This window comes from Corvus cornix, chromosome 3 (assembly GCF_000738735.6).
Source record: "Corvus cornix cornix isolate S_Up_H32 chromosome 3, ASM73873v5, whole genome shotgun sequence".
NCBI classification, from domain to species: domain Eukaryota; kingdom Metazoa; phylum Chordata; class Aves; order Passeriformes; family Corvidae; genus Corvus; species Corvus cornix.
This window is the reverse complement of record NC_047056.1, coordinates 18,885,169-19,173,526: the sequence shown is the minus strand read 5'-3', so window position 1 is coordinate 19,173,526 and position 288,358 is coordinate 18,885,169. Positions and strand designations below refer to the sequence as shown.

At 41.2% G+C, this 288,358-nt stretch overlaps 8 protein-coding genes, 2 long non-coding RNA genes and 1 pseudogene across 22 annotated transcripts; 6 read left to right on the top strand and 5 right to left on the bottom strand.

Moving 5' to 3' along the window:
• The first annotated feature begins 41,251 nt into the window (after positions 1-41,251).
• Positions 41,252-46,153, top strand: LOC109143791. The gene is made up of 4 exons (XR_002044151.1): positions 41,252-41,650; positions 43,065-43,289; positions 44,325-44,541; positions 45,933-46,153. It is a non-coding gene; the product is annotated as an uncharacterized LOC109143791 (long non-coding RNA).
• Positions 46,154-61,439: 15,286 nt separating this feature from the next.
• LOC120411650 (acrosin-like) lies at positions 61,440-63,938 on the top strand. The gene is made up of 5 exons (XM_039568653.1): positions 61,440-61,621; positions 61,903-62,136; positions 62,440-62,705; positions 62,963-63,108; positions 63,584-63,938. The coding sequence occupies exons 1-5, from the start codon at positions 61,551-61,553 to the stop codon at positions 63,767-63,769; spliced, it is 903 nt and encodes a 300-aa protein (XP_039424587.1). The 5' UTR covers positions 61,440-61,550; the 3' UTR covers positions 63,770-63,938.
• A 3,444-nt stretch (positions 63,939-67,382) lies between these two features.
• LOC104685740 (acrosin-like) lies at positions 67,383-70,274 on the top strand. The gene is made up of 5 exons (XM_039568650.1): positions 67,383-67,572; positions 67,854-68,096; positions 68,411-68,676; positions 68,947-69,092; positions 69,569-70,274. Exons 1-5 carry the CDS (start codon positions 67,502-67,504, stop codon positions 70,079-70,081), a joined length of 1,239 nt encoding a protein of 412 aa, XP_039424584.1. The 5' UTR covers positions 67,383-67,501; the 3' UTR covers positions 70,082-70,274.
• A 21,051-nt stretch (positions 70,275-91,325) lies between these two features.
• Positions 91,326-101,677, bottom strand: SLC30A10 (solute carrier family 30 member 10). The gene is given in 5 exon segments (XM_039568649.1): positions 91,326-96,203; positions 96,955-97,191; positions 100,626-100,709; positions 101,165-101,647; positions 101,650-101,677. Coding segments are annotated over 5 exon segments (1,308 nt in total). The 3' UTR covers positions 91,326-95,727.
• A 17,656-nt stretch (positions 101,678-119,333) lies between these two features.
• EPRS1 (glutamyl-prolyl-tRNA synthetase 1) lies at positions 119,334-158,521 on the bottom strand. 6 transcript variants are annotated; one of them, XM_039568637.1, is made up of 35 exons: positions 158,389-158,521; positions 156,000-156,084; positions 151,370-151,469; positions 149,389-149,545; positions 148,127-148,266; positions 147,379-147,479; positions 146,015-146,141; positions 145,285-145,477; positions 144,734-144,905; positions 143,989-144,222; positions 142,762-142,846; positions 142,365-142,424; positions 142,055-142,075; positions 139,875-139,985; positions 138,224-138,360; positions 137,314-137,521; positions 136,758-136,870; positions 136,012-136,129; positions 135,528-135,899; positions 134,412-134,642; positions 133,499-133,747; positions 132,693-132,923; positions 132,109-132,368; positions 131,060-131,111; positions 130,004-130,213; positions 129,790-129,862; positions 128,946-129,025; positions 128,518-128,619; positions 127,688-127,843; positions 127,371-127,568; positions 126,838-127,011; positions 124,438-124,598; positions 122,622-122,700; positions 119,982-120,046; positions 119,334-119,706 (listed from the first exon to the last, which is right to left on the bottom strand). In XM_039568637.1, the coding sequence occupies exons 1-35, from the start codon at positions 158,432-158,434 to the stop codon at positions 119,556-119,558; spliced, it is 5,052 nt and encodes a 1,683-aa protein (XP_039424571.1). In that variant the 5' UTR covers positions 158,435-158,521; the 3' UTR covers positions 119,334-119,555. The 6 variants fall into 6 exon arrangements, with proteins under 6 accessions (XP_039424571.1, XP_039424572.1, XP_039424573.1 ...); XM_039568638.1 differs by lacking the exon at positions 142,055-142,075; XM_039568639.1 differs by lacking the exon at positions 134,412-134,642 and having other exon boundaries at positions 158,389-158,520.
• A 3,669-nt stretch (positions 158,522-162,190) lies between these two features.
• BPNT1 (3'(2'), 5'-bisphosphate nucleotidase 1) lies at positions 162,191-173,994 on the bottom strand. Of its 3 annotated transcripts, none has more exons than XM_010393578.3 (9): positions 173,721-173,994; positions 170,453-170,577; positions 168,273-168,377; positions 167,906-168,013; positions 167,322-167,370; positions 166,249-166,340; positions 165,079-165,276; positions 164,117-164,222; positions 162,191-162,807 (listed from the first exon to the last, which is right to left on the bottom strand). In XM_010393578.3, exons 2-9 carry the CDS (start codon positions 170,567-170,569, stop codon positions 162,659-162,661), a joined length of 924 nt encoding a protein of 307 aa, XP_010391880.1. In that variant the 5' UTR covers positions 170,570-170,577; positions 173,721-173,994; the 3' UTR covers positions 162,191-162,658. The 3 variants fall into 3 exon arrangements, with proteins under 3 accessions (XP_010391880.1, XP_019137933.1, XP_039424585.1); XM_019282388.2 differs by having other exon boundaries at positions 173,852-173,994; XM_039568651.1 differs by having other exon boundaries at positions 173,862-173,994.
• Positions 173,995-174,069: 75 nt separating this feature from the next.
• IARS2 (isoleucyl-tRNA synthetase 2, mitochondrial) lies at positions 174,070-201,081 on the top strand. The gene is made up of 23 exons (XM_039568648.1): positions 174,070-174,288; positions 174,770-174,892; positions 175,707-175,863; positions 176,931-177,079; positions 177,169-177,218; positions 177,319-177,428; positions 177,514-177,604; positions 177,996-178,111; positions 179,196-179,365; positions 180,150-180,240; positions 180,451-180,602; positions 181,535-181,695; positions 188,963-189,065; positions 189,688-189,781; positions 194,792-194,900; positions 196,158-196,260; positions 197,227-197,352; positions 197,717-197,848; positions 198,459-198,565; positions 199,389-199,534; positions 199,684-199,874; positions 200,451-200,595; positions 200,705-201,081. The coding sequence occupies exons 1-23, from the start codon at positions 174,085-174,087 to the stop codon at positions 200,857-200,859; spliced, it is 2,985 nt and encodes a 994-aa protein (XP_039424582.1). The 5' UTR covers positions 174,070-174,084; the 3' UTR covers positions 200,860-201,081.
• Positions 201,082-201,273: 192 nt separating this feature from the next.
• Positions 201,274-245,105, bottom strand: RAB3GAP2 (RAB3 GTPase activating non-catalytic protein subunit 2). Of its 6 annotated transcripts, none has more exons than XM_039568643.1 (35): positions 244,920-245,105; positions 234,832-234,899; positions 231,507-231,630; positions 230,708-230,789; positions 228,698-228,745; positions 228,519-228,594; positions 228,274-228,375; positions 227,110-227,209; positions 225,406-225,504; positions 224,441-224,589; positions 223,403-223,482; positions 223,212-223,301; positions 222,592-222,731; positions 221,667-221,883; positions 221,204-221,347; positions 220,869-220,951; positions 220,486-220,550; positions 220,005-220,095; positions 217,715-217,842; positions 216,804-217,017; positions 214,427-214,524; positions 213,763-213,868; positions 212,661-212,821; positions 210,738-210,954; positions 210,206-210,379; positions 209,981-210,087; positions 208,897-208,963; positions 208,200-208,270; positions 206,822-206,857; positions 206,174-206,248; positions 205,718-205,945; positions 204,537-204,626; positions 204,234-204,452; positions 203,471-203,629; positions 201,274-203,188 (listed from the first exon to the last, which is right to left on the bottom strand). In XM_039568643.1, exons 1-35 carry the CDS (start codon positions 245,026-245,028, stop codon positions 203,042-203,044), a joined length of 4,164 nt encoding a protein of 1,387 aa, XP_039424577.1. In that variant the 5' UTR covers positions 245,029-245,105; the 3' UTR covers positions 201,274-203,041. The 6 variants fall into 6 exon arrangements, with proteins under 6 accessions (XP_039424577.1, XP_039424579.1, XP_039424578.1 ...); XM_039568645.1 differs by having other exon boundaries at positions 225,406-225,498; XM_039568644.1 differs by having other exon boundaries at positions 234,832-234,896.
• A 3,391-nt stretch (positions 245,106-248,496) lies between these two features.
• Positions 248,497-250,568, top strand: LOC120411649 (acrosin-like). The gene is made up of 4 exons (XM_039568652.1): positions 248,497-248,769; positions 249,078-249,343; positions 249,615-249,760; positions 250,201-250,568. Exons 1-4 carry the CDS (start codon positions 248,576-248,578, stop codon positions 250,498-250,500), a joined length of 906 nt encoding a protein of 301 aa, XP_039424586.1. The 5' UTR covers positions 248,497-248,575; the 3' UTR covers positions 250,501-250,568.
• Positions 250,569-251,947: 1,379 nt separating this feature from the next.
• Positions 251,948-254,643, top strand: LOC104685737 (annotated as a pseudogene).
• A 10,597-nt stretch (positions 254,644-265,240) lies between these two features.
• LOC104685621 lies at positions 265,241-269,087 on the bottom strand. Its single transcript, XR_005604061.1, has 3 exons — positions 268,529-269,087; positions 268,334-268,446; positions 265,241-265,841 (listed from the first exon to the last, which is right to left on the bottom strand). It is a non-coding gene; the product is annotated as an uncharacterized LOC104685621 (long non-coding RNA).
• Positions 269,088-288,358: the final 19,271 nt, after the last annotated feature.

The window sequence follows — 288,358 nt, the reverse complement described above, 5'->3', positions numbered from 1 at the left end:
TGTCTACCCTGTCCCTCCTATGCTGCACTGGGGGCAGCAGCCAGAGAGCCAGTGGGGCACAGCAAGAAGAGAGGCAGACTCCTGCTGGGAGCACCTGCTGTGCCAAGGAGCTGAGGAAATGCTGCTACAGTGGAGAAGAGTCAGCAGCCACCAGATGTGAGGGACAATCTCCAGATGTTAGGGGAATGTCAGCCTCTGACAACTGGGAAAGCTGCTTACCACCATAATGGCAGAGTTGCTCTGTAATCCCTTCTTTTCTCTCCTATTTACTCCTGCCAAAGCAATCAGCAAGTTCAAAGCTGCCACTGAACTCAGACAAGAAGGGGATGATTACAGAGAGCAGCAATATTCTGTGTGTAAACCAGAGCACTTCCCATTATGTAATGCAATGGCTTCCACGGTGTGCTACCCACAGCTCGTGGGAGCCTGCTCAGCCAGGCTGCCTTGGCCCTTTCTCACATTCTAACCTCATATTTCTCCTCTGGAAGTCTTCAGTCGTGTCCCTGAGTGCCAGTGCCAGCTAAGGAGGCAGTCATTATGCTCCCTTGGGTTTCTGCCGCACTGATGGTCCAAGTCTCCTAAATGACACTTGTAAGACAGCAGAGGAGCATGTTCTTAGTTTTAGCTGATGAATTAGGCAGCCAAATCTATCACTGCTTTTCCCTTGGATCTTGTGAAATATTATCTGAAGAGATAATCCGCTGTGATAAATAAAACAAAACAAATGAGCTCCTCAACAGATGGTTTCACTACTAAAGTCTGAAATCAGAGCTGAGAAAAACTTTATCTGCTATGACAAAACATCTCACCAAATGCTGACAGATTTTTCCTGTTGTTCATATTTATATGATGAAAGCAATCAACATGATATTTTTCTTAAAAGGCAACCAAGAATCTCAGCCCAGCCTCAGACAAAGTTTTTATTTCCAGATGTTCTTCTCTGCGTAAAATGAAACATAAGAACTCCTGTAACAGGGTCAAAATAAAGATGCATCTAGTCTAATGTCCTGACCTCGAAACAGAACAGTTGAGGGTGTTTTAGAAAGTGTATGAAGCATGGCAAGTACACCAGGGTTCTTTGCCTAACTTATCCTCCTGGATTCTGGTGTGTTTTCTACCTAAAATGATTGTTCTTTCCATGTAGCATTAGCACTGCACACTAGGCAAGATTCAGCATAATTAAAAGAATATGCAGCTTGGATGGGTGGATTAAGTGAAAATTACCATGAACGTTGAAACACATGAAAACCTAAATTCCATGTATGTGAACATTTTACCAAAAAAATATGATTTTTTTAAATTAAAAGTGGAACAGGAAGACAAGATTGTTCTCCAACAAAAAGCAGATTACTTGAAATGTTAAAAGCTTTCGCTTTCATTGTAAATATTACTCTTTCACTACCAATGTTGTGTATATCTCTACAAAAATGTTTACCCTTTGTCTTTTCAGTTCTGTGTCTCTTTTCCTATTTAATTTACTTTAGAAGGGTTATCTTCTAGCCACTTCTCTAAAAATAAAAGGCAAAAATCCCTGTTAGCCACAAAGAGAAAGCAGCTACTCTGAAACGTGTGATCGGGATACACAGACACATTGATCCAGACACTATGCTCTGCTCAGTCTATACTTGTATGGAGGTAGCTGCACATTTAAATAATCATATTAAGTAACTTCAGCTTCATGGCAGCACAACCAAGATCAGGCAGCTTTTCCTGGCTGGCTTCAACACAGATACAAATCTTGAGAACAGGTCTCTGTCTTTATCCAAAGGGGTCTCTATTTCCAGTCTGAGATTCCACACAGTAGCCCCCATATACAAGAGAGCACTGAAAGGCTGTGAAAAAAAGCTGGCTAGGTCTCTAAAAAACACATTGTGAAGCTGGACATCATAGGTTAAAAATACAAAATAATTTTTTGAATGATAAATTGGTCTCTGCTTATGAATTTTATGCTGCTGGAAACAAAAGAAACCACTATGTGCACCTTATGGTAAGGTTTAAATAAATATTAGTTAAAAAAGCAAAAGTGCGGTCTCCTTTATTGCCAATTACAGGTTTACAAAGTTAAACAGGGAAAAGTAATACTATAGCCAAAACAGACTTCCAGAGAGCCCTCCAGAGTCTCACTTGCTGTTCACTGGACTAACATTAGTTATATTTTTATACCACAAGAACGGGCAGGGAGTATTATTAGGGTTTTGGTAGCTTTATGATCAGCTTCATATTCAAGATATTTTCTCCCAGAAATCTCCAAGTTTAGGTGCAATCCTTAAGGAATATACCAATGAATTGGAAGAAACAGTAGTAGTATTTGTGAGGAAAAGAAAAAGGCCAGGCTCGGGGTCAGCCTAGAAGTAGATATAGCTGTTAAAATTTGGTTCAACACATTCAAAGCAAGTTGCTGGCTTTCTGCTCCCTGTGTTCCAGGAAGAGAGCATTCTTTGGCAGGCACTTCATCCAGAGGTTTCAATTTATGGGAAAGAGGCTTGCCTCAAAGAGGTTATTTTTCTTATTTGACCAAGGTTTGGTGTTTTCCATCATTAGAACTCTACCTCAAAGGAAATAAAAAAGGTTCATTTTCAACAGGTTTGTTTTCATCCAGATAAGCAGGAGTTCCTAGGATTTTGTACTAAGGCACTCCTAGACCAAAGTGAAACCTACAAAGCAGGTCTTAAATATGTCAGAAAATACAAGTACCAACCCTTACCCAGGTGTGTGTGATCTTTGTGGATGCTCATACAGATTCTACTGCTGTAGCAGCACACCCAGGTGTGCCCAGGTAAGTCAGGGAAGAAAACTGGCTACATTTTGCACACAGAAGCAAAGGCAGCTCTGAATTGCCCACAGCTGCATCATGCTTGCTGCAGAATTCACAGCTGAACCCACATTTTCTGAGTAGTAATCCAGCACTGCTAACCACAAAAGAAAAGAAGGCTGTATCCCAGTTTCACCAGTCTTACATTGTCTAAAGATCTGGCCCAATACACACTCACTGTGAGATTTCCATAAAATATAGAGGTTCTTGGCCTATCTGGTTTCCTATCTCAGATTTCAGAATTTTTTTCAAGAAGAGAGATTTTCACTAAAAGAGGTATTGTGCATTTTCCAGAGTTAGTGTGCACGTAGCAATGGAACATAATTTGCCATAAGGATATACATGAGGTAATGCCATCTGCATCACATCTCCTTTGCTATGGAGAAAACACTAAAATGTAATTTGAGGTCAAGATTGTAGGGATTAAGATTACTACTTCTTTTAAAGTACACTATAAAGATGTAAAGTTTAAGTGGGCTTATAAAATGAAAGGATCCTTATGTCAGGCCATATTTTCAGCACATTGCCTGTTATTGCCTACAAGAGTATTTAAAACTGAAGTAAGTGCCCACTGTATTGCACCTTGATGTTTGTACCACATGCCCTTTTTCTATTTGATTGTGTTGATCTAGGAATGCCTATGCCCAATCTTAGAAACATTTCAGAAAACAACATCATATCTTGAATCCCAAGGCAGGATGAATCTCCCTTGACCTAAGATGTCTACATGGTGCATATGTCAGTTTTGCTATGTGGCCCTCAAAGTTTTGCATTCATTTTGTCTCATCCTTTGAGCTAAATTTGATACAGGACACAGATGACCTCTAGGCTGGATTTCTTTTCTCAAAAAGGAGACAAGACAGGCCTCTCCTCAGCTGGAGACCTGGCAGCATAAAGGTGAAGCCATCTCAACCACAGAAAGTGCTCAGCAATTCCTAAATCTAGACCTCCTCTCTGTGCCTGATTTCTGTATTTGTGGCAGTGCCACCACTCTTCTGCAGCTTTATTTGCCTCAGGGCAATAGTAGCATCTCTTTTATTCTCTGGCTTTGAAACTGCTGAGCAGTCTTGGGATTCTGGAGAAGTCCCAGCTGACTGGAAGTTGGGATTGTCCAGATTTTCAAGACGGGCAAAAGTTGGACCTTGGAAATGACAGGCTTATTAGTCTCACTTCATTTCCTGGTAAAGTTATGGGGGAGATTATTCTGGGAGGTGTTGAAAAACACCTCAAGGACACAACAGACTTTGGTCACAACCAGCATGGTTTCATAAGGGGGAAGTCCTGCTGATCAAACCTGATCCCCTTTTATGACAAGGTAACCCACCTAGCTGATCAAGGGAATCCAGTTGATGTAATCCTTTTGGATTTCAGTAATGCTTTGGATATTCTCTCTCACAGGATCCTTCTGGACAAAATATCCATCCAGCAGCTGGATAAACACATCATGCCACAGGTGAGCAACTGGCTCATGTGTCAAGTACAAAGGATTATAGTGAATGGGGTGACATCAGACTGGTGAGCTGTCACTAGTGGGGTTCCACAGCGCTCCATCCTGGGCTCATTTCTCTTAAATATCTCTGTAAATTACTTGGACGCAGGACTGGAAGGGATACTAACCATGTTCCCAGGTGACACAAAACTGGGAGGAGTTGTTACTCCCTCAAAGACAAGGAGGCCTTGCAGAGAGACCCCAGCAAATTAGAGGGCTGGGCAGTCACTGACCATATGTAGTTTAACAAGGGAAGGTGCCAGATTCTGCACCTGGGAACCAGGAATCTGGACAGCACAGGGGTCAGTACTTCATCCAGACACTCTCTAGTAATAGGACTGCTTCTATATTAGTGGGGAGTCACATTAGCATACATAAAGAGACATTTTTAACGCCTATGTTTTTGTGTTTATCCTTTTTTTTTTTTTAATGTGGGCTTTAAAAACATTTTTCAGACTGATAGAACAAAAGAGAACATAAAACATTTCATAAAATTGCATTCTGTTGAGCAGCTCTTACACCATCAGAGAAGCTCCCCAGGTGGTGAACTAAGTGGCAAGTTTCTAGACTTTCACATCACTAGTCCAAAACCTCCCCATTTGGCAATGGAGAGAGACGTCTGCTGAAATTAAGAAATTCTTATTAGCTGAGTTCAGATAGAGAAGCCTGCAGCTAATCAATGACACCACTGCCACCATCATCACCTAGAGCTGCAAGTGCAGCCCAGATGAATTCAGAGGCAGGGTTTCAAAGACCTCATGATAACAGAGCTAAGCACTGAGAACAAAAAAGATTAGAGGCTTTAGGGACCATGGGTCATAGATTAAGTAGAGGTCAATCTAGCCATAACTAAAGAAACGGATAAATTCTCCCTGCAGTGAGGCTGAGTAATGAAAACCAGAAAAACTTCATATTACCCAAATTAAAAGTACATGGAGCTCATTACCTCTTTTTACCCTCAACTACACCAGTGAACTGGACCAAACCAAAATTCCTGCTTCTGGGCATGTTGTCTCTGGACCACATAGTCACATTTGTTGAAAGGGACAACAATTCATTTCTGTAGCAGAAATCTCCAACAGCTTGAACAGGTGAAAACTTCTAGCACATCTAGTCCTTCATGCTGTGTACAGCACAGGTACAGCACAGTGGTGGAGCTGTTCTTACATGCACACAAATGTATCAGCATCAAGCAGGTGAGACCCACTAGAGGCTCCAAATCTGCTGTTATTATCATTTTTGCCAGAAGTTGTATGTAAATACATTATTTAAATAGTTGAGATGGAATCAAGCACAGAATAGTTCAGAACTGGTTTTCAATTGTATTTAAGAACCTAATGATTTTTTAAAGTCTTATCTGACCAGCTTTAAATAGAGCGCTTTCCATGGAACTAAGTCATTCTATTGTTAAAGGAAAACAACACAACACAGAATTCTGCTGGTGCCTGAGAGTTAAAGGATAAAAATTGATTTTGAAAAAACTGAACAGTGAATATGCAGAAGAATAAAAATTTTATTTAAACTGCCTTGCACTGCCACAACTGATTGTATGAGTAATAAGGACAAGGGCACCCCATAACACCATCATTTTTTTTTATTTCAGGCTGTCATGACAAGCTAGAGTAAACTGGCAGTGAGATCAGGATCAGGCCCAAATTTTTTATACAATCTCTGAATTGATCCACTTGTGTTTTTGTCATTACTTACTTACATTGCCTTGTAAAAGTCATCACTGCCAGTAAGCACGGCTCATAACTCCTAAGGATACAAATATTTATTGTCTCTAGTCCCGATACATTACACATTCTGACAAGAATTAAAGTGCTTTCTTTGTGCCCTTGAAATGAGATGAAAATGTGCTTTTCCACACATTTCTTTTAGGGCAGGGAGGAGGAAGACACCAAACCCATAGGATCCACTCAACTGGCTAAGCCCACGGCTGAAGTGCTATGCCTTCCTTCCCTGGTACCTTAGAGATATGGGACAGTTGGCAACTCCCTGTTTTCCAATGAGTGTCCAAGGATCCTGGAAAGCCCTTGAGGCGCCACAATAGTTGCTGGAAACTCAGGCTTCTCAGGGCACACTTTTGCTGTAGAGCAGGACATGGCAATGGGATTAGACCTTTATCAGGAAGAGTCCTGCACTGGCTCAGGGTAGCTATCTGGCTTCCAGATCTTCATATATTTCTGACCAGGGCTGGCCCATGCTAATAGGAGCTCTCACACCAGCCAGTACAGAGCTCCATGGGTCGCTCCCATGTCCTCACCGCTCTTTGCTCCTTGCCCAGGCCCTGCCTCACATTCAGAGCACCTCATTTAAAAATAAAAAAAGACTGCTTAAATGGGTTTTGCTAGCTTGTAATGACACATGCATGATTACGTGCCTGGCAAATTTTCACTGGATACACACAGAGGGAGCGAAATGTGTAAGTGCTTTTTCCTACTGTGTGTCTGATGAGGTATTACAACACGAGGATGCTCAGTTGAAAGCAAGGCTCTGGTTCAAAGGAAATGCAGGTGGTTTCGATTGTTTCCATAGACCAGACTGCCTGCTTAATAAGAACAAGCAAGCACATGCAGAATTCAGAGGATCAACAAACTGTTCTCATTAGAGGCTTTCCACCATAATGTGCCTACAGACACATGCACACAAAATTAAATAAATGTCACAACATAAAAATGTGGGCTATCAGCTATTGTATTTCAGTTCACACAGGGATAATTGACCAAGCAGTGCACTCTTTAGTGATGTAATATAAGAAAACTACCTCCTAATTGGCAATGGTAAGTAAGTAATATGATAAGAAAGTATAATTTATAGTGTAGATGCAATTCAGAGTGTATGTGTTGTGTTTACCAGGCCACCACGGAGGTTGATTACTTTGGTTAGCCATTTTTCCACAGATTTTAATATAGCTGGTTAAGTAGTAAAAGATTCTTATTTTTCCACAGCTGCCACCTGCCTGGAGTACACTAGACACTTTTTAACTGGCACCTATTCTTGCTGAAAATAAATGTACTGACTACAAGGTGGTCCTAATTATAGGAAACTAGAAGAAATATATTGTTTGGAAGCTGTATTCTGTTTAACATCTTTGCCAAAGACCTGGAGTGAGTGATGGAGTGCTCCTTCATCAAGCCTGCAGATGACATGAAACCGGGGGGAGCAGTTGATAGGCTTCAGAGCAAGGCTGCCATTTAAAGGATAGAAATGGGCTGGAGGAATGGGCCAACAGGAACTTTATTAAATTCAAGGGGGACATATGCAGAGTCCCACACCACAGAAGGAGAAGCCTCTTGAAATGCTACAGGCTGGGGTCTGTCTGGGAAGCAGATGTGCTGAAAGGAGGCTATCCAACACAATTTTTCCAAAGTTTCCTCTTAATTCATAGTTCATAGACCTCTAGTATTCCACTTGCCTTTCTTTCCACTTTATCTGGTTAGTCTGTCCCAAAGTGTGGCATTGGACTACCAGTACTGAGTAGTGAGAAAAGATTATTTCACTTGTCTGGTAGTCTATACATCTGTTCATACTTTCTGGTATGACACTCAATTTGTCTAACGTAGTGTTTCTCTCTGACCATGGCTAAACAGCAACACACTGCAGACCAAGAGGGAAGAAACATGCAGGAGTCAAGTCTGGAGTTATCTTTTTGTTATATTTGGACTGGGTCTAATATTTTATAGCCAGGGTGAGGTTAGATAACTTAGGATAGGCCCAACTCTACCTTGTCTCCTTCCCTTTTCTTTCCTAACTCATTCCTCCCCCTGCTCTTACTCCTAGCTGTAGAGTCCCACTTGTAGCCTTTGCTGTCTACTTTAACTGCCCAATGAGCCAGGCTGACCCAGAAATCCAGCAAATGTTATTTTCTTTATTTATAATGTTATCTTTCTTCTCTCTTAACAAGTACGTTTGGCTTCCAGTGGAGCCTGAGCCAGAGCCAAAGATGAGCAGGAGTATCAAGGGGAGAGAGACGTAAAAGAAATAGGACAGTTCTGCCTTAATCTCTATGGCACACAGCTCATGTCCCCTTTAAACATTTTTGGACTGGAGAGCTTCCAGTGAATGCTCATTAAACCTCACAACACCCCTGTAGAGCAAGATTTATCATCTTTAATGGGTAAATAAAGAAAAGTCTGTAAGGAAATGGCCTTCCTCAAGAACATTAGGCAAAGCAGGACGAAAGTCAGAAGCAGGACTAAGATAAAGGCCTCTTGCCTAAGTTCCTTATTTTCCCCTTTGTCCCCATGGCACAATGCTGCTTTGTAAGTTTATAACAGCTGAGACTTTGCATGTTTAGAATATTACTATTACAAATAGTGTCCCTACATAAAGATATGCCAATAATACAGGTTTTGTCAAAGCTGGGCAGAAGGGACCAAGGAACATGTCTCATAAAATAGGTAAGTATTTAAAACCTAGAAGATGCAAAGGTTTATGGCCTCCATAACAAAATTCCCAAGTGATAGGCCATACATAGCAGCTTTCAACACAGAGCAAGCAAAGCAAAATGGGATCAGAACCTAAAGTGCTTCAGGTAGTGATCTGTTCAATGTTAGCACACTGAGTTAACAGCTACCTAGAATGAGTCATCGGTCCCCCTGGATGATTTCTGCCTTTTATCTAGTGCTTGTTTGATGTAAAGTACTTGTTTGACAAAAATCCATGGCTCCAGCCTCCTTTCTGATCACCTCAAGTCACAGAACCATGCTCTCACTGGTCTAATGAAATTTTGTCATATTTACACAGCTTCAGGACAAGATGAAAGAATTGTGTCCGTCTTGGCCTGTTCAGTAAGATACCTTCATAAGCAGTGCTCTGGGGGAGACTGAAAGAACTAAAACAACTTTTAGCATGGATGTTATCCCTGTTGCATCATGGACAAAAATGGAAGAAGAAAGCAAACATGAAAGCATGGGAGGACAGTTTTCCTGTTGTTGCATTAAAAGTGGTAGCTTCCATTAGCATTTTGTGAGCAACATAATCTTCCCAAAGAGCTGAAGCAGCTATTCTGAGGATCCTGTTCAGGGGCAGGCATAAGCATGGTGCAAAGCTGCACCATTCTCTTGAGTTTGGAAAAGTGGTGAACTCAAGCAGAGAAGCACCTCAAGCTGTCAGGGAAAATGGAAATCCAAAAAGCCAGATAGAGCCATATCTAAGTGTCAGGAGGATTTAGTTGCCCAGATGCTGTCAAGTCTCATATTTCAAAACTAGATTGAGCAGGGACTGCACTCTGTGTGGCCCTTTCTGTACACTTTTCCCCCAAAGAACAAATAGTGCATAGTCCTTGGTCCCAAATTTTGCAGCCTGGGTCTCTGACCAGAGCTTACCCCAACTCCTCAACACTGCCTCATTGCAACACAAAGCCAGTGTGCTAACTGGCTACCTATCCAGCCTTAAAGCATCAAAGCCCTCTCAAGTCCATCAATTCTCCAGATTAAACCTTAGTCTTAATGTGAACATCCTTTTCTCCCTTGTGATCTCATTTTGTGAGTGAAACCTTCATCTTCTTGTAAGTAATCACTATTTTGATATCAGGAATACATACATTTCCGCAATGTTTATTCTTGATAAAAAGGGTATGAGGAACTTTGCAAGTACATTTACTGTAGAGAATACTGTACGTGCAAAGTTGGATATCCCCCTAAAGGCTGACCCTGAAAGAACTCCACATGCAAAAATCCCGTTTCATTCAGACTGTGTTTCACATGTGCACTGTCAGTGCACCCAGAGCTCCCTCTTGGCAAGACAGAAGCACTTTTAATTGTCATGGTAGGTGATCCTAACAGGTATAGAAGTCAATAACATAAAATTTTATGTAGGTAAAATAGTACACAGTCACAGTTCCACTGAGAATCATCCAACTGTACAGGGATTACAGAGGTTTATAAGAAACATCAGCACAACACACCTGGTTTTGTACAAAGGGTTGATTTTGACCAAAAATAACAAAGGGGCAGCAAGGATTTGGGTGCAAACCGTGCTGCATATATCCTTAGAGAGGCTGCTAAAATGGCTGTATTGGAAACTTTTTGGGCCTGATCCTATGAAGCAGATAGAAATTCCTGTAGCTCTAGTGATCAGCAAAGGTTGTCAGAAACTTGCAAGATGTTAGTCTCCGTGCCCGGTACCTGAAAATACACACAACTTTCTAGTTGAGGTCATCCCAGTGCAGAGCAGAGCGGGACAATCCCCTCTCTTGACCAGCTGGCAATGCTGTGCCAGATACATCCCAGGCACTGCTGACTCATATTCAACTTGCCATCAACCAGGGCTGCCAGGTCCCCTTCCACAGTGCTCTTCTGCAGCCTCTTTTTCCCCATTTTATACACACAGTCAGGCTTGCCCCATCCCAGGTGCAGAATACAGCTCTTGACCCTGTTAAATTTCATACAGTTCACGATTGCCCATCTCTCTAACTAATTCATTAAGGTCTCTCTGCAGGACCTCTCTGCCCTCAAGGGACTCAACATCTCCTCCCAATACAGTGTCATTGGCAAACTTGCTCACTATCCCTTCCAGTCCTGGGTCCAAGTCACTGAGGAAGCTTTTGAAGAGCACAGGGCAGAGGATGGAGCCCTGTGGAACTCCACTAGTGACAGTGACATCACCAGTCTGATGTCACCCCATTCATTGTAACCCTTTGTGCCCAACCCATGAGCCAGTTGCTCACCCATAGCGTGATGTGTTTATCCAGCTGTGTGTTGGATGTTTTGTCCAGAAGGATCCTGTGAAAGACAGTATCAAAACTTTATTGAAAGCCAAAAAGACTACATCAGTTGGCTTTCCTAGATCAACTAAGTGGGTTACCCTGTCACAGAAGGAATTCAGGTTCCACAAACAGGACTTCCTTCTCATGAAGCCATGTTGGCTGTGTCCGATGACTGTGTTGTCCTCCAGCTGCTTTTCAATACTTCCCAGAATAATCTTTTCCATGATTTTACTGGGCACTGAAGCAAGACTGGCAGGCCTGTACTTTCTGGGGTTCTCCTTTTTGCCCTTCTTGAAAACTGGGACAGTGTTCACTAGCTTCCAGTCAGCTGGGACCTTTTCCCATCAGGCCCTACAAATGTGTAGGGATCCAGTTGGATATTTTTCATGAGTTTGATTTGTTTGTTCCTTGGGTGAAAAAATAAAGGCGAACCCATGTAAACCTCTTTTTTCTGTCCAGACACTGCAGAGGTGGCTGAAGCATAGATTCTGATTATAGACCTCAGCTCAGCCTGGGCGGGTGTGAGGAGAGGTCTGGAGGGCTTCTTCCAGCTGTTTCATATTTTGGTGAGGCCTTATTCCTACACCAGGGATTTTGAGGAGAGGGATTTCACACTGGACTGCTACCACCCTGTATGAAACCCCCCACCCAGACCCACTGGCTGTAGCTGAGGTTCAGCTGTCAGAGCCTTGGCCTAAGCCCCTTGCTGTGCAGTCAAACCCATCACTCCTGAGGTACTAATCTCACATTTATAAGAAGTAAATCTACACTGTTAAAAAAAAAAAGAAGTGCTTTTTTTTTCCAGTTTTAAAATTCTGCTTTTAGTAACCAAGCTAAATATGACATAAATATCCTAGACAAATGTGTGTCTCTGGAAATACTGAAACCCTGGCCCCATGACACGGCTGCTGGGATTCCTGCCATTCGTTAAAAAGTTAAGCTGGGAAACACTTTGTCCAATTACTAAAAACAATGAAGATATAAAGGAATTATAACCTAAAAACAGAGGTGTTGAAAGAAAGAACACAGACCCACGTAATAAACAATATTGATTTAATTAAGGCAGCAGAGTAAAACGTTCACAAACTTGGATGCCCCTGGTGTGTGTGCATAGGGGGGGCAGGTGGGTGTGCATGTGTAAGCACATGTGCTTCTCTTGGAAGTGGTTTCTGACCAAAACCTAACCAAGGTGTCACAGACAGGAGGGACGTAAAATCAGCTCCTCTGCTTCGAAAGCTGATGCAGAGAGCGGTACTGGCATGGACACTTACAAGCAGTCCTGGTGTAGACCCCATCCCTGGAAACCAGTGCTGGTTTTGCATGGGAAGATGGACACTGAGATGGGCTTTTGTGCTCTGAACTTCTGAACCCTGCAGGAGACCTGAACCACCGAACCACATTTTGGTTGTTTGTCAAGAGAGTAATTTATTGAGCTCCATCCTGGAAGAAACCACAAGGTGTTCTGAAGGGCTAAATTCAATACATAGAAATATTCCTCCAGAACTGGATGAAATGAGAAAGACTTCAAGACTGAGACAGACATGTGTTTCCAAGGGCAGTATTTTGTCCAGCTCTCAGAAAGTAGTATTTTAGTGCTTTTGGTGACTGGAACAAAGACACATTCAGCCTCCATTGCATAACGTCAAAGTGACCACAGAACAATTTCTGGTTGTCCTTGTCAGGTGATAAGCAAGAGCAATAATATATTTGGGAATTCTCATTTCTCTAACGGGAACCTGCAGGCCACTTGTGAATGATTTGGGCTGGAAAGGTGAATACATAAACACCATACCTCAGCTGAACCTGAAGTGTTCTGCAGATAGCAAGCAAGAGGAAAGACAAAAAGGGAAACTTCAGGTGTTTATCTTGGAAATTATGTGACTACAGACAAAAACCTGTGATTCTTTTCCTTAACCCCTTGGTTTCTGAGCCTCTCATGGATACCTGTACCATATTCTGAAGTTTTTTTTCACACACATGGAATTCAGGAACTATTTTAAAACAAGCTGCATGAAATTCAAGATTATCATATACTCTAATACTGCAGTGGGGGATCTAAACAAATCACCAAGTGTCTTGGGATTCAGAATGAGGTGAGTTGCAAAGAGTCCCTGTGAAAAGCAGTCCCCTAATATCAGAGTGGAAGGAAACTATAATGAGAACCACCTTATTTAAGTATTGCCAGAAAAGTCAAACTATTCTGAACAACAGATATTTTAGGGACCTTTCCACTATACTCTAGATTTTTTGGCTGGTCACTTTTTAGATGATTCAATTCCTGTTCCTTTGGAAGTATGCTGAAAACCACAGAAATAGCCGTTAATCTTTGGGAATGCTGAAGTCTTAAGCATGTCAAAGCTCCCAAATGCATTTCAAGAAGTCTGAGCATTTCCCCATAGGAGCTCAGTGACTTTTGCTTCCAGGAAAAAGTACTTATAGACACCACTCGAAACAGACTATAAAAGCAGACATAACACTACAATGCAGTTCCACAGTGAGCTGAATTACTTGGGGAGAGAGGTTTTATCACTCCTGAATCCGTAGCTGAGGTCCAGCTAATTGCTAATGATTAGCTGTGAGGAAGAGCATCCATGCACAGAAAGCAGTCAGTACCAGTTTATGTTCAAGGCCCTGAACGGAGCTGTGATGGTTTACGCCACCATCACAGTAACCACCCCACTAAAATGGAGCGAAACTATAGAGAGGAGGCTGAAAAACAGGATCAAAAGCCTGAGTTTTCCACCAGCAAAAGGTCCACATGCCACATTTCCACATGCCAAACAAGTGTGATACTACAAAATAAATGCCAGTCATTTCATCCTGTCCAACAGAAGCACACTCTCAATAAGACTGGGAGAATTAAGAGTTTACTGCACCTTTTTCTAGTGCAGAGGAAATAGTGCCCCTAAAAAGCTGGTTTGTTGGGGGTTTTGTGGGATTCTTTGTGCTTTCCAGGTCTGATCACTCATTAGCTTTTTTTCTGAGGAACTGTATTTTCAGATAAGCCAATACGCAGGAAAAGCAAGGAGACAGGTTTTCAGAAGCAGGCTTTTTTGTTTAACTAGCTAAATGAAATTGCCAGATAGCTGCACATTTAAATATCTGTCTACTCTACACTTTGCTAAGCTTTGACATTTTTTTCCTGACAGGGACACTTTTGTTCCTTGCACTTTGGGGAAACTGCACTGCATTTCTTACTCAAGGGAAAGTTGATTACATAGCTTACTGGTTTAGGAAAATACCTGCTATTGTTTTTGTCAGGTTCTGTTTACTTGAAGACAGTATCACAAACAGGAAAAGATATTAAAGTCCTTCAGATTCAGTGAGACAAAGTGGAAGTACAAAACAAGAAGTAAAAGGGGTTACATGGGTGGGTATCTGCCTGTGCTGTATCTGCAGTGATGTGTTTGTTGCCATGAAGCTTGCAAGCATTATGAAAATACAAACATGATGATAATGATCCACTAATGTATTAACTGCTAGTAGAGTTGCTTGCTTTCATAGAACCATTTGGTTGAAAGGGGCTGCAGAAGGTTGGTTGGTCCAACCACTTCCTCAGCATAACCTTTTCATGCCGTGTCATTTTAGCTTTTACTTTACATATCTCCATGTACTAATCTCTCTTTCTGTGGCTCACATTTTCTTTCCTTCAGAAGCCTCACAAATATGCTCTGTCACTCTTTTCATCCGTATCTTTACTACGTTGAGAGTCATACCCCATTTCACTGATTTTCTGCCTTTTCCTGCATGCAGCTACTCTTTCATCTACACTCTCACCTCTGAGGCTCCATTGAAGATTCTATCTCCTTTGCACACTTTCATTGTTCTGCTGCTTTTCTCCAATTCCCTCAGATATCATTTTGTACAACTTGCTTAGCTGTGGGGGAATATATTCCTGTAATTCTTAATCACACTGCACTTCCAAAGATTCTTCTTTGTCCAGGAGAGACTGTACTCTGCATCTGATGTTATGCTAGCACAGGAAAATCTGGCTGGCAGGCACACATGCCCTTCTTCTAACGAAACAAAATTCCTCAGGTTCAACACAAACACATGCCCAAAGCAAGCATTGTTAAAAAGCAAGAAGAATTTTAAAGAGAGGAGGGAAATGAAGGCAGCCAGGGAAAACACAGCTTCTTAATTTTGCTGCAAATTATTCTCCAACACTCCCTTCTCCCAAACCACCTTGATCAAACAATCACTGCACAGCTTGCACTGTGCTGGGTCAATTGTAGCAAACATCCAGCTGTGCCTGGCATGCAGGTGTTTGGGTTACACGTCGCCAGCTACAGGTGGACTGATTGATGTTGCGGTTGGTTTTTCTTGGGACAGGGGCCATACAGGAAGGAAGGTGAGGGAAAATGACTGGGCTAGGCATGTTCTGCACTGCTAAGCTCATGGTCCACTGGCATTGCAAACCTTCCTAACAGACCTAGTGCTGTACTCAGAGCCCCTTTCACAATTCCTTCTGCAACCATGAGTACTGGACAATCTGACACTCCACAGCTTGGAGGTTACCTCTGAAGTGCAGTTCCCTTTGGGTGGGATTAGGTGGGCAGATGAACTTTTGCTTGCTATCAGAAATCCTTTTGAAATACGACCTCATTTCTGCAGTCCTTCTCAAGCCCTTACCAGTTCAGGAAGAGCAGGTCAGGTCACCACGGCAGGGGCTCCGCACAGCACATGGCTCAGGAAACAGCTATTGTCCCAAATTAATTCTGCTGCCTGAATTTTTCCTCTAGTTTTAGTTTAAATAACGGCAGATAATGTCTCCTGAGTTGCGTCCTGCCTTAGCCTATCTCACCAATGCATTAGAAAGTGACTGTATCTGAGGGTTTCCAGCTGTTAATGTGGGTGATAGGGCTAAATCTCGTTACTGACTTCAGCAGTGTCAACCTGAAATATTGTGTGGTTGAAGGAAGTTAATGAAACCTTTCTGCTACAGCTGTTACTCTGAGTTAAGAAAACATCTCTGCACTGCTCCATTAACATCTCCTCGGAATGTTACTGCAATAAAAAGCCCACAGCCCAAAGATTCCCATTCTGTTTCTTCAGAAATGAAGGTGTCACAGCTGATGTATTAAAACTAACAGTTAGCAAAAGGGCTTAATTCAGATTTCTCTGAGATGTGACCTGTGCATTTACATGAAGAAGGGCAATATATCTATGACATTTGTCATGAGAAATGTACAAATGTCTCTCCAAAGGTGGTTCTGTTTCCAAAAACCCCTGTGACAACTTTAAGCTGTTGTTCTTAGGATGATAGAATGAGGTAATAGGATTATATACACTGACATCACCATTACTGGCATCTGATTCAATGTGTTTGTATTTCCTAGAACAGAACAAATGTTGTAGAAGCTTGCTGTTCTTTGTGGGTATGGAGTGGCACTCTCCAAACAAATACCATTATCTTCCACTTTGTGTCGGGACAACTTCCACACATCTTCATCTTCTCTTTTCCCTTTCATTTCCATTTTCATTCACTGCCCCTTCTCCTTTATTCCCATGCAAGGAGGGAGGGTGTTGGCAGCTCACCTTCACACCTTGTCTCCTTGCAGCTCTCCAGCAGAAGGGGCAGCCTCATGTAGACAACTGTGTTTAGCTATTTAATGAACAAAAGCCAAAGCAGTGAAGCTGTGGTGTGGGCACGGTTCTTAAGATCAAATCTGCTGTTTGCATGCTGCATTGCCAGTACTTTTACGTCAATTAATGCTTTTCTGCAGTCAGGTGTTTTTCATTAGCAAGAAAAAAGAGATTCCAGGTGAAGATTTTATAAATGTGTTGACAAATGCCAACATTTTTTTACTCAAGTTATGATTAAAATGATTGTAACCTCCTAGGGAAAATGCTAGGAATGCTCTTGATGTGGTTAGGAGGGAGAAAATTTTGCTAAGGGTGCCAGAATGAACTCTTTGATTCTACAGAAAAACTGGACAACAAGCCAGAAGGTAGTTTGTCCATACACACACTGTGGATATGTGGCTTAGTACTGTGTACTCACACACAGGTTAATAACTGAACCACGGATGTGCCTTTCTGATACAGGTTATATTTTAATCTAAATACTTAAGTTCAACCACCCTCCCCAGCCTGGAGCCCAAATCCTAGCTTTCTGGTAGAGATGCTGATCCCTGTTACCTGCAGGTCCTTCTCCCCATCAGCAGCAGCTTACCAAGCAGCACAACAGACAGTGGATCTATGCTTCACCTCCCTTTTGGGATACATACGTGCATGTGTGCCTGTCTTTAGGGCTGTGTTACACGAGGCTACAAAGAATGGTCCCTCTCATTTGATCAAATGATTTTCATGCAGCTCTAAGATCTTGTTTGTATTTACCAGTCTATTAAAAATCTGTATCTTGTGTTATGCTATCTGCAACCCTTGCATATACTACTGAGAGCAAGTGCACAGTTTAGCTTAGTTAGTAACCAAGGCTTTGCCCTGAACTGGCTCCCAGGAGAAGCTCTGACTGTGTGAAATTATTTTCTTCCCTAACACAGACAGAGTAACCACAGAATCACAGAATACGCTGAGTGGGAAGGGACTCTCAGGGATCATCGAGCCCAGCTCCTGGCCCTGCACAGAACCATCCCCAAGAATCACACCATGTGCCTGAGAGTATTGTCAAACACTTCTTGACCTCTGTCAGAACACTTCCCTGGGGAGCCTGTTCCAGTGCCCAACCCCCCTCCGGGTGAAGAACCTTTTTCCAATATCATCCTAAACATTCCCTGATAGAGGAGCCACTCCCTCAAGTCCTGTCACTGGTCATATAATGGTAACATGAATCCCAACTTGATTCCTGCATACAGTGAGGGACTGCCACTGTCTAAGAAAGTGTAATACCTCATCTGGCAGTTGTTTGACAATTCCATTAAGTTAAAGAAAGAGCAGGCAAGAATTTGTATTCAGGTTGCCATGAAAACAGAGAAGGATTCCTTTCCTAATCCAAAAGAGATCCCTCATTTTGTCTTCTTGATCTCTATGCTTCTACAGAATATTTTTACTGTGAACCCTAGAGGTTAGAAAGTCAGTATTTGGCTGACTAACCCTTCTTACACTGGGATTGTGTCATCAGTAACGCTTATGTTTTGAGTGCAGGATTTTTAGGCCAAGGAGTTTCACAAAGAGCAAGGGCTGCTGATGCATCCAGGGTTCAGAGGTGTAAGGTCCTGCACTACGACAATCAAGTAGCAAACACCAGGTCCCACATCTGCTGTGCCATTGGCCCATGCTGGCATCTGTCACACTGCATGTCCCTAAAAACCCTCATGGGAAATGCCAGTGCTGCAGCAAAGTGCATTTCCATTAGCAACTGAGAGATGGAATCTATTCTACCAGCACTACAACCCAGCAATACTCTCAGCCCAGCAACCTGCTTATGTGCACATTTCCAATCTTTCTCTTAATAAACTAAGCTATGAAACAGCAGATTACTTTCCATAGATGAACTCCTAACCTGATAAAAGAGCATATTCTAAAGATAGAATGAAATTAATACTAAAAATAGAAAAAAAACCAAAAAAAAACCCAAAAAAAAACCCCCAAAAAAAACCAATTAAGTGCAGTTGTTTTGAAACAATAGGGAGAAGTTAGTAAATTATTTGTCAGTAGAAGTGAAAAAGAACAAAATCACTATGGAAAGAATTTTTACTTTCAAAACTAGACAGATGCTCTGTTGTGGTTTTAAAGGAGAAGGGAGGAAATGTTGGTTTGGCCCATTTTGATCTCTAAAGGCTTGTAAATCAGTGATAATAAGCTTTCTTAGTCTAGCCTGGGAGAGGCTGTCCTGGAGTGATTCACATTTCAAAGAGCTCAGGATAAACAGAGCACGACTCTTCAGTTTGTTCCCGTGGAGTAAGCAGGACAGTACAAACTGGGGAAGACTGCTATTTAGGGTGGACCAAATCTTCCACCAACCTCAAAGCCAGAACAATTAGTACAGTGGAGCTCAGCTGCTTTCATATTCCAGCCAAAATCACTCCCTTGTTAAACTCTGGTAACTAAAGAAAGTATAAATAAACTAAAGAAAGGCAAAGGATGACTGTTCCCTGGGTTTTGTTACCGAGTTGTGTCACAGGATCTGCTTTCTCCAGGACCCTCCAGGATTTTGTCCTGTTGACAAAGTCTGTTTATTTGGTTGGACTCTGCAGAAGGATACTGGTTCTGAGAAACAGAAGAGGTTTACAGCAAATATAATTCATCTAAAAAAGGTAAACACCCCAAACCCTTTGTGTCCAGTGAAAGGCCATGAAAAATAATGCCTCAAAGTCAGTCCCACAGTCCTAGCAAGACAGAAGGCAGTGAAACTCTGGGACTCACAATGATGGCAGTGGAGAAGGGACCATGGGACAGCAATATCAACTGCTTTGGCTACTCCAAGCAGCACTGCACCTTGCAGGGTAGACCAGAAAAACCCAATTTTTATTTATGGGGGAGAGTTTTCTGGTATAACCTAATAACTTTTATACCTGTAAATTAGTATATACTACCCATGCTTTTCTCACAAAATCTCATTTATTGTACAGCAGGAGGCTCAAGTCTGTGTCCAGTTGAGAAAAAATAAAAGAGCCAATCAAAATTTCATTTGTATCAGTGCAACTGACAATTAGCAAAAAACCCCAGAGATTTTCTATTGGTTTAGCTGAGAAGAGAGAGCAAATTCTCAAAGACTTTGCAAAACTAAGTAGAAACTGCAGTTTGAAAAGCAGCTACCTGGCGTAAAGCAGGTCTGGGCAAAACAATGTAAATGGTATAGGTTCTCCACCATGAAAGTACAGGGGTTTAGCATCCCTGGAGTAGAAACATTATTCCAGAACAGTAAAGGCGTGTGTACACCACAGCCTGCAAAGACTGTAGGGCTAGTGCTGAACCACAGCCTGCAGAGGTTATTACTTCACCATCCCCATGTTGCTCAGGACTTTGCCATATAGATCTCAACACCACACTGCATGGCACAGGCTCAACATGCCCTACACCACACATCTACTCATACCAGACCTTTGCCTTAAATACCTGACCAGCTTACTCCAATCTTCTCAGGAGGATCTGGAAAACTGACAGAATCAAAACACCAGCTCACAGAAAAAACCTGTTGTTATAGTAACGGGGTGAAGACATCGAGGAAGACATGGGTCATTAGTAATCAAAGGCTGTGATTTTGTGATTCTCTTTGCTCTGCCTACAGCAAAAGGAGCACCTTGGAAAGAATGAAACTCTCTCCCTCCCCCATATTTATGTTAAGGTGTGCCTGTAGACTGCAGTCAGCACTGAAGCTTTGTTGTGCTAGACGTTCCACAAACACAGTGAGAGATAATCTCCCATCTGAAAATAATTTGAAATCTAACCAAAAATACAAAACAGAAAGAGGAGAAACAAAGACCCAGAGACGGAAGGACTTGGCAGCAGTTAGAGTCAGTGGAAGAGCATGAGACAGAGCCTTTCCTCCTGGCTTTCAAGTGAGTCCCCTCACCTCTAACTCATGCTCGAGCTCGGAGCCAGGCAGTTTATATGCTACCAACCTGTTGCTTATAACCCTGTATGTGCTGCTGCTCCCTGAAAGGCTCTGCAAAGTCACACTCCTTTCATGAAGGTATGAAAGGAAGATCAAAAGACAAAAGTAGATTGTGTGGAAAGCTGTTGGTTCAAGTTTTGGAACAAAATTCATTTTCAGAGCAGGAAAAACTTTAAGGTAGCAAACAAAGCTGAATTATAACCATTTTGTTATCCATGAGATTATATCTACATAAAAGAGACCTGCCTCTTGGCTTTAAATAAGATCTATAGAATAAAAGAAAGCAAAAGCTGGTCCACCTTCCTCATCTCTATTTTTTTTTGTTGGTTTTTTTTTTTTTTTTTGTTCTTTTTTTTTTTTGTTCTCTAGAAGAACAAGGAGTTTATTACTGAATTACAAGGATTTGCTTGTAAGGGAGGTCACGAAGTCAAAGAAAAGTCGGTCTTTTAGGAAGGGCTGAATAACTTCATGAGTCATTACCAGTAACTCTTGATGTTATGCAAGGAAATGTATAAAAATCTTATGTTCAGAGTACAAGATGATTCTTTGCATATCTTGTTTTCAGCAGAATGAAAGACTGTGAGTAAAGCATTAGGAAGAAGAGTTACTGTCTGACATTTAGGTTTTCCTTCTAATTTGGTTTGCTGTTGCATATTTCTGGTGCTCTTTTTGTTCATGGATTTGCTCTTTTTGGAAGAGGTTTTATCCTAATGCTGACATCCCAACATAGAGGATGTAATTAGATGCTGGTTAAAACACACACTGCCTCTTTGCATTAAAAAAAAAAAAAAATCCAAGATTTCTGTGCTCTACAATTGCCTCAAATCTGTAATTTCAAGGGACATAAACATTTAATATTTTATGACTCTGAAGATTTGGCAGCATTATATTTTACAGCTTATTATTGCTGCCTGTAACAGCAGCACATCCCTTAAAACTATGCCAAAATTAAATGTCAGGTGTGAGGTTTTCCATTCTTACAATATTCACTTAAAATACCAAGAGAAAGTAAAAACAGACATTTCCATCATTTATCACACTCTCAATGAGAAAGTTGTATGCTACCACCAAACCTATTGTAAACATTAAAATACCATTATTTCAGTAGTTTTAAATACAATTGGCTTCAAGTAGACTCTGAAGATGATGAAGAATACTCTGTTTCTAAACAGCTCACCTAGGTGATCTGCAGTGATGCTGGGGGTATGTCCTTCTTCCTACTGACAACCCAAGGAAAATTATCCCCTGAAACTTAAATGGTCCTGAACCTCATGTTCTTTGTCTGTCTGAAGTGATTTAAAGTAAATTATGCAGATACCCACGGGTGTGTCTGTTGCTGCTTATTTTACTCACACAAGCAATATGACTAATTCAATTTTAAAGTAGATCAGTCCTGTTGGGTCATTCCATCTGCATCCTATATGAGACAAGGCAGGGAATTTTGCTCAGTTCTGTACTGAGTTCGATGAATGTTACTTGAAAAAACCTTGCATTTAAACTTCTCAGTCTGCCTCAGGAACAGTCGCTCTAACAACTGTGTCAACACAGGTTTTTATCTAGACATTTGCACTTCTCCTCAAACCATTTAAAAAATTTTGGAAGTGACAGTGCTCCTACATTCTCTGCAGAACTGCAGTAGAAAAAGACATATTCAGTAATGCTGACCATAAAAATATAAAGATATGGAGAAATTAAGTCTCCATTTCTCACAGAACACCAGAGTTTAATCATCACCACCATTTTAAAATATGGAACTTTATTTCTAAGCCATGAATTCTTAGAGGGCTCAGCATGTGGTGTAACAAAGTTGTGTGGGTCTACTTTGTTTTACTCAAGTGAGTTCACATTGTGTAAGATAAATACCACTCATTTCTTTGAGTCACTTCCCCATGGATGTCAGGGGAGGAGTAGACTTCAATACCTTGGGGTGACTGTCTTGGAGTCTGGGTCACAATAAGGATAATCAAAATTACGGCATCTTTCCTATCACGACCTCTGTCCCTCAGGAAGCCTCAAGTTTTCAGAAACTACGCCAGAGTGAACTCCAGCTGGGATGGGCTGTAGCATGGATCATGCCACAAAGCTTACTCCAGTTTCAGGGATGTGAACCCAGTGAGTAACTTCAGACAAGTTACAGCAGCCTGAACAAGAAAAAAGGGCTGGTATGTATAAATAATATCTGCATCCTCTCAGACTGAAGACACTGAGAGATGTTAAAGAAAACATACACTTTCTGAGGCTTTTCACCTTAAATAGAAAGGCTAAAACATCACAGGCTAGAAAAATAGTCATCCTGCCACAGGACAGAGGCAAAACAGCAACTTTTAGCTGACCAGAGCCCAGAGATCTCTCCTGTCCTTGCGGCAATTTGGACATGAATCCACAACCAAACCCTTGCTCATGGCTGGCATTTGGGTTAGCCATTTTTGGGTGATGCTGAACTCTGACTACTAATCTTTGTTTCCCCCAGACTTAGGTCTGCCAGCCTCCTCAGTTCTCTGCACAGTCCCAGCTCTCTCCCTCCTCGGGCAGATCAGACAACACTACTGTTGTTAACTGGGGCTGTAAACAGAAATATGTATTTAGGCAGTCTGTCTTGGGTAAAGCAGAAATCACACTATCTGAGCATTTCCATTTCAAAGAGTTGGGTGTTTGGGTTTTTTCCCGTCACTCAGTTTTCTCATCCTTTTAGGATTCAGTTTCCTCCACCTGGCTTTTGCTTAAGACAACAATTTATGCTCAGTTTGACCACAAACAGTTAAGCCATTTCTGAGAATGTTGACAGAAATGCAGGAGTATAAATTTGCTCTATTTTTTTAATCTTTTTGGCAACATTTTTAGTTTTGAACAGCTCACCATCTCAGCAGGAAGTGGAAAAGAGTTAAAATTTGAGCCTAGGTCAAAAATATTTTTTGATGATCCAATGAAAATTCTCTTTTCTATCACCAAGTCTGTAAGACACAGAGCTTGAGCAGCTTGCAGTTGGTCACCCAGACAGGAAGGCATTCTGGTTTTCATTGTTTTCATTGTAAGACCTAAGGCCATGAAATTGTTCTTAACTAGCTCTAATCTGAATTTTCATGTGGCAAAATTAGTTATTTAGGAACAACCCAATACTACAGTGTACCTTCTTATTGCTGCCTAGATAAGAGCAGTCAGGAAAATAAAAACTTTGAAATTGAGTGAATTTAAGTTACGTTAAATTTTTGAATGGAAGATTTAGTTTAGGGTCGAAGTTTCTTTAGGCCAAGGTTTAATCGGAGCAAAGTGTGATTACTTTTTTTCTAAAAGAAGGTAACTATGTCAATTTTGCCAACAGATCCTCCTCCAGCTCTTTTGTTTAATCTGATCCAATCTTTATCTCAGCTCATGACCTCTGGTGTTATGTAGGAAACAAGAACCGCGCTTATTCAGGCCACCAAATGTTCAGTGGGAAGAAGGGTGGTTTTGTTTGCTGCCTTGCTTTGTGAGAAGCACCTATCATTTCGCAGCTTTATTGCTCCCCAGGTGCTCCCCTGGGGAAGGGGAGACACTCAGACCACCAGCTTTGCTATCTTAGGACCTGCTGGAGGAACACGGATATAAATTGCCACTTGCACCCGGTGGGAAGGAACGTGTAAACACGAGATAAAGCAATGTGTACAAAAGCACTGGCAGAAGCGTGGGGGTTGAGAAAGTCAGCAGTTTTCCTGCCTGGAGGAGCCAGGCCAGCAGATAATTCTTTGGAGTGATTTCTTCCTCTTAGAAAGTACTCAAGTGACCTTAAGCTGCTGAGCTGGCAGCGAGCACAGCTCGAGTTCAGCGGATGCACATGTCTGCACTGCGTGATTCCACCACAGGGACCCAAGACCTTGGGAAGCAGCTTTAATTGAATAAAGCCATCCAGGGCATGGACAGCCCTTGTGTTGAGTTGTTGGAACAGCATGAACTGAAAGAAGCGCTACGGCCTAAAAGCCATAAAACTGGGCTGACCGCATCCTCCAAACATTTTTTGGCGCTGAATTACACAAAGTTGTCTTTTCTTGTTGTGTTGCACAGATAAATGACACAGATTATTCCTTCATTTTTCAAAAGATCATACATAAAAATTATCTTCTGAGTGTCCCTAGATGTACTGCTGGAAAGAGCAGCATAAAATCCCTTAGAGAAAGGATTTTCCTTTTTCATCCCTTTTCAAAAGAAACTCATATGTCTATTCTTCAGTTTGAAATTCAGTTTGAAATTCAGTTTGATCAAGGGTGTACAGACACACACATATATAATATATGTATTTATGCATATTTTCATTAACCCTATTTTTTTAAGAGTTCTGAAAATTATGAAAGAAATTACTACAAGGAAATCTTCCTCACATTTTTATCTTGAGTTTCACTCTCCTCAGTGCAGCAGCTTCGGGTTCCTATTCTATTTGGACTGAGTTTGAAATTTGAAATTCATTTGAAATATCATTGACAATAGCTCAAACTGACAGTACTGACTGCAGAATAGTCAGTAAAAATAATCTTCCCTTGCCCAAAGGCTATCAGTTTCCTCTCTTTTTATTGTAGATGGCCCTACAATTTTCATTTTCATTAAACACATTTTTTATACTGCACAAAAGCTAGGAACAAGACCATCCAAGCCCAGCTTAATTCTATATGGTTAACAAAAAAATAGAAGAAACCAATTAAATTTTACATCTTCCACTGTCTACACCAACACTACATGAAAGGATTAAAGGAGAAGTTTCCCATGGACTTGTGCAAGACAAGGATTTTTGTGCCTTCTCTTGACTTCTCCTAGAGCATTGTTTCATGAGGGAAATGGCATAACATATGGTGAATTCAAATTAGCAGCTAATATGCAAACAGGAGGTTTTTTATAAGACAGCTGGCATTAAAAATAATTATAAATCCTAAACGTTTTCCCCATAATTTTGTCTCACCTCACAAGTTCTTTCCCCAGTGAAATGAAGGCTAACAAAAGGAAATAGGACAAGCTAGACCTGTAGTGTAAACCAGCTTATAGTTCCTCTATCACTATGCAAAATCATGTGAGAAAAATGAAAATGTTACCTAAGCTCATTTAAATAGTATTGTGGGTCATACACTATTCATGTTTAACTTCTGTGTCAAAATACATGCTGAAAATTTTGCCTCTACACTAATCCTTCTTGGCTCAAAACAGGCTCTGTGATGCCATTCCAGCAACACTCAAGCAAAAAACCCTGCACTGTTTGGATGAGTAAAAGCAGCAACAGATGGAGCTATCTCATGTGAGATTGTAGTAAGGCCTGAGCTTCTCAAAACACAGAACAGTTTGGTGAAACATGTGGCATTATAAAGAGCAACTGAAAACTTGTAACAAGAGGTGAAATGCTGATTGTAACACCCTGAATGTGTTGCAACTCTTACACAGCAAGATACAAAAGACATTGATTCCGTGATCCTCAAATACAGCAGCAGATGGAGTTAAGAAGGGGCTGGATGCTCCTGGGTGTTGATAAAAGGCTGCTGCCCCCACCTCACAGTGCACATAGAGGCCTCTTTCATCTACATCAGACACCCTTCTGGAGTCTTGCAAGGCTGAGTGTCTTCCTGAGCATCACTCCAGAAATAATAGCCAGACTTCTTCACCTGGGCCTCCAAGAAATATGTCCGTGTTTTAGGAAGGTGGGAGGTTAATTAATTCAAACATTCTTTCTTTATACAAATTGTTTTTCTCTGTGAAACTGCTCTTTGTCTCTATCCCAACTGTCTTCAATGGACAAGTTAGGGAAGTTGTCACTGGATAATTTCCTGCTTCATCATAAGCCTTTAAAACTTAATTTATATTTATTACTATGCCTTATATAAAAAATCATGGTAATGAAAGTTAACCTGTAACATTTCAGCAAAGTCAGCAAATATTGTTTCAAGAACCTCAAGTATAAGCACTTTATAAAAACACTTCCATAAGTAAAAAATTACCCATACTTGAAAGGCTGCTCAGTCAGGCTTTTATACCAAGATTGTCACTGAGGTGCCTTAGAAGCTGTGGGTTTTAGAAGCATATTTTCACTTCTTTCTTATATTTTTCTTTCCTTTCCTCTAAAAAGCTTTTACTGCTCAATGAAACATAAATAGTTGATCATTATCAGAAGAGACAGAAAGATATTCTAGAGAGCACCTAATGTATTTCCAAACCACAATTACTTCAATGAAATTTCTTCCTTGGCTCCAGTTTTGCATCTTATTTATCATACAAACATAACCAAAAAAAAAAAAAAAAGTGCAAAAACAGAAAAGTATTTTTGTGTTTGTTACTATATAGTGTTATATGAGGTATTTGACCCAAGAACAACTTGGGTGACGTTGAGTGAAATCAGAGTATCAACCCTCCTTATGAGAAATAAACTGGCCACTGTTTGTAAGTGTGAAAATTATATAATCTTATTTCCCCTTGTTCCATTCTATTGCACTGCTTCTTTCACAAGCAATTCATGCTGCCAAATGCTTTCAGAAGATTTACAATACAACTACACAAGTTTTTAAGCAAATATGGTAGTTCCATTCCTAACTGCACATTTTCCCAAGGAATCATATAGGTTGGCTGATGATTAGCACTGTTAGAAAACAGCAACTGGTTGTTTAAATGTTGATGTTGCAGTAGGAAATCTGAAGGGAACAAGTGTGTTTAGGTCACAATTCCAAATAGGAAAAAAAGTCCAGCAATGAAGACTAGACCTTTAAAGTACAACCCTATAAAATCATCAATTCATCAGTTTGATCTGGTTCAGCCTAATCTAGGATTTATCTCCTTTCCTGGCCTAACACTAGTTATCTGAAACAGTTTTTCGGATACTGCGATTTTAAACAGCTCATGTAAGATTTCAGAAACCCATCCTCAATACGGGATCCTTACCAGGAGCAAACCCCAGGGCTGACCCTTATGGAACACATTTATATGCAGGTGTGATCTGGGGGGAGTTCCTCCTTAGCTTTTACATACTCTTCCTCAGGAAAATACAAGCTCTCTTCAGACACATAAGATAATCAAGGGAAAGATATCTTTAAGTGGAAACTGCAACTCTTTGTTACCCGGCCTTGCCAGGAAGCTTTACCCATTCTCCTTTCCACTTACAGACAAATGTTGGCTGCTTTGGCCTAATATCTGAAACTTTTATAGTGATACATAGGATATAGAGAACACTTTCTGTCAGCCTCTTGTCCCTGGAGTGATCTTCTCATCATGAAGACACACACAACAGCTGTCTTCTATGGGACATTTGAGGATCTTCTCTTGTGCCCACTACCATGAAATATGAGTATCTTTGGGGGTTGCATCTGTTACAAACTCTGTGAAATGACATCAATGTTTCGCCTTTTGATACAGATGGAAATTGAGATGTAAAGAGATTACATTTTCAATTTTAAATGCTTAGGGCTTAAATACTTACAAGCATTTCAAGTGGTTTTATTTCTATTGCTTTCTCTCTCATACACTGCAATAACATAAATAGTATTTTTAAAAATTTATAAATCTGGTGGCCATTATGCGAGTTCAGGGTGTGGATACCATGAGCTCCAGACTGGAGTGCACAGGGAATTACACAAGGGAGAAATCTATGCCATCAGAATAGACTCTCTCAACTTCTTCCAAATGCATTGATGATAGATTGTGTTCTCTTTTTATTCATGTACGTGGTGATCTCAGCTTTATTCAACCCTGTCTTTTGAGTGCCAGCATTTTAACCTAATAGATTTTAAATAACCCAAAGGAGTAGGTAGCTCACTAGTCTAATAAATTGTCTCATTTTTGATAAACATCTTCCCAGACCTGTCTTTGAAAGGGATTCAGCGCACCATTATAACGTCCAAGAGGGCCAGGAGAGTGAGTGACTTACTCTATCACTTCTCTAAGCTTCAGATTTTCAGCTTTCCTTTAAAATACATCTGGTGAGAGTCTCATTTGCAACCTTTGCCTGCTGTTGAGTGCCAAAGACCTCTAGCAAGGAAGTTGTGCTCTCTCAAAGGGCCTGTGTGAAAAACAAATGCCACTGCTGTTGCCACTGCAGAAGACTCTTTCTAGAAAAGATGTGTAGCAAATGTGCACAAAGAGTTTGTTTGACAGCAACAACAGGCCTCTTTACCAGCTCACAATGCATTCATGCCATATTTGTTTGCAGATGTTCAACAGCCTGAAGTATTTATGAATATCTTGATTTAAGGGGCATCTGTTGCAGACAGTAGAACAGGGCCCCCTTGACATAGCTGCTGCTACATCAGCTCTGGAAACTTAAAAAAGCTGTGCCTGCAGCATTCTCCCCAGTCCTCTCTCTTGGTATATGTTTCTACTTTCTAATTTTAAACTTTAAGCTGTCTGCTGAAGAATGACTCAGAGAAAGGATGGGTGACTTACTATGGAGGAAATTAGAAGTCCAGTCATAGTTAACCCAGACTTCTGACCCTGAGCCTGAGTCACACTAATTGTATGTGCTGTAACCCCCCAAACACATAAACATGCACATAATCAAACAATTACTTTTTAAAAAGTGTCTGGACTTTCATAAAGGTCTGACTCTGGCTTGGTCTGGAACTGAAAAAGGAGACAAAAGAAGAAAAGGCTCTTCGTGCAGTTTTTTCCAGTCCTGTTTAAAGAAAAAAAACTGCACAAAAATCTTGGCCTTGCCATAACAGCAACATTGTGCTTGGCTTCATTGGGCTACTCAGGAGTCCAAAGCCTATTAAGTGTGTTTGGGATTCTCAGCTGATATGACAGGCATCAGGCTTCTCACTTCAAAAAGCACTGTCACAGTTCGTCTCAGTCACTGGCATTCTCAGGAAAAAGAGGGCAAAAGCTACAAGGGTTTCAGGGATGAGGTGGCTTTCTGCCATATAATTTTTTTTTTCTAAATCAAAAAAGGCTATGAGCAAAGCCCTTACCCCATATTAAGTTTCAAAGTGCTTTTAAAATCAGAATAAAAGCTGCTTTCCCCCATTTTAGGAAGGGGAAACTGGAGGAAGCTATGGAAAGGAGATGCTTGCAAAACATCACAAACAGAGCAATGCTAAAAATAAGAGCTTCTACCTCTCATAGGCTACCCAGAAATGCTTCGTCCACTATGAAACACTGGCCTCCCATCTTCCACGGAATATCCAAAGAGATTATACCTTTAAGATGAATCTTTCTGATTTGGTAATAAAAGAAAACACCAAAATTCCTCATCTTACTGTTACTATACTTAAATGTTCCTATCATCTGCTAATTTGGACCCACCTGTTGTCTCTGAGAGACAGAACCTCTGATCTTCTGATCATTTAAGAGTAAAACTTGGATGATATATTTCTTTAATTTACTTCTCTCTGTTTAAATCTGAACATAAAGATAATTTTCTGTTGGTGATGCAAACCAAGAAGTATACAGGAGATTAAAGACTCCACAGTTATAGTTGTTGGAACAACTCCAGTATTCAGAATTTTCTTGGGTTTAGTCTTTTTTCCCACAACTTTAACTTTGCATCTGAGGAAAACCATATGAATATCCCTAAATACCATGACAATTAAAAAGAGAAAGAAAATTGTCTGCAATATCCCAGAAAGCTTGTGAAAATTAGATTAGAAATTGTCTTTCATGGTGTGCAGGGATCTTCCCAACAGAAAATTCAGCTAGTGGAAGGTTGCATCAGGCTAACTGCAAGAGTTACTTAACACATTTCTCAGAAATGTTCCTCCTCTCCTCTCCCCTCCCTGAACATGTATACACAGTCACCATCTCCTCTTCACACAATCTTTTTCAAAAGATTAGAGAGGAAGTTGGGGTCCTTTAGAGGCTCTCAGGACCCATCCTTGATGAGAGGCAGGCTCCCTATCCAGACCTTTCTCAACAGTGCTGCACTTTGTAACTCTGAGTAAGTGACATTAAAGACAGGTCTGAGGAAGGAAGGTCAGACCCCAGGATGGGAGAGGCAAGGGGAGATGCCCCTGCTTCTTGAAGAGATAACATATCCATTGCTTCTCAGACTTGCTTTTTTTAGTATCTGCCTGCAGCAGCACAATTGTACCCAGGGCCTCCTTTGCAGTAACAGCAGCGAGGAAAGATGTAGTTTACTGCTGTAGAACTAAATGTCATTAATCAGTTACCATACAGCTGGGCCGCCTGGAATCAGTGACTGTTCTCAGCCCACATTCTACAGTTCCTGGGTCAGCCTAAGGCAACTCCCCCTTCATGATCCTAACACTATTTCTTTTGCCTTTACTTCAGTTACAGCAGTTGCAGAGAGCACTTCACAGGCTGGACCACAAAGCAGCATTACCTTCAATTCTCCTCCCTGACAAGGAAGATTGCAAGTCCATTAATACTGTATGTAATGAAGAAACGTTTTAAAAAGAAAAGTGATTTTTTGAATCTTAAAACAGGGCCAAACTGGTTTGCTTTTAGGAAGGAGCAAACTCTCAGCAAAGTCCCAAGAAGAGACATGTCTCTGCCACTCCTGATATCGGAATTCATCCAGAATCAAAAGTAATTTTTCTGTTTTCATATCAAACCTAGAAAAAAATTAGCAGTCTATTGTCTGCTACACTTTTGTTGGGGTTAAAGGTAAAAGAACCAGGAAGATAGAAAAATCATGACGTTACCCTCTCCATATACTTTAGCAATCTCTCTACCTTTCACTCATTGTGGCAGTGGGTCTCCTTCTCTTTGAAAACTGTTTCCATCAGTCGAGCCCCGAATTTTCTTTTATGCTGCTGTAAATCAGGGTAGAACTGTTATGATAAATTTGAGACTTGGCCTAAGATAGATCTATTCCATAGACACAGTCATTTATTCTATTACACGAGCTCTACATCTTTGGATGATTTTCTGGGAACAGGAGAGCAGGATTTGGAGGAAGTTCTATTTCTAAAAAGCTCAAATCCCATGGGATCAGATATTCATAAGACTGCAACCACTATATGTTTAAACAAAAGGAACATCTTCTGCCCACAATGAAATGTGTTGATGGCTCAGTCTCACCAAATGAGGTATTTGAACTGTGGTTTAAAGTGAACCACTTTTACAGCACTCAGAAAATATTAGTCCAGTTTTCTACAACTATAAAAAAGGGGCTTGTAGTGCATTAGGCTATTTTCTGGAAGTGAAAGTCTGGTGAATACTTTTGTGGCTGTTTGCTCAGAAAAGGTTTTGCCTGTGAGAGTTAAAGCAGTCATCCCGAAAATGCTGAATTCTTTCCTCCCATTTATTAGCATTCCAGTCAGCAAAACTGCAGACTAGTCATACCCTACTAGTCAGACTACCTGAACACAGAGCAAATAGTTCATGACAAACTTCCAAATCTGAAATGAAGTGACTCACAATAACTGAACAAACTGAATAGTTGGCTATTCATAAATGACTTACAAAGAGAACAAAGGTTAACCTTTGGAAAATCATTTAGTACTCATAATTGGCCATGATCTCTTTTTTTGCCTCTTAAAATAACAAGAGTGATCAAAAAAGCAAAACAAGCCTTGAAAGACAAGCAACCTAATCTCAGAGAGATGAATCTTTAGATCATGCATGAAACACCATTGCTGGCTTGGCACTGCAATTACTTTGTGCAGTTCTGTGAGAGGTGGGAGCTGTGAGCCAAAAGAAGGAAACAAAGCCAGAACCAGCACCAACTTGCCACTAGCAATAAAAAATGTAAAGAGGCTGCTTTAACTAGGCATTTCCAAATTCACAGGGGTCTCTCCCTGCCAATTACTCCAGTTTTCTTGCTCCTATTCTACCTGGCCCTATAGAGGTCTTTATGTCATATTCATCTGGGCATCTGAGCCATTTTTATTAGTGCAGCAAACAAAAGTGTCTAATGCCACTCACTTGTAATCTTTCACTTCATCTATCCTTTCTTCCAGAGAGACAGTATGTGTGAATTGAATACTTGAGACGCTCTTGAGCATGATTCACGATTCCAGCTGAGTAATACATAACTATCTTTCTCCTCATGTCTTGCATGCCTTTTACTGATGTTTTGCCACCAATGTGGCCTTTACTATTTCATCGGAACCTGGCCTGGGATTCTGAAGAATTATTGGTGAATAATGGTGTAACAGTCCTCATCTTTTTATAGGGAGTAATTTTTCAGATTGGAACTATATAATGAAAGCAAAACATTTGTGATACATACAGTACTGTATCTAAACTGCACATGTGCGTGCATCCCTGCCCAAGGTCTACACCTACCTGGTGTAGACCTAGATCTAGACCTTTGTAGGGATGGGATTTCACCACAAGTTCTGTAAGGGTCACCTGTCTTATAGCTACAGCTACATCCATGATCAGTGAAGCAAATGATTCTGTCTATCAGTTATTAGTACTCTTAGAGCTAGCAAAAACGAACACATCCAAAACACTGTCATCTTTTGATTTCCTTTCACATATGCCTTAATAGCCTATGTTTTTGGAGGTTAGTTTTAGATCAAAATATTGAATGGATTTCAATTATGCATTTCTTTCTCCTGCCACAGAATATGGCATTAAAAATAACTTAATAGGCATGATATATCTATAGATAGGTATATAAAGAGTTATATAGATATTCAGCAAGGCTTAGCTTTGTTCTTCTCTGCTTTCATAACATGTGGAATCATGGAAATTTAGCTCCCATCCCATTCAGTTTGATTCATCTCTGGGCATTGCATTGCATTTATCTATCCAACACTTCACAAGTTTTGCTGTAGAGGAGATGGAATTTATCTACACATTCACTTGACCAAATGAGATTGCACACCACCTCATTTAGGTGGTTAGCAATAGCTATAGATCCTTCCATGAATCCTTAGCAGATCCAGTGAGTTGTGCTCTGTCAATGCACAGGATTCAGCATATTCCTGGCTGGGGTTAATGAAGTATGAGGATGATCATGAGTAAATCTAAAGTCTTATAATGTAAACCATCTTCACAACCAATGTCAGATCAAACTCCATTGAAATTCAGCTGCCAAAGTAAAGTGATTCAGTTTTATGGTCCCAGAAAGTTTGTTGACTGCAACATCTAACCGGCAAAATGTCTCTTAGATGTGGCCTGCTAGTAAAGCCATTTCTGAAGTGATGAGATTGAATCCTGACAGATTAAGAAATCTCAGTATCTTACCATGACCAACACCTGGATTTGTGAAAGACACTTCACATATAATAAAACAGTAAATCTTTCTTAACTCTGTTCTTCAGACCACCGAGAACTAAGCCATGATGAGCAGCATGGGTACTGTTTAGGTAAAAGAGGAAAATTCACACGGTGCTTCTTAGAGAGGACACAACAGAAATAGGATTCCATTCACACCAATTACGTGATCAAACCTTGTATTAATTAGCACCCAGATAGCAAGGTACAGGTTTACTCAATGCCCCGAGAGATTTGAACTTAGGATCCTCAAATGGACAAGGGGAATTAAAAACTTCCCTTAATTGTTCTGCATGTCTCTAATGAACATTACAGCCTTGTAGATTTTTGGCAACACATACTGCTGGGGTATTATTTTAAACTTTGATTCTTAAATCAAACAGCCTACTGTTTCAAAGCAATTTTGTTCTCTATCCTAAGTATTAGCTCAAGCACTAACAAAGTAGACCATGGAGGACTGTGACAGAGACAGCGTGTGGGCAGCACTTTGCTAATTTGACCTCTCTTCACAGAAATGAGAGGAAACTGTGATCTGAAGCTGACATTTCCTTAGAACATCGCCCAGCTTTCCTAACACTGGGACCACAATTCACTGATAACAGGGCTTTGAAGTAGCTGGAGCAGAGCCAGGAAACATTGGAAGTATTCTTCAGAGAATATCTGTTTCAGATTACCCCAATTTATAGTAAGCCACACATGCTAACTTTAGCATTTCTTCTGCCTTTAAAGCTTTTCGTCTTCTGGATGATTGATCTTGAACCTTTTCCTTTGGCTCAGTACACTAACATTTCTTGTCCAAACACTGCATTCCTACTTGGCATCCAATTTCTTCCCCACTGTGTGTCACTAGGTTCACTTATCTTTCTCATTCTCTGATCCACATCAACTTTTGCAAATATATGATTTTGCTGGAGCTCAAGCAGAACCTGTGGCAAACATTGCACTGAATGTGGCTAAGCAACTTCTTGCTGTGGTTATTTTATTCATTCCCACCTGCAATACTGTCTCCCCTACACTTGTGTGCTACACTTCCCCTCCTCTCTATCAGAGGCAGCAGGATAGCCCACAGGCAGGAGTTTGGTTTTCCTAGTCCCATTTGAATTCAGTTCGAGTTGTACATCCAGATTTCACAATATGCAATGCAAATCAGTAGGGGCACCTCTGTAGGGCAAACCTGCTGAGAATCTGACATCCACAGTTTCTTCATGCTAAGTCTAGCCTGACCCCAGGTACTGAGTGCTCTTTTGCAGCCACATGGTTTTATGTGCACATCTTCCAGTTTGATTTCATACAAAAAGAAACCAGATCATGGGCACCACAACTTTGTGCTGCTGCAAATCAAAGTTCAGTAAGACGTGATGGCTGGTAACTTTCTTCTGATCCAGACTCTAAGACCAGTACAGAAGCACCATTTGATTCTTTAGAACTATTGGCTGAAAAGGATGCCAGAGTAATCATTCTGAACAGTGAAATGCAGAGCAGTCACAGCAAGGGGTGGCTCTGACAGCATCCCTCACTCATCTGGCTGCTGTAGAATGTCTGTGGCTCCGGCTGAGCACCTCTGAAACAAAACGTGATGCACAGCCTGCTCTTCACCCATACCATGGGGCTGCTAGCAAGCCTAACTCTCGCTGCCCAACCTGACCATGATTTCCAGGACATGAATGTTGATAGCCAAACAGAGCCCATTTGATGTCTGTCAAACAATCAATGCCAGCATGGTTTACCATCTAACCCACTATGAAGTTCTGACACAATCTTTTCCTCTTCCCCAGCTGGAACCTAGCATCAATCAATGTGAGGCAGAACAAGAAAAGTGGACAGCAGGCTCTTCTACCATCAGGCACTTGTCTTGGAAAGACAGGCAGCTTTCATACAAATCCTCAGTTTCAACACAACATATAAAAACAATGACAGGAGTAATCCATATAAAAAGCTCCCTTCTTTGTCAAGTACAACAAAAAATCTGCTTTCCAATAGGAAGAAAATATTTCCTTTTATCACCATTGCAAATAATGCTTTGAAATCCAAACAAACTCAGAATTATGAGTTGGGCTTCCAGACTTTTACATTTTGGACTGTTGGGTTTAGGCCTGTCATCTACTGACTTTGATAATTCATTCTGTCAGTAGTAGCATAAAAAGATTAACTGGAATGGTAGGAAGACCAGCTCATGCAGTGGTGAGGGAAGGACTATACATATGGCAGGTAGTTGCTTGTTGATCTTCCTCACAAGCCATGAAGAAAACACAGACAAATAAAATCACTCATCCATTTGTGACCCCTCTAACACCAAAGCTTGTGTACACTGCAGTCAGGAACAGCAGCAGCCTGGCCACTGCCTGATGCTCTCTGGAAATCTGGCAGCTGTCTGGAAATCTAAAAGAATCCTTCAAAAGGAGAAAATCTACATACAGTTTTGGGGAAAAGTATAGCAAAACAAGGAAAACCAAACTAAAAACACCTAACAAAAGTGTCCAGAGAGCTCCAATGAAATCTGAGCTCTGCCACTAAGCAAAAGACTGCCTCACATAATTCCCTGAACTAGGACTAACTCTCCATATTCCCTACCCTTCAGCCATCTCATTTTTATATACAGAAATTCAGCCATGTGCATAATGCCAGTGAACATTGGAAAAGCACAACTTCCCTGCTATTACCATGTTTTCATCTCATTCTCTTCTTCTTTAGACTACGATTTCACAAGACACTGCCTCCCAAAATTTCTGAGTTTCCTTTACTATCATGAGAACAGCCAAAAAAGTAATAATTTTAGAAAAGACAAAAATTAAATGAATCAATTTTCCATACTGCAGCAGCATTTTGAGACCAAATTTACCTACATTTATTTTCAGTGAAAGAATGTCTGTCTTGATGCATTTTATTTTTAATGGAATAAATATCTAATTACAAAAATGTAATGGATGAGAACTGACCTCACCAAAAAAACTGCAAGTCTTTCATTTCCAGTTGACCTGACACAATGTTTTTTCCTTCCATTTTTCGGTTCAAATGTAATTGTTCAGACAGTCATTTGGCAGAGGGCTTTACCATTTTTAAAGGAAAATTAACATGGCTATCAAAAGCAGTTGTGGAGGCAAACACTCCTCTCTGGACAGACACCCACTGAGACTAAAGGTACCTTACAATCATGAAATTCACTCTCTATGGTGACCTAAAAAGTTCAGAAAAAGGTACAGACTGTCCTGCTTCCTGATTTTGATTGCCATCAACTGCATTTTCCCAATTTTGTCAATTGCAGCACCTGAAACGTCGTAATTAATGACAGTCAGTGACCGCTTTAGATTGCAGTCAAAATGACGATTTGGCACTGAGACACTGAATTTCAGGACTTCCTGTTCAAATTGCCTAAATGAAGGTGCTAGAGAAGAAATGGAAGGCTCCAGGAAACTAGCATGTGACCACTTAATCCTGGTGGTCCCACTTCACAGTGTGTGTGGAACTGGGTAATTTTCAGTACATTACAGTCAGAGACATTTTACTCTAACTTACAACCTGGAATTAAACTAGCTTCTAAATTGCAAAAGCACATTACTAATGATGACAAGTTTCCTGCGCTGCACTTAACCCACTCTTTTCAGAAGCTACCATCCAGCCTGGGAGTATGTCATAAACTCCCCAAGTACCATGATGTCAAGGCAGAGAGCAGTGGTTTCATCAAGGTCACACGAAGGTTGCACGTGGAAGGTGAAAACGGAGTTGAGTTCTCCTGTGTCCCACTAAAGAGCTTTGACAGCAGACCATCGTCTCTTCCTGATGTCAACCTCTATAATAAATGATGTCTCCTTGGTGGGGAACTGCCCAATCTGACATCATTAGCAGATCTGGAATTGCTAAAAGGTTTAGGGCTTCAGCATGTTTTGCTTTTAATTGAGCATGAAGCTGACTTGGCAATAATACCAAAAAGAGCCTTACACCCAAACAAAATTTGTTTAGATTGGCTGGTCTTCATGAAGTGATTCAGAACAACAAAGCTGCACCTTCTTTCTTCATGTCGGCACAGTTGTCAGGACTAAATATTGCAGGCTGCACGACTTCGAATTAGATTGATTGCACAACCTTTGCGAAAGTGCAAAGCATTTGAAATGCATCTTGTCCAGGAGGAAAACAAATGGATCAGCCCTCCTCCCCTTTGAATCTATTTGGATCATTATAAAAACAGATAAACTGCTGAGTAGGAGACATAAGTAGGGTCATTCTTGCAGGGAAGTGTGCTTATGTCATGTTCACCCTAGGTAAAACTAATATATCCTCATATGGCTTTGGAAAGATTTCTTCTTGGTTCCTGAAATGAACAGTTGACAGTCCGTGAGAGCAATCTTTAAAAATAAAAGCACATTTTTACATTTAGGAAAATAGCACATCTATCCCTGAATTTCAAATCATCTTTAATATACCCATGTTTCCAGTGATCCTTTTTCTTGCTAGAGCATGCCACTCTCAAAAACACGTGCTTTTGAAGATCAGAATTCTACAAATACTGAAAGATGTTTCCCCTATTCCCACCTGACTCCTGGTTCTCTAGCTCATGAAGACATTCCCCATGCTCCATAAGCCACATGCTTTGATTCCCAGGGTGTATATTATCCATAATTGATTTAAACCCTCAGCATTGGGAACTGTAACTGTATAATAAAATAAATGGGTTGTGTCTGTTTCTTGTTCTCCTCAAAACCTTGATACATGTATTTTACACAGATGACAATGGCATTTCTCTTGTAGCATCATCAGATTTGTTCAGGAAGAGCCCAGTCCTGCCACATGGTAGTTTTAATGCTAATCTCAGCAAGATCAAGGTTCCATTATGCAACTGTTTGTCTAATGGAGCATTTTAACAGAGGTTTCAAGCCCACCTGTGAGGAGCCTTCAAAAGGGGTACCTTGCCTTTGCCCCATGAGAACTCTTGTTGGCATCTCTAAACAAACTTCAGCAACAGTGTGGACCTCCAATTAGCCAGACCAATCAGCTGAGAGAACAGGAGCTCTGCCAAAAAAAAGTATAAAAAAATCGAAGTATTTTTGTAGCCAGATCATCTTGCTGCATGATTGCTGTTGCCAAAGGAAGGGAAGGGTGTGAGCCCACTGGCAAGAGTGGAATAGTCACTTCTTTTACAGCTTGAAGTCAACTCAACCTTGCTGGGTCATCAGCATCTTTCAGATGTTCTGGGCCACATCCTTTGCTGATAGGTCAACAAAGTTAGGTCATCACTAGAGAGGTCTGGACTTACACCAGCTAATGGTTTATCCTATTATAGCTACTCTCCCCCTGAAGCTGAATATATTAGGTAGTTCTCCAATAAAAATGAAATATATCCTCACCACCAGTCACTCCTGTTTTCATAGAGGGCAAAGAAAGGAGATGTATTCTGAATCACATGTCTGGCAAGGCAAAACACATCGTCCTTATCTGTTCGTCAGCCCACAGCTGTGATTCAGCTGCAATTATGACTCTTCCCCTGAAATAGAAATTTCATCTATCATTATTATCATTATTATTACTGCACTATTTTTTAAAATGCCAAATAGCATCTATCTTTGTGGAATGTAGGAAGGATATTTTACTTTTGATATTAAAAAGTTCTTTTGCAAAGTAAACATTGGCTGAACCTCAGAGTTGGTATACTATTTAGGAATGCAGCCTTGCACAAAGCCAGAGGCTTTTCAGGGTGTTAAAAGAAACCTCAGGCATTGAAGTCATCCCCAGGAATCAGATGAAAACGATGTGTACATGTGTCAAAATGCCAACTTCAGCTGTGTGAGTATGTCAACATGATTTGAGCTGGTAGGAAGGCAGGGACCATTTGGAACAATAAAAAGCTCTGGTTAAAAGGCTGTTTTCTAAGATGGATTAACTGCATTAAAAAAAATAACTTGAAAAGGTGACAGACAAAAACAAGACACAAGGAAAGCTGAAGCAGAACTTAATGAGTCCCTACTGTTGCTCTTTCAAACAAGGCTAATAATTACAAGCACACACAAAATGTCTGGAATGTCATATGCTCTGCTTATTTGTAATTAAGACTTCAGTGTTATCCTCCTCTTCACTCCATTTCCCTATCCTTTGTTTACAAGTTGGAAAGTCTCACCAGCTGTCCCTAGCTGGTCTTAGAGCAGATCTTGTGGCAGAGAAGTGATCTGCTTGTAGGACCCAAACTTTACACTATAAAATCTCCAGATCTGATCAATGTTTTTTCTTTCCACAACTTGGCTACTCTCTCCTGCATTATGGGAGACTGTTCTCCTTACTTTTAACATAATATGGAACAGTGGGAAAACCTAGCTCTGTCCTGGCAGGTCACTGTACTGTCATGTCTGTCTGGTGCTTGGAGATTCCATGTGTCTTTGCAGCGCTGGACTCTGTCCTGATGTTCAACAGCTGGAGAGGGAATAGAGAAGCTGGAGTGGAAGAGGAGCTAACAGCACTGACACAGTCTCAAGTCTCTTGGCATAACTTGGCAACTCACCTAGAAAAGCCAGAAGATATGAATAGATGGAAATAGAAGATCCTTATTCTGAAAGGGCAATCTGTTAAGACTCCAGAGTGGTAATATCAGCAGTAGAGCCAGGCAGAAAATGGGAAAGAAAGACATAGGAGACAGCTTTTCAGTAAAATCATTAGGAACGAGGAATATTTTGATTCTGAGTTCCTGTGCCAGTCCCTTAAGGGCCATAGAGCCATAGCTGTCCATCCTGCTCCAGGACAGAATTTAAACGAGGCTTTATCTTGCCATGATATGCTTTGGTATCCATCTCTCAGAGGTGATGTTGGCAGTCCCACGACATTTTCATCAGTGCTTGTCTTGATGGGATATCCTGGGCCAGAGGAGCCATTTCCAGACAATAACCCAGCATTTTCTTGCACATACAAACAAAAACAAATTTCTGCCTCATATTTCTAATAAGACTGAGCAGCAATGACGATTCAAAGCCAAAATTCATGATCTAATAAGAGAGTGAGCCTCTCTGACTGATAACAGCAACATGAATAAGATATATCTGACAATGCCTTCTGGCTGGCAAGGGAAGGATAGACAATTTTTATGAGCCTCTCATTTGCACGGTGGCATAATGTGGTGATGAAAGGCTAGAATTTGTCTGTGTAAGTGAAAGGTAAAATGCAAGATAGTGCCACACCCAACCTTCAGTGAAAAGGCAAAAGAAAGTCTGTCTGCACAGATGCAGTAATGAAATGGCTCAGTAGTCAATTACAAAGAAAATTTAAAAAGCAGACATTTGTGGTTAGGAGATCACATGGGAAAATTAGACAGATGTGAATAATCCTGTCTTGAGTAGTGAGTTGGCAGAGCAGGTAAAACTAGTTAGTTAAGATGCTTAACATAAAGAAGCAAAACTTGAAAAAAAACTATCACAGATTGACCAAGAACTACATCTTACTGAGAGTCGGCATGGTTGCATTGATTTGGAAAGTGAGAAATCATTTGGAATGCGATTGAATAGAGACTCTACAACTACCTCTCCTGGGGTAATTAGGCTAATTCCACAGGATCTTTTGTTTGGGCTTGCCCACTACAAACTCTCATTGCAGATTCCTAACATGTGCTGTGAAAGTGTCAAACAGAGCCTGCTGTGAGCAGAACTGTATGACAAGTCACATGAAAACTTTCTGCTTCAGCAACATAACCAGCAGAACATGCAGCCATCATGGGTTTCACATTTCACGCTTCTCACTGAATTTAGGTAACACTGGAAGAAGAAAACTAACAGAAAAATAGGTTGTCTGATGATCCTCATGGCAAGAGTTGTTCAAAGGATTTTGTCCAATCCAGTCTACCAAAGGATTTTTAGATCAGAATTCTTTGCACTGACCACCAGTGAAGGACTTATGGCTTCCTTATGTTTGATTCTTCCCAAAACAAAAAGCCCTGAAAGTCCCCCAAGGCACTCAGACCTCTCGTTCCTGCAAGGCAGCCTGACAGTCAGCATAGGATGGAATAGGATGGAATTACACAAAGTTGAGGTAAGTACTTTTTGTCACAGTTTTTTCTGCTCATTCTTCCATTTTTGTTACTCTGATCTAATAGTCAGTCTCTGCAAATTTTAAAGGAAGTAAATCAAACCTTGGACTTGCGCCTCCTCTGCAAAAAGTCATGAACATTCACTGACTTTAATGCTTACTCTTAATAAAAAGCTTTTTGGTAAAATGAATAGAAGGAATCTGAAATAACTTATGAAATGTGTGAGTAACATGTATAGATGGCATAGGTATAGTTACAATCACAAAACTATCCAAATTCTGGAGTCTCAGTTCAGAAGGGCAGGGGGAATTGTACCCAGCATTAAAGAAGACAAAATCTACAATGTTTCTGTGAGGCAAAACATCCAAGAAAAAAAAAGCACTAACATCAGGTTCACTAAAATATCCTGTTTTGAAAGCCAAAATATGTAATTATATTTTGATTTTTAAATATATTTTGATTTGCCTATATACATATATTTTCTTCCAGAGGGAGAGATTAATTCTTTTTTAAATGCAAGAAGTCCAATACATAAATCAAATTTTACTCAAAAAAAGTCCAAAATAAAAATGTGTGTTTGATAAGGAAATTTCTTTCAACCTTATTGAAGCAGAGCAGTTTATTATTATAATTATTATTCCTTTTAATGAAACTTCACTGAAGCAAATTTTAAAATTCTGCTGGAAATTTTTCAACACCTTCTGCCTAATCAGATATCCACAACTCCTTCTCTGCAAAATAACCTTAACTTTACTTCAGAGCACTTTTAGACATCAAGGGAGCAGGGAGTAGTTCTCAGAGCAGCCTCCTGTCTGTCAGAGTGTCTTTAGCACTGGTTGGCACAGAGGCAGATTGTGGCAGTTTTTCATCTAGCAGCTATTCAGTGCAGCACATTTGTTATTCTTTGCTGCCAAGGAGACAATCTGCTTTTCATTTCCTCTGAAGAAGAGCATAATACTATGAGTAAAACATCAAATATAATTAGGCAAAAAGGTTGAGTGCCTGACTGAGCAGAGAAATGGAACTGTCCTGGATATGAAAAATAGCCACACACCTGAGAAAGAAACAAGAAAAAGGAGAAAAGTTCTGGCTGCCCAGCTGGATGGTGCAGAGGTTTCCATGTGTTATCATTTCCTTGTGCAAGTGGGATATTTCCTAGGGACTGTGCAAACTAATTAAGTGTGTCCTCAAAACACCTGGAAAAAGAAAAAATAGAATAATATAATAAAATAAAATAAAAGCCCACCCCCACACAGATCCTGCTATTTCCCTACATTATGAACTAATATGTACCTACAGATGGAAAACCTGATTCCTGCACATTTATAGATTTGTACACAATCTGGACACAATTCTCCAGTGCTTTATGCCAATTACATGTGTGCCTGTGTCTGAAAAATGTCCTTTAACTTGCAGAATGAGGAGTTTGCAAGAAGCCTTTTGCTGCTAACAGCAAATATCAATTGATTCACAAGAATTGAATGTTTTGGAACAAGAAAGCCTGAATCCTTATATTCCCCTGAGCCACAACAGTGAGCTGCACCACCTCATGCCTCATAGCCCATGAGGTTATGGAGGGTTGAAGGACTCTCCTGGAAATGCAAGGACCCTTCAGGAAACAGCAGAGGAGCCAGATATCAGGTAACTGAAGTTCCTGCTTCATCAAAGCTGGGAAAAGACCTGAAAATTGCAATCAGAGGTACTACCAGTCAGCTCTTACTGCTGTCCATCAAACAGTAAATACAGCATTGCTATGGCTAATAACAGACCACAGCTTTCTACTAACACTTCAAGCCTTGTCTGGACTTGTCTCATCTTACCTAGAGCTTTTTTTTAGCTTTATCCCCTTGTAAAATTAATTTTTTAATGACAGTGTTGCAATTGCTTTGTCTATTTTATTTCCTTATCTTTGGTTAATTATGTGGTACAGCTATAATTTTTATAGAGTCAGCTGTCATAAGCAGCTTGCCTGTATTAATGAATGAAGTAGACTTAAATCATCTAGAACAACAAAATAATTTAGGTGTAAAGGCAAGGTATGACAGCAGAAGGCTTGAGAGTGAGGATGCAGGTCACAGCAGAGAGGAGTACAGGCACTGCATGACAAGAGAGAGGGCATGAGACAGCACTGGAGGCTCTGGGAATGCAACTATCTCACTAATGAAAGAACTGCAGATGCAAAGAATGTGTAAGACTGCTATTCAGGTGAATGAAGTGAAAAGCAAGTAGCTAATAGATGTAGACACTCCAAACATGAAATCTGGGTGTAATGTGGAGGTGAGGATTAATAAGAAATCCTCAAGTGTTAAAGCACGCTAAAAAAAAAAGTAGTCTAAAAATGGTCCTAAATGTACCCTAGAGTAAGAGAGAAAGACCTTCAACACCACTTTCATAGTTCTACTTGTTTAGGACTTAGGATGCTGATGACACACTAACTCCTCTTCCAGACTGAAGCCAGTGAGCCAAAGGGCAGGGGAAGGTTGTGCATAACTGCAGAGGCAGGGTATGTGCAAAGGAGTGTGTATATAGCAATTTTAACTGCATCGTTATTGAGATATTTTCCAGAATTATATTCTATTTTCCTTTTCTCTTCATTATTCATTAATTATACTGATAGCAATTCAGTAACACAAATAACATTTGACAATACAGACAAGGTGCGTTTTCTTTCTGCAGAACAAAAACCACAGTTTGGAGTACAACACTACTTTTCACTCATGGATGGTCTTTATACAGGCCATGGACCCCCATGCATGTATGAAAAAGCAGCATGTCCATCTGTGTTAATGTGTGACGAGGTTATAAATTCAGCACTGCCAGTGACAGAAAGATTGCTGGAATTTCTTACCTGCACAAGGGCATATCTGCATTTTGTTTTCTGGGCTGAACTAAGGTGAGTCTGCTTGTGCCCTCCAAGTCCAACAGTTCCAAACGTGAAATCACACCATCATGGTTAGCTCAGCAGTGAACACAAGCCCTGCTGAGAGGCAGCTTCGGACTACCCAGGTTCAGCACTGCCTTGACAAAGCCACAGCACTCCCAGTTCACATCTGGCTGATTCTGTCTGCCTGCAAATCAACACAGACACGTGCTTGAAGATACATCCCAGAAATCCAAAACACTTGTGAAAACTTTTTGTATTCCCCATTTCCTTTCTATACTTCCTCTTTCTCTCTCTCCCTCTTTTTATCTCTTTTTATTTTGATTTTCCATCAGATTTTTGGGTCTGGTTCCTCTCCAGGGCACATGGATGGTTTACTAGCAAGAACTCTGCCTAAAATTTCACTAGTGGCTTAGACAGGGACAATGTTAGTAAGAAACACTATGCAGAGGTTTCTGTGACAAGATGACCATGGCTGATCATCCCAAAGCAGCCCTGGAGATGAGCAAGAAGCACATCTCAGCCTGCTACAATTCAGCACAACATGGTCCTCAAGTGGATTTCCCTCTTCATCGAATGCTCCCATGCAGTGCAATGCCTATCAGCTACAAGAGGCAGTCAGATCTGGTGTTCACTTCAAAAGCACATTAAATATGTTACCTGGATGAGAAATGACTAGTGCACACTTTCAGCTGCAGCCAGAGAGGATGATGTAGCTCAGCAGTGCAAACTGCTTCAGTCTAATAATTGTCATAGCTGAGAGTTTCAGGAGGAGATTTACAATGGTTCTGCAGTCTGGCTTTAGCCTTAAAAGTTAGGGTGGGGACTGTAAAGAATTGGCAGCTGATAACAGAAATGGAATGAAATCAAAATATCTATCCTTTGTTTATTCATCATCTTGAAATATTTATAATGGTCCAAGTAGCCCTCCACCCACCTCTCACTTGAGCCTTTAAATGTGTGTCCAGATTCGAGACTGGCAACATCTTGAGTCCATCTCTGGATTAACCCAAATTAATATTAGGTGTTACAAGACTAAAATAACCTCTAATGAACCTGAGAAATGGCATCCTGAATGAAGTCACGCAAGATTTGACTGCAGCCAACAGCCCTCTGTTCTAAATATATACATATATACATATATATATATATATATATATATACACAAATACATACATAAAACAAATTTAGGGCCAACTGCCCTTAACAGAAAAATGTATATTACAATACCTACCTAACTGGATTTTAAGGCTCCCTCTGACTTAGGTTTAGCATTTCCCTCCACTTTAATTATTTTCTTTAAAAAGAACTCTACACATAGAGTCCATATTAAGACCACAAATGTCCATAATGCCCTAGAGTTCACATCTGCTTTTTTCTTTTTTTTTTTTGTTCTCTTTAAGGAGATGGCTGCCAATAAGGAAGATTACATGTTGCCTTGAATTTTCCCAGAATATGTCTCCTTGGATCCAGCACTATGGTTCAGCCTTTTGTACACATGGAGAGGGCAGCTGGAACATCTCAGATACAGATGTGAACCTCCCCAGAGTTAATTATTCGCGTTATTGTTTGCATCTTCAATTTGAGTTACCCAGCTTGTATTAAAAGTCCTACATACCATGCACGAGTTTTGGTGCACCAATACCTTCTGGGAGTTTCTGGCTGCAACTACTGCTTCATATCTATGTTTCCAGGCACTTTTTGATTTGTGCAACTGGTAGTCAGATTGTGAACACATATATGGAAAAAATAACTTCTACCAGAAAAGAAGTTATTTAAACAATTAGCAGCACAGAGGAAACTAAGGATAACTCTTTTAAAACCCTATAGCTCCTTATTCTCCGTGGCCTGCAGGCATCCCCTCCCTTTGGTGATTTGAAACTCCTAGCCCTGCAGACAGTTGTCTTGGTGTACTGTTTTTGCTGAAACTGAAAGGCAGTTTATCAAAAGGTTTTTGAATGATGACACTTTCTCCCAGACCTGAAGGAACAGCTCATTCCCTCCCATATCCTCCTTGCACTTGCTACAGAAGAGCTGTGAGGTGTTTATGGTGATCTATTTCAGACTTCTTTAACATCGGATGCTCTGGTTTCATGGTCTGACAACTGATTGATAAGTCCTCTTTTGTGGGCTGGGAATGACTGACCTTTTCCTCTGGGATTCCCATTATAGGGTTGCCCTGTGTCCTCTTTCTTGGCCAAGTGCCATGGGAAAGACAGCTTGCAAAGACAGCTCAAAGAATGATGTATGAATTTAAAAAAAAAAAAAAAAAGAGGAAGAAGAAGGCTTTGAAAGTCATTCAGTATGACTGTGGACACACATAGTTTAATATACATGAGTCTTTTTATCCTGTAAGGATTCTTTCTCACATCTCTCTGTTGACCTTGAATGTTAAGATGAGCCTCGCTTTAAGTAGGTTTCCCTGGATATGTCTGATATCTAGGCACTCTTTTAAAAGAACTATCTGCTGGGATCAATTTCCAAACAAAATCCATCAAACTCAAGACATGGATTTCCAACTTCACAAGCCATTAGTTAAGCTGGAAGAAGAAATTGCAGCAACAACCATAGGCTTCCCTAAAAGTTATATGATCTTGTCAGCGCCTCAGAGGCCAGCGAGACCATTACTGGGGAATAGCTAATGGGAGGATGAGAGGAAGGAAGAGCCAGCTGCTTAAGATGTGGGAAAGTCACTCATGCTCCCTGAGAAACTCCTTGGATTTCCTCTTATTTAATGAGGTGTTTTTCCTCCACCAGTTGCTGCAAAGGTACAGTTTCATTAAGCAGTTGGTAGCTTATAGAGCTGCATTATCCACTTCATATCTATGCCACACTTCACCCATAAGTCAAACTATGAAACTCCAAGCTTCCAGAAAGGTCAGAGAAAAAAAAAACAAAAAACAAAAAGCCAAAAAAAACCCCACCAAACAAAACAAAACAAAACAAAACAAAACAACAACAGCAGATACACACACACACCCAAATTAAAAAAGAACAATAACAGTAGAAAAGCTACAAGAAAGACTACTGAAAAAAGCTACTGAAATACCTTGCAGTGGGGGAATAATGGATATGGAAATAACACTGCAAAACTTGATGATGCAAAATATTCAGTCCAACTTCTGTACAAAAGAGGCGACTAAAGTTATTCAGACCTGAAATTTTCAGGCTGGACAAAGGCTCCCAAAACATTTTTTTTATATCTAGTCATTAAACACTTTCCCTGAAAAGCAATTTCTCAGAATCCCTTGAAGTTGAGGACCCCCAAAACATTGTACAAATTAAGAATTTAAACACGCAGACACTTTTTCAATCTCTGTTTGCACATTTCTTTCACTGGATTTTTTAATGGATTTCCATTGCATTTATCCTGGACTTGTTACATTTGTATTAGGTAGAAGTATTTCATTAGTTCTATGGCTTAGGACCTGTCACAACAAGAGAGAACAGCAGGAGGTCTGGGAAAGCATTGGGACACCCATTGCCTTGCAGGATTGCTCAGGAATCTGTCAGTGTATACTTTGTCAAACATTCAAAGGAGATGGGCACAGACAGAGGGAGATCTTTTTCTCTCTTACACATTAACCAAGTACTTCCCCAGACACAGCAAGATGCTCATCACACTATTCCTGATGAAACTCACGCAAGTGCAGTGCCCGTATTATTTACAAGTTCAAGCACCTAGGGAAGTCTGCAGAATGGAGGCCTGGAGCTAGAAACATTAATTTATCTTGTTACTGTAGTGTCCAAACCTAACACCATTCAGAGGTCAAGTCATGTACTGGGAGGTATGTTTGCTATCTGCTGGCCATGATCAACAGAAAACTCTTTTTTGCCATAAATACTAAGAAGATACTAAGAGAAGGAATCGTAAAAGTGAAACACCCTGTGGTGTCATTGCCACAACCCATACTGGGTTCAACTGTAGGGTGGTCAGACTTTTATTAGAGATGAGTCAATTCTGGGGCCTGTCAAAATAACTCAAAAGGTCTGCTGAGCTTGCTACTGCTTTTGAGCAAACTTAGAAGATTTGCCAAGGAAGAATTTCATAGGATAAAATCATATTAAATCCTATGGTGTGGACTTGAAATCAAAGAAAATGCAGCCATATCAGATTATTTGAATTTTATGTGTAAGTGGATAATCTGATGCTGAACATTATCATCTGCAGAAACACTTAATTCTTCTTTTACCTCTTATGATTTTATGTAGAAAGGAGTCTGTTTAAATTTCGATTTTAATTTTTACCAAGTGTAAGGATTAGATATACCCTCTAGAAAGATCATGACAAGGCACACATCTGAACTACCTGCAAGTCCTTACTCAGTTGTAGATGAAAAAACAAATATCAAATCCAGCTATTTCAGTTGTCAGAGCACCAAGCTCAGAATCACAGGCATTTGTTTGAACTCTAGTCAATACTGGCTACCACAGTGAATGATAGAGATATAATATAACACATTTTCTTTCTTCCACAGTTCTTTTTGAAATTAAGGGTAAAAACACTTATTCAAGTTGAGTTTTGGATTTCCAGAAAGAGAGAATGAGTAATTTCACTGAACAAACAATACCCACTGTAACAAAAGCAAAGTGACAACAGAGGAGCAGAAGGAGTAGAGAAAGGGGTGCTTTATGTCTTGAATTCTTTTATGTTGGCTTTCTCCATGCAGAGACATTGACATCTCATATTTGTTATATGTTATAGTGTTTGACAATATCAATTTCAACCAAGACACTGTGTCATCTGACTGGCCTCTGAAGTGAGCATAATGCTTTTTCCAACAGGACTGACAATGGCATCAGAGTTTCAACAGGGGAAGTAGACAGCCTCAAGGATTTGATCATGGTGTACACAGAGGAAGAAAAGAACCAGCACTCATTGGTAAAGGACCCAAATACACCTGATGAGCAGGGGCACCTTTCTCCAGCATCAAAGGCAATGGCGCAGCATGAAATTCAAACATCTGAAAAGTCTAATGGCTGAAAATTAAAATAAGCTGTCAGTCTGCTAAAAATGATTTTTAATTCAAAATAAATCAGACTAACAATTTACAGATGTTTGGAAAGAAAATGTTTAAGTTACTCGCTTTCAAAGCCTGAGCCTTCCCTGACTTCAGTATTTCACTTACATTTTAATGGTTGTGGTGGCTTTCTGCCACTGCCTGCTCTTTTCTGATGCACAGCACAAACCTCGTGAACCGGGAGGTCTTGTGCTCACCCTTGACCTTGAAATCACATCATTTCTATTATTTTCAGGGCTAAGCAGGAAAGATAGGGAGAGAAACCCAAGAGTTGATTATCCCTTAACAGAAAGAATTTATGAAGCCTATATCTATATATCTATATCTATATCTGTATCTATATCTAGCTATCTATATATATATGTATGTGTGGGTGTATATATATATATATATATATATATATATATATATATATAAGTTCAGTGGAATTGTGGAAATCTGAAGCAGTAAAATAGATCCTTTGAGAAAGAAGTAGAGCACACAGATCTTTTAGGATTTATGCTAGTACCTTCTAAAAGCACATGTATGAAGCCCACCTGTATTGACAAGCCAGAAAAGGAATCTCAGATTAAGCCTTTGATTAAGGAATCTTAGATTAAGCCTCATATGTCCAGTCTAATGTTCCCAGCTTGGAGGGAAGCTGTGTGGCTGGCAGCTAGCAGGAAGACAGGTCAGCTCCCATCATCATGCCACTGACTTTGCCTTTGCTTCATCCATCCAGCCAAACCTTAGGTGAGGAAGGATATGGCTACTATCTCTTTCATCTACTGGTACTTCCATTAATGTTGTCCAGTTTATACTGTTCTTGCTACTCAGTTAGGGTCTTTCTTTACTTACTTTCTTCCATGATTGGAATTGATGGGAATTTTTTCAGTATTAAATTTTTTCTGCAAGTATATTTCCTCTCCAATTAAAATTAAAAGTGCATTAATGTAATTATGTTAGTGTTGGTCTAGTGAAGAGAAGGGGAGACTTTGATACAACCAGTTCATCATGAAGGACATGAGTGCAGCTGAGAGAAGCAAGGCTCAGATGACTAAGACTTAGTGCACTGACTTGTCCCCAGTGAATATATCACTATGGGTCTTTCTTCAAAAATGAACTTTGGAGCCAAAATCACTCTTGAAACATGTTCAAAATTACCCCGGACACATTTACAACATCAACAGCAAAACTGTGGAGAAAACTTCTGAATCAATCTCTTGTGCATTTGTGCCACCTAGTGAACAAAACCCAGCTGAAATGCTTTTGTGAGAGGGAAGACAGACCTTGGTGTCCTCAGAAGTGCTTATTGGCTCTGAAGAGTGCTTTGATGGCTCTTGGGTTACTGCCTTTGTCCATCGCTGTTGGGCTGCCAGTTTCAAGCCCTAGAAGGACAGCAAATGAATGTGACCTGACAAACCAGAGCCACCAATAGCTCTTCTGTGTCACAGGGAAAAAATAGCTGGATCTCACTCTCATCCTCTCACAGTCTCATAAGCAACATTAGCAGTAAGTGTGTGCAACAGAGAAATTCAGAGTCATTCTAGGTTCAGGTATATAGAGTATAACACCTAAATTTAAACAACTGGTGTCTGCTATTCTGTGAGGGGAACCTTAATATTATTCAAATTAATATCCACTTTGACTGTAAAAACCATACTGGTATTATCCTGGGACACAGTTTCCTATATAGCTCATAGCTATTTTGGGACCATAATACATTATGAAGACATAGCATTATTCATAGTAATAGCAGCCTTGAGGCCCCAGCCAAAAACAGGGAAACTTGAGCGTAGCTATGATTTACAGCCTAATCCAATAAGAGGGGGGGAAAGGAGAAATCCTCATTTTACAGATGAGAGTGATGAAGTTACATAGTCAGGCAGGACATGTTTATGTTGTATGTTTTAGGCCAAATCCAGGGTCTGCTGATGATAATGAGTTGGTGTCTGAGTGTATACAGGGTATTATATGCATGTCTATGAGGTTCCCTTGTCTCTGGTCTCATGCTCCTGCATGGCTTCCAGGACTGCTCAGACAAGGGGCTAAGGAGGCTTGCAAGGATTCAAAGCCTGCACAAGTCTCCTAGAATGTTGGTTGATTTTGGTTTAGTTGGTGTAATTTAAAGCTTTAGCTGTGGACCTTGTTTCCAGATTCCAGGCCAAAATCCCTAACAAAGTGTTTTTTCAGTATTTTGCTTTGAGCCAATATGTATATTAAACAACAGCAATCAGATCCTGTGAAAGATGTTTGTTTATCAGTATTTCAAATGCAGCAACTACCCAAGCGCTGACTTTCCCCGCAGAGAAATAAACTCAGTTGCAGGACAAACGACAGCTCCACACGCTATGAAATAGTGCCATCTAGTGCATATTGGATGTTAGATTAAACAATCTTTTTCCTAGTGGGAAAACATCCAGAAAGCAACTGCTGAACACATATTCAACACAAAATTTCAGCTTTCAATTGTCTGTAAAAGTTAGGTCTGGAGTGTGCAAGTGAATTCTCTCTGTTTAACTTTTGAGTTCTTTCATTAAATGCTTATGCCTTACAACAAATTCATAGCCATCCCCAAAATCATGCATATATTTATTACAGCAATATTGGTTTCACAGGCTGTGTATCGAATTTTAAGGAAGAGTAAGGCAATCAAAGAAGAATCACTAGTGAGTCTCGAGTAATGAGATTTGATTGCTCATTAAAACCTTCTGATAAGGCATCTATAAGAACTAAATACCTGAATTTACAAACCACTGTTTTGCTTCTGAGTGCAACATTGCAAATAATTCAGAAATCCTAAAGATGCTGCTTATAGAACAGAAGACCATAAAAATAAAACCTGCCAGAGCAGCACCAGATTACCCTCAGCACACCTGTGAGCATGATCATACCAGAGAATTGACTGGATTATTTCCCCAAATTCACTACATCTCTTCCATGATAGGACTTATAAGCTTAGAGCTATGCAAGACAAAGTAGATGGTCTGTTCTAAGAGTTTAATCTGTAGGAGTCTGCTGCATTGCAAAATTAAACCACTCTTTGGGTTGGTCAATAGTCAGGTTCCTGCCCATGGTACGAGATAGCTTGTGACAGTCACCAAAAAGGGAGGTATGTCCATTCCCCCACAGGCCTGTCACAGGATGGTCATTCTTCCTTAGTGCCCATAGGAAGCTTCCTGCATCCCCCTGCTCCTGGATGCCTCACCAGACCCTTCAGGACATTGGTTACCACTCTAATTTAAAAGGTGCTGGATGTCCCATAAGGAAGTACAACCTGTCCAAAAAGGAGAAAATACAAAGTTTTTCATTGAAACTCTGTTAAAAGCTGTATTATTTTTGGTCCCAGATATACATCACTATCTTCAGCCACACTTGTCTGAGATGTGATTTCAGCAATTTTCATGTGGTGCATTTGTCTTGCCAGAGGTATTACTATTCTAGAAGTGTACAGGCTGTAACACTGACAATTCAATATAGGATTCAATAGGCAGATGTCCTCCTCTGAACCTGCAGTGATTCAGCTTATCCACATCCACAGGAAGGACCCTGTGGTCCTGTCACAGAAGTCTCTGTCACTGCACAAGGTGCAGAGTCTTGACTGTCTGCCCTGATTTAAGGATTCTGGGGCTGTTTCAGCTAGACCAGAAATATCAGCTCAGGTGTCTTGGATTAAGTCCAGGTACATAATTGCATTCTTCCTGTCTACATTTCCCTTTTGCTTTTTGTTGGATAAACTATTCCTCATGCTGCAGTCTAAATTGTGTTTTGCTGCTCTGTATGCTAAAAGCTGCCATATTCCACCACAAAGTTGGCTGTATTTAAAGGATGGATTAACTGTTCTTTATGTATGCAGTTTGGAACTGGATTGAAAGGTCCATTGTGTGTTTTAGGATCATTGTTATTTAAAATAGTGGTTTACCACCAGTATCTTCCCCTTATACTCAAAGTCTCAAAAGAAGCATATGATAAATAGACCACTGCAGAGAGTGGGTTAATATCCACAATGAGCCAAAGTCAGTGTTTGGTTAGAGTCTGATTGCTGCGACATTTTTCTGGAGGGGGCTGGGAGGGAAATGGCCTCTTCAGAATTAAGGAAAGAATAATCCACTTACATCATAGAAAGTTGGAATCACATCAAAGGCTGTGAAAGCTCAGAAATTGGCAGCTTGAGATCCGCTAAGAACTGAAATGAATTTATACTTTTTTTTAATAAAGCTGGAACAATGATTTAAACAACTTAATCCCTTAGCAATTTCACAACCTTTTGTTACTTTTCAGAAGTCCCTCTCTTGTCTTGGTGTGTCAAATCACCCGTTTAAATCTTTTGCATATTTAGGACCAAATTGTGCTCTCCTAAGAGTTTGATGCTGTTGAGTTCAATGTGCTTGGGAGAGCTGCAGAGTTTGGCCTCTGGCCTTGACGCAGAGGGGATGCCAAAGTGGGGCAGCACAGCCTGAGGACAGCACACAACTCTGTTCTCTGCATAGCTATGCTCTGCTGGAGCCTTTGGGAGTTAGTCAACTCACCCTCATTTTTAAAATGGAAGTAACACCAATCTGCTTCCCAAGACAGCTGAAAAGCTTAAGCACATCCATGTGACAATGCCTGGAATCAATGTGCCACCACAGACTCACTGGCCTTTCTGAATCAATGCCTATATATATATATATATACGTACATGCATGACTTCTTCAGCCTGATATTGTCAATAGAGCATCAAGTAGATGCAGGATGACTGATGAGACATAGCATCTGAGTCCCTGTCTGAAGTATAGGGCATGGTCTCCTTGGTGGCAGAATAGACCTTCTGGATGGACCTGTGGGGCAAAAAAAGCCCATGCCAAGCCCCAGGTGGGGAAGCAGCACTAAGGCACAGGCCTAGGAACCCTTCAGCCCAAGAGGGGGGTAAATCCATGGTGTTCCCTCTCCCAAGCTGTACCTCAGCACAGAGCATTAATAAACCAGATGTGATTCCAGTCTTTTGAAGATACCTCAGTGGATAGCCAAGAAGGTAAAACTCATGAGAGGAAGACGTAAAGAGAGCCTGATCCTGTAGTTATGCAGTTCAGGTGCTCAGCTGCAAAGAGGATCACCTGGGCTGTTTCCTCCCTTTAGTGGCCTGTTGAGGTGTTGCTTTTTCCACTGGAGATAAAGGAAATAACACAGGCAGCCCAAAGTAACACCTTTCAGATCAAAAGTTTGACAACTGCTTTGGGTGCTTGTTTCAAGATCCTAACTGCAGGTCTGACACAGCCAGGCCAGCTCCTGCTGGTACCAGTGTGTTTTCCTTTCCCTAAAACCATGGGATGAAGCTTTACACGCAGAAGCACACACACACCTGTGTTGATTTTCTTCAATGTTAATCCTGTTTGATTCATGCACATTCTAGGTCTAAAGTTACTTTTGCACATATTCTGTGTTGACAGCCACCTTTACTAACTAGCAGTATCCTGCTATCCCCCTACAAGAGCTCAGGACTCCTGTGCTGCAAAAATGACACCTTTGAACAGGGAGACTGCATCACTTTGATAGCCAGAAAAGGGGATAGAGAACATCCCAAGCAGGTCTTCTACAGGTAGATGAGACAGAGATTGCTCCCAGCTTCCGTTGAGAATAATGACAGTACATGGAGGAAGATCAGCATCTGTGGAAGGCCATGACCTCTAGACTCCTCATCTGCTACTGATGAGCATCTTAAAAGATGGTGAAATAGATTACAAACTTTCCAAGATCTCACAAGAACCTTTGCTAATGCACTTCCTTCTGGTTTTAATATTTAGTGGAGCATGGGCTAGAACCTGGTTCTCCCAGATCTCTCAATTGCGAAGCATTAGTTCCCAGGTAATGTGGTCATTCTCTTTCAGGAAGCACTTAGAGCAAAAGCTTACTGGGTAAAATTTTGGGGGTTTTTGTTTCAAAGCAATAGACCATGGTATTGTGAATGAGGGCTTAGCCTCCTCTGAGTTTAGATTCCAGGTCCTAGTGGGGCTGACACAGTCACGTTCAGATACAGACAGTAACTGCCCCGTAGCAATGTCAAGTGAGGGTGCTTTACAAGCACGATAATTACAGCAGTTAATTATTTACACAGTGTCATAGGTGTGCATAGCAATACATCGTTTAGACAAGCCCCTACCCCAAGGACCTTACAGTCCAATCTGGAGGGACATAATTAAAGAATGACCCACGGAAATAAGAGCAGAAGCGAGTCGAATTTGAGCTCATCTCCTGTTTTGTCTGTGGGACATGCTGACCTCTGGGAGTAGCTCCTGTTGTTGCCGGATTTGTTTTCCAGCGGCGCTCGGCAGCTCCCGCGGCCCGGCAGGACAGGCAGCGGCATCTCTCCGTTCCTGAGGCTCTGCCGCCCTCCCGCGGCCGCTCGGGCTCGTCCTGCCCGCCTTGGCAGAGCTTCCAGCCCTCCCTTCTCTTTGGGAATGTCATCTCGTGTCTGTGCGCATGTGGCATCCTGCAGTCCCCGGGCTCAGTACTCCTTTTTTGTGTCTCAGAAAACGAAATATTTTCCCTCCAGAAAACATTTTACTGCCTTTTCCTTCAGAGCATAAGGTGCTCACAGAATCATAGACTCATAGATTATCCTGAGCTGAAAGGGACCCACAAGGACCACTGAAGTCCATCTCCCAACATTGTCAATACGCTACATGAACTCTGTCGGGCTTGGTGCTGTGACCACTTCCAGTGCCCAACCACTCTCTGGGTGAAGAAGCTTTTCCTAATGTCTAATCTCAACCTCCCCTGACAGCTTCAGGCCATTTTCTCAGGTCCTGTCACTAGTCCCCATGAAGAAACGAGGTGAAGTCCAGGTGACAACACTGTGGGGTCAATAATACATATTGACACAGGGACAAACCAGCAGCCACAGCAGAACCATGAACTTCTGGAGCTCTTAGATTCATTAAAATCCAGCCTGGATCCTATGGCAGAAAAGAAATTCTTACAGCCTAGGTGCACTCACTCCTGAAAAGCTCTTTGGAACCCACACAACCATCCTTATATGAGCTGAACCAGAATGTCCTCCTGCATCTGTTTGACTTTATGCTTTGATCATATACTTAATTACAAACACCAGCAATGTCGTTTCAAAGAACTAACTCTGAAAAGCAGAAAAGCTGCATGAGTGAAGAAGCGAAGCAGCCCTCAGCAAATGAGGAAAAAGACTTTGAAGGGTTTGGGAAGATTTCTTAAGGAAATATGAAATAGCAGCAAGAAAAGTCACAGATTTAGTATTTTACTAGGGAAATCTTCCCAGTTTCCCATAAGCACCCCTGACAAAATTTTTATGGCATCACACATAATTCTTGCTTGCATTTACATGAAATAAACAAACAAATTTGCACAATTTTAGAGAACCCTTTGTCCATGCATATGCCCAGGAAATGACAGTTCAAAAATCTGGGCTATCCCAGTCACACAGCTCAAGGAAGAGATTAGAGATGTCCCAGCCAGCTGAACAGCAAATGTTTATTGCATAAGAAAATTGTGGTGATGTAAATATTGTTGGGTTGCCGAGGAAATTGTAAAAAACTTCACACCCTCCATAAATGTGTACACATCTTTAGACAAAGACGTCTCTATGGCTTTGGGACAGAATGTGAAAGACACGTGCAGCCTTAAAATATGCTTGAAAATGGACAGTGTGATATTGGAAAATCCAGACAATCCATTAACCTTTTACATGTGTATGTATACACATAGTCATACGTGGACAAAACCAGCAAACCAAATAAAATACTCAACACCTACAGTTGAAATGGTCCTTATATGGACACCTATGCTTTAACATTTTTTTTCCATTTTTACTGAAGTATATTTTAAATATACTTTTAATAAAATGAAAAGCAAAATCACATCATAAATACAGGTTATGGAAAACTGAAAGCAAGAAGAAGATACAAATTGTTCCAAACTCAACACAAAAATATGAAGATACATTTCACTTGCTCAGAAAAGGAAAAGAACATCATAGGAAATTTCTCACTTCTGAAACAACTCTACCCATTTCTGTTTCACTTTTATTTTTTTCTTCTACTCCCTCACCTCAAAACTGTAAAGAAATATTTTATATATACACACACTCTCTTACTGTACTCTTGAGTTCTCTAAACTCCAACAGAAGAATCACCTACAAGAAGATTTGTTTCCAGTTTCCAGAGAAGCTTCCCACAGTCATCACCCTTCCATTTAACAATTTATTATTTTTTTTCCCTCTGTTTTTAATTTGCACCATAGGATGCCCTGCTTAACATTCAGAATTTATTCCTTATGGTTCATGTCAAATCTGTACGTTTCTTTACCTACAGTATGGACAACAAGGATTGTGACAGCTGTTCTTGAGTACAAGAGCAGAGTAGATTATACACTGGCAATTTATTTATTTTTTAAAATTTGGGGTTAGGGTCAGTGGTTAGGCTTAGGGTTAGCATTAAGGTTAGCCTTTGGGTAGGGTTAGGGTTAAGCTTTGGTTAGGGTTAGGGTTACATTTAGTGTTGCGTGTTAGCATTAGTTTTACAGTTCAGGGTTAGTATTAGGGCTAGGTTTAGGCTTAGTGTTAGCATTAGTGTTTGTCAGCAAGTAAATTCAGCGAGTACGTCCCTGTCATGAGTCACCAAATTCAGACTATCTTGAAATAAAAATCCATGTTAAATCTCAAATATTTTACCACACCTAATTTTCATGACTTAATCTCTGGATGACAATCACTGAAGAAATGCACACTCACTACAGACGTATTTAGAAGTGTATCTTCCAAACGATTCTCCTCATTCGAAACTACTCATGAAATTAAAATCATGCAAGAGAAGTTCACGGAGAACTGTCTCCTGTGAGAAGGTCACCACGACATAGCAGAGAAAACACTCCTCTCCCTAAGCAAACTGAAAAAATATCTGGAGTGACAAACTGGCTAAACACCCCCTTGCCCTGTCTTCCTCCGTTGTCGATAGAAATAGGGAGGGGCTGGGGGAGAAAAAAGTTGTCTTAAAGACTTAATTTATTCCTCATTATCCTCCCCTTACTCTGTTAATAATAAATTTACTTTGTACCTTTAAGTTTAAGCCAGTTTTGCCCGTACAATTCTTTCTCCCAATCCTTAACTCATCAACCCTTCGTCACAATTTTCATGGGTGCCTAGTATTTTAACCAGTGTCAAACCATGACACATTGGTATGTCAGAACCATCCCACAAAAAATAAATATCAAAAATGTAAACATTCACAGTGGGTAGCTGTTCCAAATTTGGAGAACATCAGCTTCTGTTGGGCAGTGGTTAACTGTTTGCTAAAGCTTTTTCATGCAGAAAGAATCCAGCTGGTGTTTTTTGCAGGGTCTGATGATTTCTGTGGCCATCACTTCCTCAAGCACAAACACTCTGTTCCATAGTGAATGGAATATCCTGTGAATGGCTCTTGAAGCTGCTCTCAGGAGCTACTAGCCTTGACTTTGAAGGCAGAAATAGCTTTTTATCACTGAGTGCTCCCAGTCTGATACGGAATCACAAATGCAAGCTTAGAAGCTGTTCTTGGTTTTTCCTGATAGATCAAGCATTTTTTCTGATGCATCAGGATTTAAGGAATTCTGTATGACCAAAGCAGTACGCTGGGCAAGTCAAAGCCCTAATTGAGCCACTCTAGTCTCATAGATTGAAGTTCTCTCTGTTGAAACATATTTTCTTGTTCTTGTACTCTTTCCTTAAGAGCAGGATATCTTTTTATTCTTCTGAAAGGATGAACTTGTAACTTCAGGATACTGGGATATTGGCCAGAACTACTCTGCTTGAAGTACAGAGGAGAAAACTCAGACACTCAGCAGAGACCCTTGAATATCAAGACACCCACTATATTTCAATGAGTCAGGAGAGCACCACAGCTTAGTGGACTGAGACTAGGAATAGTCCCAATGACTACACTCCCTCTGGTTATAGTTTATTCTATAAATCTTGCAGTGAAATAATAACAGGCATTCTGACAACCTATGCAAATTGCCTCCAAAAGGCAGACTACAACACTGTTGACTCTTCATTCAGTTACCCTATAATATATGTTTAGTAGCTCTGGAAAAAAAATAGACTGATGAAATCTTTACAAACACATCTCTCTAAGAAAATTATTTTGAAACACTAAACTTTAATAGATGAAGAAATGCTCTTCTCCAGCTCTCACCTAAGAGGGTACCCATGTATTTTCATAAGATGGGCAAGCTTCCATCTTAAGTTTGCTGCATTATGAGGTGCAAACTGTAATTAGTCTTTCTTTTAAGGAGCGTTCTTATCCATATTAAAAGGGCTTTTCACAGCTCTCTTCTGCCTTGTCTTCTGAATGTTAAATGCCAAATCCATTCACACAATAGTTAATCCTATGAGACTGTATTTCCTAAAACCCTGATCCTTCTCAGCCTTGTTCTCCAGCGGCCTCTCATTAGCATCTATCTGCCATGGAAGGTGATCCTCAGAAACAGACATTCTGTCATTGGGGAAGCAACAGTAGAACTCAGACCAGGGATGACTCTGGGAATGGTTTTCCATCAGCCATCAGTCAATCTTCAGTGTGATAAAGACTCATCTCTGTGAGACTGCTGATGGGCAACACAGGTAAGAGGGTGTGGAGGTTTCTGGAGTCCACACCCAGGTGCCTGTTCTTCACAAGAAGAATTTCTTCTTGTCAAGAAATAAGTGGATATGTTACTCCTTTCACCCAGTCTCCTCTGCTGTCATTTTTGGCTGTGATTACCTGAATATACATGAACTCTTGGAGAGTGAATTTCCTATAGTTGGAATTGAAATTGAACAATTTAGTTAAAATAATATTACCATTTCTAATTAAATTAATTTTAATTTTGTATTTCTTTTCGTTTCTTCCTCTTGCTTCTTAAATGTTCACTATCCAAGTGTGGCAAACTAAAGTTGTGTCTGGAAAACAAGGGAATAAGAGGTTTCCATATACACAAACCATGGAGTTCTACCAAGATTATTTCATGTTCACTCCTTCATATTTTTGTTCAAGGCAGCCAACATGATTATAGGTGATACTGACAAAATTGGTTTGGCTCGACCTCCACTTTCTCTGCAATGGGGTGAAGGCACCATTGCCTACTTTATGGCAGCCAGTCCAGGACAACAAGAATGGAGTCTGCCAGAGGGCATTTCTCTGGCTGATGTGGCCAGCATGGACTGTGCTGCACCTGGATTTCACTGAACTTTGTGCAGGAAGGGTGACACAGCTTGGGCACTTCACTGCTCGCCCTCTGTGACTGTGACTGAATTGGCTCCTGACGCAAGCACACATATGCTTCCTGCAGGAGCCCTGTTCCAGAGTGATTCTGTTTTGGGAACAATCTCGTGGAAAAAAAGGCTGCAGACAGCAGGATAACAGTTCAATTTCACAGAGGCCATGATGCCATGTCGTTTTCCTGCGAGATACTAGCAAGTAGTGCTGGGAGACAACCACTGCATGCCCCAGGGCCTGCACACACTCATCCCAAAGGAAGAGGGGCCTAAATAAAGCTGTAGAAGGCCTGCTTACAAAGGAAGGTACTGATAGGACAAGGGGCAATGACTTGACAGCAACAGAGGGTAGCTTGAGATGAGATATTAGGAAAGAATTCTTGACTGTGAGGGTACGAAGGACCTGTCACGGGTTACCCCAAACAGCTGCGGTTGACCCATCCCTCAAAGAGTTCAAGGAAACATTCTAAGCCAAGCTCCAGACAACTGGGTCTCATGCAAAATATCCCTCCCTGCCAGTGGTAGGGGATCAGAGCTGGATGATTTCCAAGGTGCCTTCCAGCCCAAACCATTCTATGGCTCCTCCATTCGATGTTGCCCCTCCCCCAGTGGCCCCCGGGCCACAGGCCGCAGTGCCCAGGACACGGAACCCACCCCTCTGTGACATCAGCCCCAGGGCCGAGGGCACCACGGGCAGCGCGGCTGCTGCGGGCACTGCGGCTGTGGCTGTGCTGCTGCCCGGATCCCTCAGTGCTTGCAGCTGACACGTGCCTCTGGCAGCCATGAATTGGCTCGGCCTCCTCGTCCTGCTGACCGCTGCCGGGCTGGCGCACGGCACATGGGACAACTGTGGGTAAGTGGCCCCAGGCCCTGGGAGGGAGCCAGGCCAACACTTGGGGCCTTCCCTGGAGGGGGCCCTGCCTGTCCCCCACGGCCGGGCCACGACTTCCCACCCGCCATGGGCAAGTCTCAGCTCCTTGCCAGCAGCCAGGTGTTGGCACGGACAGACGCACACCCCATGGAATTCCCTGGGCTGCTGTGCGTGCAAGCCCTTGTGGGGAGGGCAGAGGGCTGAGCTTCAGCCTGAGCCACAGCAGGCCATGGAGCAGCATGGAAATGACTTTCTGCTTGCAGAGGGACCTGCGGACTCAGAGCTACCTACCAGCCCATGAATTATTACTACGGCAACGTGGCTTATGACTATGGCATGACCCGCATCGTGGGTGGCACAGGTGCCATGGACGCATCCTGGCCCTGGATCGTCAGCATCCAGCATCCCTGGGCACCAGACCTGGGCCATTGGTGTGGAGGGTCCCTTATCAGACCTCAGTGGGTCCTCACAGCAGCCCACTGCTTCAACAAGTATAAGTAAGGAGGAGCAGGGAATGTGGACATCCCCACAATATCAGCAGGTGCCCTGTTGGCAGCACCATCTGCTACTCCCATCCCCTTTGCTCTCAGTCAGCCCAGCTGCCACACTGCGGAAGAGAAGCCTGGGCTGATGCCAAGGCTTCCTAGTAGCTTCCAGCCCAACATTCCCCCACCCTAAGCTGTGGGAGGGCACTCACACCTGCCAGAGCACTGCCATGCCACGCAGAGGTCTGGCAGCTGCTGGGCTGCTGTGGTGCATGGCTCTGCTCCCTCTCAGCCCTCTCTCCATCTGCCTTCCAGTAATGTCAGTACCCTGTATGTGGTGCTTGGGACCAGCCAGTTCACCCAGCCGGGCCCAGGGGTAGTAGTGCGCAATGTCAAGCAGCTGCTGATACACCGGTACTACAAACGGGCCGACTTGAGCTACGATATTGCCCTGCTGGAATTGGACCATCCTGTCCAGTGCAGCCCCTACATCCAGCTGGCCTGTGTGCCCGACGCCACGCTGAGAGTGTCAGAGCTGCAGAACTGCTGGATTGCTGGCTGGGGTGCCGTCACTGCAAGATGTGAGTTCCCGAGAGGGATTCCTGAGCCAGCTCAGCACACTGGGGACACAGCTTGGGCTTCCCCACAGCAGAGGCCAAAGTCAGGCTGTGGGACGTATGCCTCTGCAGAGATGGACCTGCTCTGGTCCCCAAAGGCAGGCAGCAGAGACACAGAGCCTCTGCAGAGGCAAAGCAAGCCCTAGGGAAAGGGATCCCCCACACAGGGGATGTGAGCTGGCAGGGAGCTGCTGGGGGCTTATTCCTTGCTCTGCTCACAGCTCAAGATTCAAGTGATCGCCTCCAGGAGGCCAAGGTCCAGCTCATCGATACCAAGCTCTGCAACAGCAGCGGTTGGTACGCAGGGGACGTCCACCCCTACAACCTGTGTGCTGGTTACCCACAGGGCACCATCGACGCCTGCCAGGTAGGAGTGTGCCACGAGCCCCTCAGCCCCCAGCAGCGCGGGCAGCCCGGGCAGCACCGCCCCAACACAGCCCAGGGCCTGCTCTGCCCGGCCACTCAGTCGCCCTCCCAGCCCCGGCTCCCCACCGCTGTGGGGGCTTCCCGCACACTCCCCAGCCACACCTGCTTGCCCAGGGCCCATTTTCTGGCCAGAAATCCCCAAAAGCCCAGTTAGTGTTCTTGGCAACCCAGAGATCCAGGTGCCGAATATCCATCCTCTGCACATCCAGGAGCCCTGTGCAGAGAGGACAGAGAGCACTACTTTACAGGACCCCAAGCCTCTTGCAGATGGGATTCTGGATGCTCCAGCCCCTGATGAGCAGAGCCTTGCTCTGCCCGGAATGCAGCTCTGGCAGGGGCTGTGGGAGACACAGAGACAGCCCCAGTGCTGACAGGGACCACCCAACACCACCTTAATCCTGTCTGCTCCCCTGCAGGGTGACAGCGGTGGTCCTCTCATGTGCCAAGACAACAACGCTGACTACTGGTGGGTCATTGGAGTGACCAGCTGGGGAGAAGGCTGCGCCAGACCACAGCAGCCCGGAGTCTACATCTCCACTCAGCATTTCTATAACTGGATCCTGGTCCAGATGGGCTTAAAGGCAGCTAAAAGTGCTTCTTGAGCAGCAGGACTGGCAGCATCCAGAGCAGGCTGCAGTGCACTGCAACCATTTGCTGCTGGGGCAATGCCTGCTGATCCAAAGGCAGCCTCAGTGTCAAAAACCTGCTCTGTCCTGTGCTTGCTCCTCTCCTGTGTGCATGCAAACACTGCAGTTGATTTAGTTGTTGAAATAAAATTACTATGCTCAAAGTGAATCAGCTTTTCAGTGCAATTCCAACTCCTGGGCAAGGCAAGGACTGCCACGCTCAGCACCTGCAGAAGGAGCCATTGGGCACAAAGGGACAGAGTGGCTCCAAAGAGCTCCCAAGTGCCTGGGCAGAGAGGAGAGTGCTCTCAGCCACCATGGGCTTCAGGAACCTGGTACATCAAGCCTAGCAAGGGGACAGGAAAAGAGCAGACACCTTGGGGGTGGTGCTCAAAGGCATATGGGCTGGGCATTAAGGCCCAGGGTGTGAGCCTGGGCTAAGGGAACAGCACACCTGGGAAACTCCCAAGCATGACCAGGGAAACTGCTGGCTCCTGACAGGAGTGCCAGTGCCCTAGGCAGAGACAGATTTCATGAGTACTAAAGGGTGATGGATGTGCCAGGTGGTCACACTTGAGAGATACTCGAAGGGCTGGGGTCATTGTGGGGAGAGGAACCTGGCAGGAACAGTAGGAGAGCACCCCGGGAATGCCATGGAAGGCCAAGGTGAGTGGGCCAGCAGCAGCTGCAACACCAAGTCTGTTCACAGGAGGGGCCAGCCTGGCAGCCAGGGGGAAAAGATCCCTCAGCTTGGCTCCATATTTGGGAGGAGACAAGGGCAGAGAAAGAGAGGAGTCGAGGAAGATGAGAGGGCTGTATGAGCCTGGCAAATGGAGAGAAGGGGCAATCAGAGAGCCAGCTGCACAGACTCAAACTGCAGCTTGGTGTGCTTGTCTGCCTGAGTGCTGCACATAATCACCACAGGATGGGCAAGAACCTTCTTACCTCGACTCGCTAATCAAGAAATCATCTACAAACTGTACAAATTCACCCCCTAATTTTATACCCTTTTCAATCAAACCTCAATATTTGGGGTGGTGGGGGAGGGAAAGAAAAAATAGTAAAGGAATGCCGTGGGGAAGACTTGTTGGAGGCAATGGCTGTCTTTTCCAAGTGAAGTGAGGCAAACATTGACTCCCTTCATCTAATGGAATGCTTCAAAGTGCCTCGGGCTAGGTGTCACTCCATCTGCTTCTGGATACTCTTCTTGGCTTCCAGGCCAGTGGAGTCCTGTCTCATGGTGGGTGGCACTCTTCCCTTTGTGTTTATCAGTATGGGCTGTGCTGAGAACAACTGCCCCGCATCTCTATTGGTCCCTGGCACCCTGGCAGAAGCTTCTTCAAATATTTCCTGAAGTCAGGGGCTGCCTGCTCACAAAAGATGCTGACCACAAGAGTGTCACTCAGGCTTGGGCATGGCCATTACCCTGCCCAGTGAGCAGACCAGCTTAGAGCAGCCCGATCACCCTGGCACAACCTTATGGCGCTGTCTTGGCAGAATCCTGCTGCCCATAATGATTTCCCCCAGTTTAGCAACACCTCAGCCACAGACATTCCCTCACCTAAATCAGGGATATTTCCCATCACATCAAACACCTCGAGGCACGTGAAACCCCTTTTTGCATGCCAAGAAGGGACTTCAACCCCCTTCTGTGTGCGTGCCCAGGGACTCTAGCACCCGTTGTGTGCCATGATGGACACAAGGCTCTCCCTGTGCCTGTCTTCAAAAGCCTTTGAGCAGAGACTCAAGCGTCCTGGCAGAGACTCCAGCCCCTCCACCTCACAACTTACGGGGGCCTCCATAACTCCTCTGTGGCCACCTTATGCTGATCATGCTGCGCACCCATGCTCCACACGCTACCAGTGATGTCACCAAATCTGCACCAAATACCACACAAATAGAGAGGCTCAAATCCACCCTTATAATTTACATGGAATCTGCTCAAAGAATTGTAACACTGCCCCTGTGGCTTCCTCCTGCTCTAAAGATCCCAGGAGAACTCACCTGCTGCCAGCAGTTGGATGTTTGGAGGAGGGAGGCTCCAGCAGTCCTGCTCTTGTGTCCCATCTGGGCTGCCAAAGTGCTGAGGAAACTCCTCTCCCCTATGTGACCATTCTGGAGGCACGGCTGGCTCCAGTGAGCCAATGTGTGCCCCGTTTGATTCCCTACACACTCCACTCTCACCCAGTCAGAGCGGGTTTCCATACCCGTTCAGCCCCCAGCAGACTCACAGATGTCTCATTCCATAAAGAGCCACCAGCTCCTGCTGCAGCTCTCCGTGTCCATTCAAATCCCTGGCTGGCACCTCAGCTCCCCGTGCCCTCGGTTATGCAAAGGCTGGGCAGCTCACGGCCCCTGGTCCCGGGCTCCCCCCAGCCAGAGCTCAATCTGCAGCTGGCACTGCAGCTGCACACCCAGCTCCCTGCCCCAAATGGATTCCTCAGCAGCTGCCTGCCCCGGGGACTGCCCAGCCTCATCCCACAAGAAGAGGGGCCTAAAGAAAGCTGCAGAGAGCCTTCTTCCAAGGGCAGGCACTGATAGGACATGGGGCAGTGGCTTGACAGTGACAGAGGGTAGCTTGAGATGAGATACTGGGAAAGAATTCTTGATGGTGAGGCTGCTGAGACGCTGGCATGGGTTTCCCAGAGCAGTGTGGATGCCTGTTTTTCATGTAGGCAGGGTCAGCACAGAAGACACAGATACCAACTTCAGGAGTGTCATTTGCCATAATTCAAAACTGCAAAGAATTGCAAAAGGATAGGTAAGCAGTACATCAAATCATCAGCAAACATTGACAAAAGGATAAGCTAAGCAATGCATGTAATCATTACTACAAAAGACTGCCTACAGTGATGAAGGAAGACACATCACCAGTTACCCTAACCTTTGACCATCATCCAGGTCTGCCCATCAACTGGGGGAAGCCACTGTCACAGTGAAGGACTGGGGAACCACTCCTGGCAACTGGGAAATCCTGCAGGTGCCTCCACCTACAGGCAACGAGGCTGCTGACCACGCTGTGAGAGGGTCCAGTTTTTACACTGTTGAATAAACAAAATACCAAAACTTCTGTGTACAGGAACATCTGGTTTCATTATTCTATTGGGATGCTCCTGAGGCCTGGGAGGGCTTCGGAAGGAACCAAGGGAGTTGTCTGTGATCCTACACCCCCAACACAAGGCCGGATGAGGCCTTATCTGTTTTTATGTATGGAAAGATAAATCCATGTTTCTCCAGTGAGCAGATTTAGATAACATTTGGTTGGAAAGTCCATCTAGAGGTCATCTTTTGGTCATGGCCTGTTGTTCCAGCCTCAGTCATGTCCTGTTGATCAGGACTTAGTACTTCAAAGCCCAATCCCTCAAAGTGTTCAAGGACAGCTTCTGAGCCAGGCTGTGTTCACTGTTGGCTACTGGGTCTAGTGCAAGCTATCCCCCCCTGCCCATGGCAGGGGATCAGAGCTGGATGATTTCCAAGGTGCCTTCCAGCCCAAACCATTCTATGGCTCCTCCATTCGATGTTGCCCCTCCCCCAGTGGCCCCCGGGCCACAGGCCGCAGTGCCCAGGACACGGAACCCACCCCTCTGTGACATCAGCCCCAGGGCCGAGGGCACCACGGGCAGCGCGGCTGCTGCGGGCACTGCGGCTGTGGCTGTGCTGCTGCCCGGATCCCTCAGTGCTTGCAGCTGACACGTGCCTCTGGCAGCCATGAATTGGCTCGGCCTCCTCGTCCTGCTGACCGCTGCCGGGCTGGCGCACGGCACATGGGACAACTGTGGGTAAGTGGCCCCAGGCCCTGGGAGGGAGCCAGGCCAACACTTGGGGCCTTCCCTGGAGGGGGCCCTGCCTGTCCCCCACGGCCGGGCCACGGCTTCCCACCCGCCATGGGCAAGCCTCAGCTCCTTGCCAGCAGCCAGGTGCTGGCACGGACAGACGCACCCCCCATGGAATTCCCTGGGCTGCTGTGCGTGCAAGCCCTTGTGGGGAGGGCAGAGGGCTGAGCTTCAGCCTGAGCCACAGCAGGCCATGGAGCAGCATGGAAATGACTTTCTGCTTGCAGAGGGACCTGCGGACTCCGAGCTGTGATATCTGACTATGGCCTCATGAATTATTACTACGGCAACGTGGCTTATGACTATGGCATGACACGTGTCGTGGGTGGCACAGGTGCCCTGCCAGGAGCCTGGCCCTGGATGGTCAGCATCCAGCATCCATGGATGCCAGACCTGGGCCATCTGTGTGGAGGTTCCCTCATCAGCACTCAGTGGGTCCTCACAGCAGCCCACTGCTTCAACGACATCACGTAAGAAGGGGCAAGGAATGGGGACATCCCCACAACACCAGCAGGCGCCCTGTTGGCAGCACCATCTGCTACTCCCATCCCCTTTGCTCTCAGTCAGCCCAGCTACCACGCTGCTCAGGAGAAGCCTGGGCTCATGCCAAGGCTTCCTAGCAGCCTACAGATCAACATTCCCCCACCCTAAGGCGTGGGAGGGCACTCACACCTGCCAGAGCACTGCTCCCTCTGTGCCATGCCACACAGAGGTCTGGCAGCTGCTGGGCTGCTTTGGTGCATGGCTCTGCTCCCTCTCAGCCCTCTCTCCATCTGCCTTCCAGTAACATCAGCATGATGTACGTGCTGATCGGAGCCACCCAGTTAACTCAGCCAGGCCCTGGGGCACAAATGCGCAGTATCAAGCAAGTGGTGATGCACCAGTACTACAATCACGGTGACATGAGCTACGATATTGCCCTGCTGGAATTGGACCATCCTGTCCAGTGCAGCCCCTACATCCAGCTGGCCTGTGTGCCCGACGCCACGCTGAGAGTGTCAGAGCTGAAGAACTGCTGGGTGGCTGGATGGGGTGCCACTGCTGCAAGAGGTGAGCTCCCAAGAGAGACTCCTGAGCCAGCTCAGCACACTGGGGACACAGCTTGGGCTTCCCCACAGCAGAGGCCAAAGTCAGGCTGTGGGACGTATGCCTCTGCAGAGATGGACCTGCTCTGGTCCCCAAAGGCAGGCAGCAGGGACCCAGCACCCCAGTGCCTCTGCAGAGGCAAAGACAAGCCCTAAGGAACAGGCCCCCCTCCAAAGTCAGGAGAGGAGAATGGACAAGGAGGTGCTTAAAGCTTATTCCTTGCTCTGCTCACAGCTCAAAAATCAAGCGATTACCTGCAGGAGGCCAGGGTCCAGCTCATTGATACCAAGCTCTGCAACAGCAGCGGCTGGTACGCAGGGGAAATCCACACCCACAACCTGTGTGCTGGTTACCCACAGGGCACCATCGACACCTGCCAGGTAGGAGCGTGCCACGAGCCCCTCAGCCCCCAGCAGCGCGGGCAGCCCGGGCAGCACCGCCCCAACACAGCCCAGGGCCTGCTCTGCCCGGCCACTCAGTCGCCCTCCCAGCCCCGGCTCCCCACCGCTGTGGGGGCTTCCCGCACACTCCCCAGCCACACCTGCTTGCCCAGGGCCCATTTTCTGGCCAGAAATCCCCAAAAGCCCAGTTAGTGTTCTTGGCAACCCAGAGATCCAGGTGCCGAATATCCATCCTCTGCACATCCAGGAGCCCTGTGCAGAGAGGACAGAGAGCACTACTTTACAGGACCCCAAGCCTCTTGCAGATGGGATTCTGGATGCTCCAGCCCCTGATGAGCAGAGCCTTGCTCTGCCCGGAATGCAGCTCTGGCAGGGGCTGTGGGAGACACAGAGACAGCCCCCAGTGCTGACAGGGACCACCCAACACCACCTTAATCCTGTCTGCTCCCCTGCAGGGTGACAGCGGTGGTCCTCTCATGTGCCAAGACAACAACGCTGACTACTGGTGGGTCATCGGAGTGACCAGCTGGGGAAGAGGCTGCGCCAGAGCAAAGCAGCCTGGAATCTACACCTCCACTCAGCACTTCTACAACTGGATCCTGGTCCAGATGGGCGCAAACACAGCTGGGAGGGCTTCTCCAACATCACAAGCCTGGAGTCATTTTATGACCGCCCACCTAACAACTCAGAAGCCACGGCCGACACGACCCCCAACTCAAATGCCTTGGCCAGCACTACCCCCCACTCATAAGCCATGGCCAACACGACCTCCCACTCATAAGCCATGGCCAACAGTAATCCCCTCTCAAAAGCCCTGGCCTACAGCACCCCCCACTCCTATGCCATGGCCAAAACCAACACCATCGGGTGAGGTTAGCTCCTGCCCATTTCCACTCAACAAGCTGGTAGAGTTTTTTACTAAGGTGAAGAAGCTCCTTCATCAGGTCCTTGGACAAAACACAGCTTGAGCAACAGGACAGACAGGATCCAGGGCACACTGGAGTGCACTGCAACCATTTGCTGCTGGGGCAATGCCTGCTGATCCAAAGGCAGCCTCAGTGTCATAAACCTGCTCTGTCCCAACCACAATCCTCTCCTGTGTGCGTGCAAACACTGGAGTTGATTTAGTTGTTGAAATAAAATTACTATGCTCAAAGTGAATCAGCTTTTCAGTGCAATTCCAACTCCTGGGCAAGGCAAGGACTGCCACACTCAGCACCTGCAGAAGGAGCCATTGGGCACAAAGGGACAGAGTGGCTCCAAAGAGCTCCCAAGTGCCTGGGCAGAGAGGAGAGTGCTCTCAGCCATCATGGGCTGCAGGAACCTGGTACATCAAGCCTAGCAAGGGGATAGGAAAATACTTTTGTTAAGGCTCCACTATTTGTTGAAAATTCCTACAAGACATTATACTGCCTCACTGTACTCAAGATAAATGCCTCCCATATTAACCATTTGTGAGAAGAGTGTTGCTTTTTTACAACACTGCTACTGCTCCCTCCTTGTCATTTCCCCCTCTCCTCAGTGGCAAAATAGGCATTGTGCTTTGCAGTGCAGATACCAGTGCTATTACTTGTATTTTTTCATTTATCTGGTCCAATTTTCACATCTCACTTGTGCCTGAAATGCCCTTTGTTCTCTAAAAATCCTAATAAAAAGAGGAAATGTTAGGGGAGAGAATTAAAAATCCCACACATGGAGCACACCTTGAGCTGTGACATTCATCAAGCATAAGCAAACCCAAGACTCCACACCTCGTGGTCGTTTGGGGATGAGGGAAGCCGAAGGCTCTCACAACCAAGCTGGTTGCAGCCAGCCTAAGCACCAGCCCCACCTCTTTATCTCTCACCCAGACAGCCCTTCCCACCTGGTACTGGTGTGGTAACCCCAGCTTCCCTCAGATCAGACCCCAGCTCTGGGCCGAGCCCTTCCTCTTCCCGCAGTACCAGAGGTGGCAGTCCCACACCTCCAGTGGCCCCTCACCTGCCTGGCTCAGTGCTTCTCTCCACCCTGCCCAGTCAGGGATGGTACATCCACAGCTTCTCTGGGCAACCTGTTCCAGTGCCTCATCATTCTCACCGTGAAGAATCTCATCCTTATATATGCTCTGAATCTACAGTTTCCATTTAAAACCATTCCCCCTGGCCCTATACCTACAGAACCTACTAAGTCTAAACCAAGTAAACCAATACTGTTACAGCCTTAATCAATAGCCTGCTAAAACACACTTGTACTCAGTGAAAGTCACCCTTTGCATTATGCCTAGTACCAAAACACAAAGCCACTGGAGGAAAAGGAAAAAAAATATTATGTCATGTATTATTCATGCCATGGCACAAATTCCACCTGTTCTCCATCTCAAGAAGTAACACAACCCAAAGCATTCTCCTGCCCCCATGCATTTAAAGCCCTTGCCCACTCCCCACACTGCTGCATCCCCCAGTAAACACTTCCAGCTTCTCATCCAAATCACTTACAATTCACACAAGTGCAATTTAATCTATGCTAATTCTTCAATTAATTCAGTATTCTGTTCTCCAGCATTCTAACCCCAGCTGACATGAAAAGCAGACACCCAGTTGTACATCGAGATGGCAGAACAGCTGAATGCTTAATGACTTAAGTAGTGCAATTCACTGATGATTATTAAATCCTAGAAAGGTTTCCAAAGTGAACTGTAGGCAGTTTCCCCACCACACAAGCTAAATGTGAGACCATGAGTTTTATTTTCGAATTAGTGGAAAAACTTGTTAATGTTTGATTTTCTTCAAGGGAAATAGATGGTTTCAACAGATTCTAAAAAAGCTTTGTTAAAAAAATCTTATTAGTCATGCCTTACTCAGCTAACACTTAGCCCAAATTGAGTCTGTTCCCTGGAGTTCTTCCAGCTACCCACAAGGCTGCTCTGCCAAACTGCCCTGTCTTGAGCCTGATATTTGCAAATCTGGTTCTTCCAATACTCTGGTCATCTGAGTGCAATGAAACCTTCAAAGAGTAGATTGTCACCTGTGCTCAGAAGTGCATTGCAACTTTTCATCCTCAACCCTGCAAAGCAACACTCTTGCTCATTGAAAATATTTACCAGGAATTCATATATATATATATATATATAAAAATTTGGAACTAAGCTGATTTTTGTACTTGGAACCAAAACTTCACCAGTGCTTCAAAAATCCCCACATTAACTCCACTTTTTGGCAACCTTGGGAGCATTTGATGAGTACATTGTTGACAGTTCAGAAAGTAGGGCAGAGTTTTGTGATTGCCAATTACAAGGTTACACTGCACCCCTAGTTCTGCCAGGGTATAACCTATCATTAAAAAAAAAATAAAAACAGTAACCCAACAAAAACTCTCAACCACAGGAAAACCCTGTGGGTGATGTATTTTGAGTTGGTCTGTGGGATCTTTGGGTCACTGGAGTCGACTGCCTGCCTAAGAGTATTTGCAGCATATAACAGCACTCCCTCGAAATCATGGTCTGTCAGTTCTGATCGTTTACACCATCCACATAATCGCATAAATTGCTTTCACTTCCTCTTCACTGTATACAACTCAAAACAATCAAAGAACAGAGTTTGGGCATCATTATTCCTTAGCACAAACATGTCATTACATTAATTAACATATTAACGCTGATTACTTAGGGCTGCATATCATATAAGGGTAATCTATCCTAGAATGGTTTAGGTTGGAAGGAACTTTCAAGATCATCTTGTTCCAACCTCTGCCGTGGGCAGGGACACCTTCCACTAGACTAGGTTGTTCAGAGCCCCATCCAACCTAGTCTTGAACACTTCCAGGGATGGGGCATCCACAACTTCTCTTGAAAAGCTGTTCCAGGGTGCCTCACCACCCTCACAGTAAAGAATTTCTTCTTAATATCTAATCTAAAATTACTCTCTTTTAGTTTAATATAGTTTGTAGTCATTCCCCCTTGTTCTGTCACTACATTCTCTTGTAAATAATCTCTCTCCATCCTTCTTATAGTCTCCCTTCAGGTACTGGAAGGCCACTGAAGTTTGCAAAAATAGATTATATAGAAGTCAATTTTACAAGTCTTCAGATAAGCAGGCAATGCATTGCAAACTTTACTGGGTTTCATTTTACTCGTTCAAGACAGGACATTAGGCTTTCTCTTCCCTGAATTTGAGTCCCAAACACAAAACCCACTTGTGCAAAACCTGATACAGTTCCTTCCAGTAAAAAGTTGCTACTAAACTTGCACATTTGTTAATAGAAGAACAACATGTAGCGAAACAGTAAAATCTCCACACATGACAGAGCAATCTCTACAAAACCAACATGTTCCACCTGCAAGCCATGTTCTGCTTGAAAGTATCACTGCAAGATGCCCCTGCCCAGAGATGGAGGGAGGAGGTCAGTTGTTATCCTGCCTGACTATAAGACACTGCTGCCTGAACTCACACTGTTTTGCTGTCTGTGGCATGGAATATCATCTACAGGATTTTTATGAGAAGCTGAATTCAGCATAATGTCTGCAAAAATGGTTCCAATTAAGTACAGTTAAAACAGTCGTAAGAAGCCCTTGGTTTCCATTGCACCTTGGAAAAACAGATTAGGAGAGGAAAAAATCCCAAATCTAAAAAAAATCCTCTCTACAAAGACAAGAGAGTGGGGAACTCCATTGCACACTGGAACTGTACTCTTACCAGTGTGTTGAAGTCAGAACTTGACAGAATACTTTAGTAGTTCTTTGCAACACAAGCATTTTTCCACAAACACTTTTCTCTAATGCAATAGTGGTTTAAATAAGTGATCCAAACATTTATCCTGTGATTAATAACCACAAAGAGTTTATGCCATACATTTCAGTGACTCCATAATCACAAACATGCCAAATTCCTTTAGCTCAGGCATGATTGTAACCCAAACTAAAATGCCACAAGATATTAGCTTCACGTATGACATCAAGGAAAGTTACAACTGTTGTCAGAGCTTCAAACATCTGTATTCTGAAGCATTTAATATTCAATGCATAGGAGTGGAATTCTGCATGCTGCCCACAAGAGTAGAACTGTTCCACTCTTACTTAAAACCACGCTGATCTCTCTCTGAAATTGCTTTAAAATTTCAGGAAACACAAGGCTTTGCAATGACATCAAGTCACCACAGAGCCTCAAGGTACGAGGTACTGTCTTTCTTTTCTGCCTCCATCTCTTTTATTTTTTCTGCCTGCCCCCCAAGTACATGTCAGTTTTCATTGAGAACTTCTATTTTGGGAATATAAAAGCAAGAGCATTTCTATGTTAGGGCCCAAATGAGACACCATCCAATGAGAGAGCACAAGAACATATCTGGAGAATAAAAATATTTTTTGGATTATACATGGAAGCTTCCATATAGTTCCATAAATTGATCCCTTCTACCAAAGCTTCATGGAGCAGCAGCATGGACAAGCATGATTCATGAGTGGCACAACTTATCAGCACACACCTTCTGTGTAGCCACACATAGGGGAATGAAATTGCCACTGAGTACCTGACTGGTGCACAAACACCTCCTTCTTACATCTCAAATCTGAAAGCAGAGATGTTTGAGGATAAAAACATTTTAAATTCTCAGTTGAAAATAGCTGCTAGTGATGTGGCTCAGAGAAGCACAGGTCAAGAGGTCTGCCCTTGGCCAGGCACCCAGCTGGGTTGAGGCAGGAATTTGCATCAGGTCAGGAAAACAGTGGGTTTGTGACTCACCTGGCAGAGCAGGCTCCACTGTTTGCTTAGGACACCCCAGTGAGTGGGAGGCACAGAGTAGCTCTGGGATGGAGGACCTGGGAAGGGAAGCACTGGAGTTAGACATAGGAGATGTTGAAAGGAGATAGAGGACAAACCCAAAAGAAACCAGATGTTGGTAGCATAACTCCTATCTACAGCCATCCCTTCTTCCAGTGAGCCGAAGGAGGGGCTGGGAACAGGAGCTGTGATCCAGTGCTGGCATAGGGTCACCTGGATGTTTATCCAAAAGCTGTCAGACTTATCCTTACACAAGGAAACACTTGGTGCAACACAGGGTTACACTGTTGATCCTTCAGGAAAGTGTGGAGCTATACAACACCAGGGCTGGCGCAGGGCTGCCCTGCGCAGGTTTGTCACAGTAACAGCAACAAGAAAATGTTCGCTACAAATTATTTCTTCAAGGCAGCTAAAGATAACAGACGCCTGAGACCTCCCTGAGACACTGACCAGGGATGTCATATATTACATGCCCAGGCAGTGCACACCTCTGTGTTAGTGGGGCCAGCAAGCCCGATGTTTTATGCCCTGCTCTTAACAAGAGGTGCTATGAGTAATGACAGTGACGAGAGGCATATGATGGACCAGAAGCATGTAGTGCCTGCAATGAGAGCACAAATCCTGGCTTTGTTTCCTGCTTGGAAATTGCTTGAATCTCTTGGAAACATTTTTGAAATCTCTTGAAAAATTAAAAAGTTGTTTCCATAAAAAGACTTCATGCTTTCACCTTAAGGAAGAAATCACAACAGGTTTCCCACCTCCCCCTTCCCCCCTCTCCCCCCCCCCCCCCCCCCATCATTCAGAAAGTACTTTATAAATAATTTATTGCTTTTCTCTCTCAAGGAGATGACAACACACTAAAAAAAAAAAAAAAACCCTCATTATTTCAATAAAAAAAAAATCTAAATAAAACTGTTTTAAAGGGTTTTGTAAAAGTCACTGAATGAGCATTTTGGTGATGTTTACCACTTCTCATGAACAACTACCTTAAAATCTTATTTCAGTGGTAAAGCTTAAGAAAATATGGCTGTCTCTTTTATTGTTTGGGGTTTTTTTCCTTAATGTTGGGCAACTTTTTCATTCATTCACTCCCCCTTAAGGCTCCTCGCAGCGCCAAGCAGCACCACCAGTTAATTTTCCGAGTGCCCACTAGAGGGACCATTTCCATAGGGCTCAGCTGCGCAGCAGGCAAACCTCTTTATCAGCATCCCCATCCCTATCAATCAAACCACGACACTGCGAGCCGCCGTGTGCCTTTGTGATGTTGAAAGGTAGTTATGGTTCAGCAACAGCTCAGCTACACGATGGGTGTTTATTTGCCTGGTTTATGAGAAGAAATTATTCGACTCAGTCCTTCAAGCTATTTTACATCTGCAATTAAAATTTACCTCAGAATAAAAGACTGGTACAAACTGGCATTGGAGCACAGTTAAACGAGGTGGGATAAATATATATGTCTACAGCCCACTGAAACAAATGGAAGGCTTGAGTGAAAACTCACTAAAGAGGCAGCAGCTCTTCATCTTGTAAAATTCCCAGTCTCCTTCAAGAAGTGTAAAATGCAAAAATTAGTCTCAGAGTCCCACAAGGGGATAAAGCTTCTGCTGTCTGGAAATTAAAGTGCCCTTAAGGATCTTGTTCACCTCGGTGCAGGCAGCACTGAGCCCTTGGATTTCACAGTCCTGTTTGTACAAACCTCAGTGCCAGCAGCAGGCACTAAATCATGGCAAGTCTCCTCTTGTTGCAGGGGTTTATTAAGTCACCCACCTAACAAACTCATGGGTGGCTTCAGCTTTCATTTGGGAGAAAGAAGGCTTCTAGTGCTCCTGGTGGGAGAAAAACCAACTGAAAAAGCTGAAGCAAGCACATCACAGAATTATGGAATCATTTAGGTTGGAAAAGACCTTTAAGATCATCAAGTGCAACTGTAAACCTAACACTGCCAGGTCCATCACTAAGTCTTGTCCCTAAGTGCCACATCTACATATCCTGGAGGCTAAGGGATCCTTCCCTCTTTACTGTGGCTGTTCAGCCTTGCAGGGCTCACAACATACCCAAGCAGGCAGTACCTCAAGCTGCTAGCAAAGCATGAATAGCCTCAAAACCACAACAAAAATTTTAAAATTAGATCAATGAAAGGGACATAAGAACAAAAAGAAACTGAAGGCAGATAAAAACTCAACCCAAGGACAGATTTTCTGTGCAAGGTGTGAAACACCAGGCATATTAAAAGATCTACTAGCAACTTTGCTATTGCTACTGATTTTTCAGGAGCTGTGCTCACAAGTTTTGGTGAAAACAGCTCTAAAATGAGAAAAATAGACCAGTTGTGAGGACTGAAATTGACCCTGGAGCAAATGGTTTGTTGTTTGTCCGTACAGGGAGAGGTTGATCTCATTCGGGGCACTGGGGAATGATAACAACAGGAGGCAGGAATGGGTCAAGTGGATGTTGCCAGTGGCCCAGAGGTGATCTCTGGCCTAGGAAGACATAAAGAACCCATGGAGAGAGATAGCCCAGAGGCTGGTGCCTTCACTCAATGTGAGCACTGAATGGGCCTTGTTTGCAAAAAACCTGTGCGTGTCAAGGGCATAGAACCATTTATAGCATTCAGAGATTAGGAGAGTTCAGGGTATACAATCCATCCTTACATACAAAGAGCGAATTCTTAAAGGCTGTTAACCACCCCATAAGTGAACTCAAATCATAAGGTGAACCCAATGGCCACCAGGAAAGGCTGATAGCAGAGCAGCAAACTCACTGCCACCAGATTGCTCCAATGACTTGCACAAATGGGCTCCGGGATCTGCGTCATGGATCCGAATGGAACTGCTGTGTAGGCAGAGTGTTTGTCATGACATCTTGCTGTTTGGTAGAAAATGTCTCATTCTGCCTCTGCTTTGCTGGTCTTTTTCAGCAAACAGTAACTTTTTTTTTTTAAGAAAGGCTCCGCAGCATTGATTTCTAGTTGCAAATCCCTACACCACGTCTCCTGGCTACAGCAAAGTAATTTTCCATTCTTTCTTAACATTTATCTACTCAACTAAGAAATACTTCCTGCAAGGGAAATCACTTCCACTTTAGATTGGCCCTGATACTGTGCTAGATAAATTTAACATAGAGAATGGTCCTGCATGGTAGAAAGAAGAGCCTCCAGGGAAGACTCAGAAGCGGTGGTGTGTCCTGCAATCAGAAGATGCATGTAATTTGTGTCCAGGACATTCCTTTCCTTGCAGGGAAAAGAGGTCATATTTTATGACTGGCCAGTGATACTTCAATAACCTATAAAGAAAATCAGATATGTCCGTTGTAGAGGAGAAAGTGCAATGGAAAATTCTTGTGTATTACAGTCATGAGACCTATTGAGTTCAACTGTTAATTATCCTGGGTGAACTTCTCTTTAGTTTCCATGTCGCTCACTTTTACTTAAAATATCTCAAATGTTAAAATGTGGGTACCTGTGTCACAGGCATTGCTATCTTTGTGCCTGCATGCAGGAACGGTAACAACTAATCTGCTATTTTCTAGAGCAGAAAAGAAACAAGGACTTGTTGCATATCAGGGAAGAAATGGCTAAAAATTAATTTCAACATACTGCAAGAAAATATATTTGAAGTACCCATAATTAAACAAACTGGGTTTGGGATGGGGGGTTTGTCTGGTTTACTTTTTAACTTATAATTGTGCTTGGCCTTTGGAACAGCCAAGTTTTCTCCCAGCTTGGAGGTAGGCAGCCACAAGCAGAGGAATGTTCAGAAAAATAATTTCAAAAAGTTTTTGGAGGAAGGGTTTTAAATGAAAAAAAATGATATAGCCTTTAGCTAATATTTCTTATACTTCTTCCTTAAGTAATTCCCAGACTTTGAAATACTTTTTTTCTACTCTATCCTGCTTTTTAATACTTACACCTTTATTTTAGAGAGACAAGCACTGTGGTCTTCTCTGTGGTAACCAGTGACAGGACCTGAGGGAAGTTGTGTCAGGGAAGGTTTGGGTTGGATATTATAAAAAGTTCTTCACCCAGAGGGTGGTTGGGCACTGGAACAGGCTCCCCAGGGAAGTGGTCACAACACTAAGCCTGACAGAGTTCAAGAAGTGTTTGGATAATGTTTGCAGGGATTCTTTTGCATAGGGCCAGAAGCTGGATGACCCCTGTGGGTCCCTTCCAACTCAAGATGTTCTGTGATTCTATGACTTGGAATATTTTACCACTTTTACTGTGGAAAAGCTCTCACTTTCTCTGGAAGTTCGTTCTTCCAGTCTTCCCCGCACATTGATCTTAACTCCATCATCCTTATGCCCCATCAGTCTGCTGGCAATTAGTGATCATCAGTCTGCAGCAAACAAATATAAAATAGCCTTCCTAGGACCATTTACATCTCCTAGATTTTAGTCACATCATGCAGAAATGTATCTTGAAAATGCTTTAACTCAGAGTTTAGTGGTAAATGGGCAGATATCTGAAAAAACCCTGTACCCTATGGCAAAGGGGAAATGAGTTCTTTCAAGCAATCCTCTTTGAGACCGAGATCTAATTTAAGAAAGACCACCTTGGCTGATCCATTTATTATGATTTTCAGACTTGAAATTTGTTGTGTTCATCTTAGGTATTTGCAGCACTAGTTTTCTTCCAATAAGTGCTATTTTAACACCACCCATTTTCAGCCCACTAATAACCAGAATGGTTTATTAAATACATTATTAAGTAATCTTGTAGGCTTCTGTTTGCTAGGTATAATGTTGCAAATGAACTCACTAAAGGATATTTTTTCTGCAGGAGAAATTTCACTAACTAGATTTTTAAATCATATTTTGGAGGAAGATCAGTACTGTTCAGAGATCTTCCCTTATATACTTTAAACCTTGCTTCATATTTCACCTGAAAGACAGCCCTAAGGTCACTGGTTTATTCATTACAATTTCCTTGTATGAGGAATACTATGTCACAATGTACTTGTTAGCCTAAGACAACCAGCACCAGTCTCCTCCCCTATGCTGTTTCATCTGTTTTTATCTAATAACATCATGAAATATTTGGGTTTATTACTTTGGGATTGTTTGTACTGAACACACATAAATGCTGCTGTTTTGGGAGGGGGTCTTAGCACACAGTAACCTGAACAAATTGAACAAATGCATCCCCTGCAGTACAGACTTAAATGAAAGGATGAGTCAGGAGTCCAGCAAGAGGTCCCTCCCACATCCAAAAAAACCCAAAAAGCTACTTCCCAGTCTCTGGGACAGCAACGTGTGACTCCCTGTAAGGACCTCAATGAATTTGGATCTTCAACAGGCTGAATTCAAGCAGTGTTAGCAGAGACCTGACTGCCTCTGTAGCTGAAGTACTGCAGATGGCAATGAGACACAGGTGACAGTTTAGCCTGCAGCACCTCAAATCACGAGATGAAAATGAAGAGCAAGGAGGAAATACTATGACACCTTGCCCATCCTGGCAGAGGGACAGCAGCTAGCACAGTTCCAGGTACCTCGCAGCCTGCTCCATGCTGCAGCTCCTCCTGGCAGCGCTGGAGGAACAGCAGTGGTATCAACAGCGCAGCACTGCCAGTCTCAGTTTGTGTGCAGTTGATGTAGAAGGGCAGAGAACCATGAGTATATTTAGGAGTGGCAATGAGAAGAGAAAATGCTGGTTTTAAACAAGTGGGGAATGCTATTGTTTGCAAAACACTGGTAGTTCAAAAGCTGTAGATTTTCCTGAAGCCACTCTCATAGCTGCATTACAGAAAATGTAATGCAGCTATGAGAGTGCAAATGTAAATTACTCTTTCTTCTGGCATAGGAAGGCATGAATCAGTAGCAAAATGGAGCTTCACTGGCAATATGATTCATCTCACCTTTGACCACCACTTTCTGTCTCTTCTATGAATCATTATTACAAATTATTACTGACTCAAGAACGAACTCTTTGTTGAGCTCAAAATCCCACGAGTCATCAAAAACTTTAACTTTGACCACGATCCAGTACCTAGTAAACTCACTAGGATTTTAAATCTATTGCCATTGAGATTAGACTTGTTACTGAGAATTCGAGATACTGTGGCGCAGACCCTACCTTGATTTATTCCAGCATCAACCAGAATTATTTCCATTTGCAGCATCAATATGAAGCCAGAGCAAGTGAAAGATTTAAGTCAATACAATATTTATCAGGCCTGCATCTCTGTCTTTTGTCACAGCAAAGAGAGCAACACTTAGAGCCAGGCTCTTACATAATGGCTCTGGAGATTATGCTGATCTTCAAGTCTAAAGGTGAAGTCTGACTCAGCCCTCTATCTTCCCACCATTTAGTATGAATTCCCATATGATTTCTCTGTTTTACTGACATCTCACCTTCCCCCAGGGGATTTTGGGCATATATGGGAGATGGGGACAAGAGATAACAGTCACCCTCCATTCCTCAGAAATAAACCCAAAGTCTAAGCAGGCCACTTTTACTGTCTCTCAAGCAAGCACTGAACTGGACCCTGCTTAGTTGCATCAGGCCCAGACAGATTCATGTGCAGCCAAAGGCTTCACTAAGATAACAGCAATTCATTCATTCTGTTTTTTCCTGTTGAATGAAAACTAAAGTGTGATTCAGTATACATTAAGTTACTTTATTCCATTCTGAGATGCAAGAGTTTCACTGCTGCTGTAGGGGAGGGCAGCTCATCAGGATCATGCAAGACATGTGAGGGAATTACCACGTAAATGTATAGTTCTCTTACACGGAACAGCTTCTGATCCCTGGGCAATGTAATAGAAGAGGTGCATGCTTTCAAAAAGCAGGCTAGGTTGTTCATTACTTGCTCATCAAGAAACCCACACAGTTTAAAATAAATGCCTAAGTTGTTCTGTGTACAGCTGACAGAAAGGAGATTTCTGGCTGCACAGTGTGATAAGCAGATAAGAAACAAAGGAACTGCTTCAGGCAGATAATAACATTCCTGATAGTACAGACCTCTGCTCCCAGACAACTCCAGCACGATTTCCATAAAAGTAAACGTTGTTACTTTTCATGTAGGACTTCCTGAAATACTTCTTGGAAAGCATTAATTGAATTATATTGCCAATCTAAGACCTACAAAAGGATATCACCCCTGGACTGCCACAGGCCTGTGACCAAGGACCAGATAACTTCCTTTTTCAAACCACAGGTGAAGCACAGAGCTTGATATAGGCACCAGGACTGGGAGCCAGTCTGAGCATTCCTTTCAGAGCTGTAGACTCATTAACTTCTTAGCCCCTTTATTAAGCCTAAGCTATTTATAGAACCATTGAAATCAATGAGTCTGCTGATTAAAATAGAGCTACATGCATAAATCCTGATGTACTAACTTGTAACTGGATTCAGTATCACTAAAGCTGAAGTCAAGACAAAACAACAAAGAAGGAGCAGTAACACATGCTCCTGACATGCTTTTCACCATAGCTAGTTTAGCTAATCACACCAAACACCACTGAAAGCAAAATTCACATCAAAAAATTCTCAAATCAACCAGAAGTTTGAGAATTTGGTCTACATTTTAAACTCTTCAGGCTCAGAAGTGCCACCCATTTTATGTTTCTAGTACATCTGGCAAAACAGGGGTCTGACCTTCATTCTCAGGTGCTCTCCTAGTAAAGAAACAATTAGTAATATTTAGAGTAATAAACTTCAGGATATTTCTATATAGATTAACATTTTTAAATATTTACCCCCTAGTATGTGATCAAACAGGACTTCAGAGGGTTCCTTTACTATGCTCAGCTGGACAAACAAAAGTCAACCTCATTGACATACTCTTATCACTGAAAGCCCGAAGGAGAGGGGGAATTAAAAAGAAAAGAGTTGAGAGAAGGGAGTCATTGGTTCAGCCAGTAAAAACAAACAGCCATGATGGGTGCCACAGTGGAAGTTCATGAGGTTCAGTCCCACAAGTCTTGCAGTGCCCATGATCTCAGTAAAGGTGGAATCACCAGTCCTCCAAATCAGCTGAACTTCATTTTTAATTAACCACCAGTCTTTCAAATCAGCTGACCTTCATTTTTAATTAATCAGATTGAAAGGTTAAGGGCCTGGAATCTTTGCTCAAGATCTGTTAGATTTCTTTTCTTTAGATGTATAATGGCAGTCAAATTAGTCAGAATCGTTTAATCATTCATACAAGAAAAATTGCTTATCTCAACAGAAGTGCCCTTGTTATCACTTTGTAAATACAGTTGTATTATTCTGGTAGAGGATAACAGGTTCAAAGCTGTAAACCTTGGAAATCTTTCACCATATGAAAGGTTATTGTAGGCATTTACTCATAATGTCTGCTTGCTATCATGACAGTGCCAGTTCCCCAGGGGTCAGCAGGTTTATGCTAAAGCACATAGTGCTGAGTGTAGAGCACGAATAAACATCTATTGTCACTGAACCCAAACACCCTCTTTTCTTCCCTGCTCTGAGCAACAAATTAAGAACAAGAGATACATGCAAGTGCATTCTTCTTGGCCTTATGATCACCCCAAGTGCTCTAAAATGCTCTCAGTGTCTTGAGAAAAATCATGCCTCAGCAAATGCTCTGGGTTTTTCTGAGCACTCCTGCTGGAGGCAGATGGACCAAAGTGGCAAAGGCAGGAATGGGTTGAGCACAGGTCAGCCTCATGGCAGGCCCAGCTGGCTGCAGTCTAGCTAGCCTGGTCTCAAATAAGACAAAAAACAGATTTACAAAAGAGGTGGTTTGTCAGTGCTGTGGATGAGCAGGAACTCAAGGATGATCTTGAGGTTATCCGTGGTGTTTGCCAAAGGGAGAACACTCGTCAGCTGGAAGGAGCTTTGTCTTGGTGTCACTATGTGACCCTGAAGGTGCACTGCGGAAAAGAGTCAAGCCAAACACTTCCCATACCCTTGATTTTACATAGTCTCCCACAAAATCTTTGAGGATTCACAAGTGTTTCCTTAAGCAGCAATATTGCAGAGTATCTTTGTATTGATTCTCTTCTCCAAATTGCTTGGAACTAGTCACCACAGCCTTTCTTTTCATGTTAGTGGTGGTGGAAGTAGTAGTAGTGTTAAAAAACACTTCAACTTAGCCACAGTAACTAAGGTGGGTTTTCGCATCTTCAAACTTTCTGACCCCTTGACAGTTCTGAATAAAAAAGAGAAATTTGGCCAGCAATGTATATTCAATATCTGGGTCTAGGTATACAATTGAACAGCAGTTCTGTAAAAAGCAGGTTAGTTTTGAAGCTGGCTGCACTTTCAAGCCCCAGACCTGGTCACTTCGAATGCCTCCCTTTTAGATTTTTTGCAGGACCAAGTTAAGAAGGTCTCCAAGCCGAAAGACAGCAGCTGCAAATTGGGCAGTGTCATGCTAGGGAGGGAGAGATTGGCAGCCCTGAACAGATGGGCAAGGAAGAAAGGAGATTAGGGGGGCCCTGGATGGCAAGGGAGAAAGCATCTGAGAAGAGCAAGCAGAAGGAAAGTAATCAAAGGGATTGGACAGGCCAAAATTTGGAGTCCTCAGATAGAGGCAAGGTGGAGCAGGGCCCATGCTTGTGGAGGGTGATAAGAGCTGGTCAGATTGTGGCTGTTGCCACCAAAAACCTCATGTTGAAATAGTAACTACCCACTGAACAAAGGACTAGGAAGACTTTTCCAGGGGGATTGGCTTTATTTGTCTGTCCATGCCCTCTTCCTTTCTTCCTGTGCACATCTAGTAAACTTTTAAAGACCGCCTTTGTGCTCCTCTCTACCCAGATCAACCCCAGCAGGGAAAATCAGTGTGAACACCAGGACAATGGAAGTCCACTTTTTATGCCTCTGCCCTTGACACAGCTTCAGTACCTAGCAGAAAGGTGCTTCATACAGCTGGGATCCACATGGCAGTGCTCCATAATGGTAAAGAAAATATACCAAATACACTCAAAACCCTGATTCTAGGTGCTGGCTGTTTCTGCCAGGCAGACACACAGGTAGTTAAAGGACAGCTGTGATGTCCTGACACACTGAATTGGTCCAGTTTAAAAATGATAAGCAGGAAGGAGACACCAGAGAGAAGATATCAGGGATACCCAGTAAACTGTATTTGTATGGCACTGTGATTAAAGCAAGAACTTGCATTTGCTGATACATGGTAATAAATATGGCCATGTATGGTCAGTATCATGTGTGTGTGCCTACATATGTGTGTGCATGCAAAAATAAATACATGCATATATGTCAATGTGCCCTAAATATGAGACGTTTCTCCACTTCATCAGACCCACTGCTGCTGGCACTTGCTGTGGAAACAACCTCCATCCTACAAGACACTCCATACATCTCTTCCTTATGGATCCTTGTCCTGAAGCCACATTTGTCCAGAATATTTTTTGCTTTATGTGTGTCCCATATGAAGAAGGTTGCCCTGACCCACGCAGCGCAGGCTGGACAGAGATGCTGGATTCAAAGAAGGCGCAGGCACGCTGCCAAACACTTGGGCCAAGTGAGCAACTGCTTTGAAAGACCTCTGTGAGCCAGGCTCCTTTTTGTTCCCCTCAGCCTCCTGTTGCTGCTGCCTCACATGATTATTCTCTGGCCAGGACACAAAGTGCTTGGAGAAGACAGTGTTTGTCTTTCAGAAGGGAACTTAACGTGTTAGTTGGGTTGCAAATATAAAATAATTTGCAGAAGCCTTTGACTTCTGCCAGAAATAATACATATATACATGTGCAGGAACCAGGAGGAGGTGGGGGTGATTGCCCTGCTGCTCCGTGGTCCCTGGAGATCCCCACTGTAGCCAGAAAAGTAAATTTTCATGCCCTTAAGGTGGCAGCTGAGTCGCTGTGAAACCCCTCCTTGCCGTGCTGGCAGCCCAGTTCCCTGTCACGTGGAGAAGAGCAGAGCACAGGGACAGATTTTCAGCTAGTGAAAATAGCCAATATTTCCCTCTAGCCAACACAGTTCTGCTTGCTTCCACCAGCAGATAGTTTGCTCCTGTGTTCCTGCATCAGGAGCCAAATCCCTTTGTTCTTGGGCTAGCAAAGAAGCACGAGGACATTGATGCTCAGTCTGCCAAAGGCAGGCTTTGGGAATAGCCTTCATGTCAGCCCAACCACTAACCCAAAAAGATCAGTTTCCTTCTTGAAGGAGCAATACCCTGCCTGACAACCAGGAGGAAGCATAATCCATTTCATTATTTGTAGAATTTCACAGCTCTTAGGAGAATATTACTTTGGGATCTCTGCTTTTTCTTTTTCCTTTCTTTTCAGTACAGGCACACAATGCCAGCATATTGGCATAAAGGTTGGGCCAGTGTTACTTCTAGGGGTAGATGGACTTGCTGTCATTGTGAGTGTAAGGAGCTGGCTGGTTAAAACGAGATTCCATATTTCATATAATAAAGGGCAGAGGCAAGTAGGAGTTACTGCAAACAAATGAAAAAACTGTATGCGGAGACAATAGGAATCAAGGGAAATTATAAAAAAGCTTCAACACATTTTCAAGGAAGTCACTTCCTTTCAAATACAAGCATCATGAGTAGGAGGCAGAAAGATGCCTACACCTAAGGTGCCCACTTCTAGATGACCTCAGAAACTATGCTGGAAAGCACAAGTGACACTCCGAGAACAGGGTTTGTAGGGGCCGCTGAGGGAGCTCCCCAGGCTCCCACTCTTCCCCCTCTGAAATCCTCAGCAAAACCTTCTCCATCATCAGCTGAAGTTGTTTGTCCTGGGGGCTGCATGACGTCCCTTTGCCACAGCACAGGCACAGACGTGCAGAGCAGATCCACAACAGGTCTTCTCCCCCAGAGCTGGCCTGGCTGTGGGTGAGAAGCAGGACCCTCCTCCTCCTCAGGAAGGGCTGGGGAGCAGCTCCTCTGAGCACCACGCAAAGGCCATGGGGCCGAGATTATCTCCACCTGTCATGAGCTATCAAGCTACACCCAGACAAGAGAGGGCTCACTGAACACTCACACTCTTAGAAATTACACACCAGAGAAGTTCATGAGTAGAAGGGTGTTCCCCAGATGGCAATGTCAGCAAAATCATTTGGGGGCAACTGGTTGAAGTGTGCACCAACCAGCACAAAGAGCTGCAGGTACTGTGCTGCTGGTGCGTGTTTTGTCACTGCATAGACCCTTCACACTGCTGGGCTCTTAAAGCCCAGCCATAAGAAAACACTTTCTGTGACCAGTTTGGGCAAAGGAAACTGGGATATGCAGAAAGGCTACCATCTCGACTTCATACAGCAGCTCTGAAAAGAAACAGCTAATCAGAGTGCTGCTCTGCAAGATGTCATAACATTCACTGAGCTGATTTCCCATTTCCTGTAGTTCTTCCTGGTTTACAGCTGGTGGATCAGCTCATCCACATCAGATGCTTTTTACAAGACTGATTTTTAAGGTGTTCATTGAAAAAAAGTTGCTTTTCTACCTCTTGAATTATGCAATCCTTTGCTTGCAAAATATTCTGTCCTCTAGGCTGTGGACCTACTGTGTCAATGACTAGCATAAACTCATCACTGGGTTATTTCCCCACACATACCCTGAAGCCTCTTACCATAGTTTTGTTTCCACCTCCTCACCACGGGGTGGTCAGCAGTGTGTGGTTAAACAGACACAGAGTTTATTAAACATGAGTGAACACTGAAAAAAAAAGTAAGAATGTCCTAGGACCAGAAGGAGGTAAAGCAAAGGGCAGTGTCATATTGAACGTGCCACTTGCCTTGCACCTTTCATTTCCAGAGCAATGCAAGGAGCTGGGATTGATAGCATTATCTGCTGACTGCACTGCTGATCAGGGCAGCCTCTCCCCTCTCAGCTTGCCCTGTGCACTGATGCAGAGGAAACCTTTCCACCCTTGAGCCCAAGAAACCACCACCAGCCTCATCTCCTTTTCTACCTGCAGGTCCTGCTACCTTGCACAACAGAGTGGAGGCTCGGGGACCAAGGGCCTCGCCAATATTGGCAAATTAAACCACAGCTGGGAATGAACCATGATAATCTGTATTAGTAAGGTGTTCAAGTCTTTCACAGACCATGCCAATTACTGCTCTCCATGCCCAGGTACAGTCCAGAGTCAGGGGCCTAATCTGAGCTGGTCATGAGCAGGGAGCCACCCTCTCCTGAAGCGAGCACTATCTTCCCAGCATAGGTACAAGCTTTTGTGCGCCGGCTGCTCCCTGTGCCTGGGAATAACTCCAGGTATAATTAATTGACCAACATACAAGTAGTTGAGAATAATTCCTGGTTGTTCAAATGCCTGTTATCTGTATTGACCAAGATATGTGTTTCTTTCATCAGGCAGCCAATGTAACTTCAGCAGAGACAAGTTCAACCACAAACCTCCGGTAGCTCTCTAGAGAGCTGATGGTAAGCATTGCAATTATGCTTTTCTGGCTACCATTTTATAGCAAAATAACTCTCTGTCTGTAAAATATGACTAGGATTCAACAATAAATTCCATATTTGAATCAGAGAGCAAAGCTTGTGTCCTTGAAGAGACAGAGGCTTACTCATCCCTGAAGAATACCTCATTAGCTCCCACTGGCATTTCATTGCACATCTCCTACTCTGTTTTACTGAACCTCTACCTTGTCCTAACTGGAAGATTCAGTAACTTCCCCCCAGATATATTCTAAATTTGCCAGACAATTTAACTGACTCTTCATCCCCCATTTGTGATCACTGCTATTTCCTCACTTCTTACTACAGCTTTGGGTCAGAACAAGATCTCCACCAGATCAGAAAGCACTTGCCCTCAGCAGATAGACATGCACCCATTTGTGGGGAATCCATAGCAGCCACCTAAAACATCCTTGCAGAAGGGTATGGATTTAAAACTGCACATTTGGAAGCAGAACAAACTGTAATTGCAAACATATAACATAAAATGCGTAAACATTTTGCATAAATTAATATTGAATGCATAAGAAGCTATACAAATTGTGGACTTTTTTTAGAAGCTGTTTTAAAAGCACAGTCTACCACATCCAGCCCAAACTCATCCTATTTCTGTGACTTCTTGGAGCGTAGAAAAGTATCAAAACAGTAGCAGCCCTCTAAGATGGAAAAATACCTTCTGCTCCAGAAAGACTGAGATACAAAATGAGGGCCTCTGTATAGAGAAGTCCTTGAATTTCAAGTGCTTTATGTCAGTCTGTGCAACAGAGAAACTGTTCCTAAGGTGTCAGGATTAAAATCACATGGTCCAAATCTATCAGCCCTTGTTCTTCTTGTCCTAAAACTGTTTTTTTTCAACAATTATTGATCAGAGCATGATCTCATATCTTTGTAAAATAATCCCAGGATTGCTTGGGCAGCATTGCTGCAGTAATTTTCATGTACAACCAATAATGGTTAGGCTAAACCCTCAACATTTCTTTTCTGTTCATAACTTTTTTTTTTCTCTTTAGCATATTTTCTCTCTCTGTAAGGAAAGAGGAGACCTGGCTACCCTGGACAAAGAGAAGTCGGAGGTTCTCAACAAAATCTATGCCTGTCTCACCTCTGTGCCAGGCAAGAGAATGGAGCAGATTCTCCTGGAAACTATGCTAAGGCACATGGAAAACAAAGAGATGACTGGTAATAGCCACCATGGCTTTACAAAACAGAAATCATGCCTGACAAATTTGCTCACCTCCTGTGACGGGGTTACAGCTTTGATGGATGGGACAGAGCAACTGACACCATCTGCATGGATTTTGCAAAGTGTTTGACACTGTACTGCATAACATGCTTGTCTCCAAATTGGAGAGGCATGGATTTGATGGATGGATCACTCAGTGGATAAAGAACTGGCTGAACGGCTGCACGCAAAGAGAGGTGGTCAATGGCTCATTGTCCAAGTGAAGATCAGTGACGAGCAGTGTCCCTCAGGGGTCAGTACTGTAGTAGCCAATACTATTCAGTATCTTTGTCAGTGACATGGACACTGGGATAGAGGACACCCTCAGCAAGTTCACTGGTGACACCAGGCTGTGTGGTGCAGTCAACACGCTGGAGGGAAGGGATGGTATCCAGAGGGATCTTGACTGGCCAGAGAGCTGGGCCGCTGCAAACCTCAGGAAGTTCAACAAAGCAAAGTGCAAGGTCCTACACCTGGGTCATGGCAATCCCAGACACACCCACAGGCTGGGCAGAGAAGTGATTGAGAGCAGCTGTGTGGAGAAAGGCTTGGAGGTGACGGTGGATGAAACGTTCAACATGAGCTGGCAATGGGTGCTTGCAGCCCAGAAAGCAAAGGAAATCCTGGGCTGCATCTGAAGCAGCGTGGCCAGAAGGTCAAAGGAGGTGATTCTCCTCTCCTCCACTCTGGTGAGACCCCACCTGCAGTGCTGCATCCAAATCTGGTGACCTCAACAGAAGAAGGACATGGAGCTGTTGGAGCAAGTCTAGAGGAGGTCACAAAGTTGATAGGAAGACTGGAGCATCTTGCTTAGGAAGACAGGCTGAGAATGTTGGAGCTGTTCCTTGAGGAGAAGAGAAGGTTGTGGAGAGACCTCATAGCAACCTTCCAGTATCTGAAGGGGGGCTGAAGAGAAGCCTGAAGAGAGTGACTCTTCCTCAGGAACGGCAGTGATAGTACAAGGAATAATGGGTACAAATTGAAAGAGAGGAAATTTAGGTTAGATATTAGGAAGAAATTCTTTACTGTGAGTGTGATTAGAGACTAGAACAGGTTGCTCAGGGTGGTTGTGGATGTGGAGTTCAAGACCAGGTTAGATAAGGCCTTGAGCAACCTGGCCCAGTGGGAGGTGTCCCTGCACATGGCAGGGGTTTGGAACTAAGTAATGCTTAAGATCCATTCCAACCCCTTAACCTTCTATGAATCTATGTGTAATTTTAATTTTGTCAGGAATGGCTTTAAAACTTTTTCAGTTCTGTCTTCCAATCACCAGTCATCCACCATCTACAAGCCGAGTAATACCAACCATGCACACGAGCACAGGCAACGTATTGGCCAAACCTGAGCTGCATTTCTTATGGAGCATTTATGTAGCATCTGCCACTCAGACACACTCAAAGGACTTAAAAAAAACAAACCGAGCACCATGACCACAGCCTCCTTATTGATTATTCTTAACAAAGTAAGTAGGGACATGAACAACTGGAGAATTGGACACAACAGGGTAGGGAGCAGGTGGCAGATACTTAATACTGATGCTAAGAAGACAAACATATGAGGGCATCTCTGTGACTGCTGTTCCAAAAACGGCACCTAAACTTGTAGTGTTAGACCTCACCCCATTTCTAGCACACACATTCAGGTCATGAAACCCAGGAGTGAGAATCATAATATACACGTTCAACTTTCTCCATGTGGCAAAATGCAAGGCTGCTTACAGAAGAAAAGCTTTTGAGTGCTGATCCCCTTTTCTTCTAAATACATACAAAATTTGCAACATTAACAAGCTCACAGGTTGAGAACAAACTTCACTCATGCAAAGATCCTAAAATTATCCAGTGAGACACAAGCTCCCTATTGCTAGCAAACATCAAGCTCAGAACAAAGGTTTATTTAAAAATACACTTTATTTACAAGACATTCAAACTTCATTTTGATAAAAATATAGCTGTACATAAAACCTTAAGTCATTTCTCACTAATGGTTAATAAAACCCCAGTGAGATTCAGCAATCATGGAAATTACATTTTGGCACATTAAATCACATCAGGAACAGAAAAACTGGAGGAAATTTTTAAGCAACACAGCTCCATAAATGTAACAATCTTTTACAGTGACATCCTCACATCAAGGTATCACTGTTCAAATAAAGTATTTAACATAGAAAGTGCTTCCACTGTACAGCAGAGTAAGTAGTAGAACCCATAGGAATGTTCATAGCTTTTGAATTATCTTTCACTAAGCTTTCCCCCAAGATGTTAATGACCAAGGAACCCTCTTGATTTCACTTTACCTTCCCACGTTTAGAAATCAAACTTTCTTAGGAAGTTGATTCAGTTAGAGTGTTCATAAAGAATTTAAATATACATAAACACATGTGTTCCTACCTCAGGATGACTACTTAGATAACACTTCTACACAGACCACACTACACAAAATAGTCCTTGGATTAACTCACATCAAGCCATCCATAGAACTTGGATAGTGAACTTCACTTTGGGAAAAATTCAGGTGCTGCTGTGGTTCCTTCAAAGTTCAGAATAAAAGGGAGTATTCAGGACAATAAGCATTATAACCAGGAATGGGAGAGGGAAAGAAGAGGAAAAAGTAAAAAAGGGCAAAAATTGGTTTGCAATGGTAAGGTGTGTTTAACATAGCAAAACCAGAAAGTGGGTGTATTTTAATAGAGTGCAAAATTTAAACTTACACATAAAAATGTATTTCTAAACTGTATTATTGGTATACCACCATGACCAGACTATCAAAACCATCCTGCTTTTATTGAAGAGACAACGAAAAGAACATTAAGAGGAAAAAACCCACACTTGCACGATGAGTCAAAGTAAGTATTGTAAAGAAGACAAGGAAAAGGTGGTAAAACAAAGGCAATACTCCTGACAATAGTAGCAGTTTTCTTTATAATGAAGAGCAAAGGCAACGCCTACATTTAGAGAGCTACAGAAGAAGAAAACATTAAAAATCAAATTGGCACTTTCGGCACACAAGAAAAGGTGAAAAGAATTGATTCTCTTTAAGAAAAGGCACACGACTGATGAAGGCCAGTAAATTGCTTTTGCTTTCAATGTCATGTTAACTTATTCCAGGTTTCACTTTTACTCCAGAATGATCTGGCAAGCCTAGCAAAGGTTTCATCATCATCCTACTAGGTCACATGTATGACTGGCTATGGATCACATCCACAGGAGCTGGACAACCAGTTGAAAGTCACATATAATTTAAGCAGATTTCCTTTGCCACCAGCAGCAATGGACAGAAAGGGACAATCATTGCAAGAGAACATGAAAGCCATGAGAGACAATCACAAGGCAGTGGTTGAAGGGGACAGAGCAGCACAATCAACCTGCATTTGTCAGGGAGGCAAACAAAGCAATTCAGCTAAAGAGGCCAGAACAGAGCTTTTATGACAGTGCAATAGACTACAAAACTGAATTTAGAACAACTGCCCATAGATAAGGGCTAACATGGAAATATACTATATCTCAAAATGAGGGAAGCCTGCCTCAACAGAATTAGAAGAGATATGCCAAGAACTGAAGGGAAACAGGCCAATACAAAATACACACTCATTGGAATGGAGTCTCCCACAGAAGTAGAGAGGGGACACACACTACAGGAGAAAAATATTTTGTTACTGAAAGGAAGGCAAAGATGTTGGTCAGAAACCTTGGCTGAATACCCTGAAAGTCCCAACATAAAAAAAAAAAAGCAAGGTTTAGCTCATAAATAACATAGCTCTGTTGGTTTTGCTTGCTTAAGTAATAAAGCAATTTTAAAATCTGTTTGTTTTCTAGATATGAAGATTTCTATAAGCTTAGTATTTTCCCATTTATTCACAAGCAGCAGTTACAGTACATTCAACCAGACGAGAAAAAAAGTTTAAGGATGTTATTTCATTGTATTTTCAGATTACAACACTTTTAAAAAAATTTAAAAATACATAGCCACGGTTTTAACACTGGAAGAATAAAAATTGCCCATTTTGACAAATGCCCCAACATCACACATACTAGTTTTCTTTAATCCCAGAGTAAATACTGCCATTCCAGCTTTCAACCATTTAATAAAATGTGTGTGTGTATATATATAAAATTACCTAATTTAGGATACAAATGCATAATTATGAAAGGGTGCTTGTTTTAAAGGATATCTGTGAAGAAAGTTCTCCCACAGACTTTGTTGTTATTTTGGGAGCTTTCTATTCCAGTTCTCAAAAACACAATAAATACATTTTTCATTTACATCAAAACACCATCACAGATGAAAATAAAGAGGAAAAAAAAGAACAGAACAAAGGGCTGTCTTACTTCACAGCACATACTTGTAAAAGACAGAGCAATTCTTATGATGTTTCCTGATTTACATTAGCTGGTGCAATAACTGCCAAGCAAGATCCTGCTGCTGCCAAAGGAATCAAAGAGGCTGGAGGATCAAGCTCTTAATTATATTAACAAATAGGTTAATTTGTATAATACAAACTTACAGTGAAATAGTATAAAATGTCTTAATTCACCCAAAAATTTGTTTAAAAGGGGTAATTACGATTCCAGAAATGTTCTATTTAGACTGGAATCACTGCTTCAGTAAATACCACATTCCAAGTAGTAAAATATCATTCTGTGTTTTAATATCAATTGAATTATTGCAATCATCTTTATTAATAAGGAGTTGGCTGCTTTTAAGCCATCCTTACAAGGAGGTCCCGGTATTTTCCCAGCCCAGGCTGGAAATCAATTTGCCCTTTCTGTTAAGGTGTCACTGAGGTAAAGACACCTCTATTTCACAAAGGTGTCCTTGTGAATAAATGGATGAAATTGCCTCTCCAGGCCACACAGACCACTGAAAGGCTGCTTTTGCCAGCAAAATGTATTTGGAATCTTCTGGATCTGATCTGCATAGCCAGGGAGACCAAGCACTAGACTCAGTGTGGATTGGGTAGTGAGTCTTCTCTCCCAGAACCCTGTGGAATGCACCTGAAATCCAGCACTGGTGACAGGGCACACATCACCTTGTTTTCCTTAGAGCACCCCTGCATACCTTCAGAAAGAGCAAGCAGCAAAAAGATAGTGAACTCCTTCACTAAATACGCTTTGAGAGACACCTTTGGGCAGGGGGAGGAAAGCCAGGGCAGAGGGTAAGGTTCAGACCTTTAAAACCAGCCGAGAAGAAATAATCAAGACTAAACCAGGAAAAATTTCCTGGTTTAATTTTTTTAAAGCTCCCTCTGAGTGATAATACTGCATATGAGACTTTAAAGGTGCTTCCTTAATTAATACAATATTAAATTATGCCTTAATTATAGAATTTCAGATTTTCGACTGTCCATAATAAACACATTAGCTTATTTATTCAGCATGAATAATGACAGACTCAGTGTCAAAGATAATGCAATCATCCTGCGCAATGATGAAATAAGACCATGGCTCTTAGAACTTGTGTTGTCAGGAGAAGGATAAAAAGAATTTGAAAAGACTGAGTTGTACAATCACAGCAGTGAAAAAGATAATAGTTATTTGGATGACTGCCTGCATTTCCATTTGCTAGAGTCCATACAGACAGTGCTAGTAGGTATTTATTTGCTTTCATGAAAGCAGCCTACTCCTTAGCACACTCATCTATGATTAAGCTGGGACTCCAATATTATTTGTGGAGAAGCAAGACCAGCTTCTGCTCTGTCCCTAAATACAGGAGTCAATCAAGAAAACAACACAAGTCAAAATTCCTGAGTGCTTCCCCTTAGATACTCTTAATTTCATTCACAAACCCCACTGGCCAGAAGTATTACTGTGAAAAATGAACTGTCCATGCAAAAATGGGGTTGAAGGATCAGTAAAGTATCTCTACTGAAGTCCTTTGTAAATGTACAGTACTTCAGCCCAGTACAGTCATTAACTGGCCACAGAGCTTTTAAGAAACAGCTCTCTTCAGCAGGAAAGGCCAGAGTTTCTCTCCCAGTGCCACTGGCTGTGAACAGCAAACATCAGTGCAGACAGAGAGATACACACCATCCACTCTAACAGCAGGAATTCACCCTTAGTTTGGTAAGGAACTGGGTAAGGCTGCATCACAAAAATCTTAGATGAACACAACAGCCTTGGTGGAAATCTTAATCCTTATTTCAGGTACAAGGGGGGTTTAGGTGTATTTTGGTTTACAGCTAAAGCACAGAAATCTTTTTGCCACACCTACATCAGCTACAATGACTGATGCCCCCCTTCCCAACCAGGATATGTTTGCTCCATGAAAACATGACACAGAGCAGAGGGAATTGCCTAAAATCGTGTACCACACAACTGTGATTTGTCATCAGACACGTCACAATTTTTCGCGTTTCTCACGCTCTCCTCTGCCACTGGGTCCTCCACAGGAATTTCAATGTCACTTTTCCTTGAACCATCGTCTTTGTGCTGTGTGGAAAGGCAACTTTCTCTTTTCTCCATGTAGCCATTCGTTTTAGCCCTGGGGGGCTCCCTCTGACTGCAGCACAGCTGAGAATCACAAGCTTTTGAGATGCAGGGTGAGCTGCACAGTAGATGAGAAGTCTTGTGGTCAACATACTCAGGCTGGATGGTCACGGAATGGACTCCTGCCTCGTGGAAAACCTTCCGTATTTTGTAAGCAGCATCTTGGTAGTCAGAAGGGGTTTGGCACTTGACATGAAGGGTGGCAATATTCTTCCCACTTGCAAGCTCCCAGACATGCACCTCATGGAAGCTGCTAACCCCTGGTACACGAGCTAGTCTGTCAGCTGGAAGACATAAGAGAAAGGTATTAGGGGCTTTGGTGCACTGATTAATGATCAGTCTCACTAGGCACCCTATTCAAAAGCAGCAGTGTCGAAACTATCATTTTAGAACAAATATACTTGATAAAATATGTCTACTCCCAGCTGCCTTCAGTTCAGCCTCCAGGTGACTGCATGAACAGGCCATCCTTCCTTTTGGATTCACCCACCCCTCAGGCTCCCTAATGGCAATTACCAACTGTTCACAGAGGAAACCTTACAGCATCACTTCCTCTATCAAAATCCCACATCTTCTGGTTTCTTTAACCCTTGAGCATGATGGAATTCCAGAAATACCCAGTGCTACTCCACAATTAACCAGTGTGAACAGCACTAAGAGCTACAAAATTACCCAACCTTAACGGAAATTTCTAAGATGTTTTGGCAGCCTTTCAGAAGTAGCCACTGCAGGGTTGGAAAAGATTGTAACTCAACACTGGCTTTTTCACAAATAACCAACACAAAGCATTAACAGCTCAAGATCTGGTATGTTTGATGTATTGTTGGAGTACCACATTCTCAAAATGCATGCTTTAACTAATCCAGAGAGATTTGAGTCATGTTGCTAGGACACAGGCATGTGACTGTTTCTCACAGTTCTTGAGAATTTAGAGCTAATACGAGTAAATAATCCAAACATATCATTCCACAAATAACATATGCATTGAAATACACCATTAAAATTAACAGCATTTCAACAACAAATTTGACTTACTCAGTAGTTGCATATTAACACCTTTGGGGACCATCTGCAACAAAATAGCTGAGGTCTCCTTTATAAGTGGGAATGCAGAAGACAGGATGATGAACACCATAATTATTGTCAGGCTTGGATCAATGTAGCACTGCCAATTACACGAAGCAGCCCCCAGAGGACGTACATAGAAGATAGTAGCAGTAACTACCACGACCACAGATCCAAGTGCATCTCCCATAACATGCAAAAGAACACCTGAAACAAATGGCACAATTTCCATTAGTGGGATGGGTTTGGGGTTTTTTGCTTTGTTTTGGTTTTTTTTCTGGAGGGGAATGTAATGCTGCATTTTTCAAGTATGTTCCACTTGACATGAAGAATGCAATATTCCAGCCATTAATATCGAAACCAAAGTTTCCAGTAACAGCTTTTGGAAAAAAAGCAAGGGAAATACTGACTCTGAAGAACTGCTGTTTAAGTGGGATGCATTATTAAGCATGTAGGGTATGCTAGCAACTGCTGTCCAACTGCAATGCCATGGCAACACAAAATGTGCTTGCTTAAATGCATGAAGATTATTAAGAGATCCTGGCACGTTAAATCTAAATTTAAAATTGGTGACTAAATTTATCCATTCTACCCTGGAAGTTGAGAGCCACAGACTACCCTCAGCAACAGTTACCCTCCCCCATGAGTTTCTGTGACACCGCTGAAATCTGAAAAATTGCCTAAGTGAACTCTAAGCTGGCTCCAGACACCCTCAGACCCCAATTTTCAGATCAAGCTTGATTACCAGTCATATTGTTCTATCAATATTACTAGTCTTCTGACCTGCCAAAAATCTAGGGTCAGTCACATGGTTTAGTGCCTGGACTACTCTAAATTGAGAGGAATGCTGGGTACCTCTTCTTACATCTTATAAAATAAGGTTTTGTACAAAAGGTAAAGACACAAAACCGTAACATATGTAGCTGCTCTTTAAACTACAATAACCAAAGCTGGTTTTCTGCTATACAGTTACCATAACCCAAGAAGTCCCTTTTTTTTTCTTTTTCTTTTTACTACTTTACATAAACTTTGCTCTTCCCATCACTTCTCATTTTTGTTAGTTTTTACTGTTCAAACTCAGATTTTATTCCAACCCATGACTGAATTCCGAACATCTCTCTCTATATGAAGTCAATTTCTTAGTCAGCACTTTTTGGGGGGGGAAGCTGTGAAAGAAGGAAATGAACGGTCTCCTTTTAACAACCCTATCACATACACTCTCAAGTGCTTCACTGCCATTTAATCCCTTCCTCTGGGCTAGGGAAGCCTTAAAAGGCTCCCCCAAAACTCATTAACAACACAGCAAAGAGTTTTGATGATGCTGGATACTGGATTAACCCTAGAACTGTGCCTGTGCTGCTGTTCCTTGCCAGCTCTGCACACACACCTTTATCTGTGTGAGAAATGAAGGCCACAACCTCTGGAGCTCCTCCAAATCACTTGGTCAGATAAGAAAATACAAACTCCTAGTGAGTCCAGCTCTTTCTGCTGGAGTCAGGCGTGTTCTGTCCCATTTGGCAGTCTACCACGGGGTTTTACTCCTCCTAACAGTGTTGCAGTGTTTCCTTTTCATTTACAAATAGTCCTGATTCAGCATGGGCTATCAGCTGTTGCACTAAAAAGAGGGACAGGCAGGATGCAATTGCATTGCCCAGGCAACTAACAAGAGAGCACAGCTTATAAAGAACAGGAAAATGTTTCAGAAAGCCTTCTTTTGAGTTAAGAAAAAAACTAACTATGTCAGAATTTTGATGAATTAGTAATTGAGAATACAGAATTTGGAAAAATGCTTATTTTACATTCTTAACATCATTAATATGTACATCTTGGTAAGGCATCACAGAATTAGAGCCCAGACAGAAATGAACCCATTTCCCTATCAAATCCCAAAGACTATGATTATAAGCTGGAAGTGAAAATGAGTATTTACAGAACGAAGGCAGTATGGTAAGACCATAGGTAACTGTTTTCAACAACTTGCCTTGCAAAGTCTCACTGAACTACTCTGCATATGCTCAAGAAGTAAAAGGAATAATTTCACACTACAATAATTAATCCTGCCAGGCAGAATTTATGGATTCCTGTTCCTACCAGTTCTAAAAATCAAGGAATCCATCCCTCTGTCAATCCATTCTGTTCAGCCATGTTTTTCAGGGAGGCTCGAATTCCACAACAAAAGAATTTTTTGCCAGGTGATCACGACGTATAGCTATGTAGACAACTTAAAATGAAAAGTATTGATTGAATCAGAATTTCAAAGACATATCTTTATGACTACAGAAGCAAAGAATATTTATAAAGATAATAAAAATAGGTTTTGCTAAGGTGACATACTGAAGTAGCACTTAAAAATTTCTTTCTAAAAAATCGAAGATGAAAAGTATCTTAAAATAACTGTCACAAAACTTCTTATCTTTCAGACATTTTTGAAAGCTTCCAGCATCTTTATACCTAAGCACTGTGGTTCAGGCAAGCAAGGCCTTCTCTAAAGTAATTGGTTTCTCACTCTTCTCTCCTCCATCCCTGAGTGTGACAGTTTGCTTATCCTGCTCAAATAATGTTACCACTATAATGCCATAATTTTCAGTGACACCAACTTCTAGTCATTCAGGCAAGTGTTGAGACTCTAGCACATGGTTTGATTTTCCAAATCATCTTCCCTTACAGAAGCATTTGTGTAGCTGTGCAAACACTTTTGAAAGACAGACAGTCACACATACACACAAAAAGACCCCAGCAAGCCCAGGTGTCTGACTGCCACATTGACCTCTCAAGCTGAATTTATGCAATGCAAACTTATACAACCTTAGAGGAATATCAGCTGCTGAGAGGTGACCATAAAAAGCCTGAAACTACTGTTCTGATTCAGGTTTCTGACAGTCCTTTCCTTGGGGACAAACTCCGTATTTCATATCCTCAAAGACATCTGCTTTTTGCCCTGCTCAGAGTACACACATAAAAGTGTATGCATGGAAACGCCTACACAGACAGGGAGAGACACGTGGGTAATTTATTCCTAGGAGGAGCTTTATGCTTCACGCCACAGATTCCCAGAGACCTGTTGAATTACAACGTAGGAAGGGCTGATCCTGTCACAGACTCTCACAGGGATGGGTTCACACTTCAGGGGCCTGCAAAAACACCATGCTGAAGCACCAGTTTCAGAATCTTTTTTCTTATGCTGACAATAAAACATTATCAGCCTTGGGATTTAGAAGGATTTCTGTTTTCTACCCAAAAGCATTTTAAGGTTGAAAATTGGTCAACTACTACATCAGTGACACTCAAAAATGCACCTCATAGCTACCTGTGTTACCTTCCTGTAAAGCCTGTAATGACTTGAGCTTAGTGCAATAGGGTTTGTGTCCTTTCCAAATGTTCAGCTGTACTCTTCTAAGAATAAAAATCAAAATGTGAGCACACTCAGAGCCAAATCAGCATGACACTATTTTGTTACTACTTATGCTATTTCATACAATCAAAACCTTTCCAGCAGAGATAACTGGATCCAAATACATAGAAGAGTCCTGGGGTTTGCTCCCCTTCTTGCTGATATTTGTGTGTGTGTATGTAAATCTGAAATGAAAACCACAAAGAGTTTGAAGTTAATATAACGTTAGCAGTATACTCCTATGCCATACCTCTGATGTTCAATGCTTCAGACTTTTTCTCTTTTTTCTTCTCTGACCCCTCTTCAGGGCTCTTTTGGTCATTTGGTGAATCACCTGCATTCAAAGAAGAAACGCTGTGTTGTGTATAAGTTCTACAAACAGAAAAAACATCAAAACCAAAACCTTCTCAAAATCAACTTATTTCAAAGATGACAAGAAGAAAACATAAAAACGAGTCAAAACATTTCCCATGCAGTTCCCTGGGCAACGCCTCCTCCCCCCATCCCGAGAGGACACCCAGAAGCCCGGGGCAAAGTACAAGGTGAAAGAGGCGGCGGGTGCCTGAGTGGGCTTAGTGAAAGCCCCCGGGGCCCACGGGTGGCCTTGGGCCTCTGAAAGGGCCCAGAGGATTGGGCCAACATCTCGGCGGGTCCCGAGGGAAAACGAGAGGGAGAGAAGGGATGGGGAAGGGTACGGAAGGGTGAGAAGGATGCTGAAGGGAAGGAGGGGTGGGGAGAGATGCGGGACACAAGGGGAAGGCGGGGAGGCGAAGTGCAGCCGAAAGGCACCTGCTTCATCTGCCTCGCCGCTCGGGCTGCCACCGGGCACGTCCCGCAGCGCGGCGGCCGCGGGCGGAGGAGCGGACGGGCGTCGCCGGCGGCAGCAGGCGCCCCAGTCCTGGAAGACGAGGAGCCCCACGACGTTGACGGCGAGGCCGAGGGTGCCGACGATGAGCACCAGCTGGGCGTCGTCTATGGGCTCGGGCCGGGCGAGGCGGAGGATGGAGTCCACGAGGATGGTGAAGCAGAGGGCGGTGAGGAAGACGGCGTTGCTGAGCGCTCCCACCGCCTCGGCCCGGCTGTAGCCGTAGGTGGCGCGGGGACCGCGGCTGCTGCGGCGGGCGATGCGCCCGGTGGAGAGCCCCACGCAGAGGGAGATGAGGTCCGAGAGCATGTTGAAGGAGTCGGACACCAGCGCGATGGAGTTGCCCAGGTATCCGGACACCAGCTCGGCCACGAAGAAGCCGACGGTGAGCACCAGCATGAAGATGAGCGGCACGTCTTGCCCGAGTACCGCCCCATGGCGGCCGCTCGCTGCCGCCGGTAACGCTCCGCGCCAGCGCCCGCCCGCAATAAGAGCGCCCGGCCCGGCCCGGCCCGGCCCGCCCGGGGGCACCGCCCCGCCCCGCCCCGCCCCGGGCACGCGGGCCCCGAGCGGCCACGGCGGGGGACGCGGAATCAACCAAACGCGCAATGAACGGAAGAGAGATGGGGCGCGGGGAGGCGCGGAGCCGGGCGGCGGCGGGGGAAGGGCGCTCTCGGGCAGGCACAGCTACCCAAGGCTGTCCTGCCTGCGCTCCGGCCACCCCGAGACGGTGAAGTTCCAGCGATCCAACAATTACGGTCTTTTGGTGCTTTATTGGGGACGAAAGTGCCAAACCAAAGGACAGAGTGTCGTCTACTGAGCTAGCTCGTTTCCAGCCACCAGTCTTTAAAGAGGTGTGTCAAAAAGCCAAGCGAATCCTGGGCTGCATCTGAAGCAGCGTGGCCAGAAGGTCAAAGGAGGTGATTCTCCTCTCCTCCACTCTGGTGAGACCCCACCTGCAGTGCTGCATCCAAATCTGGTGACCCCAACAGAAGAAGGACATGGAGCTGTTGGAGCAAGTCCAGAGGAGGTCACAAAGTTGATAGGAAGACTGGAGCACCTTGCTTAGGAAGACGGGCTGAGAATGTTGGAGCTGTTCCTTGAGGAGAAGAGAAGGTTGTGGAGGGACCTCATAGCAACCTCCCAGTATCTGAAGGGGGGCTGAAGAGAAGCCTGAAGAGAGTGACTCTTCCTCAGGAACGGCAGTGATAGTACAAGGAATAATGGGTACAAATCGAAAGAGAGGAAATTTAGGATGGTAAAATACTGGCACGGGTTGCCCAGGGTGGTTTTGGATGCCCCATCCCTGTTAGTGTTCAAGGCCAGGTTGAATGGGGCTTTGAGTAACTTGGTCTAGTGGGAGATGTCTAAGCATGTGGAACTTCATCTTTAAGGTCCATTCCAACCCTTAACATTTTATGACTCAATGAAAATAATACCTTAGTGTGCACAAATCTATCACCACCCTACAAGAAAAATAATTTCATGCACTTTTTAACCTACAGGAAAGTCTACAAGAACCATAATATAGTAGTAAACCTCTATCTTGTATTTGTAGATGTTTTGTTGTTGTTGCTCTTAGGACAGTTCTTGGGAAAATGACAGCCCTTCTGGCAAAGGGAAAAAGGACAGAGCTGCGCTACTAATACATCATTTCAAATTGATGGGGACAACTAAAGGAGCTGCTGTGAAATCAAGCTATCCTCAACAATGGGGTTCTCAATACCAGAACTCATCCCAAAAATAATAAAATATATAAGACCTAAAGAAAATTATGTCCTTAAGGTGTTATCCTGTGAGAGTTTGGAGCACGTCAGCTATGCCAGAGGCAAACCAGTGCTGAGGTACTGCTTCAGCAGCTACAACTCACACTGAAATGCCACATCACACATTTCACCTGCTTGACAAAGCACCCATCACTGTCAGATTTTAAACCAGCAAGGCCAAGAAACACTATCTTGTCCCACCTACCTAAGGCAGTGCTCTCTACAGCCAGAAATCCCTTCAGGGCCTCAGGAATTTCCTCTTTGTTCTAGCTCTGAAGCAATTGCATTGTTACGGCTGTTGATTGAGTTTGAGCCCTTGGTTGAATACATCTTTTAAAGGAGGCCTCTCCATTTCACCTAACTCTGTGCACAGAACCCAAGATGTATTTTAACCTCTGGAGTGGACTTAAGTAGCCTTTCAGGGGATAGTCTCCCCTGCAAGGAATTAACACACAACTCCCAATTAACCAGAGATTCACACATTCAATATCCTGCGGTATGCAAATTATTATTATTATTTATTATTGTTATAATAAATGCAGTAAAATGCAAATTATTATTTATTATTATTATAAATTCATAAAAATAAATGTATTGAAATGAATCTTACCATAAACATAAACACAATTGTGGGAGAGAATGGAGTAAGTTACATCACCACACATTTCAGCTCTATAATTACTACTACCAGCATAGGATACGAGATTTTTAATGGTTGATCCAAATCAAAAGCAGTGGGACATAGGTAAGAAAAGAAGAAGAAAAATATGAGTTATAGGAAGATAAATAGTCAGATATAAATTTTAAAATGACAGACTACATCTTCTTTACTATAATTAATGATAGAAAATTCTGCCTCTGGCACTTCGCTTACAATCAAAAAGAAAAAAAAAAGACAAAAAAAGACAACTCTCTGAAGCTAATTGTACCTTCATAGAACTGAAAGGAATTTCCAGTGGCTTTTATTTTAGGAAGACATATAATACAGTAGCTGAAACACCATTAATCCTCCTGTGAAAAATATACATCAATCCTCTTTGAAAAAAAGAATGTTTCATAGCCCTGAACTCACTTCAAAACATAAAAATATCACAGTTATTCTGAAGAAATGGTGTTAAAAATATTGTTTTCAGCAAATAAGGCTGTGACTAAGTCCTCTGACATGGATCACAATTACAGCTGACTCTGAAGGTGTCAGAAGCTGTATGTGTTCAGAGCCTCAGCTCTGACACTGTATCTGCTGATCTTCTGATTATTCCTTCTGTCAAGCTCACGCATCCCCATCTGCTTGTCACGATACAGCCACACTCTGACACAGGAACAGCGCAGTGTCTGCTGGGTCAGACCACAGATCCGTGTCTGGACTGTTTCCAGTTCCCATCTACACCTCTTGGAGATGAGGAAACCAAACCTTCACTGTCTTCAAAATACAGGGCAGCCACAGATACAGAGGAACTGCAAAAGTCCTGACTGTCTCCTTTACTCCTTCCCCTGGATGGTCTCATATTTGATTCACTTTTCTGTTCTGAACATTAAGCACACATTTTTATGGAACTGATCATTCACTCCTGCTTTCTGTTTCTCATCTTCAGTCACAGTTTAAGCCCAGCTGGCAACTCAGTGCCACACAGCAGCTCACCCACTCTCCCCTGCCACCAGGGGGATGGGGAGGGGAGTCAGAAAAAAAAGTAAAAAAAACCTTATGGGTTGAGATAACAGTTTAATAACTGAAACATAGTAAAAACAAACAAACAAACAAAAAAACAAACCAAAAATAAACCAAAGAAAGGAGTGATGCACAGCACAGTTGCTCACCACCCGCTGGCCGATGCCCTGCTCATCCCCCAGCAGTGATCAGTGGCTCTTGGCCAACTCCTCTCAGTTTATTTTCTGAGCATGACTCTCTATGGTGTGGAATATCCCTTTGGCCAGTTCAGGTCCTGCCTGTCCTGGCTGTGCTCCCTCACCGTTTCTTGTGCAGGTTCTCGCTGGCAGATCACGGAAAACTGAAAGTCTTTGACTTGGAGCAAGCACTACTCAGCAACAACTAAAACATCAGTGTGCTATCAATATTTTTCTCATGCTGAATTCAAAATGCAGTGCTGCACCAGTTTCTATGAAGCCAAAAACTATTCCAGCCAAAACCAGGACATCTTCTGCCCAGCTCTTCATCCATGGAATGGATGCTTAGAAGCGTCTTGGAAATCCAAAGTTTTGCTCTTCTCACTGTGCATCCAAACCTCCCTTTCCCTCTTCATCCAGGTGCCACAAACTCTTCAAGAAAAACAACTTCTGAAACTGCCAGGTGAAAAAAGTTACCCTAATCATTACATGTAAGTAAGCTGTTGCTTTCAATAACAAGAATAGTTAATTCAGGTCAATCTTCAGAATGAAGTGTGTGTTATCCCTGTAGCTCATTTGCACCTTGATCTCTTCCCACACAGTCCAAAAGAAAGCCATGATCCTGCACATAGGAGTCACTGATGCCATTACCAGTTTCTTTACTTGGGCCCTTCCCCCTTTTTGGGCACTGCCATTCTGCCTGCACCAATCCACCTGCAGTATCAGAACATTTGGTCTCAAATCCTTTTGGAAAGGAGCGATGTTCATGATTGCTTTGCAGTGTGTTTGGCATCCTTGTGTGTTTTACACTGATTGCACACATCCAACAGTGGAATGTTATGATTTCACTTTTTCATTCAGTGCTGAGATGGCCTGAACAAGATACATACTATTAAACAAAGACAAGAAACCTAAATATCCCAGGCTCTCAATTTCTGACTATGCTGAGTTGGAACAAGTTCTTAGGAGATTCAGAAAAGGTTGTCCAACACCTTAGCTTTCTGATTTATTTGCCAACTTTAGTTTCAGCTACAATGCTGCTAGAAAAGCTGCAGTTTTCTCATCCTAATTGGGAGCAGAAATTAGAAAAATTCTTCAGAACTCCTAAAATTATTAAAAACAAAAAAACTTTCTGAACCCCGAAGTGCAAAGCACTCCTGTAAGCTTCAAGATCTCTGTGTACCAGGCTTTCAAAGTCCTCGACACACCAGTTTTCAACACTTAGCCATTGGCAGCCAGATCCTGTAGCCAAGAGGCTGTCCCCACCTGTGGCTGTAAGGGGATGCTTAGATAAGAGTAAAGCAGGGTAAGTATGTATTATACTTTCCCTTAATGGTCTTTCATCCTTCAAGTGTTTTCAGCCCAAGTGAGTTTCTGAGCCAGATATCTGTATTTAGTAGCCCTCAATGAGTTTTTTTCCATGTGCGAGTCCAGCCTCTCACTCATCACTGCAGACTTCAACATTAACTGGAAACAAGCTCCACCATCACCTCTCACAGTGTGAAGAACCATAGGATAGTTTAGTTTGGTACCCACCCTGCCACAGGCAGAGACATGGGCAGGTTGCTCAGAGCCCCATCTAACCTGGCCAGGAACACTTCCCGGGATGGGGCATCCACAGCTTCTCTGGAAAATATACTCCAGTGCCTCACCATCCTCAGAGTAAAGAATTTCTTCCTAACATCTAACCTAAACCTACCCTCTGCCAGTTTAAAGGCATTAATCATTGTCCTATCATGACCTGCCCTTGTAAAAAGTCCTCTCCTGCTCTCTTGTGGGCCCTTTTAGATAATGGAAGGTGCTTTAATGTCTCCCCAGAGCCTTCCCTTCTCCAGGCTAAGCAACCTCAACTCTCTCAGCCTATTGCCTCTTTCTCCTTGTTTTGAATCTCAATCCTGATAGTTTCACTTAACATGTTCTTGTTCCAGAAGACAGGACAAAAATTCAATGGCTACTGACCCTCCCTATGCCACTTTCGGTTTTGCAGATTTGCACATCCTCCTTAAGTTATTAATTTTCAAGGTGGCAGGTAAAAATCTACTTAATTCCTTCCAGAGAAGCCATTACCAGCCCGTGAAAATGGGGTGTCTCTGTAATTATGAAATATGACAACAATAACAGCAGTAATGATGGTAATTTTCTTCTACTGCTGAATGAAAATAAGGTCACTCGTGGCCTCGTGCTTCTGTAGAATTTGGATAGTAAAAAGAGGCATGAAAACAAGGAACTAGCTATTAACATTACTGTTAAGAGACATCTTTCTTCATCCTGCTTATCTAAGTCCTGCCAGAGATTACTTCTTAACCCATCATAAAAATTACTTACAAAAGACATTTCAGGAATTACCTGGAAGGAACTAGAGAATGAAAGAAGCCAACGCCCACACACTGCTGTACATCATAAAGGAGTTATGCCTCCTTAAGGCTGTGGGGAGGAAAATATCACATTTGTACTAAAAAGCTGAGGCTGATCCTGAGCACATGACATTTAGAGGCAGCATCCCTAGCCTGAAATGCAATGGGTGGCTGTGAGAGGGCCTTTAAGCTTCATTCCAAGAAGACCTGGTGATAGCCTTGACTGTGAAGCTTGTGAAGCTTATTTCTCTAAATTAAGAATGATAGACCAAACTCATAGCAAATCTAAACAGAAACCACGTGGTTGGCTTCTGCAACAGATAAATTCGACCACAAAATGAAGAGCATAATAAACACCAGCCAACAGACCTAGTTGTGGAAGGTGGTTTGCCCCTCACTCCTTGCTCATTTTATTTGTGCCTCCCTCTCACACCTGCAAGAGGAAGATGGGGTTTCTTGGGATAGACTGAAAGGTGGAATGGCTGGGAAGTCATTAGGTCTGCTTCAAGCCAAGGAGCAGAAGCCTAGACTAGCAAGGCTTCAGTAGTCTGCCGGAAAGCTTTATCAGTGTCCTTGGCAGAGCACAGAGGTTGAATGTTCCTGGGTTTTTAATCATAGCTGTGACTCTTCATGTCAGTCCTGAAGCTGTCCTGGGGAGAAACCCTGGACTGGAGGTTGGCCTGAGAAAGTATTTTTCATGCTCTCCTAAATTTCACTTGAATACATTGAATGATGAACCTGAGGGATTATTTATTTCCTAGACTGGAATGTCTTCTTTTTGTTATATTTTTTCCTATTTTAAGGTGGTTGCTCAGGTTTTTAGTTACAAATCACCATTCCCTGCACTTAATACCCAGCATAAACAAAGTTTTGCATACTTTAGGACATATCCAGTCAGTCTCTGCTCTATCACCTGGATAAACCTTCCTGAAATATTTCAAATACTTCACTTTTTAAAAATTGTAGTTCTGTTATGCTCCTCACATAAATGTATGTGTGTGTATATTTATATCTCTGTATGGCCTTTTCTAGGTAGCATAGCACATTGCAAAGAACATGAAGAGGAGAAAGCCATTCACTGATTTCATCACTGTAAATTGCATTGAGTCCTACTGGAAAAGGTTCATTTTCTGTATCAGCAGTATTTCTAGACTGAAACTGATACCAGACTTATGCCTGTGTCAAACTCCCTGCAGAACATCCAAATAAAACAATTGCAGTTAACGTATAAACATGTCAGCCTTAAAAAACCCATTGTATTGAAACTGTTTATGACTTTGAACTCAGTTATCTTACAGTCTTTTTATTTCCTTACAGCTCACCAGAGATACTGTGATGTAACTCAGACAGTCTGTCCATGCCCTTATTATGAAATTGGTTCAAGGTTGAGAGTGAATGCAGATACCCAAAGTTCAGCAGCATTAGTACTGTTGGAATCTAGGTTCAGAGAGTTTAATCTCACCATTATGCTGTTGCATAAACCATCCAGGGATGCTTTGCTTGCTTTACTCAGAGACTCAACTTTTTCATTCTGCACTTTCCATTTTGGATGCAACGTAGCCCTAAAATATTTGCTTTTACTCGCTTCGATGCACATTTTTCTCACTGAAAACTAATCCTTAGATTGCCTTCTGAAGTTTCTTTGAAGAGCATTCAAAATTCTGGTGAAAATTTAGTGAAGGACGTTGCTAAATATGCTTTCACAGTCTCTTCCCTTGTCTTTTTAAAGACTTTGTTTTAGAGCTCCACTGAATATACATTAATACAAATCTGATTACCTTTTCTGTGGCTGCTTAGAAAAGATTTGGAAAATTTTGATGAAGACTATTTGCCACACTATTAAACTAAAGAAGATCTTCAAAATAATATGTGTTCAGTTTTAGGCACTTGATAAACACTTAAAAATACTTCGACTGTATCTCTCAGACTTTTTATTCCCTTTGAGAAGACTACATCCAGCAAAGCCAAAAAATCTAAATATTTTGTTACAGTAGGCTCTGTTTACCTGCATGCCAACACATTAACACCTCTGTGATTTATGGAAATAAATGCATAAAGCATACATCCGTCCATTTATGGATTTATGCATAATGTTTAGGAGTTGGGCGCCACAGTGCGTTACAGAGGCAATGTAAATCCCGAGGATGAGGATGCACCGTGTGACAGAACTGTCATTTGGTAAACTCTGGTGCTGCAAGTTCTACAATCATCTGTATGAATGCAGCCACGGGAAGAATTGGCATGAAGAGTCTACTGAAGTCTTGGTGCTTTCAGGGAAAAATAAAATCAACCTCTTGAAGATACACCCAAAAGAGAGGCAGCACGAAGTAAATGCTGATTATGAGGAAAGCTTTAGGCTTCTCACGTGTGAAAAGCACATTAAGCCAGGGGTTTGTTGTTACAGGTGTTACACTCAGGGTTCCTTCTAATTCCTAAAAAGGTCTCTGAGTCATCATCATCTGGCAAAGTCTCCTACACTTTCAGCAGTGCGTTTGAGAGAGAAACCTACTCCAACCAGGGAACGTATTTTTCTATTCTTAAATGTGGCTAAATTGATTGATCATGAAATTCTTCGAACTGAAAGCCTAAGAAAGTGAAATCTTCTGTTCTGGAACTCTAATTCCCAGAACATTTTTGGCACCTGCAGTATAGATTGTTGCCACTGTAGAATCAGAGATCACTGTTAAAAGTACAATTGGTTTTTGATATCTGCACAATTTAGCTCACCAGGTCTCCACCGGGAAGGTCTGTGGAACTAAGGTACAAATTAAGCAGCCATTTATTCCCTTATTTTAGCCTATAAATCTTCTCATTTCCCCTGAGATCAGCATGTTTGCACAAACAGATGTGAATATTTAGTTCAGAATATTACATCAACAAAGTCTTCCCAAGTCACCCAGCCAGTTAAGGTGAGTGCCTCTCTTCGTTCACACATCTGCCCCCAAATCTCTCCTGCTTACAAAGCCTGGAAAAAAGATTTGCCTCGCAGCAAGCCTCAGAATAAACAAACTCACTCTGCATAGGTCCAGAAGGAGAAAGGAGGTAAGTTTTCCATTTATGTGATTCCTAGCTACTTGCCAGCTCTTATCTGAGAGGTAGGCTGCTGGTGCATGCTGAAATAGGAGAATCAAGATTCAACAGTGATGCAACACCAAAAGCTCACATACTAAACCTGCTAAATTGCACAAACAGGGACGTTAAAAGCAAGGCACTTGGCTGCTAACACAGAACATGTTTTATTTAATGAGCTGTGAGCTGTGCAAAGACCATGAGTTCTCTCATGAGAAGATGAGAGCTGTTTCTCCCAGACAGACATTTTATGAGTGGCTCATTGTCAGGTGGGTTGGGCTGGGTGACATCTTTATTTCCTACTTCCCCCCACACCTCCCTGTACAGATCACAAGACGACAGAACAAATGTTTTGTCCAGGTTAAATCTTTATTTCTTTTCTAAGACAATCAAGAGAGAATTACTACGATCAGACTAATGCGGTGCTTTTCAAACTGTGGTCCCTCTAAGAGTTTAACATTGTGTGTAAATGAGTAGAAGAGACAGCTGCACTGACCTACATGGACAAGAGTAATTGGGTCTCTGTGTGCAGTAAAACAGACTTCAGTATTTTTACGACTGATTATAAGGCGTATGGCCAGTATTAAAATTGTCTGGTATTTATTATGGGAGTGTGATGTTTTTTATTTTCATCTGCTTGCTACTTTGCCATGTTCTTCCTCTTTGTGCCAAAACTTCCTGTGTAAGATACAAGACCTCGAAAGTGTCAGAAAACTCTGGCTGAAGGAGCTCTGTCATTTCCAACAGCAACAGTAAAAAAAGTCTTTTGTGAATTTCAACTTCTGGGAAAAGTTTCTTAAGGAAGCTTTAATATTCTATGTTTTAATAAGTATTTCCTGGATTTGAATCCAAAGCACCTATTATTCTGTGATGCCCTTTGCTATGGATGGTCTAGCTGGCTCAAGCTCCTCTACACAGTGTTTCCTTTAGAGAGTGTAAAAATATTTTTATACCTGTAGTGGCTGGTCTGGGCCAGCATCAAAAGAAAGAACAGGGGCATGTCCTCCCTGTTCTCTTGCTGACCTCTCCTCTTAGTCCTGATTTGGTGCGGGGAACTGCATTTGTCTGAATCAAGTGCAAAGATGGACCTAGAAGACAGAGAGACCTTAGTTCAACCTGGTGAAAAGAGACAGGTACTTGCAGCTGGCAGAGGGGACAGCAGGAATTTGAACAACTGAGAGAGACAAAGGGGAACGGCAACAGCTGAAGACTTAGGGAATAGGACACAGAGCAAAAGGGTAGCAAGAACCAGAATAGGGAAGGGTGAGGGGTTGAACAGTTAGGAATGAGAGGCAAGAAAACCAGAGGCAAAAAAAAAAGAGAGGGAAAAACCACATTTTTACTCACCCAACAAGAATATTTATACTAAGATGAGAACTTGGGGAGTGGGTGTTGCAATGAGCTAAATGAGGAGTACAGATGTAGAACAAGGGAAAAAGACGGAGAGCTGAGTTGGCACCTGTAAACACCTCCCTCAGAGTCCACTGGGCTCGTTAGACACATCTCACTCTGCCCCTTCTGTCAGGAAACCCACCAGCTATTTTTTTCCATCCCTGATGGTAGGCCATGCAACAGAGGAGCAAGATGAACTGCTGGTTGTGGCAATTACTTGTGGCACTAATACACATGGAAGAATTTGCTTCAGTGGATTCAGATGCTCCCACTGCCCTCAGCACACACAGTTCAGCACTAGAGCGTGGACCTACTCTCCTCATTTTTTGCCTTGATATTTCAAAGCAGTGCGAACAAGAGAGGAGAGGGCAGTTTAAATCCATTCCCTACCTGGGGAGCAGAGATATGAAGGCTATTGTCCCTTTTCCTTAGAAAGCTTAAGAGGTAGAGGGCTACTCTACAAACCTTTACCTTCCAGCAAACCATCACTGATGCCAGGATACTGCCCAGGTGTCTCCAAAGGTGTTGCCTGTGCAGAGCTGGACAGCACCAGAAGCACACATTCAAGTATGTCCATCTGCTTGAATTTCTGCTAATGGTGCTGAAACACTACAAAATTCACCTTGCCTTCCAGCTCCAGGGAAGAGTGTATTTTCCTCATACACAAGATGACAAGAGGCAGAGAGATGGTATCCCTCCTTTTTCACATTTTTTAATATATCCCTAAAATAAATGTAAAGCACACGAGTATATTTTTCAGAGTACAGCTATCTGGGGAACAGCATTTCTTTTGAAAGAAATGCAATAAAAATCCCACTTAGATTGAATATAGAGCAAATTAGAGGAAATAAATATGAAATTTTACTCAAGTGGGAAGTGCAAAATTAAGTCCAGAAGAGAGGAGCATTCCCTCTACAGCATAAAATGGCATTATCTTGCCTGTAGGCACTACTGCAAGCAGAGAAGTGTAATTGTACCAGAAACAGAGAAGCAAAACCACCAACAAATTTACACACTACATTTATGGGATGGTACAAAATTCATCCCTGGCTCATGCAAACTAAATTCAGTTGGAAACAAAGTCGAGTTGCCAGGTATTTGGACATGAGTCTTTTGGAGGGAGAGGGGTGTCTGTGTTGTCCCAGAAAGTTATTAGAAGAAGGATCCTGGAAATTCAGTGAGAACATAATTTAGCTACACAGTTACCATTCATTTCAGTTAATTCCTCTATAACTGCTGATGTGTTCCTCCTCCCTGCCTTCACACAGAAGCACAATTTTCAAAGCCGTCTTCCAAGAAGTCATCATAAACAAAGACTTCATCAGGAATTGCTGACAGTTCCCAGCATAAAAGCCTATCAAATCCCCCAAATAATTACTTATCACAGAAATTTAGACCAAGAGCAGCTCAAATTTTAAACAGGTGGGCATATAAACAAGCAGGCACCAAAATCAGTTATGCATCTGGCTTTAATGTTAAACAACAACAAAGTTAAAGCTTCAATATAATCTGGAGATACCTTTAATAATGAACAGAATTATTTTCCAATTTGAAAGTCCATCAGAAAACACATTAAAGACTGTAACATAAACTAACAAATTTTTAATTTCTAGTTCCAAAGCCCTGTCCAGCCTGAACGTCAAACATAAGACTTACCTTACCTCACCTAGAGCAGTATATAACAGCACCTGCTTTTTCAGACAGGCTCTCAGCTTCCTCCCCAGCACATCCAGTTACACTTTGCAAATACCTGGCTCTTATCTCAACTGAAATATTTCTAGTTTTAAGAAATATATTTGTATGTGTATATAAAAACATACAGAGACAAAAAAAGAAGTCGCATGTATCTTACAACAAATAAAGTGAGACAGTTCCTGCAGGAATAAAAAAATCAGCCCCCATCTCTCGTCCCAAATGTAGAAATTTTAAAATCCAATGCTAAGAAAATAAACTGAAAAGCCAAAACTGCGCACCGAAGAGAACCTCCTGCAAAATGTTTCTGCGGCAGAGTATGCCTGTTCCTCCTCTGCATGCTCTCTCAAGCACGGGTTAACAAACATCAGCAGAGAATCCTCAGCTCTGTAGTCACAGGTTTTTTCAGTCAGCATCCTAATATTCTCACAACATATTCCCAAATCAACAAAGGCTGAGACGCTCCTTTTACCCTTACCTATTCTTTTGTCTCCTGCAAACAGTGAACACTGCTCTAAGGATAACCGCGTCTCTGATAAAAATTACAGCAGAATTACTAAAATATTGAGAGGTGGAAATTGGGGATGACTGGTATTTCAGGATTAGGTATTTCATAGCAAGGATCTCCCTGAGGGTGGTAGCACATTTTGTCCCATATTTGGCCAGCCAGTGGATTAGGGAGGAAATTTCTCTTGCAGATCACTGTACATTTTGGAGAGACAACACTTAAACTGCTTGCCCATTAACTTACTGATAAACACATGTGGTGATAGCTGGAAACATGCACAGGTTCAAGCATAAAATCCACCTCCCTTGCTAACAAGAGAGTGAAGACCTCTACATTTTACTCACCCATCTCAGAGAAGCAGTAAATAGTCTCTATAACCAAGCAGAAGTGCCGAGGGGCAGAGCAGCTGCATGAGGTTATTTACCTGTTTCGGTGTCTCCGGGGGGTGCATGACAATAGCAGCACTCCATGAAGATAACGTAGTTCAACACATTGAAGAAGAGACCTGAAACCCCAATAATGAGGACGAGCAGCGCTTTCTCAGTCTTCTGAGGGTTGATAAACCTCTTGACAGCCTCCACGAAGATGCTGAACATGAGCGCGGCGGCAAAAACAGAGTTGCCGAAAGCCCCCAGGACGTCTGCCCGGCTGAAGCCGAACGTGCTGGCCTTGTGCCACCTGACGCGGCTGAACCTGACGCCGAACAGCCCGATGATCATGGAGATCAAGTGGGAGAGGACAGCAAAGGCATCTGAGGCCAAGGAGAGAGAATTGCCCACGTAGGCAACCGAGATCTCAACGATGAAAATGGCGAGGCTGAGCACGCACATGAGGATGAGCCGGCTGCTGCGGCCCGAGTAGCGGCCCATTCCTGCTGCCCCTTGCTCCCAGGATCTGCAGAGACAGAGCTGTGAGAGGAGCAGCTCCCTGCCTGAGATCCTGCCCTTCACCTGTCAGCGCTGCTCACATGTGGGAGCCACTTTTATAGGAAGCAGTAAAACAATAAATCAGTTTAAAGGGCAGTTCAGTGAGATTTGTCATGTGAAGACACCCTGAGGGCTCCAGTCCTGCAGGTGTCCCACCCTCAGGAGGCATTTTTTCCTGCAAAACCAAAAATAAACTGAGGTAGACTACTGGGAGTACCAGCACTTGCTACTCTACTCAGTGTCAGTGCTCTAAAAAACTGAATAAGGCCCAGACAGGAGTATAAGAAGGTGGCTCAGAATTTTAGCTGGTTAGAAAAGGCCTCTCTTTTGCATAAAACTCTCCTTGCATGTCCATTCCTGCCATTTCTCTTGCCAGTAATTTTAGTACTGAAAATTCCTACTATACACCTGTGGAAAAAGACATTTGAAATCCATGTTGGGTGGACATGATTTTTAAGAACATGATGAACATGAGCTGCTTGTGAGAGTCACTGAAGATGTCCACAGAACAAGCTCCAAAGACAACTGATCTTCCATTTTAGCAACCTAAAACAACCGTACAACAACTTCTTGTACTTTCCACACATTTTAACATTGCTCATGGAAATTGAGAAAATTTGGAGGCCGTTTTCTAAACAAACGGCCAGTAGACATGGAAGATGAGGCTTAACAATAAACCCAAAGCACAGTGTTTATGTCCCATTTTGAAACCCCTGACTGTCTCAAAATCTCAAAGTAATTCTTATATGCGTCCATGGAAAAGTCAGAGTTGGGGAAAGCACAACCAGAAGTTCAAGCTGCTCAAGTCCCAGCTTGTATATTGTGCCATTTCTGGAAAAGAGTAAGATCCTGAAGCAGTAACAGTTTTTGTCACTCATTGCAGTACCTGCTGAGCTCTGAGCGTCCCCATAGCTAACACAAACTCACAAACTGCCGCTAATGGCACACCAGGCAGTTGGGCCATAAGACCAGGTGACTTCCTTGAAAAGTTTATGATCCAGCTTTTTATTTTAAATGCCCATCTGTGTACATATATGCACACAGTTAGTTATGAGATAGGAAGGAAGGAAATCACATGAATTATGTGCAGTACAGCCATGGAGAGATAAGATAATATTGATAACCTGAGCTGACCAATTGTCCCTGCTGGCCTTAGGCTTCCCAAGGTGAATTAACTTTGGGTTAAAAACAAACACCCACCCCCCACTCTTCATATGGATTTTTGCTCACAGGTTTCAACAGCCAAAATATTTATGTTTAAAGTCCAGTTTGTTAGAAGCCTTGCCTGCCAACATACATAATTTTTAACATTTTATCATTTGCCTACCTACACACTGCAACTTCAACTCGAGGGTTCCCCTCCTCCTGCCATTTAAAGAACTCCATTAACCTTGGAGGGGTGGATTACTACAAGTAATTACAACATTAAAAACTGGCACTTACTCATCTTCATCTTCTCACACCTGTGTTACCACTTCTATCCCAGCTATTTCTATGGTGTTTTTTTCCTTTTTGTATTAAAGTGATGTTTAACTACTTATTTTATTACCTGAACTACAGAGCATGAAAAATGAGAATTTTTTTTCAAGTTATTCTCCTTTCAGTGGGTACAGACCAAGATCAAACTTCGGAGCTCTCAAAAGTCCTGCCTCACACAAGGCTGTGATTACCAAAACAAGAGCTAAATGAAGCACTCCCTTTGCAGCAGAGCTAAAATGTTCACCTGTGCTCTATTTGCAATAAGGAGATGCTAGCACCATGTTAAGGCAGTTCCCTTACACCCCCCTTAAAACTTAACCCAAATTTATCTGTATACAAGAACTAAAAAACACCATGAAGTTTGCAATTCTATTATAAACATAAGGCAGTATCATTTAATCAACAGCAGAGTATTATTCCAATTCATATACCTATTTTTCTAACAGACAGAATCTAGTCAGGGTCTGAAAGGATTTTTCTATAATGCTTCACAGATAGCTCAGCTTGTGCTTTTGGCAAAAGGATACTTGACATGGATGCTATCTGTCCCAGGCAAACATTAGCCTTTCTGTGGAAGATCATCACAGGGAGACCTGCATGTGAGGCATCAACATTTCAGACGCTTCAAGCCTTAAGTTCAGGAAAAGTAAGAGGGGAAAAAAGAAGACAAAAAAAAAAAGGCTGGCCTTCTGTGAAATCTGCCTTCAAACAAATCCATTTGTAGGTTCAGAGCAACTCATTTCTAACAGCAGTGTGTCAACATGTTTACTCATGGATCTGATCCAGTCAACTGGTTGAAGGTTGGCTCTTTGTTCAAACTGATAAGGTCAGAGGCTGCATTCAGTTTTGCCTTTCCTTTGTTCTGAGTTACTAACAGCTTCCACATCTCATTTTTAAAATGTGGATACTGTAGAGCATTTCAATGGGAGCTCAGTGCTCATCTATTCCTAAAAATCTGGTTTGCTCTGCCAAAAAATCCTGGCACATTCCTGCCTCTTATGCCTGAGGACATTGAAGCTGCTGGTTGCTGCTTTTCCCCTTCCCCAGCACCACAGAGGTGCTGTGGCCAATCCCTCTCCAGGCTACTCTTAGTCACCCACCACTTCAGGCTGTGAAAACATCACTGGTGTTATTGCTCACCCTCTTTCTCAAAGTATAATCCCAGCCAGCATTAGGGGCAGCACACCAGGATAGAGACCTTAAGGCCACTCCTCTGGTTTGTCAACTGAATCCAAAGATAAATGCACAGACACATCCTTCCCTAAATCCTTTGCTCATTACTACACCTGAGAAAATATCTACACAAATGCAAGATAGATGATTTTAAGATGCAACTGAAGCAAACCCTTCAGGACTAACCATAATCCAAAAAATATTACAGAGAATTTCCAACTTTCAAGCACTCTGAGCAAGCTGATCTGAAATATTTAATAATTTTTGTACTTCTCTGTGGAAAAAGTGGGGCATTATCCTAAACTGGACAGGCCAGGTTCAAATTCTAACACTCAAAATTTTGACTAGGAAGGCTGACCACAGGGATATGGGCAAAAGCAAACATTCTGCATGCCTTTGAAAAGCAGAGATCTGGCAATAGCACTCCAAGTCTCCTGCACGCTTAAGACTATGGCTGCTACATAAAACCAGTTTTTTGGAAACAGGCAGCAATGTAGTCTTGTCCCAGAAAGAGTTGGGGGAGGATCTTACCGGTCCAACTTTTTAATTGCCAAATTTTCACTATACTCCTTTTAGGGAAAGGCATTCATGTAGACAGCCTTCAAACATACAGGAGAACAAAAGTAATGAGTCAAGAGTGTGTCATCCAAACACTGTTTTGCGCCAGGGCCACCTCTTTTTTTCTCAAAGCCAATCTTGTGCTCAGAGTGGAAGTAATGTTATTTTTATTTTTAAAATGATTTTGCAACTCTGTAACATCCAGCCTCCTCTGCTAGAGCAACACTTGGTAAGTGTAGGAAAAGCAAAAAACATTTTATGAAACATGCTGTAGATGTAACCACAGGCTATAATCTCTAGCACTGAATTTAACACTCTTCAGATTGCCTTTGCATTACTCACTGCAGTGTCACTGTCAGACAGCCATAAAGGCCAGTTTGCAAAATAAGAACAGAGCTTTGCAAAATAGCTGCAAGAAATGGCAGCCACCTGCATCTTGCTACAGAGTGGCATTTAATCCTTCAAACTTGCTTTACACCGGGTGAATATCTGGGAGGTGATTCTCTCCCTCTAGCTCTGCTCTTGTGAGACCCTACCTGGAGTGCTGTGTCCAACTCTGGGATCCTCAGCATGAGACAGACATGGACCTGTTGGAGAGAATCCAGAGGAGGCCACAAAAATGCTCAGAGGTCTGGAGCACCTCTCCTGTGCAGACAGGCTAAGAGTTGGGGTTGCTCAGCCTGGAGCAGAGAAGGCTTCAGGAAGACCTTAGAGCACCTTCCAGTACCTAAAGGCGCCTACAAGAAAGCTGGAGAGGGACTTACAAGGGCAGGGAGTGATAGGACAACGGGGAATGGCTCTAAATTGAAAGAGAGCAGGTTCAGATTAGATAATTAGGAAGAAATTCTTGACTGCGAGGGTGGTGAAGCACTGGCACAGGTTGCCCAGAGAAGCTGTGGATTCTCCATCACTGGAAGTGCTCAAGGACAGGCTGGAAGGGGCTCTGAGCAACCTGATCTACTGGAAGATATCCCTGTCCACAGCAGAGGGGTTGGAATGAGGTGATCTTTAAGGTCCCTTCCAAGCCATTCTATGATTTTATGCTTTTATGAAAACATTCCTTGAAAGAGCTGGCTTCAGAGGGAGTTTTCTAAAGGTAGTAAATACTTTGCCTACAGGTTAGCAGCAAGTCTCTATTGAAAAACTTGCAGGTCAGATTAAAAGCAGACGTTTTATGTAGAAAGTAGATGTCAGCACGCTAAACTGTACTTAATTTTTATGACATTCTCTCCAACCTTTCAGGCAAATACATGTGCCAAACCAGAAACAAAGACATGAGCAAAGGATGCCTATTCGTCCCCACTGAGCAACACAGGAAAAACCATCACAGTATGTTACAGCTCACAATACATCTTTATTATTGGAGATCTTTACAGAAAAGTCTGTGAATTACTGCTAGCCTAAGACTGACCATTGGGGTGCTGGGTTGTGGTTTATGGCTTTGTCTTTGAATTCTTTAAAAAGTCACAAAACCGATTGAAGTTTAAGGGGCTATCTCAGTCTTATTAAAAAAAGTTCAATTCACAGATAAAGGAGAAGGTTCTTTCACTAGTGATTTAGTAACTACGACCGAAGAGGGTGTAGAACTTGGCAGGGTTTTTGCCGCACACACATCTTGCTCCAGGCTGGAGTTCACGGAGAGGCTGGAAAGGTATGCAGAGGCTTTTTGCTCCCATGGACGGGGCACCAGGCTCAAGATCTTGATCCCTGCAATAAAAGGGTATTTCTAAATAAATATTCATAAATAAATGTTTCTATTAAAAAATAAAAGTGCAATAAAGTGTATTACACATGAAATTTTAAACCCGCATTAACTATCCTGAAAGTTCCAGAACTAAGGGAAGTAAATATATTGAATTATGCAGGACAGCAAGACTCTGTACATAAGTGTTACACCCAGAGGCATCTTGCATTCCTGTTTTATAGTCAAAACATTTTGATTTTGATCTTGGTACATACTCTCAGGTTCAGTTATATTTTACCTGGCAGTGGTCTTCTTGATCCAATCCTCACACTCAATTTCCCCACAGAAAGGGATCTGTACAATCTGAAGAGAGGAAGGGAGAGAAAAAAACCCAACAGTTAAACATTGAAAAAGTCACCTTTATCTCTGGAAGATTCCTAAACCTTCAGATCTCATATACAGATCTCAAACTGGGAAAAGTTCCAATTGTTACAATTGAATTTTAATAGCTCTTTTTCATCAGAGAAGTAGATAAGCACAGTCATCCCTCCACAGTGCAGTATGGAAAATCCTAAACAGACCCAAAGCAGCATTTAAATTTAAACCAACTCTTTTTAACCAAATACACTGGAAAGTATAAACACTATTTTCTCATGAAATGTTCTGTTTTTCAGGAAAAGTTTAAAACTTTCAAACTACTGAACCAATGCTTGCCTTACACACTGCAAGACAGTGCCCTCCCAACAAAGTTCCCATTTTAATTCCATTACTATGAATTTTCATTTTTTCTGAGCATACATATTTTAAGAAAACAGAACTGCCAACAGCACATTTTTCTGGGGACATGGGGGTGGGTGTGCAGCTTTCGGCTGTTTCCTTCACTTAGCTTAACTTAAGAAAACCAAGAGAGTAAGGCTGAAATGATAATGTCACCCACTCCTCTCAGTACTACTCTTAGCTATTGTAGCAGATCTTTTGCCCCTAGTTTTATATTCAATTTTACTGACTTTTATGTTTTTTTTAAATGACTTTCACAAAGACAATTCAGTTTGCTACCAAGAGGTAGCATTACTGTTAGAAAGACACCCTCTACAGACATTTGAACACGTGTGAAATGCTGATAGCTGAGGGCAACATCAGCTACTAAATTGAGGCTTCATTCATTTTAATTCTACCCAAAGTGTGAATAAGGTTTACCCAGTGTGTCTTTCTTTCACCTAACTTACATTCTTACTGCAAAATTCTCAATTTGCCATTAACTGGAACACACCTTTATTAGACTTCACTGTACAGTTTCACTTTCTTGGAACTAAAAAAAGGAACTATTACCACTCTTCTACACTGTTCTTGCATTAACCTTTTGTTAGTGAAATGAAAAACAGGCCAAATTTTTAAAGAGTTAAGAGTCTGCAACTCCATTGAAGGAAAAACAGCAACAGCAATTAAACAGGAGCACTGCATCTTACAAATTTTCCTCTTAAACAGTAGCCAGTGCTAACAGAATGTAATTTCAAGTAATTCAGAATACATATGCTATAAAATTATGTTAATACAACAAATATAGGTAGAGAGTGAAACAAACACAAAATGACACATTTTTTCAATATTTTTTCAATTCAGATATGCAGCTCATAACAAATTTGTACCACCTAAATACCAAAATGGTGGAAGTATCCAATGTAGAATCTAAAATTATTTGTTCACATCTCCAAGCTTGACTACATTTAGATTAGAGTTCTCAGCGTTATGAAAATAGCTGAATTCTCTTTGTCATATCTAGAATCTAGCTGCACACAACAGTGAGTGTTGGACACTGAAGACCAGGCATTTTACTCTCTCCACATATGTACTGCATCTCTTAAGACTTTTAAAAGAGCTTATGTTGTCCTCAGCTGTTTCACTGTCTTGAAAAGAGTCAAGCATCATTTCAGAGTGCTTTTTAAGTCAGAAGTGAAAGACACATGCTGGCACATCTTGAACTCATAACACATGAGAGCAGTAACACTAGCTGAACATCTGTGCACAGCACAATTATGTGTTAAGTAAAGACTAAAGACTTGTGGTTTAGTTATGTGGAGGAAAATAAGGCAGTACCACTATACAGAGAATGTCTAAGACAGGTACATCTTCAGATTGTCAAGCATGCTAAATGAGTCTCTCCTCTGAAGTTCATCATTATTCCTTTAAATATTGTTCTAAATTGAATTTAAGTGCAATAGAAATACAAGAAAATAGTATAATGGAAGGTCAAGGCTAACCAGGAATAACTTAAAACTATTTTTGAAGTTTAACAGAGTACTTATAGATTCTTGGCACTGGTACATTTTTCATCAGGAATTTTGAAATGTTCAGAGTCGATCTAATTGGTACACAACCCCCCGATCTCTCCTTATAAAATACACAACCTTACTGACTAATGTTGGGGATCCTGTCTCTTGAACACACTAATCTAAACATATAAATTATTTCCCAACCTGACCTGTGACAGAATTTCGGGCTTAAAAAATTCTGTCAGCGGATCTTTGTAAAAGAAACAGCAGCTCAGTTCTGTACTGAAGGCTTAGCCTCTCATCTGAACTTCAATACTTTTTCCCAGATGTCTCAATCAGTAGAGCTCACTCATCCACACGATGGGTAATTGTTACTATCAACCCAAGGAGGTTTCTGACAATGTACCCGATGGCTTCTACTCAGGTCATAAGAGTAAAACTTCCTTGACGTAAACAGCTTGGACTTCAAACTCTTACCTGGACCTTTATATGAGACTTAATAAGTGTTTTGTCACTGTTTGCATTAGAATAATGACAGTGAGGTTATTGTGACCTGAATGAAATGTTTACATCACTCTGTCTTAAAAGCATATTCTGATAAAACCATTACTAAGATAAGGGCTAGAAAGGGTGTGAAGCACAAGAATAGAAGTAGTAAATTTCCTTACTTTTCCTGAATCAAGCTCTTTTTGAAAGTCCTCCATATTATTGGCCACCACCATATGACTTTTTAGGTCCTCGGACGCTCTAAGAGAAGGAAAAAAAATTAAATCAGGGCAGATTTATTCACATAAACTCACTGGCCAAACGAGCTGAGTTTACAGAGTCAGTCAAAACAAAAGGTTACAAAAAGAGCTATATCTTCATTAGAATCTTCCTAATCAGGATATGTCTTTCTACCACTTCTCCTCTCAAACAGATAAAACTTTGATTAATTGGTGATGATGGGATGCTCTTCAGATTGCTGCACATTTCACTGTGTTAATTCACACTGTTGTGCATGTCAGCTAAACACTGACCCGAAGCAGACAGAAATAATACTACAGATGCATATTTTTCTTTTAAAATTATTTTCTAAATCTAAATCACAAGATGTTTTTGAACATGTTAGATCAGGTCTCTGCTGTGAGAGCACCTGCTTGTGTTTTCCATGCAAAACTATCAGTGAGGAGTGCTCTTTGCTATCCCTTTTCTCCTCAAAATAGTGCTACTTTTCTCCTGTGTTTTGCTTTCCATCTGCTTGAATGTGTTTATTGATTTAGTGTTATGCAAACTGCAATGAAACGGGATCCGTCTAATGATCTCCAGCCAGCTATGGAATATATCCCAAACAATTTAAATACAAACCAACCCCCAGCAGCAATACAAGGTACCCGTCACTGATCAATAGGTAAAAATATTCTGCCTGTAAACAATTTGGATGACCAGAGAAGGAAATAGAAAAGCTTATCTGCTGCAGCACTGCATCAACTCCCTGTTCTTCTCAGTGGACTTATGAGCAACAATCTGCTCTCAGACCTGTGAGGGACTTTGACGTTTGCAATAAGGGCAAAAAACAGTTCCGAAAGTATTTGATTGCTTACAAGAAAACAATCCTGTGAAGGTCAATAGGGTCTTAAAATACACTTCTGAACATAGAACTTCAGCTACTGAAGTTTCTTGGACAGCTTTGTGTCTTTCAAAATTCCACACCAAAAGCATCTTTCATGAAAAAGTCCTGTACATAGGATCATGGAATTATTTAGGCTGGAAAAGACCTCTAAGATCATTGAGTCCATCCACCAAGCCAACACTGCCAGGCCCACCACTAAACCACACCCTTAAGCACATCTGAATGTTTTCTGAACACCTCCATGAATGGGTATTCCATTACTGTGCTGGGCAGCATGTTTCAATGCTTGACCACCCTTTCAGTGAAGAAATTTTTTCCAATATCCAATCTAAACCTCCCCTGGCTCAACTTGAGATCATTTCCTCTTATTCTGTCACTTGCTACTTGGGAGAAGACCCCAATTCTCATGTGACTACACCCTCCTTTAAGGCAGTTGTAGAGAGTGCTAAGGTCTCCCCTGAGCCTCCTTTTTTCCACGACAAACAACTCCAGCCCCCTCAGCTGCTCCTCACAGGACTTGTGCTCTACACCCTTCACCAGCTCTGCTGCCCTTCTTTGGGCAGTGCTAGGTCATTGGGACCTATTTATGGTCTATTTATGGTGCATTTGCTTATCAATAATACACACGAACTCACTGAAGTATTTTTTAAAATAAGTTCACCACCTTTTACCTTCCATTTCATAAGAACAACAGGCAACTTCTATTGCTGTATGTGAAGAGGTTTAAGAGGCAGAAAATTACATGTTGCAAACAGGAAGATGAGCCTAACTTGTCTTCCTCCACAGAAAAACCATTAATGTGTAACCATTAATTCTGACAGGTAAAGTGCATCTGTGATTAGCACAGTCATTTACTGTAACTCTCAATTTACCTGCTGTAAAGGTTTGCATGGATCTCCTCCAAGATCTGCTTAAGTTTCTCTTCTGCCTCATGTTCAGACAAGGTCAGCTTCTGCCCTGTGTCTCTTCTAACAGCCACAAACTGTTGGCTCTTCATGTCTCGTGGTCCCACTTCAACCCTGACTGGGACACCCTTTGTGGAAAAGAAAAAATGATAAGTTATGATGAAGAAGTAATTCTCAGAAGAGTTCATTTTCTCTCTCTCTCTGTAGCTTTTTGTTTGTTTGTTTTAAAGTCCAGTCTTAATACAGACTCACTTCACAAATTTAAGTTTCTTTGAAAAACAAAAGTCACCAAATATTCCAAAGCTTTTATGCATTTCTGTCTTTCCCAACCACAGTCTCTTCACTTGTGTATTCTACCTTGCTTCACTAGCTCGGAGACTTCGTCAGTGCCAACATTCAAGTAATACTGAAGCACCACTGAAAGTGAACTAAGTTATCCCACATATTGCAAATCAAATTTCTTAAGTCTGAACAATTAAGACTTCTATAGTAATTATAATGTTCTAGTTCATCCAGTAATACATTTAATTCTGTTTTCACAGAATGCTTTCAACAGCATTTCAACAGCATTCAACAGGTGCTGTATTAACAGCAAACAGCAAAAGTTCTGTTAAATACAGCCCCAGTATCAACATTAATTGCATAGGATATTTGACTACAAACAGCTAAGTGCTTTAGCAAAGCTTTTATGCTTTATAAACTTTGGTGATAAGATGTAATTTCTCATTTCCCATATACCATCAGACAAAAAGATTTTCCATTTTACTGGAAAGAGTCAGTTAAGAGTCTACTGTGTAACTTACTTTCTCTACGTCCTAACACGTATCCCAAAATGTAAACATTCTTTCACAGGAAATGAAAAGAGTAAATGCAAATGTATTTTGGAGGATTCTTTTCCCTTCCTCAAAAGAAATTGAATCAGTAAGTTTGTAAGCTAAAACCATTCCACAGTGTTCAAGAGATGAACAGGAGAATCCCAAGCTTTCTATGCATTGTGTGCTCTGGAATCTCCTCCAGTTCATGGATTCCAAATGATTCCCTATACTCCCTCTCCCCCCACTACCTTAATTATGCCAAAAAGGTGAATAATACAGTAAAATCCATCTGAACAGTGAACTATCTACTACTGCTACAAAGCTACATGAAAAGCCATTCAAAACTGTTATTAACAAGCAATTCAAATGGAACATTCTGGTTTATGACCCACAAAACGTTATCTCCACAATAGAAACTTAGAAGAAAGTATCCAGTACTTTTAATTAAGTAGTATTAATTGTAATAGTACTAGTGAAAGAATACCTCATGGTCACCCAGGAAGATTTCCCAAGAAAGCAATGGTAATACCAGACATTACAAAAGAAGTACCAGTGACTTGCTTTTTTTAGGAAGTAACATCAGAAATCTGCTAAGCTAAAAAGTACATAAGGCAAAATATTTTCCAGTTAATTCTTGTACTTCTTATTCCAGCACCTTTGTATTTTTTGTATGAAATTCCTCATACACCCAATAAAAGGAGTGTACTGTTCCTGCAATTAGCCTGAAGACGCAGTTTAGGTATTATGCTGGACACATTAGCAGATTTTATAAAAAACATCTAGTTTGTCCCATGCTGTGCCTCCTTGAAAAACCTAATTTTATTTAGGAAGTTTTCCAACATGGATGCATGGTACTAGAGCTCCATTAAAAAAAAAACAGGTTACACAAAGGGAAGAGAACTTGGAGACAATGGGAACTTGGAACAATTTTGGGTCACCTCTATCATGTTACTTTGCAGATTAACACATTGAAACTAATTTTAAATTCAGAATAAAAATGCAATTCTGTAACATCACTCAACACATCACTCAATTTCTAATTACCATTATTACCATTGTTTCATTCTGCTTGCTATTTTTGTTTTATAAAAGCCTCTTACCCTGGAGGTAGCAGAACTGTTCCTCTCAATTACTATGTGAAGGAATATGGCAATTTTGAAACAAAAAAAATGCTCCTTTCTTTGCTGACACTACAGGTTTATCTTCTCTGTTCCACTGTATGCACAGAAGGCACTGCTGTGAGCCAGGACATACTGCAGTATTAGTGCACGTTTTTAAACATGCAAGTAATTTATGCTATTAATTTAAATTTCTAGGTATATAAGTAGAGCCTTGGAAGTTTAAAAATCCCTAATGACATGCAAATCCTAGCAAACAGAACAAGTCTCAGAAAACACCTTTTCTTCATTTATTAATGAAAGCAATCACTGATTATTAGGCAGCAATTCTTAATTTACAGAACACATTTGCCTTCAGAATATAAGGCACACATAGCATACCTCATATATACCCCTCACCTAAGCTTCAAAATACCTTCTGGAAAGAAATGTACCTTAAGTTCCCAGTGGTTGAACTTCCAGCCAGGTGAGTAATTGTCTCTTAAATCAGCCCGGACACGGATGCTGACAGCAAGCAGCCTGGTACGATATTCATTACATTTCTTCAACAGAGCCTCTCTGTCCTCTTCAGAAAGGGAGTTTGTGATACCACAGGGAATAATTACAACCTGCAATAGAACAGGACATGTACTTTATGCTACAAAAAAATCAGCTCACAGTTATAAAGAACTTAAAACCAATATTGTGGCCTTATATTCCAGTAATTTCTTTCATGCTCTCAGAAGTAAAAGATACATTTCCCTTTTCATACTAATGACGCAGATAACATTACTTTACATGGATGGGCTATCAAAAGGGACTTATCCACCACAAGTATCCTAATGATTTGTATTAACTTCATACAGCTACTCTGTAACTAGACAGCTCCATCCTATATTAAGTCTTCCAGCTGCCTGATACGAAATGCTCATGAATTCCAAGACAAGAAAGGAAAATAAACTACCTAATTTAAGGCATTTTTACACACCTGAATACAGGCTACACGAGGTGGGAGTACCAATCCCATGTTATCTCCATGAATCATTGTCATTACACCAATAGTCCGAGTTGTAATGCCCCAGGAATTCTGATAAGCAAACTGTTTTTCTCCTGGTTTCTTGGGATCTTCAAATACAATTTCAAACATCTTTGAGAAATTCTGCCCTAGATGATGCGATGTTGCTCCCTGAAATAGATGCACACAGAAAATTCTATTCAATGGAAAGTTAAGTCTATCAAGCATCAGTTTAAATATTTCATCTTCCTATATTTAATGAAAAAAAAATTATTTTAATAGGTAAATACCTGGATAGCTCTTCCACTGGCAGATATAAATGCCTCTAAAGTGGTTGTATAATCCCCCCCAGCAAATTTCTCCTTCTCTGTCTTCCTTCCTTTCACAACAGGTATTGCTAAGAGATCTTCATATACCCGAGCATAGAGATCAAGTATCTGCAGCACCTATGAGGAACAAACTGTCTTCAGAATTACTCAGTATTTTCCATTTGTTACATCGTGAAATATTTTTACATGACAGAGTCTGAAATCTTAAAAATCTAACACTTCTTCAAGACTTTGTTTAAAAACTAAGATTTCTTCAATTACTTTAAACTTTGGATGTTATTTTCTCTGAATCAAAAAGCAACAACTATAAGTCATGACAGAAAACAAGAAGAGTCACAGCAGAAATGACAGGCCAAGAGTCATATTGACTTCTAAATTCCACCTAAAAGCCTGAACATCTGCTACATAAAGATATGCCACAACACTCAAATGAAACATGTGCCTTTTGGGCAAAGGAAGTGTTAAAACTCCTAGCAGTAAATATGTGAAGGCATTATTTAAATTTTTAAGGAAAATTGATTTTTAAGTATTTTTAAGAAAAATAATTTTAAGGAAAGTACACACTATGTATCACACTCTTCAAACTCCCCATACTGTTTGTAGAGACTGAAGCCTCAGAAATGGGCTACATCTGAGAAAAAAAAGGGTTCTATTATACTTAGCATTTTTCACAAGGTCTCCCAAAGAAAAGAAGAAAGATTTCTATGAGGTCCCAGTGCAAAGATTTGTTTGCATTGCTATGGAGTAAGGTAACTTCCTGAAAGGAAAAGCACCAGTGCATTTGTTTTTACCTCCTCTGCTGCCTCTTCATATGTTGCAAATGCTGTGTGACCCTCTTGCCAAAGGAACTCACGAGTGCGAAGGAAAGGCTGGGGATGTTTGAACTCCCAGCGCTGGAGGGGCAGAAGTAAAAAAGTTTAACACTATGAAGTGTCAAATGATTGTTAAAAATAATGTTTATAAGCAAGTATTAGAAAATTCTCAATAAAGATAAAAGAGCCAACTATTCAGAGATTTTTACATAATATAATCAACCACATACATTGATAAAGAATGTCTTATTAAAAACGCTGAGAAAAACAAATCGTATAAACCATGGCAATAATTTTGCCTTGAAATATGTTCTGTGATCAGTATGATCATGCCAAGCCCCCAGAGAATAACTGTCCTACACCACACTTGTGGTAAGAAGAGGTACTCAGAAATTGTGTACACATACCACAACACTGCACCACTGATTAAGCTTGATAGGAAGATCCCTGTGTGACTGCACCCACTTTGCATAGGAAGGATACATGACTGTAAAAAGAAAGCAGCTTTGAGTGTCCACACAATAAAGACATTTATGTCAAATTTTTCTTTTTGCTACAGATAAGCTTAACATTCTCTGCTGTGAGTACTATGATTTTATGTTAATTTCCTTTAAAATACATTTTTTGTCTTAATACGTAGTATTTTCAAAGGAGTACTTTCACTTCATCCTCAGTCTCTGCAAAAGAGCTTGGTTGCTGCTGCTCAAAGTACAATCCAAAGCTTATTATTCAATGACACTGTGTTTGAGTCACTGGCTTACAGTACAGTAAATACACCTGGATTCACAAATAGGAATTCACTGACCTCAAGATTCCAGGATGCTATACTAGACCTGACTCAATTAAAAACTCATTCAGCCTCAGATCTTAAAATGCTGGTTTAAATTACTCAGACGAACAGTCAAAACATATGCAAAACTGAAGTGAATTATGAGTTTAAAAAATTTTCTTATAAACACTATAAACCAAACAATCAAAAGTGTTTTCAGACAAAGTAAGTCAGTCTTCAGGATCGTAATTAAAAAAAAATCCTGAAGTCTGCATTTCCTAGAAGAGTCTACTTAAGGGAACATATAGCGTGACATTTGCTATAAGCAGCAGCAAAATTAGGTAATTTTCCCAAAGAGTTACAGAAAACATTCTGAAAAATGGGGGCTTCCACTTTTCAAAAGGGATTCTTGTCTATCAGCTATACTACACCTAAAACTTTACATGTAAGTTCACAGCCAAACTACATGAAAAGAGGCCCACCTGTTTCACTTGTGGGACGTATAGCAATTGGTTCAGCCAGCTCTGTTTTCCCAGACCTTGTGACCCAAGCAACCTAAAAGAAGGAGGAAAAAAAAAATCAAACAAAACAAGTTTGGAAAAAAATCCTCCAACCCTAAACTGGCTTTCATACCCAGCTGCAGACTAAGTGGTTGGGTTTTCTTACAGTCAGATTAAAATGGATTTTGAAGCATACCTCAGGAGCGAAGTCAGCAATATGAGACTTCTCTGTCTCGAGGGCAGCCTGGGACACGAACATGGGGAAGTAGCAGTTTTCAACTCCAAGTTTCTTGATCTCTGCATCGAAGAAGTCTTTGATAGCTTCCCAAATAGCGTGAGCCCAAGGACGAAGAATGTAACAGCCACTCACATCATAGTATTCAATCATCTCTGATTTTGTGATCACCTTGCAAAAGATTAATCAGATGCTGAAGTTCCAGTTTGTACACAGAGAACATTCAGTAATTCAAGTGTGTGTCATGCAATTCAAGAAAAGTCTCCTACTTAAAAGTGCTCAACTTGTTAGCAGCTAAGATATACTTTAAGGTAGCTAGAGAACACTCACTAGGAACATTAAGTTTAATAACAGTTGTGAAAAATGTGAACACTTAACTAAAATTGAATTTCATTAATCCAAGTAAGAGACTACAGCTAATTTCCAGGAACCAAAAACCTGCACTTTTGTAAGAAATGTCTCTAGCTCATGTCAGAACAGATTCCTTAGAGTACAGGCAAAAATTATACTACTGAGAGGAAATGTATACCACTGACACCTATTTCCAATCTCTCATAACAAGACTAATCAAAACTAATCATCTCTACTCTGGTTGTTTTCAATCTCACAAGCCAGCAAAATTGTTCAGTATCAACAGATATTAACTTTTGTTATGCATCACCTTGAGTCGAATTAAAACTCTCAAGTCTGCAAAATTCCTAACATTTCAATTAAGTTTTGTACACTTAACAAAAGAGGAATCCAGGTATGAATCAAGAAAATCATATATATATATATATATTATATATATGGGGTTGGGTGGTTGACACTCAACCTTTTTACAGTTTCTTAAATTTATTCAGTTCTTTAATCAAAGGCACCTCTATTTAAGACCATGATAACAATGTAAGATATAAAAAAGAGCAAGTACTTTGCTTTTTATTAAAAAAAAAAAACTTAAACAGAAATACATAAATCCCAAACACACCTTGACTTTAAACAGAATGAAATAATTAATTCAAATTGATGTGCACTTACCTGAGAGAACCACTCAGAAAGATTTTCTTCTTTTTTAGCTTCTAGACCCAGCCTATGGTATGAAAAAAGAAACAGATTTTTGCTGTTCAGCATTTAGCAGTGAAATTTATCCTAACCCTTTCTTTTTTCTCTTTTTTGGGAGGGCAGGAGGTATGGCATAATAAGGTGGAACAGAATGTTTTAGTTTTGCATCAAAAGGCCAAGTTTTGGCTGAAGGGAGTTAATAGTATTTCCTCACCCTAACAAGAATATTTAATAAGAACAGCTCCATTTTTTTACTACTGTTTGAACCCTACTAATTCTCACTATGAGGGTATCAAAGAACCTCACAATGACACATTAAAAAGAAACAATCACCAGTAACCAGTAAGAACCTAAGATTAACCAGACCTGTGTGTAAGCTGTTTTACTCTTTATTTTAAACATTTCTTACCCTACAATTTCAGGAAAGGTATGCAACTTGAATTCACCATTCATGTGAATGTCAGTCACACTGTTTGAGACAGAAAACTGACCCTACCATCAAAATGAAGATAACCAATTAAACTACAGGATTCTAAAGAAGACTAAACTCACCAGACTCAAATGACAGAAGACGAAAGTAAAGGTTTTATATCTCTACAAACAGAGAAGTTTAAAAGGTGGGAAATACTTTTTTTTTTTCTGGCATTATTACTATACAAAATAACCACACCTCTGTCTCTAATATATGATTTATGTATATGAAACATGAAATACATAGTGCTGCATAATACATGCTGTAAAAAGACCTCTAAACTTTCAGCAAGACACAGCACCACATTTATAGACGCAAATAATGAAGCACAGAAAGTTCTCAGTGACAGTAACAGTACAGGATGTGGAGGTACAACTGACACTAAATAAACTTTGGTAACCTGCTTTTGGCTTGATCTTGAACATGAAAATCAACAGTTATTCTTCAAATGTCCACACTTTCAAGTGAAATGAGACACCTATCAAACTCTAAATCTGAACAGAGGTAGACAGTTGATGTTTCTATCCAGAAAGATTAAAGATTGCATCTTTACCTGGTTTGTTTCTTAGGGCCTTGGCCTTCTCCTGATCCATTCGATGAGCGCTCATTACCACTCTGCCCTTGCAAAGGTTCTTTTTTAGGGCCATCATTTTGCTTCTGTTGCTTACTCTGCTTTTCAGACTTGTTCTCCTTCTCTTTCTTCTTTTTGTCATCTCCATCACTAGCAGACACTGGTTTATAGTCAATTCCTGCAACAGACTTATACTGGGCCTTCAATTGAAGAAGTTCTTTAACAGCCACATCTATCTTTTCCTTGAAGGACAAAAAGAAAAAAAAAATTTAGAGAGAAATCACAGGAATAATATGACTCCATCAAAAAAACCAAGATAAAAGATCTATATGGCACTATGGACATTTGCACAGTGTTAGGGGAAAAATGTGCAAAAGCTGGTACTTTAATGTGTTAACATTTTAAAGGACAGGAATAATTTTAAAAGTACAACCACATCTCAGAATTCAAATGCTGCCTATTCTAAAGGTACATTTCTAATTCCCATAATCACACTGAATTTCAAAGAGATTTTTAGATTTAAATACATATATTACATTTTTGCACTACAGTTTATATGTTATTACCTTGTCTGCTTTTTCTGCTTTTAATCTCCTAACTTCGTCTCCTTGAAGAGCTACTTTGCTAAACAGGGCTTTAGCTTCAGGAGTGTCTGGACCACTGGGTACTGTGTTTGATGTCTGAGGCAAAGCCCCCTGAGCTGCTGGTGGATGTCCTGGCTTGTACTCCTGCCCAGTCTTCTCCTTGTAGTCAGCTTTTAGAGAAAGGAGGAGTTTCACTGCTTCATCTATTTGATCCTGTGTGGAGGGCAAATAGCAAGATATACTGGTGAGAATTAAAGAGAGAACTGACCAGAAGCATTGATTATCAGGCTATGAAACCAAGCTAACCAAACAACAAAATAGCCCCCCAAAAAACAGCCCAGCACCAAAACCAATTCTGCAAGGTAGAAATACAGGCAGAAAAAAACCTCCCAGAAGCACCTAAAAAACGGCAGGTTTGTCTCGTGTTCTTTTCCCCAGCCATCACTGAATCTGTCAAGTTTTGAAAAGTCTTGCTATTGCTGCAGCACACCAGATATTTAAACAGTCACTTGTCCCAAATACAGCAAGAGAAAGTAAAATACATTAAAACCTTCTGCAAGGTTGACATCTGCCATGCTCGAACCTATATGTCTACATATGAGAGGTGAAGTTTGACTTTGTATATCTGAGTCAAGAAAGTATTCAGCATCAGAACAGTCTTGTTTGGCATTATCAGAGCATGCATGACCTGGACCATAGGGGAATTTGATCACTGCTTGGTGAAAGATTTCCCCCCAGTGGCAAAATGTTTTCAGTGTTACAATTGCTCACTCCAATGCCTATTGTACCTTGGAAGCTTTCTCTGCCTTGAGTCTGCGTACCACCTCCCCTTGCTCAGCTACAGTATCATAAAGTGCTTTGCCATCCACTAAGCTACAGGTTGCCAAGTTACTGCAGCAGACAGGAGATGGAAGTGCAGTAGAAGATATACAAGGAGGGGTTGAGGGTGGATTTCCAGGCTTGTACTCTTGACCTGTCTTTTGTTTATACTCTGCTTTTAGGCTTAAAAGAATTTTCACAGCCTCATCTATTTGTTCCTGAAGCAAGAGAGAAAGAACAGCAGTTGCAGATAAGGGTAGAAATAACAGAGGTGTAACACAATAGCTGAGATAACACAAACTTTACTAGAATGGCACTAACACAGCTGTTGTAATAAAACTTCTAGAGCTATCCTGCTAGTATAAGTTCCCATTATTAAGTTCTGTGGTAAAACTTTTTAGCCAGAATACCTACAAGTTGTACACCAAAGGACCAAATCAGGCTAGATATGTAAGGGCTGATTCCTGTGCCATGAAAGCCTCCCATTTAGGTGGCGTAGTCCCCTCCAGTTATAGCAGTCCATGAGTTGCACACTGGAGAATAGCAGCAAATACACAGACTCTGAATAAAGAATGGTTCTTTGGTCATCATCAAATAACTCCCAAATTTATTATCGCCCTTCTGGCTCCAAGTTACAGCCTTCTTTCAAGTTAATGCCTGTACTCTGCTTCACTTATCTTGTATCACTAAAAAAAGAACTTATTTTCCATGCACTAACACAAAACTCATGCAGTCAGCCATATCATCAGCTCAAGATAATTTGGGAAAGCACTTCATGGAACTTGCTTATATTTTGCTCCTCAAATTTCACAAAACCTGCCGTTGGGTTTTAGTCTAAACTGAAGACACTGTTCCGCTCAGAAGTATCCACAGGTAGAACACCTTTGAAGCTTTCTCCGATTTAAGCTTGCGGACCACTTCTCCTTGTTGAGCTACTTTGCTGTACAGAGCCTTGCTGTCTACTGGACATGGGGACGGAAGAGTGGGAACAGGAGAACACTGAGGAGGGACAAAGACCACAGGTGGGCTTCCAGGCTTGTACTCCTGGCCTGTCTGTCTCTTGTATTCTGCCTTTAGGGATAAAAGGACTTCCACAGCAGCACCTATCTCATCCTGAAAGAAGAAAGGAAAGGGCAGAAAGAGGGAGGAACAAAGATACAGAGACATAAGACTCTCCAGTGTACCATAAATACTACCATAAAAAGATCTGCAGTCTATGTGCACCTATTCCATTTCCTCAAGTACTTAGTAGAGCTGTTCAGAGAAGTTTTCTCTACTATTTTCCTATTTTAACGAAGTAACTCCTCTTATGGGATATACAACCCTAACTGTCCTAAGTAAAATTATAGCAATAAATTAACTTAGATCTTCCAATTTATTTAGATTTTATGGTCCCACCAAGACACTACTACTACTAACATTATTCAACCACCAGGCAAACAAATGTTATTTCCATCTTTTCTTGTTCTGCATTAGAAAGAAAGGAAATAACACAGCTAATAGTAGCTACGTTTGCCAGGTACAGTTACAGAGAGGTAGATGTCTCAAGAACATCTGTAGTATTTGGATCTTTCCTTTCTGGTTTGGGGCTTTGTTTTAAGGTCTAACCAGAAACAATCCAAACCTTTAAAGTCACATAATTTGACCATATTGAGTTAAACAAATGCAGAAATGCTGCAGGGCATTTTAATTCCAAGGACCCAAGCTGGATACCTAATCAGCTCATGATGTGGGGTGAATCCTGTCCATATTTCAGAGCAGCAGTCTAAGAAATATGGGAATTCACTTGCATCCTTATGAATACTAACACAAACCTGGTCATACAAATCTAACTGAAGAAGTAAGTACTGGAAAACACAAGTTTTGACAGAACAGAGCCCAGTCCAAATGATGACCACTATGGAAACCTGGATCCATAAGCACCCATTCACCTCCACAGACACAGAACAATGGGCTATGCAAACCCAGACAAAACCAAAAGATTAGTTTAATCATCACCTTAGATGCTTTCTCAGCTTTCAGTTTTCGGACCACTTCTCCTTGTTCTGCTACTTTATCATACAGAGCTTTACTGTCCAGGGTACCAGAGGTCTCAAGCTTTGATGACTGTGCAGTTCCAGATATTGGAGGATTTCCAGGCTTATACTCCTGGCCTGTCTTCTCTTTGTATTCTGCTTTCAAGGCCAGCAGTTGTTTCACAGCTTTATCAATATCTTCCTTTGCTGCTTTCTTAGCCTTCAAGTCACGAACTACATCACCCTGTGCAGCCACCTTGTTGTAGATGATCAGGTGACCTTCAGACATAGTACAGGCTGGAGGAGAGGCATGTCCAACAAGTGGAGCAGATTTTCCTTTTACAGCTGAACTAGCCTTAAAAAAAACAAACAACCAAAAAACCCACAAGTATTCAGCATGATAATCTTGTACAACAATAGATACATAGTAAGACATCTTTTGGTACTTTTCTAAATCACCAGTTTACCTCTTTCTTTGCAGTTTCAGCTTTGGTCTTCTCTTTTGACCCAGATGTTGGCATTTCCTTAGTGTGTCCATCAGGGATGTAAATCAAAATGCATGGGGCATCTTTACAGCTGTAAGGACTATAAAAAGATTTATAGAAAACACAACAGTAAAGGAAATACAAAATAAATGTCAAACATTTATTGAAACAAGTGAGCTACTTTCTAAAAGATGCTCTTGCACAACTGCAGATTTATCTTTGTACAAAGCTGTAGTTGCCCAAATTTACATAATTGGGGATCTGCACTGATTCCTCTTACATACAAGTTCTCCTTTTTTTAATAATATTTATGAGTACGTTTATGCTATAATTGCATGTAGGTGTTTAGATAGCTTGTTGAAGAAGTGTTACAATTAAGTAGTACGTGTACACTCTAATTGGAAAACCGCCTGCTTTATTCCATAGCACTGCTCCTTAATTTCTATACTTCAAGTCACAACAAAACCATGACCTCTTTACCAAGTCCAGGTTAGCTCGGGTGCACCAGAAGTGCCACGTACTTAGCTTAAGACAGTTAGAAGAGGCAGGAACACACAGAATAAAAGCCATGCCAGTCCACAGAAATATTCCACTGAAAGATCATGGTAAAGGCAAAAATATTTGCAGGAGACATTACTCTTGCCAACGTGTGAGTGTGAAAACACTAAAACACTGCAAGCTAAAGCAAATTCTGTGAAGTCTGTTTAGGCCATTCTCAGGTAGCTTACCTCACTGGCTCATAGGGCTGATCACAAATGAAGAATCCTCTCCTCTGAAGTTGTATGATGTCTCCTTTTTTTAACTCCTTAAGGCACGGATCACCCAGCATCAGTTCTTCTTGCTGTAAGTGTTAAAAGAAATCAGTCCATGTCTAACAGAGCAAAGGAGTCGTAAGAAATACAGTAGAGCTGTAGAAAGATAGTGGTGATTTTCTCCTTTTCAAAGTGTCAAAATGTTATTTAATTCCAGCAGCAGAACAAGTACTAGCAAGAAGATGCCATATCATTAAGAATGTATCAAGACAAAAACTCAAACTATTAATCTCAGATGTGTAAAAGCCAGGTAACACTTAAGAATAAACAAGAGTCATATTTTAATTTTGAAATTATGGCAGGTTACATGGAAACATGGAAACCAGACCCACCAGCATGATTTACTTGTTTGACATAAAACCAATAAAATTTTAAAAAGAGTAACTAGAAACAGTGAATGTTAAAACAGACAAACAAACAAACAATCATACAAAAGTTTCATGGAATTAAAGGGGACAAAAAGATAACTCACCTTGCTGTTTCGGTTGATATATTGCTTGAAGTCTTCATCTTTACCTAGAACTGGCTTAGTGATCAGATGCTCATAACTAACACAGACAGTTGGGATGAGGGGTGCACGTGGAGTTTCTGCCAACCAAGTGATCTTGGTAGTTTTTTTGAAGTCCTTATTATCTAAGTTCAACTTGGCATTGATGGACACAATTTTTCCACTTGAATTTCTACAGGAAAACAGAAATTTCAAGAGTATAGCCTAAATGATCAGTTCTGATTCAATACTACAAAAAAAAGTGTTCAGAGTTCATTTTTGAAGTGTGAATCATAGAAAATGAAAGAGTGCATTCACTCCTGTTGAAGTCCTCCTTTAATTTTGTTTTCTTAAATATCAGTGTAGAGTAAAAAGCATGGGAAAAGAATCTTTACATATTTATGTTCTCTATGAGCTCACCCCATTCTGCCACTGTCTCAACACAACCATTTCAGATACTATGATGACATTAATGTTCTTCTTCCCCACCTCAACAGTTGTGCAACTGAAACTGTGACAGGTTTAGCTTCTCAGTATGCAAAAGCAGTATTTGTTATGGGCTGAAAGTTGTTAAAATTCCAGGTGATTTTTTTCTGTCTGAAAAAGCTGTTTCACAGTGGCAATATTACCATAGAATCATGGAGAGCACTAGATGAGTAAGACATGCAGTATTAGGACTGACTAATGATTTCAAACCTGAATCTACAGTAAAATACACTCGATGTTGAAATGCAGTTTTGTGGCATATTTCAAAGTAGATTTATATATATAGAATCACAGGATGGACATACATGGCCAACCACTAATACTTTACTGTTATAAGCTTCTTATTAAAAGAAAAATGGACAAAAAGCTGAAAAGAAAATTTAATTTCATCTGCCAGCAAACAGGTTACCTGTTTAATTTGGTGATGATGATATTGCCCCAATTTATGAATGTAACCACCTCTCCCTCCGCCAGGGTCTCTGCATCTGCGCCCTCGATCAGGACTCTGGAGCTGTACCACACAGGCTTCAACCCAACGTCAGCATTCTGTGAATAATGGTTTACATTTCAGAGACAACTGATGAAGACAGAAGATGGACAATAACAGTAATGCAAAACTACAATATTCTTCCACAACTCCCTCTACTTTCTTGTTCACAGGTATTGCATGTGTTCCCCTGACAGTACACTCCAAAAATCCACTGGTAGCACATCCCGTTTCCTTAAGGTCCTTACATCTTTAAGATCTCTCAGGTAAACCCAAAGTTCTACTCAAGTTTCCATTTTGCTAGGCAAATTCCCTCCAAAACTAATTTCATAATCTCATTTTTGCTTTTTCATGCAGTTAATATGGGAATATATACAGAGCTTCTTCTAGCTGCATAGATTTGTAAATACAGAAACCAGCACTACATCACTTAAAAAATACTCAGCTTTAAAGTATCTCAACAACTGAGATAAACTTTTATTTTTTAAAAAGGCTGACAGCTGTCAGTTCAGACCTTTTCAGCTGGTCAGGAGTAGGCAATTTGTTTCTTCTGGTCAGTATTTATTTCATTCTATATTGGAGGCAGCATTTATTGGTACTATCAATGTTTTAACATGCTGGCTTGTATCTGACCAAACTTCAGAATTTTTGAGCCTTGAAGAGTCACAACTCTCACTTGCATCTGCTCAAAACCTGCTTCCTTGTTAGCAGCCATGGGGAAGAGGGGAAACCCAATGTCCACCTCTCAGTTACAAGAAACAGCTACAGGAACACCCAGAGCAACAAAACCAAAACAGAGAAATGAAGCAAAGCCTCAACAATATTCACTTATTTCTCAGTGCAAGTGTATACAGGTATAACTAAGGGATGCTTGCAGCGAAGTTTAAGCACAGTTTTAGACATCAGACTCAAAGGAAAGGATCTTTGTTAATTGTAGCACCCAGAGAGTTGTATCAGTAACACACTCCCCTTTTAAGGGATATTACTCTGTTTACTAGATACTAAATGTATCAAATTGGCAAGTTCTTAGCTTTTGATAAGAACTATTTGCTATACAAATTTAAAAGTCATATTAAAAAATCCAGAGATTGACAGAATCAACAAGTTAATATATTACTTTTCCACTTAAGTCTAATTTTGTAAACCATTTAAAAATCACCTCACTGTTAATGGATAAAGAGTGTCGACTGTATTATACCCATAAAGCTTGCATAAAATTTAATATTTAACTTCTCTGTGAACATTAGCATCAAACAATAAAAAAACCAGCCTGAGCAGCACTTCAGGCTTGTAATGCCTCACCTCTTCTGAAAACTCCAGAGAGGCCTTCCAGGGCACCTTTTATATGCACTCTATATACTTACAGAAACAGATCCCTCTTAAAAGAACAGACATGTTTAGTAGTTGCACAGTTTTTGACAATTCTGAGGCAAAAAAAAGTACCCCTTGGATAGATCTCATGCTATCTGAGCAAGTTAAAAGCAGGACTCTCCTTCCTGACTGTTTCAAGCCAAGGTACTTTCCAACCTTACTGAGCTGCACTACAAGAATATTAAGAGAGTAAAGCAAGAACCTTTGGATGTTTAGCCACTTCTTTCATCTCCTCTTGAGCTTCAGGAATATTTACTGGGACCACTGCATCTTTCAGTAAAGCAGTGTACCGAGGTGCTACTGGGTCTATAACCTACAGAAAACAAATGAGGTGGATCATGAATAGATGCCACTGACAAAGAAATAAGATGCTGTACAAAAAAATAGCCACGAAAAAAAAGGAATATTAACTGGTATTCTTTATGTTACTGCATTTTTTCAAAGTTTGCTTTAACATCACTTTCACCCAAAGCTACAGAATAGTGAGAAAACTACAAGTGGTAAAACTTTACAATTTCCAATCTTTACTAAAATACTCTGAATAAAAGCTGGATTGGGTACTACTGACACCAGAAGTAACCAAAATTATGACCCAATGCCTCACAGGGAAGACACAAAAATGTACTCTGATATAGTGTTACTGTGCACATAGGCTATTACATCTGAACCACTTTCTCTTAACTAAATTTAAAGCATTTATTTATAAGTGGAGTTTGTTCTTTTTCCAGCAGCACAAGACCTGATCCCATACTCATTCTCCAGGCCAGTACTCCAGCAGAATCAGTGACAGAACTGGCTGTAGAGGAGGCACCAATTAAGTCTGCAATTTTACTACAGACACATTAGATACTATAATAAGGCAACACCATAATATTGACTTCATTAATATTCTACAACATGAGTTTGACAAGAAAAAAGTACCACTAGGATGTCTTCCTGTATTTTTATTGCCCCTTATCAAACGTAGCTGCTGTAGTTTTTCACGGAGTTTTTCATACCTGAAATACTGGTTTGTCAAATTGTTCAAAGGCACTTAAATACATAATTCAAGTAAAGCAGTCATCTAAGGGCAAAAGGAATATCAGAGATCTACCATTTTAACTGGAAACTAACACATAGGAAAACACCTGCTTTTATTAATATAAAGTGGTTTTTCCTCTCCTTGGTTTATTCCTGCTCAAGTGAAAAGCTACACAGTTACATATTTTTCTATATTTTGGAGAAAAGTATTTAGCTTCTAATTACTTGACATTAGCTGATAAAGTGATATGATGATACACTTTTAAGAAGACACACTTTTTAAAGTTAGTAGTCACTCAAGTCAGACTCCTAAATGTTTGACATACACTTTGAAAAAGGACTTGTGTATGTATCTCAAAATGTAAGGGTATCATATAATTTAGTATCTTAATTTTGATAATTACATGACTAGATTTTATAGTGTTATTACGAGGTTCTTTTTTTTTTATTCATTAAATGTCACAATCCCTCCTCAGGTGACAGGTGCTAAAAATTACAGGATCACCTATAAAATATGAGTTCTCACACTGATGAGCTCAGAACTACCTGTGAGCAGCCAAATGTTTTGCTCATATTGCAGATAGTTTACAATCTGCACAGACACATGTAAATAAAACTGGCTAATAAATAAGGTGCTGTACAAGGAGCTGAGTCAGAGGTCTAAGAAACTCAGTTTAAAAGTCAGTTTAAAAAAAATGAGCCTTGACAGTCCATTTTAGATTTTTCCCCTCAAACCAGTTGTTAGTCATAAATATATGCAGCAACAGAAAGAACCAATTCATAAACCTATGTGTATGTAGCAAATCAAATGCAAAAAAAAGAAGAAATACAAGACACATGCCAGACAAGCAAAAACTATTTAAATGAACAGATCTGGGTACTATCTAAGCAAAACCAAGCAGGAATCCCAATGCAAAATAACAGGTGTTTCCACAATCACACAAAATATGCAATCCTCATGAAAACAAATCGCCTTATTATAGTGTCCAAGCATCTGCTGCCAAAAAGCGACTCATCATGTCAAGATGCAATATTCCTGATTTGCCATTCAGTCAGAAACTCCAGCAGTGCTGGCTTGATCTCCACAGGCAGAGTACGCAGCACGTTCATCCTTTTGCCACAGAAAGGATCGTGGCCAACGTGAACCAAATCGGAGCAGATTTGTGTTTATGTTGACAAATCAGCCAAACCAGAGGTGGGCAGCCTTTGAAAACTAGGAATAATGCATTTTCAGTGGGTTTGTAGAGCTCCTGTTATACAAGCAAGTGTGACTGTGCTATGAAGCTGCAAAATGATAGCTTATGCTATGTATGCTTACAGCACTGTAAGCTATATGCTAAGGTAAAAAGCATTAAGTAATACCTTCTTACAGATAGCTCGCAGCTTGAAAGCAGAAAAATGAAATGCAGTTTTCAGATCAGATTTACAGCAAATACCATTATCTTTTCCCATACTACTAAGTAAGACAAGAAGTACTGGTATAGGAGAATCAATAGGATTGGAGCTTCTTCAGGTTAGAAGGGGGGGACATTCCATTTTCCTGAGTGTGCCAAATGATGCAGCATACTGCAACTGCTACTTGTTGTGATAAGCACTCCAATGAATGCTGGATTCTCTACATATCCTAGAAAGAGGATATCAGGAGTAGCATCAAATCCAAGTAAACACATACCTTTTTGTTAAAGGACCAAATTTTATCCCACTCCATATTCACGACAGATCGAGAGGAGCCCTGGAAAAAAAAAAAACAAACCCAAACCAACACTACATTAATATAAATATTCTAGCTCTTAGACTAATTTAAAACAAAGTTCTTTAAACTGAAAACCTCTATGGTTTGCTTTCATCAAAAACAATTTTTGAACTTGCAAAATAAACCCTTCTCAAGTAAGAACCCTGCAAGCTCATTTTGCGAAGAGCTACTCACAGGTGCTAACATTGTTGAAGCAATACATGTCAAAGTAGTAAAACTTCAAAAGAAACTTCCCAGTGACAAGGACACTAACTGAAGCTTCACAAGAACTTGACCTTATCAAGGGAGATTCAAAGAATCAGAAGAGAACACCCACCTGAGCAGCAATAAACTGTTTGAGCCCTTCAACTGTCATGCCTCTTCTCAGGACACCCCGCACAGTGGGAAATCTTGGGTCATCCCTAGTGGAAAAAGGTATTTCATCAGTGTCACATCCCAAATTCTCTAAATTCTACACTGATCAAAACTTTATTAATACTGCCACACATGAAAGGCACAGATTCAGTGTATTTTACTTAAGTGAACTCACAGCTAGGTGGGAACACCTAACTGAAAAGACTGAGCTCTTATCCATACAAAACATACGGAGGTCTTCCCCCTCACCTCAGGAAGGGAAGCCACCTCTCAGTGAAGTGGCCATTTTCCTGTATCTGTGCAATCTTAGGTCTGTCAAAAATGAGCAAGGAAAAGTTATTTCCTTATCCAATATTTCCTTTCCAATGGCACCTGAAAACTGTTACTTGAAACAACAAAGCTTGATTCTTTCTCATTCAAGAGAAACCAGAAACAGGTGAGTGACCGTGACAATGCTCTCTCTTGATGAAATAAATGATAGAATTCTATGATTTTTTTTCTCTGATGGAAAAAACAAAAAGGCCTAATCTGCAATGTAACATTTGAGTTGGTGGGAATGTGAATCAAACCTTGCTGAAGACCTAACAGGGAGGCTTAGGGAAGGAAAGGTCTTCATAAGACCAGCTACACCTCATGGGAAAGAAAAAAGGGCAGGGGGAGGAAAGGATAAATTTGGCTCTAGCAAAGTGGCTCCATGCATGAAGTAGGAATCTAAGCTTCCAACTCAACTGACAACTAGGCAACTAGTCCACCAATCACTGTTTGTAGAAATTGAACTAATCTGAAAAAATTAACAGCAGGAAGGAGGGGGAGGGCAGGTGGGAGAGAAGTTGGTGGATTTGACTAGATGAACAGAAGTACTTCAATCCAGGCCCTCTTCTGGCATTGCTTAGGAATGACTCCAATGACAACATCCAATGACTCAAGAGTGGACAATGTGTAAGTGGCACCCACAGCAAAAGCCAGAGTCCAAAAATAACTGCCTCATGTTTATTACAGACATTAATATGTATGTACATAGCCACTGTAGAGTAGGAAACAGACATGTTATACGTGCAGAAGCCACTGTAATTAATCTATATTCTTAAATATTGTTTAAATATTCATTTATACTGTCCCAAAGTGAAAATGAATGTGCCAGCCATGAGGATCTTAGGAAACACTGCTGAGCTACAGCCATGGAACATACCATCCATCCACAAGGCCTTCGTTGACAAACCATGTGAGCTTTCTCTTGGAGAGCACAGTGTTGTTGAGGTTCAGCCTGCTATACTCCCATATATATGGTTTCCTTATGCCCAGAGCCTCAATAATCCAGTAGAATTGTTCATCTCTGTCATGGTATTCAGTTGTTCTCAGTGCATGTGTGACACCTTCAATACTATCAACAATGGGGCAGGCGAAGTCGTACGTGGGATAAACCCTGACAAAAAGATCTTTAATTAGCAGGGCAGAACAAAACTTTCCTCCCACATAAACATTTAAACTCAGCACAATTTATATTCATATATTATGAATATTTATAACCTATGATCCTGAAAACTTTCAGATCAAGACTAAAATAACACATACACAACAAATTGTCCACAAAAAGATCCAGGGGGCAAAACATTTTTAAGACAAAGGAAGCCTTCAAGAAATTAACTGACCACAGCCTTAATATTCAAGCCTAAAAAAACAACCCTACACTGCTAGTGTTTTTTTCAAACACATGTAAGGACCAAAACTGAAATAATATTCACTGCTCACCATGATGGCCAACTCACAGGTTTTAAAAGTCACTTGCCCAAGTTTCAGAAAGTCAGGAGACTCATCACATATTCTGGTTGAAAAATGCCAGCAGGTTCCAAGTATCAAAAGAAGTTTACTAAGGAATGGTAAATGCCCTCAAAAGAGCAAAAGTTACAGGCCACACAAGACGAAAGTGGACATACTTGTAAGTACTTCCAGTCCGAGGGTGAGGCTGGTTTTTACAACGATAAAGAGTTGGATCCCTCATACATCCATTATTACTACTCATATCTATTTTTGCTCGTAGACAGCAAGTTTGTCCATATTCTGTTCCCTTTTTCATTTCTTCCCACATTTGTAGATTCTTATTAACACCTAAGAACAACAAAAATAAACCATTTTCTAAGGTATTATGAAGATGATACAGAACCAAGTTTTATTACTGCAGTAACAAAAATCAGTGTCACCCCCCTCTTTAGACACTGGAATTTATTTTCACACATTTTACATCTTGAATTTTTTAAGTGGTAATGACTGGTGATGAATTCATACATACACACGTTTACTGCACTGCTCTAAATGTATACTTAATCCATCCAGCCTTGTAGAACAAAGCACTAAACACTTCCAAGTCCTTGTAAGGACCTTGAAGATATGCAATTCAGTAATCTCACTCATATTTGTTAATAAAAATCAAGTTTTGATGCCAAATCAAAAAGGTAAGAAAGCAAGACTGAAGCTTAAAATATCTTACAGTTATTTCTGTGTTTAGATTCCACTCTTTGCTCACGCTCTGCTTTCATCTGTTCTGCAGGAGTGTCATCCACATATGCCTTCCCTTCTTGAATAAGCTTCTCAGCATATTTCATTATTGTTTCAAAGTGATCTGAGGTATATGTAAATTGATCCGGTTTGATGTGCAGCATGGCAACGTCTTCGAGAATAACCTGCAAAGCGTGAAATCGTACACTGTAACACTCAGGAAAGGTAGCTTTCTTAAAACTTTATCCTCTTCATGTCAGATGTGGTGTTTTTAATGCTCCATTGTCCAGGAAGGATAAGCCAAAATAATAAGCATGGAAGAAGAGAGAGGCATGCACTTCTCATTCATTCACAGCCTATAATCACACGAGGTCAGACTTAACTTCAAGAAGGAAGTAGGACGAGAAAAGGAGATGAAAGCAGAAACAAATTACTTGTTAAGGACAAGTTTTGTGCAATGAAAACAACACTGCATTGCAAGAATTGCCTATCTACCTACTGTAAAATAAATATTGGACAAAGGGAAGAAACCAGCTACCAATAAAAGGGCTTTAAGCTTTTTAAGGTAAAGTTGACAGAAATTCCTTCAAATCATAAAACTTAAGTGTAACACTAATATTGTAAAAACCTAGTGCAAAAAAAGTGGGCAATAGCAGATCTCCATGTCAGTTCCCCTTGAATTAGCTACACAGCAATTGGATTTCTCTGCTCTCTTATCATACCTTTTCAAAGTCTTCTTTCTCTTTTTCTGGATTTGTGTCATCAAATCTCATAATAAGTTTTCCTTTAAAGTTAACTTGGTAGTGCTGATTTAGCAGGGCAGCTTTGGCATGACCAATATGCAGATATCTAAAAAGGAAAAAAAAAGAAAAATCTATACACCAGAACTACTTCAGCTAGACTTCTTTATTTCTGAGGGAAGGAGAAAGAATGGAAAGCAATACCTAAGTGTAACAAACAAACCAACCTAGGATATTGGTTGAAACAATTATGGTTCTTCTTTCATAAATTTAGTAGTTAACTGCTAATAATATCTAAATCTGTAAATTAGAGTGTCGTTATGGATATAAAGAGTGGACTGCATTTATCTCCACTTTTACAGACTAACTTAAACCAACTGTTGATGATACCCAGTAGCAGCTACCAGATAATCTGAACCTCCCACATTCACAAGAGTGGAATTTGGTGGTTGCTGTGTATTTTTCAACATAAGCTATAAAGCTATTGACATTTTAAACTAAATATAAATCCCCAAATCCACAAAATGAAAATCTCTTACAAAAAGAGAATAACATGTCCCTGAAGAACAGTGTTTTAAAACACCAGGATTAAGACACTAAAAACTACTAAAGTAAGTTGAGAATGTTATGCACATACATGTATACAATACATAATTTACAATATTTTAGAAACAGTTTATACTGGACTAATAGAGTAAGAAACACAACTACAAAAGTCATGTGATGCTGAACAGCCAGTTTAATGAACAAATGCAATCATGGAAATTTTATAGGTCATCAGGCAATTCCAAAAAGAAACAGAAAATTAAAAGCTGGCTGAAAATTGAATTTATTATACTGGCTCATCACATCTCCTCTGTGTGGTCTTTAAGGAGTTTGTGCTTTGGTATTCCATACAGCCTGGGCCCCCGAGCCTCCATTATACATCTGGTGTCAAGCTTCCCCCAGGAAGGCTATCCCATACATCTTTCCTTTCTCAAATCTAAGCTTCCTTGGAAAGCACTGAGTCCCTTGACCCATTTCATAAGGACTGCATGTCCACGTCATAGCTCCTGGCAGGGCACACACATCCGTCATCAATGCAAATGCCATCCTCCTGCTTCTCCTAATCCCACTGCTGAGCAGCACCACATCACCTCACAACCAACCTCCCTATTCCAAGGCCAAGGAACAGTGCAGTGGAGTATAGAGGAGAAGTGAATCAACAGCTCTAGTGAAGACAAAGCTTTAACACTCATTTGGTTTAGCAGCCTTGTCTGATAAGCTGATTAACATCTTCACCAAAGCACTTTTTTTTTAAAGACAAAACACAAATAGAACTTTCTCAAAGTATTCATGTTTCTTACCCACTTGCTTCAGGAGGAAACCTTACAATGACCTTTCCCATCTCTGCACCAGGAAGTTCAACAAACTTCCCAACATCCGCTTTCTTTTCTTTTTCTGTTGCCTTGAAAAAAGACATAATTATAGTTTGTATTAGCTGTAAAATCAGATATAAAACTGTAGATAATACCTTCTGTATCAAATTCTCCTTTCAAACCTATAAGCTGCCACATTGGACCCCAAACTCATCTCTTCACAACTTTCACATTACTCAAGGCACTCCAAAACAAGATTAATTCTAGAGTTTTAAGTTATTTTGTCTTCAAATCTGGTCCAGGACTGAGAAGTCCCACCAACTTGTCTAATTTATTCCATAGGAGAAAACAATTGCTAGTTAAGGTTTTATATCTTAGTGTTCTTAACTGAATGTGATTAACAAATTCAGTCAACTGAAGAGTGCAACCTTTGCAGCTCCATCAGAATCTCAAACTCTTTCTAGAAAAAGCAAACAATGTATCTAAAGAGCAATGCTGATTAAAAGAAGAGGTGCCATATTTCCACGATTCCACTTAAGCGCTGGACTACACAACTCATGCCTTTCTAAATTTGAAAGCGACAGCTTTATCTGTAAACAAGAGTTTAAAAGTTTAGTTCACTGTACGACTGCTTACTTTTAATTTTTAATTCTCTAACTAAAAAAAAAAAAAAATATCTTGCAGTGTATTCACAGGAATAAAGCTACTCTCTCCAGAGGATCTGAGTAAATCTTACCATTTTAACCTTTGGTGCACCAGCAGCCCACTTGGCTCCTACTGACTGGAAAGCGCGTTGTACCTCAAGGAAGTTGTACCATCGCTTTGCATGCACAGGAGCTTTGTTTTGCTCTAATTGCTCTTGCCACGTGCTATTACCTGTTAGAAAACAAACCATTTTTCAAGTTATTAAATTATAAAAATAAAATTACTTTTATCAACAGCAGCTTTTTAAGACTAAAAAAAGATTTTGATTTTAAAAATCTACTTACTCTCTCTTCTCTACTTGTGTCACAGGGACACAAGTCATTCAAAATCAAATTAAAGAAACAAATTCCCTTCAAACCCAAAACATACTGCATTCCTTCTTGGATTCATCACGGCAGAAGGTGAGGGGGAACAGTCAACACACATTTTTCTTTGCAACATCCACCTCAAAATTAGTAGCAACTTCATTTCAAGACAGAAATATAGGATATCCTTTTATTGTGTGTACATTTGATGTTTTCTAAGCTTTATCATAAGTGAAACATGTGCCAATACCACCCTTTATTTCTGCAGGGCTGTATTCCCACAATCTCATTTCCAAGGAACACAACTTCACTACAAGGATTCTGATGGGGAAAAGGAGGGAAAAAACAGGACACTCCCTTCAGATTTCCCTCAAGAGCAGCAACTTTGAAAAAATACCAAAAGCTGCTAGCTTTTAATCTTAATTATGCACCTTAGTTTCAAGTGGAATCTGGTTATACTGAATAGCAGATTGTCATCTACTACCTTTAGATACAGAGCTAAGAGAAAATAAAAACCAAATCCATAAAAAAATATCATCAAAGCTTCTTTAACCTCTGAAGGGTATTTCGCAGAGTAACATGTACCTCTTTTAATAATTCAAAGTAAACACCAAAGAAATTTCCTCTGCCAAGATAATGTCATGGAAAGGTCTGTGCATATAATTTTACATTGCACATTTTTGTATTGAGGCAACAGGCAATAAAAGATGCTATTACAATTATTAACACAAGAAGTTAGAAAAAATTCCACCTAGGTATTACATCTCATAAATTTCCAAATGTAACAACAATTTAAAAATAAGATCTAGGGTTTCCTAAGCTATACGATTGCCATCACTAGTGATGCACTGGACACAGAAGTGTGCATGACAGTACATAGTCTGTCATACACCTAAGAATCACCACTAGCATCCACAAAAAAGAAAAACTGGGGATTTCTGTTGTATACTGATTGCAAGCCAATGAAACAGAGAACATAAACCAGTACCTTTTAGGACAGCCCAAACACACACATCTGCAAGACTCAGAGAGTTTCCCACCAAGTAGGTCCTTAGAGACAGACAGTGGTTGAGTTCTTGGACGGCTGAAGGGAACTGGCTGGCAGTGGATAACTTTGTAGCACTGAACTCCAGCCAATGGTCAATCTTGTTTGAAGGGACAAAAGACAGTTAAAGTTACTGAAGGAATGAGAATTAAGTTTGTTAAATAACTGAATAATACACAGTCGATCTAATAGCTGAACAGAAAACATTAACAGGAACATTAGCATTAAATATATCAGATCATAATGTACGTTGAAAGACTACTTAAAATAAATTACACTGAAAAATTCACCCAGAACTATACCAAATGACAAAATTTAATTTCTTCCTTCAGCATGAATTCAACTGCTGAAAACACCAGCTGCACTGAAGTTATTCTCATCAGCAGAATAATAAGCAGTTCTTAGGTACTCACTTATGACACAGAGCATATAATAATACCATTATCCCTTAACTATTTAGATACCATATTTGTGACCTATTTGATCTTCCTGGTGCTGCTGCTGGTTAAGTATACCATTTTCCCTTCAGTCCCTATCTTCTCTTCCTCATGTCCTTTTAGATTTGAAGAAATCAAACCCCACCCCTTCACAAGTCCTACTCCCCTCTCCGCAGAAGTTTTTTTTCATCTATCTTTGTACATAAACGTACAAAAAACTATGAAGAATTAGGCTGGTTAATAATGTAGCCCTGTCTATAAACTGTACCCCTCAACTCTGCAAGAGACTCAGTGTCTCTTCTACTCCTCTGGTCCTATTTCATGTGTAAGTGTTCTGCAAACTGCAACGGGAATCCTTCCAACGTTCAAGCCAACGTGGCAGGCACAGATGTAATTACAACCACCACAGAATTCAGTTCAGTCATTTGCAGTTACACGCCAAAATATGTGCACCACAAATGCAGCTGTCACCGTACTTCTCCAAGTACAGTATTATTTTTGAAAGAGGCAGAAGTGAAAAGAAGTATTGTATCAGAAATACCAGCCCCAAAAGTGTGTTTGCTGAGGTCTGGTCTTAACTTAAAAACAAGGGATTTGGACAGAAATTTTAAATAGCCACAAGGTAACTTACAACTTTTTTAATGCCTCACAGGCAAAATACTAAGACAACACTTCCCTTGAGACCAGCTATGGGGGCTGAAGAGTGATTACTACTGGCTTCAAGTAAAAAAGACCTGAAGACTTGTAGAAAAGACTTGAATCAAGTCCTTCCATCCCTCCCCAAATTTCAGAGGAAAGTAATTTCAATTTGTCTGCTAGTTTCAGTTATCAACTTAAAATTCAGCATATGATTGATTATTCTGAGCTAGACCTAGGAGGAAACTGGGGTCAGGGTTTTGTCTATCATATAGAGCAAAAACTGCTACAGGATTACAATGCCACACAGTGTTCCTTGGTGTTACACTGAAATGTTACAAGGTAGCAACTGGTGGCAACAGAGCTGAGGAAAGTGAGAAGGGAAAATCCCATGTATCACCTTCCAACCTGAATTATTTTATATTAGTGAGCTGTCAGTTTAGGAGCTGCCATTGCAGGGGTGGGAAAGGGCAATCCTTCCAAAGCTCAGACTTCTCAGTCTACTTTATACAAAGGAGGAAGCGTAGCAAAACAAAACCCTCAGCATCCCACATAGCTGGAACCTCAGTCTAACAGTAAAACGCAGAACAACAGACACAAGGTCAAAAAAAACCCCAATCCCAAAACACACCCCTGCCCCTGCAAACATTGAACAGGCAAAAAGAGAAAAAAAGGAAAAGAAAAAAACAAAACCAAGAGAGAAGAGCATGATTCAAGGCCACGATGGATGGGGTTTTGAGCAACCTGGTCTAGCGGAAAGTGTCCCTACCCACAGGAGGTGGTTGGAAATAAATGGTCTTTAAGGTCCCTTCCAACCCAAACCATGTTATGATTCTGTGATTCCTTCTCACCTCAGTGTGTTCCAAAAGATTCGAGCCATACAACCCAGCAGAGGCAGCAACTCGAGCCAGGTACCGAGCTATTGAATTCACATCGGTAAATGAAACTTGCCTAAAAACAGAAAGAGGCAAGACAAACGTAGGTTAAATTACTACATCCAGTCAGTTCAACTTTAATTGCACACACATAGCTGAAACATGTGCAAAGCAAACACAAAATAACTTCCCTGTAAACCAACAGGTACCAGGTCACCAGAGTAAAAAAAAATAATAAATAAACCTAGCACAAGAATAAATAAGTCCTTGCTTTTCTACCACCAGATGGAATAATAAACTTCTAAATATGAAAGAATTTTTTTAGGCTGAAAATAAGAAAATAAGATTCTGATTATTCTTTCAAATACTAAAACTTTCTCCACATCTGACAGAATTCGTAAGTATATCCTGAGCTACAGATTTTCCAGATTATAAGGAGCTAATCAATATTTGTTTTCTCTTCATAAAAGAAGGATGACTTTGAAGAGGATTCCTAGTGAATCAACAGAAGAATTGAGAGGTCTTCATCATGGTTTTAAGGGCTAGTATCAGGGGAAAAAAACCCTGTCCTTTTATTACTCACTTTACTTAATTCACACTTCACAGAGACCATCCCCTGGTGAAGAAACTCGCCTGCCTGTATTTGTTTTTTTACCCAATCTCCTCCAGATAAAAGGAGGAGACAACTAATTTGAATTTGTTGTCCCCATTCCACTTACGAAAGTTTTCAATAGATCTGCAGAAGAAAGGCTCTCCAAAGGGCATATTCCTCTCTTTGTTTTCATGTCCCTTTTCCACATTATATACAGTATCAAAGAAAGCTGCATACTGTCAGAAATCTAGCTTCCAATTAGTCTAAGATAAACTAATATTTACTAAACAGCTTTGGAAGAAAGATGCATCACAAGCATCAGTTCTCCAGATTATACTCATCTCTACTGTACAGTTCCACATAGATGCAGACTGCAAAAATAGAGCTCCAATTGCTTCTAAATCAAGCATTGACATCAACAAAAGGAGTCCCTATAAGTGGTCTTTAATGGACTGAATGCTACACTCCAACTTGTCCAGCCAAGGTTCCACTTCTGTTCTGTCATTGTCCTCTATTTCCTTTTGTACCTACTGTGTCCTTTATAAAATTAAAAGAATTCTGATAGCCCTCAAGCCTTGCAAAGATCAACAAAAGCTTTGAAAATTATACAGAAGACTTCTTGATATATTAACAATTAGAATGTGTCCCATTTTTAGTAGAAATGGATCAGACAGTCTCATTAGGATAATTGCAGTAAAACCTAATGAATATAGTTCAGTGGGAGGGGCTTTTTGTTTGCTTGTTTTTAATTTTGCCTGGTTTCCAAGCATCTAGGATCCAGTAAATATATATAAGAGCCATAAAATATAACTAAAACCAGAAGTCACAGTAGGGTGTTTAAATTACACAAAGTGTATCCTATTCTAATTTCACACCATCAGATTTTAATGAAGCTTTTTTCAAACTGAGAAAAACAAAACACTTCCAATACATTTTCATTTGAAAAGCCTGTGAAATGCACTTTCATTATTTCACTAGTTCACACCAAAACAAATACCCCTTGATTACTCAAGCAAAACTGAATAAATGTATGAAAAGGGAAAATGTTACTCTGAGTAAAATCTTATTTATGCTTTAAAAGTTGTTATTTTCTTCAGGAAAAACAAAATACTTCCACCCAAACAGCACTAATTGACCTCTTTGGGAAAGTTATAAAAGGCTCTTTGCAGCCAGTGCCTGCTAACTCCAGGGATAAGTAAGGAAAAATGAACAGAGCCAATGCAATGTTACAGGCAAAGAGCAGCTCTTGAGAGTGACATGAAATGCCACATAATTACACCAGGGCAAAAATTCAAGAAGTACAAGACAAGATGGGGAAAAGGAACAAAAAAACCCAGCAAACACAAAACAAAAAACCCAAATAAACAAACAAAACCAAAACAAACACAACAACAAACAACAAAACAAAACACAAATTATTTCCAATCATAATAAACCCTTATTGAATTGTCTTGCAAAAAGCTTTCCAGAATGGTTGGATTCACCTGCCTCAGAAGAATAAGTACTCTGAAACGTGCATGTGCTCACCACACAAAACACAAAAGTTCTACTGCAGTTTGTTACCTGAAAGACAGAGGCATACCAAAACTCTCCATAAAGCCATCAGCACTCAGCAGAGTGGTTTGCTTAGGATCTATTACTACACAAAGTTTTGAAGCCAAGGCTTCAAAAACAACCTTTAAAATAAAATTTATCATCTCAAATTAGCGATAAACCTTTCAGGTAGCTAGCTGACAGCTAAGTTTCAGCTAGTTAGCTGAAAATTTTGTCACCAGATTTTAACTGAGCTTCAAAACAGAACCTAGAAGAATCACAAATAAAATGTTCTTTCTTGTTCAAGTGAAGTCATTAGAACTAATGGATTCCTGAAAAAAAAAAAAAATCAAAACCTGAAACATCCCAAGTGCTTTTCACATCATGCCAAAACAAGATGCTTCAGCAGAACTGATGCCATGAGATCCATTTACCAAAAGCATTAGTTGAGATATGAGTTCAGCTGATGCTTCTCACATTGCAGATACACTTTTAACAGACTTTAAGGTAGAGAATCAATTTTTAAAATGATTGTACAACCAAGCTAGGGAAAACTAATGCAATATTGACATCTGGAATAACTTCTTGAACATAAGCCAATGCCAGGGATGAGAGGACACTAACACACAAAAATTTCCATCTGATGGAACCATGATTCTAGACATTATCCACATGGGGCCAAAGTGCAGAAGAAGAGCGTTTGCTTTACATTTCTGACAAGCTCCATTTTAGCCCAAGTGAGTGGTTTTGCAATGCAGTAGGAAGAAGGCACGGTAATACTAAATTATTCAACAAAATTAAATATTATTTCAAAGCCAAGTATATACATTTAAAATATTCCAAGATAATTTCCAAGTGTCACAGGAGTGTATTCATGTATTTTGACATACCCATCCATACACTGCCTAAACTGTCAAACAAAATCTAAACCTGACTAAGGCTACTTAAGGGGAAAACTTTCTCCTGCAACTAAAAAATATCCAATTAACTTTCTGTTATGCAAGCTGTGTCCCACACGTGCAAAACACACACTGAAGATTATTAAAGCTATACCAATTAAATCCCAATACAACCTGTCACATTTCTCTTGCGTTAATTCAAAACCACAAATTCAATGCCATCACCAGGCACAGAACACTAAAATTTTTAGACTAGAACCCATTCTATTTAAGGCTATCCAGGCACAGCAAAAGACAACATTATACAAGAACTCCTATCTGAGTTCAGGTCCAACATTTTAAACCAGAAAACAATATTTGCAACCAGTAAAACAACCATGACTGAAGACTGTGACTCTTCCTCTGCTTTGATTTTCTGCAAATATATGTACATAGTGACAAGTTCTTTACCTAAGCTTAGAAGACATGGAAATGCTCAGTTGGTGTTAATTTATGGGGAGCAAGTCAGTAACTCTGCAGTACAAGATGAAATATGTTGCTTCTATAGCCATTCTAGAGACATGCAGGTATTCCAATCTATGATGCATTGGTGGCTTTAACAGCATCTTCTACTGAATTAGCTCACAAAACGAGAGTTTGCCAGCAAGTCCATGAACAACAGATTTACCCCTGATCTTCTAAAAAACAATCAGTGTTCAAAAACTATAATCAGCAATTCCAAATTCATCATGGTGTTAGTATACTTTAAGTTACAACTGCTATGCTTATGTTTACAAATATGCTCCTTACTGTAGATACTAAATGCCAGAGTTTCCACTGATATGCCAGTCAGCAGGATATCTCCTCTTGATACATCCAAATGTCTTAACTGATATGGAATTTAAGATGACAGTGCAGCTTCCCAAAACTAACAGTGTTACTCCTGCATTTCTGATAGGCATTTGATCTTACTCAGATTGTAAAAAACATCTTCATGCCTCAAACTTGAAATTATTCATTCCAATGGCAGAGTATTTTTAAAAGGACAGACAATAGATTACTACAAAAATTCCCAATACTCTTTCTACAGTGTGCAGATGGATACACCAGATAGCACAGCACAGGTAATTAGCACTTTCCTGAGATAACATCGTGCCTTTGCTTATACACACACAGGAGGGAGCCTAAAATAATTTCACCTAAACATTTAAATTTCAGTCCACCACACACATACAAGTACAAGAAATCTTATACACCAAAACTGTCTGATATAAAATGGCCTTGCTGTTGCTAATCCATGGCACCACAAAAAGTCCTAAACAATAAAGTGACTGGTACAGCAGAAATGATTATACATAGGTACATGCAAATAAAAACAGAAGAGTTTTTCCCAAAAAGATCTAGTGGAGAATATATTGTAAATGTTTTGCCTGTGCTACAGAGTACATGCAGTGTACTGCATTACATACAGTAATGCAGTGATGAATAAAACTGTATTCTTTTTCTCTTCCTCCTACCTCAAAAGGTTACTGTCAGTGTTACAACCATGTGATTTTTAAAACTGCTGACCCAAAGGTAGAAGGAGAGATGCAAAGTCACTTACTCGGACACACAGAGGATGGTTTCCTTGCCTTCTTGCACTGAAATTTCAACATCATTCTTCACATGCTCCACCGTCAGCAGAGCTCCTTGAAAAAACAAGAGAAAAAGTTACTGAACTTCCTTCTGGGAGAGATACCTTTCACAGTTACAACCAACCCGTTACATCTCTTATCCAATAGCACCAGGTGACTGAACTGGCTCCTTCAAGTAAGAATGCCCAGGGAAACAAAAAAATCAATGCTCAGTCTCATATGCAAGAGGCTTCTTCTTGGCAATCCTTACAGCTTCAAATTGATAATGTCCAGCACACAGTGATCTGCAGTGAGCTCAGCAAGTGTCAGCTGCAATACATTTGCTTCCAAAGGGTATGGCAAAAATTAGTCCTGTCCCCCAGTATATGAGGAGAATGTAATCAAAAAGCTCTTAATTACTGAGCAGTATTACTAATGTACTCCATCCCAGCCCTGACACACGCATCAAAGGAGATCAATTACTGAATATACCAGTACTTTCTGAACAAGGATGAGACTATTTTTAACCTGATTTAAAGTTTATTAAAAGATTAGCCATTCAAAACCAAGAAACTTGATCCATGTAAATGTGCAGGGAGCTTACACAGGGTTTTCAGAATAAGTAGTTCACCAGTGACAGTAAAAAATGGTCTCCAGCAAGAAAAGAATTGTTGAAGTTTTTAGGCTACACCACTGACTGGAAGACAGCTACACCACTGACTGGAAGACAGCTCTGCCCAAGAGGCTTGATGCAAACCTGCTCTGATGTCGACACTCTACAGCAGACACAGCAGCTGAAACAAAGCACTGAGCTCACTTGGCTGTGTTTCTGCACTGGCTCTGCTCCAGAGCCAGCCTGCTGAGCACAAGCAGAGGAGCTGGTGTTCTTTTACTTTGCTCAGAAGCACGTACGAAGGCAGCAAGCTTTTGCATAGGCAAACTAGCCAAAGGACTGTACTCTAGGTCTGGAAAGGCACCTAACCTGTTACAGCCTCCACAGCATGCTGTGCAATTTATCTTCCCTAGAACAACGCTCCAGCTACCAAGGCAGATGATACTATAAGCTATTAATACACTGGCCTAAATACAAACCACTGGCGCTAGGAATCCTCTAGCTCTCACCTCTGCTCAGCTGAAAACCCTTCTTGTGGTATTAAGCGTAAGTCAAGGTTCTTCTTCTCATCCCTCAGCTATTCATCTGTGAAACTCGGGGTGACATCCCTTATGCAATGTTAGTAATACACGTAAGTATTTTAATAACATGCATGGAAATGCTTTGAAAATGACAAGTATTATGTGCACCAAGCTATGTAATTAACACTAATGACATTAAAAGCTACTATGCTTTTCCCACTGCACAGCAGAAATGATGAAGAGTATGAAGTAGGGATGAGTAGGATGAGTGTGCTTGTCTTCTTGATATAAATGTTTCATCTGTAATATGTAATATTTCTGACACAATCATGCAACCTCCTCAAATAAACCTCCAGTGCCACTCACCAGCTGTCAAAGAAAATAAGTCTCCAAACCCCAAAACCTGATGTTAATCACAACTCATATTGCATCATTTTCTTTTCTGGCAAATCAGTATAAACAAGTATCAGGAGAAATTTTATTTAAAACTCATATGTTTTTACACCTTGAATCAGTAATCATGCAAGTTGTATTCAATTCTGAAATACATTTGGGAATAACAGAGAGAAAAATAAATCAATAAACTATGATGAACAATAGGAAGCAAATTTATTTTGAATAGCTAGAACAAAATGGAGAAATTGTATGGAACACGTACAAAAGATTGTTTCCAGATGGGCGGAAGTGCAATGAAGGAGGTTCTCACATTTTTAAAGGCAAAATAACATCGAAGTGCAGTAAGCAACTGAGAAAGCAAGATTTCACAGCGCAACTTCGAGCCAGCTCCCCAGAGAGGAATTTTAGCAGCAAATTAGAACTGAAAATGAAAGACAGCAGCACACTAGCAGAGCTCACGAACAAGCAACGTGAACTAGGGCTGCCTCGAAAATCCAACCTCAACGTGCCAAGTCACCCGAGGCTGCACCCGTGCCCGAGTTCCTTCAGCCCGAGTTGTGCCCAGTGCCGGCCGCTTCGCCACGGCCCGAGCAGCTGCCCAGAGGGACCCGCTGGGGACCCGCGCCCCGCCAGGTGCCAGGGCCGCAGTGGGCACTCGGCCCCGGGAAGGTCGGGAGGAACGGGAAGGACGGGCACGGGCCCCGGTGCCGCCTCGCCCGGCCCCGCACGCGGGCACAGCCGGCGCCGCATGATGCAACACGGGCGGGCTGAGGGAGGGGGCAGAGCCCCGCCGGAGCCCCGGCAGAGCGGGATCGGGGCGGCGCGGGGCGAGGCCCGGCCCGCACTTACCGAGCGGGGGGCTGCCCGCGTCCACGGTGAGGCTCAACGCCGCCATTCCCGCCGCCAGCGCCGGAACCGAGGGAGGCAGCGGGGCGGGGCGCGCAGCGCTGCCAGCTCGGCAAGCGCCGGGGCGGCCCGGGCGGCCGGCAGGACCCGCCCTGGGGCGGGGGAAGCGTCCGTCACTTCCGCGGGAGAAGCCGTAGAGGCGGAGCCGGAGGTGAGGGTGCGTCCTGGGTGCTTTCGCTGCTGGTCAGTCCCGCTGGCTGCTGCCACGACCCGGAGCCCGCCGGAGTGAGGCGGCGAGGCCGGAGCCGGCGGGAGGTGACGAGCGGGCAGCGCACGGGGCCCTCCCGGCCGCGCCGGTGAGGAAGCCGGGAAGCCGTCCGGGATGAGGCACGGGTGCTGGGTGAGGGCTGGCTGCCCTGCCCCTCAGCAAACCCGGTGCCGGTGCTTCCCTTCACACGGCTCCTCCGGCTGAGCCTTCCCGAGGGCTTGGCGGGCGCTCCTGCCAAAACTCTTAGCTGGATGTCTGGCACCAGCCGTGGAGATGCCTCCAGCCCCTTTACGATGTGTGATGATCCAAACAAATCGAGCAGCGAAACACACACCGAATCGTTTGAGTACGGTGGTTTCACTCCTCTGTTTTTTGTAGGTTGTTACTTGTTAAACTCCTGACAAACGTGCAGATTTTGCAGTGGGTCAAATGAGTCCTACAATATCCCGAGTGGGAAGGGACCCGCAGGGATCATCGAGTCTAACTCCTGGCCCTGCACAGCGTGGTCCAAACGCTTTTGAGCTCTGGCAGGCTTGGCACTGTGACCACTTCACTGGAGAGCTTGTCTCAGTGCCCAGCCACCTTCTGGAGTCTTGGAATGAATTACAAAAATGCTGTGTCACCGGTTTTTCACAGGAGACTGGCTCAAATTCACTTTGTTGCAAGGACAATGCAGTGTCACTGTGAATTTTTTTTCCTCCCATCTATTTTATAGCTGTTACTGTAGCACCTACTGCACTAACAGAGACATTATCAAATGCTTGATTGGTGAACCAGTGCTTTTTGTGCAGTGGAGGTAGTGGTGTAGTCAGAGCATGACTGCACACTACGTGCTGGTTTTTATGCTTGATTCCTGCTGCTGGATTTAATCTCAACTTTCCTTACTATCCTCCTGTGTTAGCAGTTTTACAGCTTCTGTAAGCATGGAAAGTATTTCCGTGTGTTTCCATACATGAGTATCTTTACACGCCATGCAGAAGCTGATACATGCTGTGTGTTCTACTCCCATTCAGGGAACTAAATGAGCAGACAACTTACAGCAGAATTAGAAAGAAGCTTATGCTGAAGGGATTCTCAAACCTATTGCAAGTTTCAGATGAAAATAAGGATATAGAGGCAATAGATGAGGATTACTAACAGCGGGTTCTGTACTTTGTATTTTAATGATTGCATGGAAAGAATTATTAGGGCAGGCTTTGTGTTATCTGAGTTGTTCTACGTTTTATCTTAAAATGTTTTGCAAATTCACATGCAGATTTTGATGGGAATGCTATGGCATACATATCAAAGAATCCTGTATAAGGTAAAGGTGAAAATTATGTATAACAAGCAGTGAAATCACTGTACTTGCTATGTGGTTCAAACTTCAGTTGATGCCATGAAGATTTTTTGTCTTTTCTTTTGTACTCCTGTTGTACCTTTCTTACAACTTCTGTATTCTTAATGCTTTTTCCCTACATTCTTGGACTTGTTTGTCAAGCTGAGAGACGAAACATTTTAGAAGCTTCGTAGCTGGGGATCAGTGTGCCCCAGACCCCAAGGTCCTCTCCAGAACACATTCTGTAAACCAAGATAGAACCATCCAGCGGAAGGTTCCTTGGGGAGGGGAGCTCACTCGAGCCTCTCACTGGGGAATCTTTGATAGATATGCTAATTAGTAAAACCTATCATGTTATACCCGAGCTTATGGAAGATATTCGGTGGGGTGCATCTCGATGCATGTGGCCTGGACATGTGCACCTAAGGATCCTTAAAATAAATACCAAGGTAAAATCCCTTTTCCCCTTCTAACCATGTATGACACTTGATTTTAAGACCAGGAAAAGGCATCACAGTCACAATCAGTATATGGAATGACTAAACTTAAAATGGGCCAAAATATGAAGAATGTTCTAATTAAAGCAGGCTGAATCTGTCTTGCATGCTCTTACCAGTTATGCAAATGAGGGGAGAGAAGAAAGGTAGACTTTAGATCCAAGGATTAGAAGCACACGTTCCTATATATGCAGCTCTAATCCAGTGTCACGATAGAATGAGGTAAATGCTAATCTTGCTAATTTGTCTGTAAATGTTAGGTTAAGATGACCTCACTAAGGAAGAGATTCCTTAGATTCTTCCAACGTGTGCACATGGAGAGACAGGAACACTTCAGCAAGAAGTGCCTTGTTCCTATCTTTCGGTGGCAAGATGTTCCTGCTTGTTGGAAACAGAGTCAGCTTTAAGCCAGTGAAGTCATATTGGCATTATCCTACTGTGAGGAAAGGATCTAATCTAAGGACTCTTAAGTGGAGTTGTTAAATATCTTGTGCGATGACAGGAAAAAGAAGCAACTTGAACACACTGTGGAAAACTGAATTTTGAATTTTTCTTCTGTATGGAAAACAACTTTTTTTACCTTGAGGCACTAGTTTAAGGATAGTTTGTGTGGCTGAAGAGTGTAGTTATTTAGAAGACCTAATTTTGTGGGCAGAGAGGAAGTGAGAAAGGGTGCAATGCACCTTGCAGGCTACTTTGGCATTCATGGTGCCAGCAGAAGGTAAGGAAAAAAAATCATGTGGGAGAGCTTAGGGATTCAGTCCTTATATAGGCAAGTGACTGTGGTCAGACACCCTCCCTGACACCACCTGCCTGACAACCTGACATATGTCACTCTTTTCTCCACATGGAGAACAGAAAGAAAAGCAAATGTCTGTGTTGTCTGTTGAAACTGGCATCTCTCCATGGCATGCCTCAGTGTGTGTCACATTGTTAGGGAAAAGGAGGCCCTAGGACTCCTTCATTTGAGAGTGAGGGACTTGAGTCACAACATCTGGAAAAAAGAAGGGGCACTGGTTCAAGAGCCTAATTTCAAAATCCTTAATTCAGCTTGAGGAGACTTCAAAAGAGTTTGGCTAAGTTGCCAATTTTAGCTAGTCATATGTAATTTATTACTTGTTCTCTTTTGTGATCAAGTGGACTGGGCAGTTGAATCCTGCTTTACTATCACCCACACCTAAGGGAAAGCTGACTGAAACAGGATCTCCAACTTCAAAGTAAATTTTAGGTGATCTTGGCCCTGTTTTCTCCCCTCCTCTAACATGCCTGTGTTCCACAGGAGGGGGAAGTGGTACTGTCAACTTCCTCAACTCTTGGCACTGTTGGAAATGTACCTGGTTTATCTCAAAATTTGGACATAGAAAATTTCAAGGTCTGGCATTTCTGTTATTCCCAAGTATGCCAAAGTGACCTTGACTTTGGATCCCCAAAGTGCTCCAAGACTGAAGTGGCATAAACCCTGACAAAGGCATTTCAAATCATCAGAGAGGTGCTAAGAACTCCTGCCCCTGCCGTGCTTCCTTGGGTTCTCAACTGAACTGTCCTGAACCCTACTGTATTAACACTTCATTGATCCTCAATGAATCCAGTGATCCATGAACCCTTATCAGAGATTTCCAAGCCTAGCTGCACTGTATCCTGCTTCAACTCAGACAACCCAACAAATAGCAGTCTTGGCCATCCCAGAACTCAGTGGAGAACAAAAAAATGCAGATGCCCTTCTAAGAATCAAAACTGGCAACTTTATAACAAATGGGCTCATCCATCCAGGCAAATCCATAGTCAATTTAACACAATATACCTTATTGACAACAAAAACTATTGAGCAAGATCAGATACATGACTTAACATGATTTTGTGCCCAGATTATTAAGATGACTTTTGGTCTGCAGTGTTATGATTAGCAATATATTACACACAGTCATGAGGAAGGAAAACTCCCAAAGAATATAGAAAACACTGAAAATACTGAAAAAATGTGACTGTTTCGACGTTGTCTGCTCAACACAGCAAAACAATCTGATCCAACACCTACTTAAAGATTCTGTATAATTTTGAAATTATTGAACACCTACTGAAAGAATTCAGTTCAGATTCTATGAACCAAAATTTCACGCTCAGTCATCTTCTTCCTTTTACTCCAAGCTCATTTTCTCAGCCTTCCAGGCCAAGTGAAGACTCTTCCCTGCTTTAAGGCACAAGAGATTCTTTCACAGTGTTTGGAATACGACTGGCATAGTAGTCATAATTTCTCAAAGTGGCAAGGACCCCAGCTGAATTCATGTGCTTCACCTCCTTGTTATACTGAAATGGATTTCCACGGATATCAGTTATCTTGCCTGCAAAAAAAGGAAGAAAAATATTCCAGCAAAAAGGAGTTGGAGTCTATTAGTTCATGTGATATAACTAAAAGCAATCTTTGGTGTACACATGCCTGTGTTCACATGTAAAGTATCTTTGATTCCAGTTTAAGTACAACAGGTTTTATATTGACTGAAATCAAATAACTATAGTGGTTTTGGGTTTTTTCAACAATACTTAAATTCCTTGTGTCTCAGGAAAAGGAAAACATCTCTCTTCCATGGATTACTTAAAATGCTTCCTGAGTAGCTTTTACACTGGCTGTTGACAAGCAGCAAAGAAAAATCCTCAGTTCAAGTAAAAACCAGGGTAAGTCTAACCACAAACTCTAACATAATGTAGAAATACTCCAGCTGGTTCTAAATGAGGTTTTAGAAATCTCTTAGCAAGAGCAACACAAATCTTTATTCAAGCTAACTTAACCAGGAGATTCCTACCTAACCCAGGTATTTAACCAAGAGGTTAAATACAGCATTGTGCTGCCCCAGATTGGTTGGGCTGCTTTGTGCTTGAGCTAACCCTGTTTAAAACTACCCCAGTTATGAACACTACAGGCTGCAGAGGAGTTCAATAGTGTCATTATGAAGCCTGTTATCCTCGCCTGACAGAACTGAAGAATCAAACCCCATAATTTTAGCATATGGTGGTAAAAGGCCTATTCATGTGAAAAGAAGAATTAGCAAAAAATAATACTACTTAAAATCGTCATCAGTGAGTCTTTTCATAACTTTTCAACCCCTTAGCCCCTAGGTAAGTGAAGTGTCTCATGTTGGCTGGAGACCACTAATTCTGCTGAATTATATGAATGACTCAATTTTGGAGTTTGTACATCCAAAGAACAACTTCATGATTTGACCTATTTTTGTTGGTTTAAAGAATTCAATGTCCACATATTATATAACATGTTACTAATAATAAACTACTATACTCAGTTAGTAGGACAGCAGATTTTACTGTAAGATAGTAGCCAACACAAAAAAAAAAGGCCATTTGTTTTGAAAATATTAAAATGAATATACCCCAAATTTGGGGATTTGGCTTTTTAAATTATGTGACAGTTATTGAGTTTGTTAGTCCAGGGCAAAACAGATCATATCATGCTTTTCAGAGCAAAATGTCCTTGTCTCTTGGCTGTTACTGTTGATTTCAGAGGGCTCAGAGCTCCTAGTGAATCATAACTATTAAAAAATGTACAGGTATTGTCATTTTTCTTTCCATGAAAAGTATAACTAACTTCAAATTGATGCAGTTTCACTTATCCTGGAACTTTGAATGCTATGAACTTACCTCCCACAGCATGTAGGATAGCTTCAGGTGCACATGTATCCCACTTCTTGCATCCAGGACTGGCAAATACATAAGCAGATGCTTTGCCTTCTATAAGTTGAATGATCTGTTAAGAATAGAGTTGCAATCATTGCAAAGGATCTAGGCATTTAGAAATGGGTAGAAATAACACCAGGAAGTGGGGATTAAATCCATTTATTTATGTACTTATAGTCAGAAAAGGAACACCAGCCATTTCCTTATAGCACAAGAAATTTTATTAAGGTATAGAAGCTATACTATATTACCATTCTCAATTCAGTATTTTTGATGGTTATAAATACAGACTATAGGATGAAAACCTGCTCTCAGCTTCAGAAACAAGAATTCACTTCTTGTGCAAGTACTAAAAAAATAAAGTGGAAACTATATACATGTTGTGTTAATGCCATTTTGGGCCTTGCACATGTTGGAGGAAAGATATGAGAGGGTGTGTTTTTAACAGCTATGACAAAACTAAGTGTTAAAAACTGTACCAAATGAGTGTTCCCTGTATGCAGAGAAATTTCACAAAGGAAATATAATGCATGCTTATATTTTTATCCTTTCAAATGGGCTGGTGGATAGTTGGAACAAAAGCTGTATTAACACAAACAGGAGGACATGTCTAATAATTGAGATTAAACTGAATTCCCATTCAATCATGCTGGTCTTACAACTTTTTATTTTCACCCCTAAAAACAGCATACTGGGGAAGACAGACCTCAGCCATGACCAGCATGGCCACTGGTACAAATACACCTGTACCAAATTCTCTCTACCTCACAGCAGACTGAATGCTAGGAAGAGAAGTTGTGCTGGGGAAGGTGGAGGAAGTCTCTCCTGCATATTCATGCAAGTAAGCAAATGACTTCTTTAGAAAGTCTTTTTTTTTCCAGAAGTGCCACCTCCCAGTAAAAACAGAAGATTTTGAGTTTTCATACCTTGTTTCCTGCTCCTCCAACTCTGATGACAGCGTCTGGGTTCAAGGCAGTGATGCACTCATTTACCAGGGCACTGCTGTGGGAGCGGGTGGTAACAATGATGTGTTTGCCAGCAGGTGCTTCTGTCAGCTGGAAGCCAAAGGCACCCATGCCCAGCACTCCCCAGATTGTCCTTCCCAACACAGCATTAGCTCCTGCCTACAAAAAAAAGTACAGAGTGATGGTTAATCACACTAGTCAGCAGTTAAAGCACAAAGGGAAAGGGGTACCTAGATGTATCTTGGCATATCAGGGAGTGTAACATCAATACTGGGATATACATTTACACAGTGGCACTTAGAACTGCTTGAGAGCCCAGAGTGAGAAATTGGCTCTCTTTCCCTCTAAGGCAATGACATAATTGACCCTTTTCTTATCTGTGACACTGTCATGGTGCATTACATCTGCCTCCAGTGACTGGCAGATTAATATTTGTATATTTCTGTACTTCAGGCACAATCTGTAATTGAAAGTATCTTGTAATTTGAAATATTTTTTGATACATATCACACAGAACATGATAGCATTACATCAGCTCAAGGGCTTTTTCTTTAAACTCCAGTAAGTTTAATTAATCAGGCTGTATCATGAGCTCCCTCCAATAATACTGAAATAACCTCCAAAAGTGTAAATGCCTGTAGGTTGACCATCCTGGACTTATACCTGAAACCTGGCATGATACACTCTAACCCAGCTGTCAGTGACAATCTATGCTTGGTTTATTTGTGGCTGCAGATTTATGGCAGTTACCACTCATTGCAAATGCACCCGTTGCATGGATTTACTAAAGAATTTCTAGCAAAGACTGCAACACAACTGATCTGTACTTGTTTTACAGTATGTACTTTATATGGACTGTAGTAATTTGTACAGTATATATGTAGTATATCCTGTATTAGTGTATTACACCAGCCTCAGGATTCAGTAGGGCTGTTAGTATGTTCCTGACATTCAGTTCCTGGAAACCAATATTTAAAATTGTATATGTTTAATAAAAAACCCAGTACCTTACATTACAACATTAACTCCACTAAATGCCAGTTTTGAGTTGAAAGTGTGCTAACTGAAATGGCTTAGGAGTTAACATTTAGAAATCACACAATGCTTCCAAATAGATCAATGATTTAATACCTCATAGTTGTAATATGGCTGGTTAATAACTCCTGCTATTGCTTTGCCTCCATAGGCAATTCCAATAAGAACCGTTACGTGGTCAAGGAGACCTGGACAGAAATAACAGGAATGTAGTTATGCTTGAAAAAGAGAAAGATCTTTATAAGAACATAAACCTTCAGTAAAAGTCCACAAATCAATATGCAGGGTGGTATCTAAAAAATGCAAATAGTAATCAGGATTTTCAGAGGTTGATATAATTTTTTAGTCATTTAGCCTTGAGGTCTGCTAAAAACTGCCCCAGATAGAGTTCTTTTAATAGAGCTATGTTATAATTAACACATAATGAGAAGGAAGTTTAAAGATACAACTACACAGCAGAATATGGTGACATTCTTCTGTAATTGCAGTGGGAGTTGTTTAATGCTATTCAAAACTAGCAATTTGTTGACAGTTGTACATTTCTTTCCCCAAAAAGGGGGAAAAATCTGCCTAAAAGATTTTACATTAATCAACTAAAAGATGCATTAGGAGGCAAAAGTGAGGTTTCAGCACAATGTTTCTTGGAGGCTTTTCTTTTTTTTCTTTTCTTTTCTTTCATTTGAGGGTCTATTTCTATAGAAATTAGACTTTGCTGAAAATAGTTTCTTCCCATAACTGAAGAATCGTGATTTGTGGGAGGATATTTGTTTCATTTTGAAAGGGCTAAAGTACTGCTGTTTGAAGAGGAGGATGTAAATATAATCGAGCATATTCCTGTGTGAAGGGGAGATTTAGTCCTTCAATTTGAAGATTTGCAGAATTCTAAATTTGACTAAAAACTTAAGACAAGCTGCCAGCAGTCAAAGGCAGCTCTTTGCATTCTGAAATGATAAAAACTGGTCAGCACTTAGTAGCCCATCAGGAATATTCAGTACTGGTTGGAACTCAATGGAATGAATAAATACATTCCAACCACTCAAAAAGTACAGAAACATCAGCCTTATGAAACAATATTGTAAGTAACTTCTTTGATAAAACTATCTACATGTATATGCTACTTTATTACATTGCTGGGTTTTTTTATCAACAGAATTAAAAGAAAATCCAACCTTCAGTGTACTCTTTGGTTCCATCCAAGGGATCAACCCATATTACAAGCTTAAAGAATAAAAAAAATAAGGAAAATTACAAATACAAATCATGTAAGTTACCACACAAAGTATATATTTTACTTTAGTGCTTTTATTTCCTTATGGCAGTAAAGAAATAAAGAGCTCTAAAATTTTAACATTATTGTATGACTGAAGCCTATAATACTGTTTTACACAAAAAAAAAAAAACAAGCTTAAAAATTGACTGGAATGCCTCAGCAAATCTCTTAATAGAAGCATGAAGGATTAAACTGAACATGGAAATGAGATTACATTCTTATGTCCAAACTAGATTCCTGCCAAATTAATTTGAATCACAAATTGTAAGATGCCAATTTCCACTTCCCATTACTGCACACAGGAGCATGCAGCATTTCCAGCTCTGGAGGTGTGATTCTCGTGACTACATTTCAGTTTTCAAACGAAAAAGAAAAACTGGCAACATGGAAAAAAGCTTTTTTTCCTTCTACTCTTAGCTAAAACCAGAAAGTAGTACAGATAATGTAAAACAGAAAAACACAGGCATAACATTACCACATTACCTCTTCCTCTTTAATTCCTGTGTACTGAGCAGGACAAGGTTTCTTCAGTATTTCTTCACAGTGACCATCTTCAATTAAATCCTCAGTTACATCATCAGTGGGCAGTTCCTAACAAAAGAATTCTCAGAATTATTAGAAAAATGTTTTGGAATCATCTCAGTTTGTCTTAGAGCTGTGTATTTGACAGCAGCTTGATAAAGCTAATGAAATGCAAAGGTGAAATGGGATGGAAATACCTTTTGTTTGTTGCTTTTTGGGTTGGCTTTTTTTAAATTAAAACAGATGTTTCCCTAAACCCAGCCAAAGCAAATTCCAGTGCAAGCTACAGCAGGATAAGCTGTTAATATGAAATAAAGGAGGTACTTACTTCTTCTCCTATGATTGTCACCTTGGGAAACTTCCGTGCCAGGGAAGCACAAATGCTCATTTGTACCAGTCGGTCAGCTTTGGTCTGCAAGTCATTGGGTCCAGCCTGTCCAAGAGTGGATAGGAATTTGTGAACTAAAAAAATACACCAGCACAGTGGCCCATACAGCACTCTAAATATTTACCTTGTAGTGGAAAAAAAAGTCTAATTTGGTAAATCTTAACCTAGTAAGTGACCTTGCGAGAGGCAGGCTAAAAACTGCAAGATGCAGAGTTTCCCTGTGCACCCCAGAGCTAAGACAGATTGGTCTGACAGCAGAACAGTGGATTTGGTGCCCCCAAGGTGGCATAAAAAAATGACTGCAAGCTTTCCCAATGTTGTGTAGCCAAACATATGTTGCTACATGGGTTACAGTAATCTCCTGAATATTAATAAACTGCTACATAGAGAAAGTGGGTAACTTATTAACACTTTTTTCACCCTTTAGGTCCAAAGATAGAATCCCAGTTAAGAAATAATTCTCTTAGCATTGGAATTTAGAAAGACAATTTATCCAAGATTTGCATCTTAGTTGAATCAAAAAATTTTATCTGCTGGTATCTTATTTGCTGACAATATGAAAAGTGTTTTCTCCAGCTACAGAAATTAGCCACAGGAATGGAATATTCCATTTAGAATCATGTTATGAGTTAATTTTTCATGCTCAAAAGTGGTCTGTCCCTTAGCCAGCTGCTAATTTTTAGGAAATTATATTTTTCTTTGAAATTTCCCTCTCATTCCCTAAAAAATTTGGTTGAAATTGGTCCTGAGTTTAGACTCAGATAGATCAAGTTCACTGAAGAGAGTGTCCTCTGTTCCTCGACACAAACCCAATAAAACAGTATAAAGTAGTTCTTCTAAACAGGAATCAATAATGTAAAAATGGGTGGACAAAGAGTCTGCCTACCAGCTGGAGGGGGGAAAAAAGTACAATTACTACGAAGAGAAGCAATATAAATTGAACTTAGAGATGACCGAGGGAAAGAAAACTCTGGATATCAGGAGACAAGATGGCTAAAAACTCAGCTCTTCCTGAACTAGATAAATGATGGGAGGTCACTATGTTGAGGGAAAAGGTGGAACATTGCCTTCCTAGATGTTCCAAAAGCTTTCAGTAAGGCCAGATCTTGGAATTGGTCTTGACATTTGCTGGCTGCAGAAAGAGGATGAATGATGAGAAGCAGCACTTTCTTTCCTTTCTGTTCTGCATCTCTTCAGACTGCAAAACAGAGGCACATGCAGAGGTTCTTTTGCATTCTTCCTCTTCCTTTAGCAGCCACCTTTGGCAAGAAGCTTGCAGGATTTTCCAGATCCCTAGTCCCTCAAACAGGAACCACCTCTGTTTTTATTGTTTTCAATCTAATTTTGTGTGTTTGTTACTACCTCATTAAAAAAAAATTAAAAGCGCATGTAAACAGTCTTACTTAGAACCAATATTGCCTGTTACTTTTGATCACTTTTGAATAATGTAAATGCCTGCAATGTACAGACCAAAAATAGCGTATCTATTTAATGAAGTCCATAATCTTGTTACATACCTGCAAAGCTAGAATTGACTTCAAAAGTTAATTCCACCTATTCCAGCACTGTAATCAAAACAAAGATCCTGGCTCATCAGTGCAATTTACTAAATTACAGCAAATTAAGAATTTTAATACCTGTTTTCTTTTTAGAATTAAATTTGAAGCTCTGAATTTATTTTAAAAGCTGTGATTTACAATAAAATCTGAAGCTGTTTTTTGTTTTAGGAAATTAAACAATGATTTATTCGAATCCAAAATTCATCACAGGCACAGTATTTTAAGATGTAATAAAGATGTTAGAACATAGGTATATGTTCTATAAGAAATATACATTATTATGAATTTTGAGGTACTATGCAAACCTTGTGTTTTGTGAGGGAAATCAGGACAAAATTAATGGCGTTTCTTTTAAATGTACAAATATTTTTTTGGAAATACTGGTCAAAAGACACTTCTCTAGTGCTCTTTTAATTCTTTAACAAGGAATATTTCTTGTCTCAGAGAAGTGAGGGCTGTATTTCTTCCTACAGTTGCTGATTTTTAAAAATACCACCTCAACCTGTATCTAACTCAAGATTAACAAGAGAAGTTAAACTGGAACAAAGTAAAAGGTAATACCTTCTCCACTATGCCCAGGTCTCCTGCAGACATCACATTCCTAACAATTGTTGCAGCTTTCTCCGCAACAGAATATGCAGAGGCCACCACACGCATGAGGAGAGCTGGAGAAGCCATGCTGAATGCTGAAAAGAAACAAAAAGCAAACTTGAACACTTCTCTCTTCAAGAGAAGAAAAAAGGTAAAATATTTTACCTAACATTCCAAACAGGTACAGTTTAAACAGAGTAGAAAGGAAAGTGGGTTACTGCCAGTGAGTGGTAATGAGGTGAGCTTTGGTTTTTTAAAAAAATACAATTAACAAACACAAGGATGTAAAACTATTGTAGACAAGATCTTGCAAATACTCATGTTCTGTCTGACAGTGAACCTAGTTCTCACTAAAATAAAATTACATTAAAAAAGAACAGCAGCAGCAACTCTTATCATAAATATTAAGAAAGAGTCTACCCACAGTACTCATTTTTTGCACATTTTGAATATGAATTCATTTTTCCAGAACTGAACCTACAGTTGGTTTGTGCCCAGAACTCAAGCACAAGGCTGCCAGACAGGATGACATAAGCAACTTCACTTACTATTTCTCTTTTTTTAAATATAAAACAGGCTTTTGTAGATGTCCTAATTGTGGACACAAAATAGGTTAATGATATGCAGATACAGCAAACTTGTATGCAAAAGTTGAATTTAACCATCTGAATTTAAGCATCCTTTCTGTATTTCTTTAACTTCTGATTTCTTTACGGAAAGCAATTTCTATCTTCCTGCCTCCCCTGAGCACTGCATGTCCTGTCATTCTTCCTCACTGCATTGTCTTCCTCATCTGTTCCTCAGCACAAACCAGTGCAATTCACTGGGCCTTCAGTTCCCAAGTAGAGTAACTATCACTCTTGGAAAGGCTTTTCCTCCCAGCTTTTCCTTACCTCAGGAAAAACAAGTATTGATAACCACACTGCATTCTTTAAAATGCAAAGCTTTTTATGTTTTCCTATCAGTTGTTTCTGTGTAGATGACACACTTTTTGGCTGGGGCTCACATGTATGACACACTTCCAAGACAACACTTGAGCACAGAGCCAGAAGAAAATACAGAGGAACTCACTAATCACCACACAAAAGAAGATATATTATGGGGGAAGTGTAATATAACAATCATATGACAAATATTGCAATTGCAGCAAGTACTGCTTAAGTGGCAATAGGTCATTATACAATACCTTTCCTTTCTTCCTTGAGAAATCAAGGTCATGGCTGTTCACAAAACAGCAATGTCAGAAGTATCAGAATCCCAAATTTAGCAGATTTAAGAACTTTTTGAGCACTTTAGTAACACCATACCTGTACCACTAAAGTCAGAAGCTCTGTGAGGCTGAAAGAGTAGCGTGATTGTGCAAGCACATTCAGCAAGCACTCTTGCTAACGTTAATTATTATTTCCTGCTGATGGATGGGAGCAAAGTGCTCTGGAGTTCTGTGGAATAGCCAAGATCCATACCCAAAGTGCACAGCTGAGCTACCCTGGACTGGTAGCAATGGTTACAGAGGAAATTTTGGAAATGCTACCTGTGGCAAAAAGCAGCTCTCAAACAGTTGTAGAGCAAATATATGTCATAACACACGGAAAGACAGATACTATTTTGAGTCTATACCATCATGTGAAACAAGTTAACAGGAAGAAAAATGGGATATAGTTCATTCCATATTAAAAATATCTGGAATTGAGAATTTCTGAGAAAGAGTTTAGAAAGTAGCATATTAGATGGGAAGTTTGGATTAAAGATTTGAGATGAATTATCAGATGAAGATAACTAACATTTTTTGCTCAGCTTCTCGTAAAAAAAGTCATTTGACCTTTTACTGTACATTTGATCCTGCTTCATAAAATGAGATAAAAACTTAATTGTTTTCAAGGCTTGATTTATTTTATGTTTGCATAAAGTTTCAAAAGACTCAGAAAATAATACAGAAATACTATCTTGCATTCTTGAAGCTTGACCCAAGGTGTTTCTTGGTTACATTTTTCTTGGCCATACTTAAGGCAAACAAATATACTTTCTGTGGTGAGCCCAGAATCTCCTGGAAAACCTTAAAATTGAAATATTTTTATGAAAAAATAAGGTTTATTAAAAGAAACTGAAATGAGAGGTTCAACACCCCTTCCTCACCACTCTGGAGTAATTACCTAATGAATTGCAAAGTATGTTATTAGTGCAAAGGTGCTTTAAATTTTTACAGGGCTGCATCTCCTGTGTGGCACGTCTTCTGGTGTGCGGGACCTTTTTGATTAGATAAGTGAATGCAGCAGCTGACTGTAAGTTCTTCACCTCTGTAACTTTCTGATCTCAAATTAATTCATTTATAGCTTTATGGCACATTCTTTCTGATGAGGGCAATGTCTAGTGTATTCTTCCAGAAAGCACTTAAGAATATATTGCTTGCTTTGGACAAAAATAGTTTGACTCTTACAGATCTGTGCAGTTTACAAATACTGCACAGCAACTATCCCTCAAGTTAAATTTGGGTATAATTTTCAAAACACACCTTGTCCTCTGAAGAGCTTCCCTCCTTTCTTCTAGCCCAGCAACCAAACTGTTGAATGATCTCGGTAAATCAGCCTGTTTTGCTACTTACTAAAATAAATGAGTTCTCCAGTTCTTGTTCCACTTTTTAATTCTGATGTATGTAAGTACTATGGGTTGACTACAATTAATTTATGAAAGCACACGAGTGATTTGTTGATGTTCCTATCTCCGTCTCTTTTACGCAAACTTCCATTTTCCAAATTTATGATTTTCCTGATGAAGGGAGAAAGTGGACATCAGACAGAACACGTCCTTAAATGCAAGTGGTAAGCTATGACTTCTTTCTTGGAACTCTTCAATGCCCAAGCGACTAGAGCTCCGTATTTCTTTACACTAAACTTCGGCCCACACCTGGTGAAAGATAAACTTTCCATTATGTAAGGGAACAGTATTTGCCCAGCAGAAACGGGCTAGGACTCGGGGTGGGAATTCATGGGTCCCAGTGCGGTTCATTTACAGGCTTCCAAGTGGGAAAGGGCTGCGCTACCTGATTTCATCAAAGAGAAAAAAAAGGGAAGCCTGTTCCTCATTCTCTTGCCATTAATATTCCCGGTGGCAAAGCGCCTGCAGCGCAGCGCAGCCAGAGTTACGAGCAGTGCCCGCGGATGCATCCAGCGGAGCGTGGCCGGACACACCACGGGTGGTCGGGGATGGAGGAGCAGCTCTGCTGGCGCAGCAGCCAACTCACCGTCTCCAGCCCCGCTTTTCGCTGGATCTCCTCCGGCCCCCGCAGCCCGTCACCGATCACCAGCAGCGTGCGGGGCTCTCTGAGCCCTTCGCGCCCGTCCCCTTGCCAAGGAAGGACCCACGTTCCAGCACCTCCGCTCACCTCCCGCAGCGCACCGCGCCCTCCGCGCCCGCTCCTTTAGGGAGGACTCGCCACCTCCACAGAACCACCCCGGAATGCCCCGAATCCTTCCGGCTCCGGGCGGGGCTCAGGCGCTTGCCCGGCCCGTCGGGAGCGCCGAGCAGCCGCCGTCCCGCCCGCCCTGCGCGGCGTGTCCCCTCCCGCGGCCCGTCGCGCCGGCGGAAGCGCGGCTGCAGCCGTGAGGATGCTTCGGGCCTGGCGGGCGCCGGCGCTGGCGCGGGCCCGGGCCGGGGCCGCCCGGGGCTGGGCGCGCTCCGCCGCCTCGGAGGCCGCGGCCGAGAGCCGGGAGGACTCCCGGTACAGGGACACGGTGCTGCTGCCGCGCAGCCGCTTCCCCGCGCAGCTCCCGGGGCGGCTGCAGCCCGAGACAGAGCTGGAGACGCAGCAGGTGCGGCCGGGGCTGGGCTGGGCTGGTTCCCCCGCGGTGCGAGCCTCGGGACGGCCGTGGGGCTGCCCCGGGCGCTGCGAGCCCCGGGCCGGCAGGAGGGCGGGCGTGGCTGCCAGGGTTTGTGTTCGGTCCCGCCGTGCAGGGCGAGCTTCTGGCGAGTCTGGGCTCTCGCCTGGCCCGGCCGTCCGGGCTTAGAAAAGCTCGGGCTCTTGAGGTGTTTATCGTTTGGATATAACTTTGTTACGGTCTGATTTGGAGAAGAGTAGTGACTCTCCGGACAGTGGAGTGCCAGGAGAATAATCTCAGGCCTAATACTTCACCTCCTTCGGGCTTTTACATACTTTAAACCCACTAATGTCTTCTTTTGCAGAGTTAGGAAAATGTAATTGTTTGTCTGGTTCTGTTGTGCGTTTCACGTCCAGACTTTTTAGAAGTGCAGAGACTTGTGATGGTTTTGGTCTTTTTCTTGTTGTTTCCACAGAAATGTGGTTTTTCGGAACTGTACTCATGGCAAAGGCAAAGAAAAGCAAAACAGGAATTTTGTCTGCATGACGGACCACCTTATGCCAACGGAGACCCTCATGTTGGCCATGCATTAAACAAAGTAAATATTTACTCGTTCATGCTTTATTCTTATGAAGTGATAAAACTTTACTGTCATGTGCTCTGTGTTCTCCATTCCCATTTAAATCGGTAACACTTTAAAATGTTTGGGGTTTTGGTCGCTGAGGCTTTTAAAAACCAACATTATGGTTGTGTGGATGCCATATTTTGCCATGTTGACCTAGACACCGTACCCCAACATAAATACCATGTACTGAATGCTCAGTGCTCATTTAGGTTCAGTCCTGAGATTCACAGCATTACACTGGCCACAAAGTGAGAAAGACTCAAATGTCACCCACAGCTTCTTACAGTCCCAGTGCTGCAGCAGTGTCCTCTAGGCCAGGGTTGTAGGTCCAGTTCAGTGTTTTAAAAATGAGAGCAAGTCGGATTTGTTCACGTCAAGTCTTACAAGTTTATAAACTGCATCTCTCAGTTACACTGATTGTAAACTCCTTGGATCAGAGGTCCTCTAAGATTCTGCCAATGTACAAAATGATAGGCAAGAAAAATAACAAATGTAGGGTCTTTGGATCACAGAATGGTTTGGGTTGGAAGGGACCTTAAAGAAGATCTAGTTCCAAACCCTCTGCCATGGGCAGGAACAGCTTCCACTAGACCAGTTTGCTCAAAGCCTTGTCCAGCCTGGCCTTGAGCACTTCCAAGGAAGGGGCACCCATAGTTTCTCTGGTCTTAAATATAAATTCGTCCTGCAGCTTTTGATAATTGTATTTGTAAACAGGAGGAGCTTAATTACAAATGTGGCTGTTCCACATGGGGGAGCTAAAGTGATAACAGACCTTGTGGCTTTTCAGATTTTGAAAGACATCACCAATCGCTTCCATGTGATGAGAGGTTATAAAGTGCATTATGTGCCAGGGTGGGATTGCCATGGATTGCCAATTGAGTTGAAGGCACTGTCAGAAGTCAAAGGAGCTGAAAATCTTTCACCAATGGAAATTCGGCAGAGAGGTAAATAAACTACTGTCTGCAGTATCTCCGTAAAAAAGGCTGGCTTGACTATTTGTATATCCTACTCTTTTTTTGTACTTTATGCCTGATATGCCTTTTAGACTTTGTGGCCTTTTCTATTAGCTATTGGTGACATTTTCTATGATCACTGGGTGTATTTGCCAAGCAGATAGACCAGACTGGAATCTGATGAAATGGGATCATTTCACACAGGCTTAATTTGTTGCTGTAATGGGCATGCAGAGCATTGACCCTGGGTTTAGAAAAACACAAAAGGAGGGCAGAGGATTTGGATGTGTGCTTTGATTAACTGTATAGTGGCAGGAAGCTGGTATTTATGAGATCAGCATCCTTTTGGTTTTTGAAGGCTGAATTTGATTAGGAGCTAGAAAGATGCATGTAAAAGTCAGGCTCCTTCAGGACAGCTTGGCTCTGTCTCACAAATAGGAATATATTTGTTGACTGTGTTTTTAATAATTCTACAAAACTACCGGGGGGATCCTTTCAGAGAAAGTCTGCATTTTATGGAAACTGCTTTGAAGAAATAATTTCAAATACAGTATGGGTTGAAGGGCATCATTACTCAGCTGCAAAGCTTTTTGAAATGAGCAATTGAAACTGCTTTAATTTGAAATTGTGGTAATGGAATAGGCTAACTTATTTTCAGATGTATGTTACTTATAAAATTTTGGATCAGCATCAACAGAGGGATGACTTTCACTCTTACTAGTTTTATGTTGAGAACTTATTTTGGGAAATTTCTCTTCCTAACAAAATACATTTTTCCCCCCCTTTCTTAAAGAGAAAGTTTATAGGACTATAAAGACATAGGCTTAATGTTCCTGTATTAGTCAAAAAAGTGCCACTCCTGGATCTGTTTACTTTTTGCAGTCATTTTTTGTAACAACCAGTCTGAAATGTATGTATTTTGAATTGTAATATTTTGGGCATAGGTTCACTATATTCAGCTCTGGCTTTACTAAAAAAACATCAATAGTTCATTTTAAGTGGTATTTTATTGATCTTAGTGTGCTAAACTATGTGCTTAATGGAACTATTCCCTTCAGCCAGAGCATTTGCAGAAAGAGCAATTGAGAAACAGAAATCTGCCTTCATTCGTTGGGGTGTAATGGCAGATTGGGCCAACTGCTACCTTACATTTGACCCAAAGTATGAAGCAAATCAGCTGAGAGTCTTCTACAAGATGTATGATAAGGTATGTTGAATTTCTCTTGAAGTCCGTATTGATTTTTCATGAGTTTTGTTTCTCCTAACTTTCTTTTTTCCTCTCCCTGCCCTCTCTAGGGTTTAATTTATCGGGACTATAAACCTGTGTTCTGGTCCCCTTCAACAAAGTAAGAATCAACTTACTATTTTGTCTTCAAAATTTTAGCAAGGATACTTACTTGTAGCTTTTGATGTTGCAGTGTGTAACTTGTGTTTGATGTGTACCAGAACAGCCTTGGCTGAGGCAGAACTCGAGTACAACGAGCAGCACGTCAGTCGCTCTGTGTACATGAAATTTCCGCTGCTGAAGTCGCCGCCTAAGCTGACTTCTGTGATAGGTACGACTTCTCTGTAGCTTTAAAGACTGATAGCTTTGATTTTTGTTATTATTGTGAGTAAAGTACTTCTAATTTACATCTGTAGATGGATCATCCCCTGCTAGTGTGCTAGTCTGGACCACGCAACCTTGGACTGTGCCAGCCAATCAAGCAGTTTGTTACATGCCAGACTCAGCGTAGGTGTCTTTCACTTGGGTCAGTCATCTGTGTCAGTCCTTAGCGGTATTTAGCAGCAAAATTAAAACATTCTGGACTGCCATTACAGTTTATTTAAGGCATCTTTTTTAGGTTTTGTTTGGTTGGTTTTGGTTGGGGTTTTTTTGTTTGGTTTTTTAAGTGATGCAATTTAAGCTTTGTTCTATATCTACTAATATATTAATTTCTGCTTTAATTTTTTTTAAGTTACTTCTCCATTAGGCGAGGTTATGTTGAAACTTCTGAGATTTATGAGTGAATTGAACATATAAAACATACTTGTCTATCTTTTAGAGATGAAGCATGTCACAAATTGGTAGCTTTGTGGTGTTTGTAATTATTTAGTATCATGAATGCCCGTTTGCTTTGCAGATACTCAATTGTAAAATGTGCAACAACTGGACAACGCTTCATCCTTGCTGCAGATAGAGTTGAATCTACAGCTGCTGTTCTGGACACACAGTTTGAGGTTATATCAACGTGTAAAGGTAGGTTTTAATATCGTTATCTTAAATTACTTAGAAATCTGCTGGTAGGTGTCTGAAAACTGCTTCAGTTTTGATGGATTAAGTGTTTTTATAATTTCAGTATATGCTTCACTAAGATAATACAAAGAGGAGGAGGAGGAGTCTTTCCAATTTACTATTGGTGTATTGTAACTCAAATTATCATCCATAGATTTCAAATGCATTTTTAAAATCTGGATTCGCGCTTGGAAAAATGAAATATGGAATTCAAGTCTATTCAGTATTAAAATCTTAATTACACTGAGTACAGTTTGTGTGTCTTTCCATCCATTATTAATGACAAGAGGGGGCTAATTACAAGAATGACTGTTGAGGTATTGTAGGTGTCTCTTGTCTCTCTGGACAAGCTAAAGCAGTTGAGCTGGCATCCTAGCAAACTGCATAGTGACATTTCTTAACAGGCAGGCTTGGGATTCAGTGTAATGAGTTGGGATTTAGTGTGTCATTTGTGAGCTTTATTCCTTTGCCTCTATCAGTGATTCAGTACTGGAAATATGCATATGTGAAGGAGGTGAGGAATCTGTTTCTATGACTTTTTGTGACTTTTTGTTTTCTTTTTTTTTTTTTTGGTGCCTTGCCATGCCTTCTCTTTCAGGGGAAGTCTTGTTTTTACCTAATGATAAAATTACTGGGGCTGTTTTTTCTCACAGCTTCCACCTTTTTGAATCATGTGATTTACAGATAATGTCCAAGAGTAGTAGAGTTGAACCTTCTTAAAAAGAAATTTCATATTGGAACCTGTTCTTTTTAACTTCCCATATATTCAGTAATTACTTATATTTGTTACTTTCCTGTATTTGTGTACATAACTGTTTGACGGCAGTTCTTAAACATCGTCCTTCTAGGAGAAAGTCATTGTGTGAACACCATTTTGTCATATGACACATTCCTCAAGCTCTGTGATTCTTGACTTCCAGCAAGACTTTAATAATAATATTTCTTCAGTGGTTTTTTTAACCACTTGTTCTTTTTCTGCACTCTGATAAAAGAAGCTGAATGCATGAATTGTGTTTCTCTATTTTTTTCTTCCATTTGTGTTTTTCAGGTGCAGATTTGGCAGATGGTTCTTGTGCTCATCCCACCATTCCTGGCAGAGTCTCTCCTCTGTTACCTGCAAATCATGTGACAATGACAAAAGGGACAGGATTAGTTCACACAGCCCCAGCTCATGGTATGGAAGATTACAGCGTAGCTTCCCACCATCAACTACCCACGGTACTTCATCTTTTCAGCTGTTGCTCTTGATTTCCTGCAACTGATGGATTGTGTGCCCTTAAAATGATTTGTTTTAATTTGTGCATAAAACTTGAAAATGTTTTGAAGCATTCACAGAAGCATGAGTATCACTAATGGCCTGCAGGAGTGCCAGACTAACCTTAAAGAAATGTGTATGAGGATAAAAGGATGAAGTTTCCTTCTGCTGATTAAAAGTCATGGAGAAGTGGTAGAACAGCAGCAGGTTTTTCTGCTCTGTGTGTGGTTTTGTTTTTTGAAGGATAACACAGAGACTTTTTCTCAGATATTGACTCACTACTCAGAATTGTCTTTTCCAGACAGTAAGTCACCAGTTATGTTGGTCATTATTAATTTTTTTTTTCAGCAAAACTTGTTTTAAACACGTGTATAAATACAGTTCAGTTATGCATGGCCAGTTTGTGATTGATGGGAGTGAAGATGCAGGATATGGGGCATGGGGAGGATTAGGTTTGATTTTGTTTTTCACTGTTTATTTGAAAAGTCACTGAAATACCAGTGACTTTGATGTAAGATAGTTGTGGTATGTGTGCAAATGCAATGGTGCTTATTCCTTCTCACACGCAGAATTCACTTGCCTGGTAGATTACTGAACTGCAGTTCACTAAATCTGAAGTGTACTTAAATATTTTGTTCTTCATCAGGAAAGGAGTCACCCAGTAGAGTATTTAACTCACTTTTGAATACCAAAAAAGATAATTGCCACATGGTATTTTATTGACATGATCAATGTGTTCATTTTTAGGATTGCCTTGTGGATGAAAGCGGGTATTTTACAGAAGCAGCAGGTCCTGAACTTAAAAACAAGAATGTCCTTGAAGAGGGAAATGAAGCTGGTGAGTATTTGATGCTTGACTATTTGTTACTTCCTCAGTTACAGTCCTGCAGGAACATTTTGAGGGTTTGTATAAACTGATCATATTTTGAATATGGATGAGATACAGGCATTTCTTGCTAAGTGTTGATTATGGAAAGGAGCTGAGTTGAGGTTAACAGTAGCCATATGTTCAATCTGAATTTTAATCTTGCCTCATTTTTTCTCTCAGTCATTAAAATGCTTCAAGCAGCTGGGAGTTTGTTAAAAGAGGAGAAGTACGTGCACAGTTACCCCTATGACTGGAGGACTAAAAAACCAATGATTATTCGTGCCAGCAAACAGTGGTTTGTAAACACAGCAGATGTGAAGGCTGCAGCACAGGTAGGTAATTTTGCTTTCTTATGAGACACTTAAAGACAACTGATGCTATTTGGAATCAGCAAAACAATCTTGCTGTAGCTCCCTGCAGAATATGTTATTCTATAGCATTTATAAACAGTAGTTGAAAAATGTTAATTAATTGTCAAAGTGAAGAGTGTTGTCAAATTTTTTGTCAATATTGATATGATCTAGGGTAGTTACATTGATTGGTATATTTGCTCATTGTATTTAGAGATGTAGAAAAGTTTCTTAGAGCTACTGATTTTTTTTTCCCTAAAATATTTTTAAAAATATGATGTTTCAAGAAATTAACTCAGACGATTTTATCACTATTAAAATTATATTTTTTGTTAGGCTAGCCTTGTGCGGCCAGAGATCTTTGTTTGCTCCCCTGTTAATTTTGTCACAGTCCTATTTTAAATAACTTTAAACCATGGGGTCTTTTGCTCTTTGAAATTATGTACATCCACACTAAAAATTCAGACCAGCACCTTAGGGTAACAGTGATTTTATTCTATTAAGGGCATGAGGTGTATATTCCATATTAATCTTTATCTAAAATGAATGAAAACCTGATGGTTACTCAGCAGGGCTGGGAGTGAGTGGCAGCCCACACTGTATTACAGGCAGTCTGTATCAAGGTGGGTTTTCAAAGTAGACAACAGCACAAGACACAGCTTTTAAACTTCAGATAGGGCCACTGATGCCATTTTAAACTCATTTTTAGGGTGTGTCTGCTAGAGAATCAGAGAACTGGGCTTTGGTTGGGAAATATACAGCATGTGCAGTGTTCAAAGTATGTTGGTTGTCTGAGAATGTGTTGTTTGATACTGGGAATGGGAGAGTAAATCTGTACCGTATTTTACTGACAGCATAAGCAGTGTTTATGGGAATGCTGAAGTGTGTTCAACAGCTCACTGTCTACTTTTTAGGATGTGCTGAAAAAAGTGAAAGTCATCCCTACGTCTGCAATGAACAGAATGCTGGAGATGCTGGACAGAAGAACATTCTGGTGCATATCGCGGCAAAGGTGCTGGGGCGTCCCGATTCCTGTTTTTTATCAGAAGAGCACGGGAGAATGCTTGATCAACAGGTACCTGTCCAGCCTTGTACACTGAGAAATGGCAGAAGCAGCACTGTCTGTTGTGCTGCAGTTAATGATATAAAATTTCTTATTATTTCAAGTAGGAATACATGCTTTTAGTTGTAATTGTTTTTACACAGATCTAATTTAGCTGTAAGTTAGAACAATCAAAAACTTGTTGCTGGAAGTGACTTGTATATAACTAATGGAATTAATTTACTTAGATACTTAAGTTACCTGAGAAGTCCCCTTGAGATTAATTGCTGCTTTCATCCTTCATCTTGTAGTTCAGTGAGCTGCCAGTCATGACTGGCCTTTCCATTTAAGCAAGCAGTGAAATGCAAGTTGTGATTAGAAGAGATGGCAACTCTACATTGAACAGTCCAGGTTCTGTCTCAAAAGAGCTTTTTGCAGTTAAGTAAGTGACAGTGAGATCTGAAGTGTAATAACCACATTGGTTGCAGAATAAATAACTGCATTTTGTTTGAAAACAAAATTAGAGTGGTTTTGACGACCAGCCTCAAGTGTAACTGACCCTTAGCTATATGATTTGGTATGTCCAGATCTTCAGATGCTAGCCTGATTCTGCCATCTTCTAGTTAATAGTATCTAGATATTGCAAACACTGCATTTCAGGAATTGTAGACAACATAATGCAGAGGAAATCCAAGCTATGCTTTAAAGCAAGAAAACTCAACCAAATATAATCCTTTACTGTTCTGTAAGGAATAATAGAGTCCTGCTTTTACTTCTTTGGGGAACAGAGGTATTCAGTTGTGAATGCCCTCTAAGAGGTGATTTCATAAAAGTAGTATTGTGGAGTTCCACATTCATTGATTAGTTCCATATTTTTTTCTGTCTTGAGATATGCTGATGTAACTCAGTTTTATACACCCTAATCTTACAACCTTTTGTGTAAATTCATTCTGGATAATATGATTGCATAGCTGGAGATGAACTTAAATAGTGTTGCAGAACTCTTTTTATTCTGGTGTTGAATAAATATACTGCAGGAGTCCAGCCTGTTTTCCAGAGGCTGTACTGAGCACACAAGCAGTAGATAGTAGACAGTAGTAGGTGAGGCTCAGGGTGTGGAGAGCAGGGAATGGACTTTAGACAGGTAGTCCTCAGCTTCACCTGGTGTGACTGGGTGTGTAGGTGCACGGAGATGTACTTTGGCTCTCTCGCCATAGGCAATAACTGTGAGAAAAGACCACAATAGCCACACATCAGGAAATAAATGGGTGGAGGGTTTGTGGAGTGTGAAACCGTTTTACCTGCAAAAAAGTGTGTGTCTCTATAAAAAAACTATTTCTGAGGAATAGTTCTTGTATTCTGGTTGAAGAGTAGGCTTGAGAGAGTGTGTGTGTATGTTGCTTAAAAATTGTTAAATATGTAGTTTAACAAGAAGAAGGGAGCGTAATGAAAAGGAGTTCAGCAGTTGGCACTCAAACGAGAAGGACGCCATGAAGCAAGAGCTTCTTCTGCACATCGAGGAGCTGGGACAGAAAGCATTTGAAAGGAGGGATGTGTGGGAATTCCTTTCTACAACCTTTAGGTTGTAGAAAAATTACCTTGAAAGGCAGTCACCTGTATTAAAACCCCTGCCTTTTGTGAGTGCTCGAGCTGTGTGAGATTATTCCTGGAACTATGCAAAATGATGTGGTGAACTTTGCCATAGCTTAACACCTCCATCTTTGTATGTAGGTGTTGGCCCAGCAGTCACACTTGTGGGGAGTGAACAAAGGGACAGCGTGGCATGTTTGGGTAGAATTGATCTGAGGAATAGAAAGAGGCATTTAGGAAAAAAACCAGACATATTCAATATGCTTGAAAAGAGATTTATTTAATTTGCTGACAGCTTCAGATGCTCATTTATAGCCAGGACTCTTTACTTCTAACTTTACATACTCTCGGTGGAATTTTCAAAGGAAAGTGTAAAGCAATCATTAAATATTCTAAAAAGTTTGAGCTTTACAAATATTTGTAAAGTTAACTGTAGCAGGCTTCTGTAACTGGAGTAGGAGAAGTGCACAGAATATTGGCCTATAGAAGTGACAGGCAAATTTAGAAGACAGTCTGTCAATTCATAGGTCATTTTCCTGGACACCAGTTCTTACTGAAAAAAGCAGCTAAACCTGATTGATTTGTTACGTTTGCATTATCATTTTGAAAATCATATTACAACAGGTAATAGTAAGTAAGGCTGACTTACTTTTTTAAGAAGTTTCATACTTAGATTGTGTGATAATTAATATAATTAAAACACCAGTAAATAACTTGCATTTCAAAACACGAGCTGTTTTTAACTTGAGTGCTGGATAAACAACCTTTCAGTAGCAGCTGCCGTGGAGTTTTTGAGTGACTATCAAAAGTAACAGCATCTCCACTGGAAGTCAGTGTAGTCCACATGGAGTTGCTGTTACATATGAGAGCACCAATGGTCGATCTTGAGTGATCCTGTTTATGTATCACCTGTAAAATGACTTTTAAAAAGAAAAAAAAGTCCCTAAAATAAACTGCTGTTTCCCTCTATGAGAGTTGCCCCTGAATTTGTCACATGAAAAGCCGCTGAAAGCCCCTCTTTCAAGATGGAACTGCTTTCTCTAACAGAGTGTTTTTGCCACACCAGCAGTGCAGTCTTTCTAACTTAAAAGCCAAGAGGTAGTTTGTAATGTTTGATGCAGAATCTCCATGGATCTTCCTGCTGCTGTGGGCCCCCCATAACCCTAAACGATATTTGATTCAATGACATTGTCATCTATGGTTATAAATTTAATATACCAGTAATGTTTAAATTCTTTGCTGCAGAGTATACTGCATAATATTCTGACCAGGAGTGTAAAAATTATTATTAAAAAACCCTTATATGAAAGAAAGAGAAAAGAGAGAGCACTTTTTCATTTTTGCCATTTTCAATAAGAATACAGAGGTGAGATTCTGTGGGATTTTTCTGCACAAATGGAGAAAAAAAGACTTTAAGTAATTTAGAGTACATGCACAAATAGATGCTTACACTGTGTGACAGCTTTCAACATTTAATAGATTTCACAAGAAGATATTCTCAATCTAGGAAATTTTGTAACTCATGGAAAAGAAAGAGCTCCAAAACTAAAATGCGAGAATTGTATTTCCAGTAGTAGCTCAGGCCAGGTGATAAATGTGAGATACATGCTTTAATCTGACCTCATGCAATAACTGCTGTACAAATTTGCTGTTCAGATATTGGTAATAAATAGTAGTATTGCAGAGATTGTTCTAATGCCTGACAACTTTTGTCCGCTTCCCTGTGACTTCGATTAACACGTAAATTAAATTTCTGAAAAAGAAAACCCCAACATCTTTTTGAAAGAGTTCTATCCTGTGCTCTAATTTGTTTTTCAAAATAATAAGACATTTCAGTGAACTGCAATTAGTATCAGCTTACCATCCCCTAAATACTTACAGCTGCAGTATCAATGTTCGTGTAAAGCAGAAGATAACTTCCCCTCTTTGCCTCTGTTGGAAAGGAGATGGAGAGAACATCAGGCTCTGTATTCTTCTGCTCCTGACTGTATCTTAATGCTGCCTAATTTCTGTTAACAGATTAAATAAGTGTGCAGCATAATCAATATCAGGCTCCCGGGTGATTGGCTGGAGCTGTGGTAGCGTGAATTGCCGTAGGGGTGTCAGAGCGTAGCAGGGACACGTAATGCAAGTTCTTCCAGATAGCCTCTGAATACAGGGCAAAGTTTTACAATGGCCTTTATGGCTCATTTGCAGAATTATCATGCTCACCTTGAAGGCTGTAGATTATAAAGTGATGAGTAGTTATTTGAGCAAGGTGGTTTTCACTTACACCTTACAGAAGAGTACTTTGCAAAAATCCTGCTCCTTACAATGCAGAGACCTTAAATAAAGTTATTTCTGTCTTGTAGTAAAATTAATCATAAGGATCCTGAGGGAAGAGCAGAGCCAAGTACAGGGGCTGTGTTTCTTTGTCTTGTATTTTTCAAACTGTAGGAGGAAAAAAGATTTGTCGAAAAGATACCCTGGAAATTTTTCATCTAAACTGTCTCCTCTTAGAAAACACTTGTTAATGTTCACTTATGTTCTGTAGAGAAACACTGCATAATGAAACAAACTTGCACTGCTAGAATACGATAATTTTTTTAAACTTGATTTGAAATTATGATAGGATTCTGAGAATGTTGGTCAATAAAAAGTTGGCTTCACAGTCCTTGACTCCTTATTTCTAGTAAGTGTTTGATAACACAAATCTTTCTTTTACTTATCTGAAAAAATTTATCTGTGGCATAATTGTACCTGTTGCTTCTTGTGTAACACAAATGTCTTAAAACAAATCTGCCCTTCAGAAATTAATAGTGTAATCTTTGTATTGCATAGCAATATACTTGATAAAATGTTAGTCCATAGTATGTTTTGTGGGAATGGTGTATCTACAAGGATACACAACTCTTGTGTGACATTAGCAATACTGTAAATGAGGGCAGTCATTTTATGATGGTTTCCCAAGGGAGAGTAATAGCAAGGGTTTATTTCCTTCTTGTCCCTCCCCACCCCCACCTCTGATGGAAAGGAAAAAATTGTTTGTTAAGAGTATATTTCTATATGTTGTCCAAAATAACTGTTAGTTTTGGTCTATAGCTGGATTTATCACCTTTTATAAATCCCTTTAAATACTAATAACTTGAAATACCTGTTGAATGTTTTAAAAATGTGTAGGTTGAAAATTAATTCATCACTGGAGTTTATGTCCCTCCACTGAAGGGTATTTGCAATGTAGAAGACAGGCTTAGTTCCTGTTTAAATTTTCTGCTTGCTTGACAGGACATGCTGGTAGCTTTTCTGTACTAATTGTGGGTGTGATTCCTGATCAGAGAATTTTTCTGGCTCTCACTGAGGCCAGACCCATTAGCTGAGCACTGAATTACTTCTTCCGTAAATCACTCACCATACACTAATATTTTATGTGGTAATAAACGTGTTTTAGGGTAAATCATCCTCTTTTTAGTTTAGCTACTCTTGTCTTCCACTGGTGAGTTCCATGGTCAGCAGCTGGAAGGCCTTGAGACTGTGGAGAGAGCTCTTGAAATCCTCACGTGAAGACAGTTGGTTATCTGTAACTGTCTTCAAAAATACACTGATAGTGTATTTGAGAAGAATCCAAGGTGGAAACTTCTGTTGGCAAAGAGTGAAAAATAATACTGTGTATTGCTTTTCCTAAAATGTTCCCAGTGCTGTAGTGTGCGTCATCACTAAAGGTCAGGGTGTAAATTCAGCTTTGTCAGTGGAAGGTACTGACCCTGCAAAATACAAATTCAGTGGAATAGTTTAGTCCAGGCTGAGGCAAACAAATTTCTGTTTTGTTTTTCCTGTGATCTTTCTGAATTTGAAGATTTAGCATAAAGGAGGCAAGACATAAGGGCTGCATATCAGCTATCTGCCAGGAATTGTACCAGAACGGGGGTGGTTGTTTGCTTTTGTCTTGGAGAAGTAACACTCTTACAACTGGAAGTATAGTCAAACAGGCCTCTGTGCAAATATTTCTGGAAAGAAGTGGTACCATTCAGAGCTGGAGCTCCTCTGTATTGTTTCAGCAAGATAAATGTTAGCAGATACATTACAAAGCCATAGATTTTGTCCCACCATCATTAAACTGGAAGGTGAATGATGCCTATGCTGGTTTGAAAGGGGCAGAATGGTGGTGGTGCCAGCTGGTTGTGCATGTGTGAGTGTTGCTGCTTAAAGGCCTTTCCCTGTGGAAAACCTGCTGGGATGTTCTACAGGAATTTACTTTGAGAAGTAAATTGATTAATTGATGATTGATTGTTTGATTAATACAAAATTGTTGTTCTGTCGTTGCAATTTGAGCAGTCAAAAGCAAAACTGGATTTTCTTCTTGCTGTTGCACATCATGTCATGAAATGTAGTAATTTGTTCTACAGCTTCTTGGACAACATGTTTTCATGCTTAAACACTGTGTCATTAAATGTTTTAGTGTTGTAGCTCAGCTTATTAGCAGTGCAGTAAAATACTGTGCTGCAATCCAAGTATAAAATCAAGTGATGACACTGAAGATCATCTGCCTTCTGTGTTTTCAAGATAATTATGCCAGATCATTATTTTACTTTTTCCCCTTTGCAATACTGTGTCAAGAACTTAGTTAACTGATTAAATCTTCATTTCTCAAGTTACAAATAAATCTCTGGTGGCCTGGGTAACACAGAAGATTTAGTCTGAAGTTGGCAGGTCGTGATGATCTGCTGTACTCCTTAAATGCAGCAGATGTCTTAAAAATCACCTCTTTAGTAAGTGCCCTGTGAGTCAGCAAGATGAAGTGTGTGGGGTTCCTCTTTGGTTTTTTAAGATACTTTAATTTATGTCTAGACTTGGCATTAAGCAATATTAAAAATCAATTCCCCATAGCCTTACCAGTGGGGCCAAGGATTCAATGTGTCATAAAGAGTGCAGAGAACTGCACACCTTGAGGTTGCCTTATCTGTTCACATCAGAAAAAATGCTTAGTTAATTTTTTTTTTTTTCTTATTCCGTAGTATCTGTTTGTTTCAGGACCTTTGTTCTGGCTGGTGCTATATGATATGAACTCATAGATTGCCTTCAGAGTGTACATTGAATGGTTTATTATCACTCCTCTACTGGGTGCAGAATTTTCAGTTTCTTACATTATTTGGATTTATATATTTATCTGTATATTTCTTACAATTTAAAAAACATATTGCTAAAAAAGAGGAATCCAGGCAACTGGAAGTCTAAGATATATATATGTATACTATTTGAAAAGCTGTCATTTCCTCACTCCTTTCCATGTGAGTTCTCAGAGTCTCTGTATCCAGTAGGAAAAATAAACCCATTGTCAAAAAGAGCAGATATTTTGAGGGGAAATAGTTGCGTAGTTTCTTTAAATTCAAGGTCAATAAATAGCTAATAAAAGGGATTTTAGAAGTTTTCAACCTGCTGGCATCTTTTCTGAGTGCCCCAATTATGGAGCATTTGCAAAAGAAGGTATTTGAAATCCATGTGGGGTTTTGTATGTTTTACAAATTCTCCCATCTTGGAAGGCAAAAGTAGGAAGCCTTTAATACAGGCAGGAAGCTCTGGGGAGTCTTGTCTGGATTAGAAGCTGGAAAATCACAGGTTCTAATAGCTTGGTCTGTATATAATTGTCTCTCACTGCTTTGGGTCTGGGATACTTGTAGAAAGGTGTGATTAACTCCTCAATTCATAAACCCCTTTTTTCCTCCTCCTAACCCAGTGAAACCATCACAGATGTCATCAAAATAGTGGAGCAGCAGGGGACAGATGCGTGGTGGACCCTTCCTATCGAACAACTCCTGTCAAAAGAGGCCGTAGCAAAGGTAAACTTCTGACTTCAGGTACAGCAGGTGCTCGAGACAGTCAAGTGATGGGAAATAATAGAAAAACTTCCTTTATTCCCATGATCCTCTTCAGTCTTGTACCCTTACGAGAAGGTATCCTGTGAAAGGAGTATTCAAAAAGAAAGATCTGAGTGCGGCAAAATACACACAATTGGATTTGTGCTGTTGATTCAGGGCAGAGATCTCCATCCTCCTCCTCTTATTTCAGGAGGAAAGTGACATCCTGTTTAACCAAATTAGGAGCCCAAATATGTATTAGGTCTTGGTCGTTAAGATGGATTAGAATTTTTATTTAGTTCTTCCTAACTTTTTATTGTTTTTTGACAATTGTGTACTTAAGCTAGCACAAAGCTGTAGTGTTACTCTGCCATCTGAGGTTTTCTTTGTAATTTTTCCTTGCCCTACTTTGGGTTTCCATCAGTAATTATCTGAAAACTCTAGTCAAAAATTATCTACATTATTTTGTGATCACTCACAAAGGTGGTAGCAGAGCCTGTACAAAACTGATCCAGAAACCAAATTTGCTTTATATTTAGCTTTGAAAAGCATTGATAATACAGATTATTTTATTTGTATTATTTAATAATTGTTCTCTCAATAGGCTGGTGGTCGTGATGTTTCAGATTATGTCAAGGGACAGGATGTCCTAGACATTTGGTTTGACAGTGGAACTTCCTGGGCTCATGTTTTGGAAGGTACAGAACTCCTATGTTGATCCTTCTTTTAAAATACTTGGAGAACAAGATATAACTGTTCTGTGTGACAGTGTTAGTGTCAGCAAAACTGAGGCAGATTATGCCAGCAGCAGGCTGGTTGTGACCTGTAAAGCTGCTTTTGCTTGTAAAGATAAGGATTTAATGTTGGCGAACTCATTTTCAGTGTAATTAAAATTGAGATTTTTCTAATATTCTACTCTAATGTTTGTGCCATGTGGTACACCATGTATATTCTAATCACAGCAAATTATTTTGAGTGTAGACATGTCATGGCACAGACAGCTAAGGTACTTTGGTCCTTGTGGATAATTAAATTGTTTTCAGTTAACAAATATCAGCTTGTGCTTGTGTGTGCTATTTGAAGCAGAACAAGACTGAGATCAGCTGCTGAGTCTAAGTAAGTTTTGTGATTTAAAAGTGTAGGTGTGCTTTTTCACTTTTGATTACTTTCAGTAACTAAAGCAGTATATTGTGGCTTAAAATATTTATACTTGCTATATGCTATTTATGGCTTCTACTGCCAGTAGTTGCTGCTCAGCAGGTAGCAGATAGATATTTGTATAAAAAGATGTAAAATATACACTGTTTGCCTGGAGGATAGTGCAAAGTCAGGAGTCCTTTCTACAGGAGGAGTCTGGTCCCATACATCAAGTCTGTTGGACTTTAAACCCTCTGTACACAATTGTGTGATAACAATCTTGTTGAATTATAAAACACGTTAGTACCAGAGATTTTATTTCTTAGCAACGTGGTCAGGCAACAGTACCATCAGCAAACATTAATTTTCTAGAAGACTTTTACATATATTGAGGTTTATGCTCTTTAAAAATGTTTCTGGTTTGATTTTGAAAGGTATAACAAAGTAGTGGTATTTTATTCAGTTACAAACTTGCATTCTTTAAGGGCTGAACACCTCAGCCTGCAAAAGCTACCTGTAATCGTGTGTAAAGGGGTTGTCTTTTCGTAAGGAATAGCAGAATCAAGGCTCTTGATTAGTTTTTAATTTGTGTCAAGCTCCCATATGGATTCTGTAGTGTCTAATAAATGTTTGGGTTATCACAGTTCAGACTGCTTCTTTCACGGAACCATTACAAGTCCTCTACCTCTCTTTTCATTAAGTTTGCTGGAACTTGGTGTGTGTAAGGCATCTTCTTCTGCTGTGTGACATGACCGGAGTGGCCCCACTGGTGTAAAAGCTGGGGACTGACTAACCAGCAGTGTAACCTTGTAACCCTGTTTATTCTCAGAAATAACACAAAAGTTGCGTTATTTTTTTTTCTGTGTAATTGAGGCTTCCAGCCACTGCCAGAAGTGAAGTACAGTCTGGAATTCATATCAAATTATTGTTTTAACTTACCTTTTATGAAATTTTGCAGAAGTTGAATTAAGAGTTTTGTCATCTATTTCCCAAATATGCTTCAGATTTTAAAGCTTTCCCAAAACTTCTTCCAATGTCAATAATAATCAGCAAGGCTTACAGACAGGCTAATGGATAGGATTGTTTTCCAAAGTACACTTGGAGAAAAAGGGATGAAATTCATGGAGAATGAATTAGAGAATGTCATAACACGAAGAAGAATTTTGTGGTAGGAGGTGGGTGTTGGCAGAGGTTGTTGCTGTCTTCTGATGTCAGTGTTGGTGGCAGAAGTTCTTTCACAGCCTGAGTTACTTCCAGGGCAACTGCAGCATATAAAAGATGGTTAAAACTGAGACTAATGTTTGTTTCACTCTACCCTGAACTCAAGTTATTGAAAATTCTAAATCAATGATCTGTTAGTAACCAGCAGGAATAACAGATGTTACGGATTTCCCTGTCAGTTCCAGTCTTGTGAAAATAATTCCTTCTCTCCAGCATCTCTGTGTCTCGGGGAACTAGGCAGTTCCTGGGTTTTCACTTGACCCAGCTGTGTCCGAGCTTACTAAGGGAGATGCAGCTGTTACAAAATGAATCCCTTTAGCTGACAGCCACACAGATTGCTGTCAGAAAATACAGCAGGTTGGGGAGGGGGTGATGACAGGCAAGAAGAGAGATTCTGCTGTATGAGGTTAAAGGAATTGCTCAGAGATAGCCAAGCTCAATGGTGTAAATTATAGGGTGCATGACCTTTTGCCCTTGCACAGTCCTATTTCCAATGCTTGCCCTGCTTCCAGAGACTGGGCCTAGTTCTGATGGACTTGGCTTAAAGTTACTCTTGTTCCATTAAATTATGGCTGGCTTCCTTTTTCCAGCCTAGGTGTGCCTTAGGTACCACTTGTAGCTAAATGACAGATTAACCAAACCGTTCTATGTCAGCAGTGTGGCAGGTAGGAAGGTGCAACTTACACACTAAAATCAGAGATTTGGCTGCTGTAGTCACAAACCCAGAACTGTACAGTTAGAACTAGGCTGTGTGTGAAATAAACACCACTCACTGGCATCACTGAGAGCAGATCCACAAGTGCAACGTTCTCTGAAATCCTGCTGCCCCTGAAGTTTCCTGGGGATGCTGTTTGCTTTGTTAATGCTCTGTTTGCCTAACACTGTTTTCACTGAACAGTTTATTGTTGTGCCCCCTCATCCTGTTTGTTTCTTGCTACACATGCCTCAAGTATTTTTTTGAAAAACGGTTTTATGCAATGTTAAAATCTAAGTCCAAATGCTTCATACATGGATAAATGCATTTTCACAATGCTGCTGTGAGGTAGAAGAGTGTTAATCCACTGCTTCCAAAAAGAAAGTGTGGTAAAAGCAAAATTTTGTTCAAAAGCATGTGCTAATTTTGAATACTTAGTGCTGTGGTGCCCAGGACTTTTTTTTTTTATTGTTGTTCTTTTGCCTTGAAGTTCAACCTATTGATAGAGCTCATTTCAGTAGCTCTTTCTGGAGCATCCAATTAAGAGAACTCTTTAATGTCTTCAGATTCTCGTACATTTTCCTCATGGGCAGAGTGCCATCTTCACTACAACCCTGAGATGATTATTTTAAAAAATATTTCATATAAAAATGCACACTGGACTCTATTGTGATGTGATTTGCCACTGGTAAAAGTCACCCAGCTTTTTACCCACAGTTTTGTGGGTATTGAAATGATGGTAATTTTCAAATCATAACTTTTTTTCCCTATCTTATTGGCTAATGTTTAACTGAATGAATGTGATTATTTTACAACTTGCCTATCTAAGTGTTTAAACTTTTGTGCTGACTGAGGGGCTTGAATTTATCTTAGCTGGTTCATTCCTGGCATTAAAATACAATACGTTTAATCTAAAAGTCAAAGTCTGTAAGATCAAAGATATGGAATCTTGAAATCCAAACTAGAAGGATCATAAATTGTAATTCTCTTTAATGACCTATGTACTGTACCTCAGTTAAAATAAACAGCTGAAAAGTCTCTTCGGGGTTGTTGGACATACTTCTCCATTAAAAAAAAAAATAGTGGGCACTGTTGTAATCAATTTATATATAACAATCACAACTTTAACAAAAGTGAGGAAGGGGAGCTATTTAAAAGGCAGGTTTTGTATATGCAAACCCCGTGTTTGTATTTTACAGATAAAATGTCCAGACCTCTGTTAACTTTGCAAGCACTAGTAGCCAGCCTGCCACATGTAGTAGTTCCTGTCAGAAAAGCCCAATCCAGTTTGCTGTTTGTTGAAATTCTCTCCTCTAAGTTGTGTTTTTCCATGAAAAGTTAATTTCCCTAAAACCAGTGGCTAGTAAACTAGTTTTAAGTAACAAATGTGTTGTTACAGATTTTCTAATGTTACTATCTTCCTTACCACAGATAATTCTTTTTTTATCTTATCCTCACAAGTATTTTTGCAGTCTCTTAATACAGAGGCTGCTCCTTACTTACTGTAGTTCTAAACCCCAGACTCTTTGTAGATCTCCTTGAATGAATAAGCAAATGTGCTAAAAACTGTAACATCCACCCACACATTTTTCCTGTGCTACCTGGAACTGCTTGGCCTTGACCTTTGTAATGTTGAACTTCCCTTTATTGCAGGATGGATCTAAATATCGAAACTTCCATTAAGTTAAACAAATAAGTCAAGTGTGCCAGCGGCAGAAAGAAGCATTGTCTCAGGGGTCCTGGAAAGAGGATAAAAGGAGATAGTGAATAAAAACTGAGTAGAGAAATTTCTGTCTGAATATTTGGAAAGCAACACCACCAACTTGTAGAATCAAAGCTAAATTCCTGACAAATATGTGTATGGTTTTGCACATTTGTCGCCTTTGACTTGCATGTTCTGCTGTGTTCCACATTGCTCTGTTCTCACTCTGGTGACCTTTCTGGGATTGCATAGGACAAGGAGGGACTTCTGGAGTCAACAAGTTTTGTACCTTTTTATGTAGTGACTGAATTCCACCAGTAAAGCCATTTCAACTGTGCTGTCCTCTCTCAGCCCTGTGGGATAGCTGGGTTTGCTCTTCTGCCTTTAGTGTGCAGTCAGCTAATACCCTGCCTGCCTTGTTAGCCCATTTTTCAAATTCTGTCACAGGTGAGCTGTGGTCACTGCCAAAGCTTCCTGCTCTCCTCTGAAAATGCTTTTGATGGGCTGGTTGGGCATGTTACCTCTGTGCCTTGTGCCCTGTGTAATTCCAAATGGGGAAGCTTCAGATGGTGGCATAGATTTTTATTAATTCCAAAGTAGGTGAACTTTTCTTGGGTATTCCAGTTTGTTTAGGCGTACTTGGAAAGTATTTTGAGAACTTCTGTGAAGCAATCTTGAGCGTGATAATTTCTTTTTGTAATTTATTACTTTGTTTGGGAGAGAGCAAGCTTATTTGTTAAATTCTGGAGTTTGGCAAGGTTTGGATTCTTTTAAAAGTTGTGATACTAATGAATCCCTTGTATCATGGTTAAGTAACCACACACCATTTATAAAAGTAATTTACCTACTGGGTTTAAAAAGCAGAATAAATGTTACTAATCACTTCCAGAGATTTTGTGTATTGTTTGAAGGTACAAGGTCTGATATTTCAAATAAAATGTTCTGGTTTAAAAGGTGCAGAGCAAAGAGCAGATACATACCTGGAAGGAAAAGACCAGCTGGGAGGCTGGTTTCAGTCATCTCTCTTAACCAGTGTGGCAGCAAGGAAAAAGGCACCATACAAGTAAGTGTGTGGAGTGCAAACACATTTCTAGTCCATTTATTGAATATTGGGCTTTTGGAAGTGTGCACAGTAGTGTATAAACAAGAAACATCAAACCAGTCCCAAGTATCTGATTCATGTTCTTACATTTTCAGTATAAAGTTTTTCTCACATTAGATTGTAATTAATTTACGGTTTAACTTTTTTCTATCATAATTCTAATAATGTTTTCCTTCTTAGTCATTTAGGAATTGCATTATCAGATATAAGTCTGTTTTTTTGCTCTCTCTCCCACTCCCGTAATTAAAGAAATTCTTTGGGAAGTGCAGTGTGCTGAGGCCTTTTCTTGGACTTAAAATCAGGAGTCAAACACGGTTAGGAGGGGAAAGGGGTTTTACTTTGGTATTTATTTTAAGGATTCTTAGGTGCACCATGCCCAGGTGGAATGCACCCCAATGCACACCACAATGCACACACACAATTAATCAGGTATAACATGATAGGTTTTACTAATTATCATATCTATCAAAGATTCCCCAATGAGAGGCTCAAGTGAGCCCCCCTCCCCCAGGAACCTTCCCCTGGGTGGTTCTATCTTGGTTTACAGAATGTGTTCTGGAGAGGACCTTGGGGTCTGGGGCACACTGATCCCCAGCTACGAAGCTTCTAAAATGTTTCGTCTCTCAGCTTGACAAACAAGTCCAAGAATGTAGGCAAAAAGCACTAGGAATACAGAAATTGTAAAAAGGTATAACAGGGGTATAAAAGAAAAGGCAAAAAATCTTCATGGCATCAGTGCAAATCTCCCAAGATCATTGACTTGTGAATTCAACATGAGGCTGTAGGGAATTGGGAATAGCTGTGTGCTTACGTTCTGCTGAAGCTGTGGCACACCATTTATCCCCTGGAAGATGGAAAGCATAGAGAAGGGGAATGTGCCTCAGCTGTAAGGAGGCTGTGCAATTTTGGGAAATGTATTGGCTTAAAAAGTAAATAACACTTTAGTCTTTAATTAATCTGAAATATACATGCCCTGGATATCTAAACAATCTGTTGCTTGCACAATTAAATTAAATGAGGAAAATAAAGTTGTTTACTCTCCTTGGATGGTAGTACAGGGTATATCCATGGTTGGTTGAACTCCGGGGATGAAGCCTCAGGCTCACTAAAATAGGGGGTTTCTGCATGCTTTGACTTAAGAATCTCCTCATTAGAAATCTATTCCTTAGCATAGATTTTTTCCCTGGGATTTTGTTTTCACTAGAATCTTTTCTGCAGGACTCTGGTGGTTCATGGCTTTACTCTTGGCGAGAAAGGGGAGAAGATGTCCAAATCTATTGGCAACGTGGTTGACCCTGACGTCGTTATCAATGGAGGCGAAGTAGGTCAAACTCCTGAGTTCCTCAGAACTGCCACTTACAAGCTTTCACTGCCACATTCTGCAGCTGTCTTGTGGCACAGCTCTGTAAGGCTCTTCTTTGGCTACACTGCAGTTCCATTTGGCTGGACTCAAACCCTTGACTTGTGTTGCTTCTGCTGTAGTGCAAGAAAACTCCTCACCTTTGTTCTCTGCTAAGAGAAAAAAAATTATGCAGAGGGTGTAGAATGGTTCCTTTTGACCAGTGTTGATGGAGTAATGGAGAAGGGGAATAATAAAAACAAAAAAAATTAAAATGGTGAACCTCTGCCGTCAAACTGACTGAAAACTACCATGTGGGGCTGGCAGTGGAGCAGTCAGATGTAGCAGTTGCACCCCAGCAATCTCTCTGCTCTCAGACTGTTACTGATGGGAAATTTCATTCCATGGTCAGGAAGTTGCACTGCAGGTGATGCTCTGAATTTCTTTCCCTCCTCAGTCCTGCTGTTGTTCTTTCTGAGGCTGCCAAGCAGCTTTTGTAACTCTCTAGACAGAAGGATCAATCCATACATGACTTGCTTTTCTGATTCATTAAAACATACAGTCGTTCCTATCCTTTGAAAAGGAGAAAAGCTGTCTTCAGAGTTGAAAGCAATCTGAAGGGGAAGAAAAACCAATACAGTTTTAGATATTAACATGACTATTTTAATGATAAGTATTCAAAGGATTTAAGGCTGCAGATGAGTGTCTCTCAGCTTACTTGGGTTCTAGCACTGCCTGAACACAGAGTGCTGCAGTTTTGGATTGTAGCCCCGCTCAACAGTAAATCCTGCTAAAAGAGGGGGAAGCCTCCCACCACAGCAGCCTCTGGGCACATGGACAGAGTTTTAGGTAGTCCTGCAAGGAGCAGGGTGTTGGAATTGGTAATCCCTATGGATCCCTTCCAGCTGGAGATATTCTATGGCTCTGTGCTTTCCTGTCTGTACTCAGGATCACACCAAGGATCCTCCCTATGGTGCCGACGTTCTCCGCTGGTGGGTGGCAGAATCCAATGTTTTCACTGAGGTGCTGATTGGGCCTGTGGTGCTCAATGCTGCCAGAGATGACATCAACAAGGTAAGAGCCACCAGTGCCAACGCTGTTCATCCCAGCAACAGGTCCTCCTTGTATTGCCTGCAAAGCTTTCCAGTCTTTAGACTAAAGGAAGCTTTTCCAAGCTTATTTAGGAAAGTACTACTGCTTTTTACACCTGTGGGTCAAATAGTAAAGTGTGCTGAGATAAAGACTCATTTTGCAGTGTGCTTTGGTAACAGCCAGTCTCTATTTTTCTGTAGGTCCTTTTGCCATGTCTTCTTCATGATGCCTTTGTAACTATTCAAACATTCATTTTGGAAATTAGTCAATTTTAGTTAATGATGGAATATGAGCATTTTGTGTTTCATCTAAATTATTAATGTTTAATTGCTCTGGGTTGTCCTAGCTCCGGAACACGCTACGCTTCATGCTGGGAAACGTGGAGGGCTTCAATCCAGAGACAGATGCCATCCCCCCTGCAGAGATGTACATAGTGGATCAATACATGCTGCATTTACTGCAGGAATATAGCAGCAAGGTAGGGGGAAATGTGTTTAGATGAACCTGTGTGTAATGTTTTCCGCTGGTTGTATTTTCTTTAGGTGTGTGAGTAGAGTGTGTGTCATGCAGGCACATTACAACCACAAAGGATCCTTCAGTGCAATGTGCACTCCCTTAAGCCCATTTCAATTTTTGAGGAAGACTTTAACATTCTTAACTTGGTTTGGACGTCAGTTAGATTTTCCCACTCACTGCCCAAGGCCTCAAATTAGAAGTCCCTAAAAGGAGTTAAAGATGGATGTTAAAAAAAAGAAACCCAAAAATTATTATAGAGCTTTGGAAATTTCGTGTAGTCCAGCACTTTGTCATTTCTGTCACTCAGACCAAGAAACCATGGGCATAATTTCTGGTTTCCCCAGGGAAAGGGTTTCCTCTTTTCTCTCCCCTCAGATTTGATGGAAATTACTTCTTTGGCCTAACTGTTAATTTACATAAAATTTTTTTCCCCTCCAACAACCTTTTAAAGAAAGGTTTCTCCCAGCCTTTGTGCCACTCATTCCATTTTCTGTAAGTTTGGGTTTATCAGGGCCCGTTATTGTGTGCTGTGTGATGCAAACTGATGCACTGTTCTCACCTCCCTCGCCCAGGTTACAGAAGCCTACAAACAATATGATTATAGCAAAGTTGTTCGACTGCTGCAAGCATTCTGTTCCAGAAACTTGTCTAACTTCTATTTCAGCATGATCAAGGACAGGTAAGTTCCTTCCTGCTGCCTTTAAAAGGGAAAAAAGGAGGAAATGAATCTGAGATGGAGGTAATAACATTCCAGGTGAATGATGAGTGAACACAGGTAACTCTTGAGTACCTCTCAGTCACACATTGTGCTCCAGTGCACTCCAGCTGCCCGGTGAAAGCTCAGCTGTTTTTCAGCTGTTTGTCATTGTTGTGCTCTCTTCTGTCCACTGGGGGTACTGAGCAGTTTAAAAGGTCATCAAATGAGCACATTTAAAACCAAATAAGTATTTAAAGAGAGTCTTGGATTTATATTTCTACCTAGAAGGGTGTGCATCTGAATTTTGGAAGGGCTTTTAGCACTTAGCAGTGCAACTGAATGTATTTATCTGGGTGTTTTAGATGAGTAAAAGAATCCTAAGGCTGTGACAGATCCCTTTGTAAATGTGCAAGGGCTGTTTCATGGGATAGGAGGGGTGGGGGTTATACTGATCTTTAGTTGCCAGAATATGAGTAAAGGACGAGGGGGGGAAGAGAGAAAAGCCCTAATGCTGAGGTTTACAGGTGAACCAGAGCAAAAGGCTGACAGCTGCAGGCTCACCTCCCTGAAGACAGTGTCTCTCCACAAATTAACATGTACAGAATCTCCTTTCCTGTGACAAACTCTTCTCCTGTGGCTGCAGATGCAGATGGTCATGTCTGTAGCCCACTGTGCTTGCCTGGGAAGGGCACTTTAGAAAGCTTTCCTTAGATTTCTATACTTCCAGTGGCAGTCTCAAAAGTGTGGCTCTTGAGCAGGAGCATGAACCTAGGAATACTTTCCAGCTTTCACTGCTGTCTTGCAGGCTCTACTGCGAAGAAGCAAAGGATCCTAAGCGTCGTTCGTGTCAAACTGTGTTGGCAGAGGCTTTGGACATCGTTGTCCGCTCCTTTGCACCCATCCTGCCCCACTTGGCAGAGGAGGTTTTCCAGTACATCCCTTACAAGAAAGGTAAAGCACCTACCAGTACTCAGCAATTCCTTTAGTGCACTGTTTAATTGCACAATTACAGAAATACACCACTCTTTGCCATTCCTTTTTATTCATTTAATAAACACTCAAATAGACTAAATTAAGAATTGCTTTGTTTTGCTTTCAAGATTCAGAAGGTGTGTTTCGTACTGGCTGGATTAATGCAAGCTCAGCATGGAAGAAGCCGGGCATTGAGGAAGCAATAGAAGGTGCATGTGCAATGAGAGACTCGTTCCTTGGGTCCATCTCTGGCAAGAATGCTTTGGAATACGAAGCCATCATTGTAATTGAGCCTGGATTGCTGTTTGAATTAATGGAGGTAAAAAATGCAACTAAGAGTAGTGTTGTCTGTGTGAAAATGTTCTTCTGCTTTGTACTTACTAGAAAATCACAGACCAGTTGAGGGTGGAAGGGACTGCTGGAGCCTGTACAGCCCAAGCCCCTTGCTCAGGCAGGCTTAGTTAGAACAGGTTGCCCAGGCCTCTGTCCAGTTGGTTTTTGGATACTTCTGAGGATGGAGACCTCTCTGGGCTACCTGTGCCAGTGTTTGACCACCCTGCCAATAAAAAATCAGCTTTGTGTTTTCTTGGAGCAGGATCACCTTGACCCTGCTGCCTGTGCTCTTTCTAACACAGCATCCTCATGTGGGATGCTGCTGGCCTTCTCCTTGGGAGAGCAGAATGTTGGCTCAGGGGCAGTTGCTTGGCCATCAGACCCCCTTCTCTTGGACACTGGAGTTCAAGTCTGTCCTGTTCCTGGCAGGAATAAGTAAATCAGACTCTTGGTTCAAACCATCCACTCTGATTAGGAACCACAGCTCAGCATTTGTTTTATAGAATGGATGGTGCTGAGGAACAAAACCAGGTTCCAAGTCTGAAAGTTCTCTGTCCCCCAGGCACTGCAGGCTGAAGAAACTTCCAGTGTTTCCCAGCTGAATGAGATAATGATGGCTTCCCAGACAACCCTGCTGAGCGAGTTCCCCAAAGAAACACCTTCAGATGCAAACATCATAAAAGGGACCTTTCTGATTAACTTGGAAGGTAAGAGAACCATTCCAGACAGGCTGCTGCCCTACATCACAGTGTTTTTCATAGCCTGAGTCTTACCTACAGCTTCAGCCTCTCTCAGCAATGACACTTTCTTTGACAGGTGGTGACATCTGTGAACAATCTTCGTACAAAGTTATAGCCCGACCCAGTGCCAAAGCAAAATGCCCTCGCTGCAGGAGATACACAGCTGAGTCCTCAAGCACTCCCTGCCCACGGTGCCTCCAAGTCCTTGCTGCTGGAAAGGGGAGCACATGAAGACTAAACGCCTATGCAAAAGCTGCTCCAAAGTGGCTGAACCAGCAGACCTGCATACTGGAACCTGTAGAAGCAGATGCTTAAGCCCCAGCCTGAGCAGGTTATCATGTACTTCGGGGAACCTTATGTGTGTGTATATATATATATATATATAAAAATATATACATACACTACTTGTGTATATCACTTGTCAGCTTAATAAAAAAGGGTGGTTGAAAATAACTGACTGATTTACTTGTTCTCAGCAACCTGTGTTCTGGGGGAGTTCACTTCCATTTAAGTGAAAATCCCCAGTGTTTAATTTTTATACTGGCAGCTGGTAGTTCTGCAGAACCCCAGAGAAGCATTCCTCTCTACAATAAACAGAAGAGAAGGTGGTGACCACCATTCCCTAAAAGGCAGGAAAAGACACAATAAAACCTCAAATTTCATTTAATCAATTTACACAAATCCACAGCAAATTAAACACAAATTAGCACTATATACAGAGTATTACTTACAATACATTACAGATTTGATTGGTGTAGTGTGTCAGCTCTGACATGATACTCAGTTACAGTAAATTCCTTTACACAGCTGTACCAGGATAGAGGAATGTAATGCAGCTAAGAAACACTTGGCTTTCCTCAGGTTCCATGATGACCAAATCTCAAGCTCACTCATTTCTGCAGAAGTGTGAGGTACTGTCAGGCAAGGTGCTCATGGCACCTGTCCAATATTGCCTCTTCCATTTCTCCTTTACAGCCGTTTTAACCTCGGTTATGGAAGGCAGTAGAGAACTGCAATAGAACATAGACCAGGCTGGCACCTGCTGTTACTGCAGTTCTGACTGTTCTTTGCTCCGCCTGTGGGAAGTCAAACATGCAGTATCAAAGCAAGAAGCCTGCACCAGCTGCCTTGGAGTGCAGTGACCAGGAACTGGGGCTGCAGGACAGATGGAGGAGGCTGGGTGGAGCAAGCCAGCTGCATCTTCTTTTTGGGGGGAAGTCAAACCCTTAGATCACAGCAGCACATACTTCAGAAAGATAAGACCCAATTCTAAATTCTGTCTCCAGCAAGGCAGAATATTACAAATGTTTCTTACATATAATGCAGGAGGAGCAGGGTGCAAGATGGAGCTGGTCATTTCAGCTGACAAAGACAAAAAGTTTACACCAATTTCAATTTTCTCTCCTGGCTTCCTTCAGACCAGTATTGAACAGGAGTCACCAATGTGAGATAACCACGTTCAACACCACTCCAGCAGTGAAGATGCCCACTATAGGATTCCCTGTAGGTACTGTAAATAAAGTGGGGGTTTTAAGGCTAAAGTACTCAGTACTATCGATCTTAAGAGAAGTTGGATCAACTTTTTAAGCATTTTTGACTACAAGTTAACATGTGCAGAGATTCATAGCATACTACATCTCCTACAGTGATAAGATGGAGGAACAATCTTACAGTAAGACATTCCTTGACCTACTTAAACTCAGCAGAGCTTAATAATAATGGAGAGGGATGTAAATCCAGTTGTAGCTGAAGCCCAGCACCCCAGAGGCAGCACTGGGAGAGCTGGACTAAAAGATGAGTCCATGCTCGTGTCTGGAGAACCAGGTTCTCCTTCCCAGGCTGTTCTCCCTTTGCATAAGGCCCCAGCACGTTTCATCCTACCCCGAGTGCAGCTGTCATTGTCACATAATGCAGTTACAAGGCGTGAGCCCAACACCAGCTCGAGCTTCAGAAAAAGCAGTATTGGCTTTACATGGTAACTTCAGAGACTGAAGTTCTTGGGTCTAATTCTAAAGTTGCTTTTTGAAAACAAATCATACATGGAACATTGAAACTGCAGCAGTTACTGCCAGCATGAAATACAGAATTTCACAGGATGTGATTTTGTTAAGAGACTAAAACTGCTGTCAAATATACCCAATTTAAACAACTGCATAAAGCACTCAAGTCAGAAATAAGTAACAAAGCAGTTCAGATACTGACAAGTGTACTAGAAACTAAACATACTTGTACTAGTGCAGAATTTAAAATATACTCCAATTTAAAATTACCTTCTGAAATTCTGGGATGGGGAGCACTGTTCTTTTTGTTGCTTAACCAGAACCCCATGGGATTTTCTTCCCATGAAGTTCCTGCTCTGTGTAAGACCCTGCCCTGCAGCCCTGTAGAGCAGAAGTGCTCAGCAAGTGCTGGCTCAGTCTGGGATGGCCTCGACGGCCTCGATGAGGTTGAGGGCCAGGCTGTACTGCCCGTGGTTCTCGGGCAGGTGCTCGATCACTTTGCTCACCAGCTTGGCGGTCGTTGCAATTGGCACTTCCACATTCTGAACTTCCTGGGGGTCCTGTGCGAAACAATAAACTCAGCACCTCAGTCATTTCACAAGTAAGGCCTCCAGAACTTTTATAAGACAGACTGCTAATGTTTATAAACACAATCAAGCTGATGCTTTGACCCATGAAACTGCTTTACCCTCCATGAAACAGAACTACCATGAGGAAAAACTGGGGGGGGAAAAAAAAAAATCTTACTTCCAGGAGTAAGAAAGGGCCATTCAGATGTAATCTCTGTCTTGGTGAACAGAAGCCTCAGAAAATCAACCTGTTTTCCAAACAGTTTCACTTACCATAGCTTTGAGCCAAGTGCACAGTGTTGGAGGAAGCCTGGTGAGGAGCTCCGTGCCCTCCTTGATCTGTCCATGGAGCAGGGCGAAGGCCAGCCTCTGCCCAGCCAGGATGAGCAGCTGGGATGCCAGCACTTCTTTGTCAGCCACCTGCAGGAAGGCCTGAAAGCAGAGAAATGTAAGGGACTGAAAACCATTTCAGTGTGACACAGCTCACTAAGCTGAAGGCCTGAACAGCTGTAACAAAAGTCGGTTCTTGATACTAAAAGGACAAATAGCTTTTGAGACTGTTTCTTGTGTTGTGTGTTACTGTAACAAAGCACATTAGTAAGAGCTTCAGAGCAGCTTAGCAGGAGCACAAGATCTGTCTTACAGCCCAACAACATATTCCCCCCTCAAGGAAGGGAAGGGGTTTCTTTGTCCTAAATGTTTTTTCTTTCCTAAAAGACATTACAGGCAAAAAAAGCCAATTCCTGAATTTATCAAATATAATAAAATAAAAAAGGCCATGCTAGTTATGCCAGTAGTGAATTTCTGTCATGTTTCCACTAGTTGCAATACACAGATTCTTATTGGGAAAATGGAAAAATAAACGTAATTATCCGAAAAAGTATTTTTATAGTCTCTGACTTTTCAGCCTGGGGATTTTTTGATCTTGACAAATCTTGTCTAACCCTTCCAGCCATGTTAAGTAAGTAAAAAAGTAATTTTAGCAGAATATATGACAGCATTGTATGTACTAAAAAATGTTAAAACCTATTCTTACCTCTTCACCAAGATGATCCATCCCATAACTGTACAGTTCACAGACATAATGCCTTCTGACCAGATCCTCAGAGATCTGAAGATATTGAGCCAGGTCCGCAGCCAAAGTTGGCCAATTCTTCCCCTTTTCAAAAGGAAAATACTCCTCTTCTGAGACCTCTTTGTCCTTCTGTGATGAACACAGTGTTTGAACCGCCGCACTCACGACTTTGAGCAAGAACTTGGAAGCAAAAGTTGCAGGTTACTTCAGGATTATTTGTAACTTCAGAAGTTTAAGAACTTTGAGTACAAAACTTCTGCCTACCTGCTGTCGTATGGATAACATGTTTGGATCCATATCCCCACTAGGCAGCAGCTGAATTGATGTAAGGTCTTTGAAAAATGCATTTTTGCCCTAAAATTGAGAACCAAAGACAGGCCTCAGGGAAACAGGGCAATACAACAAATCTGCTTTGATCCAATACTAAGCAGCCCACTTATTTCTTAAATTTATTTTGTACTGCATCTTCTATTTTGCTCACAGAGCAAATGGAAACCTTGTGGAAGTGAAGGCAAAAAGAGAATGGCTAAGAGTAATAGTTGTATGTAAAAGAATGGAAGCACAGAAATAAGATCTGATTTTACTCGAGACATAATATGCACTCTTAAATGACAAAAGGTAATATAATGCTTTCTGCTAACAGATTAAAAAAATATATAAAACCAATGGAACTTGACCTGTGGTAAAATGCTAAAATCAGACTCAAATGCTTCATGATAACTTGCAGGCAAGAGTCTATGGCAAAAGGAAAGTAACAGTCTGCATTTATAAAATTTCAGTAAATCATTTAGAAAAAATATGAACAGTATTACAGCACTAAATCATATTCTCCACAGCAGGAATTAAATCAGTCTACACCAGTACTTCGTGTTTAAATTCTATTAGAATTGCAGTGTGCTTATGACAGGAGGAGGAAAGCCCAATTTTTGGTATCAGGATCAAGCTCTGGTTGTAATGTAATGCACTTTAAATGCAGCAGCTTTTTAAAGTGGTTTATATGGGTTAAATGACAAATTGTTTATCCTCTTTGAGATGCTCAGAATTCTGGAATAAACATCAGCAATAATGGATACAACAGTGACACTAACATTTCTGACCTTTAAATATTTATGTTGCCACTGGTCTGGCACTTCTCAAAGCAACCAGAAAAACCTGTCATCCAGTGTTCTGACCATGCAGTACTTTCAGGCCACTTAATAATTAAAGAGCTGGTCTTCATGCAACTGAGGTCACTATAAATCTTTTACTCATAAGGAAACTCACCAAGTTTGTGTCTCTGCCTGAATTCTGGTGACAACTTCATTAATGCACCGCAGTGGACTAAAGGCTTTCATAAAATCACACAGGAGCTGCTCCAAGTGCGAAAGCCAGCAAATATCCCAGATACCAAAAGTAAGGGAGTATTAAATATGGTAATATTTCATTATCTGCTTTCAAAGCCATACCTTGCTGTCAAACAGTGACAGTGGCTTCACACCCTTCAAGGAGAGCCTCATGATGGCATAGAGGACAGTGCACAGCACGAACTGGTGCTCCACCAGCGGGTAGTGGATGCGCTTCTGCTCCAGGGCCAGCTCCACAATGGACACCGGGCCCTCCACCGACACCCAGGCGTCCTCAGTGTCCAGCACAGGGGCCTGCATTTCATCACTGCTCACATCTGCCTGCCACAGCAACACACGACAGACACACACACTAAACACCTCCTACACTGGCCTGCTCTGCAAAGCCTTCGAGCACAAGTGCTCTGCAGTGAAATTAAGAAGAAATTTTCATATAGTTTAGAATATCATTAATATTTGTCTGAACTTAACAGTACAGGAATTAGTATAACCACAGTCTTCAAAAATAGATTTTAACCCATTAGTTCCTTGCTTTCAATGGGAAAAATAAAAATTTACCTCTAGCAAAGTTTGCAGAAGTTCTGAACAGCAGCCAAGAAAAGCTGTCATTGCTGCATCACTCATCCCTACATCCTGGTAACAAACAGTAAAATTTAAATTGTTTTAGCTGGAATTGAAACAGGCTTGAATTAGCTCTGTATGTTTGAGAAGACAGTTGTTGACATAAAATACATCGTTCAGCTCAGTTTCTTAACCTGTTATATTTAAATGTAAACAAATACCTACTGAAGTACAACAAAGAATTAAAAAAACAGGAAAATTTGGAATAAAGTTAAAGGTAGCCATTTACAATACTGTATCTCCAACAAAGACTGAATCAAGCAACACCACCTAGTAAATTTAATTTTCTGATCATATCAGTTGTCTTCCAAGTAAGTTTTAACTAATGATATTATGCATGAAAAATAATAGTAATTTGTCATCTTATAGTCTCAAGCCTGCCCTCAGTAACATTTGAAGTTGTACTACTGTTCTAATACGCTCTTTCAGATACAAATTTTAAGAAGTATAAATCAATTGTAACATTGCCTCTAGGGCTACATTTTGAATTTTTTTGAAACTTTCAAAAATGAATCACAAACCAGTATTAAATTTAAGACATTTCTAATTATTTGTTCCCACTCAGACAAAAGTAGTATTACTTGCCCGTCTGCATAATCTGTCCTTTGGAGCTTTTCCAACCTGTTTTTACAAAAAAACCATAAAATGTATCACAACTAAATAATTGTCATTATAATATCTGTTTCTCACATTTTAACCTTCCATTACTATTTTCTCAATACAAAATGAGAAAATAGCTCATTGCAGCTACATGATGCAGCACATTGCATATCTTGCTTTCAACAGAAGACTTGATACAGATTGTAAAGGAATGAACAACACTGATGCCCATACTTAGTTCATCCTTCTTAAAGCCTGGGATTAGAACTAAGGCCCCAAGGGCCTCATTCAAATCTCAGAGACTGCTAAGAAATTCCCGGTGATTTCTACAATGCAGAACTAAAGCTGTAACACCAAGCATCATATTAGAAAGGAACTAGTTAGTTAATAAAAACCTCTCTCTCTTCTCCTGCTGGTGTTAACCCAGGTAGAAGAGTTATGGTGAAGGATTTGCATAAAGGCATGCAGGAAAACTGGAAAAGGGTTTTTGCAGAAGCAACACCTACTACAATGTACACAACTGAGCCTGTTTGCTGAAAGGAACCAGGAAGAGGATATTCTCCAGTTCTTAGAGAGCTAAACAAAAAGCAAAGGCAGAAAATGAGAGGAGCAAAGGAGAAGGAAAAGAGAAGACAAGACAGCGAATTCCTGCAGTTTTTTGTTGGGAGTTTTATTCTTTTTTAAAAATCATTATCCACTTACTAGGAGCACTCTTTCTAAATTGCCTTCCAGTAAACAGACCCACTGCATAGTTATAAGCATGAAAAACCTGAAGCTTAGCAGGGACAAGAGATTGCTCAAATTCAAAGCAAACAAGCTACATACTAGAATAATAAAAGCTGATTCACAAAAGTAACAATAGTTAAAAGTGCTCAACAACATCCACAAAATCTTCTGTATTTTGCACAATAAGAGTTCTTGTATATGAAACCTGGGCTCGTGGTAGATTCTTGGTAGTAACTTACCAGGAAACAGGCACAGGGAAGAACCCTTTAAGATATTTATTGTTTTCTGACAAATTTTTATATATGCACACATAGACAGTTTTAAACTCTTTCATGAATATTTCTTATTTAGCAATTACAAGCTAAAACTGCACTTAAGTCTTCAGAACACATCACTCAGTGTTGATCAGCTGCCTCCAGTTAATCATCCAACAGATCTGATATGTTAAAATAAGCATTCCTTCATCAATTCCAAAAGTTAGCTACATAATAAACCAGATAAACTGTGGTGATTTGCATAGTTAAATCAAAGATATTCCAAATACTTTTTAAAACAAAAAGCCACAACAAAATTGTTTATAAATACTAGTTTCACTTTTCAATTATTAACAAAAGCAGCCTCAAGATACTGCACTCACCTTGTCCATAAGATATGTAGCAGAAGAAAGCCTTTTTACTATGAATGTATTCCACATCATCAGAGCAATACCTAGAAAAATCGCAGACTTGTAAACTCCAGGTGAATAGAAAAGGGATCTTACAAGATGGTGAACAAAACAAGAAGGAATTGTGAGTTACCCTCACGGCTTTATATCTGGAATTTAGATTTCTCAGGAGGAGACTACACTGGTGATCAAATAGAGTCATAAGTGCAATTAAGATCTTGTTAAAAATATGATATTATGCAGACTGGGTTAAACATTTTAAGTACACAGCAAGAGAGCACCTTATTTCCATACATAAGTAGTCTACAAAAAAAATGCTCATCACCTTCATTGAAACAGGGTATCAAGAGACGCATGAGAAGTAATTGATTGCAACTGACGTTTCACTATTTAAATAAAAGTAAAAAATCATTTCAGAGCAATTTTATTTTAAAATGCTTTTAGTTAAACACATCAACTTTATCTAACTAACTTATGTTCACAGTTGTGATGGAAACCCAGTTGAGCCATGGAAGAGAGAAGCGTAAATGTCAGCAGGAAGTTTTGGGGTGGTTTTGAGACAAAATGGCCATTGCTATTATGAACTGCATTCATTTACTTTAGTCAACAAACATCCGTTCTGTTTCACAATTTCAACAAAGATAGTTTTTACTAAGAGCTTTGCACTTACCATGCTGAATGTGAGCATTAATGATGCATTTTAGATGATCTATAGACCTATTGAGAAAACATGCTTCCTTATGGAAAAAAAATAAATAAAAGTACAAGTTAATACATTATTCAAAACTTGGTTTAAATGTAAATTATTAATTCTTAAAAGACCCAGGTAGATTGTCTTAAAGCTCCTTCTTTGACAGTTGTAAGACTTGTAAGTTACTCTGCTGTTGCAATCTTCTCTACCAGTATCTGACAAACACATGTACATGGTAAAGTTTGTTTCAGTCATCATGAAACAAACTGTAATTTCAGGGGGTTTTTTAGTATAAGTACTGCTAACATAATGTTTGCTGAAAGACATCTCCACTGACTACAGTCAGTTTTCAAATACAAAATCCATTTCTGATAGAAAGATTAATTTTTACTCAATTTTGTGATGATGGAGTAAGTTTTTAACAATCTCAGAGGAACCTTTTATTCTACATCAAGTTATGTGGCACACGTCTAAGGAGCACTGATTTAGCTTTTAACATCATCTGAACTTAGGACCACCTTTTCCACTAGAGAAACTACAGAACAGCTGAGGAAGAGGAGGAGTTTTTTTTTCTTTCTTATGACAGCTCCCAGCAGTGGCCAGGGAATCTGAGAACATTCAAGAAATCCCTCTTTCCTCCTTAAATTGAACGGCTTCTAGTCTAAAAAATTTAGTATTCTGTGATTTGTTTAAGCATACTTAGAACAGAGAAAAGTCCCCTCTATTTTGCAGTACCTTAACTGCTCTGTATGTGCAGTACATACAGCCAGAAACCTTTTTCAAACTGAACCTGGTTTCCACACTCCTAGTTTTGAGAATCTGGCAGCTTTGAAACATACAGTCCTGGCCTCGTGAGGTGCTGTTCAGCCTCGGGACATACTTCTCAATTCGGGACATACTTTTCTCAATTCAATTTCCACTAGCCACTTACACAGGAAAATTGTACCTAGTAACTGCTTTCAAAGCCAGTCTTATTAATGTTTTTCTGAACTACCAGAAACTTGTGAGACTGCTTCTATCGAGTTGGTCTTAACCATTATTCCCTGCAATGACATTTTCTTACCTCTGGGTCCTTATTCCACTGCACTACACATTCCCAAGAGCAATGTGCATGGAGTACATCCACTTCAAGACTACATGGAAATTGTTGATATGCTACCTGCAGCAGCTCTAGAAAAAAAGAATCTAAAGTTAGAAGACAGACCTCTTCCCACTAAAATTTCTGCTACTTCACAGCAGCAGTCTCTGCAGACTTTTATAATTTAAAAAGTTCATGTTATTTTCTTACCTAGGATTCTTTCCAAGCCTGTAGCTGTTTCTGGCTCCTGAAGAAAGATATTATTATGCGTTTCTACAGATTCTTCAGTACTATCTGTATTGTTTTTGTACTGGGCCACATTCAGTATAATAGGACTGAAGCCTTGCTTAAAAACCCACTTCGCTACAGTGTCAGCAATACCTCCTAGGATATTGAAAAGAAAAGTATCAGGTAGAGTCAATGTATTGCAGATTATTTATGGCTCAGAATCTAAGGATAACAGACAATACAGGAGTTTTAACTACTACCTTAATTACATAAGGGTAACTCTACCAATTAAAAAACTTCCTAATCAACTGATCAGAAGCTTACAATGCAGTTTTTACAATAATAGCTTTTTACAACTTTAAAGCAATGTTCTACATGATTTGCATTGGTTTTTAAATTAAGACTGGTATCCAGCAGAACAAGTTCCAGTGCAGAATACATCATTAAATAGGTAAGGATGGCTCAGAAGTCTATTAGAAAGAAAATCAACAATCTCTCTAAGAAAAAAATGTACCTTTTCCAGCTTCAAGTAATTTCTTAACAGACAGTCTGCCCAAAGGCTCAGTCTGGAGGGATGATACTCTTTTTGTCCTTTTGGTCACTTTGCTGTGCAGTAGTGTTTGAAGTATCAGGCAATCCTCTAACTGTTTCAGCAGAAGTTTCCAATATTCAGTATCAAGGGAAAGTGCTTCCCAGGATTCCGTGTCTGAACCTACAATTATTTGGGAAAACTAACAGAACGTATGATCTGGTTTAGGCCTGCTCATTTTAAAGCAGCACAAATTTGTTCATAAAAATTGCATAGCAATGAAATTCAAAGCTATATCCCAAGAGCTACTGCATTTTAAAGAATAATTTACTTCAAAGTATGCATTAACTATTATGCAAAGATCAATTAAAATCCCACATTGCTCACAAGTTACACAGATCCTTAAATAAAAGCCTAAAAGAAATAAAAGGACCTGAAGGATCATCTTACAGTCCCATTTTTAAGTTCATATTTAACTGGAAAATGGGTTAGAATACCTAAAAAAATATTTAACTTTAAATCCTGCACTATATGTAAACCTTCTCCAAATATATGACTAATCCACCTACATTTCCATTTCCTATCATATTAAAAAAAATATATCATGTACCCAGAAATACTGGATCCCACCACATGGCAGTCTGTGCATTATTTTGATAATGCTCATCTTTATCAGCAAATTCTCTGCCAGGAAGCCCAAGAATCTTTCCAGATTGGTAGGGGGGAAAAAAAAAGCAGAACTGGAGAAAAAGGTACAAAGAGAGCATGTGTGTAAAGGATACTATGTTGCAACAAACCAACATCTCTATTTTGCAACACTGACAATTTTGATAAACAAAATTGCAACAGTTAAGGGGAGCGTGCAAAAATACTAAAACACTTCCTGGTGATCTAGTTAAAATTTATAAGGTAGACACGATTAGAGGGCTGGAGCACCTCTCCTATGAAGACAGGCTAAGAGAGTTGGGATTGTTCTGCCTGGAAGAGAAAAGGCTCCAGGGTGCCCTTACTGCAGCCTTTCAGTACCTAAAGGGGTCTACTGGAAAGGGAATTTTTACAAGGGCAGGTAGTGATAGGACAAGGGGAAAGGGCTTTAAAGAAAAATAAGGAGGATTAGATTGGCTGTTAGGAAGAAATTCTTTACTGTGAGGGTGGTGGGCACAGATTGTCCAGAGAAGCTGTGGATGGCCCCTTCCCTGGAAGTGTTCAAGGCCAAGGTAATGATGCTCTTGAGCAACCTGGTCTAGTGGGAGATGTCCCTGCCCACGGCAGCAGGGGGTGAAACCAGATGAGCTTTAAAGTGCCTTCCAAGCCAAACCATTCTCTGGTTCTATTTACAAGACTGAACATCACCTACATCCCATCTAATCTGTTCAGACACATCTGCCTGGTGCTGTTTGGAAATGGAATAATGTTTTCCATCTTGAATTGTAATGCTGTATGCAATTTCACAGCCTTAATCACAACTTGGTAAAGAGATTTATTGCCAAGAAAATCAAGCATCCATCTTGTTAAGAAAGAATAGTAACATAGGTACTACAAAAATTCAACAGTATACTTAAAAAAAAAGAAATCACAAGTATATTAAAGTAAGTTTACCATCCAAAGCTCAGTGGACTTCTCAAATTTATGTGGAAAGTATGTAGGCTTTAAGTTTGTCAACATAATTTGCTATCAAGAGAGAAACTTAATGTACAGTTTCCATATTTAAATATGTTTAGTAAATAATCTTAATTAATCTCAGCATAATGTTCTTCAAATTTAAATGCAAATTTTCAGGCTTGCAGGATGGCACGCTTGTGCCCAGGTCAGAATGAGGACAAATGCTGAGGATGTTACTGTTGCCAAGACAGTTTCACGGAACTGCTCCAGTAACTAGAAGAGAGGGGGCGGTGTGAGCTGAGTTACCTTTTTCTCCGTCACGCTGTCGATGATCTGTGCAGTTACAGAGTGTCCCACGTGAGCGGACAGCAGGGCAGCCGCGTTGTTTTCCGACAGAACGCAGGCCGTGCGCATCTGCTGCCACCAGGGGGACACCGACTGCGTGTCCCAGGACTCGTCTATAGCGACTGCAGGCAAAGGGAGAGCAGGAAACGCAGCTTGGGTCATCGTGCAGGAGCAACCAACCCCAGAACCAGCACTCGTGAACACAGCTTGTCCATCAGGAGCAATTTCTGATTACGTGATCACTTTCTAGATATGTAGGACACTGGTTCTGGATTGTGACTCAAGTTTAAAATAGAACGTGAATTACTCATTCCCAAAACTCATTTGTAGCAAATAGATAATAGATCTGAATCACTGGAGAGCAACCCTGCTGCACGCTCACAAGATCTAAGGGATATTGCACTTCACAATGCAGACAGATTCATTTGTGATTCCAAGATGCCACACATAGTCAATGCACTCAAGCTGTTTCCCCTCAGGCTACCTTGTGTTCAGCAGCATTAATTTATTCAGACAGCAGCAGGAGCTTATTCGTACTTTCAGTTTCAAGCTGATAATGCTGCTCTGTGGTGAAGGAGACAATAAGGAAACCTGGCACAGACTTATCCACATCAGCTGCACGTGTGGTAGGAGAATCAGTATCTATTCATATGTACAACATATGTACAACCTAATCCAAATTATGGCAAACTGACTTTATAGAGTACTCAAGTTACAGAGATGTTCAGTATACAAATGCTGCTAAAGTAACAGTGTCTCAAGGATGTCTGAGAGCCAGTCAGCACAAATTAAAGAGATGAGACTATACATTCAAAATATGTGAGGGAAGTGAGCTGGACAGCCACAATCTGGTGCCAAACAGGAGTTGTGTCAACTTAGTGTAGAGGGAGAGTGAAAACATGGCATGATTAGTTAGTCCATGAACATGCAGCATCTAGTTATGCTGCATAATTTGTGAGAGGAGTTTTGAAAACCCAAAGTGATAATACAGCCTAGTCAGTGTAGAAAATTTCTAATAATAATAACTGCAGTTGCCTTTAAGTATTCCAAATGCATGTCTCACCTTTCATTTTGCTCAGAAGTGACAGCATAGAGTGAAGGCAACTGACAGAATCTGGTTTGTCTAGAATATCCTTTTCCTTGGAAAGCCATAAATTGAGAAGGAGTGACTGTAAAAGAGAATATGGAATTGAAGCAGTAAAATGGAAGGCTAATATTGCAACACACCTAATGCAAACAGTTTCTCAAACAAGTTTTGTGTCACAGAGTAAAAATGCTATGTCCATGAACCATTATATTAACATAGCAAGTTAAAAATATATGGCACAATGCATTCTAAGACAGATTTTGAAATTAAATAATGCAATCAGTAGGTTTAATTAGGAAGACATTCTACAAAACACTCCCTTTTGAAGGCTCAACTTGGCAAACATTAGTAGTTATTAATATTACAGTTGAAAATTTTACAACACTTGTAGTCCTTAATGCATATTCTAGACATTCCCACTAGAATACCTACATTTCCTACTAGAATATTTCCTTTTTTTCTTTGATATCTTTTTACTGGGAAATGCAAATATGAGCAACTGAAGAACTGAATACGAGGGTAATTTGAACACAGCCTGAATACAGCAGTAATCCAAGGGTCAACATGCAGAAATTTTCCTTTCGAAGTTTTGTTTCAAAATACTAAATCAAATTTTTGAAGTATGTAGTAAACATCTTACCAACAAGGTTTGTGGGCTAAAACCTGCTGATTCCAGAGCATGACACATTTCCTCTGTGGAACTCTCCCCACACAAACACTTCCAGAAGAAAAAGCTGCCTGAAGCAAGAATTAGTAGACATTATGAACAGCATCTAAAACCACAATCCCTCTCCTTACACTTATACAAAAGGCAATCTATTGATCAGGTCCCACTGAGAGCAATACAAAGGAACAAGTTACATTCAGAATCACCTGATGTTCACCAGCTTTCCAGGTTAAACCACAACAGTCTTTTCTAAAGCCCAACAAGGGGCACAGAGGGTTGAGATAATGACAGATCTGACCAGAGCATGTTGAAACAAATTTGTCATAATCATTCATTACATTACTTTAATAGTCAGTGGTCATAATGCTGACGGATTTGTTGCCAGAGCTGTGTTAAGTGACATGTAAATTGCTGTAAACATTCTGTGTTGTGCTCTACCACCCCTGGGGGTTTGGTTCGGGTTATCAGGTACTGTGTAATGCTGGCTCATGGCACGGTAAGATCCGTGCGGTGACACCGATCTGCGTTTGGCCTCAGCCCCGCCACCAGCTCCGGCCCTCGGGTGCCATCCAGTGGGAACGATTCGCGATTACACCTTTGCTCCTCCAAGGGCCCATCCGGGGCCAAATGCCTTCCTACACCTCGCCCTTCTCCAGCCGAATTACCATCATTCTGCTCAACACTGCTCGGTGTAGTCAAAGGGGAGAGAAGACCTCTGGATCTGATGGGAAAGTGACAGTCACTGTGGCTACTCCGAACCCAGCAACAGGCACAATGGCTGAGCTAGAAAACCAGCCTGACACTGAACCACTGCCAACTCTACGAGAAGAAACACTGGAAGTCAGCTCACTCAGCAGAAGGAACAGGAAAAGGAAGCGGATGAGGCAGGCTATTCCAAAGCAAGGCCAGCATGAGAGCAGTAGAATGAGGTGGTCACTACTCAGGAAGGAAAAAGAGGAAGAACTTGTAAATGAGACAGTAACCAAAAAATCCCTATCCCTGAGGGAGCTGCGAGATACCCGTGAAGATTTCAGCCATAATCCAGGTGAGTATGCTGTTCTTATGTTGGGATAACAGGGCCAGTAGCCTCAAAAGAGAGCGTAAGGAAGCCAAAGGGCTAGGATCCCTTTCTAGGGAAGGGGGCATTGACAACAGAATTGGAAAAGGAGCACAAGTCCTCAGCCTCTAGAGGCAACTCCTCCCAGGTGTGAAGGGAAGGAATCCCTTGAGGGAATACATTACATGTAGGCAAATGGACTGATTCAGACTGCACAGAACAGAGTGAAGCCAGCCTGTGGAAAGACTGACAGATACAATGAACTTCTAAAGGCCACGTGGAATGCAGTGGGTGCTGGGATATTCAAACACTGGGATACACGTCTAGCTAAGGTCATTTGGCTAGTCAGTACTATGGGATCTGCCAATCAAACTAACCCTGCCCAATCAAAACTCTTATGTACAACAGAAAGATAAAAATATGCTGGGGAACAGAGTCTGTGTTATTCCTGCCTCAGGCAAAAGCAAACCCATTTGTGGAACGCCTGAAGTGTACCTCAAGGGGATTTGATTCTGGGTGGGAACAGCCAATGGTTTGAATTGTATGATGTTAATTGCTATATAACATTGTATGGCATCACTACTATGGATGCTATATGTCATATCAATGGTATTGCAATAAAAATTAGCCAGATTAATGACAACTTAATTTTGATGAATCTGGCAAAGTGCAGTGATGATACAACATGATAAGCACAGCAGTGACAGAACCAGAACTGGTTTCAGCATGCAGCAATGCAACAGCACACACCACCTCTCCTGCCCTAGAGGACTACTATAACAGATGGAGCCCACAGTCATGGACTAAATGAACTCAATGGACATCTTAGAGGGACCTGGTTGAAAATCTCAACTCCACAAATTAGGGGTCCTTGTTGCCTCACCTAATGGCCTTGTGCTGCCTCTGGTCAGCTCCCCCCATCTCTGAGGCTAAAAGTCAGCCCTGCCATTAACTCAACTCTTAGTATGCTGTAACCATGAAAGAAACAGCAGGGTACAGCTGCTCTGTGAAGTATCCAGTCACCACTGCTCAACTTGGTAGTGTTAATAAATGAATGAACAGTGGTTACATGGCTTCAGGGTAATTGTACCCACAGATGTAGTTAATTTGAATTAATATTTATTGAGGTATAAAGACTTGCCCTCCACCTAAGTGAGAGTCCAGAAGGAGCAGTTACACACTACTTCAAGGCAAGACAGGTTGCTACGGTCCTCAAATTAAGGCTAAAATATTTATACCATCTTAGATTAAAATCAGTCTGAGCAATGTGATAAGGAGTTCAATAGCTCTTACCTAAAGCCACATATTCTCCATCTTCCATATTTTTTACAGTAATCACATCCTTTTCATATTCCAGATATTCCAAGAACATTTTCACAGACAACACATCGTCCTTCTCATCAGTCAACTGAGCGGTAGTTGGAGTATTTTCTTTCTTGTAGTTCTCCAGTAAAGTTTCAAGCCTATGAAAATCTTTTTCTTCAAGATGAAGCAGTTTAGCTAAGTCCTTAAAAGTAAAAATAAAAAAACCCTCAAGACTTACACATGCAGATGGGTTTCCAAACCATAGCAAAAACTAAAAAAAGTCAAGAGAGTCAAAATATTTAATTTTGAACACTAAAAATGTCTTTGAGAAGGGCCAAAATGGCTGAATATTCTCCAAATAAGCTATTCACATAGCTCAAATGAAGAGCTTGTCTAGCTTCCTTTTTAAGGACCAGAACAGATACATTTCCCATTTTAGAGCCTGCTCATAGCATAACAATCATCCACCAAGTACACAAACTTATAAAATACCAGTATGGTTTTGTAAATATATAAGCAGCTTTACAAATTATAGCAAAAGCAAGCCAAATTATGCTGCTATACAAGCATCAAAAGTTTTAACTTCTACAGGTTCCAAAATATCCTTCAAAACCAAAGTTAAGAACACACTATGTACTTTGGATAAAGGACTGAAAACAGGAGATTGTGGTTTTATTTTCATTTCTATCTCAACTTCATGTGACTCCTAAACAATGTTAGGTAGATAAATTATGAGGCTGGAGGGAAGATATTATAAACAATTACTTCATTAAAAGTTCCAGGCCACAAAAATGGGTAACTTGCTTACATACTTACTTTATCCGAGGCTTTGAAAATGAGTTTTTATGCTTAAATAATCACTGGATTTTAAAAGACAGTTGAATTTTGGATTTACTCACATTATCTGAAGGTGGAGTCTCTTTCTGTATGCTTTGGGAATTTAGTTTGCTAACCAGTTCATAAAGATGTAACAGCTTTAACTTGTTTGCACAGAACTGCAGCAGTCCTTCATCCACACACTCCAGCTCTGAGGAGAAATAAAACTGCATTTGAACTTGAATATGTAGCCTGGAATACTGAAACACATGCACAGAACTGGAGGATTTCTGAAACTCACTGTAATTTTTTGATTACATTCAATTCAGAGCAGCATAAAATAGGAATTACTTTTACAAGAGGTATTAAAAAAAGTTATCAGGCTTGTTTTTAAACTGGAGGTTGACAATGTGGAACTGAACAAAGACAAATCTATTATCTTTTCCTGGTTTAAGATCAAACCAGAAATTGTCAAAAATTGAGATACAGTTCCTATTTTCTTTCATCAAGAATAACAAACTATAATATTTTATTCATTGCGACAACACTTCAAGCATATTCCTTGCATCTGAAGAAGGCTTGATAACTATCGATATGAATTAAATTTCATCTCAGCAAGACACTGACTTCTGTATTTTTGCAATCCTAGTCTCAGAAATTTCATGTATCTATTGACATTCAAATTCCAGTAACAATTAAAGCAAACAGAATATAGGAAACTACCACAAACATGTCCAGAAAAACCCTTTTATTCCAACTTATTAGTCATTAAAGAAAGCTTTTTTGAGAGATCCTAAAAGGACCTTTCTATACAAAAGATTCCTCTGAATACATAATTTTCACCTGAAACTGCTTCTAAACATGATTTTCACCTACAACCCCTTAAATTCTTTTGATACATTGCTATTAAAATCCTACCAAAAAAAAGAAAAACACAGGGAGCTTGGCACAGAGCCACTTGACCTTGAATTCACAACCACAGCATTCACAGAGCCCAGGATCTTCTGCATATTATCTTTTACCTACTAGACAGAATGGAGGAATATGACCCTACTCTTGTGAAATTAGAAGGCTGGAACATTCGTCAAGTTTGTTGTATATTCTGACTGTGGGGAAATAATGTTATGTTTGACAACAAGAGATTAATGATGAAAAACACACCAAGAAACCATAGTCTCCATCAACCTCTCCTCAGTGTTAAAAAGCATGTTTCTGTTTTCCTTTGGACATTTTAGGAGTTCCAACAGAGGTGGATAATACTACTGATTTAGAATGCCAAACCAAAATTAGGTAGAGAACTGCATGTGTGAAGTTCTTGATCTCCCCTATATACTTCAAGAAAACGATAAGAAAAACCTACCACTGATAGAAATGAAGGAGGGATTTCTTCTCAAGCATTTGAAACTACAAGAATATGTTGTCACATTCTCAACTGAGGCAGGAGAAGGGACACAGCCTTTCCAATGGACAAATGGTTTATTCAGCACTTGCAAACAACAGTGGTAGGGACTTCTTGACTGCTATTGCTAAAGCCTCATCTTTTAACAAGGCAGTGTGAATCCAGTGATAACAACAACAACAACAACAAAGCAGACTTCTGTTGCTGAGAAATTCTAGCACATGCAAAGGAAGTGGCAGGCACATACTTCTCCACTCTAATTCTCAATACCCAGTTGGGTCTCTAAAATGGGTCAAGCACAAAGTTTGCCCAGTTTAGAAAGATATGAACGTGTAATTTCAAAGAAACAATCTCGTAGACTTTCAGCAACAAGATTTTGAATTGGCAATGACATTCCCTGACAAAGGCTCTGAAATCTCCAGTAAAACATGAAGTATTTGCTAAACTTCAGCAAAATCTACAAAAAAAAAAAAAAAAAAACAAAAAACCAAAAACAACAAACAAAACCAAATCAACTAGACATCTGGTCACACCTCAGACTCTCACTGGTAAGGATTTTGTGCTTCAAGTACATTAAAATTCACAGACCACACCACATCCTTACTTCCTTCCTCGAAGAGAGAATAAATTAAAATATTTACAGGCAAAAGCCTATGAACCTTCTTTCTAAAGGAAGCTTTTACAGGACACAAGTACCCAGAGCAGTTGTTGTTGGGTTTGTTTCGTTGGGTTTGTTAAAAATGTATCATTACAAGTTACTAAGCACACAGCAAGCACAGCCAAGCATACTTACTAGCAAGCTATTTGCAGTCTGCATTAAATAAAGACACGGTAAAGCAACATCTTGTGATATCTGGTATCAAAACTAAGCTGACTAAGTGCAGTCTTCCTGTGGAATAGAACATTTCTACAATAGTCTTACAGCACTGCAGACCAAGTGCAAATGCCTCTCCATATTTGCAAAATCCACCTACCCTGTTTTTTTAAATTATCCATTAATGTCTGAGTGATGTTTGTGAGAGATGAAAGTGGCACACGTTCACTTGTCAGTATACTTTCCAAAGCCTGTTAAGCAGATATTCAAGAGAATTAAACATTCACTTAATCTTATTGTACAAATATGGAAGTTAAGCCAACAATAGCACAAATTTGACCACAATTTTTCATCTGTATTTCACCTTCACATATACTTGTGGCATAATTTGTTCCTACAGAAAAGTCTTCTCTCTTTTTATTATTCATGGATGATGCCTTGGAGAAGTCACAAGTCAAAGTTAATTCTAGTCAATATGTTGTAAAAAAACTACCCAGAAAAAAACATACAGCAACCCTAAACAGCTCAATTATTTGCTTCAAGTAAATATAGGGAAAAAAAACCCCCATATTTTGAAAGATTTAGCACTCTGGTAATGCAGTACTTTTTTTCTAATATTAAAGTATACTCTAAATCTTCACCTGTTTTTTTGTAGCAGGGTATTTGATATCAAGTATTAATTCCTTTGCTTCAGCTTCAATTAGATCTGCAAACAAAGACAATCACAATTTCAATTCATATTTCTCAAATGCCTTTTGAAGAGCAAGTCAACCTGCACAACAGTTAAGGGGCATATGGGTTCATGACAAAGATGAAGATACTGTTACAGAAGCTGCCAAAAAAAAGCTTGGGGAAAATGAAACAAACTAACAGAAACCCCGAGCTACTTAAAGATCATAACTAATAGCACATAGAGCTGTCAGAATGCACCACGATCATACTTGTGATTGCACACTTACAGGACAGATAATCCAAGAACCCTTTGATAACACACAATCTTTAGAAATTATACAGGAGAACCTACCTGGATCTGAGGTTTTAGCTTTGAGTAAAGCATTTAACTTCTTCACTAGATGCATATCCTTTGCTCGTTCACTCTTTTTATCACTGAAGGAAAAGAATTTTTAATTGTATGAGTGAAGAGAACTAAAAGCAATGATTCAATTAAACTGTATTTTTAAAATTATTTATGCTACTTTAAGGTAACATCACAATAATGAAAATCAAGTTAATCCATACGAACCAATGACACTATTACAGAGTACTATTCAGCTTGAAAAGGAACACCAGGATTACCCTCTCCAACTGTTTCCAAAAACAATAATGAAATTAGTAATACAGAACACAGAATGTCCTTACCTCAGTGCTAAATGGAAAGGTACATGGACAGTTTTTACACTCCCAGAGACTGGATCAACAAGGCAGATCTGGTAAGTCTGGGGCTGCCATCCCTGACTGGTCACATTGTTTAGACCCATTATTTTATAACCAGGATACAACAACCTGAAACCAACAAAAAAACAACCCTTTATACAGAATAACAAAACTAGCAACCTCCCCTTCCCACACATTAAATAAAATGGCAAAAAGTATTATAAAGCTAAGGTTTAATAACTGCTAAACACCTTTATCAGAAAAGACCGTAGGGTGATGAAATATGACTAAGTTCCCATCTCTAGAACAAGCAGCTGCATTCAGTAGAAACACTGGGCAGCACAAGAAGTGCTTGCCAGCACCACTAGCACTTTTACCCCTGGCATAGCCACATATCACTGTATTGCAGCAGCACAGCCACCATGCCTACCTGCTACCTGTTTCTTACCTACAGTATTTCCCCACATTGAAGGCTCCAACCCGAGGCCCTTGCTGTGTACTCCACACTTCCAGAATACCTCTTCTTGGAGCATAGATCACAAGGAACTGAGCTACCCTGCTTGGACCCTGTGCATTTCCAAAAGGAGAAGAATCCATCTTCTCAGTTTCCCTCTCCTGAAGGTCCTCTACAGTCTGTATCCAACCAACTTCTGCATCACGGTATCCTTTGTAAGAGAAGACAGAAGCTCATTAGTGTGCAGCAATGAATACATGATTAGTGCATCAAGCTGTAATCTTAAGATTTGTTTCAAATTGTGCAACTCCTGACTCCTGGAAAGAACTCTGGTCCATTGACTTGGAACAGGGCCCCCCAGAGAGTGGCCAAACACAGCCCATGACAAAGCTTTGGGGAGGAACAAATTCCTCTGAAGAAGATACAAAAAAACCCCAAGACACATCAGGTCAATACTCTGGACATTACACCAACACAAGAAATTGAGGAGTTCCTTGTTGGGCAGTCATCATAATGAAATGAGAATCTAACAAGCTGTGTATCTTCTTACTGATTTTTCAAATTGTTTATCTTCTCAGCAGAATTAAAGAGGGTACTAGAGCTTACCAAGAGAAAGAACCTTGGAGAATAAAGCTAAAGCTCTTCCAAAAAAATTGTGAGGTCAAAAGCTTTCTGTTGGGAAACAGTCTGTGAAGAAAAACAATTCAGAAAAATCTATGGCATTCAAAACGAACAGACCAAATTTTAACTGTAGGCCATGTATTCCAGGGATTTGCAGCAATACCCTTATGAACTTTATGTTACACCTGACTTTGGTTTGAAATGAACCAATGTAGTAAAATATTTGAAATCATAAGTCTCAACATAAGCCCCAGTGTTTTGAAGAATATTATTTGTTATCCTAATATCACTACCATACCTTTCCACATGCGAACTGCAAGTCCTCTTGTAACATCCAGCAAAATTACCCTTCCAAATTCATCTGTTACTGCTGCTAAAGTGTTACATGGAGAAAGACATATCCTTTCACCATGGCGACGGGAGTCGGGAAGTCCAAACCTAAAGAAATAATAATAATCAAGCAAAACCACTAAACACATCCTTTTCTTCAGAAATAGTTAGATTTTCTTATAAGGATTAAGATTTCTTTTTTTAAGGTAACAGAAGGTATGGGTAAAATTAAGAGCAAATTGAAAAAGGTTCTTGTGCTATCTACCAAGATGTATCATAGCTCTGCCTAAGTCCTACTGCAAAAGCAAAGTTCAGAAAGTAGGATAAGTGATTGCCTTGTCATGCACTGTCAGGCAACGACTGTACAGTAACAGTGAACCCACACACTGGAAGGGAAAGATGAATAATTATTTGTTTCAGATTATTTCATTAATTATTTCATTATTCAGAATGATAAACTGAAAAGAAACAAAGCTTAAAACAAATGACCTGCAAACTATCACTACTGCTTAAAGTCACATGTTCATCAATTCAAAATAATCCAAATAATTAAAAACACAAGAGATCTAAAGCAACTGACAAACTTACCTCACTGCCAATGGAGTTGCAGGTTCCACTTTTGGTTTTTGCTTTTGGACAGGTTCTTCTTCATGCTTACTCTTCCAACCAAGCCAGCCACTTGCAACAGAAAAACATGTAAGAAGAATTACACTAATGGTCCTAAAAATGCTCAAAATATTATGAAGCCACAACTAAAAAAAAATACATTTTTTTATTACCTGGCAGCATTAAATAATGCTGAAGTCAGTTTGCTTGCAACGGCTAAGGCAACGTGAGACAACAGTGGCTGTGAGCTACCCTGAAAGAAAGGAATACAGTGCTTAGGAAGTCAAGAAACAGTCAGCTGTGAACCACCCTGAAATGAAGGAACAAAGCCTTTAGAAAGCCAAGAAATAGTTCTTACACTGAACTCAACTGCAGAATAGTTTTCAGGCCTCCTATGGACTTTCAGCTCAGAAAGCATAGCTTTAAGACTGCAAAATTTTAATTCATTGCCCCCAGAAAAGCCATTCTGACATCTCTTTACAATTTCAAAATCCTCCTGCAAGTCACTGGTAGCTCAGTATGTTTGTCTGCAACAGAAGTTAAAAAAACCCTGTGTATGATCTATCACAGAGTTAGCCGGTGTACGGCTTTGGCATCCTTACAAATAACCATGTAAGCAGTTTTTTCACAAACATTTTGGAAGAGCAAGTACAAAAGTAAAAATTCCAATTCTAGCATTTTCAATTAACTTTCAATCCTGATAAGGGCAGCACACATGTAGGGTCTGAAGGTACAAGACACAGCTACGATGACATCCTTTTCCTCCCATACAACAGAAAATGATGTAAATATGCTACATGTTAAGCATAAATTGCAATTTTCTCCTACAAGAAATCACTACAATGTACTCAGGTCATGTTTGCACACAATCAAAGGCCAGAGACTCCAAAAATCCTTAAGATGCATTGTTCACACAATACCAACCTAATTTTTCAAAAACAGGTAAGTTACGTAATAGGCAATAAATTAACAAATTTTAAAAAATTACTTGACTGTCACATTCACTGTAAGATAGAAAATAAAATTTCTCATTTGCAGGAAGCCATGCTAGACATTACTATCACATCCACTCCAAACCATTCCAGTTTCAGAAGATCAAGAGGGGGAAATGTCAGCATAAAATGAACATAAGAATACTTCAGAAACACTCATACAGAAAAAAGAAGGATTAATTATTCAAAGTTTCAGCAAGTCAGCTTTGTAGTACATACCTCCAGGGCAAAAAAGAACCCAGTGAAAGGATTGGCTCCAACAGTAACATACTGGGACATGGCAGGTGGACTGTTTTTTATAGCTGCATTATATCCTCCTATATTGGAGGCAGTCTTCATTTGATCAAAAGGACACAGTGTCATGATGCCTAACAGAAACATTAAAGTGAATGTCTTACACATTCAGAACAAAGGCATGCAATTGCTCCAAAAGCATAAATACACTCCTGCCTTCTTGACTGACCAGCCAACATTCAGGGGGAAGGGAAGAGGAACAGCTTTAACCACAGAAATGCTAAACAATGTGTCAGAAACAACCTAATGGCCTTGGGTTAATTATAAAGCACATCTGGTTTGTTGAGAAGAAAAAAAATTCAGCAGAGTTGAGCAGCAAAAATACATGTACCAAGCTCACTTCACCTGCCTTGATAGCAGCCTTCTGACCTCTTAGCTGCTTTTGTAGAAAGGGTGGAAGAGAAACTAAGCTTACTGTCCCTCAGATATGCCTCTCTGACAAGAACTGAGGCTTCTGCAAATTCCTGAAGGGTAAAAGTCTTTGAGAGCCTACAAGTCAATTTGTCCTCTTTGGAAAGGAACCATTTCAAATTCAATTTTCCTTATGTGCTAGACTCAGGGAACACCCCCATCAGTCTTAACCTGCCTGCCAGACAGTTTTTTCACCAGATAGAAATGGAAAAAACTGCATCTGATCTGATCTCTCTCAGCTGTTTCTTCCCAAGCAACAAAGAACAAGTCAGTTACAGCTGTAAGATGGAAGGCTCAATCAGAACAGAAAAGAAAGTAAGATATATTTTTGATAATGGTTAATGAGATAATTCATCATGACAACCTTCTCTCAGTATTTCTATTCAACCGGTATCACTAAGTACTTTCAACCCGAAGTTAACTGCACAAAAACATTATTTCATTTTTTTAAATACTTGAAATTAAACAGAAATGCTTACCAATACTAGCATGGTCAACAATCGTATCCACATCTTGTAAACCCCATTTCTTATAAGCTAATGGTGGAGGCTGAACATTCTCATTGCCAGATGCTGCAGCTGACAAAAGTTGATAAAGCACAAAAAAATTTCTACTGAGTCAAAGACAAAGGAATAGCATAACAGAGAGGGAAAAAAACACCTGATGCAATCTGAAGCCACAAAATAACCTGGTTTGAAGTTAACATGCATTGAAACATCTGTTAAAATGGCCTTTTGAAATATTTACTGTCACCAAATTAAAACATTTTTAAAAATTAACTGAATAAAACCACACAGGCTATTCCATCATAACTACATTTTGCACTTGCAGATAGTGTATTCACTAGTTATTTATGGTATAATATTCTGTACAATTTTAAAAAGCTACTACAATTTATTTCTGTGGCTTGGGCATGTTTAAGTGGAAACTTCTCCACCCAAGTACTTGCAAAGTCAGCACACTCACTAGATATGTAACAGTGGGAGGTAAGAACAGTGGTAAAACTAAACCAGTGAATGAAACTTTCAAAATATCTATTACCCCAAATATAGATGATCAAGAATGAAGGAAGATACAACACTCCAGCTGCAGATACTGCAACAAGCTTTAAGTCCTTCTCAACACCTATCACACAGTACTGCCACATAATTCTCTTCTACCCCCTGGAAACTGAGCTTGTTTCCAAATTAAAGTATGAACAGGCACTGTACTAAGAAACAAGATAAAAGTCTGCACAAGCAAACAAGGTATCAAAAGCTCTTAGACATTTACACAAACAGCAGTGACCACCACTGCCATCATCACAGCATTATCACTCCCCATGAAGTCTTTCTTGGGAAGAAGAGCATTCCACTGACAGAGACATGCTAAGAAGCACCTTAGCAGTATGCAGTGGCTTAATGCCAGTGGGCAGCTGACCACCACACAGCAGCTCACTCACTCCCTCCTGTGGGATGGGGAAGAGTCAGAATAGTAAAAGTGAGAACACTTGTGGGCTGAGATAATGACAGCATGCAAACAAAGCAAAATAATGAACTTTCTTCACTACTTCACATCAGCAGGCAGGTACAGGCAGGTATTTAGCTACTTCCAGGAATGCAGAGCTTCATCACATGTAATAGTTACTTGGGAAGTCAAATGCCATAACTCTGAAGATTGCCCCTTCCTCCTTTTCTCCTCCCAGCTTTTATTTCCAGGAATATCATCATACGGCACAGGATATCTCTTTGATCAGTTGGGGTCAGCTGTCCCAGCTGTGTCCCTCCCACTTTCTGGTGAGCCCCCAGCCTGCTCACTGTCAGGGCAATGTGAGAAACAAAAAAAACCTTGACACTGTGTAAGCACAGTTCCACAGCAGCTAAAACATCAGCATGCCATCAGTGCTGTTTTCATCACAAATCCAAAACACAGCCTCCTATCAGCTACTAGAAAAAAAATTAACTCTATCCCAGCCAAAACCAGTGTAAAGCATGTAGAGGATAGTCAATATTACTTGGACAATTTGGGCTCTGAGAACATTTTCTGTAAAGGAAGAAATGTCCCTGACCGCAGTAGGTGTCAATATATCTATGAGCAAGCAAGGAAGATCTAAATTCCACCTTGATTTGATATTTAACCAGAGTAAATGTCATAAAAAATAAAGATTAAGAGATTGAAAAATAAACATTTCCTCTTACACGTACCTCTTGCTACCTGATTGCGACACGCACGAAGGGACTGGAAGAGGCTGAAGCCATCAATTGTCACAATTGCTGCTGGGTACAAGATACTTAGTTCTTCATTCTGGGGAAAAAATGAGAAGGAGACAAAAATAGATTACTCCTACTGTTGTAACAGCTTCTTTTCTGGCTTTTACACAAAGATGAGGATTACATCCAGAGAGTTAACATATTAAAAAGCCACAGCCAACAGACTAAGGCAGAACTACAGAAATTCAGTATTAAACTGTCCCAAAAATTATTTTAGCCACACAGTTTTATATTTTTATCTTCTTTTAATAACTTGTTTGCTTAATGTATCTTATGGCTTAGGAAGAAAATACGTAAGTTACAGCAGCTTTTGAAGGCCACAGAAAAACAGGTTCATCTAGAATGCAAATACCACGGTTTTAGGAAGCCAAATTCTGAAACTGGATTAGTGCCTGCCTAAATTACCACTTGGGCACATAAATGCTAATCTGGTGATACAAATTCAAGACTCAAATTCCTTAATGCTCCTGTATTTCAAAACTGATCCCAAAAATGTCATGCTAGATCACATGAGTATTGGTACAAAGAAAACGTGGAAATTTCTGTGATTTTGTTAGTTTTTCACATAAAGCTTGCCACCTCAGCCAAAAGGAAGGAAAGCTGCCTTCTTTCCTGAATAGTCTGAGTTCTGCAGATCCTTCTCTGCAGGAAATACTCATAATGACATGCAGGTTCCGAGCCTCATAAACATTCTTTTAATTTCCAGCTACCTCCTCTGTGAAATAATTAAAATAAGTTCTTATGAATGAGTATGAATAGCTTTCAGCACCTGTCAAGTTACATTTTCTTCCTTCATCGATGCATTATCATATTTTTTGCACACAAATGAATAAACAGAAAATGAATGAAGTATTCCTTTGCAAACAGAGAAAAATAGAACAAATCTATAGAGCTAATACTCCAAAAAATAAAAAGACATTCTGAATCCTCAAACTATACAGGCATGACTACATCTAGAACAAGAAATCAAGAGTCTCTTGTTCTAAAGAATTGTCCATTCCAACAAAAACTGGTAAAGGACACAGAGGATTCACAGAGAAGACTCCCTTCCATACCCCATAACACTGGCACTTCGCTTTTGAAATAATCTGACAAAACCTGTTCTGTGACACCAGGATGCCTGGGAATCTCATAGGTTCTGCACTTTAGCTGGAGGACAGGATCTTCATTCAAAAGCTGCGCAAGAAGCAGTACTCCACTCTAGAAGAGAAAGGATAAGAAGCATGAACATGTCTGTCCCTTTTCTTAGGGAAGGCAAAAAGCACAGTCTGCAGAGACCAAATTTAAACCACACAGATGTTTATGACAAGAGCACCCTTGTCCTGCCCTGCTCAGAAACGCACCTCAGTGTAAAACCGAACGTAGCCAGAGGTGAAGCCAACCACGATACACGTCCAGTCAGGGCGGCCTGTGGAGCTCCTGTTTCACAAAGATACACTCAAGTTAAAATCAAATCCCATTCTAAGCTAGAGACACAGCAAAGTGTCATGTAAGGAGACTAGGGATGCATATCCATCCTTACCTCTTCTGACTCGCCAATGGAATACACAATACGCTACTAACACATTCACTAGAAACAGAAACAGAAAATTAATGCTTTTCCCTAGCTGTGAAATTTTACTCCACACAAGAGATCTTGCCATGTCAGCACTTTGAAAGTTTTAGTCATTTATTAATGCAGCCCACCATATATCAAATTCACAGTAAGAATCAACAAAAATCCCTTCATTTTAAAGACATTTTCAATTACAAGCTCAAGAGTGCCCAAACAGACTGCATCAGTGCTTTTTGTACCTTGTTAATGCTGTCTTTCATAAATCACAGGCTGATTATTCTGTCAGTACTGTTCAGCAGATTCAAGTTAAATCTCATGTACCTAAAGGTAAAATTTTTTTTCTGATCTATAATGATATGCCATGAACAACCACTTTAAAAAAAAAAAAAAAAGAGCCAACTGAACCATACATATCAAAATAAATTTTTGAAATACGCAATTAGGTAGATTTTACATCCACTGCTATTCAGTGACTTATAATTTGACAGCATTTGAATATGGTCTTCCCAGTTAATGCAATAACTGAGCATGCTCAGTGACAGGCAAAGTATGCAGAAGGCAAGCAGATGAGCAGGCTTCAACATCTCAAATCAAAAGTTATTTAACTGTTACCATGACACAAAGTTTTACACTGTCTGGGGAAACAGAAGCGGTACAAAGGTTTTATGAGCCAGCATATAATTCAAGGTGACATCCCAAACAGCACTTAAAGCATAAATGCCAGCAGTACTGTTAGTTTATTATTTACATTTCAGGTCACCCCCATTTCCCAAAGAGTGACTAAATAAGCAAGGTAGACAATTGGAGAAGGAAAGCTTTCTAAATGCAAGCTTGAGATGAACTGCAATTTCATTACATCCTCAAAGCAATATTAAATATCTCTGTGACATCTCATCTTCCAATAGCAAAGCTTAGCCACCACAGAACATTCTCAGTTGAAGGCAACTTTGGGAAAAGAAAAAAAAAACCAAAAAACAAAAAACAAAAAACAAAAAAACCAACCAAAAAAAGTTAAGTCTTTTGATAATCTGACAGTAACATATTTACACCTCCACAGAATAATAAATCAATTTGTATTGAATATAAGTGCACCTATCTAAAGAGAGCTACCTGTTTCATATGACAGTGTCCCTCAGGGCTGTAACAGTAGCAAGAAACAAACCCTCAAACAGATTTTCTCTTTTTTTTTTTTTTATTAATAAAAGATGTCAGGGTCATTTCAAATGCATGGCAGCAGCAGTTTTAAAAAAGAATTATGATTTTTACAGATTGGAGAGAAGCTGATGAAGTCAACACCTCCTGCAGCAAGCAGAAGGTTGAAGGCAATAGGGAGCATGTTCAAAGGCAGACAGCAACTCAAGGCTGCAAATGTAACAGCAAAGTGCAAAATCTTATTCCATATGGGAGATACAAAAAAGCATCTGCCTGGTTATTTGAGGACAGATGAAGCAAAAATACTGTATAAATACCAAATGTATGACCAAAGCAAATTTTCCAAGTCCCTAAGTGACTTAGAGCCCAAAACCATATTTTGATGAGAGAGATGACTTTATACTTGTTTGAGGTTTTGAATATGAAGAGAAGCATTTCTAGAACAACTCCATATGATTCCAGTTGCAACATTCCTTAAGAAAATTTCATCTCTACTATAAAAGTAGATTTTTCAAATGAGTACTAAATTTTTTCACTTCTAGAACAAGATAAAAACCATGTCTAAATTACACACAAATACAGTGATTTGCAGAGAAGCCTTCTTTTAATTTCTAAGAACTTGTCCTGTGACACCACACAATGTACAGGAGTGAGCTTTGCAGGTACTGTTTCTCATCACTTATGTTACTCTGTTTCCAACAGTGATACACATAAGACCACGAATGCACTCAGATGAAAGGAAAAAGAGTACAAGTAAAAAGCCTATGTTACTAATTGCTAAACATGAAAATAACATCTTAATCACAGCTGCATTTCAACACCTACCCTTCTTCAACATTCAGAGAGCCACTCCAGCCAACAGCATATTGCATTTCCTCCTTTCCCTTGTCACTGTGCTTCCATTTAGCTGCCATGAAGAATAAAGACACCATCTATAAAACTCCAATGTTTTGCATCTCACAAATTTAGTTCTATTTCTCATTCTTCTCTTCAGTACAATACATCCTACCACACTTAGATTAAGTGCCAATTACAAACCTTGAAGATCATAAAAATAAAAAGACATTCTTAGGGACTTTTCTAAAGAACTCATATGCTTTCTTAGAAATTTACATGGAACAACACAGTACTAAAATTCTGAAACACCTAGTTTTGTTTAAAAATATTTATACAGTAATCCATCGAATTTTAAAAGCTTCAATTCAGGAAACAGGGATACCTTTAAAAGTTCCCAGAGCCCTACTTTAGAGTAAAATATAAAGCCACCCAATGTTCAAGATGGTATTCACCCACTGTTCAAGAATTTTCTATCAAAGGTGGAAACTTCAAGAAAAATTCACGTTAATACTCCTTTCCCCAAGTGATACTGGCTCAGGTAATTTTTTAAGGGAAAAGGAAACTAAGGTCAAGCATTTCTTAATGGCTAAAACCAATACAAAAGTTTTGGTTTTTTCTTACTGAGAAAAAATAATGTCAGTATCTCTGAGCATTTTAAAACTATTGGGTAGTTATAACACATATGAATTATGACTTGGGGGATAAACAGAGGGAGTGGGGCAAACAAACCTTGTTCTGGTTACTATAAAGTATCCTGGCATAAACACTCCACGGAATGGATACTTACGCACTAAAAAGACAGCTTTCTGTTCATTAGCTATTACCATCAGGTCATTGGTTGGTGACAAGGACAACACACAGTCCTGAAGCCAGTAATTCCTCTGGCTCTTGGAATTAGATTCCTCTTCTTCCTGCAGGTAAAGCTTTAGTCAATGTATGCAAGAATTTTTAGGCACAGCAGAACTTGCAAGACTGATGAGAACAATCTGGCTTGCCCTCCATACCAGTGCTGAATGGACTTTTTATTACTGACCACATCACTTCAGCTCCAACTTGCATGAAAAGCCCTGAGAAATGCATCAGCCTTGCACTAATTGTGTGTTTACAAAACAGAAAACAAAGAAGTACTCATCACTAGCTCTACTCAAAATCATCCCCTTTCAAAGACACACTAGGAGAATGAGACTTAAAGTTTTAAAATCATTGATTAGAGAGTGCAGAGAATCTCTGTAGTTATTCTCATTGCAATCCATACTCAAAATGAACAATTTATCCAAGCTCATACATTGACCAGCATTAAGTAAATACATGCACATATCAAGGCAACTAAGCTGGTATTCACATGGCAACAGGTATCAGGTACCTTTCCACAAAGTATCTTCACAATGAAACAATTCCAAACAAAATGGTGCCAAGTTTTAAGGGTATAAAGATGGGTAAGTAAAAACTTAGATACCATCCTCATGTATAAAAGCAAAACAATTACATCTTTTTTTGCTTGGGGCAACAAGCCAAATATTTTATTGCAGCACAAAGTAGCTCTTGCTAATCACAGTTCAAAGTCAGGAAGTAACAGCTTCTCAGTGAACTGCTGCAAAGTCTGATAGTTGATACTCCTGGTTAGTTAGATCCATCCTCTTATCCAATCGCAGCAACACACTTTCCCTTGCCCACAGACTCCATTTCCACTTCCATATCCAACCCTACTTCCTCTTAGCTCTCCCAAGTATTACTTCATCCTCTCATATCTCAAAGCAGCTATGCACAAATAAAAAACCCAACAGCTTCAGTGTGATCATTTTCTGATTCATTCTATTTATTCTATTACAGTAAAGTTGCATCCGCTTGAAAACATGCACATTTACTCCCAGCAGAAAAATAAACACCAATCTGTAGGAAGAATTTGCATATCATGCTCTTAATCAGCTATTGTATTTATTTCCTTTCATAAGCTTGTACCATAGAAATGGCCACTGTGCACATAAAAATACCTTGTATATCCGTGATAAAGTCTACATTAGCACACTACAAACGTTCTGTTAACTACCGCTGTCCACACCGTCTCTTAATTTGTGTAAGAGAACCTATTTTCATGTGATTTTTGTTTATTGATGGATGCCAAATTCTATAGCAACAATTTTTCCCTATTTACTGGCATTTTTCAAGACTTTACAAAAAGGCAATGAAGTTGGCTGAGATACTCATGACAATTTTAATTACTCATGACAGAGATAAATGTATCGTGCAAAAACATGTAAGCAAAAGCCAAAGAAAAGCTTTGTATTAATTTTTAATGTCATGATTTTCAGACTGAGGAAAAAGAAACAGAAATTAAACTCTTGTCTAAAGAAAAAGGAATTACTACAGTATTTCAGACAGAAAATTTAAAATTATCTGTAAACACAAACAAAGAACTTGAAATATAAAGACATAAAATGTGGTCATCTTATATTAGCTACAAAAATAAGCTAAGGTTAAAAACAGGAAAAGCACCGAACTTTTCAAAACAAACTACTTAAAGGGGAAAGACAGAATGATTAAAATCTGTATTTAAGAAAAGACATCATCATGCCTACAAAATAACTAATCAGATCTATAAAAGGACACCTTATAAAAAAAAACAGAACTTTTTTTTTCAATGCCTTCTCAGAAATTGCTATGTTCCATGAAATAGGTACTTGTCCAAGGCACAAGTAATTCCAAGAAACAATGGATTTTTCACCAACTATAACGCAAATCAAAGCTTTAACAAGGGAATATTTTACTAATAATTCTCAACTCTGTGCTGGACTCATGCACTCATTTTGCTGTGTGTTTAGACACACAGACTCCTGTATTTATATGCTCCCACACAGAACAACCCCTTTGCTGTGTATGACAGCAAACCCTTTCTGAAGAGTTTGGCCTGGAATCACTGGTAACTTTAGAGGAAAACCAGTAAGTAGAGGATGCGAGAAGGGTGTGAACCACCTGGCAGAAGAGTATGACATTTTAAAGCAAAGAGTGAAAAACTGAACTATTTCAATTTAGAAATGCCTGCTGGTTCTATCAAATTACAGCAAAAGTAGAAAATCAAGTATTTGTTCCCCTCATTCTGGAAATTATAAACATTACAGCACATCTAAAAAAGACATGGCCTGAAAAACACACTCATTTCATGGCAATTACAGTGGAGCTGAGTACCCATCCTATTTTAAAGGTTTTATACCCCTGTCATTCGTGACAGTGTCAGTGACTCATCTCTGGGAGACACCATGCTCATTTCAATTTGTCTGTCACCTCAGCTGAAAAATCTGTTTCTCTGCTGTATAGTCACAAGGACACTGCCCAACAACTTGGGCACCCTTCCTACACACTGAGAAAAAGACAGCAGATAAGGGGTTTGTTACCAAGGTGATGTCTGGATTCCTCAGAGCTCTTAAAGGGAATTAATAAACTAATTCTGTTGAGATGATTCATTCAGGTGCAAAGGATTTCTACAAGCAGCTTCACTGACATCTCATCAAGTCAGCTGGTAGCTGGAAGGTTCAGCCTTACAAACAATTAACAGACCAGCCCTGCTACTCTTAGTTGAAGGAGTTGTGCAGAGGAATGCTTCTCCCCCTTTAAAGAGCAACTGTGCTGTTCCATCCCACACAGGTAGTTTAAACTCTCCTGTAACACCATCCACATATCACAACATAAAAGGAGCACTAGTGATCCTTAGGAGGATGTCTATGCCAGTAATTCATGATTCAGGATTTTTTAATTTATATTAATTTGCGTTAATTATACCTTCACTGCCATGCCCTATTTCTGGCTAGCTATAGGACAAAAAAGATGCCCTCAGCTGCAGCAGCACAGAACGATGTGAGTATACTCCAGTGAGAAAAACACTACAGAACACAAGAATATGAGCAATTATCACAATAGGTAACATCCAAGCTATATTTAGAAAAAAATTACAGGAGCAAGGGGCAAGCAAGCAGTCACATTTAAAACAGAGGTCAAGACCTCTCTTGCCCAGGTGACAGTTACAGAGGAGGAAAAAAACAAAACACCACACACACAAATTAGTGGAAAAGTCTTCCATAATAGGGAAGTTAGCAATACACATATACATATGAACTTACAGGTTCTTGCAATTCTGCTTCATCCCAGGCTCCCCAGCCACCATCTTCCCAGCTTGTTGATCTGCCTGCTTTAAGTGAAAAAAGACTTGTCAGAGGAATACAGCCTACGCAACGAAACAATCATTTTCCTTTCCCCACTAATGAATTACAGGTTTTTTATGGCAGATACTAAAGGTGTTCTACTGAAAGAACCCTGAAGTGTCTTATTTATCTGTATTATATTTACTTCCATTTCTGACACTATGGAAGAGCAATAACAGAAGATGTACCCTATGTACAAAGTGGAAACAGGTTTAACAACACCTGTGTCACATTAATTCTGACAGCCTGCATCCAGGACTCTGGACAAGTTTCACCTTACAGTGCCTGAGACAACAGCCACTGATCACTGAACAGGGCCTTTGTCCACTAGAACAAATTATCCAAGCAAATTTGTCTTTTCTCAGGTTCTCACAGAAATTCAGAGACCCAAGATACACCCATAGTTTTATATAGTAAGAGGGCATAAGGGGGGAAGGCAAAAACTTTCCACTTGGCAAAAACTCTCCAGCAGGCAGAGACATAAAACCTCACTGCAAAACCTAAGCCTTATCTTGATTTATGGAATTATTACTACTCCAAAGACAAGAAAAGCTACATCTTGTACATTTTAGGCAGCTACAAAAGGAGAAGAGATAGCAGTCTCCCTCCAAGCCCTCAGAACTTTCTGCATTTGCCCCCGATGCTTTACTAAGACAACCTGTAACACACCACAAGAACCACATATGCACAAGTAAACCATCTTCCCTTCCATAATGTGGATTAACATCCAGTTTAAGTCAATTACAGGATCAGCCACTAGCAACCGAAGTTCATTTCAAAAGGAAACTATAGTAGACAGAAATTCATCTGTGACCACAAAACATCTGAGCCCAGAATAATGCAGATTCCCACAAGCACCAGCAAAGCAAAAGCTGAAGGTTTGGCCTCTGAGGAGAAAATGAGCACAAGGACCTTGGTCATTCACATCTTTGCGAGACAACAGAGAGGAAAATTAATGAGACACCGATCAGTTTCAATTACGTCATTCAGAAACCTCAGAGTAACCACAAGCTCACAAAATACCTCAAACACCTAAGAAAACAGAGGTTCATAGAGACAAGCCTACTTCTTAGTTGTAAGAGTGAATGTAGAAGCCATTTTTTTCACCTAAAAATATAGAACTTGATATCAATTTAAAAGCCACAGGCATTTAGTAGTAGCAGATGTACAATTCTCAAACACCACCACCACTGGGACGATCAATAAATCAATAAACATCATTATAGTTCAGTAGAAAAGCCAAAGACTGACTTCCATCCAAGCATGCACTGGAGTGAAATCTGAAGCAGTAACATCAGTAAGATTTCAAGAGTTTTCCAAGGATTTCTTTCAAGTTTTTCCATTAACTGCTGCTGTCATGGCAAATTTGACCTTAAGAAGAAGTTTAAACATAATGTCTCAAATGAGCTTAAATTTAGTTTTAAGCAAGATTCTGCCATTTTCGATGGTCAAACAGTACCGACAAGAAGGTTTGTATCAAGAACAATTTTATTTGGTCTAAAAACTTGTAGTTGTGTTACCACCAAGCAAGGAAAGACTGAACAACAAAACAGAAATCTGTAATCTCTGTCTAGGCAGATTTTAAATCTGCTTCTATATGACTAAGGAAGACAAAACCTTTGAAAAAAATATTTTAGTTTAAGACACAAGCTTTCCCCCAATGCTGTTGAGAAAGTATTTTAGGAGACTGTAGAAGACAAGATGCCCACTCCATTTTACCTCTGTAAAATGGAAGGGTCTGTACCATCTGCAAAATGGGCAAGTCAGCCAGTTTTACTGCATCATCATCATCAATACAGATATAACTGCACAGTTATTTCAGACATGACTATATAAGCAACAAGCTTCCAAGGGTCACAGTCTCATCTTGTATTTGAGGTTGAAAATTTTCCAGCATAAAAACATACAAAGGAAAATTGTGGCAAATACTGTTGAATATAGTAACCACAAGAAGAAAACAGTAGCTAACTTCAATGTTTAGATTAAGATAGCTAATAAAACTCTACTTCTGTTTGCATTTTATTATCTCAAAAGACAAAAAAATCTTCCTATAAAATTCATGGAGAAAAGAAATCTGTCCATGTGCCACAGTCCAGATAAAAACATAACCATATCCAAGAAACACAGCTGGGGCCAATGCCTTCCCTACAGCACAGAGCAGACCAACCTTCCCAAGAAACCTCAGCCACTTCAATTCTGAGACTGAACACCCACAACATAAAACTGCAGCTGTGAGGATTCTTGCTGCCTCTGTGAATAGCTACAATTTCATGGTAGTTGTCATCTTGCTGGGATGATACTAGATAAAAGAAAAAAAGATGGGAAAATGATGTAATGGTGAGTCACCATTCCACTGACGAAACCTGCAGAGATCTTTTGGAACTGTGGCCTGCTCTGCAAAGGCAGCACCTTCTCCAGCTTACAAGGGTTTACAAGCTTGCTCCTTCATATCCCTTCTCCACATTGTATAAACCAGCCCAGGATGCACTATCATATGTATTTCTCAAGCCCCTGCATCCATCTTGCCTTTCTTCCACATATTGTCCCCTTTTTTAAGAAGAAATGAAATTAAAGTTGTTTTCTTATTCACATTATTATTTAGACATTTCACCTGTGCAATGAATAGTGAAGCGAGGCCTTAAACAATAAACAACCACCTCTGGAACAATGGACAGAGAAGGCACAGAGGAGACACTGTCATAAAGTAACCCAAAGCACCAGTTATTCACCTGTGCCAATGAACTACAAAGTATTCCATGGAGGAGGTCAGCTTGCACAGCCTTTCCCACCCACCCGCAGTTGGACCAGTGAGAGTCCAAGTCCACTGAGTCCAAGATTGGTTATGATGAAGATTTTGAGAAATACCCCACCATTTCCTTTAGTAACATTACAGATCAGAACTAGCAACCGTGGAATGTAACACACTATCTAGTAACCAATACCTAAGCAAGCCCTAAACAGTTGCAACATGACCATTTTTTCCAGTCCCTCTTTGGGGAAGGGTGGGGGGTGGAAATCAAACTTTCCTGCACAAATCTCTATTTCCATTCAACTTTATCTCTGACTAGTAGTAGATGTCTTAACAGTTCTCCTTACTTGGATAAAGCAGCAGCAATATTCCAGATTTTACTTTACTGAGGAGATTGCAAAAATAAAAGTTCATCTACTGGATTTACACGAACCACTTAATTCTTTATTTGAAGCATACAGCATCAGCACATTTGAAACTTTAGAGCTGGTTTAAATGCTGCACATGTGCAACACTGGCGTTAATGCACAAGAAAATTCATTTAAGCACATTTATCATAAACATAATACCCACAAGAACAATTTCTACTCATAAGCATATTTTGTTTAAAAGACAAGAAGAGAGGAGAGAGAAAAAATAGCAACAGATCTAGACCACTGAGGTCTAACTGGCGTTTAACAGGTCAAATTCACTACGAAAGATATTTTTACTCACTTCCCAAATTACAGAATACACATCTGAGCACAGAGAACTGCCAGTGTCCTACCTTCCAGAGCAGCACGATGACCTGGGGCAGGCAGCTGGAGCCTTTCCTTCCTGCCCTCACATTTATGTTCCAAGTCCATGCAGGAGGTTATTTGAGGATGTGCTTGGACACATGCAATGAATTCCCATCCATGCTTTAAGAATATAAAACAATAAAAGGTAATAATGCAAGAAATGACTGCTCAAGTGTGAGAGTTGCAGATTTTTTTTCCATGCATGTTTACTGCAATTCTGATATCACTAGACTGCATAATTTTGGAAGAAATAGAAGCAGTTTCTTTTCTCTTCAGGCCAAGGAATTTTAGAAATAGCTTAGAATCTTCCTGCTATTCAGGAATCATAGGCCATTTATTCCCAAAGTTCCTCCAACGTGAGGACTCACAAATACATCAGGATATTTTGCCAACATTACTAGGAAGCCTCTCTTGAGACTAGTTGTATATTTGTTCTCTCTTCTCACTTCAGATATCCTTTAGTGGGGAAAAAAACCCCAAAAGCACTCAAACTAGGTTGGTTTCCTAATCACAAAAATAACCACTTAAGCATTTTTCTTCCTTAAGGTCGTCACAATTGCTTTCAACAAAGTAAAAAATGACTAAATTAAAAATAATCCAGATAAAAATAAACATAGATGTTTTTAAAGTAATACTGCAAAGTTCTATAGCTTACAGTTGTAACTTAACCCCAAAAACAAAATTTGAAATACCAGAGGGAAAAAAAAAACCAAAGCCCATAGGAAACAAATGAAACAGATTACATACAAAACATAGTATTCCACACTTTTTTCAGGTGCAAGCAGTGCCTTAAATTAGAGTAAGAAAGAATGAAGCCTGTGCAGCAAAGGAGTTGTTAAAGCAGCAAAAAACTCAGGTGAGAAGATAGTTTGGATGAAGTACTCTGACACCATTCTCTCATGTATGCTGAGAGCATGTCATTTACTCTTTCCCGTATCTGAGATGTATTAACTACTACAAATGTAACCCAATTCAGGCAGAGAGCATATTTTAATGACATTTTACATGAAAACTGAAAGAAAAGAATACTGAACATAAATAATACAACCTGGAAAGGGAGGATCTGATTAAAGAAGCAATGAAAAAGAACTTGTCAGAAGAGTATTCAACAGGAATATAACTGATTCAATAAGACTGATACAGAAACAGTTAACAACCCTAATGCTAAATGCAGTCTAGAATTTCATTCTGTAATGTATTTTTTTCTTTGTAACCTTGTTGGCAACTCAAATAAAAAGCCTGGCCTTCTGTATTTCTGAATTAAATCAGCTGATCCAGATAAAGCAAAGTGTACAACTCCAGAAATGCTGGAGCCAGGAACTGGGCTGAAGAGCACTTTTCAGGCTGCTGTCAATGCAACAAGGCTGGATTTTGGAAAGGAGTTTCTCTGACAGGCTTAAGCCATCACTTCTACTGTAAAAAGAAGCAGCAAAGTGACACCTCATAGTTCTGAGCAAACTCTCAGGTCAGAGGGTCAATCTTTTTCTTCCCCTGAATAAGAACAAACTCACTATCATACATGGAGGTACCATTGCTTGGGAACTCTCAAGGCCAAGTTTAGGTTTGCTGGCTTTTTTTCCTTATTAATTTCCTAACCAGATATAAACACACCTGGGAACTAAAAATATCTGCACACCAAGAAAGCACTGATTTTTCTGTTTCACCTTAACACCCCCAAAGTTTATCTGGCAGCAGTCCTACCTGGCTATGTCACTGAATTGCTGTCATCAAGCCTATAAAATGTTTTAAAACACTGTTCAAGCTGTGAGTGTACTGGAAGAACAGAGACACACAGAGGTCTAAATAAATTCCAGTTAAATTCTTCCATTCGTAAAGATTATAGAAAATGTTATCTGCCTTGCTCTATTTTCTGCTCTTTTCAGGTAAACATCCAATAATTAATTTCTGAATGCTAAAATTCTGTCATGCCTGCAAAGCTTTATCACATACTGCAAATAAGATGGATTTTCATTCATATGCATGCCTTTATTTTAGAGAGGTGTTTAACAGAGTTAACTGTTACAGCTGTTTTCTGATCCAGCCAACAGCAGCCCAAAACCTCTTCAACACAGCAAGATGTCAAATTAAAAGTGATGCAAACACTTCCTATTCCCAGTATTTGCACAGTTAAAACAGCAGTTTTCAGAGCCACTTAGACACCACTAGGCTCAGGCTCTGCAGAGGACTCATTAGCAGCATTACTTTTTTCAAGACTCTTAAATTCTCGTGCTTGTTTAAGTCCTGCTCATTAAAATATGAAAAAGCACTCAAACCTTTTTCTTTTCTAAAGAATGAAGATATAGCAACTCCATATGAAGCATTTTTAACCAACTTACTCTGTAATGCCAGGTTTATTTACTTAAAGCACGTGAGGCAAGATCCAGCCCAACACCTGTTATTCTAATATGGACAATACAAAGTAGCTATATTTTGCTTCATGGCAGATCAATGGTCAGCTCGAGCAGTCCATGAACATTTCTTAAATTATTTCAGCATGGCATCAGTACCAATTTTAACAGATGATTGCATAACACAAGAACGAAGCACACAAACCCTCCCTTCCAGTGCTTATTGACTGAGCAGGAAACAGGCACCCACAGAACTGACTTCACACAAGGTTCAGAGGAGGAGGACACCTCTCTTTTCCTCCTCAGTTTACCAGACAAGTGTATCCCTTGCTGAAACAAGACAACCTGTTGGGCTACAGGAAAAACTTAAGTGAAGTTGTACTTTACAGGATGCTTTCCATTATCCTGTTCTACTATTGAATGTGTTTAAATGCTTACCTATACAAAGAAAGGGGAAAAAAAATTAAGTCCCCTTGGAATAAAAATCCAGATTTTTTTTTAAATTTATCCACACTTGTATTTTTAATACATGCAACACTTTGCTAAGCCTTTTCAAGTAAAATTTGAAATTGACAACCTAGATTAACTTTTATATAAATGAAATACGCTATGTTAAATACAAGGTGATGAGTTACAGGTTTTTTACTCAAACTAAAGACATTTAAAAATTCTCTTCAAAATTGAATTAAAGTCACAGTATCACACTGTGATTTAGAAATGTATACTGCTTGCATTTTCAGAAGCAAGCAAATTCTTTTCATTTCAAATGTTACTGCAAAAATGCTTTTACACTAATCACCCTAAATTTTATTGCAGCAAATGCACTCACAGAAAATATTTTGGCTAGTTTTGTTATAATCAAAATAGGGCCAAAATTAAAACAGCATAAAAAACTTCTTTGCTCTATAACTAAGAAACCAAAAAAGACAAGATCTACAGCCTCCACTAAAAACCCTAAGCCTCATGCACTGAAGATCCCAGAGGCATCTTTTCAAAAACATTTGTTATCCAAAACCTGACAGGAGTTCTTGAAAATTCTACTAAACACCTGAAACATTAAGTTATGACTAAAATAATTTGTTAACTCAAATGTGCTTTGTTAAATGAAAACATTTAATACATATTTATTTTCCTAAGGTAGCCATCATTTTTCATTTAACTACAACCTTTATATACTAGCAAGAGTTTTCATACAAATGAAGCATAGCTTTAAAAAAAAGTAAGTAAATGAAAGGTGCTCGTCCTCAGGTAAAAATGAAATAATACTTAAGAGTTTTGACATGTGTTTGCTGGTATTTATATAATTGTTTCTATGAAAATAAACACAGCTTAAGTTTAGAACTAAAGTTTGATTTGATAGCAAATTAACATCTTCTCTGTTGAACTTATTAGTAAAAAACCCTAGTCCTTATTTTTCTCCCTACAGAGTAAAAATATAAAAGCAGATTAAAATCCGAGTTTTTAAACATTCAACCTTATTAAACTACTGTTTTAAAACACTGCATTCTGTCAAGAAGAGTTTTTACCAAAGCATTCCCTGATAAAAAGCATTTATTTATACCTTGCTTAGTTAAAAATATTTGCCTTGGCTCTTTGTGCCATAGAAGCACATTACACACTTAAAAAACAAATAAAACCAAGAAAAACTTGGTTGGTTTTTCTTTCCTCAGTGCACAACATGAGAAGCAGAGATTTGATGCGTGTTCTCACACTTTCTCCCTTGAACTTTATTTACAGCAAAGAGTTCTTACATGTGAACAGTGTTAACAGTCAAGGCACACAACAACCACCCAAGAGAAAAGGGAGCAACTTTGGACTGCCACGCAACAAGTCACTTGTTTACTAAGAGAAATGAGTGGATTAGTGTGTAGGTGAAAAAAATCAAAGGAAGAGAGAATGAAAAACGGAGTTAAGTATTTCCAAGGACTGCGGGTGACCAAGAGACAGGCAGTAACTGCAGGATCCAGACCCTCTCATCTCAGCCCGAGTTACAAAACAGCAGCTTGGCTGCTTAGCTGTCAGGGCACAAAGCAGCAGCAAAGCAGAACGGAAGGAACAAGCCTAAGAGGAAAACAATCTCCTGTTCCACACAGCCAAACTCAGCTTTTTCTAACTCAGGATATCTCCACAATTCACTCACTTCTAATTTAAGATACCTCAAAGTTGTAGCAGCGCTTCTCCCTCATCAAACACAAACGCACTAAGCATTTCTGCTTCAAAATCACTAAGTTACAATCTTATGTCTAAACCGCTTTGGGAACTCTCACTTGCTGACATTTATACTTATTTATCCTGAACCCTGAAAACAGCTGTTGTAGCAAAAAATCACAGGCACAAATCCAAAAGATTTCAATGAATCTAAATGAGCATTATTTTGAAAAACACTCGTTTCTGCCTCAATGACTGAATAAGCAAATATAAAAATAGTCCAGAATACAGCCCACTCATTAAAATGGAACGGCAGCACATTTTGGAACATTCATCTTCTTTGCTTCTATCATTTTGGTAGTTTTACAACATACTAAATATTTTCTCTCTTTATGGCTCCCATTTGATAAATCCACTCCAATAAAATATCGAAGTTATTTTACACAAATGCCTCTCATGTATCATCAAATAAGAGAATAATATTTTAATTTCTTTCAACACATACTTTTAGAAATGCACATTCCAATCCTTTGCTTTTATCTTCAGAATTCAAGAGACACTAACAGAAGCCTTCTGATTCCAGAATCCCTCTTTTAGACACAGGTGATAGCAAAGAAAAGCCATATGGAACTTGTTATGAATTTTTCAGAGAACTATTAGAGAACAAGCACCAGCAGTACCAGAAAACTGTTTTCTACCAAAACTTTTGTGCACAAAAGTTTTAGTGGCAAAATTACCTAGCTGAACATATAATGTACTTTTTAAAGTGTTTAACAATTGTTGAGCCATCTTTTTAACAGGACCAGTAATTACAGGACAAGGACCAACAGTTTTAAACAGGAAGAGAGTGGATTTATATTGTATATTAGGAAGAAATTATTTTTGTAACAAAGAGGATGAGGTGCTAGAACCGGTTCCTCAGAGAAGCTGTGGATGCCCCATCTCTGGAAGTGTTCAAAGCCAGGCAGGACGGGGCTTTGAGCAGCCTGGTCTGGTGGAAAGTGTCCCTACTCAGGGCAGGGGGGTTGGACTAGATTAACTTTAAAGGTCACTTCAAACACAAACCATCCTATGATCTCCCCTCTTCTAATTCCCCTACAGGCATTTTAAGCTTTTAAAATAAACACCTTGATGTTTTCTCTCAAAGCTCTGTCTACAGCTGCAAGGACTTTTACAAGCATCCTTATCAACCTCTTCAAACGCTTTCGTTCCCTACTGTTGCCAGAAAGCAAAAAATGTCAGCCAGATTTAGTTTGTACATATTGGGGGAGTTATATCTTTATACACATACACACACACAGTGTACAGTTAACACAGTACGGCAGTAACAAATACATAAAACAGCGTTTCAGTTCCCTGTGCTGTCTGTCCTGGCCATGGAACTGTTGAGAACACAGCTTCTGTGTCAGGCAGCTCAGCCTGCACTGCCGAACAGAACAGAAACCTGCTCCACAACTTCTGACTGTACTTGCTTTAAGATTTGCTGTCTTTTAAGTTGCCAAGCTAAACCTTTAGTATACTTTCAGCACGTTCTGCATTCTTAGATAACCCGGCGTGCACAACGTGTGTTGTCTTTACGAGAGCGTCTCCAGACAACAGCACTCCCAGCAAGAAACCTACAAACTTTTAAAGTTTGGGGCACGCAGGGTCAGTGCCCAAAGAGCTTCCCCTGCACGCTACAGGATAAGGAGTGACACCTGCGAACAGCTGCGCACCTGGACCTTACGGACGCCAGAAAAGTCTGACCTTGTAGGTGAAGATGTGGCAGCTCCAGCGAGACACCCACCCTTTACCACAAGAGTGACCCCGAGCACTCGGCTAACACGGCCACCCACGAGCGGGCAGGAGGGTGGCAGCGCGGGGCCGAGCGAGCGCACGGCCCGCACGGACAGTGCCGCGGCCGGCGGGCCCCGCGGGGGCAGCGGGCACAGCCCCGCCACTCGCGCCGGGCCCCAGCGGCCCCGCACCGGGGGCCGGACTCACCGCTCTCCTTGCCGGCCGCGGCGCTGCCCTGGCGGCGGTGCGGGCACAGGAAGTCGCGGGCCAACTCCAGGTCCTGGAAGTGCCCGAAGGGGACGAGAGCGCAGGACATGCTCCCGGTGCCGGTGGTGCCACCGCCGCCACCCAACCCGGAAACGCTCGGCCACTTCCCTCAGGCCCGGCGCAGCCCCGCGCACGGCGCATGCGCCGCTCCCGCGCCACCGTGGTGGCGGGCGGGGCGGGGCGGGGCGGGGCCTGAAGGGGAGGTGCTGAGGGCGGCAGCGCTGGCTGCGCCGCTCCCCCCGGCAGCCCTTTCCAGTGTTTAATCGCACTTTCAGTGAAGAAATTCCTCCGAATGTCCAACCTAAGCCTTCCCTAGTGCAGCTTGAGGCCGTTTCCTCTTGTCCCGTCGCAAGCGGTCTAGTAAAAGAGGCCATTGCCCGCCTTCCCACACCCTCCTCTCAGGCAGCTGTAGAGAGTGATGAGGTCGCCCCTGAAACTTCTTTTTTCCAGGCTGAACAACCCCAACTCCCCTCAGACTAATCCAGGCCTAAGGATGAACCAGCACGGCCCAAAATCCCCATGTTACTCTGATAAATAGAAAAAACCTGTATTGATTAGTGAGAACAGGGCTTCTTTCAGTCTTAATTGCTCTTTCAAATACAAAGCTTTTATTTAGATTTAATGTGAGCCCATTTCTATTCCTCCTCTGGACACTGAAGCATCTGACAGCAGCAATTATAATGAGTGAGATTTGCTGTGGAGTGACATTGGTGTTGACTGCTGACCCATGCCTCCAAAACCTCCTCATTGGATAAGGAGAAAAAAGAATATATGGGAAGAACACCAAGGGATGTTTTCTGGGCCCCAAGGAAACACAAATTCCCTGTGCATAAGACTTGACAAATTTTTTAATGGATCTCACTTGACTAGCCTTTATATACACACACACACACATATATATGTATGTATATATATGAGAACTCAGTTTCTTGTTTTCACACAGGGCTCTTTTATGTGACAGATAGCAATGTGTGTCTTGAGTAGCTAAAAGCAGAAATAACTGAGAAAGTCCAAGTTATTCTACAAGTTTGGTTTGTGGTCTAGGTCTTCTACATCATCTTTAAATACCCTCTAAGACTAAACAAATTTTTAGTAAGAGAAGTTTCATGACAAAGTGGGCTCCAATTGGATTCTCCTAAAGGCACAACTCTAACAAGTTTTAAACTCCACAAAATCTCTTGTGAGATTTGCAAAGAAACTGGCTTTAACTTACCCTGACAACTTTTTAATGTCTTCAGCTGTTCTATTTTATTGTAGTGATATACTGGATTAAAACCCAGCAGGAAAGTTAACCCCACTGAACTGCACCTCCTCCCCCGCCCCCTTCCAACAAGGGACAAAACACTAGGACACCACAAGCAGGAATCACAGTTTTACTGAAAAACTTGTAATAAATGCAATATCAATAAAAGAGGGCACAAAGAGGCAATACCCACAAGAGGGTATTCAGCATGGAACAAACACAAATACTTCCTTGAGAGAGAGAGCCTGGCATTGTTTCTTTTTGCTAGCTTCAATATAATCGCTTTGATATAGTGCACTATACTATCCTGTACTATACAGTACTAGCTTTATACTGTGTAATAAGTAATTCTGGTTAAGATCTTACATGTAATATTATGTCATAATAATAATTCATTCCTATATAAATATACCTGAAGTGGCAGCAATGGGACTCTACAGTGGCCATGGCAGCTTTATCTGGGTGCCGAGCAGTCACACAGTCCTAGCCCCTTCCACGAACCCAGCAAAAAGATGAAGAACTTTCTGCTTCCACCACCCCGGATTTCCCACTGAAACCACAGCCCCTCAATGTGGTGGGTGGTATTGAATTAAACAGGGCTAGAAACTCCACCTGTCTTTTCCTCTGTACCCAGGACAAGTAATCAGGGCTCAGTAACAATTTTGTCCATGGCGACTACAGGAACATTTTGTGTTCACATTTCAAATCTGTGGCTCCTCAGGCAATACGCAGGTTACCCTTGAATTTAAGCAGATGAATAATCCTGTGGTTATTGAATACAGCGTTGTTCAATCCTGTTTTTTCTGAACAGGCATAGAATTACATGATGTGGAGCAATAGGAAGGACACTCTTCAAAAACAAGGTCATAGTGTGGGAAAAGTTGAGAGAAATGTCTAGGGCATTTGCAGATGCTCTAATTAAACTTTGTAAAGCCTGTAAGGAAAACTATTTAATGACATTTTAGAATTGTAACATGCCCAATCACTAGTAATGTTGACTGAATTACTAAAGAGTATGCAAGAAATTAAATTAACAACATGGTTTGTCATTCTTTAGTGAAGCTTTCATCACATGAAAATTTTCTTCATTAGAGAATAGTGAACAGTTTAAGACTGCCTGGTTTGCTGTACATAAAGAAGTCAAGTTACAAACTACCAAGATACCAATGAAAGCATAAAATAAGGCAATGAATAACTCAGCAAATAAGCTGATATTTCAAGACAGCCTTGAGTGCAGTGATAAACTCATATTCACCCTTTGGCTACAGAATAAACCTTTGTGTGTTTGTTATACCTTCAGTAGTTCCTACTTTTTAAAGATTCATTATGGATGGCTACAGAAAACAAAACTACTTTGAAAAACATCTGCCATAATTTTAAGCAAAGTTCTTAAAGACATTCAGATAAATACTTAATATCCAAAATTAACAACACATTTCCAGTAAGAACGATAATTTGCATTGACATAGGTCCTGGTGATCAAAGGCCTTAATGCAGATTACAAAAATGCATAATTAAGCTACATACAGATTTCCACTTTATTAAATGCAGGCAATGGTTTGTTTAGAGTCAGCACAACAAACAACAAGAGGGAAAGGTTCCAAAAAGAGAGAGAGTAGGTTTAGATTAGATATTAGGAAGAAATTCTTGACTATGAGGGTGCTGAGGAAATGGCATAGGTTGCCCAGAGAAGCTGTGGATGCCCCATCCCTCAAAGTGTTTGAGGACAAGTTTCTGAACCAGACTCCGAGCAACTGGGTCTAGTGCAAGAGATCCCTCCTTGTCCATGGCAGGGGGTCAGAGCTGGATGATCTCCAAGATCACTTCCGACCCAAACCAATCTATGGCTCCTCAATTCCCTCCATGGGCCCTATGGCACAGACCCCCCCAGTGTCCAGAACACAGAATCCACCCCTCTGTGACGTTTAGGGCTGTGGCTGTGCTGCTGCCCGGATCCCTCAGTGCTTGCAGCTGACACGTGCCTCTGGCAGCCATGAATTGGCTCGGCCTCCTCGTCCTGCTGACCGCTGCCAGGCTGGCCCAGCAGCATACAGAACACATGTGGGTAAGTGGCCCCAGGCCCTGGGAGGGAGCCAGGCCAACACCTTGGGGCCTTCCCTGGAGGGGGCCCTGCCTGTCCCCCATGGCCGGGCCACGGCTTCCCACCCACCATGGCAAGCCTCAGCTCCTTGCCAGCAGCCAGGTGCTGGCATGGACAGACGCACACTCCATGGAATTCCCTGGGCTGCTGTGCGTGCAAGCCCTTGTGGGGAGGGCAGAGGGCTGAGCTTCAGCCTGAGCCACAGCATGGAAATGACTTCCTGCTTGCAGATGGACTTGCGGCCTCCGACCCATGGTGTCTAACTACATACCTCATGACTATGGCATGACACGCATCGTGGGTGGAGCAGGTGCCAAGCCAGGAGCCTGGCCCTGGATGGTCAGCATCCAGCATTCATGGCTACCAGACCCAGAGCATTGGTGTGGAGGGTCCCTCATCAGCACTCAGTGGGTCCTCACAGCAGCCCACTGCTTCGACGAGATCAAGTAAGGAGGAGCAGGGAATGTGGACATCCCCACAACACCAGCAGGTGCCCTGTGTGCAGCACCGCCTGCTACACCCAACCCCTTTGCTCTCAGTCATCCCTCCCCACTGCCACACTGCTCAGGAGAAGCCTGGGCTGCATGCCAAGGCTCCCTAGCAGCCTACAGATCAACATACCCCCACCCTAAGGTGTGGGAGGGCACTCACACCTGCCAGAGCACTGCCATGCCACGCAGAGGTCTGGCAGCTGCTGGGCTGCTGTGGTGCATGGCTCTGCTCCCTCTCAGCCCTCTCTCCATCTGCCTTCCAGTAATGTCAGTACCCTGTATGTGGTGATTGGGGCCACCCAGTTGACTCAGCCAGGTCCTGGTGCAGAACTGCGCCGAATTAAGAAGCTACTGCGTCATGAAAAATATGACAGAACTGATATAAGTAACGACATTGCCTTGCTGGAGCTAAATGAGCCTGTCCAGTGCAGTCCCTACATCCAGCTGGCCTGTGTGGCTGACCCCATCCTAAGAGTGTCAGAGCTGCAGAACTGCTGGATTGCTGGCTGGGGTTCAACCACTGAAGGAGGTGAGTTCCCAGGAGAGACTCCTGAGCCAGCTCAGCACACTGGGGACACAGCTTGGGCTTCCCCACAGCAGAGGCCAAAGTCAGGCTGTGGGACGTACGCCTCTGCAGAGATGGACCTGCTCTGGTCCTCAAAGGCAGGCAGCAGGGACCCAGCACCCCAGTGCCTCTGCAGAGGCAAAGCCAAGCCCTAGGGAATGGGATCCGTCCCCCAAGAAAGGGGAGGAGAACAGGCAAGGAGCTGCTGGGTGCTCATTCCTTTCTGTGCTCACAGATGAAAACTCGAGCGATCACCTGCAGGAGGCCAGGGTCCAGCTCATCAATGCCAAGCTCTGCAACAGCAGCGGTTGGTACGCAGGGGAAATCCACACCCACAACCTGTGTGCTGGTTACCCACAGGGCACCATCGACACCTGCCAGGTAGGAGTGTGCCACGAGCCCCTCAGCCCCCAGCAGCGCGGGCAGCCCGGGCAGCACCGCCCCAACACAGCCCAGGGCCTGCTCTGCCCGGCCACTCAGTCGCCCTCCCAGCCCCGGCTCCCCACCGCTGTGGGGGCTTCCCGCACACTCCCCAGCCACACCTGCTTGCCCAGGGCCCCCCTTGTGCCAGAAAGCCCAACTAGTGTTCTTGGCAACCCAGAGATCCAGGTGCCAAATGTCAATCCTCTGCACATCCAGGAGCCCTGTGCAGAGAGGACAGAGAGCACTACTTTACAGAAACTCAATCCACTCACAGTCAAATTTCTGGAGGCTCAAGCACCTGAATACCACTCTGGCAGGGGCTGTGGGAGACAAGCAGACAGCCCCAGTGCTGACAGGGACCACCCAACACCACCTTAATCCTGTCTGCTCCCCTGCAGGGTGACAGCGGTGGTCCTCTCATGTGCCAAGACAAAAACGCTGACTCCTGGTGGGTCATTGGCGTGACCAGCTGGGGAAGAGGCTGCGCCAGAGCAAATCTGCCTGGAGTCTACACCTCCACTCAGTACTTCTATGACTGGATTCTGGCCCAAATGGGCCTGAGCCATTTGGAAGTGCTCCCTGACCAGCAAGACAGGAAGGATCCACAGTGTGCTGTAGTGCACTGCAACCATTTGCTGCCCGGGCAATGCCTACTGATCCAAAGGCAGCATCAGTGTCAAAAACCTGCTCTGTCCTGACCACAATCCTCTCCTGTGTGCGTGCAAACACTGCAGTTGAATTAGTTGTTGAAATAAAGTTACCTTTGTTCACAGGGAACCATCTTTTCAGTGCAATTCCAACTCCTGGGCAAGCCAAGGACTGCCACGCTCAGCACCTGCAGAAGGAGCCATTGGGCACAAAGGGACAGAGTGGCTCCAAAGAGCTCCCAAGTGCCTGGGCAGAGAGGAGAGTGCTCTCAGCCACCATGGGCTGCAGGAACCTGGTACATCAAGCCTAGCAAGGGGATAGGAAAAGAGCAGACACCTTGGGGGTGGTGCTCAAAGGTACGTGGGCTGGGCATTAGGGCCCAGAGTGTGAGCCTGGGCTAAGGGAACAGCACACCTGGGAAACTCCCAAGCATGACCAGGGAAACTGCTGGCTCCTGACAGGAGTGCCAGTGCCCTAGGCTGAGCCAGATTTCATGAGTACTAAAGGGTGATGGATGTGCCAGGTGGTCACACTTGAGAGATACTCAAAGGAAGGGCTGGAGTCATTGTGGGGAGAGGAACCTGGCAGGAACAGTAGGAGAGCACCCCAGGAATGCCATGGATGGCCAAGGTGAGTGGGCCAGCAGCAGCTGCAACACCAAGTCTGTTCACAGATGATGTAGCAGTCCTGCCCTTGGGTCTCATCTGGGCTGCCAAAGTGCTGAGGGAACTCCTCTCCCCTATGTGACCATTCTGGAGGCACGGCTGGCTCCAGCGAGCCAATGAGTGCCCCATTTGATTCCCTACACACTCCACTCTCACCCAGTCAGAGCGGGTTTCCGTACCCGTTCAGCCCCGGGATTCCCCCAGCAGACTCACAGATGTCTCATTCCATAAAGAGCCACCAGCTCCTGCTGCAGCTCTCCGTGTCCATTCAAATCCCTGGCTGGCACCTCAGCTCCCCGTGCCCTCGGTTATGCAAAGGCTGGGCAGCTCACGGCCCCTGGTCCCGGGCTCCCCCAGCCAGAGCTCAATCTGCAGCTGGCACTGCAGCTGCACACCCAGCTCCCTGCCCCAAATGGATTCCTCAGCAGCTGCCTGCCCCGGGGACTGCCCAGCCTCATCCCGCAAGAAGAGGGGCCTAAAGAAAGCTGCAGAGAGCCTTCTTCCAAGGGCAGGCACTGATAGGACATGGGGCAGTGGCTTGACAGTGACAGAGGGTAGCTTGAGATGAGATACTGGGAAGGAATTCTTGATGGTGAGGCTGCTGAGACGCTGGCATGGGTTCGTTCAAGGACAGCTCTCAAGGCAAGCTCAGGACACTCTGGACACCTGGGTCTACTGCAAGCTATCCCTCCCTGTCCATGGTAGACAGTCAGGGTCAGGGCTAGATGATTTCCAAGGTGCCTTCCAGCCCAAACCATTCTATGGCTCCTCCATTCGATGTTGCCCCTCCCCCAGTGGCCCCCGGGCCACAGGCCGCAGTGCCCAGGACACGGAACCCACCCCTCTGTGACATCAGCCCCAGGGCCGAGGGCACCACGGGCAGCGCGGCTGCTGCGGGCACTGCGGCTGTGGCTGTGCTGCTGCCCGGATCCCTCAGTGCTTGCAGCTGACACGTGCCTCTGGCAGCCATGAATTGGCTCGGCCTCCTCGTCCTGCTGACCGCTGCCGGGCTGGCGCACGGCACATGGGACAACTGTGGGTAAGTGGCCCCAGGCCCTGGGAGGGAGCCAGGCCAACACTTGGGGCCTTCCCTGGAGGGGGCCCTGCCTGTCCCCCACGGCCGGGCCACGGCTTCCCACCCGCCATGGGGAAGCCTCAGCTCCTTGCCAGCAGCCAGGTGCTGGCACGGACAGACGCACACCCCATGGAATTCCCTGGGCTGCTGTGCGTGCAAGCCCTTGTGGGGAGGGCAGAGGGCTGAGCTTCAGCCTGAGCCACAGCAGGCCATGGAGCAGCATGGAAATGACTTTCTGCTTGCAGAGGGATATGTGGACTTAGACCCATGGTGTATGAGTATGAGTACATGGGTCCTGACGATGGAATGATGCGCGTCGTGGGTGGCACTGATGCCAAGCCAGGGGCCTGGCCCTGGATCGTCAGCCTTAAGCATCCCGCAATACCAGGCACAAGACATCTGTGTGGCGGGTCTCTCATCACTGCAGAGTGGGTCCTCACAGCAGCCCACTGCTTCGACCCCATCAGGTAAGGAGGTGCCGGAAATGGGGACATCCCCACAACACCAGCAGGTGCCCTGTTGGCAGCACCACCTGCTACTCCCATCCCCTTTGCTCTCAGTCAGCCCAGCTGCCACACTGCTGAAGAGAAGAGAAGCCTGGGCTCATGCCAAGGCTTCCTAGCAGCCTACAGATCAACATTCCCCCACCCTAAGGTGTGGGAGGGCACTCACACCTGCCAGAGCACTGCTCCCTCTGTGCCATGCCACGCAGAGGTCTGGCAGCTGCTGGGCTGCTGTGGTGCATGGCTCTGCTCCCTCTCAGCCCTCTCTCCATCTGCTTTCCAGGAAAATCAGCATGGTGTATGTGGTGATTGGGGCCACCCAGTTGACTCAGCCAGGCCCTGGGGCAGAAGTGCGCAATATCAAGCAGTTGCTCATGCACCAGTACAATCGATGACATGAGCTACGATATTGCCCTGCTGGAATTGGACCATCCTGTCCAGTGCAGCCCTACATCCAGCTGGCCTGTGTGCCCGACGCCACGCTGAGAGTGTCAGAGCTGCAGAACTGCTGGGCTGGCTGGGGGTCCACTGCAAGAGGTGAGTTCCCAAGAGGGACTCCTGAGCCAGCTCAGCACACTGGGGACACAGCTTGGGCTTCCCCACAGCAGAGGCCAAAGTCAGGCTGTGGGACGTACGCCTCTGCAGAGATGGACCTGCTCTGGTCCCCAAAGGCAGGCAGCAGAGAAACAGCACCCCAGAGCCTCTGCAGAGGCAAAGCAAGCCCTAGGGAAAGGGATCCCCCCCCCCACCCAAGAAAGGGGAGGAGAACAGGCAAGGAGCTGCTGGGTGCTTATTCCTTGCTCTGCTCACAGATCAAAAATCAAGTGATCACCTGCAGGAGAGCCAAATCCACCTCACTCATCGATACCAAACTCTAATGCACAGCAGCCGCTGGTACGCGGGGAAATCCACAACCTGTGTGGCTGGTTACCCAAGAGGCACCATCCGAACACCTGCCAGGTAGGAGCGATCGCCACCGAGACACCTCAGACCCCCAGCCAGCGACGGGCAGCCCGGGCAGCACCGGCACCCAACACAGCCCAGGGCCTGCTCGCCCGGCCACTCAGTCGCCCTCCCAGCCCCGGCTCCCCACCGCTGGGGGGCTTCCCGCACACTCCCCGCCACCGTGCTTGCCCAGAGCCCCCCTGTGCCATAAAGCCCAACTAGTGTTCTTGGCAACCCAGAGATCCAGGTGCCAAATATCCATCCTCTGCACATCCAGGAGCCCTGTGCAGAGAGGACAGAGAGCACTACTTTACAGGACCCCAAGCCTCTTGCAGATGGGTTTCTGGAGGCTCCAGCCCCTGAGCAGAGCCTTGCTCTGCTGCCGGAATGCAGCTCTGGGCAGGGGCTGTGGGAGACACAGAGACAGCCCCAGTGCTGACAGGGACCACCCAACACCACCTTAATCCTGTCTGCTCCCCTGCAGGGTGACAGCGGTGGTCCTCTCATGTGCCAAGACAACAACGCTGATTCCTGGTGGGTCATTGGAGTGACCAGCTGGGGGAAAGGCTGCGCCAGAGCAAGGCGTCCTGGAGTCTACATCTCCACTCAGTTCTTCTATGACTGGATCCTATTCCAGATGAGCCTGAGCCCAGATGGAAATTCTTCTCCAACATCACGGGCGTGTAGTAATTTTTTGACCATTTCACACCCCTGGTCTCATTATATTACCATCCCACAACCCTCTCAGAAGCCATGGCCAAGACCACCCCTCTCTGAAAAGTTGTCTCCAAGATTACCTCTGTCTCAAAAGTCGTGTCCAAGGCCAACTGCCTCTCAAAAGCCTTGGTCGAGAGCAACACCCTCTCCAAAACCAAGGCCAATTACAACAACATTGGGCAAAGTTAACTCCTGCCCATTTCCCATGAAGATTCTGGTGGAATTCTTTACTCGAGTGAAGCAACTCCTCCAGCAGATTCTTGGGCAAAACACATCTTAAGCAGCAGGACAGGCAACATCCAGAGCTTGCTGCAGTGTACAGCAACCATTTCCTTCTGGGGCAATGCCTGCTGATCCAAAGGCAGCATCAGTGTCAAAAACCTGCTCTGTCCTGCCCACACTCTTCTGTGTTCAGGCAGACAACACGGTTGACTTACCTGAAGTAAAGTTGCCTATGGTCGCAGGGAACCATCTTTTCAGTGCAATTCCAACTCCTGGGCAAGGCAAGGACTGCCACGCTCAGCACCTGCAGAAGGAGCCATTGGGCACAAAGGGACAGAGTGGCTCCAAAGAGCTCCCAAGTGCCTGGGCAGAGAGGAGAGTGCTCTCAGCCACCATGGGCTGCAGGAACCTGGTACATCAAGCCTAGCAAGGGGATAGGAAAAGAGCAGACACCTTGGGCGTGGTGCTCAAAGACACATGGGCTGGGCATTAGGGCCCAGAGTGTGAGCCTGGGCTAAGGGAACACCACACCTGGGAAATTCCCAAGCATGACCAGGGAAACTGCTGGCTCCTGACAGGAGTGCCAGTGCCCTAGGCAGAGACAGATTTCATGAGTACTAAAGGGTGATGGATGTGCCAGGTGGTCACACTTGAGAGATACTCAAAGGAAGGGCTGGAGTCATTGTGGGGAGAGGAACCTGGCAGGAACAGTAGGAGAGCACCCCGGGAATGCCATGGAAGGCCAAGGTGAGTGGGCCAGCAGCAGCTGCAACACCAAGTCTGTTCACAGGAGGGGCCAGCCTGGCAGCCAGGGGGAAAAGATCCCTCAGCTTGGCTCCATATTTGGGAGGAGACAAGGGCAGAGAAAGAGAGGAGTCGAGGAAGATGAGAGGGCTGTATGAGCCTGGTAAATGGAGAGAAGGGGCAATCAGAGAGCCAGCTGCTGCACAGACTCAAACTGCAGCTTGGTGTGCTTGTCTGCCTGAGTGCTGCACATAATCACCACAGGATGGGCAAGAAAATCTTGATTTCCCACAACAGAATGGCATGGAGAATGGCCTGTGGCTTAGAGCAGGAGCAGCCTCCTCTGTCTACAGCATTCAGTTGCTGTATGTCACTGGCTACCCTGGCACGAGGGTGTCACAAGCGCCCTTGTTATTTCGAGTCCAGAACAGCAATAGATCTCATAGACTGCAAGGGCATGGAGCCTGCCAGAGCGCATTTCTCTGGCTGATGTGTCCAGCAGGGACTTGGCTGTACCTGCATTTCACTGTGCTTTGTGCAGGAAGAATGATGCATCTTGTGCACTTCACTGCTCGCTCTCTGTGGCTGTGACCAGATGGGCTCCTGACCCAAGCACACACATGCTTCCTGCAGGAGCCCTGTTCCATAGAATTTCTGTTTTAGGAAGAATCTTGTGGGAAAAAGGCTGCAGAGAGCAGGGTAACAGTGAAATTCCCCAGGGACTGCCCAGCCTCATCCCGCAAGAAGAGGGGCCTAAAGAAAGCTGCAGAGAGCCTTATTCCAAGGGCAGGCACTGATAGGACATGGGGCAGTGGCTTGGCAGTGACAGAGGGTAGCTTGTGATGAGATACTGGGAAGGAATTCTTGACTGTGAGGCTGCTGAGACATGTGAGGCATGGGTTTCCTAGAGCAGCTATGGATGCCCCATCCCTTGAAGAGTTCAGTGACAGATTTTGAGCCAGGCTCTGAGCAACTGGGTCTAGTGCAAGGTGTCCCTGCCCATAAGAACTAGATTATCCTTAAGATCCCTTCCAATCCAAACCATCCTATGATTCTATGATCTGTGGAGTACAATGAGTAAAACTCTGCCTTCTTCAGCAGCCCTGATGACCTCCAGCTGTCATTCATTAATGTTAAATAGCATAAATGAGTGTGAATATACTATCATATGCAGAGTTCCACATTTGGTCTTTGATAATAAGTGAAAACAAAACCAGCAATTTAGTAATAGTCACAACAGGCACATCTACACCCTAATGTCAACTTGATACATTCACTTTATCAAATACATGCATTAGTATCTTCTGGGTAATGTGGTTAGTACTCTTGGGGAGAGAGCAAGTACTGTATGCAAAGTATAAATATCCATCTAAAAATATAAAAATAGCTGTCACAAAGTATTCTCTCTTGGGTTATCTGTAACAGACTTATCTGGCAAGGCATTGAATTCTTTGTTGCAAGCTCCTACATGAGCATGAGACAGGATGGGGGCAGGACTGGGAGCATGAGGATTCCTTATTGCTGTCACAGTTTATGAAATTTAGTAAAGGTTGTATTTGAAGAACAGAGGATGGAAAAATGCACCAGATAGTTCTCTTTTCCTATATATTGCACTTCTTGCCTTTAGAAAAAGTATTCTAAACCTTAATTTTGAGGAGAAAACAGCATACTGGAGAAATTCCTTCCATTTTGTACCTAGACTGGGTGTTCTGACTCAGAGCAAAGGCAGGATGGGGTGAAGGCGGGATGAGCCAGACAGAATGTCTCATCTGATCATTCTGAGATGGATTAAGTCTGTATTTAAGCAACCTTTTCTCCTCTCTACATACTTAGGGCCGCTGCAAGCATCTCCAGCTGAAATTAATCTACAACAGCCTGTAAGGCTTAACGAAATTCTGGCTGTGCCTTGTTCCAAATTCATTCTTTGCAACTTGAGGTAATGTGGAAGGCATGAAGACTAGTGTCTCAATCTGACTATTCTTGAGATTTAGTCACAAAGCCCTTTGGAGTGTTTACTACCCTGGCCTTCAGTCACAAGAATATTTAAACCCAATCTCTAGAGAACCTGAATCCCAGACTCATCTTACTTTATGTTTTTGAAGTAAAAAGATTTTTAAGATAACCTGGACCTTTTAAAATCATTGAATATTTGTTATTTACGCAGTCGCCTCAGAGCCTTATCATTTGCATTTCTTGATTTTCACCCAAGGATGTGATGTAAACAGAGTTTTAGCAGAGAGACAAGGTACATTCCCATGTACACGTACTTACAGAGTATGGTGAAAGCCCACAACATTGTCTTCCCACAGTTTCCTCTGCATTTTTGGAATTCTGTTGGGGGAGAGATCTGTACCATAAATCGCTCATACCCATCTTGAAAGTGCCAGACCTCCTGGTTTGAGATTGCAACACTTAGTCTCCTAAATCCTGTGTAATAAAGTTACCCACATTCCTCCTTGGTACATTTCAGGCTTATGTAAAGTTATGAGTGTTGGGATTTGAGTAATTGTAAACTGTGCCTAGTGCTTGATAGAGGAATGGTTTAGATCACCCATACATGCACCCAGGACATACTCTGTTGTGCCTACTTGATTCCTATCATGTGCTGAGACAGGCTTTTTTGTTTGAAAAGACAGTTCTGGTAATGAAAGCAAACCCTGCCCCTCTGACATTTGTGCTAGTGGGTAGCAGTAGGATGTACAGCCCTAAAGCCCAGAGGGAGACAACCTGTCTTGTTCCTGGTTTTTCTCACCTTCATGGACCAGACTTCCAGGCTGGCATCCCTGCCTGCCCTTATCCCTGCACGTGGAGGGGAGCTGTTGCCAAGCAACTGTGGACCATACACCACAGCCTGGTTTAAAAATGAAGAATTAACTAGATTAGTTTTGATGAAGACAACGTACAGCTGAAGAAAAGGCAGGAGAAAGGAAAACAAAATAAAATAAAAGGCAGCTGTGATTTGCATTAGAGAACAGGGTGTCGAAACAGAAGAGGGAATTTTGGAAGCAAACAGGAAATGATGTGTGTGGACTAAATGGAAGAAATACATAGAGAGTGAGGTGTTCTTCAGGGCAAGCACTGTCTCTATGCTTGTATGTCACCTAACAGTGCAAAGCTCCAGTCCAGGGGTCTTCAAGGACAATGTCATAATAAAAACAAGAGAACAAAAAGTGTTGCCACAAAGCCTTTCTCCTCAGCCTCTCACTGGTCCTGATCTAAACACAGCCTGACAGCCACCTTTAGTGGGAGATAAAGAACATGGAACGAAAAGTGCTGGAAATTCATAATTACCTTTTTTGTCCTGGGAAATTTTTACCTCCATTGACTCCTTAAGCCATGCTGGTTTGAGTGACATCAAGGCTGCAGCAGCCTCAGTTGACTGCGTACTGACTGGGGACTCACCATATATTTTTTGTAACCCTAACAATGTCACTCAGCATTCATGCATAGCTCATAAAGAATTTTTCTTTCAATAAGACGTTCTGTGCTAATTAAGCGTGGCCAAATCTCATTCTTTTGTATTGCCTGAATTCCTGAGCCTGAGAATCTGAGTCATAGCATTCCATGAAAAAGCACGTTGGCTATTTGGCTTGATGCCTTACATTATTATTCTGGAAATATGAAGGTTAAGCAAAAACTGTGCCATTTTTTCTGAGCATGTTAATGTTTTTTCCTTAATTCATCGCAATAGTATTTATTCCCATCTATGTTCACTTTTCATGAGTATTTCAGAAACCTATTTCACAGGCTGAAGTAGTCTCAGGAAAAAAAGCATGCAAATATTGAAGAACACTGTCAAAAAAACCCCCTGTAGTATAATTGTGATTCTACTGGTTACATCCCCACCAGTCATGTAGGATATGTGTACCACACTGAACTTGTGGTCTAGTTATGACAAATCAATATGGATGAGGATTCAAATATTGTATATTTAGACTGGAAAATTTACAGGCCAAGAACTGTTTGTTGCAATTAATATGTGAGCAATTGGAACAAAATTAACACTGTCTCCTGGTGTTTAGAACACTGAAACCAAAAGCTTAGAGAAATAAGTAAGGGTGATTGCTTTTCACTTGTGCAGCTTTGCTTATAGTGGGTATCAGTCAATCATTTGTTCTGTTCCTTTCCTGCTTTTAGATGTCTGCAATAGATTCCTAGAAATCTTAATTCACTAATATCTCATCAGACGACTCTCAGATACTACCTCGAGTTTTAAATAAAGCATAATAGTTTAATCTCATAGCCTTATTTGGTGACAGAATCCAATTGGATGGATTTCTTACATAATTCCGATCTCTGAAGTATTTTTTTTTTAATAATTGGTTGTTTAAATAAAATGTTATATATATGGGTTTTCAGCATGTAAGCCAGACATCTCTAGAGAGGTGCTCTTAGAATTTAGGGACGTCTCTTCTTCTTTTGGTATTGTTAGGAATGCAGCTGACATCCATAGATAGAGTATCATTCCTGCTTTGCTACCATAATGCCAATCAAGCAAAAGAATACTCGTTTTCTGTATTTGAAGTTCATCTTTTCAAATTCATTATTCATTTCAGTAAGACTTTGATGTCACAGATATGAGAGGAATATCAGGGAGAGCTATAGAAAAGAAAGGGTGCCTGATCCTCGTGATCCTTAATGAGAGAAAACCTGAATGTCAGCAGAGCAAATCTGCCATCTCAGAGAATGAGTTCAGACTGCCATCTGGGGGTTTAGGGCTGAGAAACTCAGCATGTATTGTGGGTCTAATGGGATACCTTCCAGTAGTCAGAGCATTCCCTGCAAAAATCTTATCCACTTAAATTTTTACTTGTTCAGTTCACAAATTATTTGCAAACTTGCCTGATTTCCGAGTACATGCAAAATTGTTTGTATGAATAATTTTTGACCTAGAATTTTTTCTCCGACATCTCTTCAATATGTTTCTGGTCTGTGACTAGTTACTTGACATGGGAGTTTTGCTCCATTTTGATTGGTTTTTTCCCCTTGGTTTCTTTTTAAAGAGGGAAGTAAGTATACAGAATAGTAAAGTGTGGCTAATAAACAAAAATCATGCTATCGTAGTTAATATGGTCGTATCAGTCATATTGTGTGTGTGATTGTCACCAGAAAAAAGGAGGCCCAGTCTCTACCCAGTCTCTACCCAGGCATTCATAAGAAGTTGGGGAAATGGTTCCCTAAAGTTTATGTGTACAATATTGGTTTTGTGCAAAAGTTTTATGACCAATGTAACACAAAAGGTCTAACGGGGCAGCTGGCTAGAGAGAGAATTGCCACCCACAAAGCCTTGTAGGGAAATCTACACTGGAGTGCAAAGCAGCACGGGGCCCAGAGCTGCCAAACCACAGGGGTGTGCAAGACATCTTCTTGACATGGCTGCTTTTCTGTGGTCATGATAAAAATCGGATTCACTATCAACTTTCTGCCTAAAATGTGACTCTAGTAAAAAGACTTGTAAGAGCTGCATATAGTTATTTTCTGCAGTAACTTAGATGATCACATGAACTGAATGGTACATGAAAATACTTGTGATTGCAGATCCATTCTACACAGAGGTAAGTAGGCTGGGACAGAATAAAAAGCAGATCCTGAACAAATACTTTTATGTAGTGCCTTTTTACATTTTGTCTGAAATAAATATTCAGCAGTCATTAGACAAGTTTTTTTACCCACAGAGAGAAATCCCCATCTCATCTGTGCTAGAGAAAGCTGCACAGCCAGGCATTATGTTTTATTTTTATCCATAGCTTAAGAACAGAAGACCTCAGCACTGCATCTCAGCAGGGCACTTCAGTTATTTTTTGAGAACCATGAAATTAGTTTGCCAGACATGCTGCCCTTTCCAGCTGAGGAAGGTGGTAGTACCTGAAAACTTCGTGCAAAACTGCAGCTTGTGAGCTACTATTCCTTCCTTGGTGCATTCAATTTATTATTTCACACATTCAGAAGCAGTAAGAAAATTACAAGATCACAAGTAAAACTAATGGAAGTAAATCCTAGAGGTGTACACAGCCACATGATGTTGTCTGTAATTTCTCTTTCGTGTTTCTGCCTCAATCTCTACATTATTTCCTCTTTTTCATATGGAGGAAAAACCCCATAGAAGGAAACAACTGAATTTCTCACCCTCAGAAGAGGTTTTATTCCTAACAGTTATTCAGGTAGCAAGGGCCTTATCCACACGTGCAGAAAAAGTTACAAATCTGTAGTGAGCTCCTGGAAAATCATGACAGGATTTCATGGAAGGAAATGAAATATCAAAAATTGAAATGGAAGGGAAGGGGAGGATTGGGAATTGGACGGAATTTTTAGATTTCATTTCCGCTCATGAAATGAATTTTCAGTTCATGAACGGAAATGAAATGACAGATCAAAGAACAAAATGAGATTAAATGAAACTTCACAGAATGAAAGGAAAAGTAATAAAATGGAAAAAAATTAAAATGAAAATAAATTAAACATAATTTAATTAAATTTAATGAGATATCGGGATTTGCTTTCCTTTCATGAAATGATGGATATTTTAGAAAGAAAAAAGTTTTCCTAATCCTCTTGGCTCTTTAATCCACGGCATTGATTGTTCATGGCCAGAGCACAAATGCAGTTGGCAATACCTATTATTTTAAATACTGTGGATGTGGTCAGTGTGACTGGACTTGCAAACTGGATTAAGTCTTCAGGCATAATATTTCTGCTGAAGTGCTTCCTCTATCACCTTCCCACCTAACTGAGGTAACAAATCATATCAAAATCAGAGTGCCATTTACTACGGTGTACTTAAAGATCTGTGGATATGTTTTTTCTCAAATGCTATGTAAATAGTAATTTCTCTTTTAAATCCCCAATTATAGTCATGGAGAATTAATGTCAGTTAAGATATGATTCATCTGTTCACTTCTGCAGGATTTTATTAACTTTTTTTATTTCTATATGTAACTCCAGAGAAGCAGAGAGACCAAAGTCATTCTCTCATTGTTAGAAGACATAAGGAAAGGGAACATCCATAAATGCCTCTGAGATGATGTACTGCATGCACAAAGCAAGCAGCTGTGTACTGCTGAGCTGGATGACATGGTTAGGGGTCCAGATCTCAGCTCTAACTATGAAAATTGCATTATTCGTGCCTCCTGAGAGGAATAAACCATGTCTAGATAAGGAGGGATGACAGAGCAGCTGCTAGCTTTAAGCTCTATGTAATTTATTTGCCTTCATAATGCCATGGGCTTGTTAGATTGGCCAGTGTCACAATCACCAAGTGTGCCAGTGGGCTAACAGTTAATCCCGTTAGCATTAGCTGCTTAGTTTCTAAAACTGGAACCCAAATACTGGATGACAGTCTTGCTCAGCTTCATTATTTTAGCTAGACTTCTCCTTCAGATTTGAAGAACTACACAGCGTGAAAAATAAATTCTCAAAAGAAATTAGGTTGGCAGGGAAAGAGTTTCTCTTCAGCCTTTCAAACTGCCTGCACAGAGCAGCATGTGTTTGCCACGCAGAACGAGAGTGCTATTACAGTACTTACATAAATGGCTTTCTAAATTGGCAGTTTAAACAAACATTTCAATAGGATCCTGCTTGAATATACCTATTATACTAATTTCAAACCATAAAAAAATACTAATCCCCTTTTTGTCCTACTGTACTTGTAGAGGTTTCGGGAAGAAGACTTTGTTTCCTGTGTTTCTATTTATGCTCTTGCCCTTTCAAGGGTCAATCAGAGTATTAAAATCATAAAGTGGAAGCAAATTGAGTAGCTAACACCGATCCCTCTTCACAAGCTCATCTCAGAAATGGTTTAAATTCTATACCATTTGTGTGGTTCTAGGGAGAAGATATCCTGAGGTCTGTAGCACAGACATTAGCCTTACTACCTTAGCCTCTGCACTGTTTTTCACAGGTTCACGAAGATAACATGCCTTTGAAATTTAGTTTGGAGGGTTTTTTTTAACAAATGCAACCACAATTCACTCAGTAGCAATCAGACTTTGTGTGCAGAAGGCAGAGCTGCTGAGGGAGGGGATACAAAAAACCAACCCAAAAGACCCTTTTTTCCCTTGAAAGGTTGGTTTTGGTTTAAAATGCAGTGCTAGGGAGAAGACTTCAAGCTGTGCACCTACTGATAGTCCTTGCACTTGCAACCCAAGGCCATGGGGCATAGTTCCAGCACCTCAGCCGATCTTCTGTGCCCCACTGGTTATTCCTACTCAGGGGCTTTCATGCAAAGGTATTGAGGAGAGAGTTTCTGCTGATCTACACAGCCAGGCCAGCGTAAAAGAACTAAGATAAGGTTAAGACATTAATCTGAGGGCTGATTAAAATCAGAGGAGTGATGTGTGACAGGCAAAAGCTACGTGCAGGTTCTCTGCTAAAGCTGTAGCGAAACAGAAGCAGCACACACTTCTGCAGGTACAGGAGACAGGAGGGGGTGCAGCTCGGAGCTGGTCCTGTGTTTTCCAGTTCACTAGCAAAAACCAATTTGTGATTCCTATATTTTGCTGTTAGAGGGCAGCAGATATCCTAAGTAAGGTCTGTGGACACCGTGACCTAGTTCTACCAGGGCTTTGTGGCGCCTGCAATGGCCAAGAGACGTTGCCCACACTCCTTTCAATCCCTGGGTCTGGTCAGCTTGGAACATTCGAAGTTTTCATTTCTCAGGTTAGTATTTTCCGTGTCCTATCTTTCTCAGCTCCGGCTTTTGTGAGAATTTGAACAGTTTTACAACCATCTTCAGGATGGCAATTAATCTAAAATTTATTATTCTGCTAGTGCCAGCAATAGCCTACCAAGCATGCCTTCAAATCACCTGATGTTTCTAACATTTGGAAGTGAGATTTTTAGAAAAATGTAGCACTGGATCCTAGACCTATTTTAATTTTTAGAAACATACTGAAATCACAGAATCACAGAATCCTCAGGGTTGGAAGGGACTTCTGGAGATCATCCAGTCCAACCCTCCATCAAGGCAGCATCATCTGGAGCAGGTGACACAGGAACATGTCCAGGTGGTGTCTGAATGTCCCCAGAGATGGAGACTCCACATCTCCTCAGGCAGCCTGTTCCTGTGCTCTGCCACTATCAAGGTAAAGAAGTTCTTCCTTATGCTGAGGTGGAACTTCTTGTGCTTTAGTTTATGGGCACTGCTCCTTGTCCTGTCACTGGGCATCACTGAATTCTGTGACAAAATTCTGATATAACTACTTAAGCTTATTGAATATGTGCTTTTAAAGCTTGGAACTATTCCATTGATGCTGTGCTTTTATTCTCTTTAGCAGGATACCTCCCTGACCTTCTCCTCCTTCAGCTCTCATCATACATCTTTTACCTTGAGAGTGGGGGGAAAGCAAGGAAACAATAGAAAAACTGACCTAGGTTTCTGGAAGTCTTTTAAAGTTCAACTCTTTCAATGGTGGTAATTTAACAGTAAATTAAAATATTAATCAAACCTGCATATCCTGACCTAGGATCCCATGGCAGCTAAGTCTTGCAGATTCAGTTCTACAGTATAGGAAATTTACTTTCAATTTCATTTTTGTCCATTTGACTACAGTGATTTCCAAAGGAAAATTGTCTGTATGCTTAACTCTGATAGCTATAAATATTACTCTTGAAAAATTGCATTTAATTGGTTCCTCTGGATTTTTAGTATAAGCAGCAGAAAGTTCAGACCCAAGTCTTCAAAATATAAACTCTCTGGGAAAGTGTAAGCTCCCCCTCTAAAGGTAGCATGCAGAAAAAAGGGAACAGCTTAATTGTTTACTGACAGCAGTAAACAATTGTTTACTCAACAGCCCAAGAAATCTAATCAATGAATCCAGGAGTCACTGCTGTCATTCCACACCAGTGTCAAAGGACCAAATGTGTGAAAGCTCAGTTTGCTTTCAAAAATTATCCAGGCAACAGCATTAAGATCAATCCGGGTTTATTTGTTATTACTTTACATAAATAACCAAACACGAGATAGCTGGAGATGCCACAGTTAAGATCATAGCCAAGACCTGCAAGCACATTTCTCCCCATATCTCATGACTCATCCTCTGCCAACCAAATTTTATGTGTGAGGTATACAGAAACCAAGTCATCCCAACCACATTCCTGCCATATTCTCCATCTGTCCTGTACATCTGAGAGAAAAATTATCTCCCACAGAAAGCAGAACATCGTTGTATAGGCCATATTGCAATGCACACATGTAAAGGAGAATGGAAGATGTGCACAGGGCTTTAACTTTGACATTTCTGAATCCAGCTGTTTAAAGTGCTTGAGTTACACATTTTTTTAGAAAGCACATCACTTCACCTTGATGACCCTGCATTGACCCAAGACCTTACAGGTCCTGATTCCTTTTCAACAGACTTCAGAAATTCCCACTGATTTGAGGAGAAGCAGAACCAAGCCTGGATGAAGATAATGGAGTGCCTGGGCCACTTTGGAGGCTGCTTCTCAAAGCTGGTGGGGAAGTCACAGCCCCTGTGGATTCTCCTCTGGTCACAGCAGCAAGACCAGCAGCATCTCTCCTGTCTCTTAAAAAATGGAAGGTGTTATTGATATCATAGCCAAAATCATACATATAAAAACCACAGATATTTTATTCCTTTCTGGCTTCCTGTCCTTTAGAAAGTACTACTAAACAGCTTACAGTGAGACTTTCAATAACTCTGAGATGTATTAAATACTCAGGAGATTTGTTATTGCACAATAACTTCCTAGTGGTAAACACTCAACAGAAAATAGCAAAAAAGTCCAGCTGTAACTTGCTATTTTAATAAATTGATAATTTTATTCTTCCAGACTATGAAGTTAAAAGCCCTTTTAGCAGTGCAGAGATTTAAAAGTTTAGGTCTCATTAAAATTTTGAAAGGCATGTCCATAAATAAATCTAATTAAGTTGACTGATGAAATAAAATATCTTTCTTCAGTGTAGTTTCTTCAGAAATTCCAGTTTTCAGCTAAAAGAGAACATTTCCCATTGGGAGGACTTTACCTACCCCACCCTTACTTATTGCTGGATTTATTTAAATAAAAAATGAGTACCTCTTGTGGGATATGGGACATCTTGCTGATGAAAAAGTTACATATAAGTCATACTGTTGAACTACTTTTCCTTGTTTTTGTTGAGGAGAAAGAAAATTCAGCAATGAACTGAGAGAAAACTTTGCTTTATAAAGGCCACGTTTTAATTTGGAGAAAACAGATGCAAATCCTTTGAAAATTTGTGCCCAGCAGCATTAGTTAAGCAAAGCAACTATGGCAAAGGAGTGATTCATTTAGTAAAGAGGGGGTATTTGATAATGTCATGTGGGCACTTGCAGCTCAAGGCCATGGGGCGTAGTTCCAGCACCTCAGCCGATCTTCTGTGTCCTGCTGGTCCTTCCTGCTTAGGGGCTTTCATACAAAGGTATTGAGGAGAGAGTTTCTGCTGAGCTACACAGCCAGGCCCGTGTAAAAGAACTAAGGTAAGGTAATGAATGTCTGCATTATTCCACATTTAGCCCTCTAAGCTAAATGAGAGTCTTACCTCATCAGATTTTGGGGGTATTTTTTTTGTTTTATTAATGCAAACCTAGGATGAAAACACTGCCTAGAATTTCAGCTTCATCATTCAATATTCAATAGAAATGCGTGTGTTCAAGAGTCATTTCTTCTGTCTTCTCTTTCCTGGTAAGTCTATTTTAAATACAGGTATTTTTTCTTCCTGTGATTTTGCACTTCATGGATTGCTATTGCTTTGGAGGAATTATTCAGAAGCTTTCTGCTATACAAATAACTAGTGACCTGCCCAAAAAAGAAACCTTCAACATTTACCTCGTTTTGGACTGCTTCTCTTAGAAATCCTGCCCAAACATATCAGCCTGGTTAAACATACTGACTATAAATATTTCCTTAAAAATAAAGAAAATTAAGAAAGTCAGAGGTTTGGAGGTACAACATCCACTCACAACTCCAATATTTAATAGTCCTGTCACAAGGGGTGTTACTGAAGTGCAGTCTGCAGAGAGGACTGTGTCTTGAGAAATTTTTCATCTGGACAGTAACTGGGGGCCTTTCTTACAGGCTCAGCCTAAGTAAAAGTTAGGTTTGGGGTTGAGAGAAAGGGAGAACCTAGAGACCTGTAGCTGCAATGGAGCTGGAAAAGAGCACCCAAAGGGAAGTGTGGGCTGTGGAGATACCTGGGCTGTAAAAGCCTTTTTCCTGGGTAATGGCTAGTTGCCATTACCATTGCCATGTGTGGAAGGATAATCCTCAGATTATGGTTATTTTTAGTGGTAGGATTCAGGTTTGGGTTGAGTGTAAGCCTAGAGCTGCAGTTGGAGTGGGTCTGCAAAGGGGAAAGCATGAGCTGTAAAGAGAATGGGCTGAGAGAAGTTTTCTAATGGGAAAGGTAATATGGGGTGAACATCAGCCAGGACAGTGAAATTGTCTGCTCTCCTGTTGAATGAAGATAATGTGAATGGTAATCTAGTGTTGTCCTTGTTCCTTTTCTGACATTTTTGCAGATGGTTAATAAGAACAGCCTATTTAAACAGAATATCATATGGTTAAATATGCCACATTCTGAAGATGCAGGTCCCTGTATCAGTTTTATTCTAACCAGTTAAAGGAATTATTTATTACTTCACTAAGTATCTTACTTTTCTCTTAAGCATTTCTGCCTGACCTGGTAATTTAAGAACTCATTCCTTTTTCCCAGTCTCCTATTTTTCACTTTCCTAATCCACTTCTTTTTTTTTCCTGGTGCACAGGTATTACACCAAGGTCAGTGACAGCAACAACTGAGCTGTATTTTTGGTATGCATTTAGCATCATTGAAGAAATTAGTTCATAACTACAGAAACAGCTCTTTACTAATAGCAGGAGTAATTTGTTTCATCTGCAAGAAGAAGAGAAAATACCAATGTCCTAACTAGTTTGGTTTTTGGGGTTTTGGTTGGTTGGTTGGTTGATTTGTTTTGGCTTTGTTTAAACTGAAAGAACCAGGTAGTTCTAGAAAAGAAAAGAAAAGGTTTCTTCGTACCAGTTTCTCTGTAGAGTCTGAGGCTGTCCTGGAATAATTCTGTAGGAGGTTCACTGAGACCAGCCTGCAGGTGGGGAATTAACAGTGATGCTTTCTCAAATAAAAGCTTCAACCTGCAATACAGATACAAACACCCTTGGATCTTCATAGTATATAGAGCTGCACCCAGATGTGAGTATCACTGCTGGTACTTACCTCCTGTGAAAATAAAGCTTAAATCTGAATAGAGTAGATAGCAACAATTTTCTTTAATGCTTTTTAGCCAGTGGACATGCAAACAGAAAGCTTTGGAGACGTGTGCAGGTGCCTGTGGCCATTTGTAGAATGCAGAAGACCTTCAGGAAGCAGAATCATACAATACAACAGGATGGGCTTTTCATTTTCAGACTGATAGGAATAAAAGAAGAATATTAAATAAAGAAAAACGAATATTAAATAAACAGAAAAGAAAGAAACATCCATTGCTTTGTGATGGATCCAGGAGCTTCCTCCAGAGGAGCCCTTACTCCATACAATCTAAGCTGCCACACGCCTGTTGTTGCAAGCATGAGGGAACTGCAGCAGACACAGAGATGATTCTTCCCCCAGCAAACCTTTCTGTGAGGCGTTTTAGGCTTGGTTATGCATCACAGATAGTATAGAACGAAAGCCTGGAACATGCAGCTGCTCTTGGGGTATGCAGGTGATGCCATGAAGATTTTTGCCTTTTCTTTTATACCCCTGTTATACCTTTTTACAGCTTCTGTATTCTTAGTGCTTTTTCCCTACATTCTTGGACTTGTTTGTCAAGCTGAGAGACGAAACATTTTAGAAGCTTCGTAGCTGGGGGATCAGTGTGCCCCAGACCCCAAGGTCCTCTCCAGAACACATTCTGTAAACCAAGATAGAACCACCCAGGGGAAGGTTCCTTGGGGAGGGGGGCTCACTCGAGCCTCTCATTGGGGAATCTTTGATAGATATGCTAATTAGTAAAACCTATAATGTTATACCCAATGCTGGGGGGGGAGACACGGGGACACAGACACAGAGACAGAGATAGACTCGGCAGGGTGCATCTCGATGCATATGACCTGGACATGTGCACGTAAGGGTCCTTAAAATAAATACCAAGGTAAAATCCCTTTTCCCCTTCTAGCTGTGTATGACTCTTGATTTTAAGACCAGGAAAAGGCATCACAGGAGCACTTTGGTTCATGAGAAGGAGTGGGTCCTGCCTGAGGCTGCTCCCTGGCCTGGCTGCTCTCTCCGGACGTGTCCACCTACACCTCTCACCACAATATGTGCTCAAGTAATTTCAGAAAAATGGATGCAGTGAGGATAAAAGAGCAGTTAATCATGACTTTTAGAAGGTATTTTTATTGTTTGGATACCCTGACCTAGCTGAATGTAGAAGTATAATTTGAGCAGACAGCCAAAATACCCACTAATTAACTTCCTCCAGTGTCACCCTAGGAGCAGGCTGTAGCTGGAATAATTAGTTATAGGAGACCTCTAAAACTTTATTGTTTCGTTTTGTAACTACTTTGTCCTAGTTGACTACAGTTTGGAGCCAAGGGAATGAACCTGTTTGCACTTTGCTGCTAACGCTGGCCTGTCAGGAAGAGCCTTCTACGGCTGCGTTTGTGCAGACGGGAGGAATGCGACTCAAATGTCAAGTCATTACACCAGATTAAAATGAAAGACACTGAGTTTTACAGACCACCAGCAGAATAAAAGCCTACAGCACACAAATGTAAACCAGCAGATGAAGCACATTCCCTCAACCCAGGGAGCAGAACCCCTGCAAGCAAAGACTGGAAAGCACTTTTCATCTAGAGTTAGAAAAGGAACAGCGACAGCAATGCTCTTTTGCCTCTGTTCAAGGCTGTTCCGGGTATTACCCCATAACTCCTCCAGAAATCAAGGACAGTTTTACTTATGATCCTTATAGGTGGCAGGCTGAGCTTTTATTTTCACAAGGGGAAGATTAAAAGATTCAATACAGGTGTACTAAGATCACACAGCTGCATTTATTCCCCTTCCCAGGGAGAGAGGTGCTCCCCTAACACCACCCACTGCCAGCTCCTACAGAGGAGATTTCCTTTCTCTGTTTCTTTTGATGGATGAACAAAAGGGAGGAAAAGAAACTCGGTGCAAATAGACTAACTTAGGGAAACCAGAGGTATCCTTGCCAAGCAGGGAAGTAAACTTACACCAGTACTCCAACTAAGAACTGTTGTCTTCCTTTGGAGTCTGGAATACCTGCTTTTGGATTGACTGCACTGTTCGTATGATTTGGGGTTTTTAATTGCTCTAAATGTCGAATCCTGCATGTTCTCCACACACTCATGTAGCCAATGTCCCACCTACCTGCAAAGAGTGCAACAATCTCAGTTTTCTAGAGCTCCCAAAGCCTCCCATGCCTTTTAGCAATTGAGCTGTTGCCAGCAGGCACCACAAGGGAACATGGAATGTAACTGCGCAACCCCCTGAACTTTGGAGATCTGTTTCACTGTTTCTCTTTCCGCCACATGGCAGAAAGTCCCTGCACAAACAACTCCTAAATGCATGAGATCTTTTTCATTTTACTAGCATGTATTTGCATTCCTCACCATACAGCAAACTCCTCAGCACAGTTACACTCTTTTACACAGTTATACTCTTTTACAGGTTCTAGATCAGGTCACTGTGCAAAGGAAGCCTGGACAGCTGGCTCAGCAGGCCCTGGACTGAGAAACACATCCCTGCTTTTTTTGAAACGTTAATTTTCAGTCCACCTGCACCTGTTCTGAACCACAAACCCCACCTCTCCTGAAGAGAAGACGGGCCTTATCCTCCTTCCTTCTTAGCACCTCTATGACTGCACTGCCCTCCACTCCTGAATAAGAGGCAAGCCTTGAGTGTTGCTCTTTTCTTACCCAAACCACATCCCCATCCCTCCCGAAAGCACAGCTTACCTCTTCCAAAGAGAACTCCCTTCTTGACTGTAACATTCTCCACTCCCTGTTTCAAGCTCCCACCTTTCTCTCAGGTGGGTGTAATTTAGGTTTAACACCAGCTTTTATTTGATTTCTTTTGGTTTTTGGTGAGATTTTCTTTGAACTTTGAGTCTCTATTATTCAAAGTAAATCAGTAGGGAAGGCATCACTATAAAGAACCCTCCTCCATGAAAAGTAGATTTTATTTCATTTTCACTACAAAGCTGACAGTTGTGTTGCCTTTCCTCTTCTTTAAGTCCAGAGTCTTTCTGAACTTTATTTAATTATATTATAACAGCACTATGGGAAGCAATCTTATTTGATAATTTAGAGTGACCTGTTTTGAAATGAACTTCAGTATGTTTTGAAATTCTCTCTTGAAATAAAGTTAAACAGTGCCACTTCTGTCCAAATCTACTCTGTACGGAGGGAAGTTCTTTGCCTGTTTAATAGATGTTATATCTTGGAAACAGATTTTTCCTCAAACTGGGGAAACACTTCAGCTCCACGTGGCCTTTCTCAGCCCTGGCAGAAGGGGCTAAAGCAGACAGCTATGCCTCAACTCTCTTCTTCTTTGGAGAAGCACCTTCATTAGCTCTCCCCTCCACTGCACTGCACAGGCAACCTCAGGTCTGCCCTCTGCACTGCACCCACAGGATTCTTGTTTCCACAAACTCATGCCAAACCACTGTTGTACTCTCTAACATTGCACATCAAAATAAATCCAGAAGTCCTTCTACAGTGATGCTCCACCATCAACAAATTCCTGCATGAAAACTCCCACAGAAGCACTCCACCACCAACAAACTCCTACAAGAAAAGTGCCACAACAGAATTACCCCATCAGCAAATTTCCACTTGAAGATTTCCACAGGAATATTCCACTGTCAGCAAGGTCCTACCTGAGAACATTTTTGGTACTACTAATATTTCCATGAGATGCTACCAAGAAATGATTCTGTAGCACCCCAAGTACAAGAGTGCCACACTGCTCAGACTGCCAGGAGGTGCTGAGGGGTCCTCTCCTTCTCCCAGGGGACAGGGGGTTTGGAGAGCTCAGGTGCCCTCACTGGTGAGGAGAAAGTAACTCTCACCTTCGTTACATCATCTCAAGGAGTCACCTGGTAGATCAGGGATGTGAAAACCAAAAGAAGCACTTTAAAACAGTATTTTCTTTCCAGGCTAAGGAACTGAAACTGGCTGCAGCCTGCCATAGCCAGCCCTCCCAGCCATGCTGATTCTGCAGCAGGTGAAGGCAGGAGCTGCCCCATCCTGCAGGGGAATGTCCTGCAGAAGTGTGGGCATGCCACATACTGTGGTTACTGATGCTGAAAATTATTTCGGGCACAGAGGGCAGCGACAGAATCATTTCTGGAGTGAGCTGCCAGTGCTCACATGGAGGCTTTGCTTGCCCAGTGGATTAATAGGAGGGGGTAGGATTCAATCTCGGCTGTTAATCCTTGCAATGTCACAGGAAGCAAACACATCTATTTTCTTATTAAGGTTGGTTGTAAGGTTGTGTGGGCCTACCCTTTTTCAAATGATACATAATTCCCTCTTTCCAAGGTATCCTGGGACAAGCATTGATCCCAGGAAGAGCTGAGAGACATCGCTGCCCCACAGAAAAGGTGCATTTCTATTCTCAGAGAAAACATCCTCTTCCCTTAGTGCACAAATGCAGGCTCGGGCAGATGATGGATATGAAGCTGCATTACAGAAATTTGTTGTCAAAGCCAATACCATGTCTTTATTTTCATTTATAAAGGCAAATGTAGCTGCTCTGTAATGCTACACAAAAAAAATTGTTTTCAGTAATCCTACATTAAAAAGTCAATTCTCCATTCATCAGATTTCCAGATAGGCAACAATGAGAGAAATTTTCTCTTTAAAAACATATTCAAAGCATTCAGAGGCATTTCTGTCAATGATTGACTACTGAAAAATGTACCTTTCTCTAACATTTTTGGAAATAAAATAATTATTTTTTTCTTCACTTGAGTTAGCTATAACTATTACCTTTTAATTTGTAGTTTTTGCATTTTTTTCTGAGTATGAATTAATTTAGTTATCCTGTATAAATTGATAAAACCACAGTCTGCTCTTTTAACCCAAAGCAGTTCATTTTTTTGTCCATGCTGAATTTTGATATTTCTTGCTTATTTTTCCATTCACATCAATGTACTCCATTGCTGTAGTTCATGGTGCTTTGTTACTGACAGACTGAAGTTCCATTTGACAAATACCAAAACTAAACAACCCACCCAACAACTTACACATTAAGTCAATTTATTGATGTGCATCAAGTTTGACATATTACCTATCATTCACTAAGCTGCAGTTAGAAGGACAAATCTGCTATTTATTCTGTAATCCCTTCAGCTAAAAATCAGACATCTGTTTGTTAAACGATTTTTTACAGAAGCATGGAGAAGCCCTCCTGGAACCCATGTGGTTAAAATATATTCCCAACTAAATTTCCATTTTTCTGGTAAAGTAATTTATCCACTTGCTCTGTGACTTAAAATATCTTGCAATGGTCACTGACTACAAATCATGTGTCACACGTGTCTTTTTTCAGAGCTCTGTTTTGCCTGATTTATTGTGAAAGGCAAGGAAGGAGTTACTGCAGCAATGGACTTGAATAAAATACAGCCTTGTTTCACTTAAATAGCAAGTAAACTGAGACTAAACTAAATATCAACTCTATATGAGATTCAATAGCTATTAACCTTGTTTTGTAAAAAAAAAAAAATCAGTGTACATTTACCTTTGGTTAGCAATTTGGTTTATCTCAATTTTTGATTTTTTTTTGTTAAAGAATCAGCTGCAGGAGACAAGTGCCAACACTTCCAAGGCAAACCTTGAGAACCTGTGTTTGGTCCCTGCTTGAAAGGGCTGCTACAACACAGCACTACCCTAGATCTAAATTACCAGTCCTTCAGGCGGCTTTTTAGGCATCTAAGCAGTATCTACCAGTGCCATGACGGGAACGGGAGCAAGTCACAGTGAGCTCGTAAGGAGGCTCCCTGATCTCTATGCCCCCAGGATCTGGAGACAGCATCCTCTGTAACTCTGAATGTGGTCTGAGAGGAGAGAAGAACACTGTCAGAAGTAGCTGGGTATAAGCTGTTTAAATTCCCTTGGAAATTGCATTTCTGGTTTTTGGGGAAGAGCACACCAAGGAGTGCAACAACTGACTGCAGGGCTATGACCAGCTGCAGGGACAGTCCCTGTGGTCAGGGGTCAAGGTGAGCAGGGAGTTATAAGAAAAACTGGATCTCCATCCTTTTAATTCAAGGCATGATCATGACATTCTGATTAACTAATAATTACAGAACTGAATGTACTATATCCTTTTGCCTTGGTGGTTTATGGGTTTAAGGGATTTTTTTTGCTGGATGTTTTATTGTTGTTGTTGGTTTGTTTGGTTTTTTTGTTTGTTTGTTTGGGGTTTTCTTGTTAGTTGTTTGGGGTTTTTTTTTGTTTTGCCACTTAAGGTTTCATAAAAGTGAATTGCATGATCTTCAAAATGTAAAGGTTAAGCTTTAAAAAATACATGGGTACTTATACACATGTGCCTGATTAGCATATTCGCAGCAGAGCTACGACCACTACTAAAAAATTCTGGCCAGATCCTCAAGAGGTATTATGTCTGTGGAGCTACACCCATGTACATTGCTTTTGGGTGGAGACCAAAGAATCCAATGACTTCTGAAATTAATCTGGTAATGATACTGCAACCATATTAAAAAGAAACAAACAGCTCCCCTGCCAGGTGCTGTTTAATGTTGGAATGTCTTATCAGTCTCAGCAGCTGCCAAAGACTGAGTGAACTAAAACCTTATTCCTAAGTACAGGCTTGTAAATTCCAGGCTAAAAAGTACTAGAAGAGACAGAGAAACTTCAGCTTGCAAGAAACGATAAGATGAGCTTCCAGAGTTTCCTCTCAATTGAATAAAATCTAATCTGTGAACCAAGCACCTCACAGGGGAATTTAATTCACACACAGATGTGGAGAACACAAGGCAATTCATCTGGGTCATTTTGTTGTTTGACCAAAGACAAAGAAGCATCATTCCAGAAAATGGAAAACTTCCTGGAAATTACTCTTTCCATTTTTTGGCGCAATTTAACTCAGGGCTGAAGCTGTGAAGCTGTATGGGAGTATTTTATAAACCTATCTGAGAGCATGATGTGGGTTTCTGTACACATTTATGCAGAACATCTTGCATAGCACTCGACAAACAATGACTTAGATCCTGATCATGCACCAGCTATGTAAGCAAACGTGGCAGCAGCTCTGTTTCAGTAATAGCTGGCACCAAGATCATCCCAGCTTACAAAGAAAGGAATGTTGGCCAGGCCATCAGAAGAATTATTCCCCAGCCTGCTTCTAGTCACAGAATCACAGAACAGTTTGGGTTGGATGGGACCTTTAAAAGTCATCCTGAAATGAGCAGGCACATGTTCAAATAGAACAGGTTGCCCAGAGTCCTCTCCAGCCTGGTCTCAAACGTGCCCACGGCATCTACCACCTCTCTGGGCAACCTGTTCCAGTGTTTAGCACTCTCATTGTAAAAAAATGTATTCCTTATATGTAATTTTAATCACCCTCCTTCAATTTAAAACTGTTACTTCTTGTGCTATCACAACAGGCCCCAGTAAAAGTTTGTCTCCAGCTTTCTTGCAGCCTCCCTTAGGTACTGGAGGGTGCTCTGAGGTCTCCCTAGAGCCTTCTCTTCTCCAGACTGAACAACCCCGAGTCTCTTGGCCTGTCTTCACAGGAGACACGCTCCAGCCCGCTGTGCATTTTTGTAGCTTTCCTCTGGAACCACTTCAACAGGTCCATTTCCAGAGCTCTGTTTGTCAGAGGATTTGTATCCCTACTCCTGCTTTATAACGAGCAGTCTCTTCAGGCGAGAAAAGCACAGGAGTTACAAAGTTTCCACTGTAGAGAAGACCAACTGGTTGAATTAATGCTAATGCCACAAGATGGTGCTGGACATTTCATTGTCACAGGTCCTTGAAGCTTTTATTTGTTGCTTTTGTATGTTGCCTGACTAAATCCTTCCCCAGCTGGAAGTGTACTCTGAAAATCAGCACTGGCTGGCTGCATGGGATACACAAATGGGCTGGCATCTCAGCCATGCCGGATAACAGGTTTTCCTGTTTTATACTTTTCTGGTGTTGCTTTGCAGTTGTGCATCTCAAGATGCTCTCCTGGCAGGTCAGCAAAGCTTTTATCCTTCTATGGAAAAGTCTCCCAGATTAATAGCGTTTTCCAAGATGCTCTGTTGGTCACAGCAACCCAGGATGGTGACCTGACAGCACAATGGAATTTTCATGGCAATTATGATGCTTTTTTGTTTTGAAAGAGGAAAAAAAAAATCATACAAGCAGGAGCTATATAATTTCATTCAATTTTATAAAAACTCTAGAAAAAAAGGCATCTTGGAAAAGAGATTACCTGCCTGTTACGGGCTGTAATGCACTCATGAATGGAGCAATATTTTCATTATTTTTTTCCACTAATGCATTTCTAAAATGAAATCTTTGGCATTGGGAAGTTTAATGAACAATTTCTGACATTTCCAGTTCATGATTGATAATACTGCTAATATTTCCTAAACAAAGGTTTAGGGAAAAAATAGAGAGAACATCAAAACTTTTAGGTCAGATTCTCAGTGAGATTGATAAAAGACAAATCTACAAAGATTTAACACGACTGCAGATTATGCCCTGAAGTATAAAAATAATTTCATTCATACTCTTATAAATTTGATGGAGTTTGGATTTGGATTCTGAAAAAAATGTTCTGTATTTTATAATGGAAACCATCCAAATCTGGAATCTTGAAGTCCAGAGTGTTTGTGGTTTTATCGGATCTTGAGGAGCACATCCTATCTTTAATCTGTGGTGCTTCTGTGCTCCACAGGATTTGCAGTCTCCTTTCCTACAGACAATACCTCCTACAGGCTCTATTTCCAGCTGCTCTCCTGATTTTATAGCCAGTTGACCCAGGACAACATAGCAGACACAGACTTTTAATAACCAGCATCTCCATTTGTTTTTTTTTTTCCTTAATGGTGGAAATGAGTGGTTTCAGTGGCAAAAAGAGTAAGTGGTCCAGTTCCACTTTCAGCTCCACTTTGGAATATGGTAGTCATCTCTTCTCCTACTTCAGTTTTACACCTCTTCACTGTCACAGGGCCTTTTCCTCAAGCTCCACACCATCTGCTAAGGTGTATGATGAAAGCAGAAAGGGTGTGACTTTTGTTTATAGTCAGCAGTGCTCCCAGGACAGTGCTACTGGTGTTAAAGAGGGAAGATTAAAACCCAGTGGTCAGTATTTGATGAAAATATTGACTGTATTTTCTATATGCAAAGTTACAATGGTTTGTATCTATGAATAAAATTGTACAGGGCAGCCTCATAATGTTTTATTAAGATGAGAACACATTATTTTCTCAGACTGAAAGACAGAGAAATTAGGACATAGAAAATTCAAGAGAATTATAAAAAAATGAACTGGGTCCATTTTCATATCTACATTCCTGGATTTCTAATTTTCTGTCCATTCCTTTCAGAGTTTGCACACACTGCATAGTATCAAATGAGAACTACTCAGTGTTTAACATTCCATTTTAAACAACCCAGTCAACAGAAAAATCAGCAGCTCACAAACTAGTAATTCCAGATCTATTTTCAAATACAGCCATTGAAATATTTTGCCATAGCTTCTTATTACTGATTTATTACTACTTAGTAATTTTTCACTAATGAATGCAACATTTTTTGGTTTAAAAAAATCCATTATGTAAATGCAGTATCAGTTAGACATTGCAACCAGAAATACTGGTAAGAATACAAATGAGATTAGGGTAAATAAACCGTATCTTTTCCCAGGCATTCTGCTGTGCTTGTGTTGCAGGGTGTGAGGTTGGTTTTCCTCCCTTTACTCCTCAGTGTGGATGGCAGAACACGTTACTTGGTTTCTATTGTTATTCTAAAAGATGATGGAAACTTGGTAGATTGCTACATAAATAAAACTAAATTTCTAATCTTAAGAATTATGTGTTTTCCTAGGCACATGCAAGTTTGGAACATTACATGGATTGCAACAGATTCTTAATGGGAATGAGAAGCTTGGTGTTTGCATAATGTCTTCTGTACCAACTGTCTGGCTTCTGGAAAATGTGGTGGAATATTCATTCTCCCCACCCTCTGTGAGAGATATAGTTATTGTGGCCTTCTGACTAGTGTAAATTACAGAATAAAATCTGCATTCAAAGTCATTCACAGCGCTCTCACACTGCCTGTCACTGCTGGAATATCTGCTTGGTTTAGGATTCCCTGGCTCTACAGGAGCCTGAGGTGGCCTTAATGAAAATTAAACTCTTGGCCTAATGCTTTGATCATCTCACCAGTCTTTCCACTGCATCATCCTTCCAACTGCCTAACCAAAGCCAATGGGAGGGGAAAAATCTAGGATATTTCATGCTGGTGAATTTATCATGACACTTGTTACAAAGATATTGTTATGATACTTCCTAAATAGACCTGGCTGTAAGTAATAATATAATCAGGAGCTAATGCTGTGATACCTCCTGCCTCATCCTCGGGATGTTTAGAAATTTGGAGAAGCCATATCTCTTTGTGATTTCATAGGAATGACCAAGGCAGCCACCATCCTGCCCTCCCAGGTCCATGGCATGAGGTAAGGGACTGCTAAGAGATGCCAGAGAGACTCCGTGTTTTGGGCTGGATTTTCTGTTGTACTCAAATATGCAAATTGTTTATACCTAAGCAAAACAGGTAAAAACCCTGTCCATATGGGTGGGATGGAGAGTCACTTTCTATCACCACATTTATTGGTGGCTGGCTTGATCCTGCCTTGGCTGGTTGTCCTCGTGCAATTGTTTGTGTCCCTATGAGTTTGCTCATGTATGTTATGTACCATAATGTACCATTCCCAGGGAGCCAACTTTGTGAAAAATCATGCTGAGAACGAGGTTTGAGTCCACAAGGGAACATTCACAGAACTTTGGAGAGGGTTCATTAGAACCTGTTCCTAATTATGTGCAACCACCACCAAGGTTGTATAAATTCTGGTGTGTGTGTGCTAAAGGAATAAGCACTTCATACTGCTGGGGGTATTGTTGTTACACCAGATAATGTGCACCATCACAATACTGACTTAAAACTCGTCTTAGCAGCGTGTAATATATGACTTGGACCAGTCATTGAAAACTCTTTGTGAATACTGTGGCAAAGGCTAATGTAAATACAGGAAGATCAAAGTAAACTTTGAAGTAGGAATGGAGCCTCACATAGCTTAGCAAGATGTAGTGTACTTATGCACAACCCAACAAACTGGAAATATTTCATTTTCAATTTCCTGTCCAAGATATAAGCCTTAAGTTTTTTTTAATTATTATTTTTATTGTCCATTTTGGTTCTCACTGCCATTAAGTACAAGCTGTGCTGGCAACTTCTTTGACAAGCTTTTCATAAACACATGGACTATATTTTCTTTTTGTAAATGCTGTTGATAGTGCTTTATCATACAGCAGAACAGCGCAGTTTACCAGCTCCTCTACACGCGGAGAACGTTGCCAGCTCCCCCACCAAACCACAGTGCAGCAAACAGCTGAATAAAGAGAAGGTGATGTGATGTAAGTGCAGCAACACACTCATCTGTTTTCATCCATCCCTATTTCCACCTTTGTGCAGCACCTCTCATACAAGCTACAGTGCAGCAAGCAGCTCTGCCAAGTCCCATTCTCCAGACCTGTCAGATATGCTCAGAAGGGGCTTATCTCATGTTTCCAGCCATATATGTCGACTCAGGCTCTTGAGGGAAGCAACACCTTTGAGTCTGATCCACACAGGTCTTCATAAGCCTCGGTCTCCGATGCTGGAGGCCCCATGGGACAATACTTCTGCCACTATGGCTATTGAATGTCTATGGATTGGGCTTTTTTCCTGCCTTTCAATCCACAGGGGAAGGTGAATGAGCATCAGCTGCAAGTACCTACTGCCCTTACACACAGTCCCACACCTGAAGGCACATTCCAGCCAAAGTGACCTCTCACTAACCCGTGCAGTGCAGCCTGTCCACCACTGGGCTATAGCAATGAGCTGGAGCGCAGGCAGAGTCACTCGGGGTGAGTTAGGTCTGCTGGAGACAAGTCTGAGCAATCCCCTCCAAATACTAAGCTGGGTTTCTCCAGGACCCTCCTGTATCACATCCAACACGGTAATGGGCATCTTTTATCACCGCCTGATAGACAAAATACAAGTGGCTTTGATTTATTACTTGTCAGGCCACTAAAAATTACTTCTAATCATTTACTTCTTTGCACAGAGAGTGCTAGCTCCACTCTCCTCCTTGTCTGGAGGTGTGACAGTGGAAGAGATGTCCTGCTCTGTCCATTCCTGGAGTCCTGGAAGGACGTGGTGCTGGGGGAGTGGCATGGCTGCCCTGGATGGAGCAAGATGATAAAAAGCAGTCTGGCAGCCACTTGCCTCCAGCTCTCCTGGCTGCCCTCCCAGATGAAAGCAGAAGCCACAAGGTAAACAGAAAACTCCTTTACGTTCCCAACACTTCACTCAGCTGCAGCCGGCAAAACACCTGGAAACTGAGTCCCCATTTTGAATAGTTCTTGGGCATGATATGAGCACAACCACCACAAAAAACGCTCTGGGTCTGAGCAATTCCCAGTAGAACAGCATACACACTGACATTTCCAAATAGACCTAGTCCATTGTGGAGATTAAAGTAAATCCCACAGTATTTCATTCTAGCTATAATCCTAAATAACAACAAATCTGGATCTGCTGTATAATATTAAATAACTCCCCCCTTCCTTTTTTCTTCGCTGTGTCAAAGAACATCATAACCTTTGACGGCCAAGTGCTCAGAAATAAGGAAATACTAGAATGCCAGCTGTTCTGCTCATACAGAAGAATGGCCAGCCCCTAACACACTGCACCACTAGCTGGATTAATTGCATTACATGCTCTCTTCTAGAGAGAGAAATTATACCCAGCTGAGCAATCTCAGGGCTTGCACTCAAAATGCTGATTGCTGGGTCAGTGCTTTCATTATTAGGGGTTCATGGTGGAAACACAAACCATGAGAGCAGAGAGCTTTCATGGTTTGTACAGCTCAGCAGAACACACAGACTGTTCAGTTAGAATGTATTTTATTAATATTGAGCATTCACTTCACACACAGATAGCTTTGACATTGTTGGCACTTAAGTAACAATTAAAGCCCCTGTTATCTAGTGGGGTTTTTTTGTTTTTTAAAGTATTTTTCAAAGGCATCTCCCCTTGCAATGTGAGGCCTTTCTATGTCACCTCTCTGCCTTAAGGGATGTGGTCTGATTGGTGTACCCCTGCTCGTAGGAAGGCAGGCTCTGGGGATGCAGCTGTGTTGCCAGAAAGTCTGCACACTACAGACAGATCTGTTGTGCACTGCCAGTAAGTTGTGGCTGTGACTATGTCCCCAAGGGGTCCCGAAAGGTTTTGAACTGTAGGTGTATCTCTGCTTTGCCAGAAAGAATGTGGTTGTGGATGCCTTTGTCTGTAGGGATGAAAAGCTGTGGGCTGCTGATATATCAGTGTGTGCTGTAATAAAGCCTGTGCACCGAAGGTGTATCCCTCTCTTCTGCTAGAGGTCTTCAGGCAATTCCAGAGCTCTTTGTCTCTACAGCATTTGGGACATTCACTGCTCTATTTGCCCTGGCACATCCACATGGTAATAAAGCTGTAGGTGTGATAATACATTTGTGCCAAATTACTCACTGTATCAGCATATGCGCATCCCTCGGAGGAACTCAGGATGATTTGAAATTCCTAATTAAGCTTCCTACACTGGAGACAATTAAGGATTATTATGCCCATTTTATAGACGTTGTTGCCATGTTCCCTGGAAGGCCTGTGTGCTGCCTGCCAGGGGGGCACATAAAACCCTCTGTGCCCATTCCGGGTCCCCAGTTTGCTCTTCACCAATGACACTGATATTGACAGCAGTCAAAACTCTGCAGAAGGAACAAACCTTGAGGCTCAGGGCAAAGGGAGCTTAGGTGGCCTGTATACAGCAAACAGAGAAAATACCTCACACATTCGTTTTCTTGCCTTCAAGAACAGCAACTTTTGCCTCAAGGACAAACCCCAAGAGACTGCCTAGACTGTTGCAGAGCCTGGGCAGTCTCAACACTCCTAAATATCAACTTGAGTGTGACTTTGTAGCACAGTATAGCAGTCTATACTTAGGCACACCCCCAAAGGAAAGAATTATCCAGCAGGATGCAGTGTGCAAACGTACAGCAATGTTCCCATCCAAATCTTTGTATCCGTGCCTGCTGTGTATTTCCCCTTGAACAGTTAATCATCTATAGGGATGAGTCTAGACAACACTTTCTCTTTCTTTCTCAAGCTAAAAATAAAGAAGTGTGGAAAGATTCTGAATCCAGACGGATATATAACAGACAAAAATTTTCAGAAGATTGTGAGGATTCCACTTATTGTTCAGTCACTACAGTTCCACCTTATTTTACCTTCACCATGAAAAGAAATTCTGATCGTCACATTCAGTAGTAACACAAAGCTGACTATATTTTTCTCCCAATACTCAAAAAATAGATATAGAAAAATGTGTTTAGTCAGGAAAGGCATCTGATCATATATCCAGATGAAAAAACAGGCTCCAAATACCCATCTGGATTCAGGAATAAACTCAGCACCTCAGGCTCATCACTAATGGAAAGAATGACACACACTAGCATGACTTCATGGTCTTAAGGCCTTGAAAATGTACATCCAAAATGCATATTGTAGCAATATACATTGTATCACTTTTGGAAGCTGCTGAAAAAGAAAGAGCCAAATGATTGAAGCAGTGCAGACTATCTGCAGGGAAAAGGTGCTTTGCGCCAGTAAGTCAGGGATATAATTTTGGCTCATGAATCTGCATTTTTTTTTGGCCATACATTCAAACTTGACTCATTGCAGACCCTACAAAAATGTAAGACAAGCAGAAGATGTCACTTGCTTCCTTAGGTTCAAACCCCACATTTTAAAAACCATATTGAACATTATACACAACAGGGTTTGCTACCTGGTTTTGTTCCCTTGTAATAAATACAGAAATAAAGGCCCTGGAATTGTGGGAATATGGCAAGAAGTTTTTGCATAAATATTTCCCAGTCTGAATGTTTAACTGAACATGCTCCAGGCACGGCTGTTGAGCATGCACCTGCACTAAACTTGACAAGCTGGAGAAGCCCAGGAGGTGAGTTGTGAAGGAAAAGTGAGCAATGGCTTTTGTACAACAGGTGGCCAAGCATGGGCTCTCCTCCATTTCCACTGCCAAAGGTCCAGATGAACCCTGTTCTCACACTGGTTTGCTTTGCTTTGAGTGTGTTTCCACCCATTTTGTATTTCCACTTTGTAAGGACTCCAGTAAAATAATTTACTGGTGATGATACATGGTAACAACAGCATTGTAAGGATTTGTCACAGGTTTGGTTTTTGAACCTGCAGCCTTGAGGATTTACATTGCAAAGGTATTTCCTCCTGTCAGAGAGCAGAGCAGCACCTTGTGAGCTGTGTGTGAAGGCAGCTTGAGATGGGATATGCAAACATCCCAGTGACCTGTGAATATCCCTTATCTTGCACAGACACTTGTTCAGCCCAGTGGAGGGGACCCTCAGCTCCACCTTCAGCTACTTCAACAAACATGGCTATTTCCACCTCCCTGGCCCTATCTGAGAAAGCTGGCACCAGTCCCAAACCTATCCTAGCTCTCTCCCGAGGCTGCTGTGGGTGACCTGCCAGTTGGGCTGACAGCCAGGATAAGTGGTAAGTGCCAGAATGCAATGCTTTTACCTCAGGCAACAACCAGACAACCCAGAGTAAAATGGGTGAGAAGCTTGGGGCTGAACTGGAGGTGGTTGGACTTTTTTTTTTTTACTCATAGGATAGGCTAGAATCTCTAAAAAGGAGTAAGGACATGTTATCAGGCAAGAGAGACTGCAGCTTGTAGGGTATACCCAGGAAAACCCTATTACAGGTCACCCAAGGGATGTGGTCAGGAATAATGTGGGGAGAGGATGGGGAAGGAAATAGCTTGGAGGATCCTGTGTGTCTTTCAGACAGGGAACACCACTAGGTGATAGCCAGAGAAGTTCAGACTTGCTCCTGCTTCCCAGACCTGCTGCTCCCTCTGCTCCAGCAGTTTCCAAGTGCTGCCAGTGCCACATCAGTTTTCACAGCTGCCTTGGTGGTACATGAATCCCTCTCTTAAAAATACTTGCAATCGGCTACAATGTGATATGCTGCCAATATTCTTTTCTGTCAGCAATTCCTCCAGGAGTGAGGAAATGGTAAATTTTCAACCATTTCTATTATGGCAATACCTGAAGAGAAATTCACAGAAGAAAAATGAGGTATTTTCTGTGCTGATTGCTTGCTTCCTGCCAGATTTCAAAGCTGCCAGATTTTTATTCTCAGCATGAAAACAATTACTGGGACAACAAGGCTGAAACAATTAATAAACATGAAACAATTAATAAAGGTGTTAGAACTTCTCAAAAGAGGTCGCAGGAACCTTTCACTACATGAAGTGCCAGTGACAGGGATCACGGTGCATTGTCTAGCTCTATCAACTGGCAGGTGAATTCAGCCCATGTGGATTAAACAGACTTACAGAAGGTGATAAAGGAAATTCAACCCTAGATAAACAAAATAAAGACGCAAAGCTCTCAAAATCAAGCTCCCTTCTGTGAGAAAAATCACCTATCACAGCGGTAATCTCAGTCTTCCCCTCCTCCCCCTGTCCCAGGGAGGTGTCTGTGGCAAGACCTGGGGAGCTGCTCTGTTTCTGTGACACCCTCTTGCCTGCAGATAAAGCTCACGGGAGCTGACAGCACATCAGAATTTTATTTGCAGTTTTCCATTGCATCACACCAGGCAACTACAAACACAATACCCAATGTTAGCTGAGCTGGTGTGACATGGGGTTTGTTCTAACTCAAAAGTGTGTCTAAACTCATTCCATCAACACTTTTTGTCAGGTATGAGACGTGCAATGATTAATGGGGAGACACTTCACCAAGAAGGGCCATTCCACGCCCTCATCCACATATTGCCAATTCCCACCTATAGAAAACATGTCTGGGCAAGACTCCACTGTATTTGCTCGGTGAGATGTTTTCTCAGGAAAATAATGAGATTATTCATCTAGAGATTAGGGAGCTTGATTTAACCTTTCCTTTGAAGGAACAGACTCCTTAATGACACAGCACTCTCCTGGCAATACCACATGGCTGGATTTTCCATGTTGGACTTAGACCTGACTTGGGTGTATGGGTTGTGCTGACTGTGTAATAAATCCTAAGAACTGTGTAAATTGGAGTCCTGGGCTTTTTTTCATTTTTTTTTTTTCTTAAACTGAATAATTAGGCATAATTACTGCTGCAGATGATTCTTACTAGGGAATAAGCCATGTGCTGTGGAAATGCTTCAGTATTACAGTTGTTTTTTATTTGTCTGTTTGTTCTACTCTTTTCATTATACCAAAGTAGTTCTAGCATTTTCATATGGACAAAGGCTTTAGGATTTTACGGCTAGTTCACTGAAGCTGCTATTGTGTGTTGATAAATTCTGGTTTAGACATTTGTAAACATTGATTTCCTGGATGCCATCGGTTAACTCAGCCCAAACTCTAGCAGGGAGATATTTTTATAGTGAGAATGTAGCTATTTTCACTATATGTGTTTATTCTGACAATTCTCCCTGTGCCCTTGCCAAGCTCCTCACTCGGGGGCACCTTCACAAGCATTTCTGTGCAAGTGGTCAAAGTCCAAGCACAAAAAGCAGGGCAGTATGCTTTCAGTTGGAATTTTATAGAAACAAGCATATATTTGTTAATTTTTTCCCCCCTTAATTGTCTATAATTTGTAATTTTTTTAGTTTTATGTGTTTTTGTTTTTTGGGGGGGTTTTTTTGAGGATTGTTAATAGAGAACAGCGAACAAATAAAATGTGGTGTGGTTTGAAGCAGATTGACTGCCAACTAGATTTTTCAAAAAGGCTGCAATAAATCAGTGAGTCATCCGACATGCACAGGAAAAACGTGCAATGTGCAGTAGGAAGGGAAAGTATAGAATGGAAAGGGCTGCTGTGGCATGCCCTGTTCTCCTGCCGTGCCTGTGTTACTGACTGCTGGAGACCGGATCTTAACCAGCGCGGCCGCTCCGTATCAGACAGAACCTGCTTCACAAGCACTTCACAGGAGCAAGGGCAAGAGTTGAGTTCATAATTTGCATCGAGGGAATTGCCAGAAAGAAAAGGTCGAGAAAGAAAAAAATAATACAAATTACCTCTGGATATTTTTAAGCGTGGGATAGGTTGATAGAGAGCAGGAAACCTTTCAGAAAGCCAAGTGAAAGTCATTAGTGCCTGGGACTGTGGGGAGATTGTAGGGCAGGAAGAAAAAATGTATTCTGCATTAATTACACTGTAGACTTTTTCCCTTGGGTTCTCTCCCAGTTGGACTATTAATGCTTCGTAGTTAATTAGCTCTTCCTTCCTTCAAAGCGATTCTATGATATTAATTAATATAGCATTGTTAGCCAACTAATCCTACCAATTGCACAAATGGTTAAAAACAAACAGCAGCTAAATCAGAGACATTATGAATCAAAGTTTTTTTAACTTGAAATGGGCTGCTCAGCCCTATAACACAGAGACTCCAGGATCCCTGTCTGTAGGAAATTTTATGCAGACACACTAAAGGCCATATAGAAATGCAGATCCCAACCTTGAGATAGCATCCCAGGTAAAACCATAAGTCCTGATCCAAGAAGACTTTTCAATTTGTACTTAGCTGTCAAGATGTGAACAGTCTAACAGAAATTAAAATTTTTTCAGAGACCTAAGTGGTGCATTAAAACCCCAGTGGAGCTGGTCCCTATTTTCAAGATTCATTTCAGGGAGAGTTTCACAGGGGTGTGGAGCTACAGCATGAAGACCTCTTAGAGCAGCAGATGCCAAAATATTTTGAAATTTTTGAAGCCAAGCTGCAGAGGTCATTCTAAATGTCTTTAGGGAAGATGTGAGAGACAGTAAAGAAGGAGGAAGGGTTGGTTTTGAGACAAGCAGTAATTTAATGTCTTGTAAAGGGTCATTGGTAAAATATGGTGAGTACTGAGGTTGAGTTTAGACAGAACTTGTACTGAGCTATACTGGGACCTCTCATGAGCTGCTGTTTTATTCTCCAAAATCCCAGGTGTCTTCCAAAGAAATACCGAAAGGTAGGAAAAAAGTGGATATAAATAAAAATACATAGAGGCAGGGCAGAGAGCAGAGCAGAGCCTGCACAGAGTTGGAACTCAGCCACGGAGAGGTCAGAGGAGTTAAATCATCATGAATATCAACATTTTAACTGCTGGGTTTGCTTGTGTAGTGGCTGGGCACACCCTGCAATCACACCCCCGGCTGACAGGGAACAAAAGATCTCCGGTAGCTTTCCACCGAGCGCAGGCAGTGGCAAAGCTCTCCTTTTATAACAAAATCCAGGAGAGAGGGGTAGCTGTGGCCGTTGCATCAGCACATTTTCATCACACAAAGGAGGCGGCACAGGGTCACAGATCTACCCTCTCACTGCAATTTGCCATCTCGTAGAAATGGGCTTTGGGGTTTTTTTCTTCCTGTAAAGGTGTGACCATTCCTTCAAACATCTACCAAAGTTCCCAGATGTATTTGATATATGAAGCAAAGCCATAATTCTCCCTTCTTAAGCCTTCCTTCCTCCCAGGTGAGGATAAACCAGGAAAAATTGTGGGAGTTACTTGGACGGGTCAGTTCCAGATGGAATTTTACTTGGAAGAAAAGCATGATTCTCACAGAATACCGGCAGCATTATTTCTTGTATTATTATACAAATAAACTACAATGCATTGCATCCCAGCTTTAACAGAGAAGCTTCACAGTCACATTATAAACAGGAACATTAGGAGTTTTATCATCTTGTTCCAGGTAATCATCTTGTTCCATAT

Coding starts and splice junctions, on each gene's coding strand:
- LOC120411650 (XM_039568653.1), top strand. CDS start 61,551: ATGAATTGGCTCGGCCTCCTCGTCCTGCTGACCGCTGCCGGGCTGGCG. Junction 62,706..62,962: donor GGGTGCCGTCACTGCAAGAT/GTGAGTTCCCGA, acceptor CTCTGCTCACAG/CTCAAGATTCAAGTGATCGC. Junction 63,109..63,583: donor GCACCATCGACGCCTGCCAG/GTAGGAGTGTGC, acceptor GCTCCCCTGCAG/GGTGACAGCGGTGGTCCTCT.
- LOC104685740 (XM_039568650.1), top strand. CDS start 67,502: ATGAATTGGCTCGGCCTCCTCGTCCTGCTGACCGCTGCCGGGCTGGCG. Junction 68,097..68,410: donor CACTGCTTCAACGACATCAC/GTAAGAAGGGGC, acceptor TCTGCCTTCCAG/TAACATCAGCATGATGTACG. Junction 69,093..69,568: donor GCACCATCGACACCTGCCAG/GTAGGAGCGTGC, acceptor GCTCCCCTGCAG/GGTGACAGCGGTGGTCCTCT.
- EPRS1 (XM_039568637.1), bottom strand. CDS start 158,434: ATGGCGGCGTTGAGCCTCACCGTGGACGCGGGCAGCCCCCCGCTCG. Junction 137,522..138,223: donor ATCATCACCAAATTAAACAG/GTAACCTGTTTG, acceptor GTTTTCCTGTAG/AAATTCAAGTGGAAAAATTG. Junction 129,026..129,789: donor ACGTCCCACAAGTGAAACAG/GTGGGCCTCTTT, acceptor TTCTTTTTACAG/TCATGTATCCTTCCTATGCA.
- BPNT1 (XM_010393578.3), bottom strand. CDS start 170,569: ATGGCTTCTCCAGCTCTCCTCATGCGTGTGGTGGCCTCTGCATATTCT. Junction 168,378..170,452: donor ACCTGGGCATAGTGGAGAAG/GTATTACCTTTT, acceptor ACTCTTGGACAG/GCTGGACCCAATGACTTGCA. Junction 168,014..168,272: donor TGACAATCATAGGAGAAGAA/GTAAGTACCTCC, acceptor TTCTTTTGTTAG/GAACTGCCCACTGATGATGT.
- IARS2 (XM_039568648.1), top strand. CDS start 174,085: ATGCTTCGGGCCTGGCGGGCGCCGGCGCTGGCGCGGGCCCGGGCCGGG. Junction 196,261..197,226: donor TCGTTATCAATGGAGGCGAA/GTAGGTCAAACT, acceptor GTCTGTACTCAG/GATCACACCAAGGATCCTCC. Junction 197,849..198,458: donor TGCAGGAATATAGCAGCAAG/GTAGGGGGAAAT, acceptor TCCCTCGCCCAG/GTTACAGAAGCCTACAAACA.
- RAB3GAP2 (XM_039568643.1), bottom strand. CDS start 245,028: ATGTCCTGCGCTCTCGTCCCCTTCGGGCACTTCCAGGACCTGGAGTTG. Junction 225,505..227,109: donor TCGCAATCAGGTAGCAAGAG/GTACGTGTAAGA, acceptor AACTTTTGTCAG/CTGCAGCATCTGGCAATGAG. Junction 210,380..210,737: donor ATTACTTGAAGCTGGAAAAG/GTACATTTTTTT, acceptor TCAATATCCTAG/GAGGTATTGCTGACACTGTA.
- LOC120411649 (XM_039568652.1), top strand. CDS start 248,576: ATGGTGTCTAACTACATACCTCATGACTATGGCATGACACGCATCGTG. Junction 249,344..249,614: donor GGGTTCAACCACTGAAGGAG/GTGAGTTCCCAG, acceptor CTGTGCTCACAG/ATGAAAACTCGAGCGATCAC. Junction 249,761..250,200: donor GCACCATCGACACCTGCCAG/GTAGGAGTGTGC, acceptor GCTCCCCTGCAG/GGTGACAGCGGTGGTCCTCT.